Source organism: Lathamus discolor, chromosome 2, assembly GCF_037157495.1.
Source record: "Lathamus discolor isolate bLatDis1 chromosome 2, bLatDis1.hap1, whole genome shotgun sequence".
Lineage (NCBI taxonomy): Eukaryota > Metazoa > Chordata > Aves > Psittaciformes > Psittacidae > Lathamus > Lathamus discolor.
Window position 1 is genome coordinate 104,844,503 of NC_088885.1, and position 269,153 is coordinate 105,113,655.

General features: G+C 38.1%; 1 protein-coding gene and 1 long non-coding RNA gene across 4 annotated transcripts; one reads left to right on the forward strand and one right to left on the reverse strand.

Moving 5' to 3' along the window:
• Positions 1–68,318: 68,318 nt before the first annotated feature.
• Positions 68,319–240,743, reverse strand: LOC136009340 (uncharacterized). 3 transcript variants are annotated; one of them, XR_010610508.1, is made up of 7 exons: positions 240,511–240,743; positions 235,933–236,022; positions 235,500–235,542; positions 235,060–235,123; positions 70,988–71,162; positions 70,101–70,188; positions 68,319–68,527 (listed from the first exon to the last, which is right to left on the reverse strand). It is a non-coding gene; the product is annotated as an uncharacterized LOC136009340 (long non-coding RNA). The 3 variants fall into 3 exon arrangements; XR_010610506.1 differs by lacking the exon at positions 235,500–235,542; XR_010610507.1 differs by lacking the exons at positions 68,319–68,527; positions 70,101–70,188; positions 70,988–71,162; positions 235,500–235,542 and adding an exon at positions 165,021–165,189.
• Positions 240,744–250,729: 9,986 nt separating this feature from the next.
• On the forward strand, positions 250,730–251,746 carry MC2R (melanocortin 2 receptor). Its single transcript, XM_065669343.1, has one exon. It carries the CDS (start codon positions 250,760–250,762, stop codon positions 251,717–251,719), a length of 960 nt encoding a protein of 319 aa, XP_065525415.1. The 5' UTR covers positions 250,730–250,759; the 3' UTR covers positions 251,720–251,746.
• The last annotated feature ends 17,407 nt before the right edge of the window (positions 251,747–269,153 follow it).

Below are 269,153 nucleotides of genomic sequence, written 5' to 3' on the forward strand. Positions count from 1 at the left end.
TATAGGTAAACGATGGCTTTTAGTAATATCTTCCTAACTTGGAGCTCCTCTACTAAGCCACAGTATTAAGATTTTCCTAAAAGTGAGCATGTCATAAGGTCCCAAATGGCCTTTGGTTTCCTGTACTAGGAAACCAGCTAGCACACAGCAACATTTGAGACTGAAAATCTGAATCACTAGTAACACTAAAACAAGCAGGCTCAGAATAAAATCCACACAACATATTATTGCAGGTGTGGTTCTGCCTTCATGCTTCTTCTTGGTTCAGCAAGTCTTAGTGTCATGGGACTGTTTTTCATATTGCCTCTAGGCTTCTCTTCTACTCCAGAAGTTGCCCATTTTCTCCTGGAATAAATCCATATCCATCTTTTCACCTCTGAAGCCTACCTACACGCTTTCTTCATGCTCTTTGTTGAAGTCTTTCAGTTTATTTGTATTACAGTCTCCAGCTGGCTGTCTTTCTTATTCCTTTTAGAGGGCAGAATATAGTAAGCAGAAAACAGGTTTCTGCTTCAACATGTTTAGTTGGTTTTGGGAAGGGACCTCCTTTCTCTCCTTTGGGAGAGCTCTACCTGGCCCAGACTCCAGCAAATTGAATAAGGCAAAACCACAACTCTTTCACATCTCTGTCATCCAATAGGAGACACAGTACCCACACATCATGCTGCAGGCTGATGTTGTGATATCAGTTTTATTTACCATTAAATCCTTGCAATTTTAACATATGCTGTTTTCTTGTGTCATTTTCTTCTTAAGCTGAGAACAACTCTGTCACACAGAAATATGAGAAGAATTTTACTTTCAAGCCTGAGAAGAGAGGCAGGACTCAATTCATCTAACTAATCAGAGTGGTATGCATTGCCCTTTGAGCAGGTTGCAATAGGAGTACTTTGTAGGTACTAGGTACATGGGCAATTGAGTGCCCTTCAGAATCGGTACATATTTATATATATCATGAGTCTGACGTAACTTTAATAATTTATTACACAAACATGGTTTTTGTCTAGCAGGATTGATGGGTGAGGTAGTTTATTAAGTGAAAAAAAAGAAGATATAGGAAAATCAGAGTAAAAAAGAAAACCTGTTCTGAAATATTTTTGTTCAAAATTAGGATATATCCAAACTATATTTCTTTTCCTGATTTTCTCCCATGTCTAAATCAATTTAGCTTAATTGTTGTGCTTTAATACAATGCTTTCGGTTTCACCCCCTAAAAAAAAAAAAAAAAAGTTCTTAATTTCTCTAAGAAAAGTCAGGCTTTTATGTTTTTTAGTTAGTGAAATATAGCGGAGGTTGGATAGTGTACAATCAGTTATCCTCGAAAATCTTTTTCTTCCTTTCATGTACTAACAATATGGTGGCAATTGTTTTAAAGAATCAGTTTTAAAAAAATGCATGTTAAGTCCATGTTTAATTTGCAGCTAAGGGACATACCATTTACCTTTTCCTCATGGTATGCTTAAGTGCTACCCAGATGCTCTTTAACTTTATAATATCTTTTTAGCTTCCCAACTGAAGGCTTAAAACCTTTGCTCCCTAAGTATATATGGCTTCTTTTCCTTGCCAAAACCAAAATGCAGTGTAAGAATCCTACACTAGTTGACTTCTTGAATTGCTTAATCATTTCCATACTAAGAACCCAGTCTTTTAGGTTGCCTTTGTGAAAGAGCTTACTTGTGAGCAATTCTGTTATAAAAAGTGTTTTAAACTGTGTGTGGAGCTGACCCAGGTTCCATCACTGTTGTGACAGAACTGTATTGAAATCAGTGTTGTGTCACTTCCACCTGCTGCAGATTCACTCTGAGGTTGACAAGTTCCATACCTACAAGATGAATGCATACACTGTACATGCCAGATGAGTGTGCTTCAGCTTCCAGAAACAAATCTGTAGCTAAGAGAAATGGTGATGCTTATTTTAAAAGAAACCATGAGCAAGCCAGAGAAAGAGAAAAAAAAAAAAAACCAGGCAAGTATAAGATTCAGACACACTTTTACCCTTGTAAATTAATGGGAGAAATCTGACTTGCACTTACCTATCACTAGCCTAGTGTAGTATTATATGGTCAAATGTACAAGCTGGATATGGTAAAACAGGGAGATTCTTTTCAAATCTGGGCCTGATATGCTCTCCTAGGCCTTCAAACTCTGAAGACTTTGCAAATGCAAGACAGGTCTCTTCTTGAACCAGTAATGACATTCCATAAAAGCACTACAAAATATTATCTGACGATTCATTAGTTTGCTTCACTAGCTTTCCTGGAAATCACTTAGCAACAGAACTCCCCAAACACACACATACATGTCATTAAATAAAGAGAAATGGCTTTCAGCTCTAAGAAGGTCATCAAAATCATAATTAAAGTAAAATGCATTACCATGTTGAGCTCATTTGTAATTAAAAAACAGATTTATGAGAGATGTAGCTATTAATTTCAAACATATTTATCTTATAACTCTCTTCTCATTTTCATTTGTCTCAAGATTTGGAAACAAAGAAGTATTAAAGAGTAAATTAAGTAAGTATGAGGAAAACAGCATCATGGAGATATATGGAAATTAGCATTGTTTAGTTCAAAGAAATAACAACAAAAGCATATGCTGGCATCAAGCAGACACTGCAAGTTAATAAGGAACATTTCTGATTCTACATTTGAGAGAGGTCAGTCTCCAAAAGTGCTTTCATATGTTTAGTTTACTCAGCACTCAAAACTCTGAATGAGAAAAAAATCTCTATTTAAAAAAAAAAAGCTCTAAATTAATAAATATGAAAATGATTATGGATTTGGGAAGTTGGCTTGTTTCTACTATCTCCACTTTTCCAATTCTGCCTCTGAACACATCAGCCAATTCATGCAATTTCAAGTCTCCAATCTAGCAAAAAAAGAAGAGTTTTGTTTCTTTTACCATGTTTCAACACTTTCAATTTTACACTCCACCATTGAAAAGGGTCCTGTTGGAGATGTATCTGCATTTTAACTAAAACATTCTGAAAGTGTGACCTTCATTTTTCTTAGCAAACTCCTTGCTAAATACAAACTCTTAGTTTTGCTTCATTTATATCAACTGCTTGACAAGCAGGTGTGACTTAGTAATTGGAAACTCTTGATCACTAATGATTGCTGTGATGTATCTCTGCAGCTTTTCTGAGATCCTCAGCAGTATAGAGAACATTAAAAATAGCCAAGCTGTTTATATCTAAGGAATTGCTTTGCAACAGTAGGATTTGTACAGTACAAGCATTTTTTTGCTGAAGCAAAAAAGAATTGAATTAATGCAGAAGCCACATTAACGTAGATTTACACATGTTTTGCATTTAGAAACAGCCAGCTAATGCTGTAGGAAGATCAATAGGATTGGACTGCTTTGAATTTTTGCAACTTCCATGATGTAGTCCAAGTTGTTTATTACCTGCACTATGGTCTCTAGTCTGTAGATACAATCTAATGTCTCTCTCAGATACTTGTTCCTCTTCTTTGTGTGTTCGAAAGCATTATATTAGATGTAGGGCCATTAATCTATAGTTTTAGTTTCAGAGAAAAGTGTTGGACACTCACTATTAGAATTATTTGAAGCAGATCCAAATGAGAAAACTAAAATACTTTTGTGAATCTAAAATATTTGGGTTCGTTAGGGGAGAATCTTTGTGCAGCCTGATAACTGATGACACACTGGAGTTCAGGAGTTCGGTGATACCTCCTACATTTAAGTGCTGATTTCCAATCTAGCTTGGAGGAGTAATGATGTTATCTATCTGAATTGAGAAAATAACCTTTATTTCCTCAGATTGACTCTAATGTGCACCACTTCTAGGTGCAGCATAAAACATAGGACTTGGAATTATATTTCCATTGTCATTGTTAGCTAGAATAATGTAAAAGGAAGAGAGAAGAAAGCACTTGTATGTTCAAGGATAGCCTAAAAATGGGTAAATTAGATGCTGGGATAAGGTGCCTGAGCCTTCACCAGAACTGCATGAATACTTTTGCACCCAGTAAATCTGCTTCTAGAATGGACAGTCCCGGAGAGATAGTAATAATGCCTAACACCTGCATCTGCCATGAAATATAAGACCTTGCTAGAACTTTAATCTCTGGGGAATGCAGTGAAAAAAATGCTCAAAATGGCTTTGCATGAGGCCAGCTTGCACATATAGGGTTTTATTAGGTTCACTCCAAACTACAAAAATCAGCTTCCTTAACTTGAAAGCAGAACAGCTGTGCTTATAATGTTTAGTCTAAAAACAGTAGCTGTAGATGGCACCTATTCCCTAATACTTCGTATGAATGACACAATCAGCAACTGAAGCTACCCCAAAATTAAGGAATTACTGTAATACTAATTTAATCATATCATGATTATATTATTTTATCATGAATTCTTATTTGCATTAATAATAAATACATAATAATTTAATTACTACACTTTTAATTGCCACTTTTCTTCAGAAATTGTGACTTTGGGAAGAGATCTTATTCAAATTAAATTATTCAACAAGCAGACTTCTGTACCAATTGATTGTGATTTTTTTTTAAATAATGTTTCTATTATTTATGATTTTTTAAAAAAGATAGTTCTATTATTTAGAGTTTTCTACTCTTACTATCATCTCCCTAACATCACTCTGTAGACTTCTGTTTCAGTCTAGGTGAAATCTGCACGTTATCTGTAAGGATTGTAATTCAAAATATCGATACTGTGATAAATGTTACTGTTTTCACAAACAGCTTCTCAAATTTCTTTCCCATTATGTGGAGGACAAGAAGGGAAAATAATTAAACATTCACTTAAAGAAAAGCTTTACATCCTAGTTTTTATAGAAAAATGTGGACTACAAGAATCCGTTCTCAAATGCAGAGTAAAAGTATTCAAGTTCATGTATTTCATGCAACTTATATTGTATTGCATTTAGTACACAATGTTCTGTGTATCAAAAAATAAAATTATTCATTTTCAGAGCTTATTAAAATTGCAGTTCTAGTCTATAAAGAAACTTGTAAAAATAGCATCATAGGAATACATTTTAAATGTGTCTAGTAAATCTGAGATGAATATCGATGTTTAAAAGAGGGGAAGAGAAGAAACCTTTCAATTGACAGGCATATTTGTCTTCAGAAATGAATTTACATTCTTAGTGAAGTATCGAATGTTGTTTAGTTTTTTCATTTTAATTTTCAAGGACTACTATGCACTCCTTCAACTGACAGCCATCACCTGTCATTCTTAAACTGATCTCTTTCCTTCCAAGGAGACTTGCAGCATCAGACCAGTCACATGAATGCACGGTACCTTGCACAAAGTCTATCTATCATTAGACTGCTATCATCAGTTTCTTCTACCTCAGAATATCCACCTTGCTATTAATTCTCCTATCTACCTTTTTAGCTATTATATATCACAACAGAGCATTGATGATAGCATGAATGAGTAAAGCCATCAAAGAAAAAAGTAAACACTGTGTATAAGTATTTATATGGTGTTGCTTTAAGTCAGTCAAATTAATTCTTCGAGTTTCATGAAACATTTTTGCTTAACACACACATTAACTTACATTTGATCCTGGCTTTGGCTTTGCTTAATCTCAGTTGTTCTTTCTCTAAATTCAACTTGAAGACTGGGAGGTTATGAGCTGTTGAAAGGTTTCAAGCTCTAAGATGTCGGATTTCTAAGAAGCTTTATATATATGAATCTAATATAAGTCATTTTGATGTTGTAAGCATGTGCCTTTTTGGAGTCGGAGATTGATGTTTTAGCACATGCAGCATATCTTGATAACGTTTTTGTAAAATAGCTAAACACAAGAAGTTCACTAAATTAAGGGTGTCCTGTGAGCTGAAATAAGTAATGGAGGGTCTGTAATTACAGACAGATTTTTCAGTCTTGTTAGCTTGAACCTGACCAGAAACATCTCTAAGGAGATTTTTTAGTTTCTTTAGTGGGTTAAACAAAAAAAGGAACCTACCTAAAACACAAGTTTCTTCTTCTAAATATTGCCCTCAAGTGTTTATACTGTGTCCTGATTGCAGTTCCCAAGAAAGTATTCTCCTAAATACATTAGACTTCTCTGAATCAGTTTCATATCCAATTACACGTTCCTTAGTTCTCCTAATCGGGAATGCTAAACTGCTGCACTCTGGATACTGTCCACTGAAGGAAAAAGGCTTTGTAAAGCAGACAAATGACACCTAAAAATCAACTTCAGGAGGTGTTGGGGTGACATGAGGTATAGGGTTTGGGTTGTTTCTTCTCCTCCCCCCAAGCTTTCTAGATCAATGCATTTGGGATGACAACAAACTAACATCAGTGTCTTTTAACTGAAGACTGTTCATAAGTATGAAAATAACTGTTCACTTGGTGCCCCAGTTTTTTCTGTTGTTTGAATTGTTCTAAGGGCCACATGGGCTGTGGGTAACTTATCTACAATGGAAGCAGTATTAGAAACAAGTAGTTTTCACATAAAGGCAGGAGAAGGAGAGGGCTTCAATTTTGCCCTTCAATTTTGGCTAAAGCCAAATTGTCATGACCATTTGTTTTAAGAAACAAATGCCTAGTCTAACAGGGTCATATCTAGCTATACCTTCCACATCATGGAATATGGCAGAAATGTAAAATCATCATTGCTTCCTGGATTTAGGTGAAATTAAAGCTGGAGATGATGATGGAAAGATTAGAAAGGCTGAGAGAGGTGGTACTGCTCCTCTTGAAGTAGGAAGATTCAGTGGGATCTTGTCAATGTATAGAAATATCTGAAGGGAGTGTGCAGAGGACAGAGAAAGGTTCTTTTCTAGTGGCCAACAATAATTATCTAGCTCCTTTTATAAATAATAGCCCATGTATCATCCCAAAAATTTTTGTCAAAACCTTTCTGAATGCCCTGGTGCAAATAGGCTTTTTACCTACCATTAGGTTCAGCTGAGTGCTGGCACATGACTACGTAAAACAAATGAAAGGATGGTTAAATAAAAGCTTTATTTTTGATAAGAGAATGAGCTCTTAAACACCAGGATTTCTTGTTCACCTTCATGCTTCCCAAATATTGCCTAATCTTTCTAAAAATGCCACTGAAGTTTAGATCCTCACCTGCAAAGTCCTGGTTGTTTCTTTCAGCCTTTTTTATTATTATAACATGAAAAACAAGTACTTTTAGTCTATAAAGAATGTTACCAGAAAAGTATAATTTTATACACATACACGTATATAGTGATATAAGACAATAATATCTTGAAAAATATCTCAAAGATAGAAACAATCTGTTAGAGCATGTGATACTATCTCATTAAATTTTCTGTGGCAGATTAAGCCAAATGGCTATGTATAGAAACATTATCTGAGCTGGAAACTGCTTGGAACAGTGTTAATTAATTAATTAATTAACAGTGGTGATTAATTAACAGTTGACTTAGTAAGGAGGGCAGGAGGCTTGGAAGGTGACAAAGAACTTGAATAAACAAGCAGGATACGAGGGCAAAGTTCCTGGGTATGAACTTGGTTTAGGCTATGAAGTAAAAAAAAAAATAAGGAACCGGGTGATTTGAAAGGTATAATTCAACTTTCAGTGCAGTTATTGTTGCATTTTTATTTGCACTCTGGACTAAACTCACATTTTATGTAGGTTTAAAGTGAAGGTACTAAGCAAAATTTATGAAATATGACAGATAAATGGACAAACCGAAGCAAAGGAAGACAAGAACAGCTAAGTTTTACCTGTTTTGCACACCAGGCATACCAAGGAATGTAGCAAGGCAGCGAGGGGCAGAGTGTATGATTACCACCAGGCCTATTTCACCAGCTCAGTATAAGACAGTCTTTACTGTCATTTGCCTGCATAAACAAATATAGCTTTAGTGATAAATCAACAGCTTCTTCCATCTCTGCAGAATGTATCTCTCGGAGTCACTCATTCACTGCAATATTAAAATAGATCACATATAAAATGTCTGTGCTGTGAATATATTTTTTTTAAATTGTCCTTTATGTCTGATGACAGGAATACAAGTTTCAGACTATTCTTTGGCTTTGGTGTTTTCTCTCCAGGCTGCTGTCTTTTGGGATAGTACTTTAGCAACACATCATATCACCTTGTATTTCTCTATGACTGCTACTAGCTTTTTTTTCTTGCCCAAACCCCCCTTTCTCACATTCAGCATGCATTAAACATAATAAAAAAATCACGTGTCAAATTCAAGGAGCTGTTACAGCAGCACTTATACCCAAACTTCTCGTGCGTGATATGTAACAGGGAGAAAAGACTTACTGCATAGTAATTTTTAGATGATTCTTTAAAAAAAAATCTTGTTCGTGTGGCTTAAATCTACCCATGATGAAACAGATGTCTAAGAATGCATTGGCAGCATGTTGATATATTACATATAAAAAAATCATTGTTCTCATTCACTTTAAAAGACATTTAGGCATTTTAACTAACAGACCTGATTAATGATGGCATTAAAAGTGGTTTTGGGTTTTTTTGCTCAGAATGCTGACATCTTCCAGGACTGCCAGATAAAATGTATTTCAAACAAGAAATGGGCCCAGCTGCACACCATAAAGGAAAGCTTTATTGTGGGTGTCCCAGTCTTTCTGCAATCATCGGCTTGCATTTGCTTGGTAGCAAGATAGAATTCATTAGAACTGGTGTGGAGAAATACAGTTTTATGGATAACTCAATTATGAAGTGGGTACGTGGCCTTTTACTTTTAAAGGCAAGTAGCTGCAAATTCTCTTTGAATAATAGTGGAGCCCCAGCTGAGCAGCAATCTTTATTACAAAGATTTCCAGAGTTTTAGATTTTTTAGTATTCCATCACTGACCCTTTGACATCTTTTACTAAGGTGGTCTAGAAAGTAATAAAAGAACCTGAGGACTACCACAATTTGAATTTTAAATTATATTTTCCTTTTCCTACTATTGCAGTGAAATTCATTTCTTAGGAGCTGTTAAGATTTTTTCATATGGAACCCCTTTTGTATAAGATCACAGACTATGGTGTTCAAAATCCAAGCCTTCAGCCACATCTCTTGAAATTAGTAACATACTCTGCAGTAACCCCAGATCCAGACCAGATATCACTATGCAATTGAAAACAATGGTATCAGAAAGGAAAGGTAAAACTTACTTGGAGTTGAATAACTTGGACAAAGAAACAAAGACTTTTTCATCTGGGGGAGTGTCTTGACATGGCAAGTATCTTAGGGCTCTGGCAGAAGGGAGAAAATCATTTGTGCACTACAAGAAGACAGAAGGTATAATAAATGACAGAGTAAACTTGGTCAATACTGGAATGGTATCATTATCAAAACCTAAAGTCAAATGTGTTTAAGATCCGTCTCAACCAGTAATAGCAAATCTACATAAAATGAAATGCTTTGCCTAAATCTGGAAGAAAGTAGAGATGGTTTAAAGACCTCACCTTTGAAAGACAGAAAATATTTATGCCACATATAATAACCAACTTTAGTGGGCCCAGAAAAAGCCAGTACAATTAAACAACAGAATAAAAGAGCATATATACATATATATGTATCTCCCTTAAACAGAGAGAAAAGGAAGTCAAGTCTGAGGAAAACAGGAGTGATCTTAAACAACAGGTATTTAAATTCTAAAAATGCATAATAAAAATAGTTTGAAATACAATTTTTTAAGGGAATAAAAATACTAAGAAAAAATTTTTCGAGCACATTAGAAGCAGAAAGTTTGCCAAGTAGCCAAGACTGATAGCTAAAGATGCTCGTAGGGAAAATAAGACCATATCAGGAAAATTAAATCATTCTTTCTTCAGGATTCTTTAAAGAATTGGTCAAGAACATTCCCATAGTAGACTTTTCCCACATGGGTGCAAATTAGGAAAATTCTCAAACTGAAGAGCCATTGAAAAGTTTTCAAAAGAAAAGCTTTTAGTGATAGATTCCCGAGATTAGCTGGTACTAATCAAGTGTTTCAAAAGGAATAGCTACAAGAAATAGTTAAAAAGCTAATTGTGTTCTGTAACCAATGGCTTTGCTGAGGGAATGAGGCTCAGAGAAGAACTGGGGAAACTACGGGCCAACAAGGCTGGCTTCTAAATTGGGTAATCTTGTTGCAAATTGTAATAAAGGGAACTGGATATGTGAACAGAAAGCAGATAATAGAGAAGCAATGTGGCTTTGGAGGAAGTATGGACTTGTAGATCAATGAAAGTTCTTCAAATGAACCTATAAAACCGTATGAAAAAAAGTTACGGAGTTGAGAGAGTGCACCTGTATATTGCATTTGGATATTGACAGGTTTTTATGCAATCCTTCATCAAGGGTCTTGTAGACCTATGCTGTCATGACAAGAAAGAGATTTTATTGTTGACTAATAATGGACTAACAGGTGGAGAAAAAACAGTAGGAAAATTACAAGTTGACATAATTCAGAGGGGTTGCAGTTGACATCCTTCAGAGATTTCTATTGGCATATAGAATCATAGAATCATAGAATAGTTAAGGTTGGAAAGGACCTAAAGATCATCTAGTTCCAACCCCCCTGCCATGGGCAGGGACACCTCACACTAAACCATCCCACCCAAAGCTTAATCCAACCTGGCCTTGAACACTGCCAGGGATGGAGCATTCACAACCCCCCTGGGCAACCGATTCCAGTGTCTCACCACCCTAACAGGAAAGAATTTCCTCCTTATATCCAATCTAAACTTCCTCTGTTTAAGTTTTAACCCGTTACCCCTTGTCCTGTCACTACAGTCCCTGATGAAGAGACCCTCCCCAGCATCCCTATAGACCCCCTTCAGATCATAAATGACAGTTTGCTGATTGAAAAAAAAATCAGTTTAGTTTAAATTAAACTGACTACAATGAGTTTCAGGAGCACTTCATGATTCTGGATCATTTGCAATAAATGTCAACTGAAATAAAGTGTTGACAAACACAAAGTTACACATATAAGGAAAATAAGCGCAAAGTAAGTGTCTGTAAAGAATTAGCTGAATTAGACATTACTGCTAAGAGATTCAGGAGTCATTTTGAATAGTTCTTTTTTGAATGACAGCTCTGTGTTCAGCAGGGGTCTGAAGGCAAATTGAATGTAGAGATTTAGATGAGACAGTAGGAAAAAATTCTTTTGTGTGACGGAGGTGAGATACTGGAACAGGTTGCCCAGAAAAGCTGTGGCTGCCCCATCCCTGGCAGTGTTCAAGGCCAGGCTGGATGGGGCTTTGAGCACCCTGGTCAGTGGAAGGTGACCCTAGCAGGGGGATTGGAACTAGATGATCTTCAAAGTCCTTTCCAACCCAAACCATACTACTATATTTTTTGATGGATAAATGGAGTTCTAAATAACAACAGTCAAAAATTGTGTGGTATACACAGCTTTGAATATAATGTAAAATTCTTCTGTCCTTCTCCCTCTGTTGTCCATACGCCCTCCGCTCCAGCCCAAGGAAGAAAATTATAGAAATGGTAAAAATTAGAAAGGAGAACAATGAGGCAAATATATGGACAGATAAATGTTTTAAATTAGTATTTAGAATTCCTTTAGAAAAAGAGTGGAAAATAGAAGTATATAAGAGAGATCATATTAAGTCATGCACAACATGGAGAAACTGAATGGAAAATAATTCTTCCCTACTTAATGTGATACAGAAACTAGGTTCATTACATGAAATTCTTAGAAAGACGTTGCAAAACAAACACAAGATTAGAAAATGCCTTGATTGGATATAAATATTATAGAATTTATTGTCACAAGATGTTGCAACTATCTGAAATACATTCTATGACTCTATGATTCACTCATTTCTAATTGCAGTCCTGCTTTCTTTCCATTGAACATTGTTTAAATCCTTTAAAATAGTTGGAGTGAAATAAGGTGTCTAGATAAGCTATATAAATGAAGAGAACCTTGAAAAAATCACTTGTGTTTCATATCGTTAGGCTGCCAACCATGTCAGCTTTCCTGAATTGGTCATGAAACAGATGTGATTGTGTGTACCATGCAGTCCTATTATTCTTTGGCTGTTGTTGGTAATATGTTCCAGCAGTTTCAACAGAGGTCAGGACAGTGACAAAAAGGACAGTGGAAATCTGCACATAAATGGACTAAGAGTTTGCAAGTATCCTTCAAGCATGAAATAGTGTTTGAGAGAAAAAATAAATATTTCCTATAGTGTATATGTCCCCTCATACTAAAGTACAAACTGTCACATCATGAAACAAAGTATCAATATTTTTGTTTTTACATATTTTCAGTGTGGAAAATAATTTTCAGGGTCCCGCATGTGATTTGGTCTTATGTGTTATCAGTAGGCAGAGGGGTAATGCTTGACTGCAGCGCTGTATTTGTACCATAAAATTGTCACATTGTCAGATAATGAATTACAGCCGTTCAAGCCTTAGCCTATGCTTTTTGTACTATAATATAGTTGTGCTTGAATATAGGGTGTTAGTACGTTAATGCAAGTTAAGAGAAGCTAAGTAAAAAGAGGTCATATAAAGTCATTGAGAAGCATATAGAAGCATACCAAGTACATACAAAAGTATACTGCGTACATACTAAAAATTATACAGGAGTCATATTTCTCTATTTGATTTAAGTTTTATACTTTAAGTTTTATAATATAAGTCAACGCTATATTGAGGACAAGTCTTGAGGCAGCAGCAAAGTACTCAGGTTTTCAACATGAAGCTGGCCACCATTTTGTGCAAACTTGGTAGGGGTGGCTCCTCTATTAACATATTTAAGTTACCCATCACTGAAGCTCGAATGCAATCATCATGAAGTATACAGAGGTGTAAAAAGGAAAAAACCGTGCTCTTTCCACTCTTTGAATAATAATGCTCTTTAAAGTTGCTCAAAGACTCAGAAACATTAAGCAGCCTTTAGTCTGGTTGGTTAAAGAAAAAAAATATCACAGAAGACATCAATAACTCATGACAAAGATATGCAGTTTGTGTTGCTAAGCATAGAATGAATGTCACAGGAATGCCATTAGATATGTTAGTACGAAAAAGCTTTTCCTTGCTGAAACTACTCTGAGGCTAAAGGGGAAAAAGCAGTCTCCAACAGCATAAGACTAGCATCTTTCACAATTACTTATTTAAGGCAAATCTTCAAAAACAATAACAAAAAAAAAAAAAAAAAGCAACCAAAAAACTGAAGAAAGAACCTGTTCTTCCAGCAGAGATAGTAACCCACATTCAAAAGAGAGAGAGTGAAATCCCAGTTCTGTGGAAGTCAAAGATGAAGATTCTACTGGCTCCACTGCAGTAACCATTTAATCCATGGACAGTTTCAGAAGGTTCCTTTTACTAGGATTAGAGATAACATGCACAGGGTTATGGCACCATCCAAAGATGTGCACATATAATTTACATTATCTTAAGCAAGCGTAGCGTGGATATTTGAGATGTCAGTGCAGGTCTGTATGTGTGGGATTAAAAAGAAAAGCTTACGTTACAACCCTGAGCCCGAGAGACTTTTTTTTTTATTTGCTTTCCCATTCATGTGCTGATCAAATCTACTCCAGCCAACATGGGAAATTTCATGAGCTCCTTTGCAGAAAAAATCTATTTTTTTTCTATTTAATATAACTCCTAGCTGCAACATGAAATTGGTGATATGCAGTCTGGAAAGAGCACTTAGTAAAGATAGCCATGGGATCCTCTCTGTGGAGACTTCTCTCTTACGTCTCTCCCATACAAAGGAGTTCTCAGGTAATGATTAGAGGCAGAATAATTATATAATTGCTGTGTGATATAGTAAGTGTTTATTCTGGCTAATTTATTTTTTAAACAAAGTTAATAATTTACAACCAGCACATAGTCATTTCTCTTAAACCTGTGTGAGCAATCAGGAGACAATTTGAAAAGAGCTCTCATGGATGATACACACTGTTATGCACAATACTTGTCATTTTTGTTTGCAAATGATAAATTATGCAAAGAACTTCTCACTGCGGTCATGTGGTTGCTTAATGTGTCAGTGAGATAGCAGTTTTATTTTTTTACTGGATCGCTAAATGTAAGATGAACCTAAGGTGTTAAATATATTCAATATGGGTTATTTTTCCTTAGCCCTGAAAAGAAGAAGAAAAAAAAAAAAAATCAAGAGAAGGAAAATATACTAATAGATATACTTCCAAAACAAAAATAGAAAAGAATTCTGGAACTATGATATTGATGGGTTTTTTCCTATGTAAGTTGAGTCTGAGGGAATTGTCCTTTGTATATGACAGGCGATATAAAGTTTATAATTCAGTTTTAAGATGATCACAGGTAACTGCTGTATATATTCTCGCTTTTAGACAAAGGAGAACATGAAAAATAAGTTGCTCTCTAAAATATCCACTCTCAGGCTTTTAAACAGTCACAACATGGTAGCAGATTGATAAAGGTAGTTGTTCAACTGTGTTGACCCCAACTGCTTCAGCAGAAATAGGAGTTGCAGTGCACGTTTGCATATGCAATAAGATAGGATAATGAGTTCTTGCACATGAAGCGAGTTATGATAAGGAAAGAGATACCTGTTTGCAAATTGTAGAGACATGTTTATATCTGAAAGAGCTAAAAAGTGGGAGACACTAGTTAAACTCCATGTCCCTATCTTGTTTTTTCAACAAAGTCTGGCCATTTGCAGGGGTGGGTAGAATACATAGATATCAGAAATTTGTATGTTTATGTGTGTCTCTCTCTCTTTCCATTAACATCTGAATCTCTGTTAATCAGTCTTTGAGTACGCTTTGGTGAGGTGACATCGAAGATTGTTTGGATGTTAAAACATTTCATTTATTGTTAAAAAGAGGAAATATTTCCTTTTTTTCAACAACTAGAGTACCTCCAAGCCTGAGTATCTCACCAGCTCCTTCTAAATTTTTCCTTGCACTTGGGAACTATATTGGTTCTCTAAACTTTTCTCTTGTGGCACATTAGCCTCCTCCTACCCATGCTATATGTCTTGCTGGCACAAAAAAAATCTTGATGCAACTGCAATGGATAAATCACATGCTATAACAAAAGGACCTTTGGGTACTGTAGTTTATACAGGTTCTTAAAATGAAGTAAACTAAAGCAACAAGAGTGTTTTTAAAATCGTGTAGCTGTTCTCTATATCATAGCTTGAAAAATAGTTTGGAGAGCATCCAGAACTGTTCTGCTAAAATATTTTCTTTTTTTTTTTTTACCTTAATATGTTGGTACCTGATATAATGAAATGTTGCACTTTTTTAAGAAGCATTTGGAAATGCTTATGGTAAATTATCCAGGAATTCTAAGGTCTATCATCTTATGGTACATCAGGTGCAAGCACAATATGTTGCATGTTTATGGGTTGTTAATGATGCAAAGTTTGAATTAGGTTTTGATAAGGAGCTGGGTTTTCCCAATCTTTTACCATACCTGGCTGCGGTTTAGGATATAGTCAATCATACATAGTTTACAAATCACAGTTTCAAAACATCCCCTTTTGGAAAAGAAGGAAATTAAGAAAATAACTTATGAGTATTGGAGAAATATGGGTGGTAAGCAGTAAATAAAACAAAACAAATGCTTCCAGTTTGCTTTAGCTTAATTTTACTTTGCCTGAAGTTACATTTTAAAAAATACAATTCAAGGCAAATATACTTTTGTGCTGGCAGACTGTATTTTTCCTTGCATGTTTTTTTCACTGCTTTCCTCTTCAGGGCATGTAGCATGCGGACTCAGTGGTCCAGCTCTTTACAAATGCTGCAAGCAGTAGCAAAATGATGTTTTGTGTCAGGGCTGGGAAAAAGAGTTTGCAGAATAGCCATGAAAATGACATACTCTCTTGAAGTATAGCACATGGAATGAGATAGGCATGATGCACAGTGCATGAAATCTAGGATTCTTTATGTGTTTCTGTACAAGTGGAAGAAGGATCGCATTACCCATGAAGCAGCTACTGTGCAGCTCATATATATACCTAAGTACAACTACTGAATGCTGAAAATTGAATATATAAATACACACTGGAAATACAGCCTTAAGCACAAAACCCCTCATCAGCCATAAGTCTTATGTACCATTCATGTCATAGCTAGTTCAGATATGGCTAGATCCTAAAGTCTTTTTCAGGCAAAATTCTCATTGCCTATCTGTCAACAAGAGTTTTGCTAATTTAAGAAGCCTAAGATTTGTTCAGTAGTGAATAGTTTCCTTGGCAGGTTAGAAATGTATCTGCCTGCTGTGTAGGAGACAATATATAAAGCCACTTCATTACTCGTAGCTGTTTCTTTTTTCCCTCTACTCTTCTTTTATGGAATATATTCTCTGATAGTTACTACAGCTTCTTCTGCTGCCACATGCTATGTACGAAGCCTTAAAAAAAACAACAGAAAAAAACAACTTAAATCAGGACATGAAAAGAAAAAGAAACCTGTGTTTTAACATTTAATTGCATGAAGAAAAAGGGAAACTAAAAACTGAAGGATTTCTTCTATCGTAGAAAAACAGCTCAGCATCCCTATAACAATCTAAACTAGTAATGTCAGAGAGTTAAAACTTTAGACAGTGATTTATTATTGCCTTTGACACATGAGGTACAATACTGCATTGTGAAATATAAAAACTGAAGAGGTTCTGCAGGTTACACTGCACACTGTACGACACTGCACAACACTGTGTTTACAGGGAGATGGCCAGAACAGAATTTTTCCAAGCCCAAGATCTGATGGACAACCTTTCCAAAAATTGCCTTGCATTTTAATGACCTTTTTTTTAGTTTGTTGGGGGGGTTGGGGAGGGTAGGGTGGGTGCTTTGTTTTTTTGTTTTGGGGTGTTTTTTTTAATATGTTTTACATCTGACATTTCCCACTGGTTTAGAACACACAAGTGCAATGTATTTAGTGTACTGGTAGCTGCCAGGGAGTTTCCTTAAGCATCTGCTTAAAGAAAATTAAAATTCTTACCTGTTAACCTAAAATTGAAATATATGTTGAAAGAGTCTGTGGCATCACAGCTTCTACATATCTTTTGAGTTTGTACCCTCTTTATTACTTTTGTCTGTATTTATTAAGGGCCTGTAAGCTAGACCAAAACAAATGTACAGCCTGCTCTACATCCTAGTCTCTTCTCCTGCCATATTCAATTCCACTCCAGAACAAGGTATCTTGATGAGCATATAACCTTTCAGAATCCAAAATACGCAAAAATTATTTAACCTAGATAACATATACAATGGAACTGATACTTATAGGCAGCTTGTGACTTCCCTACTGTAAGTACAAATTGTCATTTTGAAGTTGAAGATGCTCTAACAGTGTCTTGTAGAAACTTGTGATTCTGTGACAGTCATTGTGCAATATTTCTTATTTGTGCTACTGAAAAGGTTGATTTCCTGATTGGCTGAAAAGCCAAAGAACTGTATCTCTGCTTAGGCTCAATGATTTATGGATGATATGCTAGCTCTTTTTCTGTCCACCAACCTAACCTCACAGCAGCTTACAAGCTGCAGTGCTACTAAGACAGTTGTTATTACTCTTTTTTAAGCCCAGCAGTTGCACTTGCTCTTGATTCCTTACAACAGTCAATGGTGACAGTAACTATGATGTATACTTTCCCTTTGTAAGGGAGACAGAATTCTGCGGTACTGTTCATCTATCTGATTCCCTTGTAGGCTTTTCACCTACTGCTGCAATTTATTTTTCAGAAAAATACCTCTTGAGAGTAAACACAGATATAGGGATATTGTCTTGTGTGTGTGTGTGCTTGTGTGTATGTGCAGCTTTCTCTTTATACAACTTTGCTCTATACCTGAGGGTTTTTTCTCTATACATAGCATATACTTGCACTCTTCCATCACTCTCCATTCTATAGACTAACCTAATTAGATATTTTCTACAACACTGTGCTATGTCACTGGGTAGATGGACAAATTATATAGTAAGGTTTTCAAAATATCTTTTTATTAGTGACATTATCTGATTAAGAATCTTTTTAGATCCCCTATTCTATTCTTTTCAGTTTGGGCTGCTAGTATATATGAGTTAAAATATTCCTTGTAGACTTTTTTAGGTCTTCACTGCATTATTTTTATTGTGATAGTTTCTGATGAATGGAAATTTTCCAGGTCTGGCTTTTGACTCTTCTTGGGTTTTTAGGAACTGGAAGGTTTCATATGAAACATCAGAGACTAGAAATGTAGAATAAAGTCAGTCTAAGTAAGATAAGAATGATTCCATCTATATTTGGATGTTCATACGATTCTCTGTCCCCAGGCACAGGGAAGAAATTTTTTTACAGAAAATTTGCCATATTAAGGTGTTGAACAGAAGCAAAAAGTGATCACCACGCTTGGAAAGTATCCAGGGAACAGGAGCAGGGCCTGTTACCTCCAACTTGCCTCATTCTGGAGGAGGAGGCAAGGAGGAGGGAAGAGTCACAGGATGGAAAGGCAGGACACTCCTCACTCCCCTTCTTCTCACAGTTAATTTGCAGTCTAAGACGACTGAGTGTTGCCCAGAGGGCAGGATGGATCTGGAAAACCTTGCATTAGTATATGAAATTCTGGCTTCAATTCTGTGTGAATGATTAGCTACTATTCCTCTCTCATTCTTGCTTTTAGCTGCCATTTTCTCCTTAAGCTTTTCAAATTGATGGCTGTTAGCCTTGGCTAACAGCCCAGCTCCCATCCAGCTGCTGACTCCCTCTCCTCAGCAGGATAAAGGGAGAAAAAGGGCGGAAATCAAACAGGAAAGCTTGTGGGTCAAGATAAAGACAGGAAGAGCACTTACCAGTTACTACCGTGAGCAAAACAGACCTGGCATAGGTAAATTCATTTATTTTCAATTAAATCAGATGCAGACAGCAAGAAACAAAGACAAATATTAAAACAACATACTGCTCATAATTTTTCTCTGCTCCAGCTTGGATGGCAGTTCTTTCAGGAAATATCCAACTTGTCTGGCACGGTCATGTCCATGGTCTGCAGTGTGGATATCTTCTGTGGCACCTGAAGCACCTGCTTCTCCTCTGAACTTTGTGTTCATGCTTCTGTTTCTCATCGGTTTTCTCCTCTCTCCTCTGCCTGAGTGACACTGTTTGCCCTGTATGAAGCACATTTTCCCGGAGGCACCACCATCTTGTCCAAGCGGCTCAGCAGTGCCTTATGGTGGGTCCATTAGATCTGTGTCCAGTTTTGAACAGCCCTGGTCACTCCTCACAGACCCTGCAGCCCCCACCGATGCAAAGATTTTTCCTCATCTGCTCTCCTGAAATCCTTTATAAAATCTGTATTGATATTCACACACATTACATAAATCAAAATGTTTAAAGCCTAAATGTAAACAATTTAAATAAAAAGAATAGAATCTCTCAGTTTTCCTTAGGCAAGCAGGAATTCATGTCTGTACTGTAGGTGCCAGGCTATAGATCCCAACCCCATCTCAGTCCCTGGCAGGGTGGAAGACAGGTGGGCACCGACTGCTTTTCAGCTTAGCTTCAGGAGGGAAACTCAGAGAGTTAGGATGAGCTCCAGTTGAGGCCCTTTGCTCAGGTGGTGTTGGACAGAGGTTTCAAGTGTTCAATATGCTTCCTATCCAGTCTACAGGCAGAATATTGTTTTTGCAAGCAGGCAGCAACAAAAAAAGTATCTTAGGTTTTCCAGTGTTGGCAGTGTTGGCATTTCAGACTCTTGTTCCATTTCCCAAAGGAATCTTTTAGACACCTGATTCATGGCATTTTTTTAAATGTTGTGCCTATTTATCTAATGCAGCTTGTATCTATCATGCCAGTTGGACAATTTATGAAGAGAATAAAATGGTGAGATAACATAGTGGGGACAGCAAAAAAGAAGGCAGTACATGACATGCACTCTCACCTTGTTGAAAGCCTGGACAGAAATGCACTGTTTCTCAGTGTTCAGAAAGTCTGTCCTGCCCTCCACAAAAGATATCTTCTTTCCCTTTCTGCTCTCCTCCTCGGTCTCCACAAGCCTCACTTCAAGTAAGGAAGAAAGCAGTATTATCCTTCCATCACAACAGTTTCCTCTTAAATGTGCCCTCTAATTAATGTATTTCCTTGTACTTCTTCACTGTTAGCTGTACTAATAAGCTCACCCTGCCCAGAAATGTTTCCTTCATAGAATGCAATCTGGGGAAAAAACACCAGGACACGTCTATCATTTTAAAAGTGTTCTTACCGAGGTTATGAAAGGTATAGACTTTAAGGCTCCTAACAGCTTTCAATTTAGAAATGTATTATTAGAGATGATGTGAACAATTTCATGCCTTTTTCACAGCTGTATATAACAACAAATACACTCTTTTCCAATAACTTCTCTTTTAGAACATTGTTCCTTTCTTATTTTATATCGGTCCTGAATATTTTTGCTGCAAACATTTCTGAGACACAGTTGTGTTTCAGTCAGCCTTGCAGCTTTCTCATTTAGATCATGACAGAGTTGATTGGTTTCCAGTGGAACAGACTCTCAGTTTACTTTGCAAACTTAAACTTTAATATCCAACTTCCTCTTTGCTTTGGATTTGTTCACCTCACAAACAATTCTAACTTTTCAAAGGAAGTGAATGCTCAGTTGTTGCTCTAGTTTTCACTCGCATTCTCAGCAGTTTTCTCATAGCATAGAGTTCTACACTATGGTAAAGGACTCACTTTCTTGTTTTGTGTATAGCCTTGTGCTAAGCTATATTCTATTGTTATATGGATATCTTTTCTTAGCTTTTCTACAAAATATCACAGAAACATTAATACATGGGGTTTACGATGGAATTTTTCAAGTTGTCAACCTCTGAAAAGCATAATTTGAACATTTTTAAAGGCATCATGATTCATAGAGGATGGCTTTTAAAGTCCATGAAATTCTTTAAATATCTTAAAGACCTCCTACTGTTCTTGTTTTATTTGTTAACTGTAAGATATACTTTGTTCACTTCAACCAGCTTTTTGTTGTTTTACTCAGCAGACATGTAGGCATAAAAACTAACAGCAGCCTTTTCTGTCTGTTATACTCTCCATGAAGACATTGCTTTTAATCATTTACATGTAGCCTTATTATTGTCTGAGCTTTTTAACTAGGGGTGGAATTACATATAAAAAGTGCGGGAATCACAAGCAGAAAAAAACACCTGTTTTATATATTCATGAAAATAAATAATTGCTTGTAGAGGTGTGTATATTTCATTGTAGCTATTCTAATTTCTTCTATCACTTTTTCTTTTTTATTTTTTAGGATAATCTGCTCTGTGCAAACATTTGATTTTTAAATCTGCTTTTTGTCTGATTTTATTCTTACCTTAATCTTACCTTTAACACATTACCATCTCTAGCTGGTGTAAATTGGGCAAGGAAATGGAGTTATATCTATGCCACCTAGGAATCTTCCCAGGTATTGTTTAATGTTGTACAATTGTGAAAATGCAAGGTTTTTTTTTTTTTATTTTCTCCTCTCTTATAAGTAGCTTCCCTTTCCACAACATGCATGTAACATGGTTTTTAATATTCTGCACGCTATTCTTGGTATGTTTTATATTCTTCATACTCTGCCTTTTTAAAGTCCAACATTTTTGTACTTCTGTACTTAAGAATGTTCTCCTGAGTGCCTAAGATTTGATGCTGTAGCTCTACAATCACAAGAATCAAATCTCCACCAGCTTCTCTCTCATTAATCACACACATTTATTTTCTTGAGGATACATCCAGGCACATGTCCCCCCTTCTTGATTACTCAGCAGATTTAAAAGAAAATAGCTTCATTTTACCTCCAGAAATTATTTTCCATAGTAATTTCATGATTTTTATTCTGGTCTATGCCAGGGTAATTGAAGTCTTCATGATTAATGATGTGCCTCTAAGAGAATCTGTTATGCATACAAACATTTCCTGACCTATCTGGTTTCGCACTGGATTGCATGTTTTTATCCATTTCCTTATAACGTAGTTTGTACCTTCTCTATCATATGCTTCCACCTAAAAGACTCCTGTTCTGGCAAGCTATTCTGCATGCAGAACATAATTTCTCTGATCTTATATATATATATTGTCCTGTATATACCCTCCTGTTACTATGGTGTTTTCCTAACTGCGTAGAGTTCTGAACCAGCTTTCAGTTAACCTACAGTAATTAACTTATTTTTGTCTAAACACATATGGTTGCAGTTCTGCAGTCTTTCTTTATATAACCCTAAAGAATTCATGTAAAACAAAGCCCTTCTTGATTCATTTTTTTTTTTGAAAGAAAGTCTTATCACTTTTACTTCATTATTTTCAGCAGCCTGCACTCTGTTACCTTCATTGTGACATTCTAGAAAAATTTGCACTCCTTTTATTTTAAGTGTGAGCCATAAAGCCATCAGCCTGAAGATGTGCATGTGTATGTTGGGATCATTATGGCTGCAAGGAGCTCACCAAGTTTGAACATCCTACAGAGTGAGGGACTACCGGATAATTAGCATTATCCTTGACTACTGAGAATGCATTCAGTATCTAGTAAAGAATTAAAAAAAACCCACAATCTCTACAGAAAAACAAAATCCACAGTTGTGGGAAAGGGGGATTTTTAATCTTTTTATATATATTTATATAGAGAATAAGCATCTACATTCAACAGCAGTTTCACACACACAGTAATTAGAAGCCTTAAAACAAAGTGTATTTTAAATAAAAGTCTTGGGTGTTATTTCTCGGTTTTGTTTTCTTCTCAGTTGACAATTTTTTTTCCTTTCTGTTCCTTCAGCCTTCTCCTGTTTCACATAAAGGGAAAAAAAAAAGGTACATGATGCTTTTTGCTTTATCTTATTGTCTCATCAACAACAGAATTTTTTATACTTCTTAGCAAAAGTCAGGAATAAAAGCAATATATCTTATGCTGAAGAGGAAAATGGTGTGACATCATACAGACATTACGGGCATGGGAAGATGACAAGGAGGATAAGAGGTGAAGGCAGAAGGATCAAGTTCAAACCCCATGTGTAAGACTCCTGGGGCTGTTATTTTTAATTGACTGAGCTCTTTGAGTAATCAGTTACTAATGAAATCTCATTTTTCATCAAAAAGCCCTGCTTTTAACTTGCAATTAATCTGTGAGTACCACTGCCATTTCATAAGTAACTGGAAAATACTGGTGAAAACATTATTAAAGACTGCATGGTTTTCACAGTCTGTCTGGATAACTCTTCACAACAGACTTCTTCTACCTTGTACTTTAAATGGATCTGCATACTCTTTCTCAAGGGCTTCTGTCCTCGTCCCTTAAGTAAATAAACAAATAAACCTCTGTCCTATTGCCTCTGCCCTTTCAGAAGAATACACTGTCTATTAAAATGAACCATTCCTATAACGCTGAATGGCCATATTCACCAGTCCATGAATTTGTAATTTAGTATGTTTACTGCAGTCCTGGGATGCGTACCACTTAAAATGTTCACCAGGGACTTTGTCATTTAGCTGTGTCATATTATTATACTGTGTAATGAAACATAACCTCATAATGCACGTAAATAACAAATTGTCAGCTCCTTGACAAAATATAAAGGGAATATAAAATGTAACTTCTATCTCAATCCCAGATAAAAGAACATAGTAATCTTCTGGAGAAATGAAAAAGTTGGCCCAGTGAAATTCTTCCTCTTCTTTTTCAGTTGAATATAAATGAAAGGAGTAGGCTTTGCAATACTTTTTTTGTAATACTTCCCAACCTTTGTTCCCTACTAGGTTTCCAATTTTTGATTTTTTTGTTTTTAATATGGCCCTGACATATCTGTATCATCTGTAAAAATAATGCATACTTCTATACATATCCGTCTTCTTCCTGGCTCCTTCTCTGCTGTTGCCCTCTTTGTGTCTTCCTTTGCTGCAATCTTGACAACAAATATTTGTAATTTTCTTTCTTTTCCACCAGCTTGCCCTTAGCACTTAGAATGTGCTAAGCCCAGAAAGAAAATCTTGATGTATGTGTGCACACAGCTGCAATTAATTTCCAGGCTCAGAAGTTCTGAAGCTCAAGAAATCTTTCACATCCATTTATCCTCACTTGTTTAGCTGTATTTCTTTCTCTCTGTAGCATGTTCTGTCGTATTGCACATGGAAGCTCTCTCCAGTGTTTATAAATTATACTGAAGTGTTTTAAAGAACTATTTCACACACATGTGCACAGACACACACAAAGAAATTACAATAATTAAGAGGAAAAATGAAGGCCTATCACATAATCAGTTGGACAAACACATTTAAAAGGCAACATAGAAAACCAGAGCACACTGAAAATATGCTGAAAGGAAGCACAGTAAAATGCAAACGTGCTTGAAATTACATTAGATGCATTCAAAAGAAGAGTATACACACTTTTTGAGATAGGTTACAAAGTGAAACACTTTGTGCCAAGTAGCAGTTCCAGAAGAAATCAAACAAGGATGCAGGTCCAGGCTGGACAGAGCCTTGGGCAACATGGTCTAGTGTGAGGGCTCCCTGCCCATGTCAGGGAGGTTGGAACTAGATGATCTTAAGGTCCTTTCCAACCCTAACTATTCTAAGATTCTACGATATCCAGAATGCTGATTAAAACTTGAAAGAAGAGATTGAAAGGATAGGCTAATTTCCTATTAGCAAGATTTCTAGGGAAAAAAAAAATACAAAGCAATAGCATTGTCCTTTTGAGTGAAAATAATACTTTTTTTAATCTTATTTTCTTACTTTTTTTTTCAAGTACAGGAGAATGAATACCATCTCATATGTTCTAGCACTGGCTCAAATTTCAAAAAACATTTTCTTCCATGCTTTTTATTCCTTTTCTGTTTGCCAAGAAAATTTGCATGTCTTTTTACTTAAGCTGAACATCATTTTCTAAGTTGTGCATTCAAGTATTCACACCACAGTTGTCATAAGTTGTGCATATTGTTGTCCACACCTGGCGATTCTCTTTCCATGCTGCACTAGTGTGGAAGCCTAGAATGGGGCCATAAGAACAGCAGAGGTTTGACTTCACCAGTAGATCATGCAGGAGGTTAAAAAAAAAAAAAAAATAAGCCTGAAGCCTGAAGCCTAGCCATAAAGATCCTACATTAACTTAATAGTTTTAGAAATGACATGTGGCATTAACATAAAATCCTTGTGGTCCAGTCAGATGTTAACAATTTGAAACACACTTTCTGTTCTTTAGCCTCCCCAGTCCTAAGTGTTTGCACAAGAGATACTAAACCAAAATACAATCAAACTCAGATTGCATATGTAAAAACTGCAAGTAATAATTCAGGTCCAACTTCTGATCTCAGTTGTAAAATATTCCCTCACACAATAATTGTAGTAAGAAAGAGGGAAAAAGAGGAAGAAAACCCCAGCTTAGGTAAAATCAAGCAAGTAAATTTAAGATTCTTCCCAAAGACAATTTCTAATCTAAAGAAACTAAATTCATTAGTTAAGAAATTTGTTGTCAGTAATCTGCTCAGCTCTCATCATAATGATAGTATAGCTTTTATGAGTTGAATTAATTGTCTAATATAATGGAATGTCTCAAGAGCATTCTGAACAAAAGATTAATCCCAGTCAAGAAGCTTTTATATCTGCCCAATTTCTTCTTCTCTGACTTGATGTTTTGTAGTCAAACGAATTAAATCTATCCAATAATATAGTCCATTCAATACATCAAATCTTTCTATTCATAGAACATTTGGAGGAATAGGAGAAATAATTGCACTTTGTTTAATGTGAAATATAGCTGGACACATATATTAAGATATTTATAATTTTTTTTTTTTTTTTTTTGGCCAAAACCTGCTTCTAATCCCTAGAAGCATTTAGCAAACATCTTGATTAAATTAGGGACATAATCAATCATCTAGCTATTATTTAGGCTGATAGCAAATAGTACATCTCCCAGTACTGTATTTCAGAGCATAGGAAATGCCAATTAATAGTAACCCTGATATTCTGACAGACAGTTAACCAGTCACTATTGTTTGGTGAAATCACTTAAGTTAAATATAGGCAAAACCACAGAACTAACCACAGGCTATGCTGCATTTTCATAGACTTTTATATATTACCTGTTTTTGTGGACTTAGCTGGTCAAATTTTTCAATGCAAGGAATTTGAAAGCTGAAATTGGGTCTTTTATTCGAACTGCCTGTGAACAATTGTAACTTTAGTTTCACATTCATATGTTGCCTCAGAAGCTTTTGGGCATGGAAACTTCAGCACATGGATTTCTCAGTTTTGGCTGTCTGTTGTGGTCATGGACTGCAATTATTCCAGCATGCAGTAGGTCACCTGCACCATGCCGATCTCATCCCTACTCTCTCTTCATAAGTAGCAGAGCCTGAAGAAGGGTGAGGCTGCGATTCTGTCAGGTAAGAGCCTGAATGGAGAGGGAGCTGCTAGAAGAGAGCTGGCTAGAAGGGTTACAGGAACTATCACCCTCACTTCTTCCAAGCTGGAGGAACAAATACTGCACCTCTTATGCCTGATAGCACTACAGTTTTACAAGGGAACAACACAAATCTCATCTTTGCAGCAACAAGTACAAGTTCACCTCACTGCTGTCAGTCCCAAGTACTCTGCTTGGGCTTAAGGACAAAACGTTTTGTGCACTTCAGCAGCTGGCTGTTGCAGCTCACTGGACTGAAGAAATAAAGACCACAAACACAGCACTATACTGCTAGGCCAACCAGCAGATGCTAAGTATGTCCTTCACAAGTTTTAAAACTCACAAAGAAGATATCCCTTGAGGATCTTAGGTGGAGTAGTTTCTATTGAGGACTCATCTATGTTATGGCATCACCTCTATATTTGGGTAATCACACACTATGAACTAATAGATATAGACCCCCATTATTTTAGGGCTGCAAAGATGCAGGAGTGGGGATTTTCACAGATAAACAGGCTTTCTTTCAAAAAGGGTCTAAATAAGAAATAAATAATTGGAAAAATATCAGGTTGGAGTCTGAATGCTGGTGTGGTTTGACAGGATTAAGAACAGGATTAAGGGAGTGGAACTGGATAAAGGAGTACACCTATGTGCTACCTGTCCCACTGGGAGACCATCTGGGACACGTAAGGAATAGGTAGGGTTAGGCCAGGCAGTAACAGAGCGTCAAATGACTTGCTGGCATGTCCAGTGCAGTGGCAGACCACTGTGTCTGCAGACAGGTATCCTGTGGAGGTCAGGAATGAAAACCAGCAGGCAGTTCCTCAGTTTTCAACAAAAGGATATGCTACCATCTTCCTGAGCAAATTATTTCACTTGATTTATTGTTCTGTGAGGACTATCACAGTCTGCAGAAGTCTCAATATTACTTATGACCATTCTTTAACAAGCAGAAAGAAAAACAATGAAGCACTTAGTCCATGTCTTTGTCTGCAGCAATTTTGACTGGTTTAAGTTTTTTTTTTCTCTTACATTTGGTTACTCACAGTTGATTTAATCTATTATGGAACAAAGGCAATTTTGGTTGCTTCACAATTACAGTTTCAAATTACTTCATTTTATATACCAAATATTCACTTTTTTCCATTCCACTGAAGAGCATTTCTTCCAGCAGCCAACTCCTATTAGAAGAAAATTCTTGTCCATACAAGTGGAAAAAGAAAAATATTTACAAAAGATTCTGCAATTGAGATTACAATCCTGCTTTAATTGATGAATCACTCAGTGAATATTCACTGAAAGTGAATGCAAAAAGGGGTCATGGACTTATCTGATTCATACATATATGTACATACATATTGTCATTGAAAATACTTACGAGTATATATTCAGATTTCTGCATGTATGGGTCTGGAGCAAAACTTGTTTATTTACACCACAAAAAAACAAAATGTCCTGGCATAGGACACATACTTCATCAATGACCGAATTCTCAAAAATTGTGGCAAATGAAACTTCAAATCCATGTTGTTAATAAATAGATCTTAAATTACAGTCTGACAAATGTAATCGAAAGTAAAGTCAAATAATCTGCCATTTAACTTCAAGCTGTCATCATAATGTGTTTTGAAATATAATCAATAATATTGACTTCAAGGTGTTTTCATAGGTGTAAAGGCCAGTTAAATAAGTGTTGGGGGAAAAATTTCTTCATCATTTTCAAGTTGGTTTTATTATGAATCTATTAATATTTGCAAGCACCCATTTAATAGTAAATTCCTAACACAGACCATTATTTGTTAGATGAAAGTAATAGGCCAGAAAAAAAAAAATAGTTCCTAATAAATTTTCTACTCTTCCACAGCACAAAGCCTCATATTAAAACTCTGTCTGATAGTTGCAATAACGGTCTGAATAAGCATTTTTGGTCCTCGAAGTATAGGTTGAATTATGTTCAAGACAAAGAATGAACAAAAGCATGCTTTTTCTAAGCCATATCTAACAGTTTTGATGCCTGTACTATATTTTTCATGCAGGGATAGACTGTTACAGCCCTTTTTAATCTTTCCTGCTGGATATAGCAGCCTATATGCAATCTGAAGGGACAAAATACATTGCAGGGAGGAAGAGCTTCACAGATACAGTGGAAAGTCCACCCTCATCCTCAGGGCTAAAATTTCAGCTACTGATCTGCTGCCTCTGAAACATTTTTACTCCTAATTATCCCATCCATTTCTGATTAAAAAATTCCAGGCTACAATACATAAAACACATCAAAAAAGTGCTGCAACTGCAGCTTTGTGAGCAACGTAAAAAGCAGCTTCTACATGTCTGAGTTAAAAACCTGGATAATGAGATGCGCTAGGCTCTTAGCTTTGTTTGATCCAACACAGGGTTACCCAGCTGGGTGTGAACAGATGATTAAAGAGCATAGTGGAGGGCATGAGGCAGGAAATATAGGGGAGCTACGACTTCTTCCTGTGCTGGTGCTAGGACAGCCTTGGTATGCATTCCTTGCAGGGTAAATACAGCTCCTTCTTTAATGACCCAGTAAAAGTGTTTGAGATTTCTTTCTTTCTTGCTCTTTCTCTAAGCAAACGTAAAGAGGCTCATAGAAGCAAAATTCTGTGTTTTGCCCTAGTTTCTATTCATTCAGGAAGAGAAGACAGAAACATTAGTTTGCAGATGATTTCTTTTTCTGTGGCTCCAGGAAAAAAAAAAAATAAAATCATAAACCTAGAATTTTAATCATCTAAACACCATTCCTGTAAGGAAAGCATAATCAGTGAAACTGAGCCACCAAAAGGCTCTGTCTAGAGAAGTCCTCCACTGGCAGTGAATGATTACGTCAACTTTGTGAGTGTTTACATTTAATAAAAAATAATTGCTTTGGAAACACAATTGTGAAAACAGTTCTGTTCTCTGTCATGTATTTTGGTTTGTCTGGGACTCATTTTGTTTTAAATTCGGTTGATCCTGACTATGTATCCCCACCTGTAGTTCTAATCACTGGTTACAAATATTGCAATTAGCTGCTGTGGAAATGATTATGTTTCCACAAACAGAGGATTAGAGCTTCATATGAAGAAAAATAATCAAGAGCAGATGAATGCTTGAGAAAAAAAGAGATCTGGGTCTCATGCTAAGATTCTTAATAACAAAATAGAAAACCGATAGTAGTAAAAAGGGAAATCAAAAAAGTATTACTGCTTGCCTTTAATGCAATTTTCCCCAAAAGGTTATTAAAATCCATTGATTGTAAAATGTTTGTTCTCAGGCAAAGATTTAAACTGATTAAAATGCACAGTATACTGGGGATTAAACCTTATCCCATGACAAAGTTCCTCTCAATGGAAACATAAAATGACTGGATTCTGAAATTCTAAGAAAAGGATTTACTTTGAAAAGGAAAACTGTTTAATTTTATCAACACCAATGAAAGAAATACAGCACCAGGACAGCTCTGACTTACAGCTCAGAACCAGAAACAGAGTAAAAACAACTATTCCCTAAAAGCAATGGTTTCTACTTTTTTCTAGATTCAAGCCTTACCTTTGTAGGGTTAGCTGCCCTATATATTGGTGCAGATGGCTACATCCTATAATTCTCTCAGGTAGAAACTACAACCCATTAGTGGCATTATGACCCCTCACTACCAATAATCCATTATTCTGTCAAAGCTAAATTTGAGTGACTCTTAAGAACTATTCTGATATTGTTTACAGTTAGAATTAATTCTGATTATATGAAATAAATTTTCTGAAAGTATTAATTTTTAAGACAACTTGTTCGTTTATGTGGGTCAATGAAATTTTGTTAAAGCACTAGCAGAATTGCAGGAAATTACCTTGTTCTTGTTGTTTAATGCCTGCTAGAAAGGCAAAGATGATTGTTATCTCTTGCAGACATTTAACAGCAAAATGGCTGGTTTTATAAAACATTCTGCATTCTGAGATTTGAAGATGATATTGCGTGAGTCACACCTTTATAATGGTTTTCATTATTTTTTTTAAGGTCCCACACATAACGCTAACTCTGGTCCCCAGTGTACACATATCTGTCTCAGACTGGACAGGGCATTTTTATCAGAATAAGATGGACAGTACGTATTTCTAGTCTTCTGTTCTATTAAACTTAAAGCTGTATAAAAGGACCCTGCTTGTCAGGACAGCATGTTCAGACTTTCTTTTAGTAGGGGAAATAAATTGCATATGGTCACTTTCATCCAAAACTGATAATCTTTACATTATAATTACAATTACAAAAAATTACAATTACAGGGATTACAATACATTTAAACTGAATACAGATATTTTCTTGAAAAGGCCAAAGTCTCCATATGTGTTTGGATATAGTGGCATTTAATATTTCTTAGTAAATAAGCAACAGTTTGGACTATGTTTTGTTAGTATAAAGCAGTATATACAATTGATTGATCCTCAACTACATTCTCTTTACTCTCTACATTATCACTTTAGTGTACTTCGGCCCTCTTCTACATTCTTTCAGATTATTTGGATTTTCAGTATCTGTTGCATTATACCTTTGAGCCCCTGAGTGGGCATGTTTTTAAGGTAAGAACATGTTTGTTTTTCCTGATACTGGTCAAATTTTGTCTTCGAATATGTTTTTTTGCATGTGCATCTACTTTACACATAGATTTAACAGAAACAGTCACATGCAATAAACTCTAAGATTTATTTGTTTAATCATACCTATGCTTCTCTCCAGCCAGTCCTGACTGAATGATTCTAGTACCCTTTTTTTACTGCCTTAAAATGAATGAATGCTTCATTGCAACTTTTTCTTGCTGAAACTCTTCCCATTCTGCCTACGAAAACCTGTCTGACCCCATACTGTTAGGTCTTTGGGTACATTCCATATATTCTGTCATTGCTTGGATATTCCTTTCATAATGTCTTAGCACCTCCTCCCACTATTCCAGATTGCAAAACTGGCTTTTCAGCCTCAGCTCCATACTCAAGGCTTGTACTTTCCCATATTGTTAAAAAAAAAAAAAAAAAAAAAGAAAAAAGAAGAAGAAGAAGATAGAAGCCTTTTCATCCATTTCATGTTCCTGTAGAATGCAGAAATCTTCAAATATTTCTAGCAGTTTTACAGTCAGTCTATTCTACATGAGTTAAGTGGAAGCTATTAAACACATCAAGAGCTTCAGAGCTGGCTATTGTTAGAAAGAAGACTAACTTCTGAATCTCTGCCTTTTGCTGACATCCATTGCTAGCAAAGGCAGAGTGAAGTGCTGTTTAAAACTCTTCGATTTTGAGGGAGTTTCAACTCTCATGCAGCTTTTAACTGCCCATTTTTTCCACCATAGGTACTTTCTTTGTTGCTTCTTTTCTTCTGGTACCATGCAATACCTATTGATCGTTCAATCCTCAGTGCTGTTTTACACCCTATCTGCTTCTTATTACCTGTGTGCAAACCAGCGTGACAAGCCTGGACAATCCAGGCAGAACTTAAGGTGTGACTTCTTCCCAACCTGCATGTCAGAACATAATAAGAACCATCTTTGGTTCATCCAGGTCCTTTAAGCCCTGTGTCCATCTCTCGGAGACAGCAAAAGTGCCTGACCAGTATAATAAGAGTGAAGTTAGTGTATACTTTCCTCTGAAGTATGTCTTTAGCCTCCAAACTCTTTTATGGTTCAAGTAATTGCCGTGCCAGACAGGGCCCTGTGTTTAGACATGACATGGCTTCCATATGGCTAGAAATCCCCCAAGGATTTGTTTTCCATAAACTCCACCAGCTTTCTCTAGGATCCAGTAATTGCAACATTTTCTGGCAAGAGTAACACAGCTAAACTACACACTGTGGGCTGCTCAACTCACTTATATGCTAGCTTCTTTTAACCCTTTCCTGTCATGATCTTCTGTAAGGGAAGATACAACAGGAAACTAGTCCCACTCCTTTTGCCCTGAATCTGCTTAAACCCATGCCTGCTCACCTCCTTTCCAAACAGAATAGTCCTTTGTTATTTAGCTGTTTCTTGTATGGATCTTGCTCTTTGATAATCCTTGCTGCCTTTTCTCAGACTGTTTTCAACTACATGCTCTCAGCAACTCAAAGATAAATAGTCAATATTTACTGTAGCAGCACGAAGCTATAGCTACAGCTATAAAATGACATGGGAAGCCATCTGAAGATATTGTCAATAGAGATTTGGGGAATAGAAAGTTACTGGCCTTTGTGTTTGAAAATATCAGTTGTCTTCAGCAAGGTGGCATGATCCCTTGTACTGATGGCTATTTGACATTAAAATAGACTTAATTTTCTCAATCTTCATTTAGCAGTTTTCTAAAAAATATTTAGTAATAATTCATAAATGAGTCTCATACTTGGGAAATTATAAGACTCCAAGCATCTGTCATGCTTTAAGCCCAGACAGCAACCCAGAACCATGCAGCCACACACTCACTCCTCCCCTTCCTCCCCTGGCTCCTGGAGGGATGGGGAGGAGAATCAAAAGAATGTAACTCCCATGGGTTGAGATAAGAACAGCCCAGTAACTAAGGTATAACACAAACCACTGCTGCTACCACCAATAATAATAATGATAAGGGAGATAACAAGGGAAGGGAATACAACCGCTCACCACCCACCGACCAATACCCAGCCAGACCTGAGCAGTGCTCTAGCCCTTCCAGTTTATATAGCGGGCATGACGTGCTGTGGTGTGGAATACCTCTTTGGTTAGTCTGGGTCAGGTGTCCTGTCTCTGCTTCCTCCCAGCTTCCCCTCTTCCCTGGCAGAGCATGAGACTCAGAAAGTCCTTGGTCAGAGTAAACATTACTGAGCAGCAACCAAAAACGTCAGTGTTATCAGCGCTGTTCCCAGGCTGAAAGTCAAAACCACAGCACTGCATCAGCTACTAAGGAGAAAAATGGCTGCTACTGCTGAACCCAGGACAGCATGCCACAGAAAGCTGTGCTTTTGTAAACCCCTTACAATTCTTTCAGGCTTTGTTGATGATTCATTTTCCTCATCTGCAGGTTGCCTTAGGATTCCCTTTGACAAAGTCTATTAATTGTGATATATCCTTTGAAATTGAATCTGCTCTCTCCCTAAATTCTTTCCTGCCATGGCCTGACCTTGTATATCTGAAAATGCCCCTAGAAGTGCATTCTAGAGCACCTTTCACAGAGACTTCAAAATACTTCATAAATATTAAATCACAAGCTAATTCCAAACACTTGAAGAAACTGAAGAGTGTGAGCAATCCCTTCTCCCAAACTCTGCTGCATAAATCAGAAAACCAAATGCGATGTAACAGACCACACAAGACTTCAAACGGTAACTAAAGCATTCTGCCTTTGAATATAGCTGCAGAAAGAATATAAATCAACAGTAGATTAAATCTGGTGTTTTCCCTGATGTGGGATCCTTATGAGAACTTGGGTGATTAAACGTCTTTACCTGCAGCCTTTATTCCAGAAGTCAGTGCTTTTTCAGAGATATATCAGGTGACAGGCTCAGTGTTGAACAAAGACAGTGGTAACTGTACAGCAGCCAACACAGTCACTAGCAGTATATTAGGTTTCCTTTGAGTTTGCAAGTCAAGCACTCAACCTGCCTACCAGAGCATGTAAAATCTAGAGAGATGAAAGCACAAGATGGTGCTGCTGGAGGCTATAAAAAGAGGGCTGTATTTTTGTCATGTGTTTGAAAGGTTTCTCAAAATACAGGTTTGTCAGAAACATCATCCTGCAGTTTGTGGCTATTGAATATAAAACCTGAAAACACAGCCAGGATTGCAGCTTTCTATCATCAAATTCTTGATTTCTTTTTTAGTAAAACAAGAGGTTCAACATCTGGGCCTACTATCGCTGATGTTTTTGTTTCATTTTTGGGTGTTCTTCTTAACTTTGGATTTTAATTTAAAGAGAATAAAGCATTATACAGAAGGCTGCTAACAGCCCACTGGCAGAGCCACAGTCAAACAGTTTAAGTCATCGACCCTTTAGAGTACCAGGAACCATTCGGGATATTTCTTATCTGTCATTAATATCCTCCTTTGTTGTTGCAACAGTGGTAGCAGGATATGAAACTGACATACTTTCCTAAACTTGACCTTTCCCGTTTTCTTGTGGATCCGTCACGTAATAGAAGAAAACAAATTGACATATAAAGAGTTTAACGGATCAAACTTCCTTAAGACCAGTGCAATGAAAGAAATAGCTGCCTTTAAAAAAAATGTGAAAGGATTCACTGTGCTCGTTTGATACATTCTGCTTTCCAGCTGATCACTGTCCCATGGGAGATGGAGAAACTAAACACTGCATGAAACTGGCTCTGCAGTTTACCCTTTTCCAGGCATTTTCAGACTTGCTCCACAGTACCATTTGGTCAGTTCTTAGAATAACTTGATGAAACACTGTATTGAATTTGATACAGAAATTCAATACAGTAGGGGAAAGTGGACTAAAGGGGACAAAAATTCTGTTTCTTCTATCTAAAACACACCCGTTTTGAACAGTCTTACTTCATTTGGAAGAAGTAACAGACAGCTACCAAAATGCCTGTGATATTAGAAGTCAGAATAGCCACAGAACAACAGCCTGAGAATATTATGGTATATTAAGATAGCATATGAAACAGCTCTCATTTACATGCAGATCTTCTTACACTTCCTACGTGTGACTGCGGATAAGGTTTGATACAGTTTGTCTCCTGCCATTCCTTGCTGAAATCATCACACACTCACTGCCACGGTCTCTTAAGGCCAAGGAATAGTTTTGATATGTCACAATAAGCATGCAAAAAATGAGGTGGCTATCCAAAAGGTTTAATTTCTCACTGGCGGATGGATGGAACAAACAGTAATGATGCTTTATCCGAGAGCCTGACAGAAATTAGCATTTGTTATTTTGTTGAAACATTATGGAAATTATTAGGAAAGCTTATTAGCCACTTGTTAAAAAAGTGACGCTCTGAATTCATGAGACAGTGTATAAACAAATAAAAAGATCACTCAATGTTATCTGTGTCATACCTTAACTGTGAGTTGTGCCTTTCAGGATAGGGTTTTCTTTTTTCATTTCTTTATGAAGCAGATGAGTCTTGCCCCTCAATACTTCCATGACTGCATTCACACTTGGATAGATCATACTTGTATAATTGTGGAGATTTTATATGCAGGACAGGACACCTGCACATTTCTCTCCCCCCTGATGCTAACAGGTAAACAGCACAGACCATGTTTCTCCAAGTAAGTGTGGGGGAAGGAAGGGTTGTTTGCTGAAGTTTAAATCTCTGCTTGCATTACCAGACTGCTACATCTCTAGCATTCTGGGATTTTTCAGTTTTACCAGCAGTAATTTATATCAGCTCAAGTGTATAATCTGTTTCTTTCCTAGGTCCTATTTTAAAGTGTCCTTTTGCTTCTTTTCCTCTATTCTTCTTGTCCATGGTAGCATCAAAGTATTTGAAGATGATGAAGTGCAATGTTTGATCTTTTTGCATTGCTTCTGTCTGGACACAGTGCATTATCTTGTGTGCCGCCAGATAATACCTGGGAAGAAAAAAGACCCTAAAAATATGAAAATAATCATATATGAAAGGATTTCATTTTGTCTCATCACTTCTGAACAAACTTAAACAGCTGCTGACAGCTAAGGAAAACTTTGAAAAATGTACTTTTTGGGAAGTACTGTAATATATTGTATTTTCAGTATATTTCACTTCTGTCGTTCTCTCTTCTGAAGACATTTACATGAGAATGGGATCTTCCTTTCCAGTAGTTCACTGACTGCAGCTGTCCACACTGTACAGATTTGATTCAGGCTGCTTGGATAAGAATGTTGGTAGAGCTTGTTGTCTTTTCAGCACTTTCAAAGCTTCTAAATAGTCAAAGAGGTCAGGGAAAAGGAAGTTTATGGCTTGTTCCTGCAAGTTAGTGAAGTGCAGAGCTCATTGCAGCTCCCCGAAGTAGAATTACACTTATGAACTAGACCTGACTATCTGGACTCTTCACAGTTTGATGGAGGCAAACTCCTCCCAAGTACTGTGGGGCTCAGTTCTGTAAAGTGTGCTCTCTGAGCCCCCTGGCTAATGCAGCAAAGCATTTACTTTCCCAGTTAATTCCCAGCATGCTGATTAGCTCTTGTAGATCTGGGCCAAACACACTTTGTCTCATGCAAGACTGGGCACTGACTATAATAATAGAACAAAGTGAACTTCCCACTGTCAAGTGTTGAAATCTCTGACATGTATGGAAAGTTTTACCCTAATTTAATTTGTTTGTGCCTCTGTATACTTTCTGGTTGATAACCAAAAGGACTGAGAAACCTTAAGTAAGGCTGCTCCCTTGTGGATTTTCTAGCTAGACAAGAATGAGGACTTTTCATAAAATCTAATATTATGCAAGATTTTAGTTACATTTGTTAATCCCAGAAGAAGCATTGATGGTAAATACATTACAGAAGTCAGCAGTACTCACCATGGTCCCAGGTGTCCAAATATTTTAGCAATTCTCCCAGGATTAAAACCTTGAACAAGCAATTAAGTCAATTATCTAGACTGTACAGCATCTGCTCAAGCAAAATTGAACCTCTAAACCTTATTACATTTGTCATGTCCGGGGACAACCTTCACTGTGATTCAAAGGATGATTATTGAAAAGCAACTCCCAGCCCAGACTCTGGGCCCACAGTCCAGGCCACATGAAGGGAGAATTCACAAAACTGCTGCATTGCTGGCAGAGCACTCTCCCAGGACTCACCAGGGCTCCCAAGCACAAGTTCAAGCATAAAGCTTTGTGTGGCTGGGCGGGGAGTCAGGATGAGAAATGTAGCAAAAGCGATGGTGAAAGCCTCAATGGAAATACTTTCAAAGACTGAGAATTGAAGCCCCTACTCTGATAATAAAAAGCACCAAAAACCAGACAGCAATGGAATATTCTGATTAATGTCCTGGGCCCACCAAATTAATTTAGCAAACTGTGTTTTCCACACGTAATGTCAAATCAATGGCATTTATTAATTCAGATCTACAAACTAAGTTGTGTAGACTGTGTGAATGTGTGTAAAGATTAGTAAGCATACCTGAATTAAATACAGTTGTAAACTGCAGGCTTGGGGACTTTATAATACCATATGGAGTCTTTCAGATGTAAATTAACAGCTGAAATTCAGCCTGGGTCAGTAATAACCCAAATTGTTGCATTCTAATAATTGTCCAGTGACCTACATGAAATTAGGTGATTGACATGTCTACAAATTGCAAACACAATTGCTGTTAATAGAACCTCTCTGGGAGACTGGAAATTTCATGGCATGGAGAATGAACTGCCGATTCATCCTCAGTGTGAACTCCTCGTGTCAGGAAGAGGCATCTGTGGGAGTTGTGTAGTAGTACTTTTCATGCTCAGACTGTTCTAATTAATTAGTATCATTTATTATTTGCACAGTCCTCTATTGCAGTATCACCTTTAGGCTGAAATCTTTGATCATCCACTTTACCAGGAATGACAAACACAGTTCCAGCATCAATTCATTTGCCCTTAAAAGTCCATCTATAAAGCACTCTGGAAAGCTGGCCAGATCCCTTAGTACAAAGTCAGGTGGGATGACTAGGAGATACAGAGAATGAGTTTTAAGGACTGCCTGAACTTTAAAACAAGGTCATATCAAGGAATTAATTTCCTACTGTGGCAGTCTACTACTTTTCCAGAGCTCTAGCATGCATGTAAGTTAACTGTAAGATACTCTATAATACATCTTCTACTTTTAGAGGTTACTTCCCAGCATGACAAAGACTATTTTGGGGAAGAAATTTTGAATTTTTATTCTTGAGTTAGTCTGGTAAGAATAAAAACAGAGAAAAAACCTTTCAATGTATATGATCACATGTATATGTTTAGAAACTTTTTGAATATCAATAGATGTGTTAAAAACCCTAATGCTTAATTTGGATTTCACGGACACAGTAAATGGTGTTGGCTTTTCATACAGATTAAAAACAGCGCATTAATTCTTTATTTTTTGTCTTTAGTTTTCTTCATGTTTAAAACAAGCTTCAGACACTGCTAAGGAATTACCTTCTTTCCATACCTCCGTTTTACAAACCCTTGTGCAAAAAAAAAAAAGCATCCTACATCGGCATCACACTTATCACGTCCCTTACAAATCCCATAAAATATTCACCAAGATAGTTTCATCTAATAGGTGAAGCAGGGCCAGAAACATTTGTCATGGGACAGATGTTATCTCCCTTACTGCAAAAGAGTGTGTTCATTGCTTCACACTATCCCACAGCTCTAGCTCCCATAGCTCTTTCATCAGATCCACCCCAGGGAACACAGTCATTATTGATATGAAGCAAAGCAAGAAGAGAGAAAGAGAGGCTGGAATTTATGTATTCCTCAGAGCTATCATAGTGGCAAGATGCTGTTGAAACACATATTAACCTTAGCCCTGACAGTACTGGGCATTTCTGCAACATTATATGTACTGGTCTTGTAAAAATACCTTACACATCTGAAAGATGGAAACTCACAGATGAGTGGAAGATGAGTGACCACACTGTAGCTGGCAGTGTGTGAAAGCAACTCTCTCTAAGAACTGATGACTTTAACTGAAAGAGGGTCAAGACTCAAGCTTTGTTTCTAGTGGAAAGACTTATTGCTTAAGCAATGGTGAAATACTTCTGGTCAGAGGAAGCATGATGCCTGCTGAAGCACTCATATATTACATTTTGCTTCACACTAAAACATAAACCTCAATCCAGTTCCTCTTCATCTATACCAGGCAGTGTTGTTAAAAAAAACCTAAAAGCTTGAAACTCCTTCAAATGCATGTGGCTTCTTTTTTGAACACTGACTTATTTAATGATATAACAATGTGCACCAAATATTCCTTCTTTTTTTCTTTTTTTTTATTTTTCATGTATTTTTTTGACAAAACAGCTTTCATTCTTTCGTGTAGCTTGGAAAAAAGATTCAGTTACTCTGCAGCATGATTCTGCTGTCCTATTAGTTCATTGTCTCTTTTTCTGCTTTCACTGTTGTTTTTTCTGGCAAACTGACTAGTGTTCTAAGCAGAATCATATAAATCAGAATTTCATTTGTCAAGGCCCCTTATGGGCCAATATATAATATTTATGTGGAATATAATCATGGTTTAGCTTTAAATATTAAACAAACACCCCATATACTATGCTAATATGATCCTATCATTTATGATTCTGCAACAAAACTGTAGGAAGGCAATCATAATTAGTGACAGAAAGCTATATTCCTCTGGAGGTGTGCTAATCATCCAAAATTTCTGCTGAAAGTAGCACAAGACAAAATGTAAATGTTGGCTTTCACATCAAAAAAAATGGCATCTTACATTCATCAAAAACAAAGCCAGAAAGTATTCAATACTTTGGCTAATATGTGGGACTGGGAAAGGCGAGGAATCAAGGCTGGGACCATCATTAAAATTAAATGTGCTTCATTCTTACCATTTCCATAAAAGAATATTTAGGGGAAGGGGAAATATTTTGCCTTTTTAAAAAATATTCACAGACAATGCATTTTTCAATACATACAATCTGTATATAAATTTTCTCTATCACATTACTCCAAATACCACTTGCACATGTTGTAATAGAAAACTTTACCTTGAAAGGTATCTTTGTACAAATTTGACTGGGATATGTATGTCCCCACTCAGAAAGGTGCATAAGTATATGTGTCAAGGGCCTCCTCACCTTGCTTAAAGTTAGGCACACAGTTATGGTGGTCAAACAAGTCTTCTCACACTATGTAGATATTTCCCCAAGAAGTAAACATGTTCTCAACAAAAAAGTCAATGCAGAAATAGTAATATCTAACTCAGTACATCCACTTCTTTTTTCTCTTAACCCCTTAAAAAATATTTCTGAACATAAGTTGTGTGGAAGAAAGCCTGCTTATTCTATTTAGCTTCCTGTGCTAAGCCTTTGAATGCACAGAACTGTATTTTAAGAGTATCTATGAGGGGGACTTTTCCTTAGATGTACTGAAAAACTTTTTGCCCTCAGTAAAATAATGTCAATAACGAAAGTCTTCACAATGGCACAACAAAAATAAATAAATAAACCCCTTAACTTATTTTCCCTTTCATTTACTTTTCTTTTAGATGCCTGCTACCAAAGGCAGTGCTTATTAAGTTTCCCTCTGACAAGAGAAAAATATAACACAAAACTGGAAATTTCAGGTTTGATTTTATTATACTCTTACAGTTTAGGGCTTTTGCCATATAAAAAGGCTGCAATTTTCCATTTATTTGATAAAAGGAATGCATTTGCTTTAAGATGTGCTCCTGTATTTTACATTTGCTGGCTCATAAGCTACCTCAAATTCTTGAAGATGAAAACATAAATTGAAGTACTGAACAAAGTCATTCCTCTGGCAGTCTTGCCAAATCCAAGTCATGTGGGTAAAGTATTACAGTAAGAAGTAGGAAACATTTTTTTTTGTTTATTTTAAAGGAAATGTTTTGTCATTCTTTTTTTAGTAATGTTTAATTTGTTTTGTTTTAGCGCAATGAGAAAAAAACTGAGTCTGAAGTTAACAAAAAATCAAAGATAATATGCTTTGGGTTTTGGTTGGGATTTTTTGTTGGGTTTTTTTTTGTTTGTTTTTATTTTAGGCTCTATTCTTTGTTTTGCTGCTATTCCGTAGACATACATTGTGAGGGTGGACCCAGGAAAATTATGTGTAGTATTTTACTGTTCCAACTAGCTATTCTGTATTTATTTGCAAAAATGTTCAGATCACTCTTCTCCACACAAGTGCTGCCAGATTAGCCCTATTGTGATGCTTGGAAAAACATGCAAGGTTTCCTTTACAGGTGGCCAAGGTATGAGACATTTCTAGAGACACTTTACAGTTGCAGCAGGAACCATTTCAGCCAAACCTGAGAGCTTCAAAAGCATGTCAGCTCTTTCATCTATAGATTCCTCTACCAAACAGCTTGGAAGAAAAATCTGAGGATGATTGTGCGGCAACAGCATTAGCCTCTATGTGTTTTGGAACCAGTTCCTCTTCATGGATGGTGGAATCAGTTCCCTGCTTGGCTTTCAGAATCATGAGTAAATCAGAAAGACACTGATCCTCACAGCGTTGTGGATGCTTAACTTCCATTTAAATAATTCAGTGGGAGGGAATTGTCGTATACAACTTTGAAGAGATAGGTCTTTCTTTTTCAGATCTGAAGGTGTGTCTACATCATAGGTTAGAATTTATACCACTCCGATTAAATTTGGAAACAAAAACATAAAAGAAATCTGGACCCTGCCTCCACACTAGATAACCCTGGGATGGGTAACAGAATAAGTTTCTGGTACCTGCACTGGGACCAACCAAACAGCTCTAGACTGTGTTTCTTGTGGAGGTATAATGAAATCAGTGCTAACTTAGGTATCTCGCAACATGGTCCTTGTGCATTGTGTGTGTTCTTTCCCATCCCTAAAATAGACACGTATTATTTATCTGTTTCACAAGGACATTGTGAAGATAAGATACATTAACAATAGTGAAACACCAGATGGCTATGATTTTAAGACTGAACCAGTAACATTTACTAATTAAAATTTATTAAAAAAGTGAAAGTACTGGACCAGACCTGCAAAATGAGGTGATGAAGCTGAACTGGAAGCTGGTTGGGAAAAGAACTCCAGGATAACCTTGTGTCATAGTTTAAGCCAAGCTGGCAACTCAGAACCATGCAGCTACTGGCTCACAATCTCCTTTTCCCCCACCCCTCCAGCAATCTGCCCTTCCAGGTGACTTCCCTCAGTTTATATACTGGTATGATGTGCTGTGGTATGGAGTACTCCTTTGGCTAGTTTGGGTCAGGTGTCCTGTCTTTGCTTCTTCCTGGCTTCCTGTGCCCCTCTTCACTGGCAGAGCATCCTTGTTTGAGGTAAGTACTCCTTAGCAGCAGCTAAAACACTGGTGTGCTATCAGAGTTGTTCTCAGACTAAAGCCAAAACACAGCACTGCACCAGCTACTAGGAAGGAGAAAAACAACTGTTACAGCTGAACCCAGGACAATATCCACCCCTGATTCTATACCATTCGTGTCATGCTCAGGTCCAAGATTTTTCAATATACCTTTTTTTTTTTTTTTTGTCTCTTAATATATACATATGCACACAGAGAGAGAGACTTTATTCCTTAGTTGACGGACCATCCCTTTAAAGCTCATTGAGTTCACTCAGTCCACATTGTAATGGTCTTTCAGGGAAGGAGGGGCAGTGTGTAGTGTTGTATTGTTGCCTGCTGATGATACTACCAAACTCATCTGGTCACTACTGTTTCATCCGGTTTTGTTGAAGTTCATTCTTTGTTTGGGTGACAATCGGAGGGAATTCAGGGTGAGTCAAAGGTGACCTGAGGACAGGTCTGGGACACTCCTGCTGCTGCTCCCAGCTTTTCCTACATTTTTATACTCTGATGATGATCATGATAGCACATATCTTCGTTTCAAAGTCCAGAGTGGTAGAGATGAGCATCTAGCTGCTATAGAAGTGTTATATAGCAATTAATTAACAACATATAATTGAGTTCATTGGCTGTTTTCACCCAAAATTACACACTGGTACACACTGGACTTCCCCATTTTCCCTCATTATCCACCAAGTACACTCAGGTACCTGAAAGAAAGCAATACCACGAGTGGGTTTGCTTTTACCTGAAGGAGGAATAACCCAGACTGTCTTCCCCAGCACATTCTTTATGTGCACCACAGGAACTTTATCCCTTCTACAGTTCATAAATGTTCTGACTGGGCTGGGCCAGCCCTGCTGGCAGATCCCCTAGTATTGACCAACCAGCTGGCTTTTGGTAAATGTGTATCCCAGTGTTTGAAAGTCCCACCACCTTTTACTCTCAGTGTAGTTTTTAACAGCGCATTGTACCATTCACTTTTCCCAGAGGCTGGTGCATGGTATGGGATGTGATATACCCACTCAATGCCATGCTCTTTGGCCCAAGTGTCTATAAGGTTATTCCGGAAATGAGTCCCATTGTCTGACTCAGTTCTCTCTGGGGTGCTGTGTCGCCACAAAATCTGTTTCTCAAGGCCCAGGACAGTGTTCCGGGCAGTGGCGTGGGGCACAGCGTATGTTTCCAGCCATCCGGTGGTTGCTTCCACCATGGTAAGCACATGGCGCTTGTCTTGGCGGGTTGGTGGGAGTGTGATATAGTCAATCTGGCAGGCCTGCCCATATTTGTACTTCAGCCATCGTCCTCCATACTGAAGAGGCTTTAACCATTTGGTTTGCTTAACTGCAGCACATGTTTCACAGTCATGAGTAACCTGGGCGATAGTGTCCATTGTTCAGTCCATCCCTCGATCATGACCCCATCTGCATGTTGCCTGTCTCCCTTGATGGGCTGAGGTGTCATGGGCCCACTAGGCTAAAAATAATTCTCCCTTACGTCATCCCGGAACCAGGAGACCTTGCTAAAAGAAAAAAAATCTTCAGAGAAAATACTAGTGGTAAATTAGAATTCTGTTTTCTTCCCTTTGCAGATTGCTTTCTACTTTACATGTTCAACAAGGAGCATGCAAAACCTGAAGCTTTCCTTAAACCCACATGAAGGAATGAAAAAAAGCCAGTGCAATAGTCACACATATGTCTCCTCAGAGTTTTTTTATTGCATAAAGTTCTTCAGTCATAAAATTCAAAAGCTAAAATTTGATTAGGACTACTTCCAAAAGTATTTGTCACTGCTGCTACTAAGGCTTTTTTCTGCCTTTCTGCCTTTTTTTTTTTTTTTTTAATGGCTGTACAGGAGCACTGGGTTTAAAGAGAGGTATTCTAAATTAATTCAGTAGTGCCGGACACCAGGCAATTGACAGTGTTTAAGGAGGCATACTGCAGGGCTGAACTCAGGTCTTGACATACTGCATGGAACAAAGATAATGTAATAACATGCTGGGCCTTTAATCCAAGGATCACAAAGCATTGATAGAAGTGCATAAGTTGGTAATAAGATTTCTGGTTTACAGCAGAGGAAATTGTGCCTAGATGTTTAACTTTCTTTTATTCACACAGAACATGGGTTCCTTGTAGCTGTTGCCAGAGTCACCTACCTACTACTCTGAAGTAGACCAGAGCATTGCCTGGAGCTAAAAAGTCCATTCTAATGAAAAAAAAAAAAAAAAAAGTAATAAAATAAGAGATTTCTGGCTTTCTTTGAGAAAGGAGCCTGAAAGACTTTAGTTTCTGTGCCAGAGCCAATACAAGAATACTCCAGGTACAAGCTGCAGTTTATGTCAGCTGTACGGCAAGCAGTTGGGGAGCTACTTATCAGTAAAACTGCCACTGACCATGTAAGATCACTGACACCCAGATCAGACCAACCCCACTGTCAGGGTAATGAGACCCATAGTGTTTGCTAACTCCTTCCTACCCCACGGTTGTAGATTTTTACTTAGGTGCCTCCACAATAGACAATGCAGGGCTATGTGTGAATCCTGCCTCTGATTTCTTGAAAGATCACTGATCTAAATGTCAAAAACATCTTGAGTTCAATAGGTATTCACCATCAAAACTTTTGATTTTCCTGTGTAAATTTCTTATCTTTGAGCTCCTCTACAACAAATATTGAACAAAATATCTCAGCACACACATCCAAGTCCATAAAATCGATGTGCAGAAAAGACATGGAAAAGTCTCAATAGAAGTCTGAAAGATAGGCATGCTGGTTATGCCAGCTGACTTCTCCCAGAGATTTGCTGATCTTTTCAGTCTTTATGAAAGAATCAGTCAAGTGCTTTAAAAAGTGTTTGATTAGCAAGGATCCTAAGTGTGGAGACAATTAAACACTGATCTATCTGTTAAAATAATGAGATTTGGTGAGAAAAGGTAGATAATTCTGCACCAGCAGAGGGCTATAAAAATTACCTTGTGAAGACACAAGATTATTTCAGGAAAAGGCTGCCTGAAGTTTATGGAAAACATATGAAAGAGAGGTTTATGCAATAAGTTTTGATCTGCATTAATGACACTTTCCAAGGGGGAAAATGATTGTGGAAAAATACAACTTTCTGACTACAGTTTATGACTGGCAAAGTCTCTGAATAACTTAAAACAACTTAATCTTCAAAATTCCTGAGATTAAGCTAAATGCTGTCTATAAATCCTATATATAATTATGTAAAATTCTGGACATATTTGTATTCTTAATATTTACTATATGCTGTTAATATCCCAGGATGGGAGTTTTCTAGGCAGTCTAAAGGAATAATGAACCACACTGTTTTGAAAATCCTAGCACTGAGTGACTATATTAAGATTACCTATTTAAACTACTGGTAAAAAAAAAAAACAAACAGTATTTTTAAATAGTTAGGTTCTGTTGCAATGTGAATTATCCCTGCTGTCCTGTGGCAAACTAAAGAAAATTGGAGGGGGGGGGGAAGAAAAAAAGAAAGAAATACAAAACACCAACAGTGTAATAGCATCTGTTTAGGGGAATCTGTTCATGAACAGTGGTCTCACTGTAATGAAGAGAACAGCGTCTCGGAGCTCTAAAAGATGACACAGGTTTAAGTGACTTCTAGTTCCACCTCTGCCAACCACGATGCAAAGAGACATCAAGTCCCAGCTGAACTGGACAAGGGAATAAAACAGAATCTTCCCCTGTGATAAGAGAGAAAAAGACAAATTGGGTTTCGAATCCTCTTTCACTGTTCCCTTATAAGATAGGAAATCCTTCCTAATATACACATTCAACATCATTTTCTGGGTTTATTGCATTATAATGTCCAGGCAAGGAAATGGCAATAATATTTCTTCCCTGAAAAAGCTGCTTGTTCTTGTCTATCAGGACCTTGTCTCTACTTCATTAAAAGCAATCAGTACTGACAGTTCACATCTGCTCCTTTTTACACAGAGGCATCCTGTCCACTTAACTTTCCTACCTCTTCTGAAAGAGAAGCAAATCAATTCTCTATTTAACAGTAATAATTTCATTTGTAAAAGGAAGGCAATGAGTTACCTGGTCTAACTATTCACAGCTTGCGACAATTCAGGAAGATAATCTCAGGTTTAGTGTGTATCGCAGCTCCAAAACATACAAAACCTTGTTATTGTAGATATGGGTAAGATGGACAGGAATTTTGTATTTGCTCATCCAGCTTATTCTAACTCCTCAGGAGTTTATTTAATATTCTAGGTGTGCAAAATTGAACTGTAAAACATATTAATGGAGCCTCTGTTGTGGGCATTACCTCAGTAGCCTACATTCTTTAACCAGCCTGCGGTAACATATTCACCTAGACAGCTTTGTTTCAGAGTATAGGACCAGAGAGCACCTTTGAGTTCCCAAAACTCCCACAGTAAGGAGTTTGGCTTCTTGCTGTTCCCTCAACTTAGAGATTTTCAAAGGAAAGGTGGAACAACAACAACTGGCAACAGTTCCCTTCCTCATCCTGACAGAAGTGATGAAGAAGCAACTAGATTGTCCAGTTAATAAACGCTGTTTCAAGTGATACTTCAAATGATATATTAAATCCCCTTTCTGTAACTTGAATTTTACAAAATTCATCCGCATGTAAATTTTCATTATTATTCTTCTTTTTTTTCCCCTGAGAAATCAAGCTCCTTTTAAATACAGAAATCCCTTTGAAGTAAACCTTGAGTTGTTTTAAATGTGCTTGTTTAGCAAAATAATCCCTGTGGCAAAGTATATCTTCTGCATTTCTGATTTTTTTAATGTGACACCGCTTCATAGCTTCAAAACTAAATACCCAACACATGCTGGCAGCAATCAGGTTTAAGTCACACACATGACCACCCATACAGCTCCTTTCCTATTCATATGTATAACTATTCCTGTAGTCATAATATTTTAAAGAGGCATTTAGATTAGAAATAAGCAATACCGCACAAGCAGTCACCTTTCCTTCAGGAGGTAGGGTTTAGCAAGAAAAACCTTGGCAAAAGGAAAAATTCTCTGCCAAGTCTCAGAAACCAAAGTGCAGTTCACAGAGTAGCACTTTTCAAGGAGCAGTAGGGAGACCAAATGCTCATACACTGGCTGCATGACCCGTTTGCTAGGTTTTAGCATTTGCAAAAGATATCTCTTACTCAGGTATTTACAGCCTTTTCAGATGTTACAAAACTCATAGGTTTAGGTGAAAAATGGTCAATTTAGACATTACGGGACTGATTTAAGTAGCAGGGATGAATTGTTTTTTCTGGTACATATCACATACAAATTTGCTAATGGAAGGTTGTATGAAGATGGCCCACCATGTTCGTAACCCCATCGAGTAGCAAAGGGCTCTCTTGTGTGGAACACTATAGCCTAGCACAAGTGCTGGAATTGTTACAGCCTGGTTAGCCAGATACTGTAGCTTCTTTCTAGGGTTTTATGAGTCTTAACAAGCAAAAAAAAAAAAACTTATGCTGCAGTAAAAGGCATCTCAAAAGTACAGTCCTGGTACTATGACCTCAACAGAGCCGTGTGTAATCAATAGTGACAGAGTAAATACAGTGAATGTCTGAGTATCACTTTTAGTGGCATAGACGTTAAAGTGGCTGTCAACAGCTGTAACCCTTGTCTGTAAACATCTGAGTGTTGACATTAAGCAACAGTGCCTGCAACAAACATTTACATTTGTCTTCAGGAAAACCTAATCTCACTGATCTTGACCAAGCACTGCTTTTCTCGTTTTCTGTACCCTGCTCACTGAACACACACCAAGTTTCACATTCTTAAAAAATTACACGGAATTTACACACAATGTTGATCAGGCAACCCTCTATGATCTATTACACAATATCTTTAAAGCAGAAAGTTGGCTAGTATTTCCCACTTAGTTCATTTTACTTCCTAAACTCAGCTTCTGAGTTGTTCTGTTTCTAGCCTCTTGCAGGGGCTGCCACAAATCAGCAAAAATCACATGCACAAATTGATTATTATATAGGCAATTTGATTCAACTGCATTGTATATTGGACACGTTAGATCATGCTGTGTATCATGTAACCTAACTATCCGTACAAGGAAAAAAATAAGATTCTTAATAGTTGAATGTACAATAGATGCACACAGAGACCTTTCAGAACTATTTTAATGAAGCAAGCTAACTAGGTATAGCAATGAAATACAGATTTAATTGAAAGAATTGTTGGGTTTTTTTCCATTTTCAGAAACTTTTTTGTTCCCTGAGAAGTGGTTGCATAATGGACATCATAGCGTGACTGATGATGATTTACCACCACTCAAATATGTTTCAATTAGTGCACTTGGTTCTGTGAAAACATCGAGGGATAGAAGATATTTAGGAAGGCACATCCATTGTGCATTCACCACTCCTCAAGAGAAGAATCAGCAAATATGAACTACAGACAAGCAGAGATCAAAAGTGTATTTCATCTAGTTTTTCAGTACCTTTACAGGTTTTTAGATGTATTCCTCTGTGCTTTGCAAATCTTGTTCCCTAATTTGTTTTCTGCTTGCTTTCCCTTCATTCAGTTCCTGTTGTTCTGCCTTGCCTGCTGTCTACTGGTAGTCACTAGGTGTTCAGCTTTTGCTCATCTCTTGTCAGCTTCTCAGTCAGACAACACTGTTCAGCTTTGTTTTTCTGCAGCAGGAGGATGATTTTAGGTCTTCAAGTAAACTCTTACCTTTAAAGTCACTACCATCTCTGGCACCTAAAGAAGGGAAATTTCATTCCCACTGTAATGCAGTCATAGTGTTACAGAGAAAAAGCATATGAATAACATTTATCTTTGCACTCTGAAAACAAAGTAGTGTAACATGGAATTAGCTATTGATGTGAAGTGTTGCTTACTGTTTCTACTTGGTGATAAGAAATGTGTTCCTGAATGAAGTATGGCTATAACTGTGGAAAATATTGAACTTAATCAGCCAGATGCCAAACACAGAAGATTGCTCTCGTGTGATCTATAGAACACCCTAGAACAAAAAAACAATTGGCCCATTTATGTCAGCTGTTCTCTCAACTGCCCTTTTGCTAGGAGACATAAAAAAGTCTTTGTAAAAAACAAGACAAATAGAGCAGAAACAAACCCTGGCTTCTAATTGCTGCTTATTTACCAGCTTCATACAGAGCCATGAGGGCTGGTGAGTCTTACTTCTTACAACCTTTATTTCACCACCAGAGTCCGTCAGGACATATGTTGGTGACCACAAAAAGAAAACATAATCTTTTAATTTCTCTTTCTGGAGCTTCAGTAGCTACTCAGAAAACTGGGAGTAGAATTTTAGGTAATGATAGAATACTGGGCAAATTTTCTTCATATTTAATTCTGGCTTTGGAGGAGATGGAAACACTTTATCTCTGTTACTTGCTTCACTTTCTCATTAGCTACAGTATAACTATTTCAGATAGTTAATTTTTAAGGCAGGGAGGAGCTCATTTCAGTATGTTTTATCGCTTTCCTCCAGGGTGAAATTCCTGAGAAACAACTAAATACATAAAATTAGTAATCTTAGGAAATATGGGATTGGAGTGAGCAGAAGCTGGGATTGACATTGAATGGGGTTTAATATTAAAGTCATACAAATACATAAACATATGATCTTATCCGTTTTCAAATACAGACTTTATTGTCCTTGCCTCAGAGACCTGTGCACTTCCCTCAGAAGTACAGAAACCAAGGTGTATACATGTGGTACTCCCATTCAAAATCTTGTTCTGGGCAAAAGGAGCCACATCTTATATACAGAGCCAAGTGTTGTTAGTCTAGTTAAAGACTTAAAAACCTAATCAAACATAATAAATGGTTATTATTCTATAGCTGCAATTAACTACAGGTCACAGTCTGAATTGCCTAATTATTACTGGAAAAACTCCATAAGCGTACTGCTACAGGTATTATGCCTATACATACCTTTCCTGCCATGTTATGTTCACCTTTCAGTGCCCTTCAAGAAGAATTGGAGAAGGGCGTGCAATGATTCCTCAGCACACTCACCTCTAAGAGAAGGATTGTGGAAATGATGCTGTGGGTTCCTCTCTTCTTAATTTTGGGTCCCCTTTGCATCAGCTTTTTTATATACCTGATAGAATGTACTGTCTCTCACTTTCATCCTTGGTTCTGAATTCCACATTATACCTTTTTTTCCTGTTATCTTTGCTAATCCTAGAACTGATTTACTTGTTCTCAGGGATGCATCCCTTTAGTAAGCAGTGACTGACCATGAAGATTTATGAGGTTTTACAGTCTGAAAACTCTGTATCAGCCTACTTTCTTACAGTACATTTTTATTCTAGTGTCATATAGAGTCCAGTCTATGTAGAATTGCTAGTTTTTATTACTGCCTGTTAATTAACATTATGCACTGAATTGTGCAATAGTAAAAAACTTAAGTAAGGTAAGTTTGGGCAGTAGTCATTTGACTGGTAGATGATTGCTATGATGCCCAAAACCAGTTCAAAATAAGCTCAGGTCAGTGAAAGCCCAGACAAGTCCTGAAGCACTGCACTATTAGGTCGGTACAAAGCCTGTGTCCTTTTACAAGTAATGTCAAAATCATATATGTTGGGCTGCAGCACTGAGCTAGCAATAAATTGTCAGATGATCTGGGTTTCCTTCAGACCCACAGGCTGGAGAACTCAAACGCCTTCCCAGGTCTGAGGTCAGAGACACAGCTTTCTCATTCAAGTCTTTGTAAAAATCGAGCCTGTGGCTGAGAGCAAGGCTGTCAAAATATTTTGTTGATGCCAGAGAAATTAATGTATCTCAGTCAGTACCTATTTGCTACCCACCCATGATGTTTCAAACTAATTGCAAATAGCAAACAAAGATGACTTTTTCCTATTCTTACTTTCACTATATCTATTTAAGCATTTAAGTTGATAAAGAACTGTATTTCGTGCAACAGTAGTATTTGTGGTGAGGTTTCTTAGGGATGGTAAATAGCCTGCTGAAAATACATTAATGAAATGGGGATGAGGTGCAGGGAGGTATTTTCCATGAACTAAAAGTTTCCCAAGGTGAAGGTTTTCTATTAAAACTCTGAAAGCTGTGTTTTCCAGACATGACTTTCTTGAGTACTTGTGGCCTCTTGACAATGTACCATTATCCTGGGATTCATTCCTGTCTTAACAGCCTTGGTGGAAGTCATTTATCTGTATTTGTTATATATCCATATGACCTACATTTATCAAGTACAGAATTCCAAGAGATCATGCAGACAATCTGAAGGGAGAACGAACGGTATTTTTATATTTTTTTTTAATCTATTAATTTGTAGTGATAGATAATGAATGAACTTTTTTTTTTTTTTTTTTTAATAGTACTGGATCAAAGTTTTTAATGAGTTTCAAAGGCTCAAATACTGCAGTTGCTTCCTGGGACAAAATTCTGTCTTTCAGGTCCCCCATATGGACAAGCCTGTAGCTCTGGTGCCACAAAACAATAATGCCTTCCTTCTGTCTGGCAAGGTGCCCTGTCCGTTTTATTATCAGGTGAAGACTATAATCAAACTACTCCTCTGATATTTCTTTAGAATGCCCTCTGATCCTATTGCCTAGTCACATATTGCTAACAGAGGTGCTATTGTGGCCATATAACACGCTGGCCTAATCAAAACCAAGACGTGCAAAAAAAATGTGTCTGCAGCCTCTTGTGTGAGGAAATGTCTAATTATAAGCGACAGTACCCACACTGCCCTCTTCAAAACACTGACCTGGGGCATGAAAGAAAAAATGATTCCACTTTCTAGCACAGCTATGTCTCACCTTTATAGGCATACACCAAAGAGGAATAGAAAATAAATAGCACATAATTTTGCATTTTTATAATAAGTTTGAAACTAAACACTAGGAAACCTTGTCAGCTCCTGCTAAGCTGATTCCAATTAAAGCTTCTGGCAGAGTTCCAGCTGTTTTACTACCTCAAATAGCACTGAACATAACAAGGTTTATGAAGCATTCAAAAGTCAAATACCCTATTAACATAAACATGTAGTGAAATCAACTCTTCCACAATTTTCAGCTTGCTTTCTTTCTTTCATTTACGTTGGACTAATCTAAGATGATGTCTGTTTTCTTTGTTGCATCTCCCTTTTTTTCTGCTTGCTGGAATGCAAAACAAGATTTAGTATTTGAATGGCACATTATTTGCCCTGAGAACTTACTCCCCTTGGCAATTTTATTAAAATGCTTTCTATCCCACTCTATTTCAATAGCAGCGTTCTGGAGTTTGGTTTCCTACACTGCTTTTAACTCCAAAATAGCAAGTGGTATATGTTTACATATTTCTGTTCCGGACTATTTGGGAAGCTTCCTGCAAACCTGGGTTCTAATGCCAACAATTTAAGGAGACTTGCTTAATTCAATTCACATGTAATTAACAGGCAATAAATAAAACTGTAATACTCAAAACCATTTCCTGATACAGCTTTAATAGTAAGTCATTTCTATTTAAACTCTGGACAGAGAATATTGAATATACTGGAAATGAACCATGCTGAAATCCTCATGTATATATATATATTTTAAATAATTGTAGGCATATGAATGCACTAACAGCACTGAACACAACACACTAAATAAAACCATCTATAATTATATTGGCATCAAATAATTTTTGAATAAGCAGAAATAGAAATATGCAATTAAGATAGAACAATCATAAATCTGTACTGGCCACTATCTTACACTTTGTGAATATGGCTAGTTAAGATAAAGCTTTATGATGTTATTTGTCAAGTCTCACTTTTATATTCATTTTGCAGTTCACCATCTGATAAGTCAGCTTCACATTCTCAGCATATAAATTAAATTCTGTCAGTATATCATATTGCTGTTACTCCAGATCTGCAAGTCTTCCTGTAATGTTTAATCAGTTTGGGGCTTGGGGGTCAGAAGCATTTTCTTCCTTCAGACATGACCTGATCCAGAGCTCATGAAAGTTTACTTGTTTCTACAAGCTCTGGGTCAGCTCCATAATGGATTAGATGCAAAGGATTTTTCTTTTGTTTTAGTTGAAATAAGCACTGTTAAACAAGGCTAGACTCCTAAGACAAAATAAAAAACAACCCAGAGCCTGGATTTTTTGTGCAGAAGTCAATCCGTTACTCTGAAGCCAGATAAACCAGGTTATCTTTTATTTTCCACTCATGTATTTTATGGAATTTCTGATCCACAAGTTATGTAGGTTTGTGTTCTTAGTGTTATCATCTTCTACCACAGTCATTAACAAGCTGAAATAAAAATGAGGCTAGGAGAACTTCCAAAGATTTAAAATTTCAGTTAGATTGAAAATGATATTTCTGTGAATTATGTGTGATAGTTCAGTTTTAAAAGTACAGTATTCTTCTAACATTCTTTTTCCATCCTGATGTATTTTAGGGACATCTTAGTTACAAACAACAGCTACAAAAAATTATTCATTTTTAAATGGTCATTTTGGCTTTTAAACCAGCTCAGAAACCTAGATAGAGGAAGAAAAGACCTGCAAACAATAGGCAAGAATACTTAATGCTTACTATTTCTTAATATTCTTTAGTACTCTGGCTAACAAAAATTAGGTTATTTTGTATTTTATGACCTTGAAAAAATAATTAATTAAAACTATTATTTTTATTAAACAATATAATTCAGATTTTAGCTTGGTAAGGACTTTCTGAGTCTTACCACTCAGAATTCCTTATGATCATATTTGATACACATAAGTGGGTTTTTAAAAATCTGAATCTTTCAATTTTTACATTACTTAACCTCTTTTTAAGTTTTAATATTTATATAAAATATATTGGGGTAAAGCTTTTTGTATTATTCTGATAAGAAGTTTGTAATTGAAAGTAAATATTATAAATAGACTATAGCAACATTCAAAAAGCAATGAGACCCTGACTTCTCTAACTGTTTGAGTCATTTCTACTGAGATGATAGTTCACTGTGCCAGAGTTTCGTTGTTCCCTTCTCTTTCTTCCTCTTTCCTTAATGCCAACCTTCAAGGTGATTTTTTTGCTAAGGTGATATTTAACGCAAAGCAGTCTATTTAGTTTCCATTTGAGATCTATGAAAGAAAAGATAGGCAAATCCTGGGAAGTTCTACAGTATAACTACCATGCCATTCTATATAGGTTACTTCAAATCTACCCACCTTTCCTTTTTGATACTACCATTCAGTGTTTCACATAAAGAGCTTTATCACTGAAACATAGTTTGATATTTAAAAGCCTTGAGTGTAGCATACATCAGTTAGAAGAGGCAGTGTTTTAACTAAAGTGCTAAGTAATCACCAAAACAAACCCAAATGCATTGTTGTTTAAAATTTGGATTGAAATATTTTGCCTTTAAAATGTTGCCCAACAACCTTTTAAGAACGTAGTCATCCTTTCCAAGAGAGTAAGTTACACTTTGGTCTGCACCCTCATTTTGACCAGGTTGCAGATTCTTTCCAAATCGGGTCTAAATTCACTAGTGTACCATTTTAGATTTGCTCCATGCCTCCTGCTCACTGCATTTATCATGGATTCTCATTCACATCTGTTCAGCATTCGAACTTAATGCTTGCACATATCCAGACATCAGGATGGATTTCAAAAAAAATGGTGAAGTCAGAAGAGAGCAGCAGGACCTTTGATAGTTTTGACTTCGGTTTGTGAAGGCTGATTAACCATGACTAGCTCCAAGTTAAATGTCTGTTGTTTACAGAGGAACACAGGGAGAACAATACTCTCAATTTCTTTTTTCTTTTTTGAATGATCAAGATGCATTACTGTTTGAACACACACTTTTCTGAAAGAATGCTCTCAGTTTTTTGCTGGTTTTGTTGGGTTTATTTCTTAGTGAGAATACTGATAATGCAAGGTGTATTATTTAAAGCTTAATAGACGCAGGATGCAAGAGATGCAACATTTGGAGCATGAAGAGTCATTAACTAGCAACGAGGTCTGAGGGATGTTCCTGAATTTCAAATGCTTTATTGCTTCATTGAGTAGTAAACACAGCAGCTCACTCTGAGGCAGATGTTATGCCCGCACACACTGCAAATGCAAACAATTATCTCCAAAGCATGCAGGGAAAAATCAGAAAAAAACTATGTAATATTCTGGAAGAAAAGAAGAAAAAAAATCCCCACAGCAAGGTAAAACAAAAGAGTTACCCACATGAATGCCTGGAACTGTTAAAGGTCCAATAATGTATACTGAAAATTAGGTATTCAAAGTCACATTCCATATTTCACATTCAGTATTTTGGCCAAGAAAAGATCTTCTATTTTGAACAGAAATCTTTCTGCTGAATCTATAAGCTAATTTTTAAATTGCTGATGATAGTGAGAATATTGTTTCACATGATTCTGTTACTCTGTAATTATCTGTTGATCACCACTGGAAATCCTGAACTAGTTGAGGCAGTTATAGTCAAAGATGAAATATTGGAATAAATGGATTAGTGATTTAGACTGGCATGGAAGTTCATAAGCTAGAGACATCACAGTGTTCACTCTACAAGTATCTCAGAACCAGAAGTTCTCAAATATTTAATGCAACATATCCTCAAAGATAATAAGGGGAAATAGGATATAGGGAGATAACAGGAAGATAATATGGGGCAGGGGGCAGAGAGGAGGGTGAGACAGGATTCTGGCTTGCTGCTGTCTGCCCCCCAGCACCTAAAACTGCATAGGTCTTTTCTGTTTGACCAGGATATCAAGTATTGTAATAGTACAACCTCTGTGACTATTACCATCATTGACAATAAAACAAAGATGTCAGGAGCTAAGTGAAAAAACAGCATGTTTTCTGCAGTGTATTTTACCCATATAACAATCTTCATCCAGGATAGTATGCATATGTAATTCAAATTTTGTTCCTGTGGTGCTCAAAGATATCTTATGTAGGTTGAACAAGAAGAAAAAAATAAATGGTTTTAATGTTAATCTGTGCAATTAAGATAAGAGACACAGTACCAAAGCTATTGTGTAAAGTTTCAAATTTAATAGTAATACAACATTTTAGATGCTTGCACCATCTTAAACAATGTGTTGAAACTCAGAGGGAGTACCCAGGAATCTTTTTACCTGACAGAAGATTGCAGTGACTTGGGGGGGTAAGACGGTATCTTTTAATAACGTACACTATACTGAGAATCAGTAACGGAAAGAATTTAAGCAAATGGAAACACTCAGGGGCTGAAACTATAGAACATTGTCATCTCATCCCATGCAAGAGAAAAGAAGGTGTGCTTTGCTTCTGAAGCAGACTGAAGTTACCCCCAGATTTCAAAAGGATTCTCTAGTCTGCTTCCACAGTCCATCCCTTTACCCTACAAAAGCCATCATCTACTTTGCTCTTAACAACAGACATGGCAGTAGTTTCTGGGGAAGGAGACTGGAACGGAAGAGAAAAGGACAACTCATGGATTGGAAAAGACAGCTCTGAAATAATTCAGAGAAACAGAAGCCTTGCTCTGCTGTTAAGGGAAAAACCAACCCTTAAAACAATATTCAAAACAAAAGTGAAGGGGAAGATTTTCTGACCTCAGAGCTCTGCTTTCCTCTCTAGACACCTGCTATGCGTCTAATCAGTTTTCTAATATTGAATATATGTCAGGCATGTTAAAGTAAGGAATTTCACACGTTAGTAAAATCTTCAGTGCTGTCAGGGGGTACAGTTGTCTAGTAGGTTAGAAATGCCTGCTCTCCGTACCTTCAGTCCCACAGGAATATATTGCATCATTTAATGAAAATCCAAACTTCTCATCTTTCCTGGTTCTGACTATCAAAGACATTTCCTGTAGCAGGTCCAAGCTCTCTGTGAGTCTCATGGTGACACAGAAAAAATCTGGGTTGTATGCCACAGCCCAGGGTAAATGAGCCTAGCATTTGTTTTAAACTACATATTTTCCCCCTCGAGAATAGTTGTGAGAGATGAGACAGTCCTTGGTAGTGTCTTATGATAAAAAGGGCCTACAGACTTACAACTCCATAGCTCTGTCACAGCCTAAGTTCCTTCTAATGTTAACTAATGCTGGCATACACCTCCTTTGTAGTTCTAGCTATTCCTCCACTATAATTTTTTTTTCCCCCAAGTTTACATAGTAGGAATAGTAGTGCATGATTACTTACTTCTGCCCAAACAAAATGCCAAATATTTACTCATGAAACTTTTCTCAGTCAGCTTCTTTCATTGCTGCTATACGCTGTCAGGAGAGAGGTTAGGCTTAACCACAGAAATGGTTGTTTACCTTGGCAGATGAATTCCGAGAATGATTTCTTAGATCAAGGCTTCCCAGAACACTGGAATACCATTCTAAAATACCTGTGCAGGTACACAGTTATACTCTCTTTCCTTCTGGTAATCCTGGATCATTGAACGTCAGTATTCACCTCTGCCTGAAATATTCAGAACTCTAGTGAAAATTAGGTCTTAGGCTGTTGTTACGATTTTAAAGCTAAACAGGCCACATGAAAGTAAAAAAAAAAATGCTCATATATTTATAAAATCCTAAATGGACAACAGAGTTCAAAAATTCATAAAGACAAGAATAACAGAAATGAAAGGAAATCACATATAATCCAAGACACAACATTATCTTCACTTCTCAATCAGCTGGAAAGCTATAGATGCTTATCTGAGCTAAATAGTCAAAAGCATTTGAATGCTATGTATTGTCAGTCTGCCTTCCCTGAAGAAAAAAAAAAGGGCATAACAACCTTGATACTTGTTACTTTTTTAGAGGTGTCTTAGACACTTTAGCATATTCCTCAAAAAATATTATTGATTCAGACCCTGTTTAGGAAGCACTTTTCCTTCTCTTAAACTGTTCACTGTCTTCTCCATTTTAAAAATGTTAATGTACTTTTGGCAGATGAAGTATTATCTCCTGCACTTGACTAAATCATTTGTCTACAGAGTGCTATAATATATTTTCTGATCTGGGAGCAGCATGCCAATTTCCGTATGGAACTTTTTAACACAATGAATCTTATTTTTCACACACACTGCAGAAATGTATTTATATATAGACACTCGTTTATCATGAGACTTTCAATTTTTTAACCATACCCATATGAGTTTAATTAATTAATAAATAGAGATTCATAGACTGGCAGTAAAACAACATGTGTGGGCAACCAGTTCAGAGTACAGACACAACCCAAAATGGACCCTCATCAAAATTCTGTAAACGTGCCATAAAGGTTATTAACCATCCTGGGTGATCCTACTTGTGCTGTCTGCTTGGGTTTTTTTCCCTTTGGAAACACTTATAAAAGCCTCATTCTCATTGCAATACACAGATTTGCAATACTCAAAACCTGCTGTGAAATAGCATTAATATTTAGGATTATGTTAATGCTTGCTGGCAAATACCTGTGAAGTAACAATTTAGCACCAGATAAATCATGACTGCAAGGCAAACCACTGAAGTCTGTAGAAGCCCAGGCTGTATTCATCATGCAGAATCACTCTTCTGTGTAGGTTAAAGCATCTCAGTGCTCAATATTAGGTAATAGTACAGTTTGACACCATACTACATGCCTTGAAAACTGAAGCTCAGAAATTTCAGTACAGCATTATACTATGGGATAGAACAGCTGTCCTGTGAATTTCTTTACAGCAGCATCATTCATGCTCTGATAAGCTTAAGTCATGTTTTGCGATGTTTAAACATCAGTGTCGCACACTCAGTGGCACTGCCTCTGTTGCACTTACATTACAAAACAACTCTATGAAGGAAACATGCGGCACACGGGGTTACACATCGCCCTGGCTATTTAGTCAATACCTACTCATGTATAATACCACATTTAATACCTTTGGCTGGCTTCTAATATAAAAACATGGAAAGCACTTCTTGATGACTCATAGCTAGTTAAAGAGCCACCTCTGCATTTCTGTTTCTAGGAGCATCAGCAGACCCGGGCACTTAATTCTCAACTCTGCAGAACTCAGAGGAGAACAAAATTCTGATGGCAGCCCCCTTCACATAAAGCATATGTACCATTTTCTCCCCTTCTTTGCACACCTCTACAGGAACAGCATGTATTGCTCACAAATGGCAGCTGAGGAAAACATCTTTCCAAGTTAATGCATACAAGGCATCTGTAATTGCCTATTTAATTTCTTTTCAACAGGGTTTAGGAGGCTTCTACATGCTTCTGAGGGTGTGTGTGGGGTATGTGTAAGTAAACATGAAGTAGAGAAGGTGACATGCACACCCATATACATTATGTTGGGTCAAATCCATAGGAGTAGCAGAACACTTTTGCAGTTCATCTTGTAATCACCCCAGAGACAGAGCTGTCTGGTGTGAACTTCTGTATAAGGAAGATACTCAGAAATGTTGCAAAAAAGAAGAAAACGTCTCAAACAGTTTGGTTTGATATTTCCATTCAGTTGAAATAGCAGTTCTGCTGATTACAGATTTACCTTGGTAAAAGTGACAGAAAAAAACAGGTTACTGCATTTAATTTGTTCACTTTTCTCTGGAAAACTGATCTGAAATCATCCAAGGCGAAAAAATTATCTATCTCACAAAATCAGTTACCTGCAAAAGCAATTATATAATTATTGCTTTATTTCATACTGCTTTGCACTGTAGGTAACAAATACCAAATGTTACAAAAATATCTTTGGGTGAGATTAGCACTACGTGTGTGATTTTAGAATTTGAATGCCTTGCTTGGGTAAGCACTCATCTAAATATTTCTATTATTTCTTTTGTAAAATTATAACGAATAATTTCTAGCCAAGAATGTATGTAGATAAGGATAATATTGATACCAAAAAAAAAAAAAAAAACCCCAAAAAAACTATTTAATCCTCCAGGTAAAATTTCACAAATAGTATTAGTAGGAAAAAAAAGGCTCATATTTGTTGACATCTATTTTCTTTCAATATTTTTTCTGGATATCTGAGTATGTGAAAGATAATAGTGATTAAAAAAGTGAAATAAATGAATCCTTCGAGCTTCTACCATTTCATGAACATGACAGCAAGTAACAGTGAAAATCTGCAGTGTTGATCTAAGACATTTTCTTTGATTATAGGAGTTTGTTACCCTGGAAAAACTTAAGTTTCATACTAACATCACAGCGTGTTTTAACATATCCCTTCTAGTTTATTGTATATCACTACAGTAATAGCAGCACCTCAACATGTGCTAGCAGCCAGGGATGTTGAAGTCACTGGAGCCCCTGAATGGTCACTGCCCTGGATATCAGTTGAACTCAATATGTAGGCTGGTATCTTCTAATTGAGAGGTTCAAGTTTGCCTTTCATACTGGAGAATAAAGAGTTAGAAATGCCATGCTTTAAGTAAGGAATCTCCTGTGTAATTGAATAAGAATGCTGGAAATGGGTTTAACTGAGAAATGCTACAAATCTCTATATTTTTTATATTGTCTGTTCTTCAGATATGTACTTCTGTGTATGTACTTCTGTGTTTGTACTAAGTTGTTTGCCTGTTGTTTTTCAATCCATGCACAAAGGAAAAAAATAAAGAAGCTTAAATGCAAGTTGAATCAGAGATAATTGTAGTCCTGCATCTAACCTCTAAACAAAATTTCTGTATGAAATATTATATTATGAAACTGAATTCCTTGGATTATTTTGCCATGATACAATTTTCCCTGTGCATCAATTTTACCTTAAAACATTAAGAAGTTATTCAAATGCAAGACAGAATCTTCAGGTCTCAGTAGGAATTATTTATTAAGAGTTCATCTTCACAGATTTCTAAGATGGCCTTTTTCAGACAGCACTAAAACCACAGCTGTCATGTAAATACACGCTTTGGGAAAATTCAAAGGCCAGTAGTGCTATCAGTTGAAAGACTTGTAAGTCTCAACTAGCCCATGTAAAGGTCAATTAGTATAGGAAAAAGGATTAACAAAGAAGATCTGAAGCATAAGAAACTTAGGAACTGAGCTGGGGAATTGTAGCCTAATTATGCTGTCCATAGCCCAGTTCAAAAATAAGCTTATTCATAATGCAGAACAAGTTGACTGATGCTGGAATATCTCCTGAGTAAAACACCTCTACCTCCTGAAACAAAGCATAATTCTGTTTCCCTGGTGTACTTCTTCAGTTATAGACTGTCTGAATTGAAAAGGCACATGTTTTATTCTGGGAATTGACTGCAAAGGTGGTCGCTTTCAGGTGAAACACTTAATAAATTGAAATTTAGGGAGCAAGATAATCTTACTTAGGGAAAAGAGATTAAATAAGTAAATGTGAAATGGAAAAAAAAAAAAAAAGCCTAGTGGTTTGTGTTACATTTCTGTGCTTAATTAGATAATTAGAAGGTGGGGACTAGAGGGCCCAGTATTGATTATTTTTCTGAAAACATCTTCTCCAAGAACAAGGACACAAATAGGGACTGAAAGCATTTTGGTGTGCAATCTATAATGATCACTTTTAAGAGCTTAACGCTTACTTTAGGTAATAAAACAATGTTGTGTCTGAATTTGCAGTGCTTTTTAGAGATTAGTGCAAAAAAAAACAGAATTAACATTATTTAGATATCAATTCAAAATTAAAATATTTTCAGGATAATCCTTGGCGGAACAGCAGCAGTCAGCAAATGTTATTTTTTTTCAACTTAAGCAGTATCTAGAACACAGAATATTAAAAACTGACCCTCATGTGACTCATTGAGCCAAGTCTTTTATATTGGTGTCAATTAGGAACAGATAAATCCTTTCACAGTCTTGGCTATTCAGATAAGCTTTGCACCCACCTCCTTTAATTGTTTTGTTGGGTGTTTTTTTGAGCAGGGGAAGGTTTTCAGTGCACAGAGTTTTTAGAACATTCAGTCACAGCTGTCTCTGTAGGTGGTTCAGACCCTATAAACATTTAGAAGTTAGGTAAATCCTGATTTCAGAGCACCAAATCATCACTTGACAGGATCAAGAAACAAATTTGCCGACTTGGAAGGACTGGTCCTTCAACATGCTTAAAGTGAAGATGCTGTGATTCTTCGGAAGTTTCTCCTGAACTAGAAGATATTTCAGGAAGACTGAATTGTACATTTGAGCAATTAAAATGTCTTTTAGCTTTGAAATGGTATACCTTGGTACAATCATACAGTCCAAGTTGTGCTTCAAAGCATGTTATGCTGGGTACTGTGATAAAGAATGTAACATCTGAGCATTAGGATACAGTCAGACTTTTATCACCTACATGCCAGGGGATTAAAGTAGGAAAAAAAAAAAGCTTTAAGTAAACTTGTAACAAAATAAAAGCCACCTTCATGCAATTTTCTCATTTTCCACCACCCTGTTTCTCAAAATCTGTACAATTTACAGTTCCCTTCTCTGAATACTATTGCTAATTTTATGGGGGGTTTATTGTTTGGTTTTATTGTTGGTTTTATTGTTTATTGTTTTATTTGTATCTAAAAAGATACATAAGCCACATAAAGCCATATTTTTAGTGAAGAAGAAACATATTATACATATATTTCTTATCTTTAGTTTAATAAAGTGATTTGTATGCCTGAGCTTTCCCGTAATATTTAAATTCCATAATAAAGAGATATGTAAATAGATACATATAATTGTATGGCCTTTTTTTTCATTGAGCTATCTTGGAACTACCAAACAGGGCAGATTGGAAGCCAAGATTTGAGTGCAACAAAAATAAAGGTGACAAGAGTACTCATGCTTTCTTTAGTTAGAAGCCTAAGAAAAATATATATAAGGAAAAAGGTTATTCTGGTACTCAGAAGCATATTTCCTTTCCTTTTTTTATTCCTGTTTATTCCTGTTGCAGATAGTACCTATTCATATTCATATCCTGCAACTTGAAAAACAGTATTATTATTAAAAAATTGAAATTGGAATGGAAATCTTCAAGTATTTGTCCATCTTAAGCTCAGCTTTTAATAAACCCACAGGGACTTTTTACTTCAAGGACTTTAAAACAAATCTTTCTGCTTCATCTTTAACTTCCACCAAACTACAGATGTCTGGACAGATTAAAAACTAGTAAGTGTTGCCAAAATTAATCATCTTTCTATTCAACTCTCAAGCTTTGAAGGTGTATATATATGATAACCAGGTACAATGAAAACAAATTTCTCCTTATAACACATCAGCTACTTTTGCCAATTTCTGTTACCTGAAATGCTGTTTTGATACTGCTAGTGTACCCATGAGAGGCTTCACTAGTTATAGGTACATATTCCAATCAAATTTTGTCAAAAGCACTGAGATTTTATGAAATAACAACATATTAGAATCAGAATTACAGAGTTCCTCAAAAACTATTTATATGAGATAATAGCTCAAGAAAGAGTTTTTTTCATTCTAAGTTATGACTATTTTTTACTTTAAATGTGTTGACTTACATTTTCCTACTAAAATTCCTCCATTTCACCCTCCTAAAAATTCTCCCGGTATACTAAATGAAAACTAACTAGGCATTATTGACTGTCAAGAGAAACAATCTGACCGATAATTCCTCCTTCTCTTGGATTAATTGCAAGAATAGCTCTCATAGTCTTACAGGGACTCCATCCTAGAAATGAAACAGCCCAATCAGTGAAGGGAAAAAATGGAACAACCTACAGCCCATAATAATAGGTTAATTGAGGCTAAAAGGGGCATCTGGAAGTTACCTGGTCCAATTCCCCACTCAAAGTAAGCCAAAAAAAAAAAAAAAAAGGCAAACTTCATTCTCAGATGTATTTTCAGCCAAACAGCACAGGGAAAGAAATGACACATAACTTCTTACGTGTATATAATTATATACGATTTTAGTTACTTTAGATCAGAATAAAGGCCTCAGCTTGAAAAGTCTACTCAATATCAGGTCTTTATGAAAAGCTGTAAGTAAATCAAAGAATTCTGGCAGAGGAGAAGCACAAATGACATGTAGTTTGGATAAAACAAGGAAAAGTTAACATTACTGGCACTATTCAAAATAAAAAAGACCTGGTATAGCTCTTCAGATGTTTAGAAGTTTATTTAAAAATACTTGTTTTTCTTCCCCATGTTCACTAAGAGTAAAATATTAATTCTTATTTAGAAAAAATTTCCAACTTTCAAGATAGCTAAGCACTACAACAGATTACCTAAGGAGGCAACAGAGTCTTCCTTAAGATTTAAAAACAAAATAATTAAATAGTTGGTCAAGTGCACTTGCCCCATATGGGCAGAGAGGGACTAAATGCTCTCTTGTAATTAAAAAAAAAATCATCTTTGCAGACACCTTATCTTGTATCAGTCTACAAAACTCCTGCAACTCCCCCGAGGCAGAATCCTGTGATACTTACAATTGGAGAGCAGAAGCTGCTTTATAGACAGCAGTCTTCCTGTATGCCTGTTCAGTTTTCCCACTCTTCAGTAGCCATAGGGTTTTGCAGAATGTGAAATCTTTAAGTGGGTCTCTCTGTTTTGTCATGATTTGCAGCCCCTTTTTTGTGTGATACTGTATGACTGAATCTGGCTTTAGCAGTATTCTAAGTAATTTACTATGTCTGTTTTACTTCAGCACAGTTGATCTTCAGTATAGAATTTTGAAAATTCTCATTAAGCCAATTTTTCATTCTCCTAACTACTTCTTTAAAAGCCATTTTGTTTTAAGGTTTCATTAGAGGCTACTAATGCAAAACACTGGGATCATTTTAGGTTCACATCCCCCTGTGAGAGACTAAATTAAAACTTGATCTCTGTATGTTAATTTGGAGCATCTTGAATCCCCTAATCATTTATTTAAATTAAAACCTCATGTCCTCTATTGCTCTTACTTACATCTATTTAGTTGTTTTCCTCACCCTATTGTTTCTTTCTCTTACAAAGTGTTATGTGACATTTACCTTGCATTTGTTCACAAACTGCTTAAAGTTCATTATTGACTGTGAATAATCAGTGTATGCTAATTATCTTTGCTTCTGTTTGTGTCATTACTGCATTTTAAATTACGTAAACAAGAACATATACAAGCTAGGGCTTTAGAAAAATGCATCATCTGGAAAAAAATTAGGCTTTCTAAATGTATGCTCTTTCCTCAAAGAAAAGGAAACAGGCTGGAGCATTTTTAAAGACACCATTTTTCTTTCAGATCTATGTGGCTGATCTTAACTCCATTACCCTGCTCACCTATGTGCACAGATCTCTGAGCATGAAAGATATACAGACGAGGCTATCAAAGGCAAGATCTGCTTGGTAGGATCTGAAAGAAGAATATTGCTTTAAACTAACTGTCAGAACATGCAAGATCTGAATGTAAAATAAGGCTCCATTTTAAGTAAGCTAGGAAAACATCTCCCACTTATGGCTGAGCAGAATCAATCATTGACACACTCTTCAGTCTTCTGAACAAGTGGCAAATTCTTCAGTATTCCAAAGAAGCATATAGGTCTTTTTCTTCTCTTACACTCAAGTTGCGCCACCCAAAGCTAAATGGACCAGTTGCACAGTTTCACTTTCTAGCCGTATTAATTATTAATTTTAGACTAGAGAAATGAGACAAAGAAAGGTCATGAATAATCAAGTTCTGTGTCCAATTACCATGTCTCACCAAATACAAATGGTAGATTCATCAAAGAGAATCATCACAGCAATTTACAGGCTCAACTATAAGATTTGAAAGTCCTGTAGTTACCGTAACACTATCTTTAAGCCTCTCTTGAAAATTCAGCATGACTTTACTCGATCCCTTTTCCATTCATATGTAAAACAAACAACCTAGACACATGTGATTTGCATGCAAATATATTGAGGGAGAGCAGTGTGGTGGGTAGAGGTGCCCAACAAAGCTCTTCTATCAGTCTCCTCCTCAGCTGGACAGGGGAGAGAAAATACAACAAAAGGTTCATGGGTCAAGATGAGGACAAGGAGAGATCACTCATCAGTTACCATCACAGGCAAAGAGGCTCAACTTGGAAAAATTAGCTTAATTTGCTATTAATTAAATCAGAGTAGGATAACTAGAAATAAAACCAAATCTTGAAAACACTTTTCTCCCTCTCTGTTCTGGCACCTGGAGCACCTTCTGCTCTCCTTCTGCACTGACCTTGGTGTCTGCAGGGCTGTTCTTCTCATGTATTCTCACTCATCCTCCAGCTGTAGTTGCTGTTACCCAGGTTGTTTTTCCCCCTTCTTAAATCTGTTATCCCAGAGGTGCTACTACCATCAATGATGTGCTCAACTTTGGCTAGTGGCAGGTCCATCTTGGAACTGGCTGACATTGGCTGTATCAGACACAGGAGAAGCTTCTGGCAATTTCTCAAAGAAGCCATCCCTGCAGCCCCCCTCTCCCCGCCCCCTTCCCTGCTGCCTAAACTGTGCCATACAAACCTAATATAGGCAATTGAAGGTGGAGAAGACTGACTATTCATGGTGCTGTGACATGTAGGTACAGAGGTGACTGAGGAGCCGTTGGGTCAAAACATAAACTGCGAAGCAAAGACCCTGTATCACTGTAAACTGGTATATTTTGACTGAAGTGATTTCAATGCAGAAATGACCAGATGATGCTTCATGAAGCAATTATTGGTTAGGAATAGTGAAACACATTTGTTTGCTGAGAGATGGGTATAATTTACTTTTGCGATGGAGAAATAAAAGTGTGTAGCTTGCACAGAGCCAATAGTATAAAGGGAAATCTTTAAAAGAACAATTTCACCTCTAGGAATGCCACTATCTGCAGTTCCTGCTATAGTGCCCCTTCCCCCTTTCACCAAGAAATTAGATGTAAACATTTCCTGTAAACATCCTGGTTTTCATAAACGCTGGGACCCTGGCAGTTTTTAATTAACTTTCAAGGACGTTCTGGCTGTTTATTGCTTTAAAAATAAGCCAAACAGCAACTAGTTCTGTATTTAGATTTGTAACCTTAGGAGCCATTGCTTAAATACATGATACAAACTTTTTACTTCGGCGAAGTAGAGAAATGGGAATTCATGCCATAATATGTGGATTTTAAGATTCTCAGTCTTTGGTCTGTAGGCTAAAAAGCTCTCCTCTTCTTTGCATTATCAGTAAAAAATAAGAAAAGACGTTTTAACAGTGTCATAAGCCCTAAATACATTCACTCTCTTTCCCAGTACTACTTACAGGTACCACTAAAACGCATTTCCAAGGCAGAATAAGACAGCAAATTGGGATATTGCAGAACAATGACGCTGATGAACACTGACCCCAGGAGAAAGCTTAATGCTAATGAAAAGCAGTTAGGAATCTTTATTAGTTACATGGGGAAAGGAAAAGCTTTTGGGGACTGTTTTGTTGTTGTTGTTGTTTGGCTTTGGTTATGGTTTTGGTTTGGTTTTATTTAATGTTATTGACAGAGATAATTGTAAAGTCTGTCTGTCAGCTTTCATCTAAAAAATGGAGATCCATGTTTCCAAGGACTGTAGAGATATCTGTCTTGAAAAACTAACCTAGTGCCTTCTAAAAACTGGAACAATTGAGAAAGTCTCATCAGATCAGATGCTGTTACCCTCTGAATAAGAAAAATGGTCTTAGAAACTGTAAATATAGAACTCAGTGTTACTGAAGCACTGGCCACACTGTTGTTGCCATCATATCCTAAACGAATGGATGTGTCACCAGACAAGAAGCAAGAATATATTTCACAAAATAAAATGTGATGATCATATGCAGGTCTCAAAATTAACTGGTTTTGATGTCAGCAGTACCTTTGAGACAATTGTTTAAACCAACATGAAAAAAAGCACAGCTTTATGCTCTTAAAAGGATGTGTCAAAATACCGAATTCTGATATTGAAGTTGGCTTGCGTTAAACATTTCCATTTATATAAAGTGTGAAGCATAAGCAAAGAGACAAAACTGCCTCTCTATTACAAATTATATTGTTTGTGGATAATTCAATCTAATTTATAAAGTCCCTTGTCATGGAAGCATATCAAGGCACTTAACACCCTGAAAGGAATTATACATCAGCTTGGTAAAAAGTCATCTTAAAAAGAGTCTTTAATCTTATTTTAAAACATTTAGCAAGGGAATGAAACAAATGGCTTGTAATACAGGCAGACCCAGAAGTTTTGCATGTATTTACCTTTTGAATACACAATTCTTTGTAAGGATGAATGCAATAGGGCAACTTCAGTATCACAGTATTTGTTCAAGGCCTCTGCTGAATATCATGAATTAGTCCCTTTTTCCTTTCTGTCAATCTTGCATTCATTTGTTGCTACACAGGTCACAAGAGCAACAATCCAGAGCAGACAAAATCTGTTCTGGTTCTTCACAGAGTAAATCCCAAGCCTGTCAGCATCAGTCTCTGCATCTTCCAAGCTCCATCAACCTTATTTCAGAAGGGACAACCTAATATGCAAAACAAACTGTGGGTAACCCTCTGTTCAAGATGCATTCAGTCATTAGTCCTTGCTGAGCTACCGAACAGTATGCCAGTAGAGCCACTTGCTTTTGTTGAGACTTATTAACTAGGAATCAAGCAGACCACCAAGTAAAATCTTAGCTCAAGTGAAATCCATCTTTTTCACCTGAGTGCTCCTGCTGCCATTTCACTGAGTCTTATTACTGATATTCTGCTTTCTATGATGTGTGTTTACTTGGCAGTGCAGCATAAACATTCCTACATGAGTTTGGAGGAGAGCACAGTCCAGCCACAATGCTTCCCCTGTACTAGTTCAGTCACTGATGTTCCACCACACTGCTTTATGGAGAAAAGCGGCTGGCATTCTGTCCCACACTGCCATGGCTAAAACCTGGGTATGTGAACAAGCTCATCTAAGGCAATCTAAAGTAGCACTGCACCATATTGCAGTCTGGCAAGCTGATAAGCCCACAGTCTTGACTGACATCCACCCACACATCTTTGCTTCCTCCTATTGAGAAGTAAATAGTAAAATGGGCTGTTGTGAACTGTCCATCAATATCACTAAAAAAACCCCTTCAGTTCCATATGTTCCATCCTCTTTTTATGGCTAGCCAAGACATTCTTGCAGAGTAGTGAAAGAAATTATGTTCTAAGACAAAGAGTTAAGTTATGCTAAAAAGCTAAAAAGACCTGAATTCATGCTGAATTCAGAGCCTGAAGCAACTGGGCACTGCACCAGGTACATGTGCAAGCTCCTAATGCTCTAGAAGGAGATTTATAGTCACTGAGAAGTGCCAAATCACAGGAGTAATTCTGTCTATGAGAGTAACTCTGGCCATACAACACAATGCAGCACTACTTTCTTCCCACTAGCTAGAAGAGCAGGGACATTACACAGCACAGGGCACTGGTATGGAGATGGTACTTTGGCCTTGGACATCATCTGTAGAATAACTACCTCATTTGTGCAATGCTGTACACATTCTGTGTCCCATCATTGAATCACCTGCACCTTTTGTAGCTTTATAGGCAGATTTTTAACACCAGCTCTTACACCTCTACATGGAACTAATCCATTTAGCTCAGACACAGTTAAAAATCTGGTGTAAAGCCTGTTCTTACATGTCACTTTTTGGTGGTAAGTGTCAGGGATCCAGCAATACTTGCAGAATCACTATTCCAGGAGGGGTATGAGTCTCCTGAATCCAGTGGTGATGGTGTTTCAAACTGTGTAGCAGTGCTCAAAAAATTTTCTCTCTGCCCAAATAGCTAAAACTTTATCTGGCTGGTTTTCCTCTGTTATGCAAATCCTATCATTTCAGGATCAAACCATTCTAATAAAATGTGAAAGCAAAATATCAACAACTCCTTCCTGACACCATAAGGAGAAAGAAAAGCAAATATCTGTCACTTGTTCCCATCACAACAGAGCTGAGACACATTTAAGAGTTTTTTCATTTCCCGAGTCAATGTCTTACATTTTCCTCCACTTATTTTATGTAGCTTTTTATTCTTATCTCTATTTTTTTCAACCTGCCACATCTCTTTTATACTTACCCCTTTTGTTTCATCTTATTCTGCCTTTTCTCACATTTTGTAAGTCTTGTTGTTGTTGTCTGTAGAGTTGCTGATGCTTGACTTTTCCCTTAATTTGAGATGAACAGAGGAAAATGAATTATGCTCGATGTTGAACATATGCAGACAATAAACACTCGACTTTTAAAAGATGTCATGGAAGCATCTGCTATGCTATATTTTTATGACTGGTATAAAACTGAAATAATTGGTATTTACTTTTTATTTTCATCTTCAGATGTCATTTCTGCCCACCCCCTCTATACCCACTTAAAAATGTAGCTCTACATTAAAGTTAAATCCACACAAAAGAAAAAGTCAATTTAAAAGCATTTTTGAACTTCTGAAATTAAAATATTCCAAGAATAAAAATAATCTTAACTACTGCAAAGTTTTATGCCCTTTCTTGCACTCTACACTCATTACTGACTACAGCTTAAAATCTATGCTCATTAACGCTTTTACTACCTGTTGGTCTGCATGTAAGTGAAAAGCGCCTGTGTCTGACTACTTAAACTGAACTGACATACCCAATAAAACAGGCACTGAAAACTCAGTAAAAGGCTTTTTGGCACCCCAGGAAGCCTGGGGAATCATAACATAATTAAAATGCATAGAAGGCAACTCTGAGTCAGCAAGGCAGACAGTACTTGGTAACTGTAACTTGATTACTCCTGAAAGCTGATAAAAATCGAAAATAGTGATTGCCCACCACAGGCATAAGATATCCTTGCTGCTTTAAAAACATAATCACTGTGTTGCAGGAGGTCTAATCAGCAGCTACCTATAATCTCTGTGATAGCTGTAAAAATGTGTTAATGCAATATTCATACAGGTAGCTGTCATAGGCATAAACCATCATAACTTACCCCTTTTTACTAATGAATACTTCATTGGGCCATCCTATTTCAACTTATTTTCTTACAAAAACAGTGTAGGTTCAGCTGCTGATTTTTTCCAGACTCTATGAACAACATCTCACTAAAAATGTCAGTCTTGAACCAAACTCCAGAAGAATCAAGGATCAGATGCTGGAACCTAAACCTGGAGAGGATGGCACAATTTAGTGCACTGAATGCAATTCCACATTTTAGAGATAGTTCTTTTTGTTTAAAAGATATCAGCAAAGTTTTCACTTGGGAAATGCAAGAGATTAGATACATGTGGGTCATTCTTGCTCCTACTTTTATGGTTCAGGAAAACAAAGAGGGAGGACTTAGGCTGACATGACAACTGCCTCTCAGTCTTGGAAGGTTGTTTAACCTCTTTATATCACACTTCAAGATAAACAAGGAGACAATACTTCCTTTCTGTTTTGCTTGCAGCTTTAGTAGACATTAAAATAGACACATCACTATGTGGCTGTGAAGTAACCAGGCAATGTCATACTAATAATAAATTGTTTAAAATAATTTGTGCAAAATTATACAGTTTGAAATGACATTACAATATCTGTGAAATATACATATAAAATTAACCAATATGGTACTGTTAATTATGAGACTTCAGAATAGCTACCATACCAGAAGACAAAAAATATAAAAAAACTTCAGGATTTTATGAAGAATCAAGAATCCCACACATTGAAAAATCATGGAAGGTTACTAAAAGACTATGAGAAACCCCAGAAGTTAGGTAGCTATTTGAGAAATACAGCCAATAATTAGTTTAACTAGGACAGAGATTATTTTATGTAGAACAATCAAAATGTTTGCTTCCATAGCATTGCATTTGAACTTTTATGCCACTTTCCTGTGATTGGAACATTATACTTTTTATTTTTAAAGCCTCAAGTGATCAGCTCCTTGACAGAAAAGATTTCATCTTCAATTCCTTTTTTAGTTTCATTTGCCAGTTCACTACTATTAGAACTTTCAGTGTATTAAATAAGGCAACGTGGAAAATCTTTTTAAAGACAGGAATCTTCTGGGTAAAATGTCCAATGATGATATCAAATATCTTTTCAAGCATAACTCTTGGCTCACAGTTTAGCCACCCACAGTTCTACTGACACTCTATAGCTTTACCAGAACAATAGCAAGACATCGATCTGTTACCTGAAAGAAAAATCTAACCTCCCCTTAAGAACACCTTAAAATATAAAATACCAAACTTGGCTGAAAAGAACTAAAAGATCCAAGAAATAAATTCTGTTCTTCCAAGCAAAATTTACAACCTTGCTCAGAGAAACCCTGCTCAGATAATGCTTGCTCTAGAGACACCTACATGCGATAGATATTTACCATTAAAAGTTACCAGGTTACCTACAGCTACCTAGAGTTATGCTCAGGAGTTTATCAAATTGCTGCAGCAATAAATCACAGGCTCCCAGTCCAAGAGGGACCCTGCAGACAGAATGCAGTAGGTCTCTGCTACCCACATCAGAGCTGCTACAAATGCACCACACTCCAGAGAGCCAGACTTGTTAAACATATGCAGAGCAGCTAAAGATGAACCAGAGATCATGATCAAGACCTAACTCTACATCACAGTCACAGCCAGAGCAGACTCATTTCACCAATGAAATTGAGTTGCTCCAGATATGCGTGCAGGGTGCCCAGGCACCTCCCAACACCCCTTTGACTTTGCCACGCTTCAGCTATAGCTGTGCTGGGTACCTCAGAACAAATCTCGCACTCCATATTTCAGGATTCACAGATGAAGTAGCAATGTACTTCTCTTATGCTCAGGAATCTGCTCGACATGATGAGCCTGCTGTGAAAATATTTACCACAGTTTATTGGAGTGAGCAACATATACAACACAGAAAGCAGGCACAGAAGTCACTTCAGCTCTTCTCCATAAGCTAGTGTTTAGTGCCATAGTGCAGGATAGGTAGGCAAAATTTTCCTGTTTGCTCAAGACCAGCTGTCTTCCCTCCCTGGTAAATTCCTAAAAACTAGTTATACAAGTTTCATCTGTTGATGCTGTTCAATTGCTCATTTTTCTCTTCCAGAAGGCTCTGAATTATTAGTATGCCAACACATAACTCCAGAAGATGGTCTTATCAACATGCAAAATAACTTCCAGAATGGAAGCTGTACCTTCCCAAGGATTTGTGGGTTTGACTGTCCTCAGGCAGAGAGGATGAATCTCAATTTTCTACATCCTATTTGAGTAGTATAAATAGTTTGTACATTAGCTAATAAAAAGCCCTTCACTGTATTAATAAGCTCTTAAAAGAAAACTTTGAGAACTTATACCATCCAATGAAAAAAAAAATTGCAAAGACAAAAAGCAAGTTCCAGACTGTAAATCCTCTGAGTGTAATTCACTCAGAAGATCCCTGCTGGCCTGTGAAGAGTTTTACCTTATAGTCTGAAAGCCCCTGTTTCTCCTGAGACATGGATTAACAAGCAGAGCTGCAGCATCCAAGGGTACTGAAAACACCAGGTTTCTCGTTGTTGTCTTGCAACAGACGAATTTAAACTCAGATTCTCATGCACTTATCTCTCTTCAAAAGCAGCCATATGTCTTGTCTCCAGTCTTCAATCCTGATTTATATGTATGATGGAAGCTTGTTTGGGCAAATTTAAAAATGCTATTTGACCAATTATCTCTGTTTTATATCACTAATCTTTGGAAAAAAAAATAATAATCTGAAGTCAGAGTTTTCAGTGTTCTCCAGAAAGAGTCTCAACGTTAGCCCACTGGTAGCATGATAAAATATTCACATCGTGTATGTTTTCAGCAGAGCACCATGCAAACATCAGCTAATTACTGTTAATTAAAAAATTATCTGCAAACATCTTTCCTAGGTCTGTGAGAACCAGTCATTTGATTTTATGATTAAATTATAAAAATGTTTTCAAAGAACAAATGAAGTAACAGGCCATAAAATACTGAAAGGTGTAAAAGCAGTTGATTATGTTGTACAATATATTATATGATAATAAAGCAGTTAGGATAACATGAATGGAGATTCAGTATTTTATTACCTTCAAAACCTTTTTGCTTACACTGCCACTACAGTAGCTTGAAAACATTCAGTTTGTGGAGAGTGACAGTTATGTCATGATAACCATGGCCTGTGGAAGCAAAATCTGCCCAGAGCAGGAGATGCAGATGCAGAAATATGCTGTTTATGAAGCACAGGCTTCAGTGCAAGCTCTGAAAAATTATGCTCTTAGTTCTGAAGAAATATGTGGGTAATCATCATTTTACATTTTTCTGGGCAGTCTAGGAATTTAGGACATCTGACATAAGGCTCCTATGTGACAGGTACTGTCACAAGTCATTACGAAATGAATAATGAATTTTACATATTTGAGATTAGGTGTGTGGAAAGTGTGGAAATGCTATTTTTCTGATATGTCTTCTGGAGAATTAAACTTGCTGCCAGTCAAGTCCCAAACATCTTTTTTTTCCTTAATCTGAAAAAAATATTTTAAATAAATATAAACATAAGTATTGAAGCAGACAACAAACACCACAACAAAAAGGTGGGGTTTGTTTGCATCTGTTCTAAAATGCATTCTGGGTGTTTTCATAAATTGCTATTTTGGAAAAAATAAACAGGCATGCAAGATACATAAATGAATATGGAATTACTTTTCAGCAGTCAGACCATGAACTGTAGGTACTTTGGAGGTACTATTCAATATTTTGGAGGGGAACCTCTGATATCCTCTGAGCTGCTTAAATATCTGTAAAATCTTTTCATGCAAACTGAAAGGACCCTGTGAGCATCCATTTGCCCTGCAAGAGGAATTTAGTGGAAGAAGTTAAAGGAACAAAAGATCTAGATTGAGGCTCTCAGACCTCTCTCTGATTCTGCTCTGATTCTCTGTTTCTGCTCAGAAACAAAGTTTATAGCAAGAGGAGAATGAGGAGCACCAATTGAAACAGCAGTACGTTTGTTTACTACCACATGAGGCATACTCTGTGATCTGTATTTATTTCTTTCTTACAAGTGAAAATGGCCTCTCCCAATTCAGAATTACCAGGTTTCACTGAAAATTATTGTAGCAATCTCCTTTTCTACTGTGCCCCTAGTCAGTACCAAACCAGGTTTTACTTTATGTAAAAATAATTGTGAAATATTGTAGTGTGTAGGTGCTAGAGTAGTGTAATGCCACAACCTTGTTGCTGTAAAACTCATCTTTCCCTTACAACTTGGTTCTAAAATTAGTTTATGCAGTCTTCAAACCAGCACAGTTTTTCTGCTTATTCCACCACAGTTTGCAGTGTAGCTAAAAACAACACAGCAGGATGCTGCAACCTCTGTGGAGTCATCACAACAACTCTTCAGGCACCAAGAGAAAAATGAAAGAGCACCAGAGATTTAGGCTACATGAACATGCATAATCCTGTGTGTTTGTCTCTCTGCTTCTCTGGGACATTCATTCCTTAAAGGGGAGGTGGGTTTTATTCTGAAGTCTAGTTTGCTTGTGTCTTGGATCTTGTTTTTGAAATAAAGATGCTGAAAATAAAACCATGCACGGGAAATGCACACATGAAGAATAAGCTCTTTTGCTCGCTCTTTGTCTTTTACACGCACTTCATCTACCGTTTGGCTAATGTAGATAGATGTGACTGTGAGTAGGAAAGGAAAAAGTTCTGGTTTTACTGTTCTTAATTCACCTGTTTCTGTCTGATTTAACAGAACAGCTTTAGCTTTTTCGTGCCCTCAGTCATAGGGTAAGAACAATAATTATGACCAATCCAAGAAGGAAACTGTCTGCAAAACATGATTTTAGCCTTTGTTTGAGTAGGGGAGCAGTAATAACACTGGAATTCCCTCCCTCAAAAATGGTAGCTAAGACGAAGAAAATTGTTCATTGATACATGCTTTCCCAGAGGCAATCAGTTTAATGGTAACTCCAAGAGTCATTACCATATACTTTCTGGTTTTTGAAAGGGCTTCCAAAGCACTGCTTCCTTTTCTCCTTATCAGTCATTATTTCTTGTATTTTCTCTGCTAAGATCCCTGGCAGGTTAGGTGAAATTAAACCAGAGTGACAGCATGAAAATGGCAGAAAATTAATTGGTGTATTCACCTAAGAACAATATCAGGGTTTCACTTACCCTGGAATATCCTTTAGTAAAAAAATAAAAATAAAAATAAATAAAAAATGGAAAGTCTCTGTTGTTTCTGCTTGATTTGCCTTTGCTATGCCATAAATGGCCATCCTGTTAAAGTATGTTCCTCTGCTGAGACAAAGGAATATCACATGCTAAACCAACGATTTTCCATGCACTGATATTTGCCAGAATTCCTGACAGCATTTCAGCTGTTAGTCTGGAGATGGCTGCTGCCAAAACAACATGAATGTGACACACGTCAGATTCAGTAAATCTGTCTCTGGTTTGTGTTCTCAATGATTTTGATCACCTACTGGGTGTTAAAATCCACTGAATTCAGTTGTTCTCTTTTTCTCCATATAAGTTAACGAACTTTGTTTCTTAACTTGTACTCTTATTGTCTGTGTGTGACACAGCAGTTTGGCACCGGAGAAAGTGCCAAATTTTCTCTTGGAACCCAGCAGTGGAGTTGGATTTTAATGCTGTGCAACCATGGTTACATCCACTGTGCTTTCCTGAATTTCACATAATTGAATAACTAGCTTAGTGTTGTTGCAGCAAGAAAGGCTCTTCATTCAGTTGATCCTTCCACATGGTAACGCTTTCTATTAGCTGTTTGTGTAGAATAGCTCAAGCACTGAAACAGATCATGAACAGTTCTGTGCTTATTTGAGCTATACTTTCTTTAATTAATAATAGGGAGAAACCAAAGTTCATTCTTAAGTGTGAATATGTGGGGTTAATTTAAATTTAATTTCTGAGATCTTTTTTCATTGTATTTCTAATATAACCATGGCTTCTGTTTTGTTATGTATTTACTGGTTCATCTAACCTAACAATTTACATTTTGAACAGGAAATGTCATAATAATTCAGTAAGGAAAGTAAAAAGAGAAGGGAACCACCTAACCCCCAGCCAGAACTAGTGGCTGCAAACCTTCCATTTGCTTTTAAGGCTCGGAAAGCAGCCCCTGGCCAGAGGGAGAAATGGAAGTTTATAGACGCAGATGGTCTGAGTCTGAAAGAGGTAAAGGTAACTGAAAAAACTCTCTTTAAGAAACTGTAACATCATTTATGTTCTGGCTTTGTTTGGCTCTGAGCAGTTAAGAGCAGCTGACTGACAACTGTGGCTCATTTTAGGACTGTGTGTGTCAAGAGATTTACCTTTACAGTATTTTATCTTAGTAATGTTTAGAGCTGAACAAGGTTTGGAACAGTCCCAGATCAAAAGAACCGCAGATTCAATCTACCATTTTGTAATTGCAACTCACTGTTGTTTTCAACTGTGTTACCACATCTAAAGTTCAAGTTTAAAGTGTTTTTACTTTTTACTAATGAAGGACTAATGTACAGTCATATTAACTCCTGAACAATGTACAGAGGAGCTTCAGAAATGGCGATAGTTGAAAATGAAGTAAAATAGAGACTATTAAATATATAAGCCAATACATAGTGTGCTTAAAAGCTGAAAAATATGTAATTGTTGTTAAATTATTACAGGACATTCTAAACAATATTTAGGAGTTTAGGGGGAAAGAATGCCTATGATAGAGTTGTTTAAATAGGAATTTCCTTAAAAAAAAAAAAAAATCTTTGTATGTTTGTCAAAGCCCACAACTGGCTTTAATAAGTATTTACTGGCATGTGTGGGGTTCCCCTGCCCACATACATAAATAGACCTCTCAATCTGCTGTACTTACAACATGCAACATGCAAAAGTCAATCCCTACTGTTTGAGAAAAACAAATGTGCACTAGTGCCTATGGTCATGGCATGAACATGCCTGCATCCACATCTCTCAGACAAGGAAAGCATTCTTGCACAAAAAGAGTATCCTTGAGTACTTGAATACCCAAAGTCTTGTTACGGTTAAAGGGAAGCAAATCTTAAGTGTATGGAGATAAGAATTTATTATTGCTGTAAATTAAATGTGAATGACCTAATCAAGAGGCTATAAAAATCATTAGTCCAATTACAATGTTAGTGACAACCATAGTCCAAGTTAATAATAAAAAAAAACCTTCATCAGTAATACACTATAAATTGTTACAAAAAATATTCACCATCTCTCTCCCTTTTCTCTAATTCCAGGGTTTATTTGGGTCACAAGGCCCAGATGCTTTCATTTTTCCCCAAAAAGCCAGCAAGAGGGGTTTGCCGCAAGTTGTTAGCTGCTTACTATTTCTGCTGGTAGGCGTACAATGTCTGTGATTGATAGGGTTTTCTTCCTGCCCAGTCTCAGGACCTGCTTGGGTTTCTTTTCAAACATTTTTAGCTTTCCTCTGAGGGACTCCCTGCTAAAGCCAGAGAGTGGCAGAGTTGCATTCCCTCAAGGGCTGCTGTTTGTCATCTGCCTCAGTCAGGGTGGTGGTATATCACAGATCACAGGGTGAGAGATTGCCCACAGGCACTGCCCTTCTCTGAAGCTGCTAAACCAGGCCAAACCCAGATGTGGACACAGCAAGCTTGAATAAGCCCTGACACTCTACACTGTTGGAGGCTTATGAAGCCTGGGACCTGTTTGAACTAGTATTTCCTGAACTACAATGACAAAGCTGGTGTGATTGGAGCAACTGCTGCTCGAGAATATGCTATTATATACCACTGCTTCTCCAAGATACCAGACCAGACATAAATGCTCTGCCGATGTTCACACCATGGCAGAGCCAATTTTTAGGAAATCAACAAGTCTCCAGCTGCAGGAGCTGGCATCCCTGAGCTGCTGGTATTTAGCAGGGAAAAAGGTTACAGTAAAAGCAATCTTAAATAGGAGGTGCAGATTTATATTTCGGGAAGTGGGAATGAAGTGTTCATGGGGCCGTAGAAGCTTCATTAAATACTTTTAGGCTAACACTCACCTCTCAGCACTGAAGTTGTATTCATCACAGGGTAATACCTCATAGTTGTTCTGAGTAGTGACTGTCTAAACCTGTGCAGCCCTGGTGAGTGTCTAATTTGTACTGTGGTTCAAATAATAAATTATCACCACAATAATGAGTTGAGAATGTCTCTATGGCCTTGATAGAAAGGAAAATCTGAAGAAAAGAAATTTGGTGTTTATTAGAGTGCAACACATAAATTAATATGAGGAAACTTTGGTCTTAGAATGTTACATTTAAGTGGAAGTGTTTACTACTACCATTAGGCCTTTTTAAAACCACAGAGAAGTGATATGATCCAACTACCATATCAAATTTTTATAAATCTGTTTCTGCTAATCAGGTTTGCAGTCTTGATGAGTTCAGATACTTTATCTGTCATAGAAAGAGGGATGCAACACTTAGTCAAATAAAACAACTTGGGAACTAACCAGAAATCAAGTCACTAAAATAATCAGAACATCTGTTCAGCATCTGTTGTTTAACTTAATTTACTAGAGATGAGTACAGGAAAAAACAGTGTTCTCATTACGGGTCCACTGACAAATAAAGAAATGAGAAATTATTGGAATTATTATTGGGATTACTAACCGCTCCATTTCAACTTCATGTGCATAAGCTATCACTGAAGTCTGACATGATTTCTTTTTCTTAATTCAGAATTTAATCAAACAAATGATTCCTTTTCAGCTACTTCTGCTAACATCATTTTAAACATAACAATCAAGGAAGAAAATGTTCAACATACTTGAAGTGAACAATATAGAACCAAAATCTTGTTCATCTTTCTTACCGTCATAGCTATTTGTGTTCAGGATTAAATCTTACCTTTTTTTTCCCTTTATATGGTTCTGTGGAAATGAACGCAATATCATGGAACCTAGACCTATTGCTAAAGAAGTATTTCATCTCATTTATGGCTGCAAGGAAATTTCTAAAAATCTTAAATAATTTCTGGTTTAATCCATTTTACCCACCGTAATTTGAACTTTTTGAAGTATGCAAGCACTGTACTATTTCCTTTAACATATTAAAATTGGACCATATAGAATAATATAAATTATATTTGTGCTTCAGTAATATAAATATTTATAAGCTTTACATGAAACACAGCATTTATTTCTGATGTAGCTATTGAATAGCAAAATCTCATGTGAAAAAGTTTAGTCTTACACTGAAACACCCTGAAATCAACCTTGTATCACATTTCATCGCGGTTTTTTTCCTCTAATACAAATGTTTTGCAAAACATTTAAATTCATAAGCTATCACTTGAAGTATTTTAATCACTTTCTTTTCTGTTATAGAAATAATTCATAACTGAATCATATTTACTGGAAGAGAACATAATCATCTCACCAGAAAAGTACAGTTTTAACTTGTGGCCTTCATGGGAACCCATATCCAAAAGAAACATCTCACTCTGCACTGAGATTTTTGTTCACTTGAGTTTAAGGATCATTCACTGGAGAGGAGGAAGGGGGGAGGAAGAGGAGGTTTAGATATCAGAAATACACACAGTGAGTAATCCTGTAAGTTTGTGCCTCCTTTTCCCTTACAGTTCCCACAGACTTGCTTAAGACTGCAAACATCTGAGGGCAAATTAGACCTCACGTAAATTATGTCAAGTATTGATTTCACTTAATAATGTGATTTAAGGAGCCTGATGAAAAGTGTAGGAAATCCAAGAGGCTTCAGCTCAAGAATATGTGGGAAAAGCAAAGAACTTTCTAAATTGTCATCCTCCTAGTGTGAAGAATTCGCTGGGCTTCACTAAGTCCAAGTTCAGTACACAACAGAGTACAAGCTCAGCATGAAACAGTTTAACACTGCATTATGTTGTACAGACAAGACAAGGTACATAATCATGTTTTCATATACCAGTTAATTTCCAGGTATTTTTTGATGTGCACAATTTTTTCCTATTTCATTAAAAGCTAATCTAAGTCAAAGTGCCAAGAACTGACATGGGTTGAGAACATTCAAACTGGCAAGTGCTGCAGCTCAGCTGATAAACTTGCAATGCTGTGAAAATTTTTGTGTTTCCCGTTGCTTCACACGTCAGTATTCTTGACATATCAACACACAAAATAAACCAGATCAGTTGAGGTTGATATTTTGCAGTGAAGCAAGACTTTCATTCCCATTTGTTTCCCTTTCTAAGTGTTACTCCTCTCCTGCACTCTGACCCCACAGGCCAGGTTCAGAGAAGCAGGAGGAACTGCTGTGCGGCACCAGGCATGCAAATGGTGTCAGCACGGGCACACCAAGGGAGGGAGAGTAAGCCCCAGGCTTTCTCTCTGGCTTGTGCCTGGACTAAGGAGACACCATCTGACGTGAGGAGGGACACGCACACCCCTGCCATATGTCCTCACACAGAGCGTACAGAGGCATCAGGGCTTTTGCTCACTCCAGGGCTGCACCTATCTCTGTATTTCCTCTGCAACTCTGAGATAAAAACCTCAGAATTAACTTTGAACAAAGAAAAGAAAGAAAGGAAACTGTCCTTACATTTTTGGAAGCTCTGGTTAGTGTTGATTGACATGTCTGTAATTGAGGTGCTATCTAATCACAGAAACAAGATTGCCACATGTTATGCTTGGATTCAGGTTGTACTATAAACTATGCACATCATTGAAAAGCTGTAAAAATAGGAGACAAAGTTACACAAGATGGAGGAAATTTTTCAGACCACCATCTATGAAAAAAGCCTGATCTGCTTTTACCAATGTAGCAAGATTTAATTTCTAAGCCTTCTTTTAATATTAATTCTTGTCATGACCACGGTGAATTTCTACATTTCAGATTATTTTTGGTTTCTCTCAGGCAGACGGAGTTTGCCTTTCACATGATGTCCTGAGGGTGAAGGTTCAATAAGGATGAACTATGCAATCTGCTTCACTATAACGCATGACATACTGTTGATCAAAGAAGAACGTGCTAAAGACCAGATGTTATAAGTAGTAATAACATGTCCCAAGCCTTGCTTTCACCTAATGCATGACATGGTAGAGCTAAAAGTACTCGTAAGATGTGATCAATAGGGAAACATGAGTGAATACCACAGAAAAAAATCTCAGTTAATTTTTTCTCATTATTAATTCTCCTCTTTCCTATTTTAATATTCTGCTGTAATTTCCCTCTTGCATTTAATTTTCTTCCTTGCATTTTTATTCCATTGGGATTTTTCACTTAAAATTGGATTGATAGCTGCCTTTAATTTATTCTTTTCATTTAAAATGCAGGGGTCCACCTTTTACTCAAAGCGAACAACATTACTGAGGATTATGTCAAATCCTAAAGGAAAGAAGCATGTTCCAATTAGTCAAATTCTCTCCTTTGTCTCTGTACAGTTGTTTAATTCTATTTATGATGTAGATTTTCAATGTGGTATAGCCATTTCAACAGTTACGTTACTACATTTTCAATCTGGCGAAATCTTGACTATAATGGAAGGAAGAAAACTGATCATTGTTTCATTTCCAGATTTAGTGTGGGTTTCATATGTCATGCGGTATCATTTCAACTTTGTGTCACACTTTCCCATCTACAAAATGAGCTAGAATGGAAGACCAACAGCACAGGATTCAACAATGCCATGTTAAAGAAAAAAAAAAAACAAAACAACAAACAAAGAACCAAAATAAACAAACAAAAAAAAACACAACAAAAAGAACAACCCACACCGAACTAGTAGAAGGACATTTGGTTTGCAAGATGTCTGAGATTCAACTTCCTTCTGTTTCCTTGTGTCCTCAGTTGAGTAACAGGAAGATTAGAACAGTCTTAAAAAATAAAAAATCTCTGAGGAAAGCTACTAGGATTGTTCAGATTTAAGAACAGCGAGGACACCTACCTGCTAACTTTGGGGGGGAAAGAAACAACCAACCAAACAACTAACGTCTCTTAGCAACTCTATTCATCAAATTATTGATTTTTCTGGAATATAATGCAGAATTTCCTTTACTCTCTACTCCAAACCATGGTGTTGTCTCATATTTTATGGTTATAATCTTTCAACAGAGTATTCTAACTGTCTCATTAGAGACTCAGGATGGTTGAGAATTCTCTTTTCATTCTGTGATTTTTTGGCGAAAACAGAAGCACATCTTGGCCTCTAAGATGGAGTCTAGTTTGACATTGTTAATTTCACAAAGTCTGTTTGCAAACTTCACTTTCCTAGAGTACCTATAGAGACAGTACCTACAGTCTCCCTCTCTAACATCAGACGGCAGCTGTTTTCATAACTACTGCCCTCTCTGACATCTAGGCTGGAGGACACACTTGTCCCTAAGCTGTAGCATGTTACTATTTTCAAATCATTTTAATTCTCAAAAGGACAACTTTAAATGCTGTAGCAAGAGACATTTTCACTTATTCACTGAGAAATTTTAGGGGCATGTGCATGTGCAGAGCTGGATTCTCTGCTGCATAGCTTTGCAAGCATCCTAGAAATTGGAATAGAGGAGAAAACCCGAACTGTTACCGGTTACACTGTGCAAAGCAGTTGAAATACCTCCTTTGCACTGTGACTGACACTTAGAAAAGAGAAAGGAATTCTCAGTCCAGCAGCATCTGTGTATCTATGGGGACTGATGGCTTTTCAGAGTTGAGTCCAAATGAGGATTGCAGCGCTGGCTGAACTCACCCTCAGGAGGGGCCACTGCCCACAAAATGCTTTGGAAAATCTGAGGAAATCAGGTAACATATTAATGAGTGTGGTATAAATAGATAAATAGATTTGGCTGCTGAGTATCTGCGCAATCTGTGATAAGTAATGATGTTCTGAAGTTAATGAAAATAAATAGTGTGTGCTCAACATCATTAAAAAGATATTTTGTATTAGTATCAACTTTTGTTTAAAAACATATTTTTCTGGGAAAAATCTGAAAAGATATACCATCGGGGCATTTTCTGAACTCAGTGGTGGAAGGCATTTGTAGGGCTTAACCCCTTTATCTTGACACACACATGTAAAGCTAAGTTAAGCTTCCCAGTACAACCTTGATAAAAGTAGAATATTTGTACCTCAGAGAAATAATACTGTAGTTTATTTTCTATTTGCATTCATCTTAATTCAAGTAAGTAGAGTACTTTTTTAGTTTAATGACACAATAATATGGTATATGTTATTCTCACTTAACTGGTCTGAGTAACAAACACCGTTTAGTGTTTGAGTTTATTTTTCTTTCTAACACCTCTATTGTGGTCTGTCATAGAGGGGAGTATGTCTCTTGCCTCTGTACAGCTGACTGGTTGCCCTCAGTTTAAATATCTCATACAGAAACATGAAAAGGATTCTTCTTCATCTGTGAGTTGCACAGTCTTAGTTCACTCTTTAAAAGAGTTTAATATTGCTACTTCACATCCCTTGTGATGCAAAGACAGTCAGTGTGATCCAGACTGCATAAAAAATAAGACAGAAACAGTATGATGGTAACTTGCTTACTGATATTAGCACAAACCAACCTGGTTTACTAGGTTAGACCTCAGTAGTTCATTGCCCTAGTGTTCCTTAGCCTGCTATTAGTAATACACAGTATAAAGTAGCTGGTTTTGCTTTGTAACTCCCACTGCAGTCTATGCCATTTCAGCACTCATTGTACTTCCCCTCTGCAAGTTAAGCCTGTTACTTGCTAACTTGTTCATAAGGCTCTGTTCCACTCCAGCATCACAACTAGCTAGAAAATTTCCATTAAAATCTAGTTTTACCCACAAGATGAGAAAATTGATCATCAACATTTTTCAAAATTTAAGCTATCAGCTTGCTTTGAGACCATTTTCCAAAGCCTATGCAAATGTTTAATAACTAACTGACATTAAACAATATGCAAAAATATCTTAATATTCTAGCATTGCGTTTAATTGAAGATTTTAATAAAAACTTAATTAAGGTTCCTACATTTGTACAGGGGGGCTATCCTGAGCTCAATACCATTCAAATCCCATTAGTGCTAATGGCCTAATGCCAAACATGAAGAATATAAAACACATAAAATTTACTTTTAATAAGTCATTCATCCTACATTAAGTATAAAACTATTATTAAAAACACATTCAGGAGGATTAACCACTGTTATTAAAATGAATGTTTTTAATAATCAGTTGATATTTATTTAGTTTATAGCACTGTCTAATTATTACACAATTATGGCTTTATAATGCCCTGTAAATCTTCAGCAAATGAAATGTCTATCTGGAAACATTAATTTTAAAAGTTGCCAAAATACATGTTTTAAAGTCATTGAGTCAATCCTTTCGTTTTCTTTCTTTTTTTTTTTTTTTTGTTTTCTTTTTTTTTTTTTTTAACAATGGGAAGTTTTATTAAAAGAACATTCAAGCAACAGAACTTGAATTTAGAGAAGGCAGACAGCAAGCACACACCAAACAATCAGAAGATGGTTGCATCTCAAAGCAGGGTCTATTTTTTAATGAAAACTATTTAGATAAAAAAGTTTGTCTTCTTCACATGAGATTTTAACAAAATAAAAAATAATCAGCAGATAGTTATCAGACCAGGGCGAAAGAGATTCGTAAATTGGTCAAGATGCAGGCAGGAAATGTATAAGGCAGCTGAGTTTTGGGAAAGAAAAACTTTTCAAGCCCTCAAAAAGAAAATACGAATCTTGAACTGGGAAAGTTTTGTTGACATAATGTGCTTAAAAGGATGGGAGACATAGTCCAAATAGACAAAGAGGATTATTGGAGGAGAGTGACTTGCCATGGACCAACTGTAGAACAATGAGAACAATGCTGATAACAGATTGCTGACTTAGTTATTATTAAATAATGCTTACTCTGATCAAGGGCTTTCCAGTCTCATGTTCAGCCAGTGAAGAGGAGCACAAGAAGCCAGGAGGAAGCAGAGACCAGACACCTTACCCAAACTAGCCAAAGAGGTATTCCATACCACAGCACGTCATACCCAGTATACAAACTAAGGGGAGTTACCCGGAAGGGCTAGATCACTGCTCGGGTCGGGTTGGGTATCAGTCAGTGGGTGATGAGCGGCTGTATTCTCTTCCCTTGTTATTTCCTTTATCATTATTATTATTGGTGGTAGCAGTAGTGATTTGTGTTATACCTTAGTTACTGGACTGTTCTTATCTCAACCTGTGGGAGTTACATTCTTTCAGTTCTCCTCCCCACCCTGTTGGGGGCAAGGGGGGAAGAGGAGAGTGCATGACCGGCTGTGTGGTTCTGAGTTACCAGCTGGGCTTAAACCATGACAGAGTGTCTCCTATTTGTCCCTCTAATTTCTTCACATTGTCTCATGTAAAACCATATTTAATCACATCTTTCCCCTTGATAGACAGAATTGAACATACTTGTGAGTAATTAAAACAGTTTGTCTGATGGAGACCAAAAATATTCTTTAAAATGGGTAAAAATAGCTTACTGAAGAAAAAACACTGTTTAAAGTACCATCCCCATATTTTATCCTGAACTATGTTTGGTAAGTGCTACATGAGCTAATACACACAGAACCTGCAACAAATACAGCCCCAAACTAAATGTAGGAGATTACAGTCCACCATGTGACATGCAAGTGCACACAGGACTAGCCAGAGCTAGTGGAAACGCCTATATGTTGCTTTATATTTATCCTTGCAAATTCACGCCAGCTAAGTGACAGAAAGTCTCTGAGAATAGGCTTGTTGTCTGAGAATAGGCTTGTTGTATGCAAGCAGATACATCTTCAAAAAGTTTGTATGGTATACACACTCTGACCTTAAGTCTGCTCTGCATCTCTTCATTGACCTGAGAAGGTTGTGAGCTGCAAATAATGCAATACGCCTGGCTTGTATTAATCACTTTAATGAGCTAAGGTTGTATTTTAAAAAAGAAAAGAAAAACAAAGGAATGTGTCTGTTTTGACTTTGAAATCTTTTTATTTTACTGATTTCTGTCCTAACATTGAAGTCATAGAATCATAGAATAGTTAGGGTTGGAAAGGACCTTAAGATCATCTAGTTCCAACCCCCCTGCCATGGGCAGGGACACCTCACACTAAACCATCCCACCCAGGGCTTCATCCAACCTGGCCTTGAACACTGCCAGGGATGGAGCACTCAACCTCCCTCAGCAACCCTTTCCAGTGCCTCACCACCCTAACAGGAAAGAATTTCTTCCTTGTATCCAATCTAAACTTCCCCTGTTAAAGTTTTAATCCATTACCCCTTGTCCTAACACTACAGTCCCTAATGAATAGTCCATCCCCAGCATCTCTATAGCCCCCTTCAGATACTGGAAGGCTGCTATGAGGTCCCCACGCAGCCTTCTTTTCTCCAGGCTGAACAGCCCCAACTTCCTCAGCCTGTCTTCATACGGGAGGTGCTCCAGTCCCCTGATCATCCTCGTGGCCCTCCTCTGGACTTGTTTCAACAGTTCCATGTCCTTTTTATGTTGAGGACACCAGAACTGCACACAATACTCCAGGTGAGGTCTCACAAGAGCAGAGCACAGGGGCAGGATCACCTCCTTCGACCTGCTGGTCACGCTCCTTTTGATGCAGCCCAGGATACGGTTGGCTTTCTGGGCTGTGAGCGCACACTGAAGCCAGCTCATGTTCATTTTCTCATCGACCAGCACCCCCAAGTCCTTCTCTGCAGGGCTGCTCTGAATCTCTTCTCTGCCCAGCCTGTAGCTGTGCCTGGGATTGCTCTGACCCAGGTGCAGGACCTTGCACTTGGCTTGATTAAACTTCTTAAAGCCAGCATCAGTCCACCTTACAAGTGTGTCAAGGTCCCTCTGGATGGCATTAATTTAAACTTTTTATTTGCTATCATTACAAACACATACGGCTTTCAAATACAGAATGTTAATGAGAGTTTTTACTATTTTTCCCCAGCATCTCATGAAATAGATGTGATTTAGCTGTGTATGGTGAAAAATATTCTGTAAAGCTCTAAGGTAATTCAAAATTGCTTTTTTTCAACTTGTTTTATTTATGTGAATTTCTAGGCAGCCTCCTCAAGAAGTTAAAAAGACACATTTACAGTCCAAGGATTATCCTTGATTCTCAAATGATTGAAAGAGATCGCAGTTTCAATTTGAAATGTGGATATTGTTTAAAATACATAGTATTCTTCTTACCTAATAAAGGCTCAGAGAGTGTGTTGTTCTTTTCTTGGGTAATCCATATTATTCGTTTCATTAATTCTGCTTCTTGCTTTTGTGGTACCATCTTCCTCTCTGTGATGATCAGACCCTCACGAAACTCTTCAGACAATTAACCATTAAAAATCACTTTGTATCAAACTTTGTTTTGACTTCAGATTCTTGTTCTGACAAAGTATTAGATACAGCTTGAGTGCTAAATCAGTTTATAGAAGGCTTTGTGTATACCTTGAGTTGCCAGTGATATTTTAAGTGTGAATAAGCAGATTCTGAACAATTCAAAAAGAATTAAGAAATAAAATCTAGGCATTGGTATCTCTTTTCTTCAAGTGGTTGACACAAGAAAGGGAAGAAGGAGAACCAATCTCAGTGAAGACACCAGAAGTAAGTCATAATCTATATCTTTTGGTGAAACAGCAATTAAGAAGTCCCCTCATTCTACAATGCCTGGTTATTAAAGCTTCTATTTGGCTTTAAGAGACTTTTCTCCTTTTCTTTCTTGGTGATGTTGATCCACTGTGACTCAGAAGAGATGGGAAACATTTGACAGGTGACACAAAGATCAAAGACAGAGATCAAAATGTTTAATGTTTCTAGTGACAGTCTTTGTTAAAAATGTTCACTTGAAGATAGTTAACTACCAGAAGAAGATAAAATGTCATTAAAAAAAAACAGAAAGAAAAGGTTAGGGAATGCTAAATTAAGTGTTTTCCAGTCAACTGTGTCTGATACAATTCACTCCTAGAAACTTAAAAAAATTGCCTAAGGCAGTCTCAGAACCATTACTATGGTCTTTAAGAACTACCACTGCAAAGCTGAGAGCTGTTGTACTAAGTGCCAATCTTTAAAGGAAAAGAAAAAGAGCATCATATCAAGGCCTTAGGAAGGCCAGTGGGTCTATGGGGGCCATGAGCCATGGCGGGTCCCCATAGGTCCATCAGGGCAGGGACTGACAGCCAGGACACATCCCACCACCCCACCCAGAGCAGGGCAGGCAGGGGTCACTGGGGCAGCTTCAGGCATCAGGTACTTCCGTGGACTAGGAACTGGCCAAGGCTGGGCTGGGAGGTGGGCCTGCAGGTGGACCTAATGGAGTAGAGCCCATGGCTGGGCAGGACAGGTCTGTGGGGAGCTGGAGACCAGCGCTACTGCACTGTCACTGAGAAAGTAGCTAGTAGCCCCAGTGGAGTCCCAGAGAATCAGCAGAGTTGAGGAAGCCCCAGGGCTGGACAGGGACAGGCAGAGTTCAAAAAGCCTCAGAGACAGGGCACATTAAATGCCATATGCTTATCTTCAAGGAGACCCTAGATAGCATTTTACAAACCACTGTCTTCAGAAAGCCAGCCTAGATTGGACTATTGGAACATCTGTGCCAAAATAGTGGATAAAAATACTGAGAACATAATTATCAGTATCTCAAAGGCTGTTTCATGAGAATAGGCTGAATGTTTTAATAAGAAGTGGGACCATAACAAAACAAATATACTGATTAAACATGGAGAAGGGAGAGCCCACTAGTATGCAAGAGAAATGGATTCAAATGTAACATGAATGATGTTTACAAATGGTAGAGTCTGGAAAACACATGTCATGGAACTAAATGATCTTAAGGCCCTTGCTAACCCTAACTATTCTATGATTCTATGATACTAAAACAAACCAAACAAAACAAACATGCACAGTCCACAGCACAGAAACAACAATACGCCTGCTATTTCAAACCATGGATATACGTCATTTTAGTTTTATTAATAAGATTTTAGTCCATGAGCCACCTGGAATAATTACTTATGCTGCATTCAAAATTCATAGTATGTTTCCTGGATTTATGTGTCTAGTTTGGATAGTCTTCAGGGTGAACCAGAGAAAGCCCAGAATAAAGAAACAGCCGTCAAGAAACAATGATTTATCAGGAAAAAAATGCAAGAATTGCTGTAAGTTAGCCTAAAATATTGAAGGATGAACATGCTAAGCCTTCAAACACATAAATTACTTTTGGAAAAGGAAGCAAATCATATATTCTCCAGCATTAAATGAACAGGAAAAATATGCAGTCAATACAGAAAAAAAATAAAAATTGGTCAAATACTGGTTACAATTTCTTATAGTAAGTCTTATGAAAAGCAGAAAAATATTACCTGGAGGACATCATGCGGTCTCCGTCATTTGAAGTTTTCAAGAGCGATTGAAGACACGCCTTACCAGAGAAGGCAAAAAAATGTAGTTGATGCAGCCTTGAGGCTGCGATATGCTGTGGAGTACTGTGATTATGTGCTATGTTAAAAGACCTTGAAAATCCAAGAAGGAAGTGAGTAAAAGCATTCCTGTGTTGTAACGCAATTTTGTCAGTCAGACACAACCCACAAGACGAGAAGAAATTGCCGCAGGTAGGAAGGAACTTGATGTTACAGGCAAGTTCTGATACACTTCCCATTGAGTTCCTTTCTGTGAGTAAAACTTTCTGCTTTGGACATTGGTAGAATTAGTGGGGATTTTTTCTTTCTTCATAAGCTTTTAGCAGACTTTGTGTGTGCAGACTGCAGTCCTGCTAAATCTGACAGAATCACAAAATCACTTAGGTTGGAGAGAACTTTTGGTCCTTCCCATTTTGGACTAGGGGATGTAGTCTAACAGGGTCAGCTCGATCAGGTTGCTCAGGGTCACATCCTGTCAGGTTTTAAATATCTCAGATGCGGACTCCACAACCTCTCTGGGCAGCCAGTGCCAGTGTTTGACCACTCTCACAACCAAAAAAAAACCCAACATTTTTATTGTGCCAATCAAATTTCCTTGCTTTTAGTTTCTGCCCATTTCCTCTTGAGCACAGTCAATTTACACTACTAATAAAACTCTGGCAACTTCTTCTTCATCCTCTCTCACTAGGTACTTATATTAAGTGATAAGGTCCGCCTGAGTCTTCTCCATGTTGAGCAGTCCCAGATCTCTCAGCATCTCCTCATAGGAAAAATGTGCCAGTCCCTTAATCATCTTTCTTCCAGTAAGTCCATATCTTTTTTGTACTGGGGAACTCGGAGCTCATTGACACAATACTCTAGATGTGGCCTCATCAGTGCTGAGTAGAGAGGAAGGATCACCTCCCTCCCCCTGCTGTCAATGTTCTCCTTAATGCAGCCCAGGTTATCATATGTCGTCTTTGCTGCAAGGGTTCATTGATCACTTGGTGTCCACCAGGAACCCCAAGATCAATTTTCTGAAGAGCTGCTTTCCAGACTGTTGGCCCCCAGCTATATACTCTTGCATGAGATTGTTCCTCCCTTGTTGAGCTTAATGCAATTCCTCTGACCCCAATTCTCTAGCCTGTCCAGGTTCCTCTAGATGACAACACAACCCTCTATACGTATCAGCAGCTCCTCCCAGTTCTGTATCATCTACAAATGTGCTGAGGGTGCACTCTGTTCAGTTATTCAGGTCATTAGCAAACTTGTTTAAAAAGGGTTGCCTCCAGTATTGACCCATGTGTTACACCATCAGCAAATTGCCTCCAGCTAGACTTTGTGCCACTGATCACAACCCTCTGGGCCCCAGTTTTCAGCCAGTTTTCAGTCCACCTCACTGCCCACTTATCTAACCCATGCTTTGTCAGTTTGTCTATGATGGTATTACATAAGACACTGCCAAAAGCCTTAGTAAAGTCAAGATAAACCACACAATAACTTGTCTACCAACCCAGTCACTTCATTGTAGGTTATGAGGTTGGTTAAGCATGTTTTCCCCTGTGTAAATCCATTCTGACTATTCCTAAGCACCTTCCTGTCCTTCATGTATTTGGAAATAATTTCTTGGAGGACCTCCACCACTTTCACAGACATGGATGTGAGGCTGACTGGCTTGTAATTTCCCATGCTTTTTCTTACCCATCTTGAAGACAGGAGAGACATCTGCTCTTTCTGTCTTCAAGAACCTCTTCCAATCTCATTACCTTTCAGAAGTAACAGACAGTAGCCCCTCAATGACACCAGCCAGCTCCCTCAGCACTCATAAATGCAACCATGAATTTACATCCAGTTTGACCAGTTTGTTTAAATGCTTCCTAGCATGGTCCTCCTCCACTGAGGGTAGGTCTTCCTTGCTCCAGACTTTCTTTCTGGTTTCAGCAGCCTAGGATTTGCTAATTTTTACCCAGCTAACAATTCTGATCATTTTTTGTCCTGGAGCATGTTCACAGACGCCTCTAGCAGGCACTGGTGTTGTAGACCTATTTGAGCAACTCTTTGTAGAAGTTCTGGAAACGTGTAATTAGCACTGGACATGGAGGGGAGGATGAAGGGAAAAACTAAGCATTGTAAAGAAAGTGAAAGGCACACAATACATTGTAAAACCACCAAGGTAGCAGAAAAGGCAAATAAAAACAGTTTTCTTCATGGATAAAAACTGGCATCCTCAGTCTCCCAGAGGCTGACAGTCTGACAACCAAGTCATGAAAACTTACATGTGTGTACTCTGATCCATGAAGAACTGGACTGAAGATAATGTATTGCAATTCTGGAAGAGATACACTAATGTAATGAAAGAGGGTGAACATGATGAAAACAAGATTATTAATTCCCTTCTTGCATACACATGATTTCACCATTTTCTTTTGTTTTCTTGTAAGAGTTCACGTGCTCCCTCTGCTTAGAGAGTCTCATTATTCCATGAACATAGCTAGATTTACATGGGAGAAAGGGGGAGTTAAAAATAATGAAAATAATGAAAATTGGAAGACAAAAGAAAATATTTTTGCTTGTGGTAGACACACAAGAAGGACGTTAAAAAGAATAGATTGTGCGTACAACTGTTTTGTTGGGGTTTGGCACGAATGTTTTGACTGCTGATTGTTGGAAGATACTGTTTTGCTGCCACTCAGATGAATCTGCCAATACTAAGGGCCTTGCTGGTGAGCTGGAACAAGACTGTAGCGGCTTGTATGCCACATGCTGGCTTCTCCTCTTCATGACTTTAAAAATTCTCTCTTATATTTGGCTCTGACATTATGTGTAAGTCTAATGAACTTCCATCCAGCTCTCTATAAAATGTGAACAGGCCTGACAGGTTTATACTGCCTATGTGGATAAAAAAGAACTAAACATGAAGACAAATTGAAATATTATGAACATAAACACAGATTTTGCCAGCTCCTGACTAGAAGAGCTAGTTGTGGTTGAGAGTTACAATTTAAAAGCAGGAACAAGAAAAAAACTTTTGGAGAAAAGTATGCAGAAAAATCCTGCATAAAATTAAGGAAGTTTTACCCTAATGCATGCCAAGAAACTAATTAAAAAAGAAATTGCAAGCCAACAGTGAATCACTATGTAAAGAAAATTAATATGGTAAAATAAATTTACTGTTGAATGTTCTTCGTCAGAAGCCAAGACCTCAGTTGAATATTGGTTCTAACAAAAGATGGATCTCTTTTCTACTTCATAGCTCTGTTACTGGTGTTTAATAAAATTCCTATATAGAATGCAATTAGGTGAAACCAGTTGCATTTTATAGAAAATAAATTAGATTCTGTGATATTTTATATTTTTAAACAAATTAAGAAGCAAATATGAATTAACGTCTGTAGACAGATCAAAGATTCAATTGTTTAGAATTTTGCAGTAATTTTTATAGTTCATTCATGTTTGTAAGAAATGGCAGAACTCTTCTGAGGTGCTCAGAAAAACAATGTATAGTTGTATAAGGATTTGAAAGGGCCAGTCAAATCTGATGAATCAACAAATGGTTACAGGACTGGTGCCACAGACACGGGGTTGGCTACTTAGACCATGAGACTCACTTTGAGACACCTGGCCTACTGATGTCGTCCATCTGTCAGAGAAAGAGCACCTTTGGTCATAGGCTAGTAAAGAAGCCTGTGTTGCTGGGTGAGGAGAACCCAAATCCACCCCACTCCTGCCAGTTTGATGCCAGTGTCAGCAAGAGATGCCCAGAGTTTAGAGAGGGATCACAGGTCAGCAGGAAAGCACCTGAAGAGCAACAGAAAGGAATTCCAGCCAGTAAGTCGGTGCTATGCAAATGCACATTGCATGGGGAATAAATAGAGGAGTTAGAGGCATACTAGAGTTAGAGGCACCTGCAGGGCTGTGATCTTATTGGCATCACAGAGTCATGATGGGATGGCTCCTATGACTGCAGTGTTGGAGTAGAAGGATACAGGTTCTTCAGAAAGCACAGCCAGGGAAATTGAGGACCCTCTGTGTCAATGACCATCTGGAGTGCATGGAGTTCTGCCTGGGGATGAATAAGGAGCTAACTGAGAACTTATTCAAGATTAAAGGGAGTGCAGGCTCCAAGGACATTATAGTGGGGGTCTGCTACAGGCTGCCCAACCAGGAAGACAGAGCAGATGAGGCCCTTTATAGACAGATAGGAGCAGCCTTCACAAGCTCTGGTCCTAATGGGAGACTTCAACCAGCCTGCTATGGAGGCAACAACATGGTTTGGAGGGACAACACAACAGGCCATAAGCAATCCAGTAGGTTTCTAGAATGCGTTGACAATAACATCCTTCTCCAAGTTCTAGAGGAGACAATGAGGAAAGATGGTATGCTGAACCTTGTTCTCACCAACAATGCAGAGAATGTGAAGCTTGAGGGCAGCCTTGGCTGCAGTGGCCATGAAATGGTGGAATTCAAATTCCCTAGGGAAGTGAGGAGGGCACACAGCAAGCTCACTAACTTGGATTTGGTTTCTTCAGGGATCTGTTTTGTAGAATACCATGAGATAAAGCCCTGGAGGGAAGAGAAGCCCAAGAAAGCTGGTTAATTTTCAAGAATCACCTGTCCCAATATTAGGAGCAATTCATCCTAATAGAGAGAGAAAGTCAAGCAAAAACAACAGGCTGCCTGTGCAGATGAACAAGGAGCTCCTGGACAAACTCAGACATTAAAAGGAAGCATTCAAACAGTGGAAGCAAAGATAAGTGTCCTGGGAGGAATACAAAGAGATTGTTTAAGCAGCCAGGTATCAGGTTAGGAAAGCTAAAGCCCCGGCAGAATTAAATCTGGCCAAGGATGTCAAGGGCAATAATATATGTTTTTGTAGGTACATAGTGATAAAAGGAAGACTAGGGAAAATGTGGGCCCTCTCCAGAATTAAATGGAAGACCTGGTTACCCAGGATATGGAGAAGGCCAACCTGCTCAATGACTTTTTTGACTCAGTCTTCACCAGCAAGTGCTCCAGCCACACCTCCCAAGTCACAGTAGGAAAAGGCAGGGACTGGGAGAAGGAAGAACCACCCACTGTAGAAGATAGGTTTCAAAATCACCTAAGGAATCTGAAGGTCCACTAACTGTAATATCTGAGAAATCATGGCAGTCCAGAGAAGTTCACACTGACAGGCAAAGGTGAAAAGTAACTCCCCCCATTTTTAAAATGAGAAAAAGGAAGACCCTTGGAACTACAGGCAAACAGTATCTCTCATCTCTGTGCCCCCAAGATCAGGGAGCAGATCCTCCTGGAAACTATGCTAAGTCATGTGGAAAATAATGAGATGATTGGTGACAGCCAACATGGCCTCAATAAGGGCAAATTGTGCCTGACAAATTTGGTGGTCTTCTATCGCATGACTACAACATTGGTGGAAAAGGGAAGAGTGACTGATGTCACCTGGACTTGTGCTGGACACTGTCCCACATGACATCCTTGTCTTTAAACTGGAGAGGCATGGATCTGAGGGATGGACAACTTGATGGCTAAGGAATTGGTTGGAAGGTCACACCTCAAAGAATTGTGGTCAATGGCTAGATGCCCAAAAGGAGACCAGTGACAAGTGATGTTCCTTATGGGTCAGTACTGGGGCCAGCACTGTTTAACATCTTTGTCTGTGACATGGACATCAGAATGTAGGGATAAGACAAGGGAAAATGGCTTTAAAGTGAAGGAGGGTAGATTTAGGTTAGATATCATGAAAAATTCTTTTCTGTGAGGGTGGTGAGGCACTGGCACAGGTTGCTCAGAGAAGCTGTGGATGCCCCATCCCTGGCAGTGTTCAAGACCAGGTTGGATGGGGCTTTGAGCAGCCTGGTCTAGTGGAAGGTGTCCTTAACCATGGCAGATGGGTTAGAACTAAATGATCTTTAAGGTCCCTTCCAACCCAAACCATTCTATGATTCTACGAATAAGTATTTTCTGTGTAAAGTTAACTCATGAATTCCAGCTTTATAGAAGCGGAAATGTTCTGGGCTTTGAGATACAGATTTCCAATACAGTATCATCCTATACTCATGCATTTTGAAATTTGTATTGTGGCGATATTCACCTCACTAGGAAAGCCATTCTTCAGGTACAAGATTTCAGGGGTTTTACTAAGCACTGAGAATAATTTCTAGCTAGAATACCAGCTGCCAAACTGTAAATCTTTCAGAAAGCATACTAGCAGTGACCAAATCAGATTTGATAATAATCTTCTCTTGAATCAAAGTACTTTTGAAGTTCCTAGTGTTTTCTTAGTATCTTCAATTATCTACTCCTCCCCCACAAAAAAATAAATCAGGTGTTATGGAAAAGGTTGTGCTCAAAAGTTTTCAGTTGCTGGTCCCAAGAACTGAGTGAATAACAATTAACCTTTTCTACTGTCTGTATCTAATGAAATTTCAGTATCTTGTTGTACCAAAACTTTTTGCCACATAAAACCCACACTTGCTTTTAATAAGGTAGCTTTCATTTGATTGAAATTTTATCATCTCACACTACATCTCTCACACAAATTATTTTGGGATACATTCCATAACAGAAGGGGTAAATATAAATAAGTAGAAATTTTGAAAACACACTTCATACTACAGCAGTGGTGGGAAAGGTTGACCATCAAGCCCCTGTGAAAAGGCACACTGCTGAGACGTGAAAGATAGCTTTCAAGTGCCTGCTCTGCCTGCTTCCAGAGAGGGGCTATAGCCTGTGTTTCCCACATAGCACAGACATATCTTATCCACCAGGCTTTTAGCTATTCTGGATGCAGTTTGCTCTCAAAATATCATTAAAAGACCAGATTTTAGCGATACACCTTTACTGAAAGACAGTTAGTACAGGTTGCCTTATAGAGACAGCTTAATATGAAGAAGTCTTCTAGCCCCTCATTTAGTTGCTGTCTTGCTAACTGCATTAACATTGTGATTCTGCTGGGTAGAAGGTAGATTATGTTGTCCACCTGTCAGAAAGTACAAACCAACCTCCTGCTTTCTTTAGTACTGGCTAAATTGGGCAAGGAGGGCAAGGGCAGGACTTTGTTCCTTCAAACAGCAAATACATAAACTGGAAGAAATCCAGACATTTGTTCATCATTCATTTCCCCATCCTACCCTGCTCCCCTTACTGCTGAACACCTGGCAATCCCAACTTCCAGTGCAGTAGTGCTGAATCACAGCAGTAGCCTCCATGAAGCCCTTCAACGTGCTGTGCAGAGACAAACGGCTGCCAGCATTGCTGTCCACTTGTTGGTTCTACAAGTACACTGCCAGAGACTTTAAAAAGTGAGCTACCTTCCCTGCCATCTGATACCATGGCAACCACTCCTCTGCTTTTATCACTAAGCATCTGTTAGTGTTTTCATTGTAAACCCATATTTTCAAGAGTTTTGGTCCTGGCATAAATCGTTTCCTGTTCAATTTCTTGTACTGGACTATATTAGAAAAATAAAAATATCAGTCTCTTTGTCTCTTCTGCTGCTTAGAAAAACAGCAAAGTCCTCGAACACCAATGCAAAACAAAGTAACAGCAAATAAAATTATTACGGGTTGCCATGGAAGTCTGCATGGCACTTCAGCTCCACTTCCTACCCTTATCATAACTCAAGAAAAGAAAATTAAGTACGAGAGTGATTTAGTGAACAGATACAGCAGCTCAGCTGCTTACCTCATTCCTGTTTTTATCTGATGCTGGGATAAAAATTGCACTTCTGAGATGTAGAAAGCTGTGCACACTGGTGAGAGAAACAGGTGATGTCTTAAGAGGGAATTGGGAAATGAACGAAGGAGAAGGCAGCACATGTTGGGTACAAACATAGCAAGGCAAAGAGCTGAACCAGAGAGAGGAGATGAGGATGGTTACCACCAAGTAGGAAGAAAGGATACTCTCAGCAGTGACAGATAAAGGTGGTAAAAGAAGAGGATCATGGAATACATTACCAGAACTTAATATTTTTACAGTTGTAGTCTGAAGTTTTCTGTAGGTACACAAGCTAGAGGCAAGGAATGACATTCTGGATTCAGTGAAAGGAAGTTGGGATTAGTAAAGCAATTTTTACTGTCACTGAAATTAGGTTATTCTTATTCCTTATTTCACATTGCAATTTATAGAAAGAAGGCGAGTTTAAGGATAAGAATTTTGGAAAGGACACTTTGAAGGCTGAAATATTCTCCTAGGTAAATGGCAGAAATTTCCACTGTTAGCTTGAAGAGAGTAGGAAAGAGTAGGGAAAAGATAAACACCTTTGTAAATCAGATTAGTCTAATAAACTGAAGGATTTTATGTCTAAGATTATGTGAAATGGCTTCTCTAGCAGCTCTAGCTATCAATATATCTCCTCATTCTTATCACATGTAACAAATGGACTCCAATGTTATTTATTTGCCTGTAACTGCTTGGTTCAGAAAATGCAACATGTCCAAACAAATTGAGGCACACTGTCTCTCTCTTTATTCTGCTTTTAGGACTTAGCCCAAGAGAATACCTGCACAGAGCTGGCACTTATTCAAGATCAATGTCCTCTGCCTTCCAGGGGCATCTGACCTCTTTAGTCATACATAGCTCAGTTTCAGCACTGTCAATCAGGAGTCTTCAATTGCAGGGTAGCAAGTATCAAGAGAACAGTCTATACTCATGTTAAAACAGCTTTGTGGTGAAAAAAGCAAGGCTGTGAGAAGTCTCACATCACATCCTAGGGGCACACCAAGGCCAGAAGAGCGGAAATGATCACAAAGTTCAGTTTTAACTGATCCACCAAAGATGGTTAAGATAAATACCTTGCAAGATTGTTCAGCAAGACAAATAAAAGTATATAAATTTCTGAATGGAGATTGTCCTAGTTTCTACTGGGATAGAGTCTAATTTTCTTCCTAGCAGCTGGTACAGTGCTGTGTTTCGGCTTTAGTCCGAGAACAATGCTGATAACATACTGATGGTTTAGTTGCTGCTCAGTAGCACTTATCCTGATCAAAGACTTTTCAGTCTTTCATGCTCTGTCAGTGAGGAGGGGCAAGGAAGCTGAGAGGGAGCAGAGACAGGACTCCTGACCCAAAATAGCCAAGGGGGTATTCCATACCACAACACATCATGTCCAATGTATAAACAGAGGGAGTTGGCTGGGAGCCACTGATCCCTGCTTGGGGACAGTGTGGATATCAGTTAGCAGATGGTGAGCAATTGTATTGTGCATCACTTGTGTTTCCTGAACTGTATTTCTTCTTCTGACTTTTTCTTATTCCCTATTATTACAGTTGTTGTTGTTATTATTTATATTATTTATATTTTACTTAATTTCAGTTAAACTGCTTTTGTCTCTACCTGCAGGTTTAACTTCTTCCAATTTTCCTCTCAATCCCACCCAGGGCAGGGGAGAAGTGGGGAGAGTGAGCAGCTGCATGGTACTTATTTTCTGGCTGGGGTTAAACCACAAAAGAGATGCAAAGAAGAAAGGGACAGTTCAGTGGTGCCTAGTGACATGAAAGATCTACTGGGCACAACCTGGAACACAAGCTATTGCTTCTGAACATCAAAAAACACTTTTTTCTCTGTGAGGGTGACGAAGCCCTGGCACAGCTTGCCCAGGGAAGCTGGGCAGTCTCCTGCATTGGAAATATTCAAAAGCCACCTCGATACTGTCCTGGGCAACCAGCTCTCTGTGACCCTGCTTGAGCAAGGGTCTGAATGAGATGGCCTCCAGATGCCCCTTCCAGTCTCAACCGTTCTGTGATTGTGTGATTCTGTGACAAAATAATAAGTTATTTTGGGCTAGTTTTGAAGAGTATCCTAAAGTTCTTATGACAAGATGTTAAGTAGGGCTAAACAGAGAAAAACTGGCAAAATCCCTAAACTGTCTAGTCTCACAACAGCTCTAAAGTAGAAGTCAACCTAAACTGTCAGCAAAGGAAGCATCTCCATCTTCAGGCACTTGTTCCAGTCTCTGCACCTTCCCTCCCCTGGGTCACCACAAAGCATTCATGCAGCTGTGCACTCAGGACTGGCTCTGAAATATTTTTAGAAAAATGATTCTTTTGGCAGCAGCAGTTTCCAAACCAAAATAGGCTTCTGAGAAAGTTTAGGTCATGATTATGGGTAGAAAAAGGTCCTTCTACTTTCAGTGTGAAGTCATTTCTAAGTCAGCCCCCAATTACTTTCAAGAGTTCGGATCAGCTTACAAATCAGTACCTGCCGGCAGCTCTCCGTTGTAGCTGTTAATTCATGCTTTCACATCTGTTAACATTAGCATGCCAAAAAGAACTTACAACCTCCTTGAAATTTCCTTCAGCATAGTTTGAGCATAATTGAATATTAAGAGATCAAAATTTAATTTTTTTTGTATTTTCTTAACCAAATCTATTCAAATATGCCCTATGCAATAGCTCCCTTGGAGTATCAGGTGCAGAACAAGGTCAGAACTTTTACAACCAACCATTTCTGAGTGACATATAAACAAAGAAAGGTTGGAACCTTTTCTTTCTTTTAAAACATGAAAAGCCCAAAATGTTTCTAAGCAATTTAATATCCACTGGGCCATGCTGCCACCTGTCAGTCTGGTAACCCCTGCTTAGATTTATAAGGACAGCTGAAGAATAGTTGAGTTGAAAATATCCTTCATCTAACTATTTTTCATTCTAATTAGAAACATGTAGTCTAAACTTTGTCAAAGAGTGAAAAAGAAACCTTTAGAATAAAAGCCTGAATAGGCAATAAGGCTGCCTGTGCTGCCTAGGTGCACATTTATAAGAGCTTTCATTATATGGGGATCAAATCCTTTCCTTAAATATTCTCATTTAAAACCAATTTGCATAAATAAGGGCTCATTTCTCAAAGAGCGTGCTCATTCAAAGAAAATTAGATTTCACTTGGAAATGCACACGCTCCAAATTTCTCATCATGTTCTCAGGCTCTGCAAAACAGATTCATTTCCAAATGTGCCCTGTAGTGGTTCTCAACCATTTTCCTCGCAGTCTCTGAGCACACCAGTAGGTGCATCCACACCCTGTGTTAAAACAAGACCTTGGCAGGCACCTACTCCTGCACTGCTTTATTTTCCAAAGGAAACATGGATGTGTACTGTCCAGAGGAGAGCTGTGAAATCACAGAATCACAGAATCCCAAGGGTTGGAAGGGACCTCAAAAGATCATCTAGTCCAACCCCCCTGCAAGAGCAGGGTAACCTACAGTACATCACACAGGAACTTGTCCAGGCGGGCCTTGAATATCTCCAGTGTAGGAGACTCCACAACCCCCCTGGGCAACCTGTTCCAGTGCTCTGTCACTCTTACAGTAAAGAAGTTCTTCCTGATGTTAACGTGGAACTTCCTATGTTCCAGTTTACACCCATTGCCCCTTGTCCTATCACTGGATATCACTGAAAAAAGCCTAGCTCCATCATCCTGACACCTACCCTTCACATATTTGTAAACATTGATGAGGTCACCCCTCAGTCTTCTCTTCTCCAAGCTAAAGAGACCCAGCTCCCTCAGCCTCTCCTCATAAGGGAGATGTTCCACTCCCTTAATCATCTTTGTGGCTCTGCGCTGGACTCCTTCAAGCAATTCCCTGTCCTTCTTGAACAGAGGGGCCCAGAACTGGACGCAATATTCCAGATGCGGCCTCACCAAGGCTGAGTAGAGGGGGAGGAGAACCTCTCTTGACCTACTAACCACTCCCTTTCTAATGCACCCTAAGATGCCATTTGCCTTCTTGGCCACAAGAGCACATTGCTGGCTCATGGTCATCCTCCTATCCACCAGGACCCCCAGGTCCCTTTCCCCTTCACTACTTTCCAGCAGGTCAACCCCCAACCTGTACTGGTACATGGGGTTGTTCTTCCCCAGATGCAAGACTCTACACTTGCCCTTGTTAAATTTCATCAAGTTTCTCCCCGCCCAACTCTCCAGCCTGTCCAGGTCTCGCTGAATGGCAGCACAGTCCTCTGGTGTGTCAGCCACTCCTCCCAGTTTTGTGTCATCAGCAAACTTGCTGAGGGTGCACTCAGTTCCCTCATCCAGGTCATTGATGAAAATATTAAACAGCACCGGTCCCAGCACCGACCCCTGAGGAACTCCACTAGTCACAGACCTCCAGCTAGATTCTGCGCCATTGACCACAACTCTCTGCCTTCTTCCTTTCAACCAGTTCTCGATCCACCTCACTACTTGATCGTCAAGCCCACACTTCCTTAGCTTATCTATGAGGATGCTGTGGGAGACAGTATCAAATGCCTTACTGAAATCAAGAAAAACTACATCTACCGCTCTACCATCATCCCTCCACCTAGTCACTTCCTCATAGAAGGCTATAAGGTTGGTCATACATGACTTCCCCCTCATAAAACCATGTTGGCTGTTCTTAATGACCCCCTCATCCTTGATATGCCTAGTGATGGAGTCAAGAATAAGTTGTTCCATCATCTTTCCAGGGATGGAGGTAAGGCTGACCGGTCTATAATTACCCGGGTCCTCCTTGCCCTTCTTATAGATTGGTGTGACCTTTGCCATCCGCCAATCCTCAGGCACCTCGCCCGTTTCCCACGACTTACCAAAGATGATGGAGAGTGGCCTAGCAATGACCTCCGCCAGCTCCCTCAGCACCAGGTCCCTTATGATGGAGCTATCTGGATTTCCAGTCATTCTGAAACATGTGCCTCATCCTCAGCCTGTATGTAGGCAGTGTCAGGTAAAGCCTACAGCTTTACTCAGTTTGAAGGAGTTATTTTGGGGATGGATGAAGCTGGTCCCTCAGTTTCCTTTCTCACTTCTACATCAGCTTCTGCCCATACTTCTGTTTATGTGAAAGCTATTCTGCTGACCTTAGGCTTTCCTGATTGCTCTTCCAGCTGCTCAGGTATGCTCAGGGTCACCAATGAAATCTTTATTCAGTATTGCTGGCATCAGAGGGAAGCATTAAGTAAGTTGTTTGCAAGGATTTATTGGGGTTTTTTCTTGTTCCGTTCAGATTTTTTAAAGTCCATTAAGATTACTTAAGTTATTTTCTAGGGTTTTTTTTAAATGAAGTGTTATCAGACTCTGAAACCACAGATTAACTTTTTCTCATGTTGGCATAACTCCTCCCTGCTACAATGCCTGATTTTTCCAATAGGTTGGAAAAGTTCTAGAAAGATGATCTTCCAATGTAGATTTTCATTTAAGGTTTTGACATAGCGTAAAATGCAAGATATGTATCATATCATCTGGGTTGAATAGCTGATTGATGGACTGATGGGACTTGTTTGTTTGTTTGAAATTAAATATACAGCGTTGCCCAGGCTTGTGATATTAAGTGACAAAAGTTCACAGGTTCAGTCTTGTTTCTCACTGAGCATAAAATTCATATTAACATTAATGCACAATCACTACTATCTATTTGATTTATTTTTTACACTATGATTAAAAATTATAAACAAGAAACCAGGAAATAAACCAGGAAATAAAAGTAATTTGGTAATTTATATTAGCTATGCAAGCAATGACAGTTATAAACCTTTAAAAAAAATTGGGTTTGAGTTTCAGATGTTTGATATAAGTATCCAATTATGACATTAAAATTACTTTGTTATCTATCTCACATGACATATTAACAATATATGTTATACACTTACATCTAATTTAAAATATTTTATTTGCAGCGACTTTCACTTAATGTAATTCTTGTCATGCTTTTTCTTAACTAATTTACTTGCTTCTGTTTACTAACTGAATAATTGTTAAAGTATAATTAACACAGATGCTACATGTGCCTATTTTTCAGGTTGAGGTTAAATTTATACTACTGCACATGGAAGTGTCTAATTAAATTGCCATCTGAAATGGTGAAGGAGTTACTTTGAGTAAAGCCTTTTTCACAGACTCTTATTTTATTCAGTGGTACTATCACATTTTCATTAATTTGCAGTTTCTAAACTGAGGTTTTATAGAATCATAGAATAGTTAGGGTTGGAAAGGACCTCAAGATCATCTAGTTCCAACCCCCCTGCCATAGGCAGGGACACCTCACACTAAACCATCCCACCCAAGGCTTCATCCAACCTGGCCTTGAACACTGCCAGGGATGGAGCACTCACAACCCCCCTGGGCAACTGATTCCAGTGCCTCACAACCCTAACAGGAAAGAATTTCCTCCTTATATCCAATCTAAACTTCCTCTGTTTGAGTTTTAACCCGTTACCCCTTGTTCTGTCACTATATTATTTTACACACTTCATTGTTTACTGAGGTGGAAATATTTGTAAATTAGACACTAATTCCCCTGAAATATTTGGAAATCTTCTGATTTCTACAGGCTCAAGTTTTATACTGGACCAATTAATACCGTGATCTTAAATATTCCAATTTTCCGAGGTTATGAAATCCAATTTTATTTCCTATTCCAAAGATCTATTTTCCAGTGACTTCTTTCTCTTTTGTTGATACTTGCAGACCCTGAAGAACTGGAGCTTAAGATTCAAATGATTTATCAACAAAATAGGGTTGTTTGTTAGCAATAATCTTAAGAGCTTTATATGACTGTTTATGTCATACTGTTTATGACAAGATGTGTATCAAGTGTGTTTGACAATTCATTTCAAACCAGTCACGAAGAATTAGGTACTGTTCTAACTATAACATTTTTCTTACTGTGACATTTTACATTAATGACAACAAAGTAGATCATGTGCAGTAGGAAATATAAAATGGAGGTGATGGTCAGTTAGGTAGTTGACTGTTGCTATACGTAAAGTATCATTGTGCACACCTTTCACAACCAATAACATTAAACTGTGAGACCGAAAGTCTGATTGATAAATTTTGGCACAGATAATTAATAAAAGAGAATATATTTATTCTAGTAGAAAATAAAAAGTTTGTGTGTCAAAACGATTGCATTGTTGCTTTTTGCTTAATATAGGCTGATAATACACCCTTACCTTTTCATGTCTTTTTCATTATTGAGCAATTCCAAAAAAAGATTAAAGTGCTGATTATGTTCTGTAATTCATATTACCTAATGTGAGCTAAGGAGGCATTCACAGATCTAGCCTACCAAACAATGTTTCAATTTTAAATTGCCACTTCAAATTTATAAGAAGTAATATTAAGTATGTTATTCACATTAATTCTGATTTATAATATGATGTAATAACTAAATCACAGAAAACCATTAAGATTCATAGACTTTTTTATCGAATAAACCCCCCACCATATGCTGTTGAGAACAACTGACATTGCTATTACACTGAAACTGCAATTGAATCTTCAAGTTTTGTTGTCTTTACTTGCCAACATTTCCCTACAGAATAACAAATACCAGGTACACTGTAGTGTGCATTTTTTAAATTAAGATTCCAAACCAAATAATCTATTTCTCTCTATGCACTTCTTCAGCAAACAAATAGCTGATCTCACACGTCTAAGAAAAATTATCTATACATGGCTAAGGAATTAGTGGAGCAACTAATCACTTGCACCAAACAAATTTTTGACAAGACAAAACTCCTCAGCATGGTCTCAGTACTCTAAATGATCCTTTTAAAGCCCATATTAACTTTACTACATCGTGAGTCTCGTATATGGAAGTTTATAATTTCTCTGGAACGGTGCAACAGGATCATTTCTTGTATTACCCATCATGACTGGTTTTTAAATGCAACTATCTCTCAGAAATTTAGGTTCTCTTTTAAAACAAACATACAAACCAAGGCAATTTATTGAACAAGTGGCATCTGTTCTGCTAAAACAGCCTCTCCCAATATGTTTGGTTTCTCTCTTTCAGTATGTTCCGCAGTAGTTCTGGATGCTTCACTTGTAATGCTTTGATTACTGTCACTTGTTTTGTGTAGCAATGTTTCTTTACGTATGGAGAATGAGTCTCTTATAAACAGGCTTAACTGGGGGTTTGTTTGTTTTCTTTATTTAAAGGATAAAATACTGCAAGAAAGGTTTGTGTGTGGCTTTATGGACAATTAAATCATCTATGCTGTTTGTATTTCTCTTTTGAGATTTTCTGCCCAGAGGCCTCAGTGTTTCTCAGGACACTATAGTGATGAGGGTAAAAGTTATTTAAAGCATTATACCAGTTGTCTCTGTGCACACGGTGGTGCCTAGAGGCATCAGGTACTTTTGTCCCAACTTTCTTTTGCTAAATCTTTAAACTTCTAGGGAGCAAATCTGGAAAAGCAATTGTGATTGAACTGTTCTCAGCAGGGCTTGCTAGGAGACAAAATATCACATTATTATGCTCGTAGTTTTTTCAGAATTCAGGCTGCATCTGAATTTCTCTACATATCAAATGACAATATTATGCTGTGGTGAGGTACTTTTCTTGAGATGAAATGAAACAGGGGAGGGAGCCAAGGATATTTATCATGCTGAATTTGCACAGCCCCATTGCCATCCACAAATGCCACCAATAGAGCTGATTTGTGTTCTATCTGGCTTTGAAAGAGTATCTATAAGATATAATGTACATCTGTTAAACTTTGGCTTGGGATTCCTCAAGACAAAGGCACACAAAACTTTATTTGGTTTTGGAAATATTGCCCAGCACCATATGTGCCACCGGTTCTATTCAGTTCTACTGATTTGTTCCCACTCATTGAGCTGTAAAAATTCCCCCATTTTGTAATGAGCTGTCATATTGCAACAACAGAGATGGGAAAGAAACATCTATCATGCCTGTGATTTTTTTCCTATGATACCAATTAATTAGACAGAACCACGGACTGCAGAAGAAATGTTTAGAACTAAAGATATCTAAATGATCTCATCAGCAGAAAGCTAGATCCTTTGGTTGATACTTTCTAATTTACACTGTAGCAGATGGATGGTGCTGAAGGTCGCAATTACTGTCTAAGGCCAACTTGTCTGTAAAGTTTGAACTCCATATAGATAACTACCTCATTTATACAGAATGCTTGTAGTGAAAACCTTTTGTTCTTCTTTTAAATCTTTGTTTCATGTTAGCAAATTACATCTCTGTGATGAAACAAAATCAGATTTCAGGTTATCCTCCATTTCATTCTTCATATTGAATCTGGAGCTCTCTAATTAGATTGAAGAATTTTGTTGCCATCAAAGAGCCAAAAGGATTTTGTTACTTGCTTAGCTGTGAAAGATCTGAACTGAAAACTTTTTAGACATCCAGCCTAACAGAAATAATAATAGAATACAACTCCGTATTTAACTAATAGGTGATTTCTTCTAATGCAAGAAAAAAAAACAGGTCAATTAACTTTTAAAATAGAACAAGCTAAAATTTTCAGAAATGCACAACTCACTAAAGTGACAGGAGTAAAAGTCTGTTAACAAATCAGTGAAATCACTGCTTGCTGCGGAGTGTCCCTGTGGCACACCTCGTGGATGCCTGTATGTTTTCACAAAATCACCTACTCAAAACAACTCTGTTGAATGATCTTTCTGAAAAACTAAATTACAAGGTACAATACGCCAAATTCAGTAAGGGATGAACTATTCTGTTTATTGTGGGATAAAATTCTGCAAATGAATATGCATTACATGGCACTTAACAAGCTGAAAATCCACACATCAGCTTCATTTGTGCTGTTTCTGTAGCTATATTCTACCATTCATGAGTCAGACTAATGAATCAAAACATCTTGAAACAAAATCCCCCAGAAAAACAACCTTTCATTTGAAAGTTCAGGACTGAATTCCTTGGGTAACATTTTGTACAGTTAGTGACTTGAAAGTGACATTAAGTTGGCATCAAGCTATAGAATTTTGTTCTGTGGTCTTTCCAATCTAGCTTGTGCTGTGAAGGTGTCTGGAAATATTTCCGTTTGTGGGATAATTATTGATATGTATTTAAAAAAAAAAAAGAACTTGTTCATTTTCTAGCAAATATCTGTCTGCCTCATAGTCCTTATCCGCTTACAGAGCTTCCTGAATCCTCCTGTCCTTTTATTACCACCTCTGTAGGTCTGGCTATCTCTTTTTAAAAAGATAACTAGTCTTTCGACATCTAGAAAACTCTAGAACTATGCTACTGATAGAGCCAAAATAATTAATTCTGGAGCAGTTTCAACAAGGCAAGTGCAATTGGTTGAAAATTAGACCTTGAGAGCAAGCGCAAGTACACAGAGAATAGTGCAGCTGAGCCCGCACCAAGAAACATTCATAACCAAAGGAGTAACTGCAGAGGCTGCTGAAATCTTTTATGATCTATGACACAAACACACTTAAAAAGGCTGAGGCTTGATTCTCTGGAAAATCCTTGCATTTCCTAGGCACTGACATTGAGTAAGGCAATATTAAACATGCTCATTTTCTTCAGCAATCTATTACTTTGTATTGCTTTGGTAAATTTTGCATTAGCATCATAGATTTGCAGATGTCACTGAGCTGCAGTGAGTCGGTGCATGTGGCACAGTACTGAGTGATCCTCAGTCAGTTGTCTCACATCTTGAATGCAGGAAAGACATGAGCATGTACGTTTAAGAAACAAGGCTGGCTGTATAAAAACGTACACATCATTAAGAGACTACAGTGAAAGACAAAAAGACATGCTCCATTTCTAGTGACTCTTAAGTATGACACATTTGATATGACACCACCAGATTCAATCTGACCTACGCTAGTATTTAATACCAAATCACCTGTGAGATGTTATTATGTCTTATCTGAACTACCTATGAATAATGATCTTTTCTTTCCCCCCTTTGTTTTCTGTGTTCTCTGTGTCCTCTACAAGCCTTGTTTGAGCAGCCTGCAGTTTTTCTCTTGGCTTCCTCCCAGATGTCTCCCAGCATAAATGGCCTCCTTGCTTCTTCTCTGCTTGAGCCCCTCATACCAACACAGGATACTGAAAGATTTAATTCTGAGTGGGCCACCATGACTCATACAGGCTGCTGCTTAGACTAACAATGTTAGTCTACATTAGAGATTCCTTTCTAACACCATAGTCACTTGCTGTTACGTCATCATTAGCAGGATCAGCAACATTCTGCTAAAAAATTATTTCAATTTTCTTCATTCTCCGATATGACCAAATGAACTCACTAATACTGATACAGTGTCAGTTAAAACAAACAAACAAACAAACAAACAAACAAAGAAAAAAATAGCCATGTCATTTATGTGAGAAGTTTAATCTTTCATTTTCATTTTCCACATTATTGATTTTTTTTGCTTCTCTGTGACTACAGGATATTTCAAGTAAAACTTCTCCCCTTATTAGAATTTAACATCTGGTTTAGGGTGTATATGGTGACATTTTAAGAAAAGAAGCCTCGTTCATGTATCATGTATCCGCATGTGCATGCATTTTCTAAAGATTAGTGCAAATTACCAGTGATGTGTAGTCATTTTAGGAGCAAATATAAGGAGCAAGTACTGGATTTATGTTTGCAATTGTGATAGTGGCCTAGACAGAATGCAAATTTGATCAGAAAAAAAAATGTGATAAGCTGGTATCTGCTTTTTAAGTATTAGAACTTTGTTCAAATACTTTACTTGTCAAAAACACTAAGAGAAATTGTTTGCTGTAACTGAACCCACACTGAAGCACTGGGGGAGGCAGAACTTTTATACGTATCTATGCTAATGAAATATGTCTCATATTTGTGGTGAATGTGAAATTAGAAATAAATTCTGAAAACCTCGATTTTCTCATTGTGCACACAAGTGCAAAAAACTAGATTACAGTGTAGGATCTGGGAGGTATGCTCCCTGTATGGATGAGACCACAATATGCACTAGATTTTACATCCAAAGAATTGTATGAACATACAGGTCTGTGGGCCAGAGGATAGCTGAGAGAGGTCACCTCATCAAGGCAGTGGGGGAAGCACAGGGATCACCAACACATGCTGCAAAGTACTCTTGTCTCACTGTATTCAGAGAACCGTACGAGATTCCTGTGTGTTTCATGGCATCCCACATCTAGATGTTGTAAAAGTAGTAAAACCTCTTGTATTCTGTGCCATATACAGTTTTGTAAACTGTTTCTAGGTGTTTTCTTATAGAAAATTCTGTGGTGGTTGATACTCAGGGCTCTAGGCAGTAAATTCCACAGCTACCTACATAATTATATGAACACACTCTGTGATGTGTTTTTGATGAAATGAAGTACAACGAGTCACATAATCAATACATAGTTTTAGCAGGTTCAGTTATGGGCTTTGTGAAAAAAAAGCAAACTATCATATTTTTATATTTGTTGCAGAGGAGCTTCTGTATAATCAAAATCTACCTCCCCAGAATATTGTCTTCTGCATTGTAATGCAGGAATAGAACACCACAGCACTCTCTGCATTGCTTTAGTGTTATCTGAAGTGCAAGGGACCCTGTATTCAGGAACTTTGGTTCCCTGTCATGCAGGTCAGGTTTAGGAATCTGAATCCTGGCAAGGAAAAGCAGTAGAGGCACGTAAATGTCAGGTAGATGCTCAGAAGCCTCCTGCCCTAAGTATCGGTCTGGGATAAAGGAGAACTATGTACTACCACAAATTACCCAAAACAGGCACAACAGAGTGAGTTGAATTTTGCATACCACAGGCATTCAGAACAATTGGAGTTCCCTGCTTCTGTCTGTACTATAAAGATCTAACACTCAAATGAGTGAAACCCCCTTAAAATGAGTACTGTTGTGGTAACGGAATTTTTCTTACTCTTTTTCTATTTACTGCCTAACCTCCATTTATTTTCCATTTATTTCCTTTTTTTTCCCCCGGATTCTATAATTATCAGAATGGATATCAAGCACTGTTGATTAAGCTAGTTCTTATTTGTAGCACATTTTATGCAAGCTGTAGACCAAAGGGCATTACAGAGCTAAAAAATAAGTAACAGCAGAGGGAAAGAGGCAAAATTATGTAGTAATAGATGAGGAAGAAAGGGTAGAGATTTGAACAGAGACAGAGGGGCAATGAAGCAGTGAGATATGGGGAACTGTTCCAGATGGCAGAAACAGCAGTTGGGAAGGCTCTGGCACCAGCAGTGGCAAGATTGCAGGCAGGGACAGTGGAGAACCAGGCGCTCTGCAGGGAGAGGAGAGAGAAATACAAGGTCATGGAGGCAGTCTAGCTCAACTGCACAGAAAATTATAAAACCCAGGCTGACGATAATGTCACCAAACCTTGTGCAGCTGATTTATACCTTTGCAGAACCATGCAAAATGGTGACTGAAAGGTAACAATCTTTCACCAATATAGCAGGCACCTTGTACCGGTCAGTGGAAGATGAGCAGGGCAGCAGTCGTTTAAGCATGAGGGATGAAGGTCCTTGTGAAGGGATCTTTCTCCTTATGCTTGTGGGCAGAATGGAATTAAACCTCTAGATTTATGTGAAGATGTTTACTGAGGTTTTTGAAGAAAGTAATTGCCTTTTCAGAGAATAAGCTTTGATATTTGCTTTCATATAAAAATCTTCCACAAGAACATGACTTTGTTACACAGGTGATAGGTTCATACCCCTCTGGTAGGGTCACTTCCTCTTGGATGCTGTGAAAATACCACATCTTGATGATAAAAGACAGTTTTTTTAATTGTTTTTTCTATAGCTTAGGCAACTGTAAAAGGCTTTTCAAATGTGCATACAAGATGTTCCCTTATGTGAGTAAAACAAGTGGTGTATTGTGCACAAAATATGGAAAAAATCTCTGAAATGTCTGCAGAGGGTTTTATGATGATTGTTCTATTTTCTGCAGCATGGTTCCACATAGATTAAACTACACACTCTGACTGTTTCATTCACGGCTTCTGCAGAATATGACCAGAGACCTTTGTACAGAATCTAGGGTCAAGCTCTGCTGGGATCTTCATTCCACTACCATTGACCTGAGCTGGTGTGAACCCGGATCTGGGTGCCCAGCACATACAAACATACGCATTATGTGCTATCTCCTCCTAGCTGAAAAACAGAAGCACTGAATATGCTGTTTAAATGCCAAGACCATGAATGTGGTGGTGTTCTGTCCTGTGCTGTAAGCCCTGTCAGGCAGATGTCGGGCAGGGATGTGTGCCGAGCAGATGGATCATTCCTTTCCTGGCAAGACAAACTTGGGAATGAGAGCTAGCCTCAAAGTGCTAAAGCCTCAAAGTGTTTAAAATTAACATCAGAATGTAGTCAGTGGCACATTAGTTGGACCGATATGCTAATCAATTGTACTGTCCTACTTTATCTGACAGTGCCTCATAAAAGATGGCTCAAAGAAGACAGTTTGCAGTAAGCAGCTGGGAAATAAGTCACCAAGAGGAAAAAACTTTCTCACTAAAGTCCTTTTAATTTTGTTTTTGTGTGTGTCTGAAACTCATGATTATTTGCAGGAGTAGGATCCTAGAGCACTCCAGATGCTGAAAGCTTTTTCTTTGTTTTAAACAACAGTTGGAGCAAGTGATTAATCTTTTTCCTCACAGTTTCAGATACCCTTGTTTGCACATCTGTCTAATCATATTGCATAAAATGCTTAAGAACACAGAAAAGAGGGGAAGGAAAGGTTGAAAATATTGATTATGTACTAAATTATGTTTAACTATTGAGAAACTATTTCTCATAAGGTAGATTTTTGCATGTGGTATTTGTAGTGTACCATCAGAGAGGATCCAAGTCAACATAGACTGGGGATTGGATATCACTTACTCATACATGAATTCTATGCTGTATTATTCAGGCAGTTCATCAACAGCAGTAATAAGAGGCGTCCAAAAGCCTGTCTGATCTCTGATATCAGTTCTGGTTTTTCAAATAAGAAAGCTCTTTAAATGGAAAGAATGCTGTCATGTGCCTATGTATCACTACATAGTCATGTTATTAGTGGCATACTAAGGAGGCAGGAAAGCTACCTTGTGGTGTTTGGTAGTTTTCTTTTGGTTTAAACTACAGTTTAGTATGAGATGCATTTACACTTAGATAAAATGTGTGCACAACACGAAATAAAATATCAAGAGCAAAGTGTTGCTTGAAGGTGACTGCATGTAGTTTGGTTGGCAAATCCTAATAATAGTTTTGGTTATTCATGTACTTAGAATCATAGAATGGTTAGGGCTGGAAAGGAGCTTAAGATCATCTAGTTACAACCCCAGGACAAGAACTGGCATTTCTCATTGACTTGACTAGCACAAATAGTCTTACCATTCTTTATATAAAAACTGTAGGATAAATGGTGGCACACTTTCCCTCAACTCCCAGAGAATCAATTAAGTAGCATGGAGCACCACCCAGCACAAGGTAATGACTACTGTGCACCATGCATTTCGTACATTCATTTAATTCCCTTTGCCACTGTAATTTAATTAATTTCACTCAGTCTTCTTAATCTTCAGATAACATCTTGATATGGATAAGCATACAGCTTCATCGCATTCCACAGATTTGTTTGAAGCGCCTCTCTGTGAACAGTTTTGTCTTTTACCTCCCTGGAAGTATATGTGAATTGGCGTTTTAGCACCTGAATTCATAATTAACAATGTTACATCTGTAATATTATCTTGTGAAAAAAAATGCATTCACACTTCTTTAAAATATGATGCAAAGCCCAATCTTGCTTTTTCTATGATTTTGAAGTTGACTTTGTCATTATTCACGGTGCTGTAAAAGTGACTGCAGCGATTCAGTACCCTTTTGGCTTGAGAGGATTTTGAGAGCTGTTGCTGTCTAACAGCGCTCTCTATTGCTGAAGAGTAGTAATAAAAATAATTTTTGTGCTTTTCCTTCATGCTTTCAATTTCTTTCAGAAACTGCTAAATTGAAATGAAATAAGCATTTCAAATATCATGATGAATAAAAATTTCAAGCTGATCTGTATAGCTTTTTCTCGTTTGTTTTTGTTTAATTGCATATGGCTGTTGTTTCTGTGTCTTATACTTGCGCAAGAGTTACAGTTACATATCAAAATATTGAGATATTTCCAAGCAGAACTTGAGTATTTGGGAAGAACAGAATTCCTACAGGCTGTTTTTCCTAAATTCTTGAGGTTTTCTGGGCAAAACTTTCACATCGTTTAAATTTGACAGCAAAGATTAATCAAATGTTAGACTGTGTTCTCACTTTGCACAGGAATGCATCATACCATGCACAAAAATTATGCATGCTGAAAGCTATGAAAGTGGTGGGCTAATTTTTAAAGTCCTTACTGTATTTCAGCTCTGTGAAGTCTTCAAGATTAGGCACATAATTTGCCTTTAAGTAATCTTATATGAAGTAAAATGGGAAGAACTCTTGCCGTTAAATTCTTGTTTAGCCTTTAAATATATAAAGTAAGCATATTAAAGACGTTGGAGGAAGGATTTTACCAAGGCCTATAGTGACAGGAAAAGGACCAACCATTTCAAAATGAAAGAGGGCAAATTTAGACTGGACATAAAGAGGAATTTTTTTACAAGTGAAAGTGATGAGACACTGGAACTGGTTATCTAGAGAAGCAGTGGATGTCCCCACCTTGGAAGTGTTCAAAGCCAGGCTGGATGGGGTTTCAAGCAGCTCAGCTTAGTGAAAAATCACTAAATCTAGAGAAAGAGGATTGCACTAAACAATCTTTAGAGGTCATTTCCAATCCAAACCATTCTGTGATACTATGAAAAAGAAGAAAGAGACAGACAGGAAGAGTGGGACATTCAACATAAATACATAAAACCACTGCCTCAGAGCCTACTCATAAAGGAGGTACAAGAGACACCAGGTCATGCTGGCTTGGATGCCCTGCACTCAGTTGCTTACTGCAAAGCCAAGCCAGTAACCATTACTGGGAGGGAGGAAGGTGCCACCACCCATTCACAGTGCTCCACAGCACACACTGTAGGCCCCTCTGGCTGTAAATCTACACTCTCACTGTTGCATCAATAGTGAGAGAGGGTCTTCTCTTTCCTGGGCATATTATTTCTATTGCTTTCTGCTGCTTTAATTTCAGCCAGATATTTCAGACAGTGTCTGTCCGTTGCATACTAAAATTGCTCAGTCATGTACGAAGGGCCCTTAAGCCTCCTGTGAGGTTATATGTAAATCAATTGGCAACATGAGGCTACAGCATTAACAATAACATTCAATCACATTTCTTCAGTTGTAGGACTTTTCAATGCCTGATTATCAAACAAGACAATAATAACCTCATAGTCTTCCAGACTGAAAACTGAGTGCTTGAAAACAAAACAAAAAACCAGGCAAACACAAATCCTGTCTTAGGCACAGAACTGATGCTGTTTGAATGTGGTTTTATAATTATTCCTTTGCATTAATTTTTGCATTTTTAATTTGTTTATTTAAGTCAATATAGGAGAAAAATAGCTGGATTGTAATCACTTTCCTTGAGTAAACTACATTCACAACCATACTGAGACTTCTCCCTTCTCTTCCCACTTCTGGCAATGAATTTAGTCTCAAAATCAAACAAATTGTTTGGTCCATTTGGAATTCATGTGACATTTTGCATGAAAAACAGTGTGAAATGCTGTTTTCTCAGTTCCTGTGATATAAATTATTCATATTTGTGATTTATCAAACATCTTTTTCTTGTAGATAAGAAGTCACCTCTCATTTGCTCTAGAGATCCCATAGCCTAAACAATAGAAAATAGGTTGAATCCAGCAGAAAAAGAAGTAAGATCTGAGTATGTATAGTTTGTGTTAGGATTATGAAAAGAAAATGTTATTGTTCCAAACCTGCTTAACTTTGAATTAAGTTGTTTGTGCATGTACTAGGTTAGCCAGTGTGAATAAAAACGCAAGCAGTGCAGAAGTATATGCCTGGTTTCAAAGTGTAGCAGAGGGAATTATACAAATTACCAGGGGGATGACTATGGTCTAAGCCTTATACAGGGGGTTGGGAGACTATGATGATTTCCTCTAATTACAGTTCTTATGTCTATAAAGGACATTAAGGTACATTAATGACAGGAGAGCAATTCATTTGTTAGTCCTTAGTTGGTTTGTTTGTTTTCTTTTTGAAAGAGTTTTAAAAGATTTTATGATTTTACTTTTGTAGGGCATTCTATTTAAAACCAAGTGGTGACATTGTTAAGAAAATCACTAAAGTGACTGGGGATATGTGGTAGAGGTGTTGTCATGTTTGAATACGCAGTTATGGCTCAGACAGTCCCTCAGTCACGCATTGCTTTCTCTGTTCCTTCACCCTTTCCTACATTTCTACCTTCAGTTACCCTGTGACACATTGCATGGGGTTAGGACCATTATTAGCCTAAAGCAACACTCTCACATTTATTTTTTGTATTTCCTGAGATTTGAACCAAATGCTGTATTATGGCATGAATGGAGATTTCTTGCTTCTGAATTTGCCAATTTTTGACAGACATTTAGGTGTGTCTCTTCATAATCAAGTTAAAGCAATATTTCCTGCTCACCTTCAATTTCTGCCCCAGCAGCGTCTGTAACAGTAAACCAAAACAGTCTCTCTTCTCTGGCTTTGGTAGCAAATGGTACTTGCCAGGGAAGCTAAACTCTCTTGCCCCCCAAAATAGTTTGACCTTATTCATAGTATCATGAATGATCCTTGACCTCAGTTACCCCCAGAGCAATTTTACAGCGTCAGGGAAAGTGTTAATTGGCTTGAGACAAAACTGTCCTCGGGGCAGATAATTGTGTGTTACCCATACTCAAGTTCTGCTCTGATGATGTTTAGATTATTGACATAGACATACACAAGTGGCTCCAACAAACAGAAGACCAAAGATTTCATCATCTGCATAAAGAAAACCACCTACGGAAATATATTCTGTACACAGTGAAATTGAGACTGGTTTGTTAGGGGAATACATGGAAATAACATCACCTGCATAAATCATAGAGTCTGTATGGTTCTCCACAGCTTTCACTGAATGGTGTGATAAGGTATGTAGGTAATATGAAAATAATAATATGCTCTTGAATGAGTCCATTATTTCTCTCAACTCTGATGCTGCTGCAAAAGATTTTTCCTCTGAAAAAATATTAAAAAGTTTTCTGTTCATTTCCAACAATTCTCTTTTTCACATCTGTGGATTGTTAAGGCATTTTAATCTTGCATCAGATTTTAAAAATTATAAAGCCTCCTTGTCGTACCAGTCAGTAGAGAAGGGGTATGTCCTCATGTACATGTTACACGGAAAGGTTAGCAACCTCTAGGATAAGTCACAGGCAAAAACTGACATAATACAATCCGATCAGTGGCAATGAGTGACTATCAAACATCAGCTTGTAGAGAAGTGCAGTTTGGCAAAGTATTTTCCTTTATTATTCTTAATTCATACACATAAACAGGATGAAATCAAGAAGCTGGGAGACAAAACTTTGGCATTTAAAGTTCTTACTGCACATTTTCTTCTTCCATGGGCTTTACATGAGGTTTGCAAGGGCAGAATTCACAGAGGACAGTGGGTTAAGCATGATTTCTCAGATATGACTGAACTTACAAAATGCACATATGGGGGAGAGACATGAATTCACTACAGGTGACAAAGTGTAATCAGGCCCTTTGCACTGACTCTAGTGTTGTCTCAGGGATAGAGTTCTGTAATAGCGTAGGCAGAAATTATTTTACAGTTACCCTCAGATACATCATTTTTTTAATCCTCTTTCCCATTGCTTATAACTCTGCTAAATGTGAATTCCTCAAGGCAGATATTTTACATGCCATGTGTTTGCCTGAGGACACATTTTTAATTGATCTTGAAAGCAGATTAAAGCAGGTGTTTGGCTTGAACAATTTGGTTATTCCTGAGAATGAATCACAAGCAAAACATGTTTTACTAACAGTAAAAATATTAGAGAGAAAGAAATGCCAGCACCTCTGCGATCAGCTGCAGACTCAGATGGCTTTGCAATGGCATGCATTTGGAGATATATATTGTCCTGCAAAATGTCATCTGAAACATTACTACAAACACAGCAGTTTGGCAGTTACATTTTTATAAGATTGTGTTCACCCCAAATAAGTTATGGCTCCCAGAGGTTAACCTGACTAATTTTTCCTTTAGAGTCCTTTGGTTTCCTGCCTGAGGACAAAAGAACTGATCAGAGCTTACTGACAGTAGCTGACATATGAATCTTTACAGCTTCCATGGGCAACATAAATGCAGGTAGGAATAGCCAGGTTGCTGTGTCCCTTGTTCTCTAAACAGAAGCCTCAGTGAAAAGCACCAGAATGAGATCATGGACTGTTTTAACGGTAATGGACAATGAACTTTAAAAAGGCAGAAACAAAGAAAAGAAAGAGATACAAAACTGGACAGTGACAAAATGATAAAAAAGACTGACAATGGTAGAAAGTAAATCAAGCTCTTGAGATGAAGTAGTAGGAGCAGAATAACCAGGATACACGAGAGCACACTGTATTTGGTGTTGTACATAAAGTAAGATGAAGAACAAGCTATTTTGTAGTCATTTTCCTGAATGGTGCTTGGGATGTGCTTACTTTTGGATAAAGCCCATGCAGACAGAAAGTAAAGAAGAAACCACCTATTAATATCAAAAGGCAACCAAAATGCATATGCTGTGGAGAAGGTCTCAGAAAAGTATCAGGTTGTGCTGAAGAGAGCAGCCACGCACTGGAGGCAATTAACTAACTAACTTACAATTTTACCTGCTTATTACCTTCACCATTTATTGTCTGCTGAAAAAGGAACTTATACAAAAAAACACTGTACGATCCTGTGAAACGGTTTCATATGTCTGTGTTTACAGGCTGAAATAAACTCATCCATCCAGCCTTGATTCTACATTTACCAAATTCCATAAAGCTTTTTCCTTTATGTGAATTTAAATACAGAGATACTCTTGTGGGATTTAAAGACTGACAGGAGACTGCAATGTTGTTGGTTTTAGACTACATGACTAGTTAGGTCTTGTTGAATTACTTTTGAAATACAACAAATGTTTGTAGAGCATACTCAATAGTTTATAGCAGTTAGGCAGCCTGGCGGTTTCAATAGGGTTCCTAGATCCTAATAAGTATTTTAAACTACTGAATCCATCCCAGCTCTTAACCTTTTGAGTGGACAGGAAAATAGACTGCTCAGAGACTGACGAGGAGCAGCAAACCTTGAATGTCATAATAGGTGAATGTATCAATATGGCCACGGTTTCACACTCTGGGTTATATAGACCAAAAAGTTTAGAGTGTCACTTCATTTACTTTCTCACTGCATCATGTATTCAGAGGCAGAGCAGCTGATTGTGTTAGTTCCACCTGGTGGTACTGGGCAGGCAAGAGAGAAACAAAATTGCAGCACCAGATCAGTGAACACAGCTGCATGCCAGGAGGCCGAGACAGGGATATAAAACGGATTGTCACTGCAATTCAGTATCTAGGCTTTTCTACTCCACATGTTCCTCCTCTGAGTGACAGGGAGAATGTTTACTGCAGTGTTTGGTTTCTCTTGACAAGACTGAGGTGGGGAGGTTTGAGAGAGTAGATACTGGAGGGATTTTTGAAAGGTGCGGGTAATTGAACAGGTTTGGAGTAATTGTTAGCAGTAAGTGCTCTTAAAAACGAAATAGAAATTCACCTAACTAAAAGGCTTCAGTGCAACTTATCAAAGAAGAATTACAAACATTATTTGTTGGTTATCTTTTTCTTTTTTTTTACCTATCCAGCTTTCAACATTTTGACAGTTCAGCAGAACAAAGAAATTACTCCCTTGGATTTCTGAGACATTTATGTTTCTCTTACTAGCGAAATGGGTGTGGAATGAGTCACATTATCCTACTTGACCAAGCTTTTTGAAAGAAAAAAGATTGGCTTTTTTGATTGGCTTTTTTCTTGGTTTTGTGGTTTGTTTGTTTGTTGGGGTTTGGTTGTTGTTTTTTTTTTTAGGAAACACTACATTTAAAAAAAAAACATGTTTTAAATTAAAATACATGGTATTTTATTTTTTGTATCTTCAAAAATGTGTTGCGAACTCTTACAATGTACTCAGATGTAGATTACATTGACTTCTTCGGCGGTCATTGAAGTGCCTAAGATAAAAATGAACAAATAGACCTTCCACTTATGTCTGTACCACACAGTTAAGGCTTTTAAATTACAAACATAGCTATTAAACTGAACAGTTCTATAGGCATGTTGTGTAATCTCTTTAATCTTTTTCCAACATGACCTATTATTTGTATCACCTAATCCCACATTAATGTTTTAATACACTTTGTACATTAGTGTAAAGTCAGCATATGTTAGTGTAAAGTCAGCAGCGGGGTCCAAACCAGGGTTTTATGGGATTTTTCATCTCTTTATCGCTGAGCTTTTATTTCCTCTTTGAAAAATAATCCCTATTTAAAAAAAGCTAGACACATTCTTCAGTAATACTTTAGCTCAGAATTGCCTGATTTTGTTAAAATTATCAAGCAGGGACCCCAACCTGTCATTCTGAGGTGACTGCTGTTGCAGATTTTCCCTTGGTTGAGATCTTAGTCGTATGTAGATGAGAACAGATGTCGAGAGGTGCAGAACGCATTAAACAGGGGAGTTTCATTTCCCAAACTCATCAGCAATGACCATGAGACCAAATTACAAAGCAGGGTGGCACTAAAGCTGCGTAATATACACCAGGACTTAACACAGGTCAGTGGACAGCACACAGTGCAAAGAGCACAACTGTGCTTTTAAGCATTTGTTCCCCTTGTTTATGTCCACTCTAACTATAAAAACAGCAGTTGAGCAGAGACTGGATTTTTATGCAGTGATATAATAGCCAGAATAATAAGTTTCCTTGCTGTGCCCTTCTAATACCCATGAAGAATATATATTTCATGAAGTCTACCAGAAATTATTTGGTGTAAAATGAAAGACTTGTTTAGGACTCCTCAGAAAAATATTCATAAAATATTTTTTGATAGAAAAAGACTGTTGTAGTTAAACCACTTTAGCATCTTTTATCATAATTAAGAAAAAATCCCATATTACAGAATCAAATATGTATAAAAAGGAATTTTATTTTCATTTTAAAAAATCAGAAAAGAAATAAATATTCTGTACTATACTTTTTTTTCCTTTCCTGCTTTATTTGTTCTCAAATAGTCATATTTTTCAGTGCAACACAACAAGGTTTTTCTTTGACATTAAAAAAAAGTGAATATTTTTGGCTACCTAGCATGACAATATTCACAAGATAAGGTAAATATCCTAAGACCAGATATTCAGTATTTCAGAAAGTAAGTCATTTTACGACATTAAGCAGCACTTCACAACTGAGATCTCTCTGATCTCTCCTCAAAACATAGAAAAGTGTAGGAAATCTGTGTTTGCTCACATGCAAAATGAATGGGTGTCTGAGGGAAGATAAATGAAGCTGCAAATGATTTCAGAGATTTATGTAAATCTGAATTATATGTTTGGAGAAAGAAGGTCCATAGAGAGTTGATTTCCAGGTACATTAGATGCATAGAACCACAGAATGTCCTGAGCTGGAAGGGACCTGTAAGGATCATCTAGTCCAACTCCTGACTCCACAGAGGGCAACCTAGAAGTTAAACTATATATCAAAGAATGTTGTCCTAACACTTACTGAGCACTGACAGGCTTGGGACTATGACCATTTGTTCCAGCACTTAGCCACCCTCTGAGTGTAGAACTTTTTCCTAATATCCAATCTGAACTTTCCATGACAGAGCTTTAAGGCATTTTCTTGTATTTAGTCTAAATCGCCCCTCTTGTAGTTTAAAACCATTATACCTTGTCCTATCACAATAGGCCCTACTAAAAATTCTGTCCCCATCTTTCTTATAAGCCCCCTTTAAGTATTGAAAGGCCACAATACAGTCTCCCTGGACTTTTTTTCCTTCAGGCTGAACACCACCAACTCTCTCAGCCTTTCGTAAGACATCTGTTGCATCCCTTCTGATCACTTTTGTGGTTTCCTCCGGACTCACTCAAAGACAGGTACGTGTCTTTTCTGTACTGAGGACTACAGAGCTGAATACTCCAGGTGTGATCACAGGAGAGTAGAGGGGCAGGGTCACCTCTCACAAACCTGCTGGTCATGCTCCTTTTGATGCAGCCCAGGATATGGTTGACTGCAAGCACAGATTGCAGCTCATGTCCAGCTTTCCATCCACCAGTACCCCCAGCAATGCCCTTTCCTCCCTCCTTCATGCAGAAGTTGTAGACAGCAATAAGGCCACCTCTCAGTCTCTTTTCTAAGCTGAACAAACCAAGTATCCTCCACCACTCCTAGTAAGTCTTGCTCTCTAGTACTTTTACCATCTTTCTTGCCTTCTTTTGGAAATATTCTAATATTTCTATATCTTTCTTATATTGTGGAGCCCTTAATGGCACACACTACTTAAGGTGGGGATGCACCAATGCATACTTAATATGATTACTATTTCATAAGAAACACCAATCACAAAATAAACTTTAAAATTTAAAATAGTACATCTTCTTTCTCAGCTAAATAAAAAACCAACAAACAAACAAAAAACAACAACCAACCAAACAAACGAACAAGCCAAAACTAACCAAACAAAAAACCCAAACACACAAGTAAGGTTTGCTTTCCAATATGTGGTGTTCTGGTACCAGATACACCAATATCTGGTATTCTTAACCTATTTATGCCCTTTTCACCTGAATGCTACAGAGACCAGTTGTCTACCACAGTTTATCTAAGCAAGCAATTGTTCTTTCTGATGAATTGCTAGAATTTGAAACTATCTAGGGGCTTGCGGAAGAGCTCTTTAAAAGTCTCCAATTGTAATCCAGGCTTTTTTCTTTTATCTTTTTTTCTGAGGCAAATATATGTCATTCAGTGGGTATTACAGACTGCAAATGCATTCAGTCTTCATATGTCTGCAGCACTGTAATGTACATATCAGGAGAAGCTGATGTGGAAACATGATTTAATTCATCCTCTGTTTAAGACATCCAGGTGTGAAATGAGTAACAGTGCGTTATGGTTAATGATTTCACTGCAGTATAGGAATCCCCTCAGCAGGAAAAGTGTTACCCTGTTTTACTTCTTCAGGTAAAAGCTGTCCAAAGACTCCAGACAAGGAAAAGTTTAAATGTAGCCAGGGAGAAATACTTTACAGAACAAAGAAAGAATCTGTGATCGTTCAATAAAGAAATAAAACCTAATTTCACTGCAGTTCCTCACTTAACAACAAGAGGTTCATTTCTGTTTGTAAGGGCTTGTGAGCATTATTACTATTATTATTGCAGTTATCATTATTCTCTTTTCCTATCATACTTTCCTTATTTCTCAGTATCTGTCATTAGAATGCAAAACTCTTTTAATGCACACAGACATTTTTCTCTTATATTGCTGACAGTGCTATGCAATGTGGTTCTTGTTTGACTTTTCCCACAGTGCCTGCAATAAGAGTTCATGCTTTCTCAAAAGCTAAAGACACCTAATGTCCCTGTGAATTTTCAGCTTGTTTTTTCTTCTCTGTTCTGCACAGAGAACTTGCACCTCTGGGGAATATTTTGAAAATTAATAATAAAGCATTCTACATCTCTGTGCTCTTATTTTTATTTGATAAGAAGGCTTGATCCAAAGCCTACAAGCACTAGGCTTGATACAGAAATTTCTACTGCAGTGTCTTTGTGCACAGCAGTGGTCATGTGAAAGCTTCATTTGGAGGAGAAGAAAGAGAGGGGCAAATGTGTTGACACACTTGCAGTTTACCCACTGCAAGATCCTATGCCACAACAGGAAACCCTCTTCTTCACCTTGTGATGGGGTTGGTCCTAGACCATGGGATAGGAAGGCCTTCCTGTTTATAGTCTTCCATGAGTAGCAAAAAAGAAATTTGTCTTCATACTTGCTCTATTGACACCTATGATTTAAATCAGGCAATGCTTTCTCCTTCAACATGTCTCAGGGCACAGAATTTGACAAGATTAACTGTGATTCATTAAGTAGATTTTTCCAAAATTAGTTGGGTTTTTTTATTAAAAAAAAATATATATAAAATACCTTGACTTGGATACTTATATTTTTTATTCTTATCAAAGAAGTATATAATATACATGACTCTCTACTCTTAATGTGTCTCCTGCTTTTAAAAACTTTTGACTTTTTTCCAGCTTCTCTTATTCAATTATTGTATCTGTTTAATCCTTTCTTTCCTCTGAAGAATCTCTTTTCTTCCAGCCCTTTAAAGATTATTATTGAATCTCCCTATTTCTGTAAGACCATTTTGCTAGGGTGCTGAAAGCTGAAAGCACTGTTTAAGGACTGTTTTTGATGAGAAAATGAACATGAGCTGGCTTCAGTGTGTGCTCACAGCCCAGAAAGCCAACCGTATCCTGGGCTGCATCAAAAGGAGTGTGACCAGCAGATCGAAGGAGGTGATCCTGCCACTCTACTCTGCTCTCATGAGACCTCACCTGGAGTATTGTGTGCAGTTCTGGTGTCCTCAACATAAAAAGGACATGGAACTGTTGGAACAAGTCCAGAGGAGGGCCACGAGGATGATCAGGGGACTGGAGCACCTCCCGTATGAAGATAGGCTGAGAAAGTTGGGGCTGTTCAGCCTGGAGAAGAGAAGGCTGCGTGGAAACCTCATAGCAGCCTTCCAGTGTCTGAAGGGCACCTACAGGGATGCTAGGGAGGGACTATTCATTAGGGACTGTAGTGACAGGACAAGGGGTAACGGGTTAAAACTTAAACAGGGGAAGTTTAGATTAGATATAAGGAGGAAATTCTTTCCTGTTAGGGTGGTGAGGCACTGGAAAGGGTTGCTGAGGGAGGTTGTGAGTGCTCCATCCCTGGCAGTGTTCAAGTCCAGGTTGGATGAAGCCTTGTGTGGGATGGTTTAGTGTGAGGTGTCCCTGCCCATGGCAGGGGGGTTGGAACTAGATAATCTTAAGGTCCTTTACAACCCTAACTATTCTATGATTCTATGAAAGACCATCTCACTATGTTTCATTTTCCATCCTTTTATTTTATGTCCTACTTTACCAGTTCTACACCCCACTGAGCTGCCCACTAACTGTTTAGATCTGTTTTTTTTTCCTTGTGGGAGACTGCACAACTAATTAAAAACTGTCAGATTAATTCATGTTTAAAAACAATTGTAAGATTTAATGAACTTCATATTTTAAGTAGTTCCTATATGCTTCCACTTGTCTAAAAACTATACCTACTTGCTGAAGGACTTTCATAAAATAACACGAAAGAGGTATCATTTTGGTTGTTACATTTTACTTCCCATTTCCACTCCCTTCCTCAAAGTTGTGTGTTCTTCAGATCCTACCAGCAAATACAAACCTATGAACTTTCTATGTAAAAAAAAAAACAAAACATAGAGTGGTTCAGAGCATGCAGCTTAAAATTTGTGCAGGCCAAAGTAGATTTATTACAACTTCCTCTATGCAAACTTTTTTTGGAAACCATTATTTCCATCAGTTTTAGAGCACCATATGCAAGAAGGGTATTCTTATTAGAAGAAGAACTGTAAATATACTTGAAAGCAGTTACCTGCAACACTTTTGTAAATTAAAAACTGCTCTGAGTCAGACATTTAATGCATTTGATGGCCTAGGAAATATTTATTCTAGGTTGATCAGTAAGCTGGACTGAGTATTACTTTAAGAAAGATTTTGGAATGAGGGCTAATCAGCCTGGCAAAAGTAGCTTTTATAGGGAAAATATCTTGCGTGCACTTCTGTACTTTAGCCTTTTAATGCCAGCTCAGCTGAGCAGTCTACAAAGCACTGGAGTATCATCTCTTATTTACTGGGAAAAACTCCACGTTCTCATGAAAGCTTTAATTTTCTTGAATGAAGAGACAGGTATGCCTTGCTATTAAACCAAAACGTAGCTTGTTGCTTAGCCATGAGTATTTAGATTGCAACAGTTGGATCAACATATAAATAATATATTAATAAATATAAGTAATATATGTTATCAATAGAGGAAATAATAATGAGGAGACTGGAGCATAAAGTTGTGCAGTTCAACACTGGCAGCAGTTCAGCTTTTGTGAAACTTGCAGTGAGAATCGCTTATCACTGGGATGTTCCCTGCTTGCAAGGAGCCATATATATGTCCCATTGTATAGCAAGCAGCAGGTCCAGTGACAGTAAGAAAGTGAGCTTGAAATTGCACCATTCAGCACCGCCCTTTCCAGGCAGTGCTTTTGTTCTGCTACTCATAATGTTCATATTGTCAATTTCAGTCAATTCATTCTGTCTTCACAGATACCACGTGATCCAACACATGGGAAATCTCTTCTGGCATCATTCACATATACAGTTTTCCTCTCAAAAGTTATATATCACACTTTCCAGTCTCCAAAAGCTTTGCACAAAACCAGGGCCCTGGGAATTAAGAACAGTAAGTACTGAATCGTTCTTTTGAGAAGGCTGGCAAAATACTCTTTCTTGCAGAGTAAGTTGATGACCCTTGACATAGGAGCAACGCATGAAAGTGTTGATAAGCAGAATTGATTCATGAAACAATCAAGTTTTATCATTTTGCTACAGCAGATTTGACCTAGACAGAAATTATTAACTTTCAGATAGGCAGCGGAACATTTTTACCACAGCATGAGATCTTATTTTTCTGGCTCCACCAAGAAAGATTGAAGATGACTAAAATCTAAATTTTTACAGTGGTATTACAATGTTCTGAGGCATTATGAGAGAAAGAATCTGAAAATAAAATACATTTGGAAAACTGAGGGATAGGTTCATCTCTTTTCAAGAAGCATAAGACTGAGTTTACATAAAATAAAAAAATAAAAAAAGGACAATATGCTAAGATACAAGACAAACCTATGGTTCCAATGCATTTTGAGTGTAATGTGCAGTTCTGGTCCTCACATCACTAAAAAACATGTAGCAGAACCAAAAAATGCAGAGCAGCAAGTAAAACCAGAGCTATGAAACAACTTTCATAATGCAAATTACTAGATAAAATAGGTCTGTTTTTTCCTAGAAAAAGGACAGCTAAGGGTATACACGGCAGGGATCTGCAAAACTCTGAGTAGCAGGAAAAAAGGTGATGATTATTCATTATCTCTCCCAGTAAAAGGCGCACGAACAACAAACAAAAACTACAAGCTCTAAGTTCAAGCCAACATGCAAAAGAAGGAGAGTTCTTCGCATGGGGTGGAGATCAGCTGTGGGATTCTTTGCCACCGTGCTGTGAATGCAGTCTTTACAGCAGAATTTGTAGAAAATGATGGGGAAAATTGACAAAGAAACATCAAAAAAGAAAAAATATAGTCATCCTCTCAGTGTCATGCACGACTTGTTGGAGGTTACTTTTCTAACAGTATCCATGCATCCAACTACCTGCTGTTGGAGAGAGGACTAGTGCAAGATAAACTAGTTGTTCAACCAGATATGGTCATTGCTACTTTCTTCTGTTGAATTACTGAAGCAATTTTGAGTAGCTGAAACTTATTTTGCATGTATATTCTACATCAGAGTAGAGAAAGGACAATGCTTCAAAGCTGGAGAACAGTCTCCTCCGTGTAACAGGGGTTGTTCAGTTATATTCTTTATGTATAATTCAGTTTCATTAAACTTCATTATGCAGAAGTGGGATCACTTCTGTTTAAAATGAGTGGAAGTAAAATGCAAAGTTACACAAAGCCATTGGAAAATACAACACTTCTCATAAAAAAAAAGTCACAGCAATCAAATATATTATTTCTAATTTAGTAGACTAGCAATAGGAGAGCTTCCTAACACATATAAATGCCATTGTCACTGAGTGCCTGTCAATGCTGAAAAGGCAGAAAGAGATTTTTGTCACAGAAGCAGGAAAATGCTGAACTTGATTTAAAGCAAACTGGTCAAAACCTGGTTGTGTGAAAACAAATTATTACTAAACAACTTAAAAAAATATAAAAAAACCTGATTAGAACTGTATTCATCAGAATAAAGAATGTCATACTTTTTCTGTATGAATATTTACCTCTGCTTAGCAACAGACACAAATGGGATAGAGATACAAAAATCTAAGTTATTTAGCATATTTACAGCTTCAGATGCTACAGAATAGACTTTGTTTTCAATTACATTCACAATTATTATGTACTTTTCCACTCACTGTTTAAAAACCCCTAAGGCTCCCCAAACCCACTGTATAATGTTCTTCAGTCAATGAGGTTTAACAGAAACCAATGCATTTCAACTGAATTTTTGTTTATCTCAAGCAGCACATTTTAATGAAATCAATACATTCTTGCTGAAAGCCTCATGAATCCATTGCAAATAATACATTTTTACTGAAACCAATATACAGTTTTATAACTTTCTTTTAGTGAAAGCATGGCAATATATTTCAGCTGAAACCAATATGTTTATCCAGGGCTGATACCAAAGAAACCGTATTTTATAGTGAAGCCAGTGTATTCTTACTGAAACTGGTATTCCATATTCCTGAGCCAACATCGTCAGGCTAAATGAAAGCTATGTTTTATTTTAGTGAAGAAATTACATACTTTCAAGATTATTTTAATACAAGGATTTTTGCTAAGTTTTTGTTTTAGTATGTATATAAAATAAGAACAGATCATAAGAATTCATTCCTAGATAGATCTATCTCCTCAGTTTTACAGTTTATGTAGTTTTGCAACATATATGCAGTCTATCAAATGAGTAATGATATAGACAGGAGCTTATTTTCATTCTCAATAGATTTTCACTAAATCTTTTTTTCCACTTTATATGCAAACTGACTTAAAATAAGTCAGCATTATGGCTGATTTACACTTCAGAGCAGAGGAACAAAACAGTGGTTAATGATTTTATTGTAGACTAAATGTGATTTATTAATGCAAAATTTTTTATAAGAATTGTATTCAGTACATCAGTTTTGGTATTTTTCTTGACATTTTGACTAAAGATATGCTGATCTGCATTAGTTAGAAATACTTTGAGTGGTCTGGTACATGTAGCTAATGATTTGTGATCCTTCTAAGTGTTTTAATCAATGCAATTAACGTGAATCAGAATGCTCCATCTGAATTTCAACAGATCTAAAGAAAAGCATAATCTGCTTAAAATTTAGATACAGTTTTTTGCTTTTCATCTTTTCAGCATAAGGAGATAAAGTAGGCAGAGCAAGAAAACTAGAAATACAGTGGCTTCTGGTAAAACTATTTCGTCATTATATGATAAAGCAGAGAACCACAGGGTTGTTAGGCAAAAAGAACCAATTTATAAAATTGCTGTTCTCATCACAAACACATCAAAATATTATTTTCAGTTAAATATATCATTATTTCCTAATGAGAACCCAGTTGCAACGAAAGATTAAAGGAATTTACCGTAGCTCAGTAAACTAAAAAATTACTTGTGAGACTATAATATATTACAAGAGAGAAGTCCAGAACCTAAATCTAATCATTCACAAACTGAAGAGGGCAAAGGGTTTCCCCAGCTCTCATAGAATATGTATTGAAGTTCCTCAGTGTTTGTTAACTCTAAGCTATATATTTTTTCTTTAAGACAAACTTGACTGAGGAAATAGTAGGGCTTTTTCCATCACAGAACCCAAAGTTCATGGATTCCTTGTTGAAATGCAGAAGACATTAGCAAGCAGCATGGACCACTCCCAATTCATTAGCTCCAATTCAGCATTCTTATCTGTGCAGATGGGACACTGATATTTCAGGGACTCAGGAAAACACAGCTTAGCCATAACAAAGTGTGCTTTGCCAAGCTTGCTGGTTTACAGAGCTGACCTACTTATAGTACTTGTATGAAACCAAAATGGATATTTTATCTCTGAAGTTGTGCCTAATCACATCTTCAAAAAAATTTATTTCCCTACTAATGATGCTTAAGAAATAATAAATAAAATGTAAATGCAATGGAAAGTTAGAGGGAAAATGCAATATTGAAGAAAATGTATGGTCCAATTAAAATGATTAGCATAGAAGAGGGTAGCCTATATTCCTACTGCAGCTGCTCACTGAATGGTTTTCTTCATGTACAATAGGTTGCCTTGAGGGTGATTGATCCACTTCCAGAAAGTATAATCATTGGTTTGCAAAGAAACTTAAAGACAAAGTGTAACAAGACAACACACTATACTAGTATTGGATTTTACCTCTCCTCATTATTTAGACCCCTCTAGCAATTTTTCTTTAATAAGTTCCTATAGTACTTTGCTGGATTCCATTTTTCTATAATATATTTTATTCTTCCAAACGAATATGGTACACTCATCTTGACATGACTTCTACACCATCCCTTTCCAATTACTCTTCTTCTTGTCATACCATTTGTTGCAAGTATTATAAAATAAGTGCCATTGTTATATTTATTTTTTAATTCCACACTATGAGGAAGGATAGTGTTAGTTGCTCATTTTCATCCTTTTCTATGCCATTATTAGAACATGCCTGATTTTAAAAGGTAAAGTTTTGAACTTGAAATATAATCTAAACACAAAGAGCTATACACCACACACTTATATGAACCTTCACTAAAACCAAAGCAGAAAAGAATTTCGGTATTCTATTTTAATCTCAGGTATCAGTTGCAAGTTTTCATGACCACAGAAACAAACAGGTTTTAAAATCGTGGTTAAAGGCATTTATTTAATAGCAACCACAGGAAACTAGGGGTTTCCATAATTATATTAATTGTATATTTAATATTAATGCTTTGTAGTGCTGACCTTCAAATAAGTCTCAAAGTCTTGGTTGATCAAGCATGGGATGTATGAACACATTATGTATACTTTATAGACGTAATACAGAGGCTATGACATAGATCATTATAGGATTTGTTGTCACAGGATCCTATCCTCATTTTAACTATATCTACAACATCAAAAAATTACAGGAAAAAGATGCAAGATCCATTTAGATCTCCAGGGACTTGTCTTTGGATTAGAGATTCAAGCATATTGTGCATAAAACCAGGAAGCTTAGAGGGGACTTGTCATGGCCCTTAAAAGGCAACTCAGGGAATAGATTTACGGTAGGAAGTGTGAAACTGATATTAAGCTTGAAATGAGGGGCAGGAGGATTAGTCCAGTGAAATGCACTTATCAACTGAAACATTTAATCTAAGAATCCAGTTCTGTATGCTTTGAATTCTTCCATCTGACACCAAAGGTAGCACTCAGTCTTGACAGGGAGAAGGAAGTGATAGAAATATTTCTATCTATCTTCCCATCTCAGGCCATTTTACACAGAAACTCCATTTAGCAGGCATAGCAGGTTTCTCTTGTTTTTGACAAAAATCAACACAATTTGATAAAATATATTTGTAAAGAATTATAGTCTAACATCATTAAGATTCAGAGAAAGAAACACTATAGAAGAATATTTAAGATGTAGCTGGATATAATGAAGCAGGAAAGAAATCCAGTACATGCATTTTCAGTGACATGTTGTATTGAAATTAACTTTTTACTTTGAAAAGGTTTTTCTGTATTTACTTATAAGACAGTAATTTGATAATTTGATTTTTAACATAGTTGTTATTTGCATAACGTTTCTGAAGTTAAAAAAACAAACAAACAAAAAAAAAACAAAAAGATAAAGGAATACTTCCTTACTTTATTACACATAGAGGTACACTGACCTTGTTCATCATCAGATTATAGCTTCTAACAGCTACAGTCTTATCTTTTTAACCATAAGAGCTCTTCCAGACTCTGTGCCTATTCGCAGCACTGTTTACTTTCCTCCTATCAGTTGCAACATCATCACCCTTTGGTGCTCACAATGATTCTTCTCCTCAAGACCCATTATTTTTAAAAGACAGAAATTTCACCTGTCCTCCCTCTTCTGCATTTTCCTTCCACTAACTGTTACAGCATTTTGGTCTAAAGTAAAATATACTTTCCCTACATAGTTCATGCCTAGTTCAAAGCTAATGGGAAAGACCAATAAGAGCAAAAAACAACAACTATCATCATCTTCATAAAGGAGAGATGGCTTTACATTGTTCTCTTACATGTCAGCCAGTACCACGGTCCTTTCCTTCATCAGTCATCATGTTTATGCTACAGGCAACCGCTAAAACACTATCCCCTTTTATTTCTGCCTCTAAAAAAAGGCTTTCCTAGCTAATGAGTAGTCAGGAACATCATATCACTTTCCCAGAACAGTAGCTCCAAAAATCTTAGTTAAGTAATTACTACATCATTAAGAAATATCACTGCTGCTAGGTTGTTTTCAGAGGTCATATTCAAGGCAAAGATCATGTGATGCAAAACATGTGGATACAGAAGTAAAGGAAATTGTGATATCTCAGAAGCACTTGTGAAAGCTTTTTGCAAATACAGTTCATTGTCTTGGGCTTGAATGGATAATACATTGTGTGATTATGAGACTGAAGCCATATAAAGCAAGCTAATGCCACATGTTAGGAAACCATGACTATTAAAGACAGAAAAGAACAGCTGCTTATAAGTTTCTCCTTTATGAAACATGTAGATTTGACAGTTATCTTGCAAAGAAAAAGAAATAGCATGGGTAAAATTACCTTAAGAGCTGCAAACACAGAGTTTGAGAACTAAATCAACTACTACCTCTAATAATGATGCTCTGAGTTTTATTAAAACTGCTGAGTATTGCATACCCCATAGAGTCCTTTCTATTGAAGCACTAGCACTGTAACAGCTATCTCCCCCCAGTACAAAAATTGCTTCAAATACTCAGCATGTTCACTTGGGAATGCTCATACACAGGTATGTCTAAAGTTGCTCTGATAAGACAGAGCAGTCTGTGTCAGTAACTAAAACCTCTATTAAAGGGTAAATGTAACTCTCCTTAAAATCAGTGAAAATATTTACATTACTTCGGAAAGCTCTATATCGAGACATGAGTGATTTACATTATCTTCCTCATGATTTCTGAAGGATGCTCCACAGAAAAAAAACACATTGTGTCCCATGTGGTACACTGAGAATTCTATGACATTTCCTTTTCACAAAAATTGTCCCCAGTTGAAATTCACTTTTCAGTTATTTGGTCCCTGTATAATGTCATCTGTGCTCAGAAAAATTTGCTAGCTGGCAAAGAGTGGTGACAAACAAATCAATGGTTTTCATTTTGCTGTTGGCATGCCTGACAAGGTACGTGACTATCAGATGTCAGATCCTTTTTAGACTGGATTTATTGATCAAGTCTATCTAGAATATTTAAAGCCTTCTCATGTGTTTTGAAACATATAGAAAATGTCTTGCTGCTCAAGGTTCTACAGAAGCTGAGTTATTCATTTTCACTTACCATTAGTGTCCTTACTTGCAGCTATATAGTAATCATGTCTCTTTTCTTCTTTACAGACAGTTTCTGTCAAATATCCTTTCTCATGCCTATAGACGTTAAATATTCTCATACAAGGTTAATAAAATGTTCAAACAAAGTAACCGTGGTTGCTGTTAATATTCATCTTGTATAGACCTTTCTAATATGTTCTGAAGAACTAAGAATATTATTCTAAGAACAAAGGAATGGACTGGCAATCCTTGATTTTCTCCTTTTCGTGTTCATTCACAGGTTTTTTTTCAGGATAAAATTTTATGCTTTTTATCCCTGGAGAGTAGAATCTGGAATGCTTTTTACATCCCAGCCCTCTGGCATTTCCATTTTATGTCAGATGTGTTGCCTACCCAACTCTGTTATTCTTTAAATACATTGTCAGCTGCAGTGTGTCAGTCAGTCCTGCATCCAACATACCACTTGTATGTAATGGGATTTCATTGAAAGATCTGAACCTGTAGCAACAATCTGAATCTTTTATGTTTTATCTCCTTGACTGGGCATTTCACAAAATTATCTAAATTTCCAGCCATTGGCTCTATTCCTGCAACATCTAAATCAATTAAGACCCTGAAGAGCAACATGTAACAAATCCATTCATACTGGTGTGTGGCCTGAGATTTCCTGGGTCACTGCATCACTTCTTCACAAGAGCTGTTAGGGATGGCATTTAGGCACTTGGACTCTGCCCTTAGCATACTGTGTGTATGTCCCTACTGTTCTGTAACTTACTGCAGCCTTGGCAGCCTCTGACAAAGGTGAATCCAAATGCTTCTGTGGACTGATTTATTTCCAAGAGCACATACAAGTCTGCTGTGAGTTGGAGGCTCATATAGACTGTCTGTGAATTGGAAGAGCTGGGTTCTCAACTAGAATGAAATAAGATTTCAGATTCTTTAAATACTCCAGAAAAGAGGGTTTTTTTCCTTTCTTTATACGTCTCTAGGAACTAAAACAGGCTTTTACCAAACGTGTGCAAGTAAAATTCGGTTTTCTGACTCTTCACAGGAAGCAAGTAAATATGTACCACTGCAAAGCAAATTCTCTTACATTTATATGAATGCTTACAGAGTAAGTAGGGCAGTTCACTTGGCTTTACTCTTCATTTTAATGAGCTCACCAGAATGTTCATTTGAAAAGTAAATATGTTGATGATTGCTAGAAAAAGAATAATCTGAGTTACAGTTCAACTCTATCATGATGGCTCTGTTATGGTTATATAACCTTGCTCTGTAGAAGGAGCTGAAGTCAGGGATACCTGTGGAAGTGTAAAATATTGAACCCATTTGAAAGCATCAGCAGCAAACAAAATCTACCGCTCATGGTAGATTTGTCTTTGCATGGTAACATGATACTGGAAAAAGTGATTGGTTTCCCCACTTTCTCTTCCACTGATCCATGAACCCACCTGTGAAAGGAAGGCTATTTCAGGTGAGCTAACATTCGTGTGGCCTTGGTGCACCTGGCAGAGGTTATGCGTCCTTCAACTCAAAGTGCAGATGCAGTGATACTGCATTTACTCTGTGTATGTGATATATTTTTACTGTACAAATGGAGATGCTGAAGTTTTCTGGGCGACAGTTTTAGATCTAGGCACACCTTATGCTTGGGGCATGAGTTCTTTGGAAGCTGCCCTGATGCATAGGATTCATCCCCAGTGAAAAGTACTCATCCTGAGGATGTTCATCCCACTCAGTAGCTCTCCAGTTCACAATGACATATCTGCTGAAGCGGCTGACAATGGAAAATCTTAGTTATAGAATCATAGAATAGTTAGAGTTGGAAAGGACCTCAAGATCATCTAGTTCCAACCCCCCTGCCATGGGCAGGGACACCTCACACTAAACCATCCCACACAAGGCTTCATCCAACCTGGCCTTGAACACCACCAGGGATGGAGCACTCACAACCTTCCTGGGCAACCGATTCCAGTGTCTCACCACCCTAACAGGAAAGAATTCAAACTTCATGTTGTTCTTCATGTTTCCTATTCAGTGCTGAAGAGTTATTTTCCTTAAGAGTCATGTATGTTCAGATTCCCCACAGTGCAGTTTTGTTGCACAGACAAAAAGACAGAAATTTCTGTCTGGTTGGCACTGTTAAAAGAATTATCAGTAAATGAAAAATGTGCTAAAGAAATGAAAACAAAAATTAAAACTTTTCCACTGTGATTATCAAAGCCTTTTATACGTGGATGTATATGTCTATATATACACATAAACATACATACATGCAACCACATATAAATGTACATGTATCTACATATATAGACACATACACAGAAAGTAAGTGTCTAAGTGTCTAAAAATCAGATTTTTATTTTTTTTTAATTGTGGGGAAACAATGAAAAGAAAATATGAGCATATAACATCTCTGTGATACTGCCTTCCAAATTTATTTACCTGACTTATTGGGCCTGTTTTGTTATGTTATGACATCATGGCAAGTAAGGCTGTGACAAAAATGTAAAAAAAATATATATATGTAAAGGCGTGGAATCTGATGATTTTTGAATGCTCAATTTTTCTGAGCTTATAAAACTATTTAGAATACAAGAATGTTATTAATTTAATGCAGAAATTATTTTAGGCTATATAATAAGCATAGCTTCCTTTTCTTTTGTTTTTGAAAGTATAATTACTTCTTTATCAAAGACAAACCAATGTATCAACATACAACATTTTACTTAGGACTAAAAAATACCCACTAGCTTTTTTATAAAAGGGACAGTTTATGTGTATTCTCTGTACTATATGATATGTATATCAATTATATTATATCTTTATTTCATTTTCCTTAAAGATCTATTTTAAAATTGTCTCTGAATTTTCTTTTTGCTCTCTACTTCATTTTTCTGTTTTTGCTTGCTCACTAAATTTATTCCTACTGCCCATTGTCCGCTTCAATTTCTTAGACTTTCTTTATTAAAATGAGATAAACTCTGAGCTGTGATTTTCAAAGTATTATGCTGAAAGGAGCTTGAAATTGGATAGAATTAACTTATCCATTCAACATTGCAAGAGGAGAAATACTAGCAATTCTTGAGCACTTCCAATTTCCATTTATTTCTGAACAAGCCTCACATATTCAGCATTCACTGAGAGCCAGAGCTATTTGGGAGCCTCCCTGGAAAACATTTTCCTGACCAGTAAGCAAAGTCATCGTTAACCAGAAAAAGAATTAGTGTAGTAATTACAGCTATCCAAATGAAGACATGAGCAGGATTATCTTATGACTGATGAGCAGATTGAAAACGGACTGGAAATCTAAAATTGCTATTTTTATTGTATAGTCTAAAATAATTTATGCATTAAGTGATACTTGTATAGACCTCTTGAAGTACAGGTCTATAGAAGCCATGTGCAGTACTGTAGAATGTGCAGCCTCCTCAGAGTCCAAATAGAGTAATAAGGATTTGTTTTACTAACTGAACACATAGTTCAGGTAGTGCTTGGAGCCTTAGAGCATGCCTAGCTTATAGGCAAAATAATTAACCAGTTTAAAAGTTCAGGAAAACTATCAATCAGACAATTCATGTCACATGTATATATGTAAAGACTCAATAAAACTCATGCTAAGGGAAAATTGCAGCATGCATTCTGGTGTTTCAAACTGCTTGAAAGTTCAACCCCAAGGAGTGATACTTGGTCTCCTGTACACAATATTCTGATTGCCTACAATATTTTTCCAGATTAAGGATTTCAGAGTTCATATGTTCCACTCAGCCTAGACACAATTCTAGTTTCATAGTGTGGCAACTACTAACAAAATACACCTTTTAATGGCAAGCAAGATTTTATAAATGGTGAAGTTCGTTTAAAAATATGCCTCCACTAAAGCTGCTAAGTTCCTATTCAGATACCTAAATAAATTAAGAGATATTCAGAATAATCACACTGCAAGTCAAATTCACAGTGCTTGTTTGAAGTCAAGGAAATCTGAAATTAAAACATTTTTCTTCATGGCTAAGCTGGGAAACAGGATCCCAACTATTTCAGGAGAGACTGCAAACATTTTCCTTGTACCTTTGCTAACCCTTATAGTTGTTCATTTCTTGTTTCCAGAGTTACTCTTATGCTTGTACATTCTTTTCTTTTACTATTCATTCTGCAGATGGTAGTAATGTTCATTGATCACACTGCAATGACTAGATTTACTCTGTTGGATATCGTAAATTTCATTATTAAAGTTGATTTTATGCATTCACAGCACCTTTTCAAATGTCTATGCACAGGGACTTTGTGGCGCTCCAAGTCCTATGAGCCTGCTCTTCCAGTATTTTCAGTTAAGACCAGCAAATAGATGGTGCTTAGTTAACTTCATATAGAATTCTCTCAAAATAACTGTCTAAATATTTTAATTGAACATATAATTTCTTTGTGATGTTCAGATTGCTTGAAGAGATATACAGGTACAGACCAATGGTGACATCAAGTGGTGATTTACATTCTGACTGTATTTGAGACTAATTACTGTTGCAACGTAAAAAGAGATTTCCTCAGAGATTCTTTCTCCGACAATAAAGAAGTTTCTCAGCATATTACTTGTACCTATATTTGGTTACTGAGTAAGGGACAAAACTGGCAGAGGGGTTTTCTTGACTTTTTTTTCTTGACTTTTTTTTTATTTTTTTTAATTTTTGCTGTACCTGTAGTGCTTTTTATTTTTAGTTCTGTATCACCCACTAGAAAATTCTAAATACCATCCAGCCCAAAGGATGACTGCATATGCCTCCAAAGATCACAGGTTATGGGTTGCTGAGGTCATCACTGCTATATGAAATATCATAACCAGAAATTATCGTGGATAAACTAAAATCTGGTATTCAACTAGGTATTTCACTTCTGATATGGTGAAAGTTGCTCCCTCATACAAGTTCTGAGTTAAATGAGAATTTTAGAGGGCATGTGGTCTTTTTAATCCTAAACACTATATAATTTTAACACAGTAAGTGGTCAAATAGGCTGATGTAGGTTTTGTATCATACTTCGAGCACTTCATGCTGGCACTTCCTAATAAACTGCTACAGAATGATTAAACTCAAAAATGTCAGGACTTCTGAAACTGCATTTTCTGCAGACTCCAGCAGTATACTCCTCCTCAGTAAGGACTAAGAGGATAACCTATTTCTTTCCAATTTGATCTAATACCAAATACTAGCAGTGAATCTTGCCATTCTAGAAATTGCATCAAGTGTTGCCTTCATGGGCTTTTCTAGTTGTTATCAGCAAATAATGAACTACAAAGTACTATAGAGTCTCCACATTTTAAAAAGCAAAATACTCTTCAGATGTTTCAGTTTTGTAAGTAGCAAATTGGATGCTGCCAGTGGTCATAGGGCATGGAAAGAAATAGCAGACAGAGCCTACAAACACAGGAGTATAGTGATTGCATAGTATAGGCTTCAAGAATCTTCTTCCTTTACAGATGACCTGTCCATTCTCTTCCTTACAGAGCCAATGTGATTCTGTACCCCTCTTCATCCTGTTAATAACTCCTTTCCCAAGGGCCTTACCGTTATGCTGGCGTGGCAGAACTGGCTACAATTCTGCCCCTTTAGAATTTCAAAAATAATCACAGTGCTCCCTGTCTAATCCCTGAGAATTCGTGGTGCACTACGTAATTAGGCTCAAAACCTGCTACAGTGCTAATCATCTCTATCTGTAATCATCTTTTGAAAAATAACATAGTACAAATAGTTGCAGCAAAGTGTTCACAGGTTTCAGTCTGTGTTTTTTGGATTGATTCAGTTTCTTAACTCAGACCAGACTATCAGGATACTTCCACTGCTAGGATGTCAGTCTGACTGTGAAAATACATATAGAACAGACCTTGCCTGCAATGCGCTATCCCTCTTGTAGCTTGAGGTGCAAATTAGTCACCTGTTTGGAAAAGAGTTACAGCCTAATTTCTCCAGTATTCAAGCACTGAAAAAAAAAAAAACCTTTCTTATGGAGAAAATTGCCCTTTGTGAAAGCACAAAAACAGTGGGTCTAAGCAGAAGCTGTAAGGAACATAGTTATTTATGCTTATATATAGCACAGGAATCAATCGAGACATGAGGAGCACTCCCAGCCTTCACTGATGATCACGACACTGTGCTATGTATTACATTTGGCCTGTAGACATGGTCATAGTCAATGAATATTCTGGGTCCAGTGACATCCAACAGAGTTGTCTTGCACAATAATACCTACATTCTCTATTTTGCTTTCTTTGTGTTTAATATTAGCAACATTGCAGTTTGACATAGAAATTACTATTGCATAAAGCTGATTAACAGAAAGAATAAAGTACGTTTTTCCATAATGTTCCTGGAGGAAATTGACTGGAGAGATATACAAAAGTGATGAAGGAGCATAAAATTCTCTGTGGAAATAAGTCTGGACAATTTTTTGATGTTTTCAAACTAAGTTTGTCTTTTCAGATATACTTAATGAATAGATAACATTTAGATACATTTCTATGTTTAACTCTCTGGTAGCTTGACATTTATTTTTTCTAGATGGCTTTTCTAACAATCTTCCCTCTGATTTTCTTATCAGATCTAAACCCTTGTTACAGATGCTAACCATGCCTGAGCAGCAGCAGAACTTGCTTTTCAAAGATCTACTGGTGATGATACGCCATCGTTATTAGAATAAACTCTCTGACACTGAGTTGAAGTCTTCCTTCAAACTCTGGAGGGTTAAATGTTACAGGGGCGAGTGCCATTTGAGATTGTTTAAAGACAGTAACTTTTAATAAAGAACCAAGAGCAAAATTGTTACTATAGAATGAAAGAGTAATCCCCCTGTTTGTACCAAATAGGACCCAGCTCCACAAACACTGCTTACTAAGGCTTAAAATGAATGAAGGTTTCTGATTTGGATTATAAATTCTTGGTGTGGATTTTTTATGTTGAACGTCTTTGTTTCCTTCCACAAGAGGGCAATAGTAAACTATAAATATCTATTTTTCCTTCCGTCCACAGCAGAAGATAGTAAAATTATTTTTCTTTTGAAAGAATCAGATGTCACACTACTATGATGCAAAACTGCTTTCTGAAATTAGAAAAACTACCTCTGTAATAAAATGTTCCACCAAGAATGGAACACTTCATATAAAGGAACATTTTTCAGCATGTTTCATCCTGAGATGGTGGAAATTAGAACTTTATCAATGACTAAAGAGCTTTACTAGTGTCTCTACAAACTGAGGACTTGTGTCATGATTCATGATTCATGTGCTGGATGTTAGGTTTTAGTTGTTTTATGCTCACCATTCCTTAATTCTTATGCCTACATTTTTATTTCTTCTGTGCAAGACTCTAATTCATTTCATCCAAGTACTTACCACCTCAGTTTCAATAGCCCTCTTTTAATATTTTATCCTTTGTCCCAGTATAGGTATTCACTACTATTTTTATGGATGTTATGTACATCTTGAACAACTGACATAGGAAGTATGTCTTCCCATGAAAAATTATGAGAAGATTGAAATTTGAAATGGAAAAGTTCTTTTTTTAAAAAAAACAAAAACAAAAAAAAGAAACAACAAAAGAAAAAAAAAAACATTACCTAAGACTTAGGGACTGTAGTGATAAGACAACAGGTAATGGGTTCAAACTTAAACAGGGGAAGTTTAGATTGGATAGCTGGAAGTTGTAAATGCTCCGTCCCTGGCAGTGTTCAAGGACGGGTTGGACAGAGCCTTGGTTGGCATGGTTTAGTGCGAGGTGACCCTGCCCATGGCAGGGGGGTTGGAACTTGATGATCTTTAGGTCCTTTCTAACCCTAAATATTCTATGATTGTAAGACAAAAGTCTTTTCCCACTTAGATCGGTTACAATGTGTTTAACAATTGCAGTGGGTTGACCCTGGCTGGATGCCAAGTGTCCATCAAAACTGTTCTGTCAGTCCCCTCCTCAGCTGGACAAGGGAGAGAAAATATAACAACAGGCTCATGGGTTGAGATAAGGATGGGGAGAGATCAGTCACCAGCTACCATCGCAAGCAAAGAGGCTCAGCTTGGGAAAATTAGCTTAATTTGTTACCAACTAAATCAGAGTAGGATAATGAGAAAATAAATTAAAAAAAAAAAAAACACCACCTTTCCCCCCACCCCCCTTTCTTCCCAGGCTCAACTTCACTCTCAATTTCCTCTACCTCCTGCCCCTCAGGACTGCAGGGGGACAGGGAATGGCCATTACAGTCAGTTCATCACACATGGTTGTGGTCTCTGCTGCTCCTTTCTCCTCAGGGGAGGACTCTTCACACTTTCCCTGCTCCAGCATGGGTCCTTCCCTCAGGAGACAGTCCTCTATGAAGTTCTCCAATGTGAGTCCTTCCCACAGGCTGCAGTTCTTCATGAACTGCTCCAGCATGGGTCCCTTCCATGGGTGCAGTCCTTCAGGAACAGACTGCTCCAGTGTGGCCTTGCTGCACATGTCCTGCAGCAAACCTGATCCGCTGTGGGCTCCTCTCTCCACAGGATCACAGGTCCTGCCAGGACTCTGCTCCAGTGTGTGTTTCCCATGGTGTCACAGCTACCTTCGGGCATCCCCCTGCTCTGGTGTGAGTTCATCCATGGGCTTCAGGTGAGTATCTGCTCCACCATGGACCTCCACATGCTGCAGGGGCACAGCCTTCCTCACCATGGGCTGCACCAGGGGTTGCAGGGGAACCTCTGGTATGGTGCCTGGAGCACCTTCTTCCCTACTTCTGCAATGACCTTGCTTTCTGCAGGGCTGTTCCTCGCATGCATTCCCATTTCTCTCTCTCCAGCTGCAATTACTAGCTTTGTGTTTTATTCCCTTCAATATATTATCCCAGAGGCTCTACCACCATATGCTGATACACTCAGCCTTAGACAGCAGTGAGTCCATCTTGGAGTTGGTTGGCATTGGCTCTGTTGGACACAGAGGAAGCTTCTGGCAGCTTCTCACAGAAGCCATCCCTGTAGCTGTTCCCCTTCCACCCCCACCCCCCCTTCTAATTTCACTATTCAAACCCAGTACAGCAATGAACAGGTTGCTCTTGGAGTCTAGAGGAACTATTTAAATCAAAAGGCAATTCTTTACATTTACTTCCAAGGACTAATTAGATGGATTTTAAGCTCTTGAATAATGCTAACCTAATTCTGTATAATTCATATTCTTGATTTCATGCTTATCACTGTAGTAAATACTATTATAATTGAGGTTATCCAGACCTTTGATAGATATTCTTTGAAAGTAAGTCAGTTCTGGGATTTGAAATTACAGTGATAAGAACTTGCAATTAACCAAACTTATTCAAATTCTTTGAGAATCCTTGGAAAAAAAACCCATGAAGGGATGTAAAAGCTAATTCTCTGTGGGCATCACTAAATTTATGAGAAACTATGTGGGAAAATAATGAAAAGGGAAAAAAGCAATCTGCTAGTCTATATACTAAGGGAAAGAGTTTAAGAACTATGAGGGGGCAGTTCTTGAGCAATTAATTTGGCATGTTTCTTTTGGTTGAAGTTTCAACTACTTTAAACAAAACCTTACTCTTATACTATAGTTTCCAAAGAAATTCTTGAAAGTTCATGTCTATCTTGCAATTCATCAGAACAGAACATAATTTATAAATTAGATCAGAAACACCTGTTAAAAGCAGGCCAACTTTTTCTCCTTTTCCCCTGATGGCGTATCCCACCAAACTCTTAATTTCTGTGCATTAGAAACCCAGAGGTTTTAGTCCTTTACTTCTTTTTTATTGCAGAAAGAGAAATTTTCAGTCCAAAAAAGAATAGCAACTTTGTCTACATGTATTGATATTTCTGTCTTTTCCACTGCCTCAGAATGACTTTTTTACTTGTGGTTAAGAGCAATAAAGGGAAAAACACAGGTGTAGTCTTGGGTCCTTGTCCACATGAAATGATCAGTGTGATTCCTTTGAGGAAGGGGAACATTTTAATCTTTCGATATTTGAAAGAGTCATGTGGAATAGCTGTACAACCATATTTTCTGTAAGTTTTATACAGCTGGAATTCACCTGAAAGTCATCTGAAGATGGTGTTTCCTTGAACGTAACAAAGATCTTTGCATCTATTGAAGTACTTGCTACGAAAAAAAACAGCTATCAAGATGGGCACTGTTTATTCATCTCACAAATGACCAGCAGACCATTCTTTAATTTTTGTAGATAACAAAACCAGTTAACTCTCTGAAGGGATTATAATGTCACTCTTCAAGAGTTTTTTAAAGCTGATTTGCATATAAAATTTTGGTGAAATGCGTTGCACATGGAAGTATCTGGATTAACAGGACTGGTTTATGCCTAAAAATACACATACAGGACTTGTTTCAATATCTGCAATGTACCTCAGTTCTACCCTGTCCCACTACATTTTAGTTTTCTGCTGCACAGAAGACCTAGGAACTAATTCTAGACCAAACCACAAAATCTGAAATCTGTCATTGAAATCTAAGCTTAAACATCTGAACATATTTTCTTAATACGTCCAAAAGTTGCATTTGAACAGCCTCTAAATATAGGACAAAATTTGTAAACAAGAAAGATAACTGTTTTGCCCATTATGACTTCTCTAAGATTACGGAGTTTTCCAGACCTCATTTGCCTACCCTGTCTTTCAAGCATTCATTAGAATACAGAGCAGTCACTTTCTAGTTGGTAAGCTAAAGTCACATAAGGTTTCAAATTTTAAGGATAAGGGAGTACATGAGAAAAAAAATATACTGATGTATATATGAGAAATATACTTCTTTAAAGTCTAAAGAAACTTTTACAGTTGAGGAAGCATCAGGACAAGTTTGAGGAGATTGGAGCTCTGTGATGGGAGGTCTTCGTAACCTCTGGAAGGACTAAAGCATTTGAACAGTGCAGCAGGAGAAGTGAGCAGCTGAGGGCTCAATGTAGAGGAAAGTGGAGGGAGACTTTGAAGTGTGTAATCACAGCAAGAGGGATTCTGACACTTAAGCCTCTTGTGAGTCCTTCAGCTCCCATTCAGATGTCTTGCTAACACTACAAGTTGTCCCTGCTCACTTGAAAGCTGTCATGAGAATACACCCATGAGTCATTCACTTCAGAGTGTGTAAGAGATGAGAGAGATGAGAACAGGGTGGCTGACATTTGACATTAGAGGACAGAGACTTTTAAATTACTTATGAAAAGTCAGAGTACAGAAAATCAATAGAACCAAGCGAACTATGTTGCAAAGGTGAAACATATTTCAATCTAGCCGTGGAAAGAAAATATTTGAAGTAGCATGGGATCGTATCAGCAAACGAGCCATAGAGGAGGCTGCCTCCTACTTTGTTTTAGGAAGCTGCTTTCATAGCAAGGACATAACTATGGCATTCAGAATAAATGGTCAGGTTGATTGGATTTATTTATTATTATTGGATATTTTCAACATTATCAGCTGGGTGTACAGTAGCCAGTTGGAGTGTTTGGTGATTTTTTGGGATGAAAATCAGAGGTGAAGATATTATACCTAATGAGAAATACAAATGAAGCCCAAAAATGACTGACAAGGGAGAGCCCAACAATTTTTGCATATAGGTACAGATTACTAAAAAAGGTAAAGAAGACATCCATGGATATTTAAAGGAGGAAAATAAATTGAAAACATCTATGTAAACCACTGCATAAACCAACAAAGTAACATGGGAGTTATAAACGTCTCTGAATGAGTAAGAAGTAAAATTCTAGAGGAGGATGTACATATATTGTGTAATAGAAGGAATTCTGATAAAAAGGAAACATTTTAGGAAGAAGAACAGCCTTTAATTTAACCAAAATTGATTTTGGCAGTGCAGAAAATTACCAGCAAGAGTTGTCTGGACAGCACATTCTCCTTCCAAGTAAATGTTAAATTATTCCATAGAAAATTACCCGAAAGTCAAAATACTGTGATTGGGAAACACTGCTCCATTTATTCTATATCTCAGGTACTTTTTATTCCATTTCTCTTTTGGTCAATTCTACCTGACAGGATCTTTCTTTAGATTGATGAGTAATACACTAAATTAAGCTTGTCTTTTTTTTTTTTTTTTCCCAAAAAAACAAGTACCATTTCCTATTGTCCTTAAAAATTTGGACTAAAAACTGCCGTTTGAAATAGCTTACGAGTGTATACACTTGAAATTATGCAGTTTCCATTTGATCCCAGTGACATTGAAGCTGGACTAGCACCAGGGAAATCGTCTTCTATGTAGTCAGTATCTTAGTTTACTCTTCATCTATGTATGAAATCAAATTTAGAAGAGAAATGTCACTCGAATAAAAATGAAAAAAAAAAAAAAAGGCTGATATCAGGTTCTGGTACTGGCTAAGAACTTTAAGAAAAAATAGCAACAAAAAAAGACAACTAAAGGTTTACAAGGACAATAGAAGGCACCAGCAAGGTCATATGTGTTATCTGCAGTTTCTTGCTGCTGAAAAGTTATGGCATAATAGATATGTTTTTAAAGACATTGGAATGAAAAAATCTGCTTGTGCACTATTATACTTGTGAATAATTTCTACACGATGACTAGATCTTACAGCTACAGAATTGGAGAAACAGTTTGTCTCTTGGAGGAATTCTTAAAAAGGAACAAAATATTTTAGGTTGAAGAAAGGCTTCTACAGTAGAAGCAGCCACTGAGTTACACAGGAAATGGGCATATTAGCTCTGGAACTACATCAACAATATTAAATAAGAGTATCTTAATAAGATAATGATATAAAGTTTTCAGTGGAAACAGAGAAGAACTGCTTATTTGCATACTTGAGGAACTCATATGTTGGAACCAGATGATCTTTAAAGTCCCTTCCAACGCAAACCTTCCATGATTCTATGAATCTATGACACTACTTAACAGACAAGCAGTATTAAAAATGAAACCTAAATGGCCAGAGATTAGAAGAGTCTTTCTACACCCAGCAAAAAGAACAAGCAAGAAACTGTCACTCCAGGCAAATGTCAGAAGAGGAAGGGTTAGTTTTACTCAAGGTAATGCTACTACAGGAACAAGATGGCATAAACTGGTTCATTGTACATTTGTATTTATACAGGGCTTCCATTTCTGAGCGGAGTAAGGTTTAGGAATAGAAGGCATAGTAACAAAAATACCTAATCACTTTTAAGGCAGTGCTGCTGAGATCACCACAAAAACCTAAGGTTGTTTTCAATAGTAAAGAAATTGATCCACATGTCCCAAGTGGCCAACAGCAACCTGACATCTGGTCTTGCATTCTGTAACTGTCACCTGTGAAAAGCCTATCTTACTATCAAGTAAAATCCTAAATTCAATGGATAACACAACTGATCTGTGGATAGTAGTGATTATCATATTAATTAGAAGTTAAAGGAATTATGCAACCAGTTAAACACTGTGTTATGTGTGGATCATTTACCAATATAATATCTATTTTAAACATCTAGTTCAAACTGCCTGGTATTTTACATATCAACTTAATAAAACATGGGTTATGCATTCTCTATTTTACAATCCAGTGTAAGTCTGCCTCTAAATAAACAAAGAAAGATTTAAAATATATAAATATCAGCATACATTAAATACATGCTTTCAGTATCATTCACCTTAATCATGCTTTAAACTGATGAACAGACTTGGTCACCGTAGAAAAAAATACAATGCTTAAAACCTAGTCAGGTAGTTATAATCCCACTTTTTGAAAAGTGAAGATTATACCTATTATTGCTGAATAGACCTGAATACAAATGAGCAGTCTGTAGCTATTCAGAGTAACAGATAATATCTTCATATATCCAGTCTAGGGACCCACCAGGAAAAGGATCCAGCTACAAATGAAATATGGTCAACATCATTTCCAGACACTGAAACCAGCTGGCACAGATTGACCACATGACCACAGGAGCCATAAGCTCCTTGGGTAAAAAAGCGGTGTTTATAACCTAACTGTGCCTGTCTGGGTTTTGTTTGGAAAATAGTGACATAGGTTATGAGAGCAGTGTAGATCATTGCCACAGTTAAACAGGGTGTGTAATCACATTGAAGTACTCAGAAAGTTTTCTGGACATTTTGATTTACTAGTATAAGTACAGCTGAGAGAAGCCAGAGCGCATTCAGCACAGCGTTTCAGAAACATAATTTGGGTAAATGCAAGTGGACTATCATGAGAGAGGAAGACGACTATGCCTTCCTAATTTCAAGCTCTAAAGCATGTACATAGTAATGTCCACCAAAGCAAAAAGTTGGGTTTTAATGCATCTTTCTTTGTAAACTAGAACATTTAAAAAAAAAAAAAAACTAAACAACTTAAAATAGGGATTTGGAAGAATGCGAGTCATTCTGCAAGTCTTATTAAACAAATGTCTCAGGATATGTTGGTTTGGAAGTATATGTTGCTGTCACTGATAAAAAAGACATGACTCAGATGGTGCAGACTGATTATTTTAAAAGCAGTTTTAATTTTTTTTAGTACAGAGTCTTAATCAAATTTTAAAGCCTGCACAAAAAAATACTAAATTATCTGAATAGAAATCCAGGAAATTAGCATGGGCTAAAGACTTCCCTGCAGTAAATCTATGCAATTCCTTTGACTTTAGAGACTAAACTCTTAAAAACTGAATGTATCTTTTCTGTTTCAATAACTGCAGTCATCTCAAAGAAATCATATTTTGAAACACAGGTTACAACACTAATGCTGAGAAAAGTAAGAAGTGATAAAACTTAGTATCTTTACAACCTTCACAGAGCAAGCATAATTTTTTTTTAATTCTATATCTTCTATTCAAAGCAGAAAATTATATTTTCAGCCCTTCTGAATCTCATTACTTTCTTTAGTTTTGTTCTACACATCTTTAAATGCCTCTTATCACGCCAATATAAATCAAGAGCAAGTTTTTCTACTGAATTAAGTGGATCCACATCTGAAAACAAAAAAGACAGGCAGGTTCAGTCCATTGTATAAAAGTCTTCCATTATGTTATGGCTATTTCTTGTCTCAGTTCGATGGGAAATAACATATAAATCTGGATTATCAATTTTATTTGAAGTGATTTAAAATTGTTAATACTTAATAATGCAAATAGGTACTAGATAAATAAATGGCTGGCAATGAATCTAGATAACATGCTAATCCTAATCAGATTAAGACAAAATTCTCTAGATAGGTGTTTTAAGGGACTAATTCTTGCTGAGATAATAGGTTACATTTTCAATGAGCAGTCTTTTTTCTAAGATTAGGAATGATTATTCTGATTTTCTTGTGAAGGCCTTTTAAAGAAGCTATATAACAGATTTTATATTGCATTTTCCCCCACTGACATTTGGAAAACATAAATGTCCTAAAATTCAGAGTTTTAGGTCTCCAGGAAAACTTGTTGTCCTGGGTTTACCAGGAGCCTTTCGCTCCTTCTTAGTAACTGGTGCAAGCTCTGTGTTTTGACTTCCAGCCTGGGCAGAGAGCTGATAACACCGATTGTTTTTAATTGTTGTTAAGTAATGTTTATTCTGGCCAAGGACTCTGTGAGTCTCATGCTCTGCTGGGGACGAGGGGAGGCTGGGAGGAAGCAGAGACAGGACACCTGACCCAAACTAGTCAAAGAGGTATTCCATACCACAGCACGTCTTGCCCAGGAGGTAACTGGGAGTTACCCGGAAGGGCACACTCTCTCTCTCTTTGGGGGGGGTTGAACTCGTTCGGCGGTGGTATCGTATTCTCTTGTTATTTTCTCTTATCAATATTATCATTGGTGGTAGCAGCAGTGATTTGTGTTATACCTTAGTTACTGGGTTGTTCTTATCTCAACCCATGGGAGTTACATTCTCTTGATTCTCCTCCCCATCCCTCTGGGAGCAGGGAGGGTCGGGGGGCGGGGGGGGTGAGTGGACGAGCTGTGTGGATCAGTTTAAACCATGACACTCGTCCAAACTCTAAAGCCTCTTTTATCCAATAACCTTCCCATTTTCTGTGCTCGCTCAGAAAATTGCTTGGCAATGCATTTACTATACATAAGAAAACCAGGAAGGTGTGACAATCATAGCACATTGAAAAACACACTATTATCACCTAGTCAGTACCATTCTCAAAACCAGCTTCCAATTAGAAGACAACAACAACAGCAAAAAAACAATAAGAAAAAAAAGCAGAGTAATGTCCAAACATGCTGAAAACAGCATGTGTAAGAGTAGAATAAGTTATTAACCAGGTGAGTATATATGGGAGAGGACCTGACTTTCTTAACAGTTTTGTTTATTTCCTTTTTTGATTTATTTCCTTATCAATAAAGAAACAAGATTTAAAGTTCTTTTAAAATCCTAGCAAAGCAATGTGGACATTTAAATCTGAGGACAATATTCACCTTTTATAAATAATTAATCACTCTTCACATTTATTGCAATTATATTAAATTCTATCAAATACATCTAAGTAAGTAGAACATGATCAGTATGTTCATACTGAAAATGCCATAACTGTGCTCATATTATTTTATCAGTTAGTTTTGCTGATTGTCAACACATCAGCAAATATACCTTCATGAGCCAGCTCCTAAAGCAGAGAGAGTAGTCTTAGCTTTCTTTAGATGTCTAAGGGAAAAAAAATTAGAACTCAGTGTCAGATATAATTGAGCACATCCACAGCTTTTCCAGTATGAATCATTCTGTTGAACACAGTTTATCTTACTAATTAGAGGTTTCCAGGGCTATATTTTGAACAGTAAACACTGTAGATTTTATTACCTTCCTATTTGACTGTGGTGTGCTTGTACCAGGATAAATTGCAGAATCTAGGCAAGTCCAGTTCATGCAGGTGCTTTGTAAATGCTACCATAAGTCGGCCACAATCCATTGCTTTTATAAACTCAGAACATTGGGCGATGTATAATGTGCTTTGGAAGTTATGTTTTACTTTGTAATCGCAATCTGAGTGCAGCCTCTAAGTGTTTCCTACCTGAGCCATTATAATGCACATAACTATTTTGCCATTAACAAAGCCTTTTTCACAAGAGGTGTACGAATTGAAATAATTGGCACTTTTGCTCTTAGCTACACCACGTGTGACTCACAAAACTTGCAACCTGCACTCAGTTCCTATCCTACTAGATATAAATTAGTCCCACAACTAAGTGGAATTTATGGCAACAGCAACTCATTGAAGGAAAAATACATATATTTAAGAAGAATGTAAAAAAAAAAGTGGACTAACAGAAAAGAAAATTTGGTTAACTTTTCATTTTTCTTCACAACTCACTGTCTTTGCTTCAGCCAAGAAATACCATCTCTGTGCAACTCAGAAAAGTCAGCTCAGACAGCTCTTTGAATATTTGAGCATTCATCCCTGAAGGATAGACACAAACCATCTACGCCAGAAAGATTTCCCAGAAAATGTACCATCCTGCACTCGTAAACTCATAAATGGAAACCAATTAGAGACCAGAAGGTCAGAAAAGTATTTTATTTCTGTCTGATTCAATGCCCTAGAAGTTGGATGCAGGAGCCTGCCCAACTACAAGCATAGGGATATCATCCAGAGACAGCATACTTCCCTATCTCTTAGAAAATATAAATATATACATATATATTCCCGTATTTTACAAGATGAAGCTGTCTTCTTCAGAAGTAAAATGAATTCTTTTTTGTAGTTTGTAACCTAACAGTTTTATTACATGACCAGGTTTTGCTGTACTGCTAAAAGCAGGACAAGCTTACTACATGACAAAAGCAATCATTACAAGAAAAGAACAAGAAAATCTTGTGAAATAACCTTTTTGTAGCAGTTGTCTGCAACCAATGAAGGAAATCATCTATGGTGAGTTAAATTCTGCTACTTTACAGCATCCCCCAGAGTGTTCATTCAAGGTTTTGGCTACTACAGTCAATGAGAACTGATATGAAGACAAAGTAAGTCCAGATGACCTGAACAGTGCCATCAAATTAAAAGCTCTGCCCATCCATTTCAGTTCTCGAAACAGCTTTTTAATGTAATAATTATTGTTATTTCCCTTCTATATGTAACAAGCATCCAACATAAGGGGTAGAAAAGCAGGCATACATTTTCTAGGACATCAATCTTCGCTGTGGATTTTATTCATTGTTTCATTGCTGAGGAAAGACACATTTTCCAGAAGACAAAAGCCAGATAATGACTGTAGTATTACCTGCCATTGAACAGCATATCCAATAAGGACTTAGGAATTTGAAAGGAAGCAGAATTAACTCCCACCATTGAAATCGGAGGCCTGTATGAGGATGATGAACTCCCTGTGAAAGCACCAGCAGTCAAGTGCTTCAGCACAAGATGGGACCACACTGGCATTGCAGCACTTGGGTTGCATACACAACAGAAAAAGGACACAACATTGTATGTGGGAAACAATGCCAGTTAGTCAGCTTTTCCATGAACACTTAGGTGATTAAAATCAGTGGAACTATATTTTGGTCATTAGTTTGTAAAGTATCTCTATTCTTCACTACTCCTGAGTATATGTTCTGTGCACTTCCCACACTGACTGTACTACACTATAACCCTCTGAATCAGAACTGGTTGCTAATTTTCAGAAGCAGAAGAAAGAAATGAATAAAGAAGTGAGCGCAATTCCTTTGCAGACAAGAAGGTTTGAGTTTTTCCCATCACCTAAAATATAAAAACCCCTACTACTATACCACGGTTGAGTGAAAAAGAAAGGAATGCACTGAGGACACAGAAAAAGACCGTATTCCAGAGAAAAGCAAGAAAATACATAGTCCTTAAGAAAAGTGCTATTTAACTTTTGTTTTTCATGAAAAGCACAAGCGCTGTAACAGGCAGACTTACATCAATTAGTATAGGCACAACAAGATCCTAGGAAAGAAAATCTGCAGACCAAGGAAAACACCTGGATAAATCAAATCAGGTAATCTGAGCTCCCTGTAGAACCAGAAACGAGTTATATGTTGAACACACCAGAAAAGGCTCTGAGATGGAGAAAGTTCCTGGCATATGGGGTTCCTGCTTCAGGACGTTCGTAAGTATGTAGTAGATGTGGGTTTCCCTCTTGAGAGGGATATAGTGTAACTCACATGTCAAAGAACAAAGCAATTGTCCTTTTAAAATACTGATGATAAGATGAGAGAAAACAGACTTTCAAAGTACTTAAAGTGTGAAGGAATCTGACCTAGAAGAGCTGGATTTTGGCTGCGCATTGGATACTAGCTATAGATTGGAGGACCTAGCTAGCTGGCTAAGTAGACTTCACTGGAGGCCTATGCACTGCATAATATAATATAAATGAAGCTGACAGATGGTGAATGACTGACATCTCACAGATAATAAAAAAGAATTTGGGATGTGGAGACATTGCACCACTAGTAAATCTGCCTAACAAAAAGCATCAAACTGCTGACAAGGGTGCTTCTGGTGCCATAGACCTATTCAAAACAATAAAAATACAGTAATCTATGTTGGCTGTGAATCTGACAGCTATTCTTGAGCAAAGAAATCCAACTAGCTTATGAACCTTTGAAAATCTGTGAAAGATAAAAGCAAATGTCAGTCACTGACAAGAGGCAAATGACAGTGCCTCGCAATCTTGAAAAATATCCAAGAGTTCATATTCAGGAATAATGTACTTCATTTTCAAAGCAGCAGTCACTTCCCCCTCCTCATGGCAGGGTATATTCTGTATACATGGTTGTCATGGTTTAAGCTAAACCCAGGACAGTGGTCTACTCTTTAACAAAAGGATGAGAACAGATTTTAGCACACTTAATAAAGGACCGGAGTGAATAAAAATGCAGTTTTTGACTAGCTGTTTTCATGAGATTCTGATTCATGAGATTCTAGCTGTTTTCATTCCCACAAGACTCTAGAGTACCTATTAAAGGACTCAAGTAATATAACCTTTTCTATTAAAGATTATAGATAGATGCTTCTGGGCTTCTTGCACCCCAAGATTACTTCAAGTCAGAAGGCACTGGTTACTCTAGACTATCATTTTTGTTTCATCCTGCAGTCAGAGGCAGGACTGACTCAAAAAATATCTTCATTTAGATGGCCAGGCAAGTTCCCTATGGTACTGTAGGAAATATCCGGGTGCTGATATATTAGTAGGTAGTACAATTTGAGATAACTTCTTTTGTTCAGGCCAACTACTTGGAGAAACACTACAGGATCACATGAGACCACAGCCACGTAGTCCATTTACAGAGAGACTATTTCCAACTTAAGTGGAAGGCGGTAGTCATAGAATCATAGAATCATAGAATAGTTAGGGTTGGAAAGGACCTCAAGATCATCTAGTTCCAACCCCCCTGCCATGGGCAGGGACATCTCACACTAAACCATCCCACACAAGGCTTCATCCAACCTGGCCTTGAACACCGCCAGGGATGGAGCACTCACAACCTCCCTCAGCAACCCATTCCAGTGTCTCACCACCCTGACAGGAAAGAATTTCCTCCTTATATCCAGTTTAAACTTCCCCTGTTTAAGTTTTAACCCGTTACCCCTCGTCCTGTCACTACAGTCCCTGACGAAGAGTCCCTCCCCAGCATCCCTATAGGCCCCCTTCAGATACTGGAAGGCTGCTATGAGGTCTCCACGCAGCCTTCTCTTCTCCAGGCTGAAAAGCCCCAACTTCCTCAGCCTGTCTTCATGTGGGAGGTGCTCCAGTCCCCTGATCATCCTCGTGGCCCTCCTCTGGACTTGTTCCAGCAGTTCCATGTCCTTTTTATGTTGAGGACACCAGAACTGCACACAATACTCCAGGTGAGGTCTCACAAGAGCAGAGTAGAGGGGCAGGATCACCTCTTTCAACCTGCTGGCCATGCTCCTTTTGATGCAGCCCAGGATACAGTTGGCTTTCTGGGCTGCGAGCGCACACTGCCGGCTCATGTTCATTTTCTCATCAACCAGCACCCCCAAGTTCTTCTCTGCAGGGCCTCTCTGAATCTCTTCTTTGCCCGATCTGTAGCCGTGCCTGGGATTGCTCCGACCCAGGTGTAGGACCTTGCACTTGGCATGGTTGAACTTCATAAGGTTGGCATCAGCCCACCTCACAAGCGTGTCAAGGTCCCTCTGGATGGCATCCCTTCCCTCCAGCATATCAACCGGACCACACAGCTTGGTGTCATCGGCAAACTTGCTGAGGACACACTCAATCCCACTGTCCATGTCAGCAACGAAGATGTTAAACAAGAGCAGTCCCAACACCGATCCCTGAGGGACACCACTCGTTACCGGTCCCCAGCTGGACATCGAGCCATTGACCACAACTCTTTGTGTGCGGCCATCCAGCCAGTTCTTTATCCACCGAGTGGTCCATCCATCAAATTGATATCTCTCCAATTTAGAGAGAAGGATGTCGTGTGGGACAGTGTCAAATGCTTTGCACAAGTCCAGGTAGATGACATCAACTGCTTTACCCTTATCCATCAATTCTGTAGCCCCATCATAGAAGGCCACCAAATTGGTCAGGCAGGATTTCCCCTTAGTGAAGCCATGCTGGCTGTCACCAAGCACCTTGTTGTTTTTCATGTGCCTTAGCATGCCTTCCAGGAGAATGTGCTCCAAGATTTTGCCAGGCACAGAGGTGAGACTGACTGGTCTGTAATTCCCCAGGTCTTCCATTTTCCCCTTCTTGAAAATGGGGGTTATATTTCCCTTTTTCCAGTCATCGGGAACTTCACCTGATTGCCGTGATTTTTCAAATATGATGGCCAGTGGCTTAGCAACTTCATTCACCAGCTCCTTCAGGACCCGCAGATGGATTCCATCAGGTCCCACGGACTTGTGCGCGTTCAGATTTTTAAGATGGTCTCGAACCAGAGCCTCTCCTACAGTGGGCCCAAGGTCTGCATTCTCACAGTCCCTCCGTCTACCTTCTAAGACCTGGGTGGTGCAGTCAGAGCCTTTGCCAGTGAAGATTGAGGCAAAGAAGTCATTCAGAACCTCAGCCTTCTCCAAATCCTGTGTAGCGAGTTCTCCTGAAAGCTTCCTCGGGGGGCCTATGTTGTCCCTAGTCTGTTTTTTGTTTGCTATGTACTGGTAGAATCCCTTCCTATTATCCTTAACATCCCTGGCTAGGTTTAATTCTAAAATTCATGTGGCACTACAAATTATATCAGACACACATGTGGACAATCCTGAACTGCACTGTGCCTTACCTGTGCCTCAAGGCACAGGTCTGAAATTAAGAAGTTGCAATCAAGGCACAGATGAACAGGACATGTGGTAGCAGCACATCCCTATTTAAGGCGGAAGACACCAGTGATTTCAGAAGTGTGAAGTTTACTGATGGATTATGTGTCACTCTCACAGGCATAACAGGAAGCAGCAGGTTACCATTAGTGAGGGGGAAGATATTTAGTCACTTGGACACAGTCTAAATGTTGGCTGTGAAACAAGAGAAAATGACAACAGATGTGTGGACAAGACCAAGAAATTAAAAAGCTTGACAGCAAGCAGATGTTGTAATGATGAGGAAAACCTTGAGGAATTTTTCACACATTTACAGTGAGAAAAGGAAGATTTTGCTATCTGGGTGTTTGTTGGCTTTGCACAGGGCAAAAAAAAAAAATAATAATAATAATAATAATAATAATAATGAAGACATAGAGTTGGCTGATTGTAGTGTCTGCTTCTCCTAACAGGAAACTAAAAGCTGTCACCTCGTGTGTCTAATTATGAGCTCCAAACCCATCATATTTCAGTAGCAATAAAAATTAATTCCCTCAGTCCTTTTGTGAACTCTGACTTCTCACTACACTGGTTGAGGTACAAATAATGCACACTTACATATGGAAATTACTCTGCTATCTCTGACACTCTGCAGTACCTTTACAGGAAAGAGCCTCTGTTGCACAGAACCATGAAATAATCTTCCTCTATGTGGAAGCTGTTTTTTACTTAGTAGCTGTGGAAAAATTCTGCTGTACATAAAATATCTTTCTTTATGCCACTATTTAGTATAAACTGAAGTTGTGCAAATATTATGATGAAAACTTCTCATGACTGACTTAGCTGTGTGTCCTCCCCTGTGTGCTGCACTGCCTCCTACAACCTGTACAATACACCGCAGTAACTTTGTTTAGGGAGAAGCCTGAGAGAGATGAGAAGATGTGCATGTGCATTTTTTTCCCTTAAATTTTCTGGTATTTTAATTTTCAACCAATTAAAATTAAGATGGAATATAAAACTTCTTTTTTCCTAGCCTCCCATCTTCATCTGTGCCTTATCATAAAACAAATTTCCTTCTAGCACTATATGTTTACCTTGTAAGATTTGCCTCTTTTGTAATTGTACCAACATCTTCATGTCATTCGTCATTAAAAAAAGGGCAAGGAATTTGGTAAGCTTTTATATTATATTTCATTGTTTTCAGAAAAAATCTGTAGATGTCTTTTTTATAACAACTAAGAAAATATAAAGAATTTTTCTTCATTTCATTTATACCTCAGATTTCAAATAAGCCCAGCACTATTTTTCATCACTAGAGCAGGTGGCCACAATCTGTTCAGTATCTCAGATTTTAACCCATTCTATTTTAGTCATATCTGATTTTTTACTTTTCTTACAAGGCAATGATGCTTAATGAGCATAAAATTTGTGACATAGTCAATACAAGCAAAGGCCACTGCTTTGTGCTGACTTGACAGAGCAGGATCTCAAGACATGTCCTGGCCTGACATGATTTGATATTTTTTTACTACTGAGGTGAATGTTGTCCCACCTGTTTTAGCGTAAACTGTGTTAATATCATGCAGGTAAAAAAGCTGACCGAGGCAGGAGTCAGTAGGTGACAAACAGCAGCCCCTTGAGGGGAGCTGGTGCTGATAGGAAAGAAAACATAAATTACTAAGAGTCTAAACATAGTATTTTAGCTTATTGTAGTCAATTATAATATTGAAGTTCTCAGCATGTTCTTTCATGTCAGGGACTTGCGCAAAGCATTCGACAGTGTCCCACACAACGTCCCTGTCTCTAAATTGGAGAGACATCAATTTGATAGGTGGATCACTCAGTGGATAAAGAACTGGCTGGATGCCCGCATGCAGAGAGTTGTGGTTAACGGCTCAATGTCCGGTTGGAAAACAGTAACGAGTGGTGTCCCTCAGGGATCAGTGTTGGGACCGCTCTTGTTCAACATCTTTGTTGGTGACATGGACAGTGAGCTTGAGTGCACCCTGAGCAAGTTTGCCAATGGCACCAAGCTGTGTGGTACGGTTGATACACTGGAGGGAAGGGATGCCATCCAGAGGGACCTCAACACTCTTGTGAGGTGGGCTGATACCAACCTCATGAAGTTTAACCTTGACAAGTGCAAGGTCCTACACCTCGGTCAGAGCAATCCCAGGCACAGCTACAGGTTGGGCAAAGAAGAGATTCAGAGCGGCCCTGCAGAGAAGGACTTGGGGGTTTTGGTCAGTGAAAAACTGAACGTGAGCAGGCAGTGTGCGCTCACAGCCCAGAAAGCCAACTGTATCCTGGGCTGCATCAAAAGGAGCGTGACCAGCAGGTCGAAGGAGGTGATCCTGCCCCTCTGCTCTGCTCTCGTGAGACCTCACTTGGAGTATTGTGTGCAGTTCTGGTGTCCTCAACATAAAAAGGACATGGAACTGCTGGAACAAGTCCAGAGGAGGGCCACGAGGATGATCAGTGGACTGGAGTACCTCCCATATGAAGATAGGCTGGGAAAGTTGGGACTGTCCATCATGGAGAAGAGAAGGATGAGTGGGGACCTCATAGGATGTGAAGTATGTATAGACCTTCCAGTATCTGAAGGGGGCCTGTAAGGATGCTGGGGAGGGACTCTTCATTAGGGACTGTGGTGTTAGAACAAGGGGTAATGGATTCAAACTTAAACAGTGGAAGTTTAAATCAGATATAAGGAAGAATTTTTTTACTGTGAGGGTGCTGAGGCCCTGGAATGGGTTGCCCAGGGAAGTTGTGAATGCTCCATCCCTGGCAGTGTTCAAGGCCAGGTTGGACAGATCCTTAGGTGACATGGTTTAGTGTGATGTGTTCCTGCCCATGGCAGGGAGGTTGGAACTTGATGACCTAAAGGTCCTTTCCAACCCTAACTATTCTATGATTCTATGAATCTATGATTCTAATTTCTGTTATGCATTGCGCATAAGCTGTAGGTGAGTTCACAACATTGACATTACTAATACTGCTGTTAATGTTGAACCAGCAAGGGAGAATCCCCTGCACTCCTTGCACAAAGTACATTGTGTTTGTCAAAACAGATTCCATTTCTTCATGCTGTATAGGTTTGAGCACCTTCAGAAATAGCTGTTGTCTAGCTCAAACAATTCTACTTTAAATTTTTGTTTTTAACTGGCTTTCCCTAAAAAACAGAGCATTCCATGACTACCAGATTTTTTTTTTTTTTTATTTGTGCACTGATTTTATTTTCCATGCGTGATTGAAGCAGTGTACGTATGCAGTGGCCACTTCTGAACTTTCTGGATGCCTGGAAATCACTGAATCACTGTCCAAAGTGGGGAAGGAGAAGGTTGTTCCTAGGGTCAGTGGTCAGCCTCAAAAAACTGTAGGGCAGCCTGTCCTTCTTTAGGTGGGGCTATGGCTATAGTTAAGTGATGACTAAAAAAATTGTAATAAAAAAATGAGCCACTGTAAAAGTAATTTTGTGTTTTCAGCGTAGAACAGGGATTTGGATATAAATACATAGAAACAAAACAGTGTTAGTCAGGAGGACAGTGGCCACCTAACTCATGGCTCTTAGCTGTTCCTAGGAATCTTTCCAGTGATTTAAGGAAGAGAACACCTTACTAATTTCACTCATCTCTCTTCTGTCTTTCAAATCAGCTTCATACGGCAAAACCCATTGAGCCCTGTCCTAGCCTTATGAACACCACCCACATGAAAGCTGAAGAAAATGAAGATCACAGTGCTTTTGAAATTTTGCTACATCTTAAGAAAATGTGGAGAGTACCACAAAGAGTTAATGCTGAGTCAATGTTATAGGAAATGTTCTCATTTCCAGATTTTTTCTCTTCAGGATTTTGGCTAGCGTTTTTATCTATCTTTTTGCCTCCTCTTTTCTTCTGCCTAAGCCTGAGATTTCTGAGGTTTTTCTGTTCACCTAAAACATCAGCAACCTCTTCTGTAGGGAATTTTGAACATTTTTAACCATCCCTATATCAGCAGGATGCAGTCACCATCTGTATAGTATGTACCTCACTTTTCTTCCTTCATGGAAACAGATCACAGGAGCTGTCAAAATAATAGTTGCACATTGCATGCTGAAAATATTCTCTCCACATCCGAATCTCTCTTTCAAAGCTGGTTTATTTCAGATACAGTGGGAATAGTGGTGAATGTCAAGAAGCAGAGAACAAGAATTTGTGTGTGTGTTCACCTGCATGAACAGCAATCTAAAGAAACAGACTCTCTCCAGGGGAGTAAACATGCATTGAGATGAGATGCATGGAAAACTAAGGATGTGATTTGAGGGATGACAGTTTTTTCAGACATAGTATGTGGAATAGTTGGTTAACACAGACTCAGGAAAAAATAAAAAGTTGTTTTTGTCTGACATAAAGAGAAGCTCTCATAAGAGTTCACTAAAACTTTATTAAACTCACTTGCTCAATAATGTACCCTACCCTTCTTCCAGTTTCTGAGAACATGAGAACATACTTGGAGTTCTGAGAATATGAATTTAGGAATTCAATAATATGAAGGGAAAATACGGGTCTTGGTTGGAGGCCCAATCTTGAAAGCTGCCTACTACCTGTCCCGTAATTTTGTGTTAGTCATCATGTTCTACTGTAATATATATAGCTAAGTGCTTAAACGGTGTCTTAAAGACAGGATGGAACCTGCAAGCCATCATTAGGTGAAAGGTTTTTTCTTGAAAATAACAGGAATTGCAGAACTTAGTTCAGGAGTTCTTTGCAGGTAAAAAAATGTGATAGTGATAGAATTTATAGTCTTATGAAGAAATCACTATCTTTACAGCTCCTGTTTACCTGTTCTGAATTACGATAACTCAACAGAGGACTTTTTTTCCCATATATCCCAGTAAGTAAGATTTTTGCCATGACAAGTAACAAGTCTTGTAGTGCCCTGGCAGCAAAGAGTCCCTGGACTCCCCCAAGCTTGACATGGCCTCAGCATGTTTTGGCAGTTGCCAAGAGGAGCAGTGCCTGTGGGGTCTTTTGGTTCAGCTTCACATTGTAATCCCCAATGGGGTACTGCCTGGACCCACCACAGTGGGGAGTCAGTGGGTGACAATCAGCAGACCTTGAGGGCAGCTGGGGCTAGGGGAGGCCATTGTGCCACTCTTTGGCTTTAGATGGGAGCCCCTGAGAGGGAAAATGTTGCTTTGGGGGGGGGGTGGGGGTGGGGGGGGGGGGGGGCTGTTTACAGTATCTGGGTTTTTCAGAGAGCACTGTGGGATACTGTAAGTTGCATTACCTACAGAATATAATAGATGACAGTAAGTTCTCTGAAGCAGTAGTCATCACTTAAAATGCATTTTGCAAAACATACATGTCCCAGTGGGACACTCAGTTCAGGCCTCCAATGCTGCCACAGCACATTGATGCAAAACAACTCAGACAAAAATCGAGTACTACATATGTAAATGCTTATACTGTGCAAGCACTTTACTTATCAAGTACTGAAGTGTACTTAACAAGCACTGAACTGTGCTCTTTCACAAAATACTAGTTCTTATTATTGATTCAGAAAGAGGAGAGAAAGTGAATCAATAATAAGAACTAGTATTTTGGACAAAGGTGAAGCTTCCAGAATCCTCTTATAAACCAAACACAATGAAACATTCCTCAGCTGTCTGATGGACAGCAGCTTCTAAACAGAACTTTTGCATTACAATGGCAAGAGATTCCAGCCTTCAAATGACTGTTTAGGTTAGTCTAGTTGACAGTTTTTTGCTCATTTCCTCCTCTTTGGTTATAAATGGTACTCACACATATTAAATCTGTACTTGATTATATTAAATTGAGCAGCTTGATGAATAGAGATGGTGTTTCCAAAACAGAACAAAAAAAAAAAAAAAAAAGATGAATGAGGTAGCAATTGACTTGTTGGCAAGGAAAATAGCAATTTATTTTTTTTAATGGAAGTTGTGGCAGACATCACACAGAGCAGACATGTCTGCACAGGAAAATCAGTTGTGGTTAGAAGTGATAACAGCTGGGGCCAACAATGATATGGTTTTGTTTTGCTTTATATTGCTGTGTGTGTTCTAAGACCAAAATGAACCACCTTAAAAAAGCTTGAACCCAAACATTTTGTTTAATGATCTTGTTGCTGTATAAGTGTTGTTTAAGAATAGGGTGTTGTGAGAAGAGAAAAAGGTGAACAAGACAGAAAACTAGCAAGAAGTCTCCTTTATGGAAATTGCAAAAAGGAAAAGAAAGAATTGTTCTCCATGGAGCCTATATTGGTCTTCTCTTTGCGATCTCTAAAAGATGTAAAGTTCTGTTGAAATAGGAAAATCATTGTTGTCCAAAATTCATCACTGGTAGTGTTGTTATAGTTAGTTAAACAGCTGAACTGCCTAACTGAGCAGTGACAATTGGCTTCATTCACGCCTATCTTTTTCAGAAAACTATATCGTATTATTTCATACAAATAAATCAGTGACGATAAGATGAGGATAAGAATCCTATAATCTACTGCCTCCTGCATGGCTCAGTTAATTATTTACATGAGAAAATAGCAGTCATAAAATTGACCTTTTTACATAAAACTGGGAAACTTCATACATTACCTTTTGATTTTTTCCTCTTTGTATTTGAAAAGCGTTTACTTTATCTCCTGTTTCCAAGATAGGTAGTCATTTCTCTTTATGTCACCAACTAACTATCCCAAACTCTGGTCTCAAACTGAGCTTTGTACAAAGACAGAGCACTTAGATCCCTATTGTGTAGCAGATTTGTTTCTCTCTGAATATGAAATTAGCTACAGAATGTTTTTATCACCTTGAATTTGTGTTTTCAAGTGATCTGTTTTACATCCAAACTGTTGGATATGACTGTATCTCAGATAGAATGTAAGCTTCCACAAAGGAAAGCCGCTATCTATTGATAAATCACAACATATATTTTGGCAATCAATAGATGCATTTTAAGAGTTATTCTTCCCCTAGAAATGTGGACCTAATGCCACTTATTAGTGGCATTTGGGTTGGAATGGAATGCTTTGGGTTGCAAGGAACCTTTAAGACCTCCTAGTCCCAACTGCCCTGCCATGGACATGGACACCTTCCACTAGACCAGGTTGCTCAAAGCCCCATCCATGCTTTAATTAATGCAAGACTTCTGCTGGTGAACACAGCAGACAGGCATAGTATCACATGCAAGCGGATACACAGAAGGGGACTGAAAATGGATGAATGGTGGTAAGGTCCACTGCCACGATGGTGATACCCCACAGGGCACAGTGCCCATGACCCACAGGACCAACTACCCCAGCACAGAAGAGGTTTCAACCCAGAGCAAGATCTGAGAGACAATGCTGCTTTACAGGTCAGCACCTCTTCAGACAGGTGATGTCAACATCAGGGAGTTCACTTTTACAGCTACAGGATCCTCTCTGAAAATGGAGGACTGCTAGGAACAGATGGAATCCACCTGACAAAGTGAAGCAAGGACATCCTTGCCAACAGGCTGGCCAAGACAGGAATGATGATGGAGCGAGACTGCAAGCCACACTTTACAAGGAAACAGTAGACAGGAGTAGAAAACAAAAGATGAAGGAAAATAGAAACAAGAGAGACCTCAAGAGTGGTAAAAGTGGATGAAGGAACAGCAACCTCTAGTGTATGTACAGAAATGCATGCATTTCTGGGAAAAAGCAGGAGGAGCTGGAGCTGCACATGCCACCACAGAAGTGTACTGCAAAGGACATACATAACCTCTCAGGGAAGACAAGCAGGAAAATGGCACAAGAAATGAAGTTGTCCTCTACAGTCAGGAGCAGCTGAGATATATGGGGCTATTGTGCACAATGGTTAGCAGTCTGGGTGAGAGCTTGCAGGTCAGGGGCAGGAGAGAGACCAGTAAAGGTGTTATTGTAGTGGGGGTTTGCAATAAACCACTCAATCTGAGAGAGAAAGTTGGTGACATCTTTTTTGAACAACTGATGGAAGGTCCTGCACCACTGACCCTGGTCCTTGCATGGGTGGAGGAGTTTCTGAAACAACACAGGCTGGGGAAGGACAAATCTGCAGAAAGGCCCAGGTGGACAGCAAGCTGAGCTTGCCTAAGCCATGCTCCCTCATGGCAAAGGTGGCCAGCAGCATCCTCAGCTGCATGAACAGGAGCATAGCCAGAAGTTCACAGGGAAAGGACTACCTCCCTCAACTCAGCTCTCACTAGACTGTATCTTTTATACTATGTGCAGTTTAGCTTCACCCAGACATCAACTGAAGCACATTCAGTAAAAAACTACCAAGATGGCAGAGAGACTGGAGCACTTTATCAGGGAGGAACTGGGATTCTTCAGCCTGGAGAAGGGATAGCTTTGAGGGACTCAACAGCAGACCCTGGCACCTATGAGGAGCACAGGCAATTGATGGAGCCAGGCTCTTCACAGTAGTGCATGGTATGAAGATGGGAGACAAAAGGTATATCTTGAAAGAAGTGAGATTCAGACTGGACATAAGGAAAAACTTTTTCACTAAGAACAGACAGGCATAGGCCCATGTCTTCTGGGAAAACTGTGTATCATATCTGTAGAGGTTTTCAGAACTTAAATAAACAAATCCCTGTGCTTTGGACTGGAGACCTCCAGAGAGCCTTGTGAAGAATGTTCCTATTTGGATGCAAGTGTTTTGCAGATATCTCATTCATGTTACTACATTCTACATGACATTTTGTTTCATTTCTGTTGTTTTCAGATGTTTTGGATGACTGGGTAATGGCTTCGGGTGTTCTCTCCAATAGTGTCAGACTATCGTGCTGTGTTACAGAGTTGTCATAGGAAGTAGACATAGAAGCTACTTAACCGTACCTCTTGTTCAGGATGGAGTCCCTGCATGCCTGCGTGTTGTACCTTATCACAATGATCACTCCAATCCAGCCCACTGTGTCTTGAGCTCCCTTTTCCTGTCATTCTCACACATGTACAACCTAGTAATGAACAGTATTTTTGCTTCATCTTTGGACAGTAGCCCTAGGGAGGAGGCAATGCATCAATGTTTCTACCTCTCTTCTAAGGAATTTTTGCTTCACTTTTTTAAGAAGCATCTTAGCTATGTACCTGCTCACTTGGAAGCCCTTCTGGCTTGATGTCTTATTCTCTTTGAAGAGGTTTTTGGCCTCTCAATGATTCAGCCTTTATCAGTTGTGTCAGGCTAGCAGAAAAAAAATAAAATACAGTGGCTCTTTTCTCCTCAGATTTTTCAACCCCAAATTGTTTGATTAGAAGGAAGTCTAGATAGAAATTAAGGCTGTTGGAAATAGCAATAAGCCAGGAATGATTTCCCAACAGAAAACAGTAATAAAAAATGGCAAGAAATTCATCAGCTTGTAGTATCATTTTCTAAAAGAAAATTTCTGTTGGGGAAAGAAGTTTGTCTCTTTCCAAATAAAAACACAAATACAGTTACTTTCTGTAATGGTCATTGTTTGTTTTAATTTTCTGGTTGACTGCACATCTCAGCTATGTCTTCAAGATACATCAATAGCAGTAGGAAAGTATTAATACAGCTGGAACTAGGGACAGGACAACAGACAGTCTGTTTGGTGACTGACTTCAGCTTTTGAAATGCATTGCTGCAGTGAGGTAGCTGCTATTGTAAGAGTTCTGCAGAAACACTGATGTGCTTTTTCCTGGAAAACAAAAATTTTAGTGAAGAGTGTCAGGAACAAAACTTCAAAATGTTTATAGGAAGAAGAAGAGCTCCTGGGGTGGGAGGAGGCACAGCAGGAGAGCAAAGGGCTGCTGGTCAGCTGCCTGGATCCTGCAGGCTACCCTGCAAATCACACAGGAAAGTGTATGGAGAAAGCCCACTGGGTCAGGTTCCAAGAGTATTTTATAAGGAGGTACTAAACTTGTTTAATTATCAAAATTAAGACAGTGAGTAGGTACATAAATCAGCTATAAATGAAAAGGGACTGGCTGAGTTCCTACCACCAAGAGAAAGGACTTACATAAGCTAAAAGTTGCTGTTGTACCAAGAACATCTGCTGTACTAAGCGTGGATGCTGCACTGCTTCTAGCCAGTGAGGTGTGGGGCAAACTATAGCAGCAGTAGCAAGGAGAGGAGGTGTAGCAAGTTTTAAAGCATTCTCTAATGAGATTGTGGGAAGGACTACACAGCATCTTTCCTACGAGAAAGCTCTGTGGTGCTTTTTCTTCCATTGCTCTCTTCAGAGCACTTCTAATTGTTCACCTGACACCAGTTACTTTTCTGAGAAATACCATTTGTTTTGAAGACAAACAGCTGGAATACATTTGGTGAATCTTGCTTATGACATAGGAGTTCATGCATAAAATGATGAGTGAATAGCTACTATTAATTTTGTCTCCCTTGGCAATGGTGTAATACAAAACAAAGTTTTTTACAAATGTTTTTGTTGCATTTTCCTAAAAAGCCATAAACTCAATGTTTGTTATTGTCAACCTCTCCCAATCCCAGAGTGAAACCCACATACATCATTCTGGCATTGTCCTTGTCTTCTCCTCACCCCAACTGGCCAGAACGCTGCTTCCTCAGAGAAGTGGAATGGGTCACACATTTAGAGGAAAAATAAGGCTATGATACTGCTGCTTTCTCATATATTTTGTTTTCCAATTGCCCAACACTGCCTGTCACCTTGTTTTCATGAGTCCATTTTCATATCTCTTGAAACAGGGGAATTCTCTAGAAACTGATGCATATTTCTACTTACTTACAATGCCCATAGTCGCAATTCCTACCTTCATGAGACATTCCTGAGACTGTCCTGCATAACTTACACTGAATACAAATCCAGTTTGCGGAAGTCTGAACAGAAGTCATTTAAGACAACATGCTGTTTCTCCAGAGACAACATTCTGAGGAAGGCACCTCGGTGGCATAGGTAATAAAATCTCCAGGAAAAGGAAATGGGACACTTTAATGGTGAAATAAAGCCCAAGAAATATAGTTAAAGTTTATCCAGTGGAGGCAAGAGGTGTTTTATTAAAGCTAAACACTAGTAAACCCTTTATGATCACAATACAGGAAGTATAGGATAAATGCATCCTCAAGTAAAAAAAGGGAAAGAAAAAGTATAAGAAAAATTAACAACAGTTTGCCTAAGGTTACTGTCAGTAAAGTGTATCAGTCTTGCTATACATTCTTACTTATTTGTAACTTGGCATGTGCATTTATTTGGTATGTTTCATGACAGAAACATTCCTGTTGGGAAGAGTAAAAGAATCTTGTGAGTTTTGGGATTTGTTTTTTTCTTCTTTTTAAAGTCTTCAGACATTGATATCAGGCTGCAGGATTCCATTCAGGCTCAGCAGATGTGAAGCATACAACAAATCCTTTGAGCAAAACCCCAGACTATGGTTTTCACTAAGCACCACATGTATTTATGTTGACATTTGTGCACGGTATCTCTTAAGCTTGGTACAAGTGCATCACAGCCTTATTATTCCATTTTTCATAAACTGCTTGAACAGTAACATTCACCTTTTTGTAGTCCAGAAGTGTAAGCAGGAAATGAAGTACAAAATCATTACAATGTGATGCTCATACTTTTTTCTTAATCTTTGCTTTTATTTTTTCCAGTGGTGTTCAGTCTGACAGATCCTGCAGCTGCAGAGGAAGGACAGGCAGGTAGACAGGCACCAAGCCACCTCAGCACTGTGCGTCTCCAGAGGGGGTGTTTCTCCAACAATGGAAGGATTGGTGATGGCAGAAGGAATCACTGTGATGTCTTATTCTTTCCATGTTCAGCTGTGAAGAGGTCAGCTGTACTGAACCCACAAAAAAGCACTGCTTAGTTTCAATGCAAGTGCGTCACTATTCTTTCTATGTACTTTCAGAAAAAGATTCTGCTGTTCTGCATTGAACTCTACTTAATACAGTGGGTAAATGATATTGCCTAAACCTGGAGAAAAAAAAAATTAAAAAAAAAAAAAAAAGTTGTTGTTAACAGAAAAGTGTCCTGGGTGAGATCCAAAGCTCCTATTCCACAGGAACTGCAAAATTACCCTTGTTGCAACACAATTTGGAAGCTTCAAAATTTTTTTTTTTTTTTTCCACAGTGCAAGGATTCAACTCTTTTGGTCTTAAAATAACACAAAAGTGCAGAGACATCTATTTTTTTCTTTTATTTTGGAAACAGACATTTTCTGCAACCCTCTGTCACTTTTTCAGGGTACTGACCACAAAGCTTGCTGCTAAGAAAACCATCAGATTGCCAATTTCCTGTCTCTGCTTAAAGGAAAGCTGAAGATCTTCCTAGCTTCCACCTGAAGAAATGTTCACACATGCTTGCAGGAATTTAATTTTGTCTTTGTGTGATTAAACATTGTATTTTTAATATATTTTTCTGCTTCTCCTTAAGCCATACCCCAGATCTACTGAAAAGTTATTTGGGCCATTTATCGTCTGTTAAAGGAGCTGAAGATGCTGTTAGCAGAAAAGCAGAGTCAGCATCCCTGGGTGGTCTTGAATATTCCTCATTATAGTGATGCTCTCCATATTTCCATGCATGCATACAAAAAAGCCAAAACTCTAGATACAAGACCATGAATATGTATGTGTTGAATCATTCATTATCCTTAATCCCTGTCTTAAAAAGGAATTTTCCTTTTCTTTTCTTTTGAATTTTTTAATACCTTCTTCCTTTCTCCTGAATATCCTTTAATTCAAAAGCCCAATAATGGAAAAGGTTACTGCATCAGTCAAGAAACGTTAGCAAATTATGTTATATTCTCCCCGAATGCTTCAGCTAGACAACTGACATCCAGGTACCTACTAAAACTTACTGTAAAATATATGCTGTCAATTGAGTGTTTCAAATCTAACTATACACCTCAATAGCCCAGCTGTCGTGTTATCATTTCCAAATAACTCATTTATATGAAAATACATCAACTGATTGGAATAACACTATGTTAAATACACTGGTTGAACAGCAACATTCACCTTTTTGTAGGCCAGAAATATAAGCAAGAAATTAAGTGCAAATTCATTACAATGTGACGTGCATCCATTTTTATTAACCCTTGCTTTGACTTTTTCCAGCCAATAGAATAGCTATATATTGCAGTTTAAACCCAGTCAGCCACACAGTTTCACCTCCCCCTCCGGAGGGATGGGGAGGAGAATTGAGAGAATGGACCTCCAACGGGTTGAGATAAGAGCAGCCCAAATCAGTACTGCTACCACCAATTATAATAATGATAAGAGAAAATAACAAGAGAAGAGAATACAATACTACCGCCGAACGAGTTCGACCCCCCCACCTGACCGAGCGCCGACCCATACCTCCTCCAACCCTGCAGTCAACTAGCCCTTCCAGAGTAACTCTCCGTTACATCCTGGGCATGACGTGCTGTGGTATGGAATACCTCTTTGGCTAGCTTAGGTCAGGTGTCCTGTCTCTGCTTCCTCCCAGCTTCCCCTCCTCCCTGGCAGAGCATGAGGCTCAGAAAGTCCTTGGTCAGACCAAACATTTGTGTTATCAGCTCTGTTCCCAGGCCTAAAGTCAAAACAAAGTGTTGCACCAGCTACTAAGAAGGAGAAAAATGACTGCTACTGCTGAACCCAGGACAGTATACATCCAAAAGTAGTAGAACATATAATAGGGTACACTTTCTACAGATTTCTTGGTAGCATATATGCTTAGAATCATAGAATCATAGAATAGTTAGGGTTGGAAAGGACCTAAACATCATCAAGTTCCAACCCCCCTGCCATGGGCAGGAGCACCTCCCACTAAACCATGTCACCCAAGGATCTGTCCTACTCAGTCTTGAACACCAGCAGGGATCGAGCATTCACAACTTCCTTGGGCAACCCACTCCACTGCCTCACCACCCTCACAGGATAGAAATTCTTCCTTATATCTAATCTAAATTTCCCGTTTAAGTTTTCACCAGTTACCCCTTGTTATAACACTACAGTCCCTGATGAGGAGTCCATCCCCAGCATCTTTTTAGGCCCCCTTCAGGTACTGGAAGGCTGCTATGAGGTCTCCACGCAGCCTTCTCTTCGCCAGGCTGAACAGCCCCAACTTTCTCAACCTGTCTTCATACGGGAGGTGCTCCAGCCCCCAATCATCCTCGTGGCCCTCCTCTGGACTTGTTCCAACAGTTCCATGTCCTTCTTATGTTTGGGACACCAGAAGTGTACACAATACTCCAAGTGGGGTCTCATGAGAGCAGAGGGGCAAGATCACCTTTTTTGACCTGCTGGTCACGCTCCTCTTGATGCAGCCCAGGATACGGTTGGCTTTCTGGGCTGCGAACACACACTGCCGGCTCATGTTCTGTTTCCCATCGACCAGCACCCCCAAGTCCTTCTCTGCAGGGCCGCTCTGAATCTATTCTCTGCCCAACCTGTAGCTGTACCTGGGATTGCTCTGACCCAGGTGTAGGACCTTGCACTTGTCATGGTTGAACTTCATAAGGTTGGCATCAGCCCACCTCACAAGCGTGTGGAGATCCCTCTGGATGGTATCCCTTCCCTCCAGTGTATCAACTGAAACACACAGCTTGGTGTCATCGGCAAACTTGCTGAGGGCACGCTAAATCCCACTGTTCATGATGCTGACAAAGATGTTGAACAAGACCGGTCCCAACACTGATCCCTGAGGGACACCACTCGTTACTGGTCTCCAGCTGGACATTGAGCCGTTAACCACAACTCTTTGCATGCAGCCATCCAGCCAGTTCCTTATCCACCGAGTGGTCCATCCATCAAATTGATGCCTCTCCAATTCAGAGACAAGGATATTTTCTCAATTTGCAACTGTTTAGCTTCCTCATTATTTTACAAAAGTGTTCATATCTTTTAGTTCAAAGATTTCTTTTTTGAATTAAAAAAATGTGATTGCAATGTGCATCTGAGGAATTTGAAATGCCTAAACATACACCTAGGAAGTGAAGCTCTTATTTTATTTCGAAACAGTAATACAATAAATGTATTTAAAATCTTAATAGTTAAAGTTCCATCTCTTCACCTATGCATATTACCTGACCCTTTGCAATACAAAGTCCAGAGAAGGTGTTGTACTGACTTGAATGAATGAGATTCTGTATTTAGGGTTTTTTTTTCTTGTATACCCTATTAATTTAGGTTCTTTCTTTTAGACAGCTATACAACTTCAATGATTCCTTTTTTCTCCTAAAACCATTCCCAGTAAATTCTCTGTCTCTCTCTCTTCACACATGCACACAGCTCTTTCCCGTGCTTCCCTGATATTCCTGGTTTCTTTTTTGGCTTTGTAATGTTATGCAAGCCAAATATTCTTAATATTCTTAATATTCAGCATGGGTAGAAAACTGTTATTGTACTGGTTTTCTCAACTATACTTCTAATAATTTTAAAGTTGACTTTGGGTGTTCTTTCCTTTGATGTTGGTCAACAAGAAATTGAATATAAGCCAGCAGTGTGCATTTGCAGCCCAGAAACCAACTGTATACCGCGCTGCATCAAAAGGAGCATGACCAGCAGGTCAAAAAAGGTGATCTTGCCCCTCTGCTCTCATGAGACCCCACTTGGAGTATTGTGTGCAGTTCTGGTGTCCCAAACATAAGAAGGACATGGAGCTGTTGGAACAAGTCCAGAAGAGGGCCACGAGTATGACTGGGGGCTGGAGTATCTCCTGTATGAAGACAGGTTGAGTAAGTTGGGGCTGTTCAGCCTGGAGAAGAGAAGGCTGCATGGGAACCTCACAGTATGTGAAGTATGTATAGACCTTCCAGTATCTGAGGGGGGCCTACTGAGACAAGGGGGACAGAATATCACAAAATGGAATATACAAACCTTTAGAATCAGTTTTAAGTAATGTTAAGTAATGGCTTTGTAACAGTAGCAATGGAAAATTACAAAAGAGCATGATACATAGAAAAAAACATAATGTGCAGCTAGAGAGCACACTGAGCATTCTTCTACAAGATAAATCGTTATAGTTGGCACAGTTTTAAGAAAAACAGTCTAGAGGAACAGGACACAGGGATAAGGAGTATCTGGGAATGGCAGGTGTCCAGGATGGGCTACAGTTAAACTAACTGATAAGTAGGAGGATAGGAGGATTATTATGTCTCCGGTGCTAACGAACCAATTAAACTGGTATGAGCATCTACTGCGCGTGCTCCAAAGGCTGCCAGATGTGATGAAGATTGTTGGAAGAAGTAAACGACCCTCAGAGACCACCACCACAATTCTGTACGCATGCGGGGAACTTTCTGGAAAATGACGTAATGTATGTATGACCAGGGACTATATAAGGACAGCTTGTGTAGCAACAGAGAGACACACGTTAGGAGGAGCTATCCCCAGTGTCTCCCGGCGCCGCAATAAAGAATACCTACTTGTCAGCTTGAAAACTTTGTTGGCAAGTTTGTTCCTGGAGTTTTCTCCGAATCACTACAAGGATGATGGAGAGGGACTCTTCTTCAGGGGCTGTAGCATATCTATCAAGAAACTGAACTATCAAGAAAGGTGTACTGGAGGTACATGTTTGTAAAAATAAATAAAAGAAAGCAGTGATTATACAGACAATCTGGAAGAATAAAAAATATAATAGATATTTTGTCAGATGTCCATATGCTTGCAATTAAAAAAGAGATTTTACTAGTTTAGAATAATGTTTGTTTTTAGGGCTGGGAGAACTCATAGCTCGACAGATCCAGTTTTCATCTCTTTGCCCAGAAATAAGTTTTACAGACCCTTGGAAAGGTGAAAGTACATTTATAAGAGGCTACTGGAGAGTATATAGAAAAGTAATAACACAATGAAACTTTGAGAATAGATAGTTTTGTCAAGAAAATACTAATTTGGAGTTAGATTAAACCCTAACTTTTCCAAGTTTATCAGTGGGCACATTTGTGAAACAAAGTATAGGTGCCTTAGGGACAGAAACATCATAATTCTTTGCCTGAGAAATCTTTCTCATTCAAAAGCTTGGGAAAAACATATAAATGTTAGTCTAAAATGAAAAACATATAACAAGTTAAATTAAATTAACAATATATATTGTTATATAAAATATATATAAATATTATATTTATATATAATATATATAATGCTTTATATATATAAATAATATATATATAATAACTATATATATTTAATTCACAATATATGAATAACAATAACAGATCTTGCAAAAATATTTGGGAAAATAAAATTAACCAATTAGGAAAATAAGAATTATTGGGCTACAGCAGAAGATGCTGCTCCACTGCCTTCTAAATGTCTCATATTTATCTCACATACATATGCTGTTCCCTGCACAGAATAATTTCAGGCTTGTGAATGTTTTACTGTGAAGTTATGAATACTTTATCATGAGAAATATAAGGTTTCTTTTTGGTGGGGGTAAGAGAGAATGCCAGCATGTCACATAGGGAAAATTTTGTGCAAAAGTTACATTCTCAAAGAGTCACGTAAAAGTATAGGAAGGAACTTCAGCTTAACACAGCAAGCTCTAACTTGATGAACACACAATGTTTGAGGAGGGGATTCTAATTACTGTGGTTATGCACTATACAAGGAATCTAATCTGAACCTTTGTGCTTGGACTATGAAGATGATGCATGCCTCAGATCTGTAGAAGATAAGAACTTTGGAAATTAATATACTAAGTCAAGCAGTCTTTCTTCTCTGACAAAGAGAGTACAGGTACTTAACATTCTCTGCCTTCATCACCTACCCACAAGGCTTCCAGTCCTAAGAATTGCTTTCATGGTGTTTTGAGGTTTTTGTTTGGTTTGGGGTTATATTTTTATTTTTAATTATTCCCTGAAGCCCTACTCTCAGAACCTAACAAATATATCTTCTTGGATAATCATTTATTATTTTACCAAATATATGGTTTTCAGTTGCCTCTCCTGGGCAAACATCAAAAGGTTTTGAAATCTCAGGCTACTCTTATGAATGTATTATGGCCCCAAACCCGTGTGTCCCATGTCATCTGGTCATTTTGGTTATTTTCTTCAGTTTGCTTTTCAGAAGACTGGGATTTTTTATTTTGTATGAGGGTTTTGGAGGAAAGTCAAAATTGTCACATACACCTGTACTCAAGGGACTCTAAGATATCACTGTCTACAGGGATAATAAATACTGAGAGTGATCATCAGACTGGTTTTGGAACTGATCTTCAAAAATTAGGCAAAAATCAAAAAAAAAAATTGAATAAAGATCATGATGTACTTTGTTTCACAGACCTTACTTAGGAGGGGAGTATTCTGAGTTGAGCCAGTACAGCTGGCTTCCATTGACTTAGCAGTACTCAGGGTTTGTGGCATTAAGTTTTTTTGGTAGTAGGTTTGGGATGGGACATTTATTTGGGCTGGTCTGCATTTTTTAAAGAAGAAGAGATAGTGGAAGAAAATGTCGAAATAATGAGCCTTCATGTCAAGGTCTGAAGAAGGAGAAACTAGCACATCAGGAACTTCCTTTAGAAAATAGAGACATGAAAGTAATTCTTTAAGGAAAACTATGGCATAAGGAATAGTGCAGTGGAAAGAAACATCAAACACTGTTTAACATTGGGAAGCTGTCATCTGTTGCTGGTGATGGAAGAGTTTAAACTCACAGCTGTTAACCTTTCACAAACCATAAAATATTTAACAGGAAAGTCAACAGAATGAAGGGAGCTTAGAATAAGTAGCTTGAAAATGCTAAGTCCACCTTGCATGCAATTCTTTTCTGCTCCGCACTTGTAAAGCACAGGATTTCCAGGAAGAATTACGTAAAGATAAACTTCAGTGTGGAATAAATTCTGAACCAACAAACAGGAAGTTTCTTGTTAAGACAAGAGTTTAACACTAAAATAAAGTGGTTTAGAAGCCTAAAGTACACATTATTACTTGAAAAATACTTAATAACTTTCAAAAAGCATTATTTGAGTCAGCTCTTGTTTGAATGTTGGTGCATCAGTTTAGGAAATACATATTACCTGAACTCTTTAAAGGCTGAGAGGGGAAACAAAAGCATCTTCTCTGCTTCACAAAAACTCTTCACAGTTCAGTTAACGAGCAGGCTGCTGTTCAAAGACGTAGGAGTCTTTGGAACCATAGATGACTATTACCCCTAGTTACTAGCAAAACTGAAAGCTATAGCTTTTACTCAGAAGCATAAATACTGGAGTCAATATAGAAAACATCAGCTTCCCAAAGGTCTTGTCCTCTAACTGCGGTTTCCTCTCATTTGATCCTAGCTGAGACAAAAACATATGCACCTTGCCTAGCATTTGGGGCTGATTTTGTTCTCTTTTCAATAGAATTCCTATAAGCATGCACTATTTATATTTTTTTTTTCTTTTGAGAAGAATAGGAAGAAATCACATAATATTCCTAATAGTTTAAGCTAAAAAAAAAAAAAAAAGAAACAAACCAAACCTGTCCTGAAATTTCTTTTCTCTGTTATAACATATGTAACTACTGCCTGGAAAAGAGTTCCTTGACAGGTATATAAATATCTCATTAATATACCTAGACATTTAGATATTACATAGTTATGATGTTCTCTAATCTTTGACCTGGAAGATTTACTACTGGCTGACTTTAAAAAAAAACACAGCAAAACAAACCAGAAACCTAGGAAACACTGGGAAGCCAGTAAAAAATAATAAAAAAAAAAAAAGTAATTTTAATTGGACTTTTTGTCTATTTTTAATGTTTACCATCTTTTTACAATACTGAAGCTGTGGATCCTACAATTTTTACAACTAAAGAAATGTTTATCTCAAGGTCATTAAAACTACTTACGATTTTAAACAAATTTTCAGCAAACAATGACAAAACATTTGACAAAAAATGGATTTAGGGCACTAAAAAAAAAGAATTTTATGTTTCCATGCACGCATATATATGATTGTAGCAGCTTGGAATTCATGGGATAATAAGCTCATTTTAAAGGAAGAAATGAGCATAAGGCACAGGTGGAAGTGTTTGGAGTGTACCCTCCAATACAGAACTTAGGTTATTCATATGGAAAGGTAGAAAATAGTGCTTATTATCTTAATTGAAGTTAATCGTGGAGGGAGGAAATTTCATGTTCTTTCTTCCATGCAATTCCATAATCACTTGGTACTTGTAGCAGCATAACTGTCTCCTCATGGTATTTGCAACTGTCATCCCACTGTCCCCGCTTAAGACTCCCTCCCACCATATTTAATTTTTCCTGCTTTTGTTTCTGAAGAGTGTTTTCATAAATATTTCTTTGAGAAAATTAAGAGACAAAAATATGTAATTCCCACAAATCTAAGGCTCGTCAACACAACCTTGTTGACTGGAAAACATGTTAACACATCTCAGAACTGGATGACAACACCTCCAGTGCAAAATAAGAGTTTGACTCCCACCATTAAGAACCTGCACTCCAGGGAATTCACAACATGATGCACGAAGGCTCTACCCACATCTGGATGGGACATCACATAGAAGAAGTATTAAGACTGCAGCAAGTATTAAGAAGTATTAAGACTGCAGCAAGAGCCAGGTAGATGGCTCCAAAACAGGAGAAACAGCAAAAGTCCTTATTGAACTGGATTCTGAGGGGTTACCTTTTGAAGCACTTGCTCTCACCCTGTTGAGAAATGGTTGCCCCAGTGATCCCCTATGGTCTGGAAAGTGAGAACAGAACTGAGTGTCCGTCAGCCAAATCCACTTCCTTGAGCGCATAATCATGTCACCAGCACAGTGGTTTTTAAGTGCTCAGTACTGTGGGATGACACTGATGTACATTTTATTAGTAGTGATTTCAACAACTATCAAGAAGTCTTAACACCTAGCAAATTGATAAGCTGACAACAATTACCACTGAGTGAGCATATGTCATGTGCTGAGAATTGTAAAAATGAGACATGATTTTTTTTGTTCTTGTTTCCTTATTCAGAGTGTGAAACAATCCAGTTAAAGCATTTGGGGTAAACAGTTTTGTTTCCAATACATCAAGTGTGTTTACGTGCAAATATTTGCATTAGTTTCCCACACCCAGAAAAAATTGAGTGAAGCCAGATTCAGCTAGCTCAGGAAAAGCTTTTCTCATCTCCCTTCCTAGCTGGTTTCTCTGGCACCCTTCTACCAAGAGGGAAATGTAAGGCATTTTTTTTTCAGAAGAATAGACCTTTCCATACATTTGGCTTCTAATACATGCTGCTACTTTTGAAGAACAATTCCTATCTCTGTAACTTTTGCTGCTATGAGAGAATGGGAAGTACTGCACTTTCTTTTACAGCACTTTGAAAATCTCAATCAGACTCTAAAAGGATATACTGTTCCCCTTGACTTCAAATGCTTCTAACATTCATTCAAATTTAATTAAAAATATTTAGTATCATGCATAAAAAAAAACACCAAACCCTACAAATATGTAGACACAGGTTTCTATTTTGCTGTTCTCTGATCTTTCTCAAACTTAATTTTGAAGACTTCAGTGACTTAGCAAAAACATTCATGTCCAGGTTTGAAATTGCTGTAGATTAATAATGACTGAAAAATCCTTAAAATAAAGCAGTTATTCAGTGACCTGTGGGAAATAGGTTGGTGGTGTCAAAGCAGCCTCCTCTCAGAAAGGCTGTTGTCAGTGCTGTTGCTAATTGGTAGTGTTAGCATCATTGTCAGCAGAAATCAAAACACTGAGTAGGCAGAGATGAGCTATTTCTGGACTGTTTGCCTATGAAAAAATATGGCCAGTGGCTGCAGGAGAGTGGCAGTTGTATAGAGCAACCTACATTTCTTCTGTTCCTATTTGGTTTTAATAAGGTAATTATTGAAGTTACAAGTAGCCACGGTGGCATCTTTAAAAAATATGAGTGTGCAACTGGTTTGGGGTTTAAAAAATCGGGTGGCTACAGTAGGCTGAGTTTGGGGCTGAGTTGAATATTTTGTACCTCTGAGGTACAGAGAGATGCAGACACCAAAAAAAGGGAGGGGACAAAAATTGTTAGGAGAAATCCCTGATCTCCTATTCTAGGTAATACAAATACTCATTTCTTTACTGTATCTTTATAATGAACTGAAGAAATGCATGCTGTAAACAAGCTTCAACAGACTTCTTCCTGCATTTTTTTGTACTTCAAATAAACAGAAGAATGGAACTGAATTAAATGTAAGACATACACCACAGTAGTTCAAATGTAGAATTTGCCCAACCTGAGAGAATTGGACCCAAGTGAATGTGACCTTTATGCAACCTAGTAGCTCGTGCTGTCTGTGAGCTAGTTACTTACATAACTTAAGAAACAGTGTTAGCGAGACAATAAATGGGTCCAAAAAAATGTAAAAATATGTGGCTGCAAAGACACAATTTCCAGAAAAAAGCTAGATAAAGCTTCAGCTTTATCAGGTCTGGTGTTTCATTTTACAGAAAATCTGTTATTTACTATTTCCATCAGGTTATTAAAAGCAAACAAGCCAATGTCTTCTAATGTGGATTAGAAGACATCACTGGCATTGAACTGAAGAAGACTGCTGAAAACACAGGCACTGAAGGTAGCTTTCCTTACACAGTCCTCTCCACTGTCCTGTGCCACAGCTTTCTGACTGGTGGGAGGATAAACATAATTCTTCACGATCAAACTCTTTTTCTAATCTTCATCTTTTAACAAAAGTTTATATTGTTGTGGTTGTTGCATGGTGATTCATATCTTCCAAATTCAAATTTCATTTAGTTATCAAAGACAAATACACGCTGCTTAAAAATGTCTCTTTGATGTCTTTTGAATGATCTTGGCTTTTTCATGCTCAGAGAAATAACTTTAAAAGAATATGAAAACAGGAAATAATTGTGCCTGTAATTGTAAATTTCATGCCTTCCCTCATTCTCCTTTAAACTTTTGAAAAGGTTCCATTGCATCATTTTGAAAACCGACAATGAGATCTTAAGCTTTATAAAAAAAAAAAAAAAAAGCCAACAAAAACATTAAAATGAAAACTAAGTAGAAACCTTTTAAAGTAATTATTTAATATAAAACAGAGGAACTAATATCATTGGATGGAAATGTAAAATTAATGATGGATTAGTTGGAAAGAAGCTCCAGAACACCAGCAGCACAAGAACTGAACGAGGAAAAGAGATTTCCAACTTGTACTAATTGTACATGAGAATATCAGGGATCACTACTAGATCCTCCAGTGCAGAGTTCAGGCCCTGGGCTCTGCATGTACCACATGCCTCCCATATCAGCAATCAACCCCTTTACGTAAAGAAACTTAGTTTCTAACTGATGGGTGAAGATATTCTGTATAGGGTTTCTGGGGTAAGGTTTTGGTAGTGGGGGCCTACAGAGGTTTCATCTGTGAGAAGCTGCAGAAGCTTCCCCTGTGTCCTATAGAGCCAGTGCCAGCTAGCTCCAAGACGAACTCGCTACTGGCCAAGCCCAAACCCATCAGCAGCGGCTCTGGTAGCACTTTGAGGATAACAGATTCAAGGAGGGAAAAACTGCTGCACAGCAGCAGCTGGAGAGAGGAGTGAAAATGTGTGAGAGGAACAGACCTGCAGACATCAAGGTCAGTGCAGAAGGAGGGCAGGAGGTGCTCCAGGTGCCAGACCAGAGATTCTCATGCAGCCTGTGGTGCAGACCATGTCAGGGCAGGCTGTGCCCCTGCAGCCAATGGAGATCCATAGTGGAGCAGATCTCCACATGCAGCCCATGGAGGACACCATGCCACAGCAGGTGGATGCCTGAAGGTTTGTCTGAAGATGCTGGAGCAGGTTCGCTGCAGGACTTATGGCCCCGCTGGGGACCCACACTGGAGCAGGCTGTTCCTGGTGGACTGCACCCACAGAAGGGATCATGCTGGAGCAGTGGAAGAATATGAGGACAAAGGAAGGACAAGGACCACAACCAAATGTAATGAACTGACCACAACCCTCATTCCTCATGCCCTGCAATGCTGAGGGGGAGGAGGTAGAGAAAATTGTGAGCGAAGTTGTGCTGGGGAAGAAAAGGGGTTGGCAGTGGGAGGAAAAACAGTTTAAGATTTTTTTCTATTTCTCATTATCCTACCCTCATTTGATTGATAATAAATTACATTAATAAATGAAAATAATTTCCCCAAGTCAAGTCTGTTTTGCCTGTGATGGTAACTGGTGAGTGATCTCTCCCTGTCCTTATCTCAGCCCATGAGCTTTTCATTATATTTTCATTCCCCCAGTCCTGCTGAGGAGGGGAGAGATAGAGTGGCTGGGTGTCATCAATGAAGTTTATGATAACAGCAGAGAGCAAGTTACAATGTGAGGCTACTAATAAATCACAGATGTCAAAATTAACCCCCAGATTTCTGATTTTTAGTAGATGTGATTGCCCTCTCTCTTCCTAGCCCTTTTAACATTTTTCATAAACAGAACAAAATAGGCTAACTAATCTTACTGGCTTGGGAGGGCAAACTGGCTAGGAGATGGCCCAGACTGGGCCCCACAGGTTCAAGCCCCTGACTCAATCACTCAGGATTGCAAAGCAGATCTCCCATCTTGGCTGGGTTTTAAAGCTGGTTTTAAAATGTCACTTGCAGTAGCAACTAGCAACTATCATCTTCCTTCACTCAGACAGAGAAAAGGCTTTTATATCTGCATGCAGTGTCACAGGTCACACATACCGTGGCAGTTCTTCATACTAGGGACACACCAACTTCACCACGAATGCACACCAAGACTACTCTGAACACACAGAGGAAATCAGGGCTGATATATAGGTGTGCTACGACCCTGGACGACCCTGGACATACTGCAAATTAAGAAGTACTGTGTGGGAAATTGCATTTGCCAACACTGGGCAAATTTGAAATTAAAGATGTGTTTTGAAATGGGTTTTTGTATCCGTTTTTATTTTGTTTTACTGAAAAAACCTCCTGCAGGGGTCTTGGGCAGGAAGGACTCACTAAAAATATACGTATTATTAAGAAAAGGACAAAGCAATCTCAAGGAACATATTTCTTGTCATTTTTTGCAGTAAAAGACAACAGGAGGAATAATTTGGTTTTAGCGCCAGGTGTCATTTTCTGTTAGGATCATGGAATGAGACTATGAGAAGGCAGAGGATGACTTGTGGGGATGTCTTGAGAGGAGAGGGCCCCTCACCAATGCAAGAATTAAAACATCTTCTGCACTAATCAAAGGATCAAAGCTATCTTTTTAATAACATAAATGTCTCAGCAATTATACTACAGCATTTTCTGTTTAGGTTGTGTTTGCCTTTTGAAACAGATGGTGCAATTGCAGGTAGACGCATAGAAGCATAGGGATTTATTATTTGTTTTCCAGGGGAATCCTGGGATTCCTGGGATCCTGGGGGAAGACCAAAATATGCCAATACTTCCCTGGGAAAGACCAATGTCAATGCTTTACTGAAACCACAAGTAGGAGTCATGACAGTGCCACCACACAGTGACAAATGCTACATCAGCAAAGGCAATCCCCATCAGCAGACAGGTATGGAGGGGAAAATGAAGCCCACACGCTCACGTCATCAGCGTGGACAGGGTGGACGTTTCTTGCATGCTCCACCACTTGTGCATCTAGCTTTTAAGTAACATTCATGTTCTCTGTCTTCAAGAGGCATTTAGCACCTCTTATAGTGAAATGCCTCGCACCTTTATCAGATTTTTCTGCTAGGAAAACTATATACAACTAAATTAGCATTAGCCTAGAAAAATGGGAAAGAAAGCAGTCTTTTGGGTCCCACTTTATTTTTCGGAAGGCACTGTATGCCTGAAGAAATTTACATCTTTAGGAGCAAGGGAGCTTTGGGGCTGGACTCAGCCACACATTGCTTTTTAGTTCTTTGACATAATGAAGATAAGGCTGAGACATGAAGTGAGCTAAGTATGTTTGATTCTGGTTTGTCTCAGCAGAGCTTCTGCTAATGTGGGTATAATACTGACAAATAAGACCATGTCCTCAATAACTCATATTAAACCAGCTTATATAAGCACTATCAATAATCTGTGTTTCAAAGGCCCTTGGGTTTTGTTACACTGATTTGTCTTCACTCCCATATGTATTATGGAGAAGATTTAACAACATTGAGTAGAAGAAGAAAGTTACCATGATATTACAGAAATACTATCATAATACTGTAATGCAAAATACAACACAGTAATATCTGCAATCATTTTCATTATCTTAGAAAACTGGTTTCTTTTGAGGAAGTTTACTTTTATAAAGATAAAAAAAGCAATCTGAGTCCTCAAAGCAAACTTCTATTGAGTTTTGTTGAGCTTCTTACAGTATCTTTCAATAATATCTAAATCTCAACTTTCCTCCTCTCCAGACACAACATTTCCTTCCTATTCTGCTAGCCTACACCTGATAAAGCTAATATTTTTGAGCAAAATCCAGTTCTGGACATCTTCCCAAGGGATGGCCTCAATGAAGTGCATTCTGTTTTAAAGGCACTATCCTCAAAATAATGGTGTTATCCTTTGGGATCAGTTTTCAAATGTATCATCCAGTCTCTGTTTCTAGCAATTTCCTTTTGAAAGGCTGATAGTTTCAGTGGTTCAGTGGACTGCAGCTGTGATGAAGACCGATGACCAGTGAGGGCAAAGTGGTTCATCACAGGGTCTGGAAATACAAGCAGTTTTTAAGATAGAGACAGACTTACTGTGTATACAGACTTAAATTCTTTATCATTAGTGATGATATATTTCAGAAGTTTGAGACCTTAATCAGGCAGGAGGGGAATTTTATACTAGAAAAGGTGGAAAAGAGTATTTTGAGGGATAAACTTTGCTCCTAAAGGCTACCTCAGTCAGAAAGCTCTGACTTTTCTAGCCATGAACTAGACTTTGTAACTGAATTGCCCCTCAGATTTCTTTCAGTCAGACAAGAAAGCAAGCAGCAAAACAGCTCACATTGACATTTTATACTGTGTTTGTGGGTGGAGGCTGTTGTTTCTATTGGCTTCTCAACAACAACATGACTCTTCATCCTCCTCCTACAGTACCGAGCTTCTGAGATAGCTGCCAGATTTCCTGCCATTTGTCATGTCCAATCATGCTCAATTAGGCATGGACCTACTGAGGGAGAGGGCATACTCAGTCTCTTATAGCCAAATAAACACTAGTTTATTCTTATGCAAGGTACAATATTCAGCAGAGAGATGTGGAAACTCTTCTGTGCAGCCAAAAATTACCACCATTTTAAGTCCTGCAGTTATCAATATTTTAACTCCTGCAAGCTCCTAATCTTTTTTCTCCACAGCCTCTTTTCACTCATATTTTCATTATCCAAAAAAGTCCAGTTACAGCAATAGTTATCATCCTCCTGAAAGCTACAGCAGGATGGAAGGGGAAGAGGAACACATTTGTTGTCTGACTGACAGCCAGACTCTTAATTCTGAGGTCGTCAGCTGACTAAATAATATTTCCCTTAGGCACTCTAAAGGCACAATATCATACTTTATATTGTGCTGATCTATCAGATAATAAATGTTTGTTTTAAATATGTGCCAGTGAAATCCCTCCTACCTCCCATCCTTAACAGTACAGCTCATACACTGGTGTCATGTACAGCTTCCATGAATAAGAAATAAATAACAAAACCAACAAAAGGTGACTCAAAATTCAGTTAATTTGTAGAGATTCCATATCGTAGCACACTTCAAAGTGTCCTGTCTTCTGGCTATGATTGCATGAAGTCTGTATTTGATAAATACATTCTCTGAAAGATAATCTTCCTACAAAATTAGAAACAATTAATGAATAGTAATTGTTTACCTCTTTTCAGTGGCATTATTTTTACTTATCTTACTTTGCTTTACTTACTTTGAGCCTTTGCACCCAGGTTTGTAACAATAAAGTCAAATTATATTTAGAACAGAGTAATTTTTCCAGTGTTATTGTGAATGGAAGCTATGCCTGAAAAGTTTAAATCAGCTACAGTGATATCAGTCACACTACTATGGTAGCTTTGTGACAAAGTAGTAATGGACCTTCTCATTAAAAAGGCGTAGTCTCATTAAAGACTTTCTTGACTGAAAACAAGGGCTGAAGGAACATAAATGAACCCTAAACACAAACTATTCAGCTTCAAAATACTTTCTCGGTACTCAGAAAAGATGTCTTTTATGTCACACATCTTTAGCTTCATCAAATATTTATTTTTCTCGACAAGAATCTGGTTGAGTCTCTGGACACAATGAATGCACAGTAGACATGTTTCTTGCCACCGAATCCCTTCCGTATCTCAGCTGTAAGTGTCATGAGAGGTTGTGCAATTCTACAGGCTTTAACTGAGCTGGCTTATGCTGTAACTGCAGCCCACTTGCAGTGCAACCTTGCCAACCTCCTTAGCCATTTGAAATGCCAGCATGGGCTCAAGTGGCTGACACAGACGTTCGAACTCATTTTCCAAATTAGCTAGATCACACTGCATTTATGTGTATCTATCTGTATACACTGCAATCCCTCTTTTGATACATCTCTAGGTATATTTCCTTTTTCTTATCACACTGGGGGAGGTGAGTGTAAAGAATTAATGGCCTCTTGCAATTATTAAACTTGCTGTTTTCAAAAGGGTCCCAGGAGGTTCTTCTATAAGAATGACACATTTCAGTCTGGTTTTGATGGATACTTCTTATTAGAAGTTTTGACTAAAACTGAATGAAACATGTTCTGTATTTCAAGCATGGTGTGTCGCTTTCGAAAGGTTAGGTCAGATTCTGACATTCTTGCCCATTTTCAGCACAGTTTCTAGAAACTTTAGGATCAGTGGGCCATATCGTAAATGTGCTATTTACCAAACAAGATCTCATTAACAGTTATTAAAGATGTCAGGATTTAACCCATAATAAAGTGAGCCTAAAACTGATGCACTTGAGTGCATTTGCAACTGTGTTGCAGTTCATTGTAATACTAATAAATTTCCTTACAAATATTTATAAAAGCTAAAACTCTGCTGATAATGCAGCACATTCTGAGTTCTGGAGAGCTGCTGTAATTTGGACCCTGCTAATACCGTACATCAGAGCAATAAAAGTGTAGGTCTTCTGGTTCATCCTAGCCACTGCACAAGAAAAAAATCACATAAGGAAATTTTAGATACTTGAGAGCTCTGCTCAAATAACTGTATAGGGAAGTTGTGCAAGAGCATTATAGTATCTTGAATTGGAGAGTAATCCTTGACCTTATTTTTTGACCAAAATTTTCATATCCTTTGAGCAAATACCTCACCTTAGGAAAGAAGAAGTTTTACATAGCTATAGTTTCTTGTGGACCCACATACCTGTTTTCACTAGCATGGAAGCAAACATTCACTGAGGCTCTGATCCCTGTGCCTGGTTTGAGAATGTAAGTAGAAAAGATGGCCTAAGCTGGTCTAACAGTCCTCTCTTGCCCTCCTAGCATCTCAACCAGCGGAAAAACAAGCCTAGATTTCTGTCTGAGCAGCTCCCTTTGGGGAGAGAAGTGAGCACCAGAATTGCAAAGTGGATGAAAAGTAAGTGTGAGATGAAAAGTGTAATTATGGAATTAAATATCATTTTATGATTAAAGCTATCATACATAATGTCATGATCTTTTATTTCTCTTTTGTTATAATGTTTCTCTTGCTCTGGAAAGTGTGTACCCTCTGGAGTTATACATCAAAGTGTGCAGAAAACTTTTGCAAATAAGGTCATTAGAACTGAACTTTTTTTAATACATGTAATTATATGAGTGTTAACATAGATATTAATAAGATTTATTACCAAAAGAGCATATTACATCTGTTTCCCATATTTTTGAGGACACAAAAATCCTCACTATCCTCCTTTGAATCTTCATAGTGACCACACTAAGTTTCTGAAAGAGTTACATTTTGCAGATTCCATGTTTCATATTTTCAGTCACCAAAGACTTATATTTGACTTGAAATTTCATCCGCACTGAGTTCTCAGCTGATTTGTTTCTAGTATGGTTAAGTGCTGGAGCTCTAATAAGCAAAGTATACATTAATTCCCACCTTCAGCCAACACAGCCAGTGAAGGATATGTCCAAAGGTCTGCCTCTTTCAGCACCTGAGCTCAAACAGATGCCACAGCATGCCACCTTCTATACACCAGTGCTGGCTCTAGATGGCTAACAGCAAATACTTTTAAATGTAACCCGTATCTTACTTTTCAACCAATTAACCCTGACAATGAACACTTCTGGAAGAATACAGAATTTCAGAGAGCTTGAACTAAACTAACTAGTGATGTTCAGCAACCCTTGGAAGCACGCTCTGGAGCCACAGGGACCTTGAGTCTCATCTTCAGAAGTAATACCTATTGATTTCTGAAGTAAAAGAGAAATTGACAAATGTTGTGACATTCCTTCATCTTTATCAAAATAGTAAATGATAAATAAATTAATTGCCAAACATTGCTATAAAATAAGAAGTTGTGTTCATAGAATAGAATCATAGAATCATAGAATAGTTAGGGTTGGAAAGGACCTAAACATCATCAAGTTCCAACCCCCCTGCCATGGGCAGGGACGCCTCACACTAAACCATCCCACACAAGCCTTCATCCAACCAGGCCTTGAACACCGCCAGGGATGGAGCACTCACAACCTCCCTCAGCAACCCATTCCAGTGTCTCACCACCCTAACAGGAAAGAATTTCCTCCTTATATCCAGTTTAAACTTCCCCTGTTTAAGTTTTAACCCGTTACCCCTCGTCCTGTCACTACAGTCCCTGATGAAGAGTCCCTCCCCAGCATCCTTATAGGCCCCCTTCAGATACTGGAAGGCTGCTGTGAGGTCCCCACGCAGCCTTCTCTTCTCCAGGCCCAATAGCCCCAACTTCCTCAGCCTGTCTTCATACAGGAGGTGCTCCAGTCCCCTGATCATCCTCGTGGCCCTCCTCTGGACTTGTTCCAGCAGTTCCATGTCCTTTTTATGTTGAGGACACCACAACTGCACCCAATACTCCAGGTGAGGTCTCACAAGAGCAGAGCAGAGGGGCAGGATCACCTCCTTCAACTTGCTGGTCACTCTCCTTTTGATGCAGCCCAGGATACGGTTGGCTTTCTGGGCTGCGAGCGCACACTGAAGCCGGCTCATAGTCATTTTCTCATCGACCAGCACCCCCAAGTCCTTCTCTGCAGGGCCGCTCTGAATCTCTTCTTTGCCCAGTCTGTAGCTGTGCCTGGGATTGCTCTGACCCAGGTGTAGGACCTTGCACTTGTCGTGGTTGAACTTCATGAGGTTGGCATCAGCCCACCTCACAAGCGTGTCAAGGCCCCTCTGGATGGCATCCCTTCCCTCCAGCATATCAACCGGACCACACAGCTTGGTGTCATCGGCAAACTTGCTGAGGACACACTCAATCCCACTGTCCATGTCAGCGACAAAGATGTTAAACAAGAGCAGTCCCAACACCGATCCCTGAGGGACACCACTCGTTACCGGTCTCCAGCCGGACATCGAGCCATTGACCACAACTCTTTGTGTGCGGCCATCCAGCCAGTTCTTTATCCACCGAGTGGTCCATCCATCAAATTGATATCTCTCCAATTTAGAGAGAAGGATGTCATGTGGGACAGTGTCAAACGCTTTGCACAAGTCCAGGTAGATGACGTCAACTGCTTTACCATTATCCATCAGTTCTGTAGCCCCATCATAGAAGGCCACCAAATTGGTCAGGCAGGATTTCCCCTGAGTGAAGCCATGCTGGCTGCCACCAAGCACCTTGTTGTTTTTCATGTGCCTTAGCATGCCTTCCAGGAGAATGTGCTCCAAGATTTTACCAGGCACAGAGGTGGGACTGACTGGTCTGTAATTCCCCAGGTCTTACATTTTCCCCTTCTTGAAAATGGGGGTTATATTTCCCTTTTTCCAGTCGTTGGGAACTTCACCTGACTGCCATGATTTTTCAAATACGATGGCCAGTGGCTTAGCAACTTCATTTGCCAGCTCCTTCAGGACCCGTGGATGGATTCCATCAGGTCCCACGGACTTGTGCTCGTTCAGATTTTTAAGATGGTCTCGAACCAGATCCTCTCCTACAGTGGGCCCAAGGTCTTCATTCTCACAGTCCCTGCATTTAAATTCTAAGACCTGGGTGATGCAGTCAGAGCCTTTGCCAGTGAAGACCGAGGTGAAGAAGTCATTCAGAACCACAGCCTTCTTCAATTGCTGTGTAGCCAGTTCTCCCGAAAGCTTCCTCAGGGGGCCTATTTTGTCCCTAGTCTGTTTTTTGTTTGCTACGTACCTGTAGAATCCCTTCCTGTTATCCTTAACATCCCTGGCTAGGCTTAATTCTAACTGGGCCTTAGCCTTCCTAACCTGGTCCCTTGCTTCCCGGACAACTTCCCTGTACTCTACCCAGGCCGCCTGTCCTTGCTTCCTTTTTTTATAAGCCTCTTTTTTCCTTTGAATTTTCCTCAGCAGCTCCTTATCCATCCAAGGAGGTCTCCTGGCCCTCCTGCTGCACTTCCTTCTAGTTGGGATGCAGCACTCCTGAGCTTGTAGCAGGTGATCCTTGAATATCAACCAACAGCCTTGGGCACCCCTGCCCTCCAGGGCTATATCCCATGGAACCTTACTAAGCAGGCCTCAGAAGAGGCCAAAGTTTGCTCTTTTGAAGTCCAGGGCAGTGAGCTTGCTGCACGCTCTTCTCACTGTCCTGGGGATCTCAAATTCGACCATCTCGTGATTGCTGCATCCAAGACTGCCCTGGAGTACCACATTCTCAACAAGCCCTTCCCTGTTGGTGAGCACAAGGTCAAGCATGGCACCTCTCCTTGTCGGCTCCTCTATTACTTGCAGAAGGAAGTTGTCTTCCACACAATCGAGGAACCTCCTGCTCTTTCTCTTCAGAACAGACTTGGATATTGCTATTTGATAGAAAATTGTTTAAGGCTGAGAAAAATGCTTTGTCTTTGACACACTATTTAACCATAAAAATAATAAATACTCTAAAGAGGAAGCACTGCTAATTGAGTTATATTCAGATAACCCTGGACTTAAAAAGGGAAGAAAGCAACAGGAACTCCCCATCTTCTGATTTAGATTGAGAAATAAAGCAGTAAGCATGTTGTTACCATTGCAAGCAGTTTTCTTGTGAGAGTCTTCCTCACCACCTCACACTGTAATGATAAAAACATCAAAAGAAAGAGTTCACAGCAAGATCCTGTTGATGCAGAGCTTTTCACACGTGAGCCTCACATTATAGATCAACAAACCTGCATAAAAGTTGTATCTAAAAGGAGTTCATTAAGTTTTAGTTAAACAATTTAAAATATAAATTCAATTTTCTTTTTCAGTAACTGTGACCACATAAAGAAAATCTTGATTTCACAGCTGTCATATTAGTTTTCCAAATGTTTTATTTAGCATATTTTGCCTCTTTCCCTCCTTTACTCTGTAACCAACAAAAAATATACAGAAAATGACATGTGGATTTTTTCTGAAAAGCGGAAGTCTTTAGTATCAGCGCATCATTCAAACATGTTCAGCTGGAGATTGAAATGCCTTTGATGTTATATGACAGTTGATAGAAATATATTGAAGGAGATGGTATATTTGCAAAAGATAAAGCCCAGTTTTCTACAGACAACTGCCTGCTCTCCACCATTGTGTGACATTTTCCACCAAGAATGCATCAAAACAAGTTGCTCTTATTTTGACTTAATAAGCTGTTTGGCTTGAATAGAAGGATAGGTTCTATTTTTTTTTTTTGTTTCATTTTATTTTATTTTATGAATGTGTAAGTCTTGTGACTGTATCTTCTGTGATTTCTCCTTTATTTCTACCTTAAAAAGCAGAAACTTTCCTCTCTGAATCTACAATCCTTCATGTCTTTTCTGCAGAGGCTGTCTTTTGGAGGCTCCCTAAACTATTTGATTATTTCTTCCCTTGTCTTTCAATTGCTTAGATAAGGGGGTCATCATTTTTAATCTGAGAAATTTTCTTTCTCAGTGTAGTGTCTACCCATATATTTATTTCATACACAGATTTGCCTGGCATTAGCTAACCCACCACTGTGATTCCCAAATTCCATTCATTAACTAGGTTTCCATCAAGTTGTTGTGCTGATATGCTCCCTCCCCTAACCTGATCTTTATTTGCTTTAACTCTGCTCAAGTGATAACCACCAGTGGCAACCCTAATAGATGTGTCTGTTCATGATGGCTGCATCTGACTCATCTGACTCAAAGTGGATTTGGGAGAGACACTAGCAACACGATAGCTAAGGGCTAATCTGAGCAGCACACCATCCTTAACAATAGTGCTGGTCAAGCTCTGACTCAAGCCAAGTTTGAAGGAAACTAACTTCTGTAGTCGGCATGCTAGTGCAACTATGAGTCCGTTTCTTACTCTATAAATAGCTGACAGCCCAGCGCCCATTGAGTTCTCTTGCATGGCAGTGGGCTGCAGTCCAGGATCTTCCTTTGAGCAGGGACATCTCTTAAAGCTACTCCTTGAGGCTGAGAGATTTCTCGCTGCAGAAGATTCTTAGTAAGTGATTAACAGCGTGCTACACTTTGGAATCTTAGCTAGCTGATATAAAGGATTGACTGTATACATATAATCCTTTAGACATAAACTGTTGAACAAGTCTGAGACTAAGTCTGGATCCAGCTTCACCCAGACTCCTCTCTGAGGATTTCAGAGCACAAGGACATCCTTTCTGAACCTCATGACTCAACAGAAGGGTCTCCCTAGCTGTTTTGGCTGATCCTGTCCCCTATGCAGTAAATACTCAAGTATTCCATCAAATCTTCTTAAACCACTGTCGCGTTTGCTAACACACTTTGGTAAATCACGGTTTTATATCAGTAAACATATTACTACTTCACATTCATGAGCAGTGCATCACTCTATCCATGACAGTTGTTCTGCACTTTCTCATATTCATTTTACCATGAGATCTTTAAAAAATTGAATAATTCCCCAGAATTACTTATGAAAACTCCTCCTTTCAGTCATTCGCAATGGTTAATAGATATTTTATTGCATATGAACTTCCCCCTTGAAGGCGTGTTTACATGCACACTGCAGTGCTATTACAGGTACAATTTGATATCTTCAAATGCAATAGTTTAGAAACCAGAAGTAATTTTGCCACCCCAGAACAGAGTCCTACATAAGTTAATTTATAATGTCAAAAAACGTTATGGTACTCCATCTGATATGGCAGTGTTGTTTTAGATTTAAAAAAAACCCAGCATGTTAGTAAAGTGGTTATATGAACAAAAAAGCTGATGCAGCACCACCTTGATACAACCCACTAGTCCTTTGTGTTATAATAGCACTTAATACATGCCGCTGTAACCTCCTTGTATCCAGAAGAATATAGCGTGCTCACAACCACTATACAGTTCATATCTTAAAATATCAAATCTGATAAGCATTGCATTCTGAAGAGCATCCACCCATGTGTTTTAGTACTAGTTATACAATTCAGCTAGAGCTTTTTAAGTGCTTACTGCTGTGCATTTTCCTGTATAGCAAATGCTCTTCCCTGCATACACACATACATTTGTAATATTACAACTCCAAACTGCATAGAGGAGGTTGGAGAATTGACTCGGAGTGGCCAAGAGAATTGTCTGAACCTTTCTGTGTGGAGAAAAAAAAAAAAAAAAGAAAAAAATTCCTTCTCTTCTCCCATGTTATTTCCTATGAGGAGGAGAGGTTGACTTCCAACTCGGTGATTAAGGCTCATTTGATCAGAGGCTCATGTTACCATGGCAACAACAGAGGGATCAAAGTCAGTTCTGTGAAAGACAGATGAGCTGATGTCAGCCACCCCCTCACAATAATCTGGCCAAGTCTCAGGCAGTTCTTCACTACCAAAAGCACATCTGGGCTTCTCCAGCATACCCTTGCCCATCAATCTATGCCCTGAGCAGTACCAAAACGAGAGCAGCGGACTGCATGACATTTCATGCTTGCCATATGCATACCTTGCATTCACTGATTTCCCTCTGAAGACATTTCTTGTGTTAGTTACTTTCCAGTTGTATTTCAAAATGGTTAGACAGTATACTCACCAACTCCCAGCTACGAACATTTTACAAGGATGTTCTAATCCATAGCTTCTTACTATGGTCCTTGTATCCACTTTTCAAGAATGCTGTAAGATTACTGTGGATGCTAAAATGTAATATGCAGAAATGTTTCAGCAAGAAAAATATAACTGCCATCTCATTGTCTTAAAAACAAAGAGGGAAGATTACAATAGTAACCTCAAAGTGAAAAATTATCCATTCAAATTTGAAAAGTATTTGCTTAACCTCAGCTTGGAGCTGGAACAAGACCAATTAGATGCGCTCAGTAACAAAATAGACTCCTTGTAGCATAGTTTTGTTTAATTAGATGAATAAAAAATAACAATTTACTTAGGAATTTTTTCAGTGAGATATTTCCAGAGATAAAATTCCTAGGCTTATTTATTAAAATTAATTATTTAGTTTAGAGTAAAAAAAATTATCAGCTCTCTAACAGTCCATTTTCTTTTCCTCATGATAAAGATGTATTTTACTTTTAAATATGTCCTGGGTTCAGCAGTAGCAGTCATTTTCCTCCTTCTTAGTAGCTGGTGCAGTGCTGTGGTTTTGACTTTCAGCCTGGGAACAGCGCTGATAACACCAATGTTTTTAGTTGTTGATCAATAATGTTTACTCTGACCAAGGACTTTCTGAGTCCCATGCTCTGCCAGGGAGGAGGGGAAGCTGGGAGGAAGCAGAGACAGGACACCTGACTCAAACTAGCCAAAGAGGTATTCCATACCACAGCACGTCATGCCCAGGATGTAAAACTGGGGGCAGTTACCCGGAAGGGCTAGATCACTCCTTGGGTCAGGCTGGGTGTCCGTTGGCAGGTGGTGAGCAGTTGTATTCTCTCCCCTTGTTATTTCCCTTATCATTATTATGACTGGTGGTAGCAGCAGTGATTTGTGTTATACCTTAGTTACTGGGCTGTTCTTATCTCAACCCGTGGGAGATGCATTCTTTTGATTCTCTTCCCCATCCCTTTGGGAGTGGGGGGAGGGAGAAGCGGGGGGAGTGAGTGAGTGGCTGTGTGGTTCTGAGTTACCAGCTGTGCTTAAACCACGACAATAGACAACATTATAGGCCTTATACCATTTGATGTAACAATTCTTTGCTGCAGTTATGAGAATTCAGACATGTCTAATGATTATTCAAACGATGGGTTGGAAGGTTTTGCTCTGCAATTGTTATCCCAGAGAAGGATCTTAAATACATTCTGGTATACTCCTACTTTATTTAGGAAAATCTGAGCTGTGATAATGCCCAGTAAGCTTCCATTTGATAAACTGGACCACTATGTTGAGAAAAGTGTGATCTTATAGAAAGCACTTTTGCATAGAAGAACCAGAGGGTGCTGGTGGACAACAAACTGAGCACAGCTCAGCAACACAACTTCATGGCAATAAAGACCAGTTGCCTCCTGGGCTGGAACAGGAAAGGCATTGCCAATAGGTTGAGGGAGGTGGTCCTTCCACTCTGCTCAGCGCCTGCAAGACACATCTGAAGTGCTGGGTCTAGTTCTCAGCTCCCCAGTACAAGAGACATGGAGAGAGTTCAGTGAAGGACTACAAAAATGAGTAAGAGCTTGGAGCATCGCTCAAATCAGGAGAAGCTGAGAGAGCTGAGGCTGCTTAGCCTGCAGAAAAGAAGTCTGGGGGATCTTATCAGTATGTATAAATACTGATCAGGGGAGGTGAGGGGGGAGTGGCAGGAAGCAGCAAAGCTAGGCAAAAAGTGACACTTCACTCAGTGCATTATATGGCTGGCAGCTCTGGAATCAATAAAGCTTGACTGTTTTATTAAAACTTGCAGTTTTCAAGGCAATTTGATAAGCACAATTAAACTTCAGGGATTTAGGCATCAATCACAGTACAGAACTCAATATACCACCTTTCTGCGAAGATACTGCTGTCTGATCTGAAGTAAAAATGCACAGGATCTCAGAAAGTCATTTTGAAAACCTGCTAGCAAGCCAATTCTGACTCCTTTGCGAATAGTTGACCTCCAGCCCAGCGATCAGTTCTAGCCTGATTTCACTGCAGTGGAGAATGAGTCATTCTTTTGTGTAAGCAAGTCTTTGTACCCAGAACAGGAATATTAAAATCAGAGCTTATCGTACAGCTGTGAACACTACTGAATACTTCTGTTCTGCATTCAAAAGTTGAAAAAGAAAAAAAAATCTGTTAAGGCACAGAACAATTAAAGAAGACGAAGAGAGACAAAAGGCAAGAAAAAAACAAAGAAAACACACTAAAGAACAGAAAACAAAAATATAATTGGGAAAAAAAATCAAAGAATAAAGACCCACATGGGAGATTTAGAGTGTATAGATATGAAATATACCAGCACACCAAAGTCATGAAACTCCAGAGGAGGGCCACAAGGATGATCAGGGGACTGGAGCACCTCCTGTATGAAAACTGGCTGAGAAAGTTGAGGCTGTTCAGCCTGGAGAAGAGAAGGCTGCCTGGAGACCTCATAGCAGCCTTCCAGTATCTGAAGGGGGCCTATAGGGATGCTGGGGAGGGACTCTTCATTAGGGACTGTAGTGACAGGACAAGGGGTAATGGGTTAAAACTTAAACAGAGGAAGTTTAGATAGGATTTAAGGAAGAAATTCTTTACTGTTAGGGTCATGAGGCACTGGAGTGGGTTGGCCAAGGAAGCTGTGAATGCTCCATCCCTGGCAGTGTCCAAAGCTGGTTTGGACAGCGCCTTGTGTGGGATGGTTTAGTGTGAGGTGACCCTGCCCATGGCAGGGGGGCTGGAACTAGATGATCTTAAGATCCTTTCTAACCCTAACTATTCTATGATTCTATGATTGTATAAACAGGCACAACAAAAGAAGTGCTGAAATAATACCATGAAATAAGGAGACCCTTTATTAAGAAAGAAATTTGAAGAAGAAACAGAAGTGAGTAAGACTTCATTCTAAGGAGCAAAGTAGATAGCAGTCTGGAATTTTCTCCATGTGAGGATATGTAGTGGGGATACTCTAGGACATAGGTAAGAAGGAAGACAGTGGTTCCTAAAAGGTGTCGAGGACAAAAAATGTTGCATCAGTAAAAAATTGAGATTCCTGGCATATGATTTTCAAAGTTATTGAGATTATGCAGTCTCCAATCAGTGACATTTGTTGAACCCCATTAAAGTACTGAAATCCCACTGAAACTCCACTGGAATAGAAAACCTTAAAGTTGCTTAATCAGCCTCTGCCGCATAGATTCTATTCTTACGCACACCCCTTATCCTACTTCTGCATAGCATTTTACTTGTGCCGTGCCATGCCACATGGAGGTACAGACATGTAGTGAAATATCTAGATTAAAACTGATCCAGGTTTTTTTTTTTTTAAGAGCAGTTTATCAGTGTTGCCAGATCAAGTAAAGAAACCAGGCAAGAACAGTAGACAGCTATGAGGACAGAGGTGTGCATCACCGGTAGACAATAGTCAGATAAAACACCACCTTCATGTAGTGCTAGATTGCAACATGTCTTAAAATGTCTTAAATCAGCCTTGCTGGTTGCAGCAAGGCATAGAGTAATTACCACGAGGTAACCGCAATATTTCTGAAAAGGGATGAAAAGATCTTTCATATCAGGATTGATGGGAGAGGGCTTACACTCCAAAAATTCATTTTCTGTCTCAGTTTCTTCTGTATAATCCAAATACTTCCCTTACGCCAGTTGAATAGTCATCAAATGCATAGAAAAGGTTTTGACTTTTCTGAGCTGAGTGCACTCCTGAGGCTCTCTGTGTGATAGACCTAGTGCAACAGAAGAGCTGGGAGCAGGACCAGCTGTTCCAGTGGCTCACAGATGGCTTTGCCATTTTCTAGAAGTATCTCCCATCTTTGTCGCACCTTTTAGGCATTTCTTCTTGCCATCGGAAAAATTACCACAGACAACAAAGCTCCTGTTCAGTCCTGAAGAAGAGTTTACTGCAAAACAATTTCTCTGAAAAGTGTTGTTGTTTTGGAACAGTGTGTTTCAAAGATGTTCTGTTTCTCTGAAAATATTCTAAGATTTTTTTGTGTGCTACTCTAATTGTAGCTAAAATACTCAACCACCTGTTACACTTGCTGCATGTTTGGAATATTTATGTTAGGAATTAATTTATCTGTTTATCTTTTAGTGATTTGGAACACAGAGGAAGCCTTACATTGTTTCTGAAACACCACCACGCGGGGCACTTTGAACACCAGGCACTCAGGGTGTTCATGTGTATGGCCTCCTGGGCTGCCATGCTTTGCAGCCCTGTTGCACCATCTGTCTCTTTTCACTTAAATTCTTTAAAATGGGGAAGAGAGACTGTCATTGTCTTGCAAACCAAGGTGCTGAAGGAACTAGGTTAAAACGCTAGTCAGAATGAAGTGTTGCTCTTTTGCTCCTGAATGTTCTAGCGATGAGAAAAACAAGAACATGATGATGAATGTGTAATTGCTGGTGTCAAAGCTGGTACACAACAAACTGCACAGGTCAATTTACATGACTCAAACCAGTCTTTTCAGACCTCAAGCAACATTACAAAATGAATGGCAACATCCAGCTGCCTTAACTTGTGTTTTCAAGGTTTTCTGTTCAACTGTGACAATACAATACTTCCCCAGTCTCTTCTGGTTTTGTTTTTTAATTGTTTTTTTTTTTATTATTATTATTTATTTCCCCTTTTTCTTAGTGACAATTAGAAGTGCTAGAAAAGTAACCAGTATGCAGTATTGCTATGTGTCTGAAAGTCAGGAAAAAGAGAGCAGTGTTTGAAAGCAGGGGGGAAGATGAGAACAAATGCTTTCCCAATGATATTTCCATACGTGTTATCAAACCTTCCCCAGTGTATGCACACATGTATTAAAATCTCATCCACATCTGTAGAGAAGTATTATATTTAGCATGCCAATTTAGAGAGGCTGATTAAGGTGAAAGATAGATAGTCACTGTCATGAATAGTGTGATTTAAACAAAATTTTCTTGACTTTGGAGGATTTTCCCTATAAGACTGTAGACAACTGATAAAGCAGGATTAACTCGTAAAAACCTTTGCATACTGGGGGGATGGATTGTAGAAATATAAAGAAAGCTTTGTTTCTCTGAGCGCATTAGAGATAAAGAGCTGACAAAATGATCTTTATGTAGATATTTCACTACATGAAATCCTACATCCAAAAGGATGAGCATCTGTGCAAACACCTGTGTTTACAGCTGAGAAAACACTGCATTATTTAGGTCTTATTTGTCATATCACAAATGCCTCAGACGTTTCCCTCCCCACATCTTTCCCATTGCCTTTACTAAATTAAGAAGCTTAATTGCTCCTTCTGTTGAGTCTGAAAGATCATTTGTTACTTCTATTCATTTTATAAATGTGATTCTTTCTAGCTGAAAAAAATATGTTAGTATCATTAACTTTTAAGCATAAGATGTTTTATTCAATCTTTTTTTCAATGTTTTATCAATGTTTTATCAATGTTTTTTCAATGTTTTATCTCAATCTTTTTTTTTTTTTTCTCTTCTATAGTACTCGCAGTGAATTGTGATTAAAACTATTCTCATTAGGCTATTCCAAGTAAGCAATTCAGAAACTACAGCATGCAGGGAAACCCAGTACATGATTTGTTTGTGGTAGGGATCCACACCATTCATATGGCACAGTCTGACTTGACAAAACTGAAACAGGTGTTTCATAGAGCTTTCATAAAGCAAAACAAATCTATCTGGGTATGAAAAGACAGCAACCATTGCAAACCCAGCCATCTGTCAATGCAGTGTTTCAATTATTTCTTTAGCAGTTTGCTTGTAATAAATGTATTAAATCTCAAAAACTGTATGATCCTAAGTAGAGTTTTGCAGAGACATTATAATGAAGGTGACTTTTAAAGACTGTTTCAGCAATGATGTATTTTTATGGATGTGTTTATGTACACATAACAGTGTTAAGAAATTTAAATCAGCAAAACCAAGGGGTTCTTTTATTGATGTGGAAATCTCCTTACCATAAAGTCGCAAGTGGTCAATGTCAAGTAAATCTCTTTAGCAATAATAGCAGACATACCATAATTTCAACTCACTGGATGATTGTATACAATCATTATATTTTTCTTCTCTTTTTAATTAAGCATTAACACTTGAAGGTGCATAATACATGTTTGCTTGTTAGTACACCATCCTAACTAACATTACTTTTGGTATTTCTTAAAACATGTAAGGTATCATCAAAATGGGGAGAGACTGACATCACCTTTCCCTACAGTGCATGAAAATTCAGAATAGCAGGAAGATAAGTTAGGGGTTTAATCTTAGCACCACACTTTCAGTCACCAGTTAGTCGTGTGATTTTTTTTGCTGTCTTTTATTACTAGCTGGTTTTTTTTGCTAGCTATTGCTTCCCTTTAGAGTCTAGTCTTGCACTTTGCTCAATAAAATACCTTTTTTTGTTTTTTAAGAAGTGCATGTCAAACTTTTAGATAAAATGTTTGCTCCACATAGACTGAAAATGTAGACCTGTGTTTGACCAGTGGACTACAAATCATCCTTGCCCTGAACACAGCTCCTTAAGGCAGGAGATGTGCAGGCTTCACCAAAAATTAACATGGACCTGACTGGTTAGACAGGCAGAAGACAGGGTACCCAAAGAATAGCAATGGCAGGGCTATATTAATTCAAAATACCCCTTTAGAAGATTTTATTAAGAGAGCTTTTACATTGTACTGCTATTAAATTTCAGGTTTCTTTCACTTTCAGAAGAAGAAAATATCTGTCTTCCTCTGAAGCTGAATTACGTTTTAGAGTTGGAACCAAGCCCTCCAGGTAGAAAAATTGCAAGTATTTTATTCATTCAATTATACTTTAATGAAATCCATGACTGTTTAATTATATTGAATAATTTGTATTTAATAGCAATCCATGTTGTTTCTGAAAAATTTATCTTTTATAGCGTAAAAGCCAGTATATTTATTATCCACTCTATGTTATACCATATAATATGCTGAGTTGGTGACTCTGCATAGTCATCAATGAACTTCATTTTTCTTTTTGCTGGAGAGGAGATTTCTGTTGACAATACCTAAATATTGCATAGTCAAAAGTAAAACATCAGGAGTGATTCTCAAGGAATATTTTTCTACTGCTAATGTGTGTGCAGATTTTTCCAAGCAGCAGAACAGTAGGGCTATGGCTTGTCACTGTTTTGATTATATCTCAGTAGGACTTCTGAATGAGATAGATAGAAACATAGTACTCTATCTTCAAAAAGAAGTAAAAGAAAGAGAATTTATAGAATTCAGTGTAAATCTGCCATACTAGAATTTCCTTATTCCCTCCCCTACAATGACATTTTTAATAACCTTCTTTCTCTAAGTATATGCATATTTACAGTTCATTTTTTTTCACTGTAAGTTCTCAGACAGGGATAATTGCATCTATGCTCCAAAGGGTCCCTAGCACACTCTTCACACCTAGCAAACAGTATCATGACACTTCTCTGCCTGTCCTGTTGTACTGTGATTATTATGTTCTGCAAACTTTCATTTGTGCATTTTAAAGGCAAGCTTGAACTGAAAAGCTAGATCTGGGTGAGTGCATTTCTGTGAGTCCAATCTATTTCTACACAGCTGAATATTAAGAACAAATGTGGAAATCCTAAGCTTTTTTAATATTTAATTTATAACAAGATATCGGAGTCCAATTGCAAAATACGCATTTCCTAGGTTTAGATTCAATGAGTTTCTCTGTTATTGTCACACAGAGTGAAAGATAGCGACTTTTTATAATTACTGATAAAAAACACCTATAATACCATTTGAAAATTGTCTAGTTGATGATTCATTCAATGAAATCAGCTAATACAGTTGAAAAGAGATAATGTCGGTAATATATAAAGGACAAAGTGCATCTGAAACTTAAGACTTAGGGTAATGTTTATTAAAGATGTGGATGAACTAGTTGGAAAAGGCATTCAAGAGGGACTGTAGCAATGACAACACAGAGAGCAGCACCTAGTTAATTCACACTCAGATTCAGCACTCTTAACTGTGAAAACATGTAGAGGGAGTAAATGCAGAATGCCCGGCCTTAACATCAGTATGGCTTTTGCAGAGACCTATCCCGAAGCAATTAAATTTGTCATTTATTAACAATGTAAAACACAGCCTAGCTTCTCTTCAGAAGGGCTTGTGCACACAAAAGTGCAGCAGCCCAAAAGCAGAAGACAGTGATTGCAGTAGACAGAATGAATACTGATGGAGAACATAGAGAAAAGGGAAAAATTCCAACAGAAAATCAGCCTGTATCAAAACACACATCCTGCTCAAGATTCAGAAAATATTGAGAAATGGATGACTTTCACTCAAGTTTTCACACTTGAAAATGTTCAAATTCTCATTTGCCATTTCTTAACCGAGGTAATGTAGAGAAGCGCTTACAGACTGAGAGCAACAAAAGATATCCACATCCCATTAACAATCATTAAAAGTTGTCCTGTGCATACTGAACATACCGATATCTCCTGACAGCAAATAGCACAGCCACTTTGTATATCCTTCTACCAAACAACACAATATTGGTGAGCATTCCACACACAGACTTGAAATCATAGCGATGTGCTGGTTTTCTTATACTTAGCTAGTTTACTTCTTTAAATCCAGCTTGAAGCTACCTTTAAGTTATTTAAAGAAAGGCAGCCACTATATTTTTTTCATTTCTGAAGTGCAATTTAACTATTTTACTTTCAAGATATAAATCATGTTCTTGTATATGAAGAATAAATAATTGAGTTCAAATTTTCATTATTTCATGTAGGAATTTAAATTTTGTTACAAAGATCAAAACTAGCAGTTATTGTTAAGCAAACTACTGTAATGCATTGTAAACATCTGTGCTTGATGAGGTTAAGTAATAACAATTTTTCAGTCATACATTTATAACAGCATTGAGATTTGAGGATTCCTTCACTCTGCTTTTCTCCCTGCTACAGTTAGAGAGGAGACATATCAGACACTGGAACAGGGCTGCTTTACTAGTGTTTTCAATTCACCTCTGTGATACACCTCTGGCGACACTCAGAATGCAAAGTGGGCAGCATGCTGAAAAGCTGCATTGTGCTCAGAGGTCCTACATGTTTTCCAGTTGCCTTGCTGACTGCTAGCCTGCCTACTGTCCTCAGTCACATCACACAGATTTTGCTCAGAAAAAGTCAAGCTAGGCCATCAGCTTGCTACCTGGGTTATAAGAAACTTAGATCTGTTTGTGGGAAATGCTTCCAAAAGAGGTCTAAATCTCCTCTGAACAATCTAAGGACAAATGATGTGGATGAGAGAAGGCTCAGTGTAAAAACAGGCTCAGGACCCAGGTTTACTTCAGAATGTAGAGGTGTGCATTTATATTTATCTCAATGCATCTTTATGACCCTATTCTTGTCTTCTTTTCTTCTCACCAAGCATGAACACTGATGTGTTTTTAAGCAATTTACTTGGTTCCACTGCTTTGCATAAACACATATTAACCTCTGTAGGATGCCAGTCTTTTGACTCCCTTCTAGTTTCAAAAACTCAGCTTATTAAACTGCATATATTCTTCCCACTGTAAGATTTAGCAGCAGGATATATTTGTTTCTGTCTCTATTTTATCAACTGTCATTTTTTCTGAGCTGAAAAATCCTAATAATGCTTAATCAGACAGGCAATACTGAGCTTTCTTATCTAAATGCCATTCTCTAGCATAGCAACTACTGAAAAAAACAAACATAATTACACTGCAAGTACTTTTTTTTCCCAAAACTATTCTTTTTCTGTAATTTATGTGACTGAAAACTACTCACAGATAGAACCATTAAAATCATTAGATCTGTGAGACATGCAAGTGACAAGCAATGGGCTAGTCCCCCAACTCTTCTACCTTCTTTCATTTTTTGGCAATATTCCCCAATTTCTTGGCCATTTTTGCAACAGAAAGCCAAATTTTTATATCCTTATTCTGTCTCTTTTAGGTGAATGGTAACTGAACTCCATCTATAAAGAGACCACAGGGTTGCATCTGATCCTGTGTACGGTCTCCAGTTTCGTGCATTTCACCTGTAGCATTGCAAGTTTTGCTCTTAATGCAAATTTATTTGAGCTGATATTCTGAAAAGCTTGTACCAACCATGTTGTGTTACTGCAGAGCCTCAGCTTTGCAGTATCCTTCCCTCTTCAGTTTAGCCCTGAAACTGAGTTTGTTTCTTGAGTGAATAAAAGCAGGTTATAGGACTAGAAGGTTTCTAACATCAAGTCAAATCCGCAGGTATTATGTCTGATAACATATAATGCCACTTTCAAAAGTTGCTGCTGGATACTGTAATGAATGGTTATCTTAGCATTTTGTGACCCATGACAGTAAAGTTGATGCAATGAGTCTGTAAAGAAAGGGTGGATACATGGGTCTTTCTAGTGGATGCATTATCCAGAGGCAGAAAAGATTCTGCTTTTGAATAGGAAAAATTACTTTATAATTACTCTCTTTCTTCAGTTTTAGTATCTGAGGTAATGAGGTCAGAAAAAGGAACTAACAAAGCTCATCAAACTAAAGCAAAGCATGCAACAAAATAGAGATTTTGTGAAGGATGAAACAAAGACCATATCCAAAACAATTACAGTCACACAGAAAGATTTTTCCATAACCTTCTATGCAGCAGAAATGAGATCCACAGCGTCTTCTACCCTGATGCATCTCCACATCTTCACAAGATATGATATCTGGAGACGGCCAACATGAGCTGGGTTTGTGGTGCCCATAGAGAAGGTAAATAGATAATTTTGTGGAAAGGAAGATGGAATAAAGACTGACAGAGGTCTGTGTAAAGATTTAAATAACTTAGATTTTAAAGAAGAGCCAGGAATGGTAGATAATATTGATGGAAACAATTGTCAAACTACAGCTTATCAAGTAAGCATAACTAAATAGAACCCACTTCATCTTTTGTAAACACCTCATGGATGAAAACAGAGCTCCTGTGCCACCAAAAGATTTAATTTATTTATATAATACACCTGAGAAGGCAATTCTTTCTCCATTAAGATCCATTGAATCAGAAAAATATATTTTAGCTAGTCAAAATGTTGACTTTATTCAGCAAGCATAAATACTTGTTTGATAGTTAAGTTCACCTTGGTTTAATTTTTATCTACAACAAAGGCTGTTAACAACAATTTTCTACTTAATAATGTGTCTCCCTGCGGGATCTCTAATTAAAGTCTGTACATATGTTTTCTCCTACTGAGTAAAATGCAGTACAGATAGCTACTCTTACCACACAGCTACATCTAGTAAAGATGACAGAAACCAGTACCAGTATATTTTGCAAAACAACAAGCACTGACCATGCAATTGCTAATTGGAATTTAGAAAAATATTATCAGCTTGCAAAGACTAATTTATAAAAAGGAACATAACAGAGATGATGCTAAGACATTTAGAGTGCAGAAATGAGCAAGTGAGAGGGAAAGTACCCTTTGGGTCTGGTAATTTCTTAATTTTAATCTTAAATTCTTTTTGCATGTAGAGATCTATGGACTTTGCCAGATACATGGAATACATCAAACAGGAAGAGTTGGGTTAGAGGTTTCAGGTGTTACCATTGTCAGCTTCATGAAGGAAGCTTTTGTTTGTGAACAACATAGATTGCTTTTTACTTAAGCTTTAAACTTACCATACTTGGGAAATATCCAAGGCCAAATTACCCAGTAGCACAGATCAGGTGTGGGAACGGTAGCCTGTATCTGACTGTCTGAGGATATGAATATATCCAACAGAGTAATTATACAAGTTCTGGTTGTTGCTTCTCTTCCTCTTCATTCTCTTTGACAGGGAACAAGTAATACTTACGGATTTTACTGAAGAACAAAGCATGCCTAATATTTACACAGAAATAAAACAATATTTCTATAGTACTAGCCAAAAACAGTGTTTAGCTCCAAGTCATACTTCTCCAATGGAATACTCAGTTGGAACAAGCTTGAGAGGTTCTTGCACTCTCTCTGAACGAAACAGTAATATTTATACAGCACCAATTCATGCATTAATCTTTAATTAAAAGCCTATTCCTGGTTTCTAAAGATACTGTGAAGGTCTTTTTTAAATAAAAGTAAGGGATTCTTTGGCTAGATTTGACAGCTAAGAAAAGCATATAATACAAAAGCACTGAATATCTTTTCAGCATCTCAGGGGGTTCTGGTACAGTGGAAATGGGTTTGAATACAAATGTGCAATAAAGTACCAATTACGAAAAGAATCCAATTAGCTTGTTCTTGAACACTGAATATTTGTTTGGCATAAATGTTCTTTATTATGCACTTGAAGAACGAGAAAAAGGTAATTGTGGAGAACACAAGGGGGAAGATTTTTTTCTTACTTTCAAAAGCAAAAGCAAAGCCAAAATGCTTTGGGGTAAAGTTGAATCACTACGGTGGGTGGGGAGGGAAATGGAAAAGTGGAAAGATAAGAGTAAAGCAACATTGTAAGTACAAATGTTGGCAAACACTACAAACCACACCAGTGTTACAGTACAAACACACTTTTCAGTGACTGCATATTCTATATTCATATCGAAAAATGTCCCTGGTTTGCATTTACAGTTAAGGTTAAGTTGATAGTGAAATCCAAGCTATTACTGCTTTTTGTGGACCTCCAGAACTGAGAACAGAGCTGGTGTCCTTATGCATATGTTGAATTTAATGTTTTTCATCCAGGTATGTTGTTTTTTAGATGAAAACTACAGCATTATGAGCAGCTACATTGAATATTCCCTTCTAGTGATGTATGGTTTTGCACGCAGAGGTTATAAATCTTTTTCTATTATAGTTTACCTGCAGTACTCCTGTTCTCATTACATTTTCTTGTTCCTTAAGATCCACTTCTTTTTTAACACAATGCATTGAATAGCTCTCTATGAACATTGCCCATTGTTTTCATCTCATCTCTTTCATTTCCATTTGTTTGAGAAGTCTTTAAATACAGCTTCCCTTAATCTGTATTATGAAATCTACTGTAAGTAATTGGAGGAATTTATGAGCACTTCATAAAACTAAGGGAGCAAAACTAAGCACTCACATAATTTATTTTCATGCTGGACCACCAATACTATTGTAACTGTCCAACTTCATGCTCATTTCACTGGGGAACTAGAGACCGTTTACTTACTAGTGCTACCGGTAACCACTGAAAACTCCATAATGCTTACATAAAATAGGAGCAAGACTTAACAAAAAAAAAAATATCCTTTAACATCTGCCATTTTCAGTGTGAGAAAAAGGATCTCCTGTTTATCCCACCTTTATATCTCCCTGTGTAATTTTCTCTAAGTGAACTCTCAAATATTCTACCACCTCTATCTTCAGAAGATTTCTATGCTTAAATAATCTGGGGTTTGGATTCCAGAGGGACTGGTTAAGCTTGCTAAATTCTTTTAAGACTTAATTAAGTCTTTGGAACTGCATAAAATAGTGTGGTTACTTAATTCCTTTAAGATATTCCTAACAAGGAACTGATACTGTAGTATATGGACCAAACTTTCAAAATGAGCTCTAAAATTAGTGACAGTAAATCTTAATGGCTGCCAGGATCTCCTTTTCATGCGGTAGAAGAATATACACATGGTAAAAGCACCGAGTCAGTTTCTGCTCTACTTGGAAAAATCTATTTAGCTCTAAATGATTCATTGTAGTGTACGTTCATGGAGCTTTTGACCTGTGAAGTGGAGGAGTGACAGGGAAGCATACTCTGCTGTTAAAAGCAAGCAGTATCTACAAGGAGCAGACACCTTTTCCTTATACTTTGTCACCATTGCATGTAAATTAGGATGGTGATTTCTAACAGTCTACATAGCCTTCAATGCACTCATGATTCAAAACTACAATGACATAATGTTTTGGCATGAGGTAAAAGGCAGCAAGATGAAAACTTGCAAACAGAAACTACACTGAATGAAACAATGAACTTTACTGGTGCTGCTTGACAGGTGAGTATGAAAATAAATATGCCTTATAGATCTGCCAATCAACAGGACAGATATGCTGAGAAAGTCATCACATTGCATAATCCATGCTGCCAGATTCTCTGTATCCTGCAGGATTCACATGGCAGAAGACCAGATATGCAGATAGAATACTCTTGTATATTATCCTCTAGGCGAATTAATAAATGTTGAGGGATAGGTTTGCTATTAGGGGTTGTTAGTGTTATTATGCATTTTCCTTTACATTGAAACAATTATTTTGTGGGATGCAGAATTTCTAGCTCTTCTGAAATTATTTCCTCAAAATCTAGAGCCCCTAAATTATGCTCTCTCTTAGCCAAAAGTGTTGTAACATGATAGAATTAGAAAAAGGTTTCTAAATTCATTCATTTCTTCAACATCTTGTAGCAACTAAATACATGAGAAAAGCAGCACAGGATTAGAGAGCAGTGCCAATAGGATGGTAAGCATCATAAAGGAAGTAATAGTTTTAAATTCAAATAAATATTCCCCTGAAGAGGGCAATTAAAATTACTGAAGAGTAAAGAATTGGTCAAACAGGCTGGCAATTGAAGCAGTAAGGGTTTTGGTAAGCAAGAAACCATACTTTCATTTCTTTATCTAGTCTTACTTTGTCACTGTTCTGACTTTTTTCATTGTGTTTTACTTCGGTGATTAAAGTCTACAAAGGGAGACTGGTAAAGACCAGTTCTCTACTGACTTCTCTCTAAATTGGAGAGATACCGATTTGATGGATGGACCACTCAGTGGATAAGGAACTGGCTGGATGCCCGCACACAAAGAGTTGTGGTCAATGGCTCAATGTCCAGCTGGAGACAGGTAACAAGTGGTGTCCCTCAGGGATCGGTGTTGGGACCGGTCTTGTTCAACATCTTCATCGCTGACATGGACAGTGGGATTGAGTGTGCCCTCAGCAAGTTTGCCGATGACACCAAGCTGTGTGGTCCGGTTGATATGCTGGAGGGAAGGGATGCCATCCAGAGGGACCTTGACACGCTTGTGAGGTGGGCTGATGCCAACCTTATGAAGTTCAACCATGACAAGTGCAAGGTCCTACACCTGGGTCGGAGCAATCCCAGGCACGGCTACAGACTGGGCAAAGAAGAGATTCAGAGCGGCCCTGCAGAGAAGGACTTGGGGGTGCTGGTCAATGAGAAAATGAACATGAGCCGGCAGTGTGCACTCGCAGCCCAGAAAGCCAACCATGTCCTGGGCTGCATCAAAAGGAGAGTGACCAGCAAGTTGAAGGAGGTGATCCTGCCCCTCTACTCTGCTCTTGTGAGACCTCACCTGTAGTATTGTGTGCAGTTCTGGTGTCCTCAACATAAAAAGGACATGGAACTGCTGGAACAAGTCCAGAGGAGGGCCACGAGGATGATCAGGGGACTGGAGCACCTCCCATACGAAGACAGGCTGAGAAAGTTGGGGCTGTTCAGCCTGGAGAAGAGAAGGCTGCGTGGAGATCTCATTGCAGCCTTCCAGTACCTTAAGGGAGCCTATAGGGATGCTGGGGAGGGTCTCTTCATCAGGGACTGTAGTGACAGGTGAGACAAGGGGGGCACAAAATTACAAAATGGAATATATATAAACCTTTAGAATTAGTTTTGAGTAATGTTAAGTTTAATGGCTTTTTAACAGTAGCAGTGGAAAATTACTGAGGTGCAGGATACATAGAGAAAAAATAGATTGCAACTAGAGAACACACTGAGAATTCTCTCACAAGATAAATCATTATAGTTGACATAGTTTTAAGAAAAACAGTCCAGAAAAACAGGACATAGGGATAAGGAGTATCTGGGAACGGCAGGTGTCCAGGATGGGCTACAGCTAAACTAACTGATAAGTAGGAGGATAGGAGTCTCTGGTGCTAACGAACCAATTAAACTGGTATAAACATCTACTGTGCATGCTTCAAAGTGATGAAGATTGTTGGAAGAAGTAAACGACCCTCAGAGACCACCACCACAATTCTGTACGCATGAGGGGAACTTTCTGTAAAATGAGGTAATCAATACGTAGCCTCATGAATATGTAGGTATGCCCAGTGACTATAAAAGGACAGCGTGTGTGGCAACTGAGGAGACACACATTAGGTGGAGCTATCCCCCGTGTCTCTCGGCGCCGCAATAAAGAATACCTGCTTGTCAGCTTGAAAACTTTGCTGGCAAGTTTGTTCCTGGAGTTTTCTCTGAATCACAGGATAAGGGGTAACTGGTTCAAACTTAAACAGGGGAAGTTTAGATTGGACCTAAGGAGGAAGCTCTTTACTGTTAAGGTGGTGAGGCACTGGAATGGACTGCCCAGGGAAGTTGTGAATGCTCCATCCTTGGCAGTGTTCAAGGTCAGGTTGGACAGAGCCTTGGGTGAGATCGTTTAGTGTGATGTGTCCCTGCCCATGGCAGGGGGGTTGGAACTAGATGATCTTGAGGTCCTTTCCAACCCTAACTATTCTATGATTCTATATAAGTGGAGTACTGCTTTAAAAAATAGCCAAGAAAATATTCAGTTCCCATTCATTGTCTAGGCATCTTTTCACCATACAGATTGACAGGATCTATGTTTCCAAGGGACTGACAAAACTTTAACAAATTATGTTACACTGAACACAATTGCAAAATTTTGTTGTCCATGTAGGAGGGTTGGATCCAGCTCTCACTGAAAGAAAAATAATGAGAAGGAAAGGAAAACCTTCCATGTCAAAGGAACCCAAAGACTGCTGAAAACCTGTACGTCCAACAGTCTTTTCCTATTTCTGTCACAAGAACATTCAGGTCGCCACCGAGTACATTATCCCTGATCTCCAGTTTCTGTGTTAATGATAAATCCTTTTGAGAGGACTGTTTTTATCACACTCATTCCAATTCTTTTTAGCTGTTTTTAGGGGTGGGTTTAGAAACTGAAATAATTGATACAGTTAGTACCTACTGATGAAAAAATATTGCATAGATGTTCTCTGTTAAAATGAAAGACTGCATCAAAGATCAATGGTAGCCTTTCTTTTCCCACAGTCTTTGAAACCTGAAAAAAAGCAGGGGACAGAAGCCTGTGAAAGCAGCCTTAGGGCTAGCAGCTTCAAAATATTCTATTTTCAGCTAAGATGCATACTGACTATAATTGTTATTAACATACATTTCACCTTTTTACAACTATAATGACTTTTTTTTAGTAGATCTGAATTCCATTCCATACTGCAACTTAAATAATCCCCAGATAATGACACATTTGATTCCTAGCAGGTTTTTTTATTTGATTGTAATTAGCACAGACAAGGGGTAATAAACAACAATGGGATGCTTTTAACAACAGAATTAAGTTTTTCATAAAACACCCACTGAGAAGGTAGTAATGTGCAATTACACACAGAGAAAAATGTAATTTATTTGGAATAAACATGTGAGGTGTAAAATTAACGCTGTAAGAAAGAAAAAAAATGAAGATTGTCAACTAAATGGCACCTTTCTGTGTGATGCTACCTTGAGACTACATTTTATATACAAAAAAGCTACATTGCTGGTCAGATGACAAGAACTGAAGAATCAAGAGTGCCGTAATTACAGTGCCCAAACTGAGAAAGGTCCTGAAAGCTGACACTTAAATTTGAAAGACCTGGGAAGATTCATGGACTCTGGACCTTTATAAGAAATAGATATGCAAATACAGAGTACTATAGAAAGAGCTTCAACAGGAGTGCCAGTACAGTAACTGCCTTTAAATTACTTCTATAAAACACAAGTAATAAAATTATGCAGTACAGTATGCAGGGACTGTAGTGATAGGACAAGGGGTAACAGGTACAAACTTAAACAGGGGAAGTTTAGATTTAGTATAAGGAAGAAGTTCTTTACTGAAAGGGTGATGAGGCACTGGAATGGGTTGCCCAAGGAAGCTGTGAATGCTCCATCCCTGGCAGTGTCCAAAGCCAGGCTGGACAGAGCCTTGGGTGACATGGTTTAGTGTGAGGTGTCCCTGCCCATGGCAGGGGAATGGAACTAGATGATCTTAAGGTCCTTTCTGACCCTAACTATTCTATGATTCTATGAAATTTACTTCTGCATGCTTAAGTAAAGGGGAGCAAGAAACCTTTTCAGATGTTGCAACTAGGTCGTCTGTATCTTAATTGTTATCACAGTCTCTGGAATGCTTTAGACTGCACAAATTTATACTCTCCCAAATCATTCCCAGGCATGGTTTGTGAGATAGGAGAGGTCAGAAAAAACTGCCAGTCAACCACCCTGCTTCACAGAGCTAAAAAGCTTAATTAATAGCTTTAATTAATTGCAGGTCATTCAATGTCAGTTGGTGTTTCAACCAGAGAGCGGTTGTACACCTGTGTAATTTGCTAGTATAGACACAGGCTGGTGGACTTAGTGAAGATTCTGAGGATGATGAACTTGGTTTACACCATATGGTAAGTCCAGAATGGGGCTTCGAGCTGCAACATATTTTGGTTCAAATCAATCAGGTTCAAATCAAATTAATCAAAGGCTATATTATTTGTTTCCAACTCCCTTACTTCCCCTCTATGGCATGGCATAGGTGAGTGGGGGACAGGAGCTGTGTGTGGTGGGGGACAGGAGCTGTGTGTGTGGTGTGGGGCAGCCGCAGCCTCTCCTCACAGAGGCAGACCCACAATAATGACAGTTCTACTTATTCTGTCCTCTGCTGCTCTTCCTCCTACAGGGTTAGAGGTTCCTAGGTGTAATTAGACCAAGAATAAGTAATTGTACAAAATCATCTCACTTACCAAAAGATTGAGCACATGCAGAATTTCATGTACTTTTTTACTTTTTTAGTTTTACCTTATTTAGGTAGAATAAAAGATTCTCGAAATGCAGCTTATGCCTAGGTTTTAGCAGTTATCTGATATCTACAAGGAAAGGCTCTGCCAACACATACACCACCATTCTGGGGAAAACAAAGCAGTTCTTGCCATCCCAAATGATCTTACCCAGGGCAAGAAAGACTCCTTCTCACTGCCTTCTCCTCAGACTTACCCGTGACATCATCAATTACCACAGATCTGCAATACTAGAACAACTCACTTGTGCATGTTTGATTTAAAAGGCTAATTTTCCTATTGCTTTCTTGCAAGGCAGCAAATCCTTTCCAAGATATTGAATTATTAATGCCAGTAGTCATAGGAATCTCCTGGGCTAGCTGCCACTGTTCAGTGAACACTGAATAAACATTATCATGTCTTATCACACATTTTCAGGGTTTCCAACCAGTCTGGGACCTGCAAGCTATTAGTAGTAAATTCAAAGTTTCAGTCAGTAGGAAAGGTTACCTTTAATACTTGCAAAATTCTCACTGTGTAATGCCATGCATTTTTAACATTCTGAATGAGAGAAAAAAGAGATAACTTGATGTGCTGTTAACATTAAATGGAAAAGCAGAAGGCATGTTTCCTTTAAATGCAATGAAAAAGCATTCTCTATTAAAACATTCAAATACGGTACAGACATAGAAACTTAAACTGAAATAAAGCCTATGATTTATCTCATTTTTTAAATTAAAATTAAGATGGTAAAATAAAGCTATGGAAAAAGAATAGTTAATATTTGACAAATGTTTTCAAAGAAATGGGAAAAGTATATTTGGGATATTGTTTGCAAAGAAATGGGAAAAGATATTTGGGAACTTGCATTTTTCTGCCAAGACATCCGTTTCTAAAAAGACGTCTTAAAACACCAGGATCACCAGACTTAAATTTAACTTTTTAGTCTGGCAAATATAACTTTTCCATTGCTAATAAAGGCCCATATGCTTTGTAGTGACTTGATGCATCAAGCTCTCAGGACTTGTTTGGGCTGGTCTTGGCTTGAGAGCATTTTGTTTGTTTAGCCACTCTAGCAATTTTCTACCGGTCAAATAATTCTTGCCTAGATTTGTATTAGTTTAAGTTTATTTGGCAGCAATCAGAACCAGCGACTGGAATCACAACTCTAGAACACAACATGGTGGGGAAAAGTGCAGACACAGGTGACAGCAGGCAGCCTCAGACTGCAAGCACAAATCATAGTGGTCATGCCACAGACGCTATAGGAGGGCAACCCTGTGGATCAGTTGTAGCTAATTTCTGACACAGCAAGAATTAACTGGGAAGCATTGAAAAGAGAAAGCATGTGAGGTGCCAGTTTTAAGTGGAAAAAGAATAAAAGATCAAACAAGCAGACTAGAGACTGAGGAGAATGACAAACATTTCATGAATTGACCACAAAGAGTTGTGGTCAATGGCTCGATGTCCGGCTGGAGATAGGTAACAAGTGGTGTCCCTCAGGGATCGGTGTTGGGACCGGTCTTGTTTAACATCTTTGTCGCTGACATGGACAGTGGGATTGAGTGCGCCCTCAGCAAGTTTGCCGATGACACCAAGCTGTGTGGTTCGGTTGATATGCTGGAGGGAAGGGATGCCATCCAGAGGGATCTCCACACGCTTGTGAGGTGGGCTTATGCCAACCTTATGAAGTTCAACCATGACAAGTGCAAGGTCCTACACCTGGGTCAGAGCAATCCCAGGCACAGCTACAGACTGGGCAAAGAAGAGATTCAGAGCGGCCCTGCAGAGAAGGACTTGGGGGTGCTGGTCGATGAGAAAATGAACATGAGCCGGCTTCAGTGTGCGCTCGCAGCCCAGAAAGCCAACCGTATCCTGGGCTGCATCAAAAGGAGCGTGACCAACAGGTCAAAAGAGGTGATCCTGCCCCTCTACTCTGCTCTTGTGAGACCTCACCTGGAGTATTGTGTGCAGTTCTGGTGTCCTCAACATAAAAAGGACATGGAACTGATGGAACAAGTCCAGAGGAGGGCCATGAGGATGATCAGGGGACTGGAGCACCTCCTGTATGAAGACAGGCTGAGGAAGTTGGGGCTTTTCAGCCTGGAGAAGAGAAGGCTGCGTGGAGACCTCATAGCAGCCTTCCAGTATCTGAAGGGGGCCTATAGGGATGCTGGGGAGGGACTCTTCGTCAGGGACTGCAGTGACAGGACAAGGGGTAATGGGTTAAAACTTAAACAGGGGAAGTTTAAACTGGATATAAGGAGGAAATTCTTTCCTGTTAGGGTGGTGAGACACTGGAATGGGTTGCTGAGGGAGGTTGTGAGTGCTCCATCCCTGGCAGTGTTCAAGGCCAGGTTGGATGAAGCCTTGGGTGACATGGTTTAGTGTGAGGTGTCCCTGTCCGTGGTAGGGGAGTTGGAACTAGATGATCTTGAGGTCCTTTCCAACCCTAACTATTCTATGATTCTATGATTCTATGATTCTAATATCACTCTTACCCTGTGAAGACGCCAGGACACTGTCAGTTCTTGGTAAAGCACCTGTCCTGGTCAGTGTGGGGAAGTCTGAAACATCAGCTTTGAGATATCGTCAGAGCAACAACATTCAGCCAAAAAGAAGGTGGAGGTGTTAGGAAGTTCTGAAATAACATTTTGGACTGTATTACTAATAAAAGCTTTCTGGGTTAATTTGTACTATGAGTATCAGTGACATTGCAACTGGACTCACGATAACTCTTTGTTCTATTTTGATGTCACTGTTAAACTTAGACTAACAATAATGTCTCAGCTCCATAAACGAGGTTTGCTCCCAAAAGGGAACTCCCAAAAGTCCATACCAAGGTTTTGAACGTAGTGGTATCAAGATGTATACTGTGCGTATATAGAATTGTTGGGAGCTGTTTTTAGAAAATTACAGGGGCTGTGAAGCTGACAGATTAAAACGAGAAAAATATACACTAAAAAACATCTTAAAAAGAGGCAATTTCATAAATATAACTTCCATTATTTTTCAATAAAGTACTAGGAGATGTAATTGGAAAATATGCATAAACATTAAAGTGATAAAATCATGTTCATTTAAAAGAAACAATAATGGAAAATTTTTAGTGCAGTTTGGTATGCATTTCTAGAAACAAAGGCTAGAAGTAATACAATTGACGGGGCAAACTCTTCTTACATGAAATGGTGTAAACAGTAAAAAATTCACCAAACACAACAGTTATTGCGTTTTCCCCATTTTACCAACAGTACTGATGACTGAGCTTGGCACACAGTATCTCGAAAACAGTAAACTATGAAATACATGGACTCATTCTATCTATCTAGAAAAATTATTTTTAAATTGCTCTTCTCTAAGTCTGCCAAATTGACTGAATTCCAGTTTGGAACTGCAAATATATATTGATTCTTCAGTGAATCATTTGGTTGGAAATGCCTCAGGGACTATGGATAAACTGAGTTATTTACCATTTTAACCAATGAACAAAAAGTGAAAAGTGCTACATTATTTTAAATGATGTGTTTACAATCTGCCTATTTCAATTTGAAAGGATAAGGTGGAAACAAGAGAGTATAAGAGGCTTTTTCATACCCTGTGATATTACCCAAAAATCACATGTAATCATAACTTTTGTACTCCTGTGGCTGATCCCCAAATGTCTGAAGACACGTGGAATCTCTGCAGTGGACTCTCAGTCTCTCCAGTGGCAGAGAGATATGGCTACAAATGCAGTAACTATCCAGTCTCCAGATTTTGTGTTGAGATTTTCCTCAGATTTCTCTTTATGGCCCTCAGACACTGTCTTTATACATAGCCTGAAAAGTAGGAACTGCCAACAGAACGCTCCTGGATAGCGTTAACAGTTCCACAGGGTTGGGGACAAAATAAGAGAGGGCAAGTGCACAGGTATGTCCCACATATCTGCAATGGCTTATGGACTTAGGCTTTCTTAAAAAAGGATTTTAAAAGGTTTTCCTTTCTTTCATAAATTTCCATAGAGGTTGTACATTTGACAGCAGTGGAAGAGCACCAGAATGATAGCACAGAGCTATCAGGCTGCATCACAGAGGAAGAATCAAATAACTATTAAGAAACATTAGTAATGATTTCTTTATTATTAATGTCAGATTAAAAATATCTTGCTGCGCAAGGAAGACACCTTCCTTCCAACTCTGGGCAGTTGAGAAATCAAGAACATTACCTGACCCAAATAAGATGCAATGACATCACTGAAAATAATCAGTATTCCCTGCCAGTCTAAGAACACAAGGCAAAGGAAGAAGAGGAAAAGAAAACCAGGAGCTAGAAAGAGTTGGGGGGAAAATCAAGAAGTCTTAAAGCCACTGCTGTCTTATTTCCCTTCTTGTGTGTGCGACTTATGCTACAAAACTGTTACTGAAATGTAGTCTAATGGCAACCAATTATTTGAAACTCCCCTCATGAAGCATAGGAATTACTTGTGATGTTGAAACATACATAGCATGAGCAACAGTCTTGCATATGCAAACACCCACATACAGCACGGAACTATTTTCCTTCTGTATCTGCCAGCTAGCCAGCATTTGGTATGTCACACAGAGAAAAAGCAGCTAATACAATAAGAACACCTTTTTTTCTCCAGTTCTGTTATATCAGGCTTTTGCCTTATCCTTTTCCATGATAACCACTACCACATTCAGAGAAAGTGAATGAGTTTTGATTGAAGGTTGCTCTACATAACTCATGCACTGGAAGTCAGCAGCAATATTCTCCTACATACAGCTGAAGTATACAAGAATAACTTTTCAAGAAATATTGACTGCATATAAACATACTTAATTTTTTGTTGGGTTTTTTTTTTTACTACTTCTGTTCAGTGTTATATTTTGTTTTGTCCTATATAGATTTCACTTCACTGATGATTTGTCCCACAGTTTACAGAAAGAGCAGTTCTTGTAGTGTTAAGATTCTACACCAGCTAATAATGTGTTAGGCTTTTTGCAAGAGATAGATTCCCTGAATTATCTCTTGAACTGAAATTTTGCAATAAATATATATATATATTCTATATAAATATAGAACATAACACAAGTTACTCGCTGTTCTTGTTTCTGTAGTAGCCCTGAATCTCCTAAGAATCTTTCTACAAGCACAGAAAAAGTGATCATTTTCATATTACTAAAATCTGGTTCAACAATATCAAATTGCTCCTCAGTTTAGCAAATAATATGCTCCACTTTGGAACACAATTTCTTAGTGAAATAACACTGAGATGCCTTGGAATGTATCACTAAATCAGAAATGCCAGCTCAGGCAGCTCAGGTGGCTTAGATGCAAGAAAAAAGCAGGAATGGTTGATGCACATTATTTCAAATGAAAGCTATGTAATGCCAAATTATTTGAACAATGGATCCATAAAACAACAGCAGAAAGATTACAAGACCCTTTCTAGGAACTCAGCATGCTGGGGGGCCTCTCTGAAGGGCCTGTATAGCACTGCAGTGGAAGGGGGAATAAACATGATGGGTCAGAAACCTGTGCAGGGCTATGATCTCCTTGGGATCACACAGGGTCATGCTGCCACCCAGAGGGATCTCAACAGGCTGGAAAAACAAACTGACAGTAACCTCAAACAATTGAACAAGGCAAAGTGCCAGGTCCTGCATCTGAGTAGAAACAGCCACAGGCACCAACACATACTGAGGGCTGACCAGCTGGAGAGATCAGCTTTGCAGATGGTGGACACCAAGTTGAGCATGAGATAGCAACATGCCGTTGCCCCAAAGAGGGCAAATGGTATCCTGGGCTGCAATACGAGGCATATTGCCAACAGGTCAAGGGAGGTGATCCTTCCCCTCTACTCAGCACTGTTAAGGCTACAGCTGGAATGCTGGGTCCAGTTCTGGGCTGCTCAGTACAAAAGACACAAGGACATACTGGAAAGGGTCCAACAAATGGTCAGGAAAATGAGGAAGGGGCTCATCCTTTCCTATGAGGAAAGGCTGAGAAAGCTGGTATTGTTCAGCCAGAGCATGAGAAAGCTCAGGGGGATCTCATCAACATATAAAAATAGCTGAAGGGAGAGGGTGCAAAGTGGAGAAAGCCAGGCTGTTTTCATTGGTGCCCAGTGACAGAACCACAGGCAATGGGCACATGATGAAATGCAGGAGGTTCTCTTTGAACATCGGGAAACACTTGTTTCATTGCGACTGTGGCCAAACACTGGCCCAGGGAAGTTGTGGAGTCTCCATCCTTGGAGCTATACAAAAGCCCTCTGGACATGGTCCTGAGCGACCATCTGTAAGTGATCTTGCTTGAGCCCCTGCTCAAGGATGTGGAGCAGCGGACCTACAGAGGTCCCTTCCTATCTCAACCACTCACACCATTAGCCAATAGCTGCATCTTTGCCTTTCATGACTGTATCAAACAAAACCTGAAGTCAAACACTATTTGTGTAAATAAAGCAATTAAGTTTAAATCAGGCTGTGGTACCACAGAATACTACTTTGGGAAAGATAATATTGTGATAACATTGAACATCTTACTGCAAAGTTCCGATTAGCTGGACATAATTCTCATACGGATGTATATGTAAGTAGGTAGATTTGCTTAGCTTACCCTGGCTGTTATTTCAAAATATAAAAGTGAATCAAACTGACATAAAGCAATACTTCTAGCTGTTTGACAGTTATACTGCCTGCTTTTGTTTTTGCTGTTGTTTTTAAGAAGCAAAAGAGCTTTCAATGTTAACTTTTCCTTCATGGTTGAATTACTCAGTGAGTGTACAATTGAGCCTATTCAGGAAAATGAAGTTTCCAAAATGATACTCATAGCTACTAGATAGATGAAAGTGGGATCTTCCATTTCTTAATACTTATAAAGAACCAAGTGCACTACAGAGAAAACAAAGGCTAATACCTGATGAAATGTAATTGAGGTTAGGTTAGATTTTACTTAAAACCCATTTTATCTCTCCCAGTACTTCTTGTTTGTCTGTTATGAAGACATTACTGTTATTTGCACTGTGGAAGTATCTAACAACCATGTTCAAACTCTGGCACACCATTAGGCTAGGCGTGGTATATTTTAACAGCTTCTTTTTCTCAGAGTTTGCAATTTAGAACCTAATTTGTGGATTTACATTATGCAATCAATATCTATCACATTGTTGCTGATTACAAAAGGTAATTTTTCTTCACTTTATGATAAGTTGCAGATTCTGCATGTATTTTTCTGATGTTTTCTTATATCCTGAAAGGGAAATCTCATAAAGTCACATCTTAAACCTCTCCATTACTGAAGCAAACAAGAAGTAATTACCCTACACCCATCCCACTTCTGAACAGAGCCAGCAATAAGTGACTCTTAGTCATCAAGTCTATAAGAGCTCTGAGACACAGAAAAAGATTCATCTTTCACATTTTAACTCTGAGAGGATAAGAAACCCAGTATATCCCATGTTTCTAGATACTGTAGGAGAAGAGCTTTTGCCCAGGAAAATTCCATGGAGCCACACAAGTTAACACTCCCAACCATCTTCCCATGTCAAAGTACGCTTCTGGTTACAGAGGTGGGCTTTATTCCAACTGCACTATTAACAGCAACTTATATAGAGTTGATAACAAATCACTTTTTAAAAAAAAATCAGTTTTTTTTTAAGACTTTTAGAGATGAAAGACACCTACAGATAAAATAGCATATTGCAAAGTCACAGCCTAAAAACACCAGCATCTTCATTGATACCCTCTTTGCAGAGGCTTAATTTCTAGTCATGTATATAGTGTTTGTTAAAGCAATACATAAATATTCAGAGGGACAGCTTGACAGAGGGTCAAAGGGCTGAATTTTAAATATTTGGTGCTATCAGACTGGATACTTGAGTCCAGAACAAATCTGGGTGACAGTTATATCACCTAAAAAATACTAGAGGAGATTCAAGTGGAGTGAGGAGAATGGGCTTTAGCACTTCTAATGAGAAGGTGCCAGCCAAGGACCTCATGTAAGGATATGCAAAGCTCCATTCTCTCATAAACAGGAACCACAACAATTCTCTCACAGGCTACCTGTCTTCTGCAGACCGGTCCTCCACAGTTGTACTGCACTGAGGCATTAAATCTGCCACACTACACAGCAGAATGACTCAAAATTTCCTGGTTCTGATCTTCATTGCCTCTCTATTATTTCTTTATTCTCTCTCTGTTACCTCTTTCAGTTCCCTATATAATATATCTACTTTCAATGCTAGTAGGCCTATATATGGTGATATTGTAACACAGGCAGCCTCTGGATTCATTCAGAGCCAAGCCATTCATCCACAGCAACCCCTAAGCAGCCCTGGGACAAAAGAGACTTACTATGGTACATTCTGCTATTGTGTGACTTTTTTGTTGTATTCCTTGATGCTGTATGCTGTACCTCTACTTCCACTGAAATCAGAGCTAGAACTGATGTTTACTTCAGATAATGTAAACTGAACGTAAATTGTCATATAAATTACCCTAAACCAATAAAAGCAATGTAGTGGTGACATTCTCCGTCTTATCTTCAGTCCTTTCATTTACAGCTACTTCTCTGTCTTCCAGCTCAAGCAAACAACATGCAAGAAACAGATGGTATGATCAGTAATACTACAGAGTATCAGTTGGAGCAAAGGAGCTGAGCAATCTTAATCGTCACGGTCATTTGCAGCAGTAATTATGTTCTCAGTATCACCAAGTTACTGTCATGTGAAATTTGCTTCACTTCCATATGTCATTATCTATGCACTCAGTGCAACAGAGAGGTATGAAAGCTTCCACCTCTCATGGGCAGAGATGAGGAGGATTTGGCATGCGAATCCTGGCACAAATGGAGGGAAAAAATAATTCTCAAAAGGTCTGGAACTGAACAGCATGCTGGAAAGGTGAATTCATTGGAGAAACACTAAGCTTGATTGTCCCAAGTTGAATGCAGATTCATTCAATGTTGGCAATCAGCAGCAGAAGCTCTGGGAGAGCCATGGGTTAAGGCAACGAAAAAATGAATAAACAATGGAAAATAAACCTCTCAGATTTAGTCTTTGGTGTAATAGTAAAGATGAGCTTGCTTCCCACATCTGTTTCTGTTCTAGTATAAAGATTTACTATGCTATGACATTTCTATAGATTTTTTTTTTTCTTACTGGAATGTGATCTTGGGAACTTCAGGTTCCATGTTGCATCTATTTATGAAACCAAAACATGCATCAAGTAAATCATAGGAGATAATAGCATTCTCTGGTAGTCCTAGCTAGAGAGACTATACCCAAAAAATCTATTCCATGAAAGATGCTATTTTGCATTTCTGTCACTGCTAAAGCACAAGATAGAATTGGCTCTCTGGGGGATTTTTTGGTTGGGTTTGTATTGTTATTTTTTCCTTATCATAGTTTCAGACTTCATCCTCTGTGTGTGGAATCAGTTCAGACATAATTTTAGGAGAAATTATGCAGTATGTTAATGTGATGTAGACTGCTCAGTTTAAATTACAGAACCTTTGTATGAAATGGATGTGCCCATTTTGTGTTGCTGAGGAGAAGTGTTTGATGAACATATTTGATTCAATATTAATAAGAGCAGTCTATAAGCATGTCTCTTAAAGTGTAAGAAACTGTTTTCATTGCTGTACATTGTGAACAATTATACCAATACACCACTCCACAAGATTTATGATTGAATAAGGCTCTATTCATTGGAATAACATCAATCTAAACTACAAAGCTTTGCTTTTATAGCTGTGTGATTGTAAATCAGGGGCGAAGCATGCTTTTTAGACACCTGCATCTGACAGGTTATGTCACTGTGGTAAGCAGTTTAATCATCCTGCCGAAAGAACTCCTTTAATGGAGTTACTTTGTTGGAAGTTCAGTTTAACTAAAATATAAGAGATTTTACAACATACGTATGCTCTGGGTTCTTAAATGATAATACTTACAATAAGAAAACATGTAAGCAAAGAGGAGGCAGAGAGACTAATGGAAAATAATTTTCCTTGTTACAAAAAAATTCTGTATGAGCAATTTTTAACAAAACAAAGGGTTTTTTGTTTCAAAACGCCTCTCCCGAATCTTTTTTGTTGTTAACAAAGTCACATTTAATGCTCATTTAACTTATTTAATATCACTCTAAAATAGTTCTCATATGGAATGAAGACTCCAGCACTATCTATACCTGCAGCTGAACCTTCCTCATTTCCATGTAAGCTACTGGGGGTTTTTTGGGATGCAGTGAAGATACTAGGAAATGTTTTCAGTTCATTTTTGTTCATATTTTAAATACATAACTTTGGCCTGGTTTTATCTTCACTTACACAGAAATTAAATAAATGAGTACAAAATACTAAAACAAAAATTACTGTGTCCTTACATCTATTCTTTGCTCGTAGAGATAATCCCTTTCCTCACCTTATAGAAAACATCCTATATCTTCACCCTTTTCAAAATAAGACAGCATTTACTATGGCATTTAAAATAACAGCATTTCTTTTCTCCTGTACAAATCCACTCTATCATTTTCAGTACAAAATTAGGGACAGATTTTCTAAGGAACACCTTGACAACAAAGGGAATGATATAAGGAATCTTAGTGCTGGGATAAAGAATGAGTAATTTTAACCTGAAAAACCACAGGGTGTGTGTTAGCTATTCTAATTAGTACCTGACTGAAATGAAATAGAATAAAAAATATCCAGTGAAGTCTCCCAGGAGAAGCAGCACACATCAGCCCACCTGATGTCCTACTGCACTTCTCCCTGCCCTTCCTCACCACCAATTGTGGGACCTCACTCCCCTCCTCGCACTACATTGCCTCAAATGCTGAGTGGCTATTTTGCTCAGCAGTCAGCTCCCCAGCTTATCAGAAAGATACCAGTTTTTTATTGTTACATTTGTTTTCCGACATTATAGTTAGCTGAACCAGTTTGGCAGGTGAACCTCAGAAGCAGCAGAAAGAGCAGAGAGGTGAAAAGGCTGGTCTGGGGATTAATTAGCTCAGCTTGGGAGGTATTACTTCATGCTTAAGTGCACTGTCTGCAGAACTTATTCATGTAGAGCTACTGCTGTTTCAAGGAAATCAGCCCCTGAATATGCATCAACAGTTATATACTGCAATGAATTTGGAAATAAAGTAAGTTCACTTGATTCACTCAATAGCTTCACTCAAGCCATTAGAAGAAATGTTCTAAGAGCCTGTTCTACTAAGAACAGGCTCTTTAGGTCACAAAGGCCACTTCAAGTTGTTACTGTAATAATAGGATTCTCAGCTGTTGAACCAGCAGAAGTGGAAGTATCAGGCTAGATGAGATGTAGAAATCTTCTGAGGCTCTGTGTGTGCCTGTTAACACAGCCAGCAGTGAAAGCAGGAGTAAGATGTGTGTGAACTTATCCAAGGGATGGGGAACAGTGCGCCTGGTCAAAGTGACTGACAAGTAATCTGCTTCCTTTTCAAGTTGCAACCGAGGACCTGAAGGGACCTCTTAAACCACTACCTACAATAACAATAGGCATCTCTGTTTAGGCAACTGCTTCCCCTATTCCCTTTCCTCAACTGGAAGTGTAGAATGACTCTAGCCAAACTCAGGCTATCTTATGTTCAAAGGGCTATTCTGAAAAGAGATGCGGTGGAATGAATAGTTTGTAGGGTTAGAATACATGCTACTTGTTCTTTTCTAACGACTGCTCAGTAAGAACATCTTCAAAAAAATAAAACAATATAGCCACTCTCCAACAGACACGTTTTTCCCTCTCTTACAGCTGTCTCTGCCTGGTAGGAGAGTATTGCAAATCTAAAGTTGTCTTTCAGATTTGAAGCAGAGTAACAGGTCTCAAAGAAAAATTCTCCCAGGCAATTGATAGTTTCTAACTCCTCAAGCTGGGAACAGCTGGAGAATGGCAACCAGCTAGACCTTACAATAAAAGCGGGTTTATTCCTAAGGGAAGGACAACAGGATCCAGGGACTTGGGCTAGCATATTAATCAAGTCTCTTTTCACTTTTTCCACCTTATGAGTGGATAACATTGTCACTTGAAACAAAAATGAAAGCCAGTGCTCTTTAAATCACATCAAAAGATCTTTTATAGTTTGTCACTTCTGGGAAGGCAGTTGACGTCATTGCTCTAAATTCCAGAAGCTTTTAATCAGTCATTTGTATAATCATATAATTAATAATATATCTACAAACAATTGCAAGGTTTTCAGGGACAGGAACCAATAAAACTAGATTAGTACTGTGTGAGTTCTGGGCCCCACAATTATATCGTATCCTATCCTATCCTATCCTACCCTATCCTATCCTATCCTATCCTATCCTGCCCTGTCATATTCTAGTCTAGTTTGTCCTGCCCTATCCTATCCTAGTCCATTTCAATCCATTCCACAGACTCAGCTGCTTCACACAGCCTTCAGTGCATTGATAACTGCTTACAGCAGGGATCTTCAGCAACCAGTGGAGCAGGAGTCAGCAGTTCAGCTAACCAGCAGCAAAGTTCAAGTGAAATGGCAGGGATTAACTAACACAACAAAACTAGACATTTTTCAGGTAGGACACGGGAAACTCTCTTCTACATATGAAGAACGATTTGGCAACCAATCAGAATTTTTTATATTCTGTGTTGGATTTCTCAAAGCTTCTCCTGTCAGCATCCTTGCTCCATTTTGTGCAAGTAAATCACATTCATCCAGAGAGTCACACAGCCAAAGTGGCTGGCTGTCCGTCTGTGAGGAGGAGATATCTCGGTCCCTGTTTACCAGCTGCTGTATCCCACTGGTAGCTCATCATCACTCTATGGCACCAACAGCTGTCAGATCCCTTGCTGCTTCTCATGTCTCCAACTGATAAGCCAAAAGTTTAGTGCCATATTTTTAACCACTTTTAGGTCATATATAAGACTACAAGCACTGAAGAAGCTGTTCATACTCTCCTCTCCCCAGTTTATTTTTTAAAGTGTTAGCATTTAAATGGATTTAACTTCAAGGATAATTTGTTACTAAGGTGAATAGAGTTGTATTGTTTCAGAACTCTGTTATTGTTTCTGCTTATCTGGAACTAGTTTTCTCCAGGGTTATATATGTAAAAATGTTTATTTCTGTTGCCCTTCTTTGACATGAAAAATTGATTGAAATGGGAAGTCTCAGATTGTTTCATGGTAGGAATTGCATCTCGCCAAAGGATTAAGCATGTCAATGTGCCTAAATATACTTCCTTTGTCACTTAAAATGAATTATTAACCCTAAAAAATATTAGCATCCATTTATATAGGAAAGTAATGTTATAAAATAAATTAAACAAATTAAAAATGAATTTTAAAATATTAGAGAAGCATTTATTTTTAAATCTGCTGGTGTTTCCTGTTGCTTTGCATACTTGGTCCCAACTCAGTACACTGTCACAAAACTGTATAAACTCAAAATAGTCATCCCATTAGCACTAAAATGTGATTCTTTGCTTACCGTGCTGTATTTCATTGCTTCATACGGAGGATTAAAACACTTTCTGAGGCTACTTCTCAAGACAATTAAGTACTACTGCAACCCTTGCAGCCTTCAGTTACGGACACACAAAACAGACTGTTAATACCATACTTTAGAAATAGCACTGCAGTCAAACACTGCTACTGGCTGAACAGAAGAATTTTAAAGTCTCCACAGAGTGCTGTTCAAAACCCCAGTGGGCACAGCTTTGAGCAATGTGCAGGCTGCCCTGTTAAAGCAGATTTACATGGACCCTGCTTTGAGCAAGGGGTCAAACTACATGACTTTTAGGATGCCTCCCTGGCAAAATTACGTCCCAGGTCTGTCAATACAGTTTTGGAAAAGAGACCATTTTGGGCCTGTGGGGTTTTTTTCCTTTCTGTTTGCATTTAGTTACATTTTTTTTTATTTTCTAAGCATACATTTGTTCTTTGGAAGGAAGGTCACACTTCTGTGCTACTTCAGCATACAGGTTCCTGTCCAAAAAATAGCACTGTGTCCAATCTCATAATAACTGATAATTGTGCTTCAAACAATTGCTATTCTTATATTACTTCTGACTTTGAATTATGGATCCGACCTAGTGATCAAGTTATAGTTGATTTGATTTGCATAACATATAGGAAATTGTTCTGGAACTTTCCTGAAGGAAAAAAAAGATAAATAAACAGAATAAAAAGTAAATAAATAAATAGGCAGAACTTCACAGAAATAGAGGTAGCCTAAAATGTCATTGTTTTTTCTTTATTCCTGATTCTGATGCTAGCATAAATTGCCCCAGTAGCTCACTGCATTAGTCAGGACTTCATAAGCCCTGATCCCAATGGTTAACTTAAATTTTTACCCTTGCACTCTAACATTAAAATTTCTCTTCTGTTGCATACATGAGTCATAAACAGAGATAATGTATTTTTATGTTCGTGATGACAACTGAAGGACAAACATCTCTTCTTTATGCTGCTAGTTAGAACGCCTTGCTTTTTAAAACTTATTACAAAAATTATGACTTTCAAGTGTTTCAAGATGCTCTGCTATGAACTTTGAATCATTAATTAGTCTATATTGAAACATAGTTTAAAAATGGATAATGGACATTTTGTGGTGCAAGAGCCACAAGAACCTTAGTAAGCACGGTAATAAGGATTTTACACTGTATAGTAAAAAAACATTAAGTGAAGCATAGTTGTGCAAGACAGGATATAATTTACTGTGGCAAGTTTAGCAAACATTGTCAGTTGAAGAAAATTTTTATTATCATACTATATGACAGGCAGAAGTTGAAGCAATATTTCTTTTCTCTTTACCCTGATATAAATTCATGACAGATATGTCCATTCACAGACTGGAATTAGTAAACTCAATTCTTTGCAATATCAAGTGGCAGATAAAATATATGCCGTATGTCACTCCTTCAAAGGTCCTTCTTACTGTGTCAAGGTTCAGGCAAAATCAATATTCTCAGAATCAGTAATCAGGTATTTCTTAATCCTGGAGATTTCAGAGCTCCTACTAGGTGATTTGAGCAAAGTTACATGTGAACCAACACCACTTCACAGAGGAAAAGATCACACACAGAAAAAGAAACAAACTCCAAAATAACCTGCTAGTTTTCATCTCTCAAAATCAGCAGTGTACTGGATGCTATCCATGACTGGTGTAAGGACAGTTTCATATATATTCTTTCAGCTAGACAAAATAAGTACAAATGTCACTGTGATTTCAGAGGAGCTCACAGCCGCTGGAAGCCAATGCTTCTTACCTCGAACGTGTGCAGACATTCATCACAATGCAGGCAGTGACATACAGTGCTGCAGCCTGCACCTTTCTTCTGCACCTCTGAGTAACTCTGAGATGACCATCTGCTCTTACCATCAATTTCAGAAGTCTCCCTTATGATTTGAGCTGTCAGTATTTATCAAGACCTGAAAGCTAATTGGAGTCACCAGGTCACGCCTGGGAGAAGCCAAGCTGAAGCCCTCCTAGCGGCAAAACCCCCACATCTGTTTTCCCACAGGTCACTGCAGCCAACCCACTTTGGCAGGACCAGCAGAACTCCCGGCTGCTCTTGCCAAGCACCAGTGTTGGACTGTTGGCTGTTGTTTCCTTCCTGATTTGTTTCTTAGCCCTTCCACTTCTGTTTGCATGAACGAAGAGGGCATCGGGTTGTGGGGAAAACCAGTAAAAACAGTGGCCATGAGAAGGAAGGACTAACAAAGACTGAACTAAAATTATTACAGGATGCTGCAAGTCTCTCCAAATCAAAGGAGTTTGTAGTTATTTTTTTGCCCTTACTTTTTTGGTTTTTTTCATTTTTATTTTATGAAAGGGAAAAGTGAGCAACTGATGTGAAGAAAACCCAGCTGTTCTGTTAGAAACCTTGTCTGTCAAAACTCAATTTCAACAGAGAATTTTCAACTCTTGCTACTTTCCACATCACTCTGACTTTAGTTGCAAGAAAGGAAATTCAATTTCCATATGAGGAAACATTTTCTCATAGTAGTAATAGTGAAAAGCAACACTTAAAAAGGTTGTGACATACCCAGAAGTGAAGGCTTCTAATAAGACATTAGAACAGTAACCTGTGTAAATCAGAATATGTATTTCTGCCTTGGGACAAGGGAGTAGACTAGTTCAGTCCTATTTTCTACTTTTTGTAGTTTTGCTGGAGCTAACCAAACCATCAATGCAACTCTAGACTTAACAGAGCAGAGTCTACAAAAGATGTCTGTGGAAGGCTGAAGGTTGTAAGTGTTTAAAACTTATAGTCCACCACCTTCTTACAATAAAATACAATACAATACAATACAATACAATACAATACAATAACAGAATTAATGCAGTGTTAGGGCAAATGATCCAGGACTTATGCAAACCAAAAAGTCAGTAATTATCTAATTATATTAATTTGATAAAGGTTTGGTAATTTTCACACTTAGCTACTGTGACACTACCTCAAAGAGGTTTTTTCTTCTTTTAGAACTATTTATATATGCTTATCATGGCACTTGTGAAATATCACAACTTGACTGACAGATGTTAGGAAAAAGGGGTGGTTTTCATTATACTCCCTGCCCATCATCTCAGCTATTCTCTAATGACTTACCTTAATTACACCTTTAAAAAAAAAAAGATTCTGTACACAAAATAGTAGCCTATGATATTGATTAAAGACAATTAATTCATGCTAATTAAAGTTAATTAGTTGGTGACAGGTTTCAGCGGGTAGGAGAAACAAACAGAAGCAGAAACAATTCTCTGTTTGAACATTCCACTTGGATTTTATTTGTGCTCCACAGCTCTAACCTGCATTCTTTGGCTTCAGCAGGAAACCCCTCTGTGTATGATTGCATATTTAAAGAGTATTAAACTACAAAACAGCCTACAATTCTCCATTACTTGTTGTGCTGGGTTTTTTCTGATCATGCCTGGACAATTTTTTAAAAGATAGCTTTTAACCTATCAAGGAGAAACAAATCTTGATGCAAGAATCATGGTGAATATGTCTGCACATATTCTTATAAACAGACACAGGCCAGTTCTGCCTCTTCTTCCATAAAACCATCTGCAAATCGCCTCCAAAGTGAGGCTATTAGCTTAGATTCCACATCCAGCAAATGCATCCCTATTGCTTCTATTTGACAACAAGATCCAAATGCAGAGAGAGTGTGTGCTTTTTTTCTACCTGTGATCATATCTCATGTACCAGCTACAGCTTGAAACAGGAGTCTTTCAGGATTTGAAGGAAAAAAGGAAATAAGGCAAAAAGGTTGCAAAACAAAACAGAAAACCTGGACTGAGCATCTAAAGGCCAGCTGAAAAAGAAAAAAATATAATTCAAAAACATCTCTTCTCTCCATATTATCCAGAACATAGTCATATTTTTTGTATGCCTCCCCCTGCAACAACAGAAGGTAATCAAAGGGCCCCCCGCAACAAAAGCAGGTAATCAAAAGGCTGTCTCTTTAATCTGCACATAAATCCATTTAGACACAAGGTTTTGATTAAACAAATACTGCAATTTTAGGACACAATGCAGCAAGGAAACTCGGACATCTGTAATAAAGATCTGTTTGACAAAGAAGCAAGTATGTATTGGAAGGGGAAGTAACTTCTATTACCAGTAACTGTTCCCCATGTAGCAATTTAGTTGTTTTCATTTACTGCAGCACAGAAAAATTACCCAGCTCTCCAAATCTGCATAAGAACTTATGCATGAATTGCAATCCTCTTTTCCTGATGGAACTTCCAGCAAGAGTTAACCTGTATAGTCTCTCAATACTACTGTGACTTTACCCCATGAAGTTAATAATCAACCTGAAGAAGGGCTAGAGGTAATTTACTTGCAGTAGAAGTGCTTAAGCACCAGGAAACTTAATGCATTTCATGCATTAATTGCTACATACATGCCTATTAGTTTGTGACAGAACAAAGTCGCTGCACTTATCAGTTGCAATAACAGCCTTGCCACTGTTCACAAATGCTACCAAATTGCTTGTGAAACATTTTAGAGACCAGCTAAGTCATAGTAAGACTTTTAAAATCAAATAAATGTCTAAGCGTTTATCAAATAACTATGTCAAAAGCCTAAATGATTACATATTTGAAAGCTAGTACATTGGAGAACTGCAGGTTCTGTAAAAGACATTAATACTGAAAAAAAAAATCCCTCAGAAATCTACCTTTAAGATCTATAAAGAACATTTCTTTTAGAGAGATGTATGACAAGAAAAAAAAGTCCAAACCTCAAATTCCACTGGATTGGAAACACCTAGAATATCTGTAAAGTGTATACTAAGATAATTTAGTAACCTTTACCTAAAGCAGAGATACAGGGATACAGGGAATAAGCAGAGTGTTAATTAGCCTTTTTCTTAAAGTGAAATGTGTAAAACTGACAATAGTGTCAGACTGTAGTGAACTGAAAGATTTATTTCCCATAAAGGACCCATTGCAAAGACTGTTTATGTGAACTAGCATTTCTCCTGCAATTGGAATTGCTATACAAACAGAATTCCCCTGAGAAATGCTAAAAGATCATCCCAGCATGTGGTCATTGTGAACTGTATCTGTGATGTATCTGGCTTGCTGTATTATATTAAAATGGTTCCAGCTGTTTTGGAAAAGACACTTTTAAAATACTGTGAGGTGGTAGGTGCTTCCGTGCTTCCTAGGTGTTACCACTACGGAGCAACACTGTGCTAGTTCTGTATATGGCACAAGTGGTTGCTCTTGGGAGAAATGTCCATCACTCCATCACAAACAGTGCCCAGACAGCGCTCTGATGCTGCATTGTGTCAAGTGAGATGCATCCAGGTCTTACTTCCATTAAAATCAATGGCTAAATACCTCTGTGAATATAGTATTTGTGGTTAATGTCACTGATTGGAGCAATAGTTAGTAATTAAGCTGTATTGCAATGGCCCTGCATTCTGGCACCCTGCAGAATGCAAGCCATACCCATTCTATGCATTAAATGTTGTTTCAAGGCTAGTGTCTGTGCTTGAACAAGAATTTTTGTATGAACAGTGTCTTGATTTAAATTATCACTACTTTACCCTTCACATATTGTCCCTATTGTCAACTATTAAAAAAAATGAGAACCTGAATACATCCATCTTCAACTCTGGGCCTTTGTATTTCAGTCAGAAAGTTAAAAACTTTCTGTTTCAAAGCTTCTACTTGATTTTCTGGAAGCTGTATTCAGACCACCTCTTAACTCTTCTGTAGTCTGAATAAATGAACGAGGATCTATTGCTATACTGTGCTATAGGCTCAACTTTTTGTAAGTAGCCTAAAGTTAAAGTTAAGCACATATCTTGAGAAATTGCATATTTCGTCAAATACTTGACACATAGAACGGTTTGAAAAGAGATGCCTGCTTATAGCACTGTGTGCCAAATTTTCAAACAATCATATTTGCAAACTATGGGTTTTCAGGCTTCTTGAGCAAGTCCTGCACCACTGCTAGTGGGTGTCTAATCCAGGGACAGCAAGTGTTCTAAACATGCAACTACTTTTATTCAAGAACCTAGCTATTCCTAGTAGGTAGGATGCAGGCGTAACAAGATTTATGTCCCTGTTTTCAGTTTAGTAGTGGTGATGCCTTACAGTTTTCATGCAGCAGTTTTAATAAGCAAATCCATAAAGCACAGGCAGCTTATGAAAACTTTTGTGTTTATTGAACACTTTGCATGCACAAGCATGTTCTTTGCAGTGCTGCTTTTACAAAGTAGACAGATTTATAAATAGAAAAGAAAATGGGCATAATCTACAGGGTTGTTTTTAAGACAGTCTTCATTCTGTCAACATGACGACTGTCTATTTCACTTCTTTTTTCTATCTCTTTCTTGCTGATCATCCTGTATCTCACCTAGCACAGACTCCTCCTCATGGGAAAATAAAATAACTCCTTCAACCCCAGTTGTTAGCAGGGATCCAGTACCACAATTACATACAAATGTATTTATAGCTGTGCTTTGCATTTGCAGGAACATGAATCTCTCTCAGATGGCAAAATGCAGTCACTCTCTTTTTTGCCATATCATTATCCTAAAAGATGATAATTAAAATTATTTCAAAGTTCAGATTTGAATGACATTTTGATTACAGACTGTTCAGTATTGCCGTATTTTGAAATTTATCTCATTAGCCTTGTATTCCATAACCAAAGTAGTATGTCTGAATTATCATTAATAACTCTAAATAGAAATAAGATTTGTATTCTGTACACTGGATGTCTCAAACTATACTTTTTTTTTTCTTATTTCACTTTCTGAAGGCTTCATGTAATTATGCACCTTCTTTCAAAATAACATCAAGCTATTTTGAGCTCTGCTGGGAGAAAACATAGCTTATTAGCATCCTGTACTATAATGGAATAAGATGAAAAGTTGAAGCATACATTGTTTGATGAAGAAAAAATTTTCTGCTTAAAATAGTGAAGGAGGAAATGCTGTTTAGCTATGATACAAAACATAAAAGATCAAGCACTGCAAAGTGCAGGAATTCTTTGTTAGCTCTCCAGATCAACGTCATCATTCTTCTGTTTCTTGAAGGTACTTCAAATTGTTTCGATTTTAGCTATTACACATAAAAATCTTGGTAAGAAAATACTTTTTTGACTGATTTTTTAAAAAAGTGTTTGATTCAACAACTTCAAGAACACAGCCAATCTGTGTCAATGCTTCCCTAGCTAGATAGTGCCTATGGCGGATCCATCTCACAGGCACGTCCTGTACTCACACTGCCTACACACTCTATCACCATGAATGAACTATGGATATAAAATATGGCTGTGGCTGCCCCATCCCTGGCAGTGGTCAAGGCCAGGTTGAATGGAGTTTTGATTGACACAGTTTACTGTGAGGTGTCCCTGCCCATGGCAGTGGGGTTGGAACTAAATGATCTTAAGGCCCTTTCCAACCCTAACTATTCTATGATTCTATGAAAACCCCAAGTGCTTATGTTCCCTTACAGTGATTCAGTTGACTGCCGTTTGTGGAAAAGAGAGGGAGGCTGGGAACAGTTGGGTCTCCCTTCTGACCCATTTATTCAACTTGGTGGCTGAAAACATGGAAAGTCTGAGAAGAAGAGTGCAGCAGTAATGGTGTCCTGCTGAGAAATATGAAGTCTTCATCTCTTTTATTACATATCAGGGGTAAACCAGTCAAAGTATAACAGAAGTCAAACTCTTTCTGATCAGGAACTGTCTTGTCTTCTAGAGAATGGGTATGAGATACTTTCCCATGGAACAAGGTGTCTTCAAAACCTGGCTTCCTCATTCATGGAAAGGTCAGGGAGGTTTGGATAAAAAAAAAAAAAAGAAAATGGAAAGAAATTCCATCTCCAGTGCCATTGTTTCTGGAAGTGCTGGGAGGTATCAGCACATATGGCATTTGGTTGGAGTCGGTTTAGGGCAGGTCTGTCAGGGGAGTTTTCCTTTCTTGCTCTGCCTTGCAGGCTGCATAGGAACTCAACAAGCAACTTAAAAGGAATTGTGCAGGCTGCTGGGACCCTATTCAATGGTGGCTTTTTTCAAAAATCATTCTTTGAGACCTTCTCACCAACTGTAACAATTTTGCCTGTTAAAGGACTAAATAGTTAAACATCTGCACTGGCCTGGGAAATTATTCCATTTGCCACCGATAAATTGCTTAGTATTGACAACTCCTTATATGTAACAGCCAAATTAAAAATCAAAATTCCCCATTTTTCTAATGTTTGCTTTCTCTGTGGCCTTTTAATTACATTTAGAATGCAGTTCCAAGGGCTGGTGAGAGACCATAAACAACAATATTCATTAAACCTTGACAACCTCGTATTTAAATGGAAGCAACCCCTTGGACAACAAAATACACCACCACTACCAAATCACATCAGAGAAAAATACCTGCTAGTTATAAACCTGCAAGGTAGGAAGGTGAATCCCTCAACAAAACATATAGAAAATTACACAGTGAGGATGCAATTTGGTAAAAAGGAGTTAAAGCCAAAAGCAATCAGCTTTTTTCCAGGAGTGAGAGTTAGAGATGCAAAAAGAAACTATACACGGAGATAGATGCAATTATCCTGCACTCCATAACAGAGTGTGATAGAAGTTCAAAGACCTCTTAGTGGGAAGAAGTCAGAGCATGTTACCCACGCTTTTAATGTCTAATGTAGAAATGTACATTTTCTTTTGTACCATCAATTTACAGACAAAGATATTTGGATTAGAAGTCTTACAGGCTCTACATTTCTTCAAGCTTCAGTTTTATTTATTCCTGGAGGCTTAAATAGTACAAAAAACATGGACACCTAAGCAGCTCGAAAGTTTGAAACTCTTGAGAAATTTGTGCTAGAGAAGATATTCCTGGGCAAAAAGCCCAAATCAGGAAAAAGGTCTAGCCTCTCAGCTCTCAGGTGACCAACATGAAAAAAATCATCATTTATTAGAGAAAGAGAATTTACCTGATCTGGGACATCATTCAGTAGGAAAAGGATTGGCTTTATATTTCAATATGATATTATCCTGACAATACAATACCCAACTTGTTCTTCATAAAATGAAAATATGAGCCATATTCTAAACAATAAAAGCAGGACATCCTTCCTACAGAAAAATAAAAAAACCCACAGGCCATAAACCTGAGGAATTCATTGTAAAAGGATGCTTTGAAGGCTAAAATTTTACATGATCATGAGGGGAAGCCAGATAACCATATTTTAAAACAAACAAACAACTCAACCTTAAATACCCAGAAGCAAAATCCACTAAACTGAAAAAGTTTGAGCCTTGTTTGTGAGTCATCAACCCATGGTTACTGCCGTAACCAAAATACTTCACTAGCAGGACCTGAGCTCACTGTAAGTATATCCTTACATTCTATCATGAAGCTCAGTGCTACAACAGGTGAGCCCTCTCTGCTTGACCAGCTGACTGGCTCCACCAGAAGAACCTGGGGCTAGTACTGAAAATTTCTGCTTTATCTCCATCCTCCTGTCTCCTTCCTGTGGCACTTACTCCCTATTGTAATCTTGGAGAGCAAAGCAGCCAAATAACCTTGAGAGAAGTGTTGTTGCTGTGGCTTTGTCCTGGGTCTTGGCAGCAGGGGGGAGCCAATACTGGTCAGTCGAGTCTCATACAAGCTGTCTGTAAGTGAGCAGCAGAGGGGTTATGGTGGAGTGGCCTAAGGGTTCAGCTGCCCATGCAAACCCAGTTTCTAGCACAGTTCTGCTCAGTTTTTGCTGTTCACAATGTATGAGTTAATCCTGATAGCTAGTCTAAAACTAGCTTGGAGGAGCTTTTATCTCACCATAAATAGGCCCTTTTCAACTTCTCCTTGACTCAATTACCCATTGGCAGAGGCAATTAGAAAAAATTAGTTAAGGCCCTTTTCCTACCTCAAGGGTACCATGCAGATAAACATATTGTAGATAATGGTGCGCTCAGACTCTGGAGTAACAGAGACCAAACAAATGTCTTCATTGTATTCTTACACGACCTTGTTACGATAGAACCATAGAATACCTGGTAGAAAGGGGACCTCAAGGATCATCAGGTCCCAACTTTCTTAGCAAAAGCACATTCTAGACACCTTGATGAACCTTTTTGCTGCAAATCTATTCTTTAACATACCTTCATTACTAGATTTGTTTTTACATGTGAACAGATTAGAGAAATTACAGTCAGTACCAAATAGCAAGAGTCAATCTTCCACAAGCTCCACTGCCCTCACCTCCTACCAAGAAAATTACCCTCTGGCTTTGGAATTAAGATTTTAAAAAGGGGGGGGAGAAAACAATGTTTCTCTTTTTCTTCCTTTTATTGCCTACTGAGCCCAAATGCCACTTGTGAAGATTGTACAAAGAGAAAAAATCAATTTACTGATGCAGACATGTTCAGATATTTTGCTCCAAGTCTCTATACCCATGCATGGCTAAGAATAACAAATGAAACATGCGAATCTTTTCAATTATACATTACAGATAACCAAACATTGTTTATGGAAAATGTGCTTAGTGGGAATAATAGACAGATAGATACAAATTAGATTGAGACTGAAATGCAAGTCTGTTGATTTTCTGTCACACTAGAGTAATGAAGCATGCAATAAAAGTATGCCATAGGCTAGTTAATAGTCAATGGGAAAAAAATATACAAATGCCTGAAGAAATGTTTTTTTCCTTCAGTACCTATCATAAGTTTAGAACAAAAGCTGAATATTAATGTCTTAAAAGGGAAAAAGCAAAAGACAATGCTGTTATATCAGTTATCTCTAATATTTGCATGTCAAGAATGGCATGTTATTTCAGACAGTAGTCATTTCACACAAAACAAAATATGAAAACTACATAAACAGAACTTTAAAAAATTACCTGATTTGTAAATCTATAAATTAAATGTAAAAAAAAAAAAAAAAAATAAAAAAAAGTCCAAATGTAAAAAAGAGACCAAACAGATATCAAATAGTACTTAAAAATCTGTTTGGACAATATTTTTCTTTTTATATTTCAATAAAAATGGTAGTGATATGTAGTGGTCATCAGAAAAAGGAAATTAAAATATTTCATCAGTAACAGCACCTTCACCCATCTTTCTCTTTGGGATTTAACTGATATAAAAACTGCATGGGATGCCGTTGACATTCCAGTGAGCCCTCCTCCGCTTGCCCAGTCACTGCATTAGAGGTGGTTTAACACTGTGAGGCTCATACTTTGAACTGTGGTATTCCTTTCACCAGTCTTGTCCCTCCCATACAGCTTAACTGTATTGTCAAAACTTCCAGTATAGAGAGAAATCAGAATTTACAGAACAAAAGGTAGTACAGGTGGTCATGTTAACTGCAGCTACAAACCTAGGATTGTAGAGATGCTGTCTCAGCCTGGCATGAATTCTCCAAATAGTCCATCACCAGCTCTCTGCACAAAAAGTAAAGGAAGAAAGAAAAATAAAAGAAGTTCACCCTGCTTTATCAAAGGATTCCACTTTTCCCCTTCCTGCCTCCTGCTCCATATCAACAACAGATACACTGCTGCTGTTGCCTTCAGACAGTTCCACTGAGGACTCTGGAGCTCAAGATTTTTATGAGAACGAGATAAGAAAGAAGTAAAACAGCTGATGTAACTCCTCAATCTCTGAATCATCAGCTAGAGATTTCAATAAATCAACTAATTATTTTACTCTATCAAAAGTGTAGAGTCTTTTAGTAATACATATTATTATCCTTATTCCTTTGCTTATTTTTATTTGTTAAATTTAATTAGTATAAAAAGGCTTTAATAGTTCTTCTCTTACCTAGAAAGAAAGCATGAAGGTGATATTCGGGTTTCTTTGAGCTCTGTTTTTAGTGAGAATATAATATTAAATTTCAAATCAAGAAACTCACTGTGCATTAATTGTGATCCTATGCTAATTACTTAAAAGTTTTTGAGTTTTTTTCAAAAATTAACTACAATAACTAAACATGAAGTTTCTGCTTGTTAATAGCATACTAGAAGACCCAGACAACAGATTATCCCCTTACACGAAAAACCATTTTGCCATCCTTAATATGATGCATGTTTTACAATTAAGCAATAAAACAGAGCTTCCCCATCAGATAGTGAATTGTAAGAGAAGCAAGCTATCCCAAAGAAGGCTTCAGGTCAAAAGCTACCTAACCTGTGGCACAGTCTGCCATTAACAATGCTTATCATAAACAAGGCTAGAAGGAGAAATATATTACTACCTTGTCAGAGGTTCTAGAACAGGAAAATGCAAAGTCCTGGATCTTTCTCTTCCAAGGCGCTGGCTCCTCTTAAACTTTGAAAGACTAGACCTGTAAAAAAACCACCTAAATTTTATATCTCTTGAAGGCTTTATTGTTTCTAAGTTCATATAATACTGAATATCTTCCTTTACCATTTTTACACATACTTTTTAACAAGTATAGTATCTCAATCTACATGCAAATATTGTCATTTATGTAAGCGTAATGTAAAATTAAGGATATATTTATTTTTAAGGGCAATTGTATCAATTAAAGTAGCTTTCACTGAAAGCTACATCAATATCAATTATTTCAATGACAGTACTCCAAAAACAAAATTAGTAAGAAAACTAAAAAAATAAAGTTCAGGAATTCAAAGAAATGGGAGAGAATCACAGAAATAAAGTTCTTCATAGAAATAAATTCATTAATTGAGAAGCCTGTTATGCATCACAGTAGCTGCTTATTGAAGGTGAAAATAATTACAGAGCAATTTTGATAATGGATAATCATGTGGAAAATATTTAACAAATGCCTAATCTAGGTTTTCTTTGGTTAAAATGTCCCCCAAAAGCTCTGTATAGAGGAAACACAGAGAAAACATATGGTAATTAGGAAAGTAAAAAAGAAGGATGATACTAGACAGCCAATCACACTTTAAACATATACTCTTTTTAACCATTCTCATTCACGGTTTAAAATTAATTAATGTCCTTTTACAACATGTCTAGATTCTCCTGATGTACTGTTGATTGAACGTACTGAACATCTGCAGAAAATGTTTGTTATCTTGCGTTTCAGTATTTGAGCAATGGTGTCTGACCACTACACTATACGAGTAAAAAACATCTCTTAGGGCAAAAGCAATGCTAGCTTTTCCTTTTAAAACTTTTCTAGTCTTTCACATTGAACAGTAATATTGTTCCTAAAATACTTGCAACAACATAACAAAAAAGTAGTAAAACCAAGTATTTAAAAATTAGTAAATGTTAACCTTTTAACTGTCCAGCTGCAGTTAACCGTTACTTGTATTGAGTCTAGTGCTCTCCTTGATTATGCTATTGAAGGCTTTAACAAAATTTTGTATATAATTCATTTTAGAAAAGTTGAAGTGGCAAAAAAAGTTTTATTGCAAGAATTTGCATTAATACCTACATGAGGCATTTAAAGTGAAAAGCCATTTAGACCAACAGTGCACTCTTGTGATATTTGGGCTGACAAAATCAGCTGCAGCTCTCCACATGGGCTCACGCCAGAGAATGACTGCTCTTAACCTGAGAGGAACAAGAGGATCAGGAAACTAGGTTTTTATTCTAAAGAAGTCCGAAGGAGGTCATGGTCCATAGCCATCCTTACCTCCTCCCACTTTCTTTTATTACTCTTTCCAGCCTGCCCCAGTGAAGGTGTCATGCCACCCTCACCCTGCACCCTGCTGCTTCATGATTTTGCTTTTCCCCATGTCTCATCAGCAAGAGCACAAATCTCCAGCTCTCCTCCTTCTGTTCCCCTCACTCCAATACACTAGATTCAACTACTTAGTGCAAGAAAATGACAGCACTACCTTTGATATTACTGCAAGCATTTTTGATTAATGACGGATTAAGCTGTAATCAATCCCAGGGTTTTGTCGCCATGAATATACATTAATGCTGGGAACCAAGCAAGAAGTGATGGCTGGAGGAAGAAGTAGACCAGTATTGCACCTTGAGCTTTTCTATCTACTCCAAACTCACACAGAAAATGCTCTACTGTAATTTCAATACCGGCTGGTATCATCCCACTCGCTGTATTTCAGTGTGCAAGATAAAATATGCTAACATCTGAAAAAGTTGGCTGAATCCTTTCTTGTTGGAGCTTTGTTTGAGTATATAGCACAACCTCAGGGATTAATTCATTACCAGTATGCCCCAGAAATTCCCTAATGCTTAATTTTCTATCATACTCTGTATTTGCTAAGTCACTGAAAAAGAATGAGTAACATTGTTATGCAAATATTGGGTTATTAGTCATGAAATTGCAAATATTTATATATTCTTAATTTACCCGACAATCACAATTAGTCTGTCTTCTGCTTCAGAAAAACCTCTTCTCCCGCTAATCCCTTCTCTGGCCATCTGTCCTCAAGAGATTATTGTTGGCTTTCTGATGGTAGAGTAGCCTAATAGTAGCCTTTTCTGCAAAGCTCTAAGTTTGCATATCATGCTGAGAATGGCATGGAATGAAAATCAGATCTACCAGGCCAATTGTTAAACAAGAATCAAATGGCAGGCTAAGTCCACTTAATGAAGGCAAGTGACTTCTGTGCGCTTGTTTTGCTAGAGGTAATGGCTATAGAATCTGAGACTTTAATGAGCATTTAGTATAGCTAATAAACTACAGCTGATGTATGCCCTGCCTACTGAATGGAAAAATTTTGTATACTGTAGAAATAGCATTTGTGTTTTTCTTGGCCCACTGAGGTCCCAGTTTTCATGCACTTCTCTTCTAGTTAACTTTACTGATCTTGGCTCCTCCTTGAAAGCCTGGATTATGTACTGAGCATTTACTGCTACAATTTCTAGATCTCTTTCTCCCTTCACATGTTGTGAAATACTGTTTATTTCCTGGTGTGCTCTTTGGAATTGAAACACAGTGGGATGAAAACAGAGAATATAAGTGTCAAACTGGCTATCATTTTGTGAGCACAGAACAGATAAAATCATTGTGAAAACTTTGTCAGGTGTTTAGGTTCTTCATTAATTACTTTGCATTTTCACCCTTCAAACTAGAATTGTTTACTGATTTCATGGCTCCATAAATACAAATAACAAATTTTATGCTTTGTGGTAACAGGGATTCAAGATTTTTATGTCGTGCAATTCTAGCTGCTTTTTCCTTGTAATTCATCATAGTACCTCTGTTTTAAACAGTAATATTCAAAAAAAAAACATTGAGTAACTCTCAGCCCCTCTCTGACATGGCCTTTCATCTCTACACACCTTCACAAAATAAAACAAAACAGAAAATGAATGCACTAACTAAAACATCAGTGTGTTATCAGCATTATTCTCAGACTAAAGCCAAAACACAGCACTGTACTAGCTACTAGGAAGAAAATAAACTCTATCCCAGCCAAAATCAGACACATTAGGAAGACTGATCTGCTTAAAATTATAGTGTTTTTTGCTTAGGTGGGTAGTTTTCAGGGGGCATTTTAATTTATTTCTCACCTGTGATCCCCTCTAAATGTTCAGTACCTTCAGAATAAATCTCTGAATATTAGCATTTGTGTTTCTTACCATTGTGTTTCCTACCATTGTGTTTCCTCAAATATTCAATGTGTTTAACCATAGCATCATACATCTCTGCTGAGCAGCAGAGAACCTCTACAGCAAGGTCGAAAGTATAGTAAATGCCACTCAAGCTCTTACTGCTGCAGCTTTGTACTCAGTATGCCTCCTGGAGGTAAAGATTTTTGTTAGCTGCAGTTAGGTGAAATTATGCTGTCCCTTGCACACCTACAGCCCCAGATCTGTTGGGCTGGTAGGAGTAACATTCACATATCTGAACACAGATATCTGAAATATTAATAGAGGGATACTTACGTATTAAGTTATTGTAACCTGAAGACCTCTCTGAAGGCCTTCCGGTCTTCTGCTCAAAAATTTTAAGCTAATAAAATGATCATAAGGCCAATCATATTCCCAATTCTTTTAATAACCTGATGAATCACCAGAATTCAATGAAATCAATATACCTCTTGTTGACAGCAAGTAATTTCTGACTTTTTAGACTTAAAACTAAAAATTGAGGGTTGTATTGTATGGGACCTTAAATATTGTTACCATGGATTATTACTCTTTAATTCATTCTCAATTCAGACAATGATCCAGAATATTGATACTTATTTCCTAAGGCTGAGTGAAAAGGCCTCTGTGCCTCCAGTGTATTTATTTTCACTGCGACTGAAATAAAATGTAAACACAAATTTACAGACTTTTTTTCTTAGTAGTTATTTATTACAACTTATGGTATGTTAATTTTTGTGCACGTAATAAAGTGGTAGGCTACGTACTGTACTCTTAGTACAGAACAGAAATTCACAGCGCAAGAAGACATAAAGGCCTTCCACAATTAACTTCCAAGGCACATACTGAGTATCTTAATGTCTAAAGCAGTGCAAAAAAACTCAGTTTGTAAGATGAGTCTTTCCTGACATGATATGAAATGAGGGCCCTTGGATCTGGAGCTCAAGAGCAAGGAGCATGACTAGGTATATTTGAAGAAAGTTATTCAAATGATGGACAAGGCAGGCAAAAAAAAAATAGTAAAAGTAATGCTCTGCACTCCTGTGACATCAGTCTCTTGACTGTGCCCTGTTCTTCCATACCATGCACACTGTTACTATTAATTATTTTTGTGTATTATAATGGCACTCAGTGGGTCCAAATGGTCTGAAGAAAAGGAAGTTAAAAAGCAAAGATGAAAATTGTGTGCGCATTTGCAGATGGAGAGTAAGAGTAAGGCATATTTTTCCTCCTTGGAAATCTGAAAGACACTTGAATACGATGAACATACTTTCTTTTTCCTAATTTCTTTTTCTTCTTCAGGTCACCTTCCTTGAATGTGCTGTTTAGCCTTTTCACATCCAATTATTATATGCCAAGGACCCAAATAACTCTCACTGGAACTGTCGAACTGCTGACTGCAGAGGGTTTGTGTTTTCACCAGCCTTTCTGCACACAGATGAGTTACTTCCTCTGTCCCTGAGCCCAAATTCACCTTTTCTGTAGTTGCCTTGAGCTTGTGTTTGGTTTTCTTGAAAGAAAACAAATTTTCTCAGTTTATACTGTTAAGAATATTATTATGCTTTCGGGCGTTGCTATTTAAGCACTATTTAATACACCCAAATGTGAAATCTTTCTTTAAGGTAACTCATGCTATTCCCCCACTATGTGTTTCAGTAATAGGGACTACCACCTCTTCATGAAATATTGTTAAAGCTCAGTACATGTTTTACCTTCATGACCTGAATTACAGTTCTCCGTAATGATCACTTAAATTTACCCAAATTAGTATAGTTGGACTTCAGCGCTGCAGAGTTCACTCTGGCTTGTTAACTTTTCAGTTCAGCTACCAGTTCTGTCTTTAGTAGAACTCTTGGACTGAAAAAAGCACACAGTGACAATAATCTTGGTGAACAGCAAGCTCAACTATCTACCTGAGTATTTAAACACTATTTGTAACACAGACCGTAGTCTTTTTCTGCATAGACTCTTTGATTTACATAGAGTCTGCCAAATGATAGGAGGGGAGGTTATAAAGATCAGGAGTAGCTGAAAGGGTTATCCTCCTGGAAGACAGAATATTTTCCCTTTGACTGGCATTTTCTCTTTTTTTTTTTTTCTTCCTTATAAATGTTTTCAGAAACAGTGGATGATTTATTTTAAAATGACCCTAATTCAAGGTTATGCCAATGAGACAACTGTCTTTCTCTTTGATTTAGATGTTCCAATCTTTCCCTTACGCAAAGACTGTGTTGGCTTCATTTCCTTTATAAGTTATCATTCTCCCAGAGTTACCAGGACACTGACTCACAAGTTGTTTCACTAGCAGGTAAGTGGAGATTTACTACATATGCCTATTTTTATTTTATCTAATCTTTGTTTTTTTACTAGTTTTACTTTTTAGCATAAAAAGATGTAAATATATTGGCTCAGCAGCATGACAAAAAAACACAATAATATTTTTAAGTAGCTCTCAGGAAAGAAGTTCCTGGATCTTGCATACTTTTTTTTTCAGTAAGACATACCTGGATTTACGCTTGGGTACAACTAAACAGCAGGGGATGTACTACAAATCCACACCCTCATTTTTCCAGCATTTAAAAACTGATGGTTTTTTTTTGCTACTGGAGCAATCACAGCCAGAGAAAAAGATGAGTAGCTCTTTAAAACCACGCAGGAGGACTGCTTTCTTTACAGCTGAAACACAGAACTTCTTTTTCAAGACATGGTTGATGCTTTTCTTTACAGATTTCCTTGATGGCTGCTGGTAACGATATTTCTGTGATGGCACTATTACTGGCAAACTTAATGATTTACTGGAAAGAATAAGAACAGATCAGTGGCCTCAGAAATGTCACTTGAAGGTCTCTTGACTGATATTCAAAATGATCCCAGAGAACTATATGTCTTGTATTCAAATTTGCTAATATCCTTTATTCATTGTAGAAAATTACAGCTATATATAGGCTTAAAATTAATTTATTCTGGAAGCAAATAAGATCAGTGTAGTGAAAGCAGACTATGAAGTCTGGAGCACAGTATCTAATACTTAAAAAAAAAACCCATCCATCAGCCTACTACAATCTTAATAAAGAAACATATATTTAGTAGGCACTGATTATTGCAATTTGTCACCAAGTGACTCTGATGGATTGAGACTGATCTACTACAGCAAAAGATGTGACCAAAGGGTGTATGCGCATCACTTCCAAAGCAATTACCTGCAGCAGGTGCAGCAAGTTATCTGCCAAAAAACTCTGTTTGGGTTTGGTTTTTTTTTTTTCTTCCTTATGTAGATTATATTGGTACAAGTGACAAGAGACTAATCATTATATTTCTTTATGTATCATAACTTTACAAAGCAACAGCAGCTTTATGGAAAGTAAGCAAACACAAGGGAAGGGCCCTTCCAAATGCAAGTACTGGATAAGGAAACAAAACACCAGTCACTGGCGCCTTCGTGCATTTACAGTCCTTGATTTTTAATACAAGTTCCAGCTTTTCTCGTTGTAGGTTGCTCATTTTCAATAAATTGTATACCCACTTGATATGAAGAGGGTTATTTCACTAATGATTTTGTGCTCATTCTGTGTTCTGTGCCCATGACGAGTTTTTATACAGCCTCCAACATTTAATGCAATTTATTTTAATTCCAGATACTTGAGATATCAGCATAGCTTAGTCTCAGCAACTACATGTGAAAAATTCTACTGTCACAAGGAGTTAATCAATTAAAGAATGTTTCCTGACTTCTCAGGTTTAATTTATTTTTCTCACTGACATTTTAATGGGTTTTGTCATTACATTCATAAACATCCTAAATAATTCCTTTTCCTCCCTTCTATTATAAAGATTTTTTTAAGTATATTGAGAACTCAGTCCATCTTTTCTTAATTATTTTCACTTTTCTTGCTTTCAGTATCTTTGCTGAAATATACAAGGCTGTGCATGTTTTGCATGAAACTACATTAGCATTGTATAAAAAGAAGTAGCCCTGGCCGATAAGTTTCTGCCTTGCTTAGATGCTTTACTGGATTTTTTGTTGTTGGCAACAAAATCATGGCATATTGCGTATATATATTTATATATATATCAAAATATCTAACCTTAAATACAAATTAGGAAAACTTTCCTGAAAGTGTCATTTTTCTTTATTCATAAAACACATAAATTATTGTGTTATTTCAGTACTGATCTTATGGGGAAAAGAAAAACAATTATCCATATGAGATAAACCCGTATTTCACATTTTCTTGTCTGCATTCCTTGCAAGACCTCCAGTCTCTCCAGTTTCTGATCTGGTCAGAAAATTATTTTTATGCAGTTTCCAAAGTCAGGAAAAAACTTAATATTTAAATTCTCCTCAATGTATAAATTTAAATTTCATCACGTGTGGTTTGCAGCCTAATTTCACTCTAAATATGCTGCTTATAAGGAATCCACAGCTGAAATCATGTGAGAATTATTTTGCTAGCAATTAGCCCAGTTAGCATATGCATGGCTTTAGATGCAACAATGTTTTTTCTCTGTTTATTTTGTATAGGTAGAAACTTTCCTTTTTCTCTCTCTTTGCTGTTTTCTTCTGAAAGTATTATCTCTGTAAGTGTAAAATTCTTTCTAAGTAGTAGACATTGAAATCATATGGGACATATATTCATTATTCTGATGCAGTAAATCAACACGATGTATGGCAATGAACACCCTTATGAAACAAGCATTTATCTAGGTTTTATGCTAATTCATGAGTTTGAGATTAGGCTACATAATGTTACACAGTGTTCACACATTTGTGGAACCAAAATAGCCGTAACCAGTCACTAATACCTGGCTAACCCTATTTTGTTGAACACTAGAGGGAGATCAAAGCAAAAGAATAAATGATCTAATAGAGTATGTAATTGGAGTTGTTCATAAAATCTCAACTAATTATAAGATGAAACACCAGGTATCATAGTATCTTAATGGTTCATCACAGTTTTCGCATAGCCTATTTGATATTGTTTTGCCTAGGATGTAATTTTAAAGAATTAAGAAAAAAAAAAAACTTAGAAGAAAAAGGACTGTCCTTATATTAATACCAGAACTGATGTATTCTGTATTAAATTAGGGTTTTATATGACATATGTTTGCTCTAATGCGAAGATAAAGGTTTTAGCAACTGAACAATGAAACATAAGCTGCATCCAGGTATCATACTGTTCTCTGAACACACAGCACTCTTTTTAATCTGTACCCTCAGCAGTAAGCAGAGGAAACTCGTGTATGAAAGACTTTTCCTAAAAAGAAAACTTCCTGTTAGACCTAAAGGCAAGCAACTGGGACTTTTTACATGCAGAACAGGATGAAAATTGATGTCACTTTTTTGCCATCACAGCTGCTGTTTTGATCGTAACATAAAATGCTATTTTAAAACAATGACATTCTTCAGTTTTGCGTGACAGAAAGCTATCAAATGTGTGGGGTTTTGCCCTCTCACTTACTGCTGGGAAATACGATACTTTCAGCAGGATTACCAAAGGAAGGGCCTTTAGGGCTTTGAATAGCTTCCTCAGAGGAAGGACCCAGTTTATCAGCCCTAGGGGAGGAACCATGGCATCTGAGTTTCACAGCCAAGAGCTACTCATGCTGCAATTTGTACAAAGATTGTTACACTGGTAGGGATGTTTGAGTTGGATGGAAACAGCATGGGGTTGGAACTGGTAAAAATGTAGTTATTGACAAATTGCTCACAAAGTTAGGGCTAGCTCACCCTGAGTAAACTGCTGTGCATGGGAACTTACAGCTACCTCACATATCAGTAGGGTGTGCTGCAGCCCCTGCACCAACCAGCACCACCAGCATCCCCCGTTTTCAGTACACACCATGGTGTAAGGAGAAAATACGATATATATACACTAATGATTGTTATTTTGGATAGGCTCAAGGGATATAACAGGAGTGAGAGGGCAGGAGCAGATGGGAAGGGAGAGATGGAAATTTGCCTTTCTGCATGACAAGCTGCTAAACTGGCACAGGGCTTGCTGTTGAAAACGTAACCTCTCACAAAGCTGCCACTCAGCTCTCCTCCACACACAGAAAGAAAAAAAGGATGCTCCAAGTTTCACTTCTCAGCTTGCTTCAAACAGTAGAAATATTTACACATCATTGAAGAACTGTGCTGCCACTAAATTTAAGTGGCAACTTCTCGGATGCTTCCTGCACTGTTTGGGCCTGTTCAATAAATACTAAGGGATTTTAAATCCAGGCCACCTAAGGAAACTATTTCCTTCAAGAGTTTAACAATTGCAGCTGAGTATGTTTCACATATGTTTCTCCAAGTGATAGAGGAGCCAACAAAGAGAGGTGCTATGTTGGACTGTGCTCTCACCAGCAAGGGAATGTGAAGCTCAACGGCATTCTTGGCTGCAGTGACCATGACATGGTGAAGTTTGAATTCCTTAGGGCAGCAAGGACGGTGTACAGCAAAGGACCCTGGACTTCAGGAGAGCAGACTTTGGCTCTTCAGGGATCTGGTTTATAGAGTACCAAAGGATAAAGCCCTGGGGGGAAGAGAGACCCAAGAAAGTTGGATAATATTTGAGGATCACCTTCTCCAAGCTCAGGAGCAATGCATCCCAAAAAAGTTAGGCAAAAACGCCAGTATGCCTGTGTGGAGGAGCAAGTAGCTCCTGGACAAACTCCAGCAAAAGGAAAAAACGAAGCCTACAGAGCTCAGAAGCAAGTGTGGGTAGCCTGGGAGGAATACAAAGAAATTGTCTGAGCAGCTAGGGGTCAGGTTTGAAAAGCTAAAGCCCTACCAGAATTAAATCTGCCCAGGGATGTCAAGGGCAACAAAAAAAGTTTCTATAGGTATGCCAGTGATAGAAGGAAGAGTAGGGAAAATGTGGGCCCTCCCTGGAAGAAAATGGGGCTTTCACTTGTTTTATAGCTTTAAAAACTAGGCCACCACATCAATGTTTTTAAGCAGTTTGTTTCCTTCTTCTACAAATGGTACATCTGGAAAAGCTGGAAAAAAAGAGAAAAGGTAATTGTCCATTTTATTTTGTCAAACTCATTATGATACAAAATTGTAACAGCTTGAATGGAAGTGACTGAAAAAGTAGATAGCTCCAATCCATGGGTCTTTTCCTGTCATTTTCAGAAAAAGAAGGTCATCCTAAGCAGCACCAGCCAGTGTAGCCAGTCACACACAGCTTGTCCACTATGACCAAGTTTTAGAAGGAGAACCAAGCTGGATGGATTACTAGGTGCCCTGTTGCCCATGGTACTTTTATTTAAAACAATGAGAGTTTATACACTGGGCAGCTTTGGAGATGACATACTAGAGATAATGACATTAGAAGGCATTTATTAATACATTATGGAGACCTTTTTTGGATTGAGTGAAGGTCATGGTATTTCAAGTGACAAATAAGTACTTCTGTGTGTACAGAATGGATTGTGAAATATACTATATACGCTGTGTCTGAAACAAAAAACACTTGTTCTTCTTCATTCCTAATAAGTTACTTTTTATATATGTATATATATCCATAGAAGTTCAAGAATTAATACATTTCATGGTTCTAGAAACATATTGCAGCTAGTTATCTCAGCTGTTTTGTGTAGTCCAAAACCAGAAGAGACTACTCCATACTCTCAGTTTTTATTTACTGCCAGCTATTTAGAGAGCACATACTGCTTGGGGTCTCTCCAATAACAGGAGGTATGGTTATGGTTTTCTCATAAAAAAATTAATAGATATAAAAAAAGGCTGGGAAATTACTCAGCATTTAGGGTACATATTTTCTTTTCTATATCTTATCATTATAGTTCACAGCTGAAATTACTTTGGTCGCTATGACAGCTGAAAAGGACAGTTTATTTAACATCTTGGGATTGAGGGAAGTGAGTTGTTTATTTATTTAATGAAAAAGTTTTCAGGCAATTAAAAAAGAAATCAAGTGCAGATTTATTACCCCCAGACCTTTCAGGTACTAAACCATTGCATTTCTACTGTAGAGAAACTTTTGTATTTAATAAACACTGGGCGCAAAGGAGAGACATTAGCTTTTTGCCTAAAGCTAATCCTCTATGGTGCTCCTGGCACCCACAGAGACATTCTTAGCTTTGTCACAAGCTGAAGTACTGGGGCTGGTTTTTAGTTGTGTAATATATACGAATGAAAACATGCTTTGCAAGTGTCAGTGTTGTAAAGCACTGAAACATAATCATGCTGAAGGAACACAGTTTACAGGTAATCTGAATTATAGATGTTTTCCAAGTTCATACAATATCGTGAGTATAGTTTCTGGTGCTGGCTTCCAGTCATGCAGTTTCCTGCTTTTTCTTGCTTTAGATAACCACAAATCAAATAGAAACTGCTGATAATATTGCAAATGCATGCATTTTTAGTGACTTCACTATTGCCATCAGCTCATTGCCCATTATACTAGCTCAGGAAACTGCCTCTTTCTAGATAAATAATGTTTCCAAATATCCAATGTTATTGAGCTGTTGATTTCTCCCTCCAGGACCTAATTTAAATAGGAAAAAGAATGAGTTGAGGTTTTTGTAATTTTTGTGATACAGCTACATTTGTAAATGTGTTTCAAATGTAGAGGCTCTTTTTGTCATTTTTTCCTTTTTGACTGTTTTACATTTCTTGCTACAGTCAGGCAAGCATTGTTAAGACTGTGAATGACCTCAAGAAAAGTACAATCCATTTAGTTCAGCTATTGACAGGGAAAAATACAATAGTATGAGGCACTTTTTTTTATTCTTAAATTGTTGTATTTTTAACAGTTCCGACGTGAACACTAGCTGTGAAGGGCTGGTTTTGCAGATACCTCCAAAAGATAAATCTGAAGTATTTCAGAGGGTGCTGTGGGTGAGTGGCTTGGACTCTTTATCTGGACAATAAAATTATGAAGCAAACTGGGAAGAGGAAATCTGTTGCATCCAAACTGTCTCTGGTAGTGCAAACAACATAGGAGAGTAAACTTTTTATTCACCTTATGATTACCTATAGATTTCTGTGAAATGACCTCGTCATTGAAATATGCATCCAAGCTGCAAGGTGTCTTCTTTTCCATTAGTTTTTAGGACACACTGAGGTCATTTATCATGTTCGCAACAGTTTTACATCCTACGTGCGGTCTCACTGTCATACGCTGCTTAGAGGTGTTAAACTACTCCATGCACACTACCTGGTGGACCTGTAGCAGTGAAAGAAACCTGTAAATGTGGAACTTACTGCAGATATATGATATAACGTATATTGTGTAGCTCAAGCACTGGTTTTACTACTTGTGTACATTGAATTCACAGATATTTCTGTCTTGGAGGTTTAAGACAGAAATATGACTACGCAAAACACTGAAGCATCAGAAAAAGAGATAATTGGAGGATCCTTGATGGAACCCTAATAATATAGTGTGCAATAGCTATGTATACATGCTGAAATTAGAATCCCTGTAACAAGAATGTCTTTTTCTGGCTTTTTGTTAATTGTTTGAAAACAGCAATAAGTCATATAATGTAACTATTCAGTGTATTGTAAATGAACAAAAACCCTTATAGTTTCTCTGCTCTAACCAAATGCTGTACTTAATATGAAGTTACTGTAAAATTATAAGCAGCAGATGTAATATTTTGCCATTCATAATAGTGTAATTTTTCAGTGAAGGAACACTCATGTTTGTAAGCAGATTAGTTTGGCAAAGAAGCATTATTGAAAAACAGCTCAGAAAGAGTAGTGACTTGAATGCATTTTTGCCAACTGATTGTCGTGATGTGTCATTGAAATGAGGCTTTGTCTGAAGTGTCAGTGTTGAGTTTCTACTAAGAGTGAAAATTGAGTTGTTAAACAGATTGCTGGATTAGAAATCATAAAACATAACTGTGACAGCAGGTCCAGGTGAGAATAGGAAAAGCGTATCATTAGAAGATAGTGCTGAGTTTCTTACTCTTGCTAGTAATTTTCTTTCACATACCAACAGATGTTGATCTAATTGTCTTTGGGAATGTCCATGCTTGTTGCAGTGCAATATAGTTCATTTATTCCACTACACAGCCTTTATTTTCAGATAAGCATGAGCACTCTTGAATGCTTTCTCTTAAGCGAACTTGTTTCCATTGAATTCAAGATGGCTGCTTGCCCAAGTCTCAGCATTCTTCACCACAAGTAGCACCTTACTGACAGTCTCAACAGGTAACATTAGCAAACCCAGGTCAGAAACTTGTTTTCTGTTGAAAAGTGGCCAAAAAAACGCATTCATCTGCATGAAGGCCAATGACATTCAAGCAGAATTTCAGCTGTCCCAATTACAGATAGCCATTGACACTTGCAGACAGCATTATTTGTGTTCAAAATTAGAACTTGAAACAGTAATAGAGTGAATCGTGACATTTGGCGGCCCCAACTATGAACACTCAAAGGAATTTCGAGACTTCTTGGTGTGAAAGTGTCAAACAAAGCTGTCTTAAACTTAAAAACAGAGAGAGAACATATCAGTCCTTTAAAAACAGGGACTTCCCAAATAGCAACAGCATCTGTGTTTCACAAGTGGGGCTATAAATATGACAAGAGAAAGTGGGTCTTACTGTTTACGGGTGATATCCAAGCTAAACTAATATCATGTCTATTTATACATTAATTAAAAGCCTAAAAAGCCTAATCGTTTGAAAAAATTATGTATGCTATAATGTAGTTTAGATCAGGATCATTATGGAGAAAGGAAAACATCATCTTGCTGCTGAAATAAACATTTGGTTATTTAGGCAGTTGTAAAACAGCCGAGAAAATATCGTATTTTGGATCTTAATCTGCATTAGAAATGTGTTCATCAAATCCAAAGACAGTTTCAATTTAAATGAAACGAAAGCATCTTACTGGCATCTAACATGCCTCTAAAAACATCAATATTTACAAATGTTCACATCTAAATTGAGGGCATTTCATTTCACCATCAACATTGCAGTGGTAAACATGTTACCGTTCTGAACAGCTTATGTTGGCATTGGTCTTATTTGTGTCTAATAATACTGCAAATCTTGTGAGAAATGCCAGACTTTCTCAAAGCAAACAGCTGGGCCAGTAAAGATTGCCAAACGCTTGAAGTCTGTCAGATCATTTTCAGTAAATGTGAGTTGCTCATTGGTAAAGAAAACCACATATATCTTTTAAAACTGCTTTGAAGGTAAAAGAGAATTTACACTTCGTTTTCATCTAAGGCTCAGTGAAACAGCGGAGAACCTCTTATTTTATCCAAACCAAATTTGCCTCTCTCAGATGATGATATACATGCATTCCATTGCAACAGGTAATATTTCAAATGCCTATTTTTGCCATATCTGTGTGGTAAATTTATACTTGGTATTTATGTTTCTACATGTTTTATTGTAGGAGAAATTCCAAACATTTCAGTTAAGTCTTAAAATTGCTCCAGATGAAGGAGAAAGCCTTCGTCAAAAGAAAAATGTTCTGACTGACAGGTCAACTTCAGAATAAAGCCAAGCCTGAAAAACAACAATCCAGAATCTTTCCACAACCAGAAGAAATGATCACTGAGAGACCTTCCAACCTAATCAAACATGCAGGGCAGACAAGCATTCCTTCCCTTGAAAATAGAAGTGATTTCTCCTTAAATACCACTGACTGCACCCCAGTTGTGGTTCCAGAGGAAGTTTTTTTCACGGTTGCTGCTGCAGGAATACTGGAAAATCTTCTTGTCCTTGTTGCTGTTGTTAGAAATAAGAACTTGCACTTGCCCATGTACTTCTTCATTTGCAGTTTAGCTATTTCAGACATGTTAGGTAGCTTGTACAAAACTCTGGAGAACATCTTTATCATCTTGTGCAAAATGGGGTACCTGACACGTCGTGGGGACTTTGAGAAAAAGCTGGATGACGCCATGGATTCCATGTTCATTCTGTCTTTACTGGGGTCAATTTTCAGCTTGTTAGCTATTGCAGCAGACAGATACATTACTATCTTCTATGCTTTGCGGTACCATAATATCATGACACTAAGAAGGGCCTTGGTTATCTTGGCAATCATTTGGATGTTCTGTGCTGGCAGTAGCATTGCCATTGCCCTCTTCTCCTATGAAGCAGCAACAGTCATTCCCTTCACCATCCTGTTCCCTTTAATGATGTTTTTTATACTGTGTCTGTATGTCCATATGTTCCTCCTGGCTCGATCTCATGCTAAAAAGATCGCCTCACTGCCAACCAGCACAGTCCATCAGAGAACTAACATGAAAGGAGCCATTACACTGACTATTTTTCTTGGAGTTTTCCTTTGCTGCTGGGCCCCATTTGTTCTTCACATCCTCTTAGCAAGATTTTGCCCACATAACCCTTACTGTGCCTGCTACATGTCCATTTTCCATGTGAATGGGACACTCATAATGTGCAATGCGATCATCGACCCTATGATTTTTGCCTTCCGAAGCCCAGAATTACGGAGTACATTTAAGAAGATGTTCTGCTGTGCCAGGTCAAACTGGAACTGGTAAACTCCATAAGAAGTGAAGATTATGGAAGCATACCTGTGGAGTGCTGTGCAACATGAGAGTTAAAAATACCAACAATTATACCCAAAGCAATACTATGCTTGAAAGATACTTCGTGTGATTTTAGGGCTACTGAAGAACGCATAAAAACAAAGTATGCAAACAAATCTTTACCAGCCAGAACTCCAGAATTATTGCCAACAACTTTCATGCAAGTAAAAAAAAACTGTATCAACTATCTTATGTTATTTTAGAAAAATTCAGATACAAATCTTCTGCATTGAGTATTGCATTACCCCAGAGATGAGTTCCTGCCAACTTACTTTGTATCAATTATTTCAATTTAAGATATATACCACTTTCAAATTCTGTTGTTTAAACCACTATGAAATGAAAATTTGTTTCTAAACTGCACATTTCTATGAAAGTCTATGATAAATTAGAACTGGATTATGCTGGAAAAGTGAATTCATGACTGTTCTTTAACTTCTAGTCTCCTTACAAATCAGGCAATTAGCATTCTTTAAGTTTCAAAAAGAATTTTGGAGTGTAAGTCAAAGAGATAAATATATTTTGGTTTAAAGTCTATTTTTAGTGACTGAAGACTTTTTTCCAACATAAAGTCGTTGTGGCAGCAAAGACAGATATTGAATTTTAAAACCCCAAAGCCAGGTCTGGACTATGAAACAGAACTACTGAGCTTGCCAGGTCCCAGTTGGAAGCCCCTGGGACAGTTTGCTTTAATAAAATAATAAGCTTCACAGACAGTAAAAGGACTTTGATTCAGTCATGACTTTCTAACATGCCACAACAAAGAATTAAAAAAACACAGTACCAGAGCCAAAATTCAAAGTCTCCCAAGGAATTCAAACACCTGGGTAAGGAATCATCTAGCCAATATGGAAGGACGCTACAAAGCAGTTTGTAATTTACAAAATCCTAGAGAGAAAATTTTGAATTGTACCTGCCAAAATAATACAAAACTCACAAAGCTTTAAAGCAGAAGAGTTTTCAGCAACAAAACATCCTGGAGCAGTCCAGAGCATATGGCGAGAAATTAACCTCACAATAATTCAGCGGAGTTACTCAGTTGTGCCCGAGAAAGGATATTTAGAAAGAGACAGCCGTGAAACTAAGAATGCCAAGGCATGGCTAGAACAAAAAGGGGAGGAAAAAAATAACATTTATCAGAATTCATAGATAAATAGAATAATTTACTCTGGTGGAACACTAAGAAAACAGGAATTTCAAGGTATATGGAATATGGACCCAACCATACATATTCAAGTGGGTTTAGGATTACAGATAAAAATATAAGAAAGGGACAATAAACCTGAAAACCTCTGTAGAACTCAGCAAAGAAAATATCTTAAATGAGAAGAAAAATAGTGAGATGAAAAATTTTCAAACCTATATATTTATTGCAAAAATTTTTACCTATAAAATGTGAGTTCAGAAGGGAGTTCAGCTGTAATCACACGTTTTTTTTAATGAAAAGTTTTTCCTTTCCATCAAAAGCAGAACAAATGTAAAGCTGCACAGCAAGAAATGACAGTTAGACCTGGGGGAGGGAGGGAAGAAAAAAAATATACAATATGAAAGACAAGACGAAACAAAAGACCTATAGTATCATAAAACCCTGTGCCCACATTTTATGAGGTTCAAAATTATAACAAATAATGGACAGAAAATTGTAATTAAGGCAGCCCTGATATTAAATCTGAAACACAGAAAATATGTACTGAATGTGCCTTCCCTCAAAATTCTATTTTCCATTTGCTTTCCTAAAGCAGACATAGTTAAGAGAGCTAAATATCCTCCACCACGGTAGCAGTCACTGAAACTTTTAAGGAAGTCCACTCAAACTCTACAGATGCAAAGCCTCCATGTTCTCTCCAAATGTAAATTTCAACAAATGCATACAATAAAAAATTAACCTCATAACTTATACAAGTAAAGAAGTAATCATTGAAAAAAACGTACTATACATTTAGAGAAACATTCAAGACAAGCGTCATGTCAAAATCCAAAATTCATCAGTAAAATGTATCACTGAAATCCTGTATAAAGTGTTTTGTAAAGGACTCCTTGTCTTGTGGAGACACTGGCAGTTAGGGCTGGGAAAACCACAAATGTGAGAGCCCAGGCTGGGGGTGGACATGGCCATGGCTACAGCAGGCCCCAGATGAGGCCAGCAGCTCCTGCTTTCTTCTACCACACCAGTGTGATATCTCAGGGTAGTCCTGAGCCAAGTGTTTCTTGCCTTGGAAGAAGAATGATGACATGGACCTGGCTACATTTAACTCTCATCTGACTACCCTCACCTACATTAGAGTCTCAGGAACTACTTGATGCCAACCTTCCTCGCAGCATCCCCAGGCCCAGAGAACAGGGAAGCGGGAATGGTCACCCCCAGACCCTCGGAGCCAGAGCCCAGCTCTCATCCCTGCAGTTCCAGTACTTTGCTTTGCAACAAGGACCTGAGCTACTACCTGGCCACAAAAACTGACCCCCAGGCCATGCCAAGGGGAGAGTGGCCAGCAGCACGGGCATTGGAGAAGGCACCATTCCCACCCTCATCCCAGACATCCAGCCTATCTGATGGGTTTTGTCACTGCCTTGTATGTGCTGCAGCCTCAAAAAATGGTTGAGAGTGCTGGAACTCTACTGCCATGGTCCCAGACCCACACCAGGAGCCCTCAGACTGCCTGTCTGGGGTACTCACTCTCACCAAACAGCTAGGTTCATTCCCTCCTTTCCATTACCTCAGTCTCACCCTCAACCTAAGACCCTAAGGGCACATAAGATAAGATACAAAATCCATCCTACAAGCACACTTTTGATCCACTTCCTCTTCGCTCTACTTCAAGGGAAGACGAAACTGTCCTCCAGTAGCCCAGATGCTACATTCCTTCCCAGGCTGTCCCACTGTCTTTCCAAGAACCATCCCCAAGCCTCCACCCAATATTTACCTGCAAAACACAAAACAGACCTAGTTATGTAGGTCATGGCCCACTGTGATTTTTTTTTTTCCATATAGCTTATTGAAACAAGGAGTCAACGTTTAGACAGCAAATTTTGGGCAGGTGTTATCCCATGTAATCTTCAGCAGCTAGCGACATAGGAGCTCAGATTGCCATGAGATCCAAGCACTATCCAGAACTGGTTCCCACCTGATGTTACCAGTTATCCTTTGTCGCCTGCTTGGTCTTACCTGTAGATATACTCAGAACAACATCCTAAAGCATTTGTTCGTGTCATGATGCCTGAGCAACACCTGAACTTACGGTTTGAGGCTATCATCTCCTAATTGGCCATAAATTTGGCTTGCATTTTACCAGTTGCGCAGTCTCCAAGGAAATGTTTTTCTCTTTCACATACTAATGTCTCCATGTAGTTCCCTATGTTGCTTTTTGGAGAGATTCTTTAAGCCATGATTTGTGAAACCTTCACTGTATTTTACTGAAGTAACTTTTGAAACTCTATGCTGATCTATTAATGTACAACAGTGAACACTTTTCTCAGATTTTGGGACTTCCCGTCATCTGCCCAGCTTTAAAATACAAGTGTTTAGGAGGCAGAACTGTACCTTGGCTTTGGGAGAAATAAGTTTGTCTTGTATCTTACCAGAAGCTACTAAGCCTGGAATGAAAATTCAGTCTCTTGGAACTCACAGGCAACACTATAATTGATGTCTCATTTGGCAGGGTCCACAGAACTTCACATGCCTGTGGCAACAAAACAATTCCTAGTCACTGGCTGCAAAACTGAAGAAGAAAAGCTCCTCCCTTGTTTCTGTTATTTTGAACAGAACTTCATGTTCAGGAACAAAGTGAGCAAATCTGATAAAAGCACCCAAGGGAATTAATTCCACTGGAACAGTAGGTACATCAGTGAGGGACAGACTTGCAGAGCGGTTTGATTCTGTTCACAAAACAACAATACTAACATAGTTTATTTGTGAGGGAAAAATAGCTTAGACTTTATTTATATGAGAACAATCTTATTTACATGAATTACGGTCCTGGCAAGACTTTCAGAAAATTAGGTATCTTGGACTTTTATTAGCTGAAAAAAAAAATCAGCTTTTCAAACAGTATTTAAGTAGCTGGAAAAGAAGCCTGACTTGAAGTGCAAAGCACTGTCAAATGCAAAATCAAGCAATATTTATATATAATATTTGTATATAATATGATTTGACGCAAATGTTAGCCTTCTGGTCTAAAAATCTCAAGTAAGATACTTCATACAGAGCCAGCTAAATTACAGCCAAGGAAAACAACAAAAGGATTTTAACATATCTATTTATTGTGATGCCTAATGTTGTTTCTAATAATACTGATTTGCATTATGTTCACAACCTTATTGATCTGATTGATTTTTTGGACTGGGTTTAGTATTGGAGGCTTGACACTTCCAGTACTTTTGCTTTCAGTACTAAACATCTACATTCCAAGCCAATATTTTCTTTAAAAAGTATTTTTGTGTCACATTTGAACTAAACTGTTCAAAAGATACATTTATTCAACCAAAATCTATTCCCTGAGTAGGCACAGGGTCTGCTTTTTAATTCTCTCAAGGTAATTACAGCAGATAGCTGTCTATGAAGATACTACGTGTTCATCATTCAATAGCACTTTGATACATCTTCGTCTGAAGTGTCACTTTTACAAAAGACACCATGTCATTGTAAGCTGCTGATTCATGCGAGCTTCCAATTCAAAGAGGATGACTTACAATACACTTCTAGAGAAATTAATGTGACAATTTAGAGACAACTTCTCATGTCCTCTTGACAGAAGTATTCTTGTGTCTGCAAATCCCCTCAAATTAGTGCTGTAACACAAATATCAGACTATTAAACTGGTACAGATAGTCTAATAAGTGACCATTAGTTATCAAGCAGTTCTGGATAACCCAGTGGGAGTATCCAGAATTACTCACTTGGAGTATTGTGTACAGTTCTGGTGCCCTCAATATAAAAAAGGACATGGAACTGTTGGAACAAGTCCAGAGGAGGGCCACGAGGATGATCAGAGGACTGGAGCTCCTCCTGTATGAAGACAGGCTGAGAAAGTTGGGGCTGTTCAGCCTGGAGAAGAGAAGGCTGCATGGAGACCTCATAGCAGCCTTCCAGTATCTGAAGGGGGGCTATAAGGGTGCTAGGGAGGGACTCTTCATCAGGGACTGTAGTGACAGGACAAAGGGGACCTGTTTCGAACTTAAACAGGGAAAGTTTAGATTGGACATAAGGAGGAAGTTCTTTACTGTGAGGCTGGTGAGGCACTGGAATGGGTTGCCCAGGGAGGTTGTGAATGCTCCATCCCTGATGGTGTTCAAGGCCAGGTTGGACAGAGCCTTGGGTGAGATGGTTTAGTGTGAGGTGTCCCTGCCCCTGGCAGGGGGGTTGGAATGTGATGATCTTTAGGTCCTTTCCAACTCTAACTATTCTATAATTCTATGATTCTATAAATGCATAATTAAAATATTTATTGCTTTCCATATTATTTTTTTTTTACATTAAGACCATGAGATGAGTTTGTTACTCCACATTCCATTGCTTCAGCAGCATATTACATTATTACATCTTCAGTCCTTCAACAGTTACACCTGAACATCATATGAATCACAGAATCACAGAATCACAGAATCCCAAGGGTTGGAAGGGACCTAAAAAGATCATCTAGTCCAACCCCCCTGCAAGAGCAGGGTAACCTACAGTACATCACACAGGAACTTGTCCAGGCGGGCCTTGAATATCTCCAGTGTAGGAGACTCCACAACCCCCCTGGGCAACCTGTTCCAGTGCTCTGTCACTCTTACAGTAAAGAAGTTCTTCCTGATGTTAACGTGGAACTTCCTATGCTCCAGTTTACACCCATTGCCCCTTGTCCTATCACTGGATATCACTGAAAAAAGCCTAGCTCCATCATCCTGACACCTACCCTTTATATATTTGTAAACATTGATGAGGTCACCCCTCAGTCTCCTCTTCTCCAAGCTAAAGAGACCCAGCTCCCTCAGCCTCTCCTCATAAGGGAGATGTTCCACTCCCTTAATCATCTTTGTGGCTCTGCGCTGGACTCCTTCAAGCAATTCCCTGTCCTTCTTGAATTGAGGGGCCCAGAACTGGACACAATATTCCAGATGCGGCCTCACCAAGGCTGAGTAGAGGGGGAGGAGAACCTCTCTTGACCTACTAACCACTCCCTTTCTAATGCACCCTAAGATGCCATTTGCCTTCTTGGCCACAAGAGCACATTGCTGGCTCATGGTCATCCTCCTATCCACCAGGACCCCCAGGTCCCTTTCTCGTTCACTACTTTCCAGCAGGTCAACCCCCAACCTGTACTGGTACATGGGGTTGTTCTTCCCCAGATGCAAGACTCTACACTTGCCCTTGTTAAATTTCATCAAGTTTCTCCCCGCCCAACTCTCCATGAATGAACTGAATAAAGGTAGAGCTAGTAAAAAAACATTTGATAGCAAGAGGTTAGGTCCACTAACAACTTCACACCCTCTGACAGCCTGAATAAGGACAAAGAAGATGGAGCATGGGGCCTGGGCAAACACTTGTACCGACAATTCAGCTCCAGTGAGTCAGGTGCATGATTTATGTGGATACCCAAACAGCCCCTTTGTCAGTGTTGCTGTATAAAAAGGTTTCCAGAAGAAAAAGACAGGCTGCATTTCATTACAGATCAGCAACTTGTTTCAGTGTCATGTCCATGAAACGCTGCCAGGTCTGACTGCCCCTGCTCATCCCAGAGGCTCCCATGACCCTGCTCATGGCCCAGGACTCCATTTCAGCCCCAAGAGCCTTCAGCCCCTGCCTCAGTGATGCTGTTCATGGGTCAGCCTCCAGATGCCCACAGCCCTGTCCTCCCTCAGGGCTGGGGCTGCCCTGCTCCTGTCTGGGGTGGTGTGATGAGCCCTGGCTGCCAGGCTCTGCCCTGGTGAACTCTGGAAAAGCCCCCTGGCCACTGGCCCCACAGTGCCCAACTTTAAGCTGTTGGTTACATACAGGCAGTCAAGAGTCACTTTCACAAAGTGTGAAACCACACGGGAGCCCCTGCAGCACAGCATGAGAGCATTAAGCTCTGCAGGGAGCCTTGGTGTCAGCATAACATCATGTAGTTTAATACAGTCTCTGAAGTCAGGAGGAAATATCTTTAGTCCTTTAAAATCCTATCACATTTAAGTTATTCTGGCTAATTGTCCCTTCCTGACAATTTGAATTTAGTCTCAGTATTTGGTGGCATTGAAAGTTTAGGGTAGATGTCTTCCAATTCAAAACTAGGTTCCCAATCCCAGAGACTTCAGCAGTTACTCTCTTTCAAAATTAATTGCTATTATCCACCATGTTAAATATGTGTTCGAGCTTTCACTTGAATTTTAAAGAATGAATTACAGAGGCTGATTCACTGATGTATCATTTCAGTCTTATAGTCTCACATTTTCATTTACTTGAGAAATGAAACCACAGCCAACCAATTTGGGTAATCATATCATCCAGTATGACAGCTAAATCTGTCTTAACTGCCAGTCTGTGCAATGAGGAAGCAGGAGGAGAGAAAAAAGTGCTTAAGCCCAGCACAGAGTGGTCCATGTCAGAGGGCAAGCCAAGAGGAACTGTTGGAGGCCTCAGGTCTCTTGTCTGTGCTTAGCTAGCTCTCAGATCACAGCAGACCCTTGAAAAAAGAGGGAATTTGGATAAAAGGCAGCTGCTGGCTCCTGGATAAGCAGGCTGATGAAAGAAGCACAGCCCAGCAAGCGAGAGCTGGCTGCTTAATGAGGGTCTAAGACTGGCAGCATTTCCTACCAAAGTTGCTGGGGAGCTGGCTCTAGGGGTTGTTAGAAGTCTGGGAACAGACCCAAGGAAAAGGGTCGCTGAAGTACAGCAATTTTTTTAAATAACGGTGTTAAATGAATTAAATCAATTGTTCAGACTTTCTCTATACATAGGGGTCTTTACTGAAGGCTTTGTCTGCGTAGCTCAGGAGCATCAAGGGCATGAGAAGGCTCATCGAGCAGAGGGGTCCAGGAGCTCCCAGGCTGGAAATGTTGCCACTGAAGCCAGGGTCAGGCTAGGAGGGAATTGGGCAGGGAAGAGAAAAGGTAATTTCTTGGATTGGGTAGGATGGCATGGAAGAAAACAGAACAGAGGAGGAAACAGGTGGAGAGGGCATACTCGTCTTATGCTGCTGGAAAGAAGTGTGCAGACTGGAGAAAGAAGTAGAAATGGAGAAAGTAATATCCAGGGTCAGACAAAGCAAGGGAATGTTGAAAGAGGAGTGAAAGGAGCAGAGGTGTCCAAACAGAACTTTTGTTCTCTATTTACGATAACAACCAATAATTGATCTTTTTTCTGTCCACTGTATTTTCTGTTCGATTTTGATGCACCGGGTGCAAGTGCCCAGGTGCTGGCAATGGAAGGGAGCTGCACGGGTGGCCTTTGGGAGGAGAGGCTGGGGCTATACCATACCAAACACAGCCCATTCCAACCATCTCCAGCGGACCCAGCACAGGCACAGCCGAGCCACTCAGACAAGATAGTGGCACCACTGTGAAAATGTGCTCAAGAAAGGGTAAAAATGCTGTGTAGCAGCTGTGAGAGTGGGGGAAAATGTGGGAGAAACAGCCTTGCAGGTGCCAAGGTGGGAGAAGAAAGATGGTGAGGAGATGCTACAGGTACTGATGCAGAGACTCCCTGCAGCCCTTGGGGATGATTATGCTGGAGCAGCTATTCACACTGCAGTCCGTGAAGGACCCCATGCTGGAGCAGGTGGATATTTCCGGAAGGAACTGCAAGCTGTGGAGAGCCCATGCTAGACCATGTTTAGCCTGAAGAGCTGCAGCCCATGGAGAACACCCATGCTGGAGCAGAAAAAGGGTATGAAGAGGAAGAAGCTTAGAGAGGAACTGCTGTGGACTGATGGCAACCCCCATTCCCCATCTTGCTGAAGGACTGAGGAGGACATAGAGGAGTCAGGAAGGGAAAAATAAAGTTGAGCCTGGGAAGATGGGGAGGGAAGAAAATTCTTTTCAGTTCTGTCTTTGATTCTCACCATCTTATTCTGTTTTAATTAACAATAAACGACTTTTCCCAGGTCGAGTCTCTTTTGCCTGTGGCAGTAACAGGTGAGAAATCTACTTGTCTGTATTTTGACCCAAAATGTTTTTCCTTATTGTCTCCCCTGTCCTGTGAAGGAGGAACAGAGAGAGAGCGGCTGGATAGGCATCTGTCAGCCAGCTGTGGTCAGCCCATCACAATCAATTAATCCTACAAATAAACACTAACAGTTCTAGTCCAGAGATCAGGTGCAGTAGGACCACAAGGATGGACAACCCACAGGTGAAGGAAATGGTTTGCAGTAGACTAGTTTAGTGAACTTGCACCAGCTTTCTTAGAGATCCCAACCTGAAGCATCCTTAAGTGCTCTTACACTGATAGGAAAATGCTGTCTATGTGCAATGACTTAATCTGACAAATAATGTTAAACAGATAATAATATTAAACTGAGTTCTGTGCATAGGCCTTGGACATCCTTTTACTTCAAAGCAGTAGGATAAACTAAAAACAATCTCCTCTCATTCCAACTGATGAGAGCAAACTTTGCAGGTATACATGGCTTTCTGTGCTGAGCACCATCTGTCATCTTCCTGCCATCAGAAGGTGAAAACTGGGTGAAAATGCCTCTGGCTGTTAGAATGCACTCTGAATTAAACAGAGAGGTAATAATAAAATGGTTTCAGAACTTAGCACTATTGCCTTGATAGTGCCAAATTAAGACTGAACATTTACATTTTATATGTAAAATGCAGAGCAATAGCTTTTTATAGCAGAATCATCCATGACAGCTGCTCAGGAGTGTTCTCCAAGTGGTCCAGACATACACTGTTTATTTAACTGTTATTTAGGCTCAAACTCTGCAATCTTTTTTGGAACCAATGTCAGTCTCAGTATGTAAAAGGCAAGATTTTCTGACAGTACTCACTCAAGATACAGTAAGGAGGCAGAACTGACATAGACCATGAAGCAGCTATTTCAGTTTGACATATTAGTACCAGAGCTACAGTACCACATGGCAAAAGAACACTCGATTCAGAAATCACAATGAAGATGTGGCTAATAAGGAAAAATTCTTTTGAACACCATCAGCCTTTGCTTTTGCCAAAGAGGAAGTATAATAGCGATGGGAGCAGCTGGAAGGAATGTCTGGTTCCCAGAAGGAACAGCAAAGCTGTGGCTATCTGATTCACCCAGATCTCTTGTAACTCTTCTCAATGTCATGCCACAAAGAAACTGAAATATTTATAGGTATCTCCACAGACATATAGATAGATATACTGACTTTATACTGCTTTCTTCTTAAAGGTTCTCTCAGCTCAGTCACACAGGTTTTCAGTTTCAGTCCTGCATCCATTTGATTTAGTGGCCAAAGAAGCCCTGAAGTGCAATTCCCATTTTATCTGTTTGGATATGTGTAAATAAAGTGATACCATATCTCATGGAAGGAATTCAAACCAGGTCCTGAAGAATCTATAATGTAAACAGGGGCTATTTTTGTGCTTGATGCCTTAATTATTAATTTATTTTTTATTTCTTTCTCCATATATTTCCTAAAAACATCAGGTTTTTTCTTAAATCAGCATCATAAAATTGCCTGCTGTAATGCTGTCCCTGTTAATGTATCCTGTCTGGGGTCAGTCATATTAGAGTCAGATTAAGTGTGGTGCTTCTGGCATTTCAAAAATAACCTGATAATTTAAATTTTAAAATATGGTGCACATTCATTTGAAATTCAGATGTTGAGGGTTCAAAAAATATATTATGCATTATAACTGCAAAATGCTTTATTTCCATTCCATAACTAAGTACCTCACAGTGTACCTTCCTCAGCTGATTGTCTTCCCAGCAACTAAGCCATGATCATAAAATTTAGCTTAAACAATTAAAATTACCTAACGTAATATGTATACTAAAATTCAGCAGCATATTCAAATGTTTGGCTTCTTGTATTTGTGACACAAAATGTGAATAAAAGGCAGTACTGTGAAAAAATATTTTAGAATTAAATAAAATGCAGGACTTAGGTGGAATTTCTTGCTTAAACCAGGAGCACATATAGCTGTTTCTGTTTTCTTTACAAACAAATGCACACAAGCTCAGTGACACAAGCAACTCACAGGAAACGGGAGACCAAGATTCACATTCTTCTTACACAGAGAGAATTCAAAATCCCATCTACAGCCTTTCTAAAGCAGCTGTTGGGACAAAAGTGTTTATATGGTTTAGAAAAAATTCTGGTTGCTCTTCCTTGAAGATGTTCCTGCTGTTGAAACTGTGCAGTGAAGAAACCAGCATTCACTGGAGCAGAAGAGAGAGATGGGTGGGTCAGAAGCGCCCGAATGGGCCAAGGAGCTCTGGGACACAGGTACTGTACTCTCTGTACTGCTGACACATCTCACTTCAGCAAAACATAACAAGGTGATTCCCAAAATTCTGAACTAGAAGTCCCTCAGGTAACAGAGAGACCAGAATCCAGCCTCACATACTTTCGGAGGTGTGGTTTAAACATTAGTCTATGGCATGAAACTCATAGTCTTAAAACCAAAACAATGGCAGCATTTTACAAGAATAGTATCTAGTACACAGCTCCCTCAAAAAGGAAGAGCATGATCAACTGCTCCTGAAAGAGCTATTCAGTACGTTGTTCCATACCCCATGAGATAATTTGAGGCACCCCCCTCATCACTGTGTTCAATATTTCTGACCCTGTTTTGAGACACCTACTTGTATCCCCACCCCATTTGGGGAAACTTACACCTAAGCAGGGCTCTGGATACCTCTCCAGGCACTGCAGAAGCTGACAAAATAATGAAAACCAGTTCAAGTCAGCTCTCCAGACTGTCTTATCTCCTATCTGCACAAGGAGTGGATGATGACAATTTAGCTCCATTGTCAACATGCTTTCGGCAAAATCAGAGTTCAAAAGCAGCTGTTTGGCCTTTGCAAACTGTGAACCATCCTGAAACAAGTTCATGGCTATCATGAACCATCCTGAAAAGAGTATAAAAAAGGTATTACACAGCTCCAGTTCCCAATTGCAAGCCCACCTGCAAAGCAAATCTCTGAGAAGTGAGAGCAATCCTGCTTCCTCTCGATTCCAAGAAAGATCTGGTTTTTAATCATTTGGAAAGTGTATATTTTTTTAGCAAAAATTAGAATCCCTGCATAATACAGTAAGCCCATATTGGAGAATTTCTCCCCTAAAGAAGGCAAATAAATTAAAGTTCAATAAATGATCTCATATTATCTGCAGCTAGCTCTGTAAAAGCCCAGATTTTCAGTTTAAGGGTTTGGAAAATGTTCTCCTGAAATAATGTGATAGGAAATGAAGGGGAAACAAAAGGTCTTCTGAATTAAGTCAGCATGCTGTTCCAGCCCTTCTGGCTATATTGGTGACAAAGCCTCCCACAAGGAATATGCCCTACCAACTGCAATGTTTTGAAACAAGTGGCTAGAATAAGTCAGAAATAGCATTTGGCAGTTCAAAAATGCATCTGTACTTTCAATGATACTTTTACATCAGTATTCCTGGGTTATAGATAAAGCTATATGGAAATGAAGGTGTTTTTACATCAGTTTAATTTTTGTCACACTAATTTCAAGCTGAGCGTATGTTTTCATCCATTGGCGAATCTCTTCAACAAATATCTTTGTTCAGGTCTGCTTAATAAGTCCTGGAAAGGCATACTTGAGCTGGTTTATGCAGCTGACCAGTTACCAGCTTCTCCATACTCTCTCAAAGTGCACAAACCTCTGCAGCAGAGCGTGGCAGCTGCTGGCAGGCAGGTAGCCAGTTGTTACAGGATAGATGAAACATAGCAATGAAGTTGCCTGCAAATGTAACCTGAAGAGAAAGAAAAGGCAAAGAAACTAGCAGCTTCTTTTACGAGTGTTTTCTAGCCACAGGAGAGACAGTGTTGTAATTAAGGAGAAAAATGTCGGGCACCATTGCACCCAAGACACTGCAGGTTGCAAAAGATTTCTTTGGCATGATATTCAAGAAGTAAGAAATTATAAAGGACTAAAGAAAGAATACTAGCAATTAAATTTAAAACAGTGTATAATTCAGTAGTGGCAAAAAAGTAATCTAGTTCTAACATTTCTACTTAAAGCCTAGCAGTCTGTGAATTACCTGAAGCGCACACTGATTTTCAAGATGTTTGGCTTTTGAAGGTTATTCTAGTACACATTTTAGCCTGCACTTTCTGTAATCCCTTTTATCCACCAGCACTAGAGACATTTTGCTGCCCTTTAAAAAGCAGTTTTTCAAAAATTGAGTGCACTTTTTTAAGACCTATCTGTTCTTTGCTGCTAAATCTTCACATGACACACTCACCACTTTTTTCAACCAGTTGCAAGATGAAGCCTTATTGTTCCTCTCCTATACTAGTTACCTCAGGGCATTTTTTCTGAATGACAATACTCAAGTTTATTACAATAATATTAGCTAAAGGGAAGATCCTCTGATTAAGTAATAGACAGAAGTGGGGAGGACATATTTTGACCATGTGAAGGAAACATTCTTATCACAGGGGTAGAAGCTCCCTCATGCTTTCCTCCATAACAGGCAAGGTGGCCCAGACTAATAGTAGCATCTGAGCTGCATTACAGGGAATAGCTACAAAACATTTCATCCCACCTTAACTGTGTAGCTGAAGGACCTCAAGAGCTACAATCCCTGTTCTGTCAGTGCACAAAACCCACCAGCAGGTCTTTGCAGCTGAGAAAATTGTTCTTTAAGTGAATTAGTACATTAAATCAAAAAGACAGAAACCTGAGAAAGACTGAATCTGGAAATGGGAGGCCAGAATGCATGCAGCCAGCTTCTGTTTCTGAGGAGGAGGCTAAGGAAACAGGAACAGAGCCAACGGCTGCTACTCCAGGGAGGGAAGAAAACAACTGAGAGTCAAAACCCAGACACAGTTCATCCCTGCAGGAAAGAAGGTAAAGGTAGAAAAAACTTCCCTACAATAAGCAAAGCAGTAAATTCATTAGTTTTAGTACCTAGTAGTGTAGACTGACCTCTGTGTGGTTCTTTATGGGATTTTGGCCCCTGCTTAAATCATGGGGCTATCTAATAAGGTTGTTCTAACTCTTGGTTTTGACTCTCTTGTCCTTAGTGAAAAGATACAAGAGTAGTGGATTTACTGGCCAAATTTAACAGCCAGTACACTAACTTCCCTTAAGGAATACTATCATCCCTTTGCAAGAGAACTGCTGTAGCAAAACATAATGGTGAGAGTAAAGAACAGATACTTGAAATAAGCTTTCAAATATATGCTTCCTTGGGAGCAAATTAACCATAATACATGGAGGGCTGTACCCACACTTGAGTCAGCTTTGCTTCCTCTCCACTCCCCGGCTACATCTTGCTGTTTACATTTCAAATTGTGCATATGTTCAAGATTCAGATGCCTGTCCTCAGCTGACTTAAAGGAAGTTCATGTAATATCTTGGCCTAGTTTATAGACCATTTGACGAGCAGTGCATTACCAAAACCACAATTTCGTATACTTGAAATACAATTGTACCCACCCCCAAGGCTGACAGGGCAACAGCTGAGAAAAGCAGTCTGAAACAAAGAGCTCTACAGATCCACCAGTAGCTTTTGTTAGAGCAAACACCAGGAAGACCCATTTTTGAGACATGAGGAAATAAGCTGGCAACTATCAGGAGAAGAGAAAGAACTGACAAGGACTGCCTGTCTCTTATGCTGATGCACAGCTTGGTTAAGTCTATCCTTAGCTTTGGAGCCCATGACCTTTGGATCTGTATACAGATGCCTGATGTTCAGTACCTTTTTTGTTCTAGGAAAAATGTCTTTCCCAACTATAGCTCCCAGCTGGTTGCACAAGTTTCCTATAAAAGAATTGAGCTATTACAGCAGTATGGCTTTAGGTCCCTTACAGAGGTCACAAATTGCTGTGCTGCTGCAAGGAGGGGGAGTTGGAAGAGCCAGAGGGACACACTTCTATGCAGAATCTGATCTACCTAGACTGAAAACAAATCAAAAGAAATACTGGGTGACTCTTTGACATTTCACTTGTCATTTCATAGGTTTGTCTCCTTGAGACTGACTGAGTTTTCAAACCACACATTCTTGGCTGTTATTAGTCTCTGCATATCTGCGACATGGGATGAAGTTTCACAGAACTGTTTACACATGTGGAAGATTAACAATAGCTACCCAAAAGTTTTGATCAGGAGGTTCAGGTGTGTTCGAGGAGTTGTTAACATTTATCCTGTTAACAAACCACCATGTATCACTTGGCAGATAAATAAAGAAAAGGATAGATAGATAGATAGATAGATAGATAGATACATACATACATACATACATACATACATACATACATACATACATACATAATGTTACATCATTACTATGCTATTTTGCCACTTCAGGAAACAAATTTAGCCACTCAATAACCAGTACAAAAGCCTGAGACAGAAAGCTGACAGAAGCTGACTGGTAAGAAAAAAAAATACATTTTTTGGGGAAGGACAAACAGAAAGAGCCCAAATAAGGAGGCAAATATTATCAAAGCACAAAGGACAACGACAATTTCTGCCTAACAACAGGACATGTAGGGATGGTGGTTTCGAGGGGAGATAAGAACTTCAGATCTTTTTCTTGAGTATACAATGGAGCAGAAACAAAATCAGAATTAGTGTTGCCATCTACAGCACTGATGAGGCTCAAAACCTTAACAGCTAAGGGAAACCTCTAAAAAATCTGAAGAATTATTGATTCAAATATTTTGAAAAAATGAGTGTGGAATTATAGAGTCAAAATCTTCTTACTAGTAATTATAGCTGCAGCTAGAATAAAGACAGAATTGCAATCCAAGGAAAGGTCCAAACTTTCTCAAAGTAGAAGTATAAATCTATGTCTTATATTTTCCACTCATCTTGGCACAGTTTTGTATTTACCAGAATGTAAGTGGCTTGCTTTTTCTATCATCTCTTTTCCAGACAGGACTGATTCACAGTCAGTTATTGCAAGCCTGGTCTTTAGAAGCATTGGTTTCTCTGGATGCAAAATGCAACTGTTTTGTAGTTGAAGGTAGCATAGTATAATTTTATATATTCAGCCATAACAGAACTTCTTGATTTGAAGTCAACGAGGTGACTACTGAAAGAAATCCCTAGAATATTTTGCACTCATGGTTTTAGCTGACCTTTTAAAGCTCCACTGATAAAAATCTGGTATCTCTTATAAAGGAAAAATTAAGCAATTACAGTAATTAACCAAGGAACAGTAATGGAATCTTCATTAAAGGGGGTAACGTATTCCCTTCTGAAAGAGACACTCTAATCTGGTTTATTAACAAATGTGTGACATCAGAAGATGTCACCTAGGGAAGCAGTTTTCTTTATTGTTCACAGAAAGTTTTATTAAATCTACTTAAATCAAAGGTTATAACATAAGAATTCTTCACTTCCTTTTTGCCATGTTGATTTAGGTAAAAATATATTACTCTATGTAGTCATGTCAGATTGAATCTAAGTACTTATACCATGGTTATCACCATGGCAGCTATATTCATAGTATTTTTTCATTACTTTTCCAGTCACTGTAACTCCTGTTTTGACAAATCGTGTTAATAAAAATTAAAATTGCTCAAAAAAAACACTTCACAGATGGGTTGTCTTGTGTATAAATTTACATTTTCCCCAGCTAATTAAAATAGCATTGGAAGAAATAACTTTACTTGCAAAAAAAAAAAAAATCTATTGATTTTTTACTGATTAAAATGTTTTGGACAAGTACTTTACCTGTAATTTCTTCAGGACTTAGAAAGCTATAAATATTACTTGAGACAATAAATGGAAGTGGGAAAGAACATTTTGAAAATGTGAAGGCTTGGGGACAAAGGTCCTTTCCATCTCTAGTAGTTGCATAACTAAAGATTTTGAAAGAGAGTAGAGAAAACAAATCTAATTGTGCTGCCAAAAAAAAGAAAAAAGGTTAAAATTGCAGAAAGCCAGAGTGAATAGTTACTAATTAGTCCCTTACCAGTCCAGAGATAAATACGTGTATTTTAGGGCAACATGTTTCAGCTTCTTTTATTATTATTATAATTACGGTTAGTAATTGAGGATTCACAGATAGAGTGTGTTTGTAGGCAACAGAATAAATACATGCAGGGGGCTCAAGAGACATGACAGTAAAGGAAAAATAGTAAGCAGGCAGCTGGGAATGTCATATTTCACGCTGAAGAGTGTTTGGCATGGTACACAGCTGCTGGCTGATAACCAGTTTCCTCATTAGAAGATCTGTTTTGTTTAGGCACAACAGCGTAAATAAAGATAGCACACTGTGCTTTCGGGTGTGTATTTGCATTCACATTTCTTCCCACT

What these genes read in the sequence shown, in the direction of transcription:
- MC2R (XM_065669343.1), top strand. Translation starts at nt 250,760, where the DNA reads ATGATCACTGAGAGACCTTCCAACCTAATCAAACATGCAGGGCAGACA.